The 277,066-nt window shown below is 39.1% G+C and overlaps 1 protein-coding gene across 1 annotated transcript; it reads right to left on the reverse strand.

Annotated features, from left to right (window-relative positions):
* Positions 1–8,305: 8,305 nt before the first annotated feature.
* Positions 8,306–237,127, reverse strand: LOC149138866 (L-Aspartase-like family protein). The gene is made up of 7 exons (XM_089447555.1): positions 236,559–237,127; positions 228,038–228,301; positions 127,684–127,800; positions 126,477–126,625; positions 10,151–10,442; positions 9,248–9,412; positions 8,306–8,989 (listed from the first exon to the last, which is right to left on the reverse strand). Exons 1-7 carry the CDS (start codon positions 236,895–236,897, stop codon positions 8,726–8,728), a joined length of 1,590 nt encoding a protein of 529 aa, XP_089303681.1. The 5' UTR covers positions 236,898–237,127; the 3' UTR covers positions 8,306–8,725.
* Positions 237,128–277,066: the final 39,939 nt, after the last annotated feature.

Below are 277,066 nucleotides of genomic sequence, written 5' to 3' on the forward strand. Positions count from 1 at the left end.
TGAACCAGTGAACTGTTTTGTCTCCATAAGTGAGTCGACCTGATATTTATATACATTTTGAGGCCAACATAACTGCTTTCTTCATCGGTTTTCTTGTTTCCTTCTTCAAGAGGATTGTGCTTGACTGGAGGGCTGATCTAGACACTAGGTTGACTCATATACATTACACATATGCTAAAGAAGAGCTCTTTAACATTTTCTTTGACTCTTTGACTTTCCTATAGCACTTCAACACGTGTTGGACCTATGTAATGAGAAAGAAACTCATTTTATAATTTACAAAAATAATATTTCTTTTCTTTTACAAGTACAAAGATCAAAATTACATTTATGAAGACCGAACCTAATTACATTTTCTTCAACACTCCCTCTTAACTAGGGAGGTATTCATAATGGTACTTGGTCATTCTCAATCTGAAGAATTTCTCATAAGAAGAATTGGATTTGTAACCCATCTCTATAGCATCATAGTAGCCAGCATTGTTTCCACAACAAGGCCTTGAATGACAGATCTATCTCTCATTAGATCAGAGCACAATGCTGGCGAGACCAATGACTATAGACACCTTCATAATTGTCTCTCGAGGTACATACCCACCTGGGTGTTCACTGAATATGACCTTCTAGTTCTATTCTTATCTTGGGTTCCCAGCCCTCAAAGAATGTCGGTCCTATTGCTTACTCTTGTCTTGGATGCCCTAAACATCCTCAAAGAGCATCGGATGCCGGATGATTACCCAATCCTCCATTCTCTCCCTCTCAACTGGGGAAGATATGCCCATTCCTTGAAGGAGTGTACCCAAGCTCCCTCTGATTAGGAAATTGCCCAAGCTCCCTCTGATCAGGAAATTTCCCAAGATCCCTCTTAGTTAGGGACTCTTCTACACATCAACAATTTCTTCTTCGTGGGTCTTTCAGCTGCTTGATCAACTTCTCTCCTTAATGTCATGAAATTCAGTTGAGCTTATTCCTTGTAGGGCAATAAATATCAGTCACTTTCCTCAGTTCGTCATGTCATTTCTTTCTTCATGGAAAGTGACCTTCTTCATTTCTGGAACCTTTGTCACATGACTACTTTCTCATCATGCTTCTTCCATCCACCACATGAATGCTAGTTGTACTTGTAAGTAGCACTGCATGAACTTATCCAAATATTATTCAAGAAATCAAAACATAATATTAAATCAAATCATACCTTCCGAGATGGCTCTTCATCATGACATCTTTCTGTAGGTATCAGCGTCCTGCATACATGTTGACATATCTCCCAAAGATATCCATTGTCAAGGGTCTTCATCTTTTCCATCAGTCTTCATATCTTTTCGAGAGATTTCCTAGTTAAGTCTTCTTGGTCTTTTGGATGTTGATTGCCTTTATCGGGGTTACAATCTCTTCCTTCCTCACACATTCCATTCTCAGGAGTTTTCAATCAGAGTTTCTTAATTGTAGTCAACCACCTCATACTTCATATGAGGACATATTATGTTGATTTCATCTAGTGTGACTTATGCCTTCCTGCATCCTTTCAGAGGAGGAGATCATGTTTCTCTTGATCATGCTTCTTAAGATAGAAGTAATGATCCTTGTTACCTGCAACCATACGACATGACATTATAATATTAAACACAAGCATACATACCTTATTTTACCTTTAGGTCATCTAGGCTTCTTTCAGGAGCTTCCTTGATTGAAGTGTCTTCAATCTCTTGATCTGCTTCTTTTCTTTTGTCGTCATCCATGAATTCCACAAGTTGGAGTTTCTGATAAAACACTTGCTTCCTTTCTAGATTAGTGAACCCTCCGATGAGGATTCCATCAGAGAATCTTGAGGATCTTGTATATCCCCATCTGATAGATGTTTCCTTTTTGACTTGATGTATGATGAGCCTTGTCTTGGATGACTCCTTCCTTTCCTTCAATGTCCACTAAGGTTCCCAAGAGCTATATTCTTCATGTTTGTTTGCCATGGATTTTGTCCTTCATGATTCCCATGGTGATGTCACAAGCTCTTGTTTCTAATGCTTCCATGATGCCATGATGTATCTTATTATCTTGGTCATATCTATAACACAAGATTTAGGAGCTTATGATAGGACCCTTTTGTGAGGGATACCATCTTACTCATAGTAGAGATTTGTTACTCCCTCTTTCCTTGGCCCCTTTTCTTCATCTTCCTCCATCTTTCCAATGATATGAGCTTCTTTCTATAATCTTTCCATAGCATTGAATCTTAGCCATACTTATTTTGTTTTGTTGGAGGCCCAAACTTGCCTTTCCTTTCTACACATGTTTGAGTTCTTTTGACCTTCAATACTTTTTCCATCAACTTGTCTTTCTCTATTTAGCATAGAGACCATAAGTTGTCGAATGAGGTAACTTTCTTATCCCATGGATATGTGTTACCTTGATTATCTATTAGTGCATTATGAATCAATGATGGTTATCTTCCTTCCTAGATCTTGTAGATGGGACCTTATGAAGATATACTACATCCTTTGATACCCTTTGCTTTCATGTAGATCTGATTTCATGTGACCTTCTTCGTTGCACCTTCAGAGAATGAGTTTATCATATACATCTCTTTGATGTCTCCAATATTGCTATATGAGGGGATCTTTCATAAGTATCCCTTTCCATGAATTCGGAGGATACCTTTTGATATGTCCAATGACTTCAGCTACTTAGAGGACTATGTCTATCCTCCTTCTTCATGCAAGGAATCTTTGATGACCCATCCAACCTATAGATCTCCTTGCAATTATGAAGTCATTTTACCAAATTGATTAATAAAAATACTTACTTGAGATGTGAAGATAAAATCTTCACCTTGATCTTGTTGGAAGTAGTTGAAGAAGATGCATTAGAGCTTCCTCTTGAATGATCGTTCAAATGGGAGAGCCTTTTCCTCAATATAAAAAGGTTGCTCCTTTTGATGAGGATGATTTGATGCTTCCTTGGATGATCTTCTTCTAGGGCAAGGAGGTGATCCTTGCTTGATTTATAACCTTGAAGATAATAACAATACCTTCTTGCCTTTCATATGTTTTGCCTTCTTTTGGTGGTGTCGATCAAGATTGTTGCTAGCGTTTCAACGTGTTCCAAGATTATGTGATATTTGATTTTGAGGTCCTTTTCTTTGTAGACATCTTGATGAGGGTCTTGGTGGCCTTTTGATGATGACTATGGAGATAAAAGCTTCTTGTTGTTGTAGATTGTCCCCTTGATTATATAGACAAAAACCCTTGTTGTTGTAGACTGCTTGTTGTAGACTAATCCTTCAATCTTCACAAAGCCCTTCAACTTGCTTTGATGCCCTTCTTGATGTTGATCCTTGAGTGTCTCTTTTTGTTGCCCTTCCTTTGACTTCAACATCTTAGCTATGATACCATGTTGAAGAATCTAGGGCAAGTGCAGTTAATGGGCTTATTCTTAGCATGATAAATATTTGTGAGGATTTTTCTTATTAGTACAATCTTTCATTATTATTAGAGTGTGTCTTTTTTAGTTCATCAAATAGTTATCCAAATACAAGAGACAAGAACACAAAGTGTTGGCTTTCTGTCAGGGCCAAAACCTCTCACTCTTGCGAGAAAAACTCGCACAAAATTCTTCTTATAGAGATTCTAATTGACGAATACCAAGACCATGACCCTTGACCTATTAGGCCACTCCAAGGCCAAGATACCAATCCTCTTCTTTGTCACTGCTGATTTCATCATTATCATTGTTGCTTCACGGAGGTTTTCACTACTACTCTACTATTAAGGTCATTACTGAGATCATTATTGTTGCAACACTGTTGCACTGAGACTTATGACATCATCTAGAAGTATGGCAAGAGAGTATCACTGAGATCCTCATCATAATAGTTATGCCAAGAATGTGACTGTGTCTTTCTCACTGATATCTTCACCGAGACTGTAATTATATTCTCCTCACACCGAGATCACATTTATGCCGAGAGTCTATCATTGTGGGATTACTGAGTTCCTTCTTATCATAGTGATGTTGAGATTGTGAGAGAGTGTATACCCCTATCATACCCATCCAAAAACCATAGAATCCTTCTCCAACTGAAACACTGTAATATTGTCTTCATCCGAGATTCCTGTACCATTTCACTTTTTCGAGATTTCGGAGAGGTGTCCAAAGATGTCACTGTAATTGTTATCGAGATTTCAGAGGTATGTCGAAGTTTTGTCCTCATCCGAAGTTGTAAAGGCTTGTCCAAAGTTTTGTCTCTCTGTGATGACTCTAGCCGCATATTTATAGTTGTTTGTCCATGTATTCAAGCCAACGTGAACCAGTGAACTGTTGTGTCTCCATATGTGAGCCGACTTGATATTTATATACATTTCGAGGCCGACATAACTGCTTTCTTCATCATTCTGCTTGCTGCCTTCTTCAAGAGGATTGTGCTTGACTTGGAGGGTTGATCTAGACACTAGGTTGACTCATATACATTAATATATGCTCAAGAAGATATCTTTAACATTTTCTTTGACTTTCCTATAGCACTTCAACATGTGTTGGACCTATGTAATGAGCAAGAAACTCATTTTATAATTTAAAAAAATAATATTTTTTTTTTTTTACAAGTACAAAGATCAAAACTACATTTATGAAGACCGGACCTAGTTACATTTTCTTCAACACTTTAGGATTATATGAAGATAACCAAACACAAATCTAAGACAGAGTTAGGCCCAATAACTAGGGCAAAACCCACAAGGGGAAAACCCAAATGATTCTTCTATTATATTTCTTCAATTGTTCAACGGAGTAGACAAAGAGAGAGAGAGAGAATAGAGTCACCAATGCTTAATCAACTTGCAACTGAAGTGCTCTTGCTCTTTGATTGAAGATTTCTTGCTCTTGATCAAATCTTGTCCTTCACACTTGCTCTAGCTCTTCCCTTGCTTTTACTCTTCACTTGCTTTCACACTTCTCTTGCACACACTCGACACTAGCTCTCCTTTACAATAAATATGCTACTCTCAACTCTCACTTGCTCTTGCTTAAATAGATGAGAAAAGAGAAGAGTTACAAAATGAATTCATGTCTTGAGCCAATATTTGGAGAATCAAATTCCATGAGAGAAGAGTTATGTAAGGAAAAGTGTAACTCATCCCAAGACTAGAGAGAGGTACATTTGTCTTGAGAAGTTACAATTCGAAATAGGTAGAGAGAGTTACACTTCAACATGAAAGAATATTTGATAAGAGTTACAAATCGAATTGAATGAATGAGCTACAAGTGCATTTAATGAGGAGTTACACTTTTGCCATACATTGAATTAGAGAAGGAGAGTTACATTCTCTTAAGTGTGGAGTTACTATTTTATTCCAAGAGATTCTCAATCTAATTTACTTATTGCATGAGAAAATTTGTTTTTATTAATCCATTAAAAGTGAATGACTTTAGACTACTTTATGAATAATACTATAATAATAATAATACTATTAGTAAGGATAAAAATATTAATCTTTGTCTTATATAATCATGATCGATTTGATTTTAAAGTGGATTCCACATGTCGAGATCATCCTTGATCATTTAGACATGACTTTCTATTTTTTGAAAGTCACTTCCAAATTGAGACGTGACTTACTATTTTTGGAAAGTCATATTAGAATTGTTGGAAATGGAATTTTATTATAGATGGTTCAAACAGAACTGAAAGGTATGATTTTTTCTGGGAGAAATTCATCCTTGAGCTGTCAAATTTTAACACAAGATCTCTGAATTTCTGTTTGTGCCATATTAAAAAGTGTAATATCTTTCTTGAAATCTTCACTGTTTATGGTATGTAAAATTTGTTTGGAAATAATCTATCAAAGGAACTTTGTTTATGCATCTTTTGACCTTAAAACTCCCATATAGTGAAGTCACTAGGGTTTCTAAGAGAATACTTCCACCCTCTTCATCCAAGGCCCTCTATCGTGGACATTGCCTTGATTGACTCCATTGCCTAAATGAGAGAAAGAACTAGTCTACTTGCGGTGACCATCCTTAAATTTCTCCTTCTTTCTAAATTCTTGATAGCTAGGGTTAGGGTTTGGTTTAACTTCACATGTTATGGTAAATTTGCATCTGTCATTATTATATTGATAAAAAAATGCATTGAATAAATTAAAAGGGAAAAATCTAGCATTTGTTGCATTTTTATTCCCAAATTAGGATTCACATTAGGTTTAGTTTGTTATTTTATGCATCTTAAACCATTAAAAACTCCAAAAATTTCCTTTTTCCTAGCTCACCCCTTCATAGCCTTTGATACTTTATTGAATCTAACTCTTAGAGTCTATTTCTTAGCTGATATATGCTTTTGCATATTGTAAACTTGCCTATAAACAAAACCCTAGTTTATAGCAGCCCTCTTCTTGTCTATTGGAATTGGTGGAAAGTATGCTTGATTGCTTTTATCTCTTATCACAGCCATCACGGCCTTGGCAACACCTTCCTCCCTATCTATTAGAATTTATGTCACCCTTGAGAGCTTGTTTGTTGAAAACCCTAGTTTATAGCATCCCTCTTCTTGTCTATTGGAATTGGTGGAGAGTGTGTTTGATTGCTTTTATCTCTTATCACAGCCATCAAGGCCTTGCCAACACCTTCCTCCCTATATATTAGACCTTATGTCGCTCTTGAGCCCTTGTTTGTTGAAGATCTTGTTTAGTGATTTCTTTAGGGAAGCCTCCCTTGTGGGGATAACATCCACCAATAAATAGGTGAAGAGATGTCATCAAAGTGAGAGTGATGGTTAATCTCTTGTTGCCATTAGACCTAGGTTTCGTAGTGTGGCTTTCCACTAGGCCTGCTAGATTTTATGGTAACAAGTATCACACAAGTTCGTTTCTCTTGTTGATGCATGAAAATGCCATGGTACCATCACTAGAAAACATGCTAATGAAAAAAGAAAAAAGAAGAAAAAATTATGCCTTGATATTGTCACTGTTACATGGGGGTGTGTTCCCATGCTTCCCACATTTCTGGGACAGGGAAACTCTTCAGGGATTGTCTTTTGTCTAGAGGCATCCATGGTGATCAAGTCCAATAAACTATATTTAAACTGCTCTAAAACAGTTCCAAGGCCACAGAAAATCTAGAACAGGGAGCCCAAATTCTCAACCACTTTTTTTGTGTTATAAACTTTTGCACTATGGTCCAATATGTATACCAATGACAGAATGGTGAGGCCAACATATAGTAAAAAACAGTGGACAAAACAAACATGATAAATAAGAAAAAGAAGATACTGCACCATAAAATACAAATATTTGGCATTCTCATAATCGAAATGTTAGCATTCAAATATCCACACATAGTAACTGGCCTCACACAATAAATTCTCTTGTTGGTGCATGAAAACACCGCAGTAACATCACTAAGAAACATGTTAATAGAAAAGAAGAAATTATGCCTTGATATTGACAATTGTTGCCTACGAAAAATAGCCAAAACCATGAAAATGTGAAATTTTCAACAAGAAAACATTCAATTTCTCCCCTTCTTGAAAATCATTGAAAATTCCACAGGTTTTGCAATTTGGTGAATGTTTATCAATTTATGGGAAAATAAAGGTATAATTATCAATTCTTTTCCCACAGTCTGCAACAATTTGAGTCTTTTTTGTCATCAAAGCACCATCTACACTCTCTTTACATCTATGTAAGTGAAGCATCTAACCATGGGCTTCTTTCTTTACAGGAAATATTTCCCAAAAGTTCCCAGTACAGAAACATCTGAAGAGAAGTTTCTTACACGTTTCCCAGCAGATTCCAATAAGTTTATGCCATTTACAACTGAAAAAACATTTTCTTTTTATGAGGCACGAGTAAGCACTACACTGTAAAATCTGAAAATACTTTAAAAGAAAACAGTAAAACAATAAAGAAGTAGCAGTTAAAGGAAAAAGCATACGAGGGTTCTTTCCCATGCCATGCACACTATGCATATAGAAATAATTCCTACTCATACATCTATACATCGATATACCAATTTCCCATAATAAAATTTTAAAAATGCTGTCTCTGAATTTCTTACCATTTGCATAGCTTATATCCATTTCCCATTCCAGGTATATTTAGCTTTACATGTTCAGCACACGTAATTGACACCAGCTGGACTCTCAAGTTTGTTATCTTCAAGCATAAAAGTACCCTTCAGTTGAGAGAATGTTAGCATTCCTGTTTTCCCCTCTTAACATTAATTTGGAAAGCAGACAACAAAAATTATTGCTGCAGTTTCTATATTGGAAGAGAAAAAAGTGTAAAACAAAACTAGCAGGACAATAATGCAACAGTGCAAGTGAAACAATGTAATAATAACAAAAAAATATGCTGAAGAACTTTAAGCAGACAATATCCGATTCCGGAAATAAATATTCCCATGCATTCTCTTCTCTCATCTTGTTCAAATCAATTTTATTACATCAGAAAATAATTTGCTTGGACATAGATCCAATGCCATTGGATTAGGTACTAAGAACAGAACTTCAGATTGATTTCCTATGCAAGATAATTGTAAATATCTTCCTTAAACACCAGGAAGATAGTTTTTGCAACAGGTCATCTAATAGCTCTGGACAAAACTTCTGATAAAAATCCCACACCATGATATTTGTCAACATCTCTTCAGACACTGGATGTATTTGTCCTAGTTCATTTAGAGGGATCACCGAGCATTGGCATTCCACTGATCAACAAAAGTTGAGAGAGATCCCTCAAGCATTCACTGATTTGTTTAAATTTAGCTTGTGAGACCAGAAATTAATTTGCTCAGACACACAGTCAGAGCCAGTGGATCCATAGGAGCAGAACTTTTTGATTGAATTCTCTACGCCAAGAAAATCATAAACGTCATCTTCAAATATTGGATCGATATGTTGTAGTTCATGTAGAGAGAGTTCTGAAAGTTGGCATTCTTTTGTGAGACTTAGAGCTACAGCTTTTCCCACAATATCATGAGATGTTCGGAAAGGTGTACCCTGTGAATATAAGAATGCACACAGGAAGCAATACATCAAAACACTAAAACAAAATTTAGAAACTCCTGAATGACATGTTGAATTCTATACTCCATATCCTACTTTATACATGTAATTTGTTATATTTCAACATATCTGATGGAAATGCTGCAAAGATTTCAGAAGCACAGTAAAATGGCTCCAAGAAACAGTGAAGTGCATGCCATTTGCTAAAGGACATAATGAAAATGTGAGCAGAAGGGAAGATTCTTCTATAACCTTGTGTACAAGGTAGTCAGCCATTGTTGTGGCATCCAGATGTCCAGCAGGTAGAGATCTAGAGATGCGCTTCTGATTGAAAGTAATATTTTGTGCAAATTCAGTTGTTACCTCGAGCATTGCTACAATTGTTTCCACGCTGTCAAATAAGGGTTCCTTGTCCTCCTGAGAGCATGAAAGTCCATTAATCTAGAGCCATGAGATGTTACCCTACAAAAGGCTATCCATTTCATTTAAAATTTTTGAAGTTAGGCACCTTCCCTTATCCTGTTTGTTGCTTATTCTTTTCACATTACTCTCCTTCCTAAAAGAAAAAAACTACAGAGGTTAAGACATGCCCCATTGAACATTAAATGACATGCACTACCAATTGTTTCCATCCAAGGATCCATCCCACTACTACATTTCATGTGACAGAATTTCTGATGAAGAGTCTCAAACAGACTACACATACTAAATGGAGAAACTAGAAAGATATCACAGCACTTCAGATACCTTAGTGATGATGCAACAACATAAACATACTAAATGTATCTTATGAGAAACTAATCATGAATGCAGAGAAAAGCATGATTATGACTGAACTACGACTAATGGGAAACATGTAAGTTTATAACTGTTAACATGAAAATATCTCATTCATTGAAATTGTTAAATATTAATAATTAAAAAATGACGACCATTGGGATGATATCTTGAGATATACAGTAATATATATAACAGAGGTGTATCATTTGCCAGACAAAATCTCATGTGATCAGAGTTCCCAGCAGTTACAGATACAAGGCTTTATTGTACTACCAAACTCGAACTTACACTAATATAATTTTCGTGCATCTGTGCAGCAGAGGGAGCACCATTCAAATTCATTAAAGCACAAAACACGAGAATAACAAAGCTTACCTGTAGGTCACGGTTGTAAGCCTGGGGCAGTCCTTTGCAAAGTACTAACAAAGTAGTCAAGTCTCCAATCACTCTGGCAGATTTTCCACGGACAAGTTCCATAGGATCTGGATTCTTTTTCTGAGGCATTATGCTGCTGCCTGTGGAGACTGCATCACTTGGTATGAGAAATCCAAATTCCTCAGTTGCCCATATGACCCACTCCTCAGCAAGCCGGGAAAGATGGATAGCAATAATGGAGTTAGCTGAAAGAAACTCCAGTAGAAAATCCCGATCAGACACCGCATCAACACTGCATTATTCCATAAAAAAACAATTACAAATTTAAAAGATTGGAAAAAACTAAAAAGGAAAAAAAATTAAAGCACAAACTTACAATGCCATAGTCAACAAGTTGTCAAGTTATAACAATACAACAATCCTAGATTGTATCGTATAGTCTATGCTGTATTACAACCAACACTGTAAGCGCAGAACTTATTTAGGAGTACTTCCAATAATGTGTTGAGGCTTGGAAATGCCTGATACAAGCTTACATTAGAAATTTATTTCCAAACCTCCTTAAATGTCATTGATTAGTGTAGAAAAAGCCTAATACAAGCTTACATTAGAAATTTATTTCCAAACCTCCTTAAATGTCATTGATTAGTGTAGAAAAATTGTGTCCTGTAGCCCACGCCAGTTTCAGTTTGTTTTGCTCATCATGTTTAATGCCCAAACCCCGTGTTCATTGCACATTTAAACATGAATATAAAATTCAAGAGAAACACTAAACGGGTACCACTACATTCACATTCACTTTCCACTGATAAGAAATTCACAAGCATGCACATAAAAATTTGGACATTTATTTTCAGTCAACACGACCCTGGAAAACCCCAGAGGGGAAAACCAGTTACAAGAGGGATTTTATTTTCCTTTAATCTCAGATAATTTTCACAGCATTAAATGCATAACATAGGGTACATATCTCTCCCTGCTGATGTCAAGGAAATCATGCCAGTCCTTGAAACCCATGTCAGTGTCCGCAATCGCTACTTGGAATTTGTGCTACTGTTAAGACTTCCCAGATTTGGAAATTCGTGCCACAGGTCAGACTTGACCCCCCCCCCCAAATTTCGTGCCACAGCTGACTGTTTCTGCCTCGAAATTTGCACCCTCTTCCCAGAATTTCCTCCTCAAAATTCATGCCACAGAACAGCACTGTCAAACAGATTTTCTGCCTTGAAAATCATGCCTTCTCGATAATCATGCCTTAGTGAAGGGAACTCGCATGTGCACGCAACTGTTCTTAAGGCAACCAGCGTATATCCAGTGAACTTATGATTCAGTTAATTCATCATATGTTGATATTTAATCAGTGCATCAGTGCTTTATTAAACATTAAACAGTAACCATGTGCAGTAATAATAGAATAAACCATCACACATAAGCAACACACATGAACACCAAGATTTAAGGTGGAAACCCAATGTGGGTGAAAACCACCTGCTGCTGTCGTCTCTGTCTTCTTTTAATAATAAGAAAATCTGTTTACAATCTTGTACTGGTGCAGACTCATACCAGTACACAGGCTTCTACCTGTAGAAGGTTACAACCTTCTCTCATTCTCCAGCTTCTACTGGAAGGGAGCTACAACCCCCTAGCTCTTGTACTAGCCAATATGTTTACTAGTACGTAGGTGCCAACCTACAGAAAACTCCACTCTTCCACCAGGGACCACGTTTCATGAATTTTCAGACTGGATGCTCTTGGCACATATCAAGACATATGAAGACCTTGACTCATCAATAACCCATCAAAAATTTAGAAACTCAAACTTCATGAACCAACATGTAGTTAATCTGAAACAATTAGATCATTGTCATCAAAACACTGTGCTGAAACCAGAAACCTGTATCAACATTCAGAACCAACTGAAACCTCAAAAATTCATGTGTTAGACTGTATACGCTACTTCAATGAAGAAAACCTGCATGTATACACTACTTCCTTCAGCCCAACCTATGTATACCTCTAAAGATTCTGAATCATAAAATCTCTGAATCACAAACTGTACCAACCAGCAGTGTACTGAACATCTACTGTCAACTTACAAAACTTTACAAAGGCAGGGAACAGAAAACACTTCTTCTCACTTATACAATCAATCAAATATCAATCTCCTTATGCATTCAAATTTACTTTCAAATCTAAGAAGACTTCATTGGCAGACAACAGTAAAATAGCAGCAACAACAAATCAGCAATACTGATCCGATAGATCAGTCATCTCTGAACCTCAAGCCTTTCTTTTGTATACACTACTTGAAAGAACAAAACCTGCGTGTATACGCTCTTTTTCCGAGACGAACCTGTGTACAAATTTGCAAATATTGACTCAGAACTTCGCTGCAATTCCAGACTTCAGACAAACTCAGATCATGATAGATAACAAATAAAACAGATGCAAAACATCAGATCTAGTCTCAACCAATATCAGATCATTCAAGAATAAGTCATTTCATGTCTCATGATCCTGATCCAATATTGAACTCAAGGTGCACATAAATATTTCAGATCTAGTCCCAAACATAACCCTGCAACATAAAATATACTTTAGATAGAAGTATTCTTTAGAATCTTATTCACTTGCACATTTGTTTTGATCCAACACTTCATAAGATATTCATTGCTTGTGCGCTTAGCCCTTTGATCTTCTCCTCCTTATATACTTAGATCTTTTGTCAATACCTCAGATCAAAACCACTTAGGACCAATAGCTTGGACCAAATACCTAGGGTCAAAAATACCTTGGACCAAATACCTCGGACCAAAAACTTTAGTTTTCCAACATGTACGTGCTTTTCCTCTTGTGGGAATGCGTGTATACATATATGCTCTTTTTGTTCTATGGACCAACATGTATACGCTATTTTGACTAAGTGGACCTGCTTGTACTTCTTAAACTGCTTTACATCAACCTTTTCCTTTACCTTCTTTATTCTGATCAGTAGACCTCAGTTCCATCTGCCTATTCTTTTGTACCAGTGCCCTGTTACCTCTGAATAGACCTGATACACTGTAATTTTCCATATTACTTATGAAATGATTCCTTTGAACTGCCCTGCATTTTGTCACATCTGTAAATACAACTGCCATGCATTCTGTCCCATCTGATATCTCTCCCGTAGATTATAGTTACGTATATTTATCTAGTTACCATATACAAGTGAGTTGTTCTGCTGAAAGTAGGTTGCCATCAAGTACAACACATGCATCATAATGCCAATAGCCTCAACCCTTGAAATTCAAGCTTGTACTTGCCTCGATTTATGTGCTGACGCTGCACTTCATCCCCTCGAAACTCATGGTGTCTGAAGGACTACTACACCTTGCTCTGCATGCCTCTCTTCCAACCTTGGGGTGTGGGCCCGCTGATGTCTCTCCTTGCTGCTGTTTGAATTCTCTGCTTGAATGAATGGCTATCTCAGCATCTTCTCCTTTTCTTTTTCTCCAACACTTGCACATGAAAAATGAATTGTCAATGTTTTTTTCCTCCTTTTCAAGTCTCATAATGAGGAGAAGCCCTATCACTAGCATCAAGTGCTGAGATTAAATCTCAGCTCTCCTTGATCAAGGGTGGAGATCTAATTGTTGAAAAGTGTAACTAGGTTCGGTCTTAAGAATGACGTGTAATTATGATTTCATGTAATTGATGTAAAGAAGAAAATAAAATTATTTTTGTAATGCTTGAATCATGGGTTTCATGATCAAGGAATTTTATTTTTAGTTAAAGCTCCCATTGTGAGCTATTAGGTTTGGTCATCTTGTCATAAAGTCTAGTGAAGTCAATGTCAAGGATTGAAGACCCATTTGGGCATGTAATTCATTGTAAAAGAAAATTTGTTAACCCTCCAAGACCATGTCACAAGCTCACCTTGAAGTCAGCCTAAATGATAATTCTAGAAAGGCATGTCGGCCTTGTCATAAGGAGAAGTCGACTTATTTTTTATGGACAGACCACTTTATATAGAGCAGCTCGCCCTCACTCAAGGACAGAATTCGGTCAAGCATCTAAGAGAAGAAGAAAAGTGCAATAAGCCTAGGAGAAAAAGTCTCCCATCAAGCAAACAAAAGGAGGAAAGGAAGCCAAGGTAATTCAGACCTGTTTTGGGCAAAAACTCTTCACACGTGCGAGGAAATCAAGGGTTATCTACTGAAGAAAAGGGACAAGGCTTATACAGTCCATCTAGAAGTTGAATCAAGGAAGAAAAGAAGATACTCATCAAGCCGAGTTACAGGAGGAAGTCCTTCTATCGAAGCGATGGAGATCAAGATATCAAACTAAGTCAAGTACTGCAACTAAGGTTTCTAAAGAAGCACTGAGAGTTGCAGATCTGAACCAAGGGACCGAAATCTAAAGGATAGCCGAGAAAGTGGGAGAAGGAGGAAGTTTGACCATTGTTGACTCAAGGAAGAAGGAGTCAAACTTAGAAAGCTTGTGACTTAGTCTTGGAAAGGTTGTGTCAAGGGTATTGGTATTGGCATTCGTCAATTGAAGTCTCTATAAGAAGAAGAATTCGTTCTGGGTTATCCTCTCAAGTTGGAGAGATTTTGGCCCTGGTTGATCGTCTACATCTTGTGTCTCTTGTCTCTTTATTATTCATGGTTTAGTAGTTGTTTGATGAAGAAGAACACTATAATAATATAAGTAAAAGAAGTACCTAATCCAAAGAAGTAAAAGATATTCACAAGCAGTTATTATCAAAGAGAAATCACCTAATCCTAATTCCCTTGATTTCTCAACATGTTATCAGAGCTAAGATGACAAAAACAAGGAAAGGGCATCTCATCAAGGGATGCTCAAGCATTCAAGGACTAAATCTCGAGGAGGGCATCAAAACAAATATAGAAGATCATCTTGAAGTCAACATCTACAAAAGGTGTCAAAACCTTAGATTAAAGAAGAAGTCTACACCAAAAGAAGTCTTGGGATCCTCAAGTCATCATCTAAAGACCACAAAAACCTGCTAAAGTTGAAGAAATCTACAAATCAAAGTAACTTGAAGACTACTCATCCAAGAGAAGCAAGATCAAGGACATTGTCATCATCATCAAAAGTTCTAAGGCAATCTCCCTCTCGTTGAAATAAGGATTTCATTTAAAAAAAATCCTTATCCTTGAAGAAGATTATCCAAGAAGCATCAAGTCATCATCAATAAAGATATCACCATCAAAGGATCTAAAGTGACCTCCCTCTCTGTGGAGTCAAGGATCACTCTTGAAGAGAACTATCTTCATCAAGGAGAAGTTTTCTATTATCTATATCATCATCAAATTCAAGGAAGCAGCAAGTGGAAGAAGCATCTTCACAAGTAAGTATATTTATGTCTACATATGAATCTGTCAAAATGCCTTTTTGCAAGGAAAGCAATAAATTGGTTGGGTTTTCGAACTTTCTTGCATGGAAGAAGAGGACATATCTAAATCTCATTGAAAATGAGGTCATGGAACATGTTAAAGGCTCAATCACCAAACCTCCAAAAGAAGATGCTCAAGCACTTGCAAGGTTTATGAAAGGGGAAGTAAGGGCTCAAAGGATTCTCATAGAATCCATCAAGGATCCCCTCATCCCATATGTATCTAAACTCGAAACTTCAAAAGAAATATATGACAAACTGGTAGAGTTGTTTTCCGTAAGCACTGTAGGAGAAGTTATCTCATTAAGGAAAGAACTCTACAAGCTAAGGATATCAAAAGAAGAAGGAATAGCCTCATACTTTATGAGGATATCTGAAATAAGGGATCAACTTCAAGATCTAGGAGAAATAATGTCTGACAAAGAGATGACCACCGTAGTACTAAATGCACTACCAAAGGAATGGGGTAACTTTACTTCAAGCATTTATGGAAAGAAAGAAGCTACTCCATTCAAGGATCTATGGTCACTATGCAAGATTGAATAAACAAGGCTGAAGGGAGAAAAATTGATGTAGGATCAAATGAGCAAACTCAAGCATATGCTGCTATGGGAAAGAGAAAAGGGAAGTTTGGGAAATTTGGTCCTCAAAAAAGAAAGAACATGGAAAAGGTTCAATGCTATGGATGTCAAGAATATGGGCATTACAAGAGAGATTGTCCTAAGTTCAAGAAGGACAATAATAAAAGAGGTAGAGAAGAAGCTCATATTGCCGAAGAAGTGGAGGAAGATGAAAAGAAGAAATTCAAGGAATAAGTAAAATATCTCTACTATGATTGAGATAGTCTTCCTTGCCTAGTTCTTTTCAAGTTTCTGTTTCAAGTTTTCTGTTGTAAGATATGACTATCATGAGTCATTAAGAAAGAATGATAGGATATATCATGGCATCATAGAAGCATTAAAAGCAAGAGCTTGTGACATCATCATAGAGAAGCATGAAAGATAGCTGAAATAGAAGTCTATGGCAATCACCTATGGAAGGATATAGCTCTTGGTAACCTCATTAGAAGCATAAGTGGTACTTATGGAAAAAGAAAAAGTCATCTAGTACAAAGCTCATCATACATTAGTTAAAAGGAAACATCTGCTAGATGAGGATACTCAAGATCCTCTGTTGGAATCTTCATCGGAAGGTTCACCAATCAAAAGGAAGCAAGTGTTTCATCAAGAATTCCAACTTGTAGGAATTCATGGAAGGATGGTATGAAGTCAAAAAAAAGTTAAACAGATCAGGGAATTGAAGATCTTTCAATCAAGGAAGTTACTGAAGGAAGTCTAGATGACCTAAAGTAAAATGAGGTATGTATGCTTGTATTTGATAATGTCGAGTCATGTCATATGGTTGCAGGTAACATAGGTAAATGCTTTACCTCGAGAGCATGATCAAAAGAAAGGATCTCTTCCTTTGAAAGGATGCTGGAAATCATGGGTCACACGTCAACTAGATGAAATCAACATAATATGTCCTCATATGAAATATGAGGTGGTTAACGAAAATTGGAGGAACTTTGATTGGAAGTTCCTGGAAAAGAAATGTGTGAAGAAAGAAAGGAAGAGATCATGAAATATGCAACTATGGAAGAGGCGATCAACATCTAAGTACTAAAAAAATTGACTATGATATCTCCATTAAAAGATATGAAGACCCTGATGAAGTCTGAAAAAGAAAGAGACCCTTGACAGTATATATCTTTTGGAGATGTGTCAATATGTATGTCGGATGCTTATGCAAACAAAAAGATGTCATGATGAAAGACCATAATAAAGGTAATTTTGATTTAATGTTCATTTCTTATTTTTGAATGATATTTGGATGGGCTTATGCAAGGTTGCTAAGGGAAGAACTATGGAAGTCTTCTGCAACTAACAATCATGTGGCAGGATGAAAGGTCCTTAAAGAAACATGATATGAAAAAGGCAACATGACATGAAGGAAGGCCAAATATGGACTAATGGATCACTTTCCAATGAAAGAAATGATGACATGACTCATGGATGAAAGTGATGGATGGTTTGTGCCCTACGAAGAAGTCCCAAAAGATGTAGACTCTATGACAAAGAAGAAATTCATGACATCAAAGGAAGGAGTTCTACAAGCAGCTGGTTGTCCCATGATCTCCACCTAAAGAGTTGCTGAAAGCAAGTCCCTGGTCAAGAGGGAGCTTGGTCAAGTCCCTAGTTAAGAGGGAGCTTGGGTACATTCCTTTAGTGGAATGGGTATGTCCTCCCTAAGTTGAGAGGGAGAGATAGACACATCATTCTTGGCTTCAGTTAGGAATATAGAATGGAGGATTGGGTAAACATCTGGCATCCGATACACTTTGAGGATAAGTTAGGGCATCCAAGATAAGAGTAGTCGTAGAGGACCGATATGCTTTGAGGACTGGGAATCCAAGTAAGATTAGTCCTGGTGGAACATACACTAGGAGAACCTGGGTGGGGTATGTTCTAAGAAAGACAATGATGAGGGTGTTTATACATCATTGGTCTTGCCAGCATTGAGCTCTAATCTTGTGGAGAGATAGAGTTGTTAGTCAAAGCCTTGCTATGTGACAATGTTGGATGATATGATGCTATACAGATGGGTTACCAAATTGACTCTTCTTATGAGAATTCTTCGGATTAAGAATGTCCAAGTACATTGTGTAAATTATGAATACCTCCCTAGTTAAGAGGGAGTGTTGAAAAGTGTAACTAGGTTCGATCTTCATAATGACGTGTAATTATGATTTTATGTAATTGATGTAAAGAAGAAAATAAAATTATTTTTGTAATGCTTGAATCATGGGTTTCATGATCAAGGAATTTCATTTTTAGTTAAAGCTCCCATTGTGAGCTATTAGGTTTGGTCATCAAGTCATAAAGTCTAGTGAAGTCAATGTCAAGGATTGAAGACCCATTTGGGCATGTAATTCATTGTAAAAGAAAATTCGTTAACCCTCCAAAACCATGTCACAAACTCACCTTGATGTCAACCAAAAAGATAATTATAGAAAGGCATGTCGGCCTTGTCATAAATCGGCTTATTTTTTATGGAAAGGCCACTATATATAGGGCAGCTCGGCCTCACTCAAGGACATAATTTGGATAAGCATCTAAGAGAAGAAGAAAAGTGCGAGAATCCTAGGAGAAAATGTCTCCCATCAAGCAAACAAAAGGAGGAAAGGAAGCCGAGATAATGCAGACCTGTTTTGGGCAAAAACTCTTCACATGTGCGGGGAAGTCAAGGGTTATCTACTAAGAAAAGGGCCGAGGCTTATACAGTCCATCTAGAAGTCGAATCAAGGGAAGAAAAGAAGATACTCGTCAAGTCAAGTTATCAAACTAAGTCAAGCACTGCAACTAAGGATTCAAAAGAAGGACGGAGAGTTGCAGATTTGAACCAAGGCGCTAAAATCTGAAGGATAGCCGAGATAGTGGGCGAAGGAGGAAGTTTGACCATTGTTGACTCGAGGAAGAAGGAGTCAAACTTAGAAAGCTTGTGACTTAGTCTTGGAGAGGTTATTGTGTCAAGGGTATTGGTCTTGGTATTTGTCAATTGAAGTCTCTATAAGAAGAAGAATTCGTTTTGGGTTTTCCTCTCAAGTTGGAGAGTTTTTGGCCTTAGCTGATCACCTACATCTTGTGTCTCTTGTCTCTTTATTGTTCATGGTTTGGTAGTTGTTTGATGAAGAAGAACACTATAATAATATAAGTAAAAGAAGAACCTAATCTAAAGAAGTAAAAAGTATTCACAAGCAGTTATCATCAAAGAGAAATCACCTAATCCTAATGCCCTAGATTTCTCAACATGGTATCAGAGCTAAGGTGACAAAAACAAGGAAAGGGCATCTCATCAAGGGACACTCAAGCATTCAAGGATCAAATCTCGAGGAGGGAATCAAAACAAATCTAGAAGATCATCTTGAAGTCAAGATCTACAAAAGGTTTCAAAACCCTAGATCAAAGAAGAAGTCTACACCAGAAGAAGTCTTGGGATCCTCAAGTCATCATCTAAAGACCACAAAGACCCTACTCAAGTTGAAGAAATCTACAAATCAAAGTAACTTGAAGACTACTCATCCAAGAGAAGCAAGATCAAGGACATTGTCATCATCATCAAAATTTCTAAGGCAATCTCCCTCTCGTTGAAATAAGGATTTCATCTCAAAAGAAAATCCTTATCCTTGAAGAAGATCATCCAAGAAGCATCAAGTCATCATCAACAGAGACATCACCATCAAAGGATCTAAAGTGATCTCCCTCTCTCTGGAGTCAAGGATCACTCTTGAAGAGAACTATCTTCATCAAGGACAAGTTCTCTATTATCTATATCATCATCAAATTCAAGGAAGCAGCAAGTGGAAGAAGCATCTTCACAAGTAAGTATATTTATGTCTACATCTAAATCTGTCAAAATGTCGTTTTGCAAGGAAAGCAACAAATTGGTTAGGGCTTCAAACTTTCTTGCATGGAAGAAGAGGATAGATCTGAATCTCATTGAAAATGAGGTCATGGAACATGTTAAAGGCTCAATAACCAAACCTCCAAAAGAAGATGCTCAAGCACTTGCAAGGTTTATGAAAGGGGAAGTAAGGGCTCAAACGATTCTAATAGAATCGATCAAGGATCCCCTCATCCCATATGTATCTAAACTCGAAATTGTTGGAAAATGTAACTAAGTTCGGTCTTCATTAATGTATTTGAGTTACATCCTAAAATGTACTCGTCAAAAGAATAAAGAAAATATTTTTTATTATTGTATCAATGACTTCTTAAAGCATGGGTTTCATGCTTGGGTCATCATTATATTAACCAAAGTCTTCATTGTGGACTCCTAGGATTAATATTGAGTCAATCATGCAAAAAGGTTTATTATTGAGTCAAATGTAATTTATGTAACCTCCATAGCAAGTCTGCCTAAAGGAGATCAAGCCGGCCTAAGGACACCAATTCGGCCTCACTTGAAGTTGAATTCATTTGGAGCATCTCATCTCAAGCAAGTTCGATATCTCTAAGGAAGTTGGAGAAGTGCGAAGTGGGTCAAAGAAGTCTAAAGGAAGTGTGAGTTGGGTCAAGTCTAAGGAGAAGAAAGAAATCGAAGTTTTGGAGCTACTCTCTCTCTGTTTCGTGACCTAGTTTGGGAGATCGAAGTCTTCCAAGTGTTGTTGCTACCAGTTGTTGCCTAATGCCGTAAGTTGTTGAGGTAGAAGTGTTGTTGCAAAGGGTTCAAAGGTCTAGGAAGGCTGACTTGGTGTGGAGGGAAGGTTTGGTCTTTGTCTAGGTTGAAGAGTCTTAAAGAATACTATTGAAGGAAGAGAATTTTTGATTGGGTTTTCCCCTCGAGAGGGGTTTTGCCCTGGCATAGTGCCTACATCTTGTGTCTTGTGTTTTTGTGATCTTCAAACACACATAATATGGTAATTGCTTGATGAAAGATAAGATAATAAACAAGTAATAGAAGTTGACATAACTCACAAGTAATTATCAAGAAAGAGGAATCAAACCCTAATCTACTTGTATTGATTTCTCAACATGGTATCAGAGCTAAGGTCAGGAAAAGTTGAAGATCACTTTGTTGGCATTGATTCTCCCTCTTTGATAAACTACATGAGAATGGGTATCAATATTGCTGGAAGCTGGATCAAGAAGGTCATCTACTAATTCAACAAGGTCAAAGGTCAACGGTTCTTGGTTGATCTTACAGGTTCTCTTAGTGATGACAATGCATGGATCATTGATAGTGGAGCATCAAGGCACATGACAAGAGAAAGTAAACAACTTCATACACTATTAAAGGAGCCATATTCTCATGCAGTGGAATTGGGTGACAACAAAAGCTATGTTATCAGAGGCGTGGGATCAACATCATGAAGCTAGAAAATGGATCGAAGTTGCACCTCAACAACATACTATATGTTCCAGGTTTGAAAAAGAATTTGCTTTCTATTTCTTGTTTAGAAGATAAAGGGGATAAAGCTACTTTTTTTTATGGAAAAGTATTGGTTTGGGCAAAAGACTCTAGCATTGATAAAGCTAGGGTTACTGGAGTTCGTGAAGGAAGCCTTTATAGAGTTATTACACCACCTCCTTGTTTAAGAAAAGTGTAACTAGGTTCGGTATTTGTACATGTAATTTTGATCTTTGTGCTTATCAAAGAAAAGAAATATTATTTTTTGTAAATTATTCGAATGAGTTTCTTGCTCATTTCATAGGTCTAGGAAAGTCAAAGAATCAAAGTCATGTTAAAGAGCTCTTCTTGAGCATGAATATGGGTCAACCTAGTGTCAAATAGTCCTCCAAGACAAGCACCATCCTCCAAAGAAGAAGATTGCCAGCAAACGATGAAGAAAAGTCATATAACTGTCAAGTCGGCTCATAAAAGATGACACACCAGTTCAGTGGTCATGTCAGCTTATTTATGGAGACTAACTACTATATATAGGCGTGGAAAGTATCCGCATTACAGGCAAAGAAAAATCGGATGTCTCTAAAGTTTCGGTGGTGATTATAGTGAGTAATCACAGTCTCAAAGATCTCGCATACCTCTCAGAAATCTCGGTCAAGTTCAGTATTACAGGAATCTCGAATGAAGGAGTATTATAGTGTCTCGGTTGGAGAAAGATACCATGGCTTTCGGATGGGTATGACAGGGGATACACTCTCTCACAGTCTCGACATAACTGTGATCTCGGTGCAAGAAGAATATAGTTACAATCTCGGTGAAGACATCAATAAGAGAGACACAGTCACGTTCTTGACATAACTATTATGATAAGAACTTTGGTGATCCTACAGTAATGTTCTCTGTCTCGGCATACATTCTAAGTAACAACTATACTCTCATAGAAGTAATCATGTAAACATTGTCATGATCTCGATGAAGACAAGGCCAGTATAAAGATCTAGTTGACATGGTGATGATCTCAGTAAAAGTGCAGCAATCATCTAGATGAAGGTGCAACAATGGTACTACTGTAATGATGACCTCAGTGAAGCAGCAGTGATGAAGATGATTTCAACAGTGACAAAGAAGAGGATTGGTGTCTTGGTCTTGGAGTGGCATAGTAAGTCAAGGGTCATGGTCTTGGTGTTCGTCAATTGGAATCTCTATAAGAAGAATTATGTGCGGGTTTTCCTCTCCAAGAGGGAGAGGTTTTGGCCCTGGCAGAATGCCAACATCTTGTGTTCTTGTCTCTTTCTTTTTTTGATAGCTATTTGATGAAATAAGAAACACACACTCCAATAGTGTCAAAGATAAGATTGTGCTAATAAGAAAATTAAAAAGCCTCACAAATAGTTATCAAGTCAAGAAGAATCTCATTAACTACATGTGCCCTAAATTCTTCAACATGGTATCATAGCTATGGTTGCAGTGTAAGAAAGGGAAGAAAAGAGACATAGAAGGATTTGTCTTCAAGGACATAAAAGCAAGTTGAAAGGTTTAAAGGAACATGTCTACAACAGTACATGGAGTATCAACTTCAGTGATTACAATCATGCACTCAACTCATGTTCAATTTGATGGAGTATATCAGTACCATTCCTGGGATCCTCACTTCTTGATCACTAAACCTTCTCTATGAAATAAAAGACAATCTTGGCATAAATTACAGACTCAGGTGTTTGTTGATGCACTCCGAGGAACATTGAGTGTGATAAAGTCCACCTGTGGGATAGCAGTATCACTAACATGTCAACAATGTGCTCAAATACCTTAAAAGATGAATTGGGAGTCAAGATGATCTCAAGGTCACAACGCAGTTTCGGTGATGTCAAAATCACAAATGTCATGGAGCTAGAAGGCCTCCAAGGAAGTCTTGACAAAAGGATACTAGTGATGGGCAGCTCAAGCAAAGGAAGTACCAAGGTGAAGATCTCCTCTTCACATGCCAAGTAAGTATCTTTCATGTTCAATCAATTTTTGGTTTAATAACTTTCTTTTGCAAGGAAATAGAAATACTGGAGGATAGTCATAGTCCTCATGAAAAAGGTCCTTGCATAGAATAAGGAGGATTGTCATAATCCTCATAGAAAAGAGAAGTCATTGATGTCTATGGAAAGGTCTCTAAAGGTCAAGCAGTGCTTGAATGCATCAAGAGACTCATAGGAATCGTATGAAATCACTCAAAGGTCCTCACATGCCAAAAGAGGAGACATAAAGAGAGATATATGAAATACTAGAAGATATATTCTCTGAAATTGTAGTAAAGAAGGTCACATCACTTAGACCTACACAAAAGTTTGGTCCTCAAGCAAAGCAAGACAGAATAAGTATAGCTAAGATTCAATGCTATAGAAAGATTTTGGAAGCTCATATCACTAAAAGATGGAGGAAGCTGAAGAAAAGGGCCAAGGAAAGAGGGAGTAACAAATCTCTCCTATGAGTAAGATAGTATCCCTCACAAAAAGGGTCCTATCATAAGCTCCTAAATCTTGTGCTATAAGATATGACAATGATAATAAGATGCATCATGGCATCATGGAAGCATTAGAAACAAGAGCTCGTGACAACACCATGGGAATCATGAAGGACAAAATCCATGGCAGACAAACATGTAGGATATAGCTCTTGGGAACCTCAGTGGACATTGAAGGAAAGGAAGAAGTCATCTAACATTGCCTCTTTGCCTACCAACATTTTGTTTCTTTGTTTTTTTCCATTTGCTATGATTTTCATGCCCATGAACCAATGCAAGGGTTTTCTCCATATTTGGACAACAAGCTTCATTTTTTTTTTCAACTTTTTTATGCACCCTCTTATTGCCATTTTTCATTCACATTGCAAAATGCAAATAATGTAGTAATTTTTTTTGAATGAGGTGGTTATTACTTATTATTTTTTCATTTTGTGTTGGGGGGTTTAATGCCAGTTTTTTGTTTTTTTTGTGCCCTAGGTTTGAATTAGTTCACTACAAATGTCAAATATGCCAAAAGCCTTGGACCCATTTTGGGAGTATGGGGAGGCTGTTGGTGGGGCAAATCAGGCATATATATCATGCAACTTGTGTGGGACCAAGATGTCAGGAGGGGTTACATGATTGAAATACCATCTGGCTAGACTCTCTGCATATGATGCAGATGCAATGCCTTGTATGGTTTCTAATGCAAAGGTTACACAAAAAGCTCGTGAAGCAATTGTTGAACAAGACAGAAAGAAAGCTGCTAGGGAGAGGCCAATGGTCTCAGATAGATAGCTGCTAGTTTTATTTGTTTTGCAACTTTTGCTACATATAAGTTTATAACTCATGATGATGAAATACTTTAAAGTTTTATATATGTGATGTTATTTTGTTTGAGTCCTTGATTGGACAATTATCACTATTAGGGATCAGCAGGATATGTGATGTTATTTTGTTTGAGTCCTTGATTGGACAATTATCAGGGATCAGCAGGATTTGGTATCGCCTTTGAAGTTTGATGTATCATTTCTATTTGACATCATATATATCAGTGCCTTCTTCATATTAATGTACCAAAGTGTTTAGTTCATGTTGTTATTGCTTTATATGTTTAGAAATCTGAAAAAAAATGAATATATTTGTTAGGATATTCCGACACATAGGATATAGTTAAGTTCAACTTGGTCTAGTGTAGAGTTAGGTATAGAGTTAGGTAAAGTGTGTTTCTTTACCGTTGTACATTTTGTAACTTACAATCCGACGGTCACGATATGTAGTGATCCGACGGTTCACTCTCTCCTCGGTATTACCGACACTTGATCCGTGGCTTGACACCCGATTGGTCCATGAGTTCTATTTAAAGCGCATGGAGGGTCATTGTTCGGGTAATCCGTGCATGAGAGAAGCTTATGTAAATTTTCATTCTTTGATTAATAAATTGCCTGTAGTAGCCACGTTGGCGCAGGCCGTGGACTGTTTCCCTCTTTGAGGGTTTTAACCACGTCAAAAATACTGGTGTATTGATCTGTGATCTGGTTGTGAGCGGTGTCCTTTTGGTGTTCTTTCTGAGGAACTTACCCTGTAAATTCCTACATGGTATCAGAGCTATTTGAGGGCCGCGTCCGTTGGTGATCCAAATCTGAAGCCGGTAGAACTGCATCCGACTGCTGTTTCCTAGATCTGCTGTTTCTGACTGCTTTCGGGCCGAGAGGACTGCTCTGTTGTGTTCGGAGCATCTGTTCCAGTGAGGAACCCCTTTCGTTTCACGCGAAAAGGTTTCCGGTAGCCCTAGCTGCGTCTTTTTTAAGATCTGGAGGTATACAGTGTTTATTTGCAGTTTACTGTTATTTTCTCTCTGCTTATTTCGGTTTCGGTTTATTTAGCTTTTTTTTAACCGGATCTATACCTTTCATTTCTGCGTATGCTCTTTGCCCTGCGACTCTGTGCGATCTGGGCAAATCAGAAACAGAAAGGAAGGATTTTTCTCATGCGTATGCTCTTTTCCCTGCACCTTAGTGTGATCTCGGAAAATCAGAAACATTGAGAAAAATATTTAGTTTTTCGGCTAAAGCTAACTTTGAGCCGCAAGGTTCTTTTTTTTTTAAATATCTAGTTTTTTGGCTAAAGCTAACTTCGAGCCATAAGGTTCGTTTTCTTTGCATGTCCTTTTGGTGTTCTTTCTGAGGAACTTACCCTGTAAATTCCTGTGTATGCTCTTTGCCCTGCAGCTATGAATGAAGAATATCATTCATTGTTGACAAATGATACATGGGATCTTGTTCCTCTACCAAAGGGACGCAAACTTGTTAGATGTAAATGGGTTTACAGAACCAAGTATGGACCAGATGGGAAAGTTGATAAACATAAAGCTCGTCTTGTTGCTAAGGGCTTTTCACAGGTTGAAGGCATTGACTACACTGAAACCTTCTCCCCTGTTGCCAAAATGAACTCTATCCGCCTTGTTCTTTCCCTTGCTGCCTTTTTAAAATGGGAAGTCCATCAGATGGATGTTAAATCTGCCTTCTTGCATGGGGACTTGCATGAAGAAATCTATATGGAACAACCCATTGGCTTCATCCAAACAGACTCCAGCCTTGTATGTCGACTTAAGAAATCCCTTTATGGTCTCAAGCAAGCTCCTCGGGCTTGGTATGCCAAAATGGATAGCTTTCTTTTAGAATCTGGCTTTTCTAGGTGTCATTCTGACAATACTGTCTACACCAAGAAAGTGGGCAACTCTCTTATCATCCTTGTTCTTTATGTTGATGATCTTATTCTTACTGGTAGTGATTCCAACCTTATAAACCATGTGAAGTCCAGCCTTAAAAAGAAATTTGAAATGACAGACTTAGGACACTTACACTATTTTCTCGATCTTCAAGTCTTGCAATCCAAGGAGGGTATTTCCCTTTCCCAGTCCAAGTATGCTTGTGATATTCTTCGTCATTTTCACATGGAAGACTGTAAGCCAGCCCCTTCTCCCTTTCAGTCTGGAGTCAAACTTTCAGTCTCTTGTACTTCTCCTGAAGTTGATGCTACCTTATACCGTCAACTTGTAGGAAAACTCTTGTATTTAACCCATACTCGTCCTGACCTTTCCTTTGTTGTTGGCCTTGTTGCTCGTTTTATGCAAAACCCCCGTGAAAGTCATTGGAAAGCAGCTAAAAGAATACTTCGTTATGTTCGAGGTACAGTACAGTTTGGGATTCATTACAGTGCCAAAGCAGCTCCTCTATTAGTTGGTTTCACTAATTCTGATTGGGCTGGTGACCCTGATGATCGAAAGTCTACTGCCGGTTATGTCTTCACTCTTGGTTCAGGACCTATTACATGGGCTTGTAAGAAACAGGCTGCCATTTCTCTTTCGTCAGCAGAAGCAGAGTATCGTGGTGTCGTGGAAGCTAGTAAGGAAGCCTTGTGGCTTCGTCAGATCCTATCAGAGTTTGGCTTTGAGCAGCAGCATCCAACCACACTTTGGTGTGATAATCAAAGTGCCATTCAGCTATGCAAAGATCCAGTCCAGCATCAGCGCAGCAAACACATTGAACTACACATGCACTTCATCAGAAAGCTCATTCATGACCATGTTCTTGAAGTGCAATATTGTTCAACAGATGATCAAGTTGCAGACATCTTCACAAAGGCTCTCACAGAGGCGAAGTTCACTAAACTTCGATACATGCTTGGAGTTCAGGAAGTTGTCACTAAGGGGGGATAGGCTCTAGTGCCTCCTTCCTTCTCCTATTGTGTCATATTTGTAAATCCTTCAATCCTATCCCAAGTTGTTCTTAAGGGGGGATGTTAGGATATTCCGACACATAGGATATAGTTAAGTTCAACTTGGTCTAGTGTAGAGTTAGGTATAGAGTTAGGTAAAGTGTGTTTCTTTACCGTTGTACATTTTGTAACTTACAATCCGACGGTCACGATATGTAGTGATCCGACGGTTCACTCTCTCCTCGGTATTACCGACACTTGATCCGTGGCTTGACACCCGATTGGTCCATGAGTTCTATTTAAAGCACATGGAGGGTCATTGTTCGGGTAATCCGTGCATGAGAGAAGCTTATGTAAATTTTCATTCTTTGATTAATAAATTGCCTGTAGTAGCCACGTTGGCGCAGGCCGTGGACTGTTTCCCTCTTTGAGGGTTTTAACCACGTCAAAAATACTGGTGTATTGATCTGTGATCTGGTTGTGAGCGGTGTCCTTTTGGTGTTCTTTCTGAGGAACTTACCCTGTAAATTCCTACAATATTAATGTATTATGCATTTTTTATGCTTGCCAATATTTGCCGATATTTTGCCGATATTTTCGCTGATATTGCCGATAAGATATTTTCTGGACCCTCACTGATATTTTGCCGATACCGATATTTTCAACACTGATCTCATTAACTACATGTGCCCTAAATTCTTCAACACTCCTCAAGCTTTGGTTCATATGGAAATCAATCCCATTGAGCTATGGCATAAGAGGTATGGTCATCTACATTATAAGATCATCCCTACTCTTAGTCAATTGGTTCATGGAATCCCGAATATCAAGTTAGATCATGAAGGTGTGTGCAAGGGATGCTCTTTGGGAAAACATACAAAAAATCCATTTCCGAATAGTGAAACTAGGTCTAAAGAATATTAGACCTCATCCATTCTGATGTGTGTGAGCACATGTCTGACAAATCACTTGGAGGTCATCTCTATTATGTAACATTCATTGATGGCCATTTTAGAAAGACATGGCTCTACCTTCTCAAAACAAAAGATGAAGTATTTGAAAAGTTCAAAGAGTTTAGGTTCGAAGTGGAAACCCTAACCGAAAGAAAGATAAAAACTCTAAGGTCTGACAATGGTGGGGAATACACTTCTAAAGAATTGATTGCATATTGTAAGGAAGCGAGAATTAAGAGGGAGCTCATTGTTCCCTATTATCCCAAACAAAATGGAGTGGCTGAAAGAAAGAATAGGTCAATTAAAGAAGGCATTCGAACAATGCTCCTTGATCAAGACCTACCAAAATTCTTATGGGGAGAAGTAGCAATGGCAGTCGTGTACATTCAAAATATAAGTCTGCATAGAAGTCTTAATAATATAACACCCGAAGAAGTATTCACAGGAAAGAAGCCAAGTACGGATCACCTATGAATCTTTGGAAGTCCAACATACATCCATCTTCCAAAGGACAAGCGGAAGAAGTTGGATTTTACGAGTATCAAGGGAATATCCGCTGGATATAGTCTCTCCTCAAAAGCATATAGAGTCTACATTAAGGAAGGAAGATATATTGAAGTTAGAAGGGATGTCATATTCGATGAAAATCAAGCCTACAAGAAATCAAAGGATATTCCTATTGACTCCGATGACAAAGAAGTTCCAATATTTGAAGAAGAAGATCATCATGAAAACCCTACTACAAATCAAGAAGAGGAAGAAGCACCAAGTGAGCCTATTAAATTTGTGGTCATCCCAACCTCAAGGAAAAGGCCAAATTGGTTAAAAGTTACATTAGAAGATGTTGAAGGACATGAAGTTGTGAAAGGAACCTTCAGGGAAAGTAAAAGACCGAAGAGATACTCTAGTTATGTTGCATATATGACAAAGTTAATTGAAGTTAAACCATCTACATTCAAGGAAGTTGCTCATCAAGAGGTTTGGAAGAAAGAAATGCAGGAAGAATATCAATCCATCATGAAGAATAGGGTTTGGGAAATCATTCCTAGACCTAGTGACAAATCAGTTGTCACCTCCAAATGGATCTATAAGATCAAACATGTTGTTGATGGAAGTATAGACAAGTACAAAGCTAGATTCGTTGCAAGGGGTTTCTCTCAAAAGGAAGGCATTGATTATGAGGAAACCTTTGCACCCTCGGCAAAGGTTTCATTGGCAGCTACAATGTGTTGGAATATCCATCAAATGGATATGAAGACGTATTTCTGAATGGGACCATTGATGAGGAAGTGTATATTGAACAACCTGAAGGCTTTGAAGTTAATAGTAGGGACTCATGTTTACAGACTCAAGAAGGCCCTATATGGTTTGAAGAAAGCACCTAGAGCATGGTATGCAATAATGGAGGCATCTCTACTTAGAATTGGGTTCGTAAAGAGTTTTAATGATCCAAATCTCTACATCAAGGTCGTGAATAATGAGCTCATCATTATTCTACTATATGTGGATGATCTATTGATCACCGGTGTAGAGCGAAGAATTCAAGAATGCAAGAAGATGTTGGCAGCTGAATTTGAAATGAAGGATCTAGGACTGATGCACTATTACCTGGGTCTAGAAAGTATGGCAAAGACCTGGGGAGATATATTTGGGGCAATGAAAGTACATCATCAAGTTGTTGTAGAAATTCAGGATGATGGATTCCAAGCTGCTGACTGTTGAAATTTCTAAGTCTAACCCGTTAGAAATTTTCCTATATTGTCTGGTTTATTTCACCTACTTGTTTAATTTCTGAACAAGTTATTTAACCATATAAATACTGAAAATAAACACACGTACAATCTCAACCATCTACAGATCAACAACAGAAAGAAGTAGACAAACACACAAGGGACACCGTTATTTTTGGACAATCATCCCTAGAAAAACCCAACTTGGGAAAACCGGTGCAGCAGTTTTGAGGGTTTTATCATGAAGCATCTTTTCTTGAGTACAACTGGGTGCCAAACTAGCTCACCCTACAGAGAAATCTATCTGGCAGTAATACCTCTCTTCAGAAGGAGATATTCTGAAAGTCTGCTCCATGAAACTCTCTCCAATGCCTCTTTGAGGCTTTGCGTCATCCTAGAACCCTCTGTGTCAGGCTACATCTATGCTTTATGTTGCCTCTCTGGCCCTCTGCGTCACCCACGCAAGCCCTTTGGCTCTGCGTAGCCTTCTCTGCCTCTGTGTTGGTCTTCCAGCACTACCTTTGCCTCTCCGTTATGCACACTCTGCCCCTTGCTGCAACTCTAATCACTAGTTCGATTTCTCTCAGCAAAACCCACTCCAGAAAATCGAACTAACTAATCAACTTGGTGTATCTCCAACTAACCCTCAAGCCTCCTCTTATACTTTTACTGTTGAGTCTTCAACGACCAAGATTAAGTCCATAATCAACAACTAAGATTAGATTTGGCTTGATCCACCTCATTTAGAACATTCTCACCCAGTTTTATATTAATACCCATTAATATTTTAATTTTCCTAAGTTTAGACTTAGGGACCTCATTAAAAATATTAATTATTTTAATATCTCTCTAACCGAGTGGAATTTCCCAAAACAATTTCTGGGTCTTGGAGATCTCATGTGCTTTAGCCTCTCCACCAATTTGCATGGCTACAACACATCCGATGCTACCACAAATCAACAATTACTACTCCTATGATCACCAACCTCAAGAAGATGAGGGGCTATGACTCTAGTCTCATGGATCCTACCTCTTGTTAGTGTGAGTCAGTTCTGCCTGTCACCAGTGATCAAATATGCTTTTACCAAGTTTTGTTAGGGGTCTCAAAGTCAAATTTTATCATGTCACTAGGTTTTCAGAATAAAATTTGGTCACTGGCTCGTGTGTCTAGGTCTACTGCTGCTCCTTCAAGATTTTCATGTTCCGGTCACTGCCATCACTCATTTGGATGTGCCATCTCTGAAAAGTGTCATGGTCATCTCAGTTTCAGTATCATGGTTGTCATTCAGTTCATTGTTCATCCATTAGGTCACTAGGGTTTCATTCATTCAATTCTTCATCCCATTCATAAATTGGCATGTGAAGTAGTGATTAAAAATTGTTTCAAAAAGCAATTCTATTTCAAAAATATGTTCCATTTATATTCAAATAATACCAAAGTTGCATTCAAAAGGTTCACAAGTACATGATTTTCAAATCAACAACAAGAAAAGTATATGGTGGGCCACCTCACTATAATCAAAGCAAGTCACTTCTCAAAGCTATAAAAGACCATTTTTCTCTCATTCCTCTCATCCATCATCCATCATTTCCTCACAAGTTTAGGGCCATACATTTTCAAAAAAAAAAAATCAGTTTTTTCCCCTAGTCGCTGCACTTTTCCTTCAGACGTTGCGCTTTTTGCAGTGGTGCTACGCTTTGTGGTAAAGAGTTTCTAAGTGGTTGCAAAAGGTCTCCAAGCTCAGCACAAGCTTTCACAAGGGTCAAACAAGTAAGTTTAAGCCTCTCACACTATCTTTCACTCAGTTTATCAAGTCTTATGGTGTGGAAACTTATCATTTGCTCCTACGCTACGCTTTTCTTGAAGATTGTCTTTTTCAATTTGTAAACCCTAAGAATCCCTCTCTTGCCATACCCTAACCTCCTACACACCTAAATACATCCCTAAAACCCTAAACCCTATCATTTTCATCCCCTAATTGTTAATTTTAGGTATGTCCTATGCTTAGAGCAATTATTTCATTTTTCACAGTTAGCTCAATATCTTTTCCAGATTAGAAATCACATTAGCATTAAAGAAAACTGTAGATAGAACATAAACATAAATCGTAGAAGACAAACCAAGACAAGAGGGCACAAGATGTGGCACTAGCCAGGGACAAACCCTAATGTGGGGAAACCCTTGATCAATTCTTCTTATATGTTCTTCAATAGTTCAGCAGAGAGAGAGAGATAGTACATTTACAACTGAAGTCAACACTTTGACTTAACTAGATAAGAGCATAGATCATCTCTAAGAAGATGATACATGAGAAGACATGTTGCTTCAACTGATTCTCCAAGGAGACTCCTTCACCTATCATTGTATTGCATCTCGTCATCATGTTGCACCTCACCGTGTTGCACCATGCTGCACCCATCATCATAATGTTGGACCTCATGATCATGTTGTACACATCATACTGTTGCACCTTGCCTACCATGCTGTCCATGCTTGTTGTTTTCCATTGTGCTTGCAGCACTATGCTTGTTGCACCTTGTTGTTGTTGTTGTCCCATGTACCATACTATTGCAGCACCATGAACTTGCTGCACTAAATAATAGTTGTCCCATGTACATTACTATTGCAGCACCATGAACTTGCTGCACTAAATACTAGTTGTCCCATGTACCATACCACTATGTACAGCCACCAATTTGGCTCCCACAGACTGCCCAACAATCTGGTCCAAACTGATCCTCAACACCTACAAGAAATGTCATAGACAACATACCTTAGCTCACTGTTTTGAGGTCTGATTTGTTTGTTGCAACTTAGGTCTGGTTAGGGCATATCACAGTCTCTTTGCCAGCCTTCTTTTCTGCCCAGATTTGCTCCAAGGTGATGCAGCTACCCTTCCTTGTGGGGATGAGACCCTTCACAATAATCCTGGGCGGTTCTAGCCTTTACAAGGTCCACGGCCTGCCCTCACAGCAAGCTTCCATAGATTTGCAGCAAACTGGTTAAGGGTTTTCCTGTCCTCTAAACAGTTAATGCGACTGCCCTTCCTTGCAATAATTTGGTCACCTGAGATGGCCTAAGATAACCCTTCAAACCTTCGCTAGAATGTTGCCTTAGTTGTGGCCTAGTCATCCCTTTACTCGGCCTGTTACAAAGAACAGTCCTCAAATACATCCATTGCTCGGCCTCCTTCATCTCCTCCTCATTACGTTGTCCAGAATCTCCTCGGCCTTCTTAACAGCCTCCAAAACCCACGTTGTTTTGTCCTCTTTTTGCTACGGCTAAAACAAAGAATGTTTAGGGTGGTTGAACAACGTTTAGGGCAGCTTCGATCTGGACAGCGTATAGCCTTGTGTCCACCATAAGAGTTGCCCTCCATGTAAGCTACCACATTAGGATGTAGAGCCTTCTCTTCATTGCTTGCATCTAGATCTAGGGCATGCCTTCTCTATGACAGCGTTGAGCTAGGGCATCCTCTCCTTAGGGCTGCGTAGTTTCTTAGGATCTCTTCCTCCCACCAAAAACCCAAAGACAAGTGGAGAGGAAGAGGACACAAGAAGTGTGTGTCAGAAATGACTCTCAAGTCATCTCCTTTTATACTAAAACGTTGAGCACATGTGGGCTTTATTTGGTTGTTGGCCGACCTTGATGAATTGTCTTATAACACAAATAAATTCATAACTCCATGAATACTTATCGGAATCGGATGATCTTTAGACCAATCCTACACCTCTCGATGAGAGGGATCCAAGAAAAATATCAACTGCCATAAATAAAATGACCCACATGGAGTTTGGCCCTAGTTGCCAATTTTAACACTAAGAGTTATTCCCAAAAGCTACCCCCACTCACTACGCTTTTAGTAGTTTTCTCAATTGGGGTTGTATTTAAATTCCCTAGCCCCATAAACCTTCATTTTTCCCTTCATTTCACTTCCCTAAGCTACCTTACATCCCTCCCTATCACATAAAATTTTATCACACCTATTCCTACTCCCTAAACCCATCATTCCATTCTTTTTTTTCCTTCCCTTGTTTTTCCCCCTAGGGTTTGCTATCACAGTCTACTATGGAGGAGAAGAAAACTTATAACAAGGGTGGGAAAGTGTCAAGATATGAACCATCAAATACTCAGGAGTTGATGTCATCACCACTTGCCATCAAGTGTTTTCAGCATGTTGGGTGTTTTGAATTTTGTGAGTTGGTCCAAAAAGTGCAATATCATCCTGAATTGACCAGATTGTTTGTCACCAACCTCAAGAAAGGTCAAGTCACTATTGCAGGGGTAACCTTTACCATCTCAATTGACATCATATCAGCAGCCACAGGGATACCTAACATGGGTGAAAAATGGTTTAAGACCCAAGAATTGGATGCTCAATTGTATCAACCCTACCTCAAGGCTCCATACAAAGATAACATTAAGAAAATCTTTCCTTTTGGCCAGCTCCTTGACAGGTTTGCACCTTTGGTGAAGATCAACAAGAAGTATTTCACTTGTGAGGGGGGATTCTCTAGGCTCTACAGCTATCACATCATACTGCTTATGCATTTTACTAGGGTGAAACAACGCAACATACCCTAGTACCTATATAGAAGCCTAGACAAGATGGCATACAAAATGCAGCATAGATACAATGAGCTACAGTGAAACAACCTCTTTCATCACTCTCTCATCAAGATTATTGTCCTTCATCATCTTAAGCAGCTAAACATTGCCTGGGAGACATTCATTGAAGAAGAGGTCTTTTTTCCTTCTTCCAACCAGACTACTAGACCTATTTCATCATTAGCACCCCCTACTCAAACAGAAATTGACTCATCTAGTAGGTCTACAGTGAAGAAGAAGAAAGGAGGGGATAAAGTGGTCAAAACTTATCAAAGAGGGAACAGGCTTGTGTTTGCTCCACAGATTGTGGAAGGGGCCAAGCCTTCTACATCAGCACAACAGGGATCACCTTTGCATCATGAGACACTTTTCCAAGATGATGACTCTTTTCATCTTGATGTTGATGAGACTACTTTGAAGGCTAATGAGGAGCCTATGATAATTGAGAAGCCTATGGTGGACAAGGAGAATGAACTCAAAAGGTTGCAGGACAAATTGACAAAGGAAAATGCTTTGATAGCATGCCTACAGCAGGAAAGCATGCAGTTGAAAGTTGATAACATGCTTCAAGAGAAGCACATTATGAAATTGCAAAAGGAGATTAAAGGTAAATCGGTGATAGAGGCAGAGGACCCAGTTGGACATCAGAGGAGAGAACTATTGTAGCTTGTACTTGGACATTTTCTGGAAATCAAAGGATACAGTTTGCAGCTATTATCTAGGAATTCATGTGCAATAAGTTTGTAATGTTGTTTTTTCTCTGTTATAGCTTTATATGAAAGATATTCATCTTCTCTTTCCATTCATCAGTTCTTCAATGGTTTTCCTTAAGGTTTATAAGCATAATTCTTTGCATAAAGCTCTGTTTTGATGAGAATATCATTGTGTGTTAATTTCCTTCTTGCTTAATGAATTCATGTGTTCATGCTCAATAAGACCCTTTTGCTTCTTCCAAACACTACACTACACCAACAAACCCTAAATCCATCACAGAATCATTGCTACCTTGCTCCTTCATATCTTTGTTGGTGTAACCCTTTGATCCTTTGACCTAACTACCTAGTTTTTCTCCCTTATCCAGCATCAAACCCTAAAAACTTTCAAACCCTATCTGAGCCTAGTATACCTAGCCTAAAATCCTTTTGCATTCCAGTCAATTCTTTGGCTGTGATTTCATAGAGAGAGCCCTCTTTGGTTTGGTAGGGTTAGATAGCAAACTGAAAGCTTGGTCTATGGTTACCTCCGTCGATCTCCTCATCAGCCTAGGACATTGTGGAGGACAACATTTTGGTGTCGTTGGTGGGGAAATGACTGTTATATTATTCCTGGGATTAGTTCTATAAGTGCTTTCAAGATTGGTTATGTGGGTGACAGATTCTAGTATCCAAAGAAGGCTGATTTAAAAAATCACATCAAGTTCAAGGTGTAAAAAACTCTGGCTCCTAAAAGACACACAAGGTCAAATCCTGACCCAAATCCACCTCCAGTTGTTGATGATCCAGAGAAACTGTTGAGAAAACTCAAAACCCCTCTTCCTGAAAGTGGAACTCGAAAATTGGTAAGAACTACCTCTCTACCTGATCAACTGTTTACTGTTGAAGATCTTTCTTTTGATATTCAATTCGAGCTATCCCTTTTTCGATCAAAGTCTGAGTCTTTTCTTACAGAAGTAGTTTTTGACCCTATAAAGTTTGATTCCTACTTGCCTACTTCTCAATCTTTGTTTTCTAGACCTTCTGCTAAATCTCTGTTTTCTAAACTTGATCACGAGGTTTGGTCCAACTTTGATAAGCTCCAAAGCCTTGCAGACCAACTTCAAATCACCACCGAAAAGGCCTATATCCAATATCAGCTTGAAATTTTGTCTGCTACTACATCCTCTACCGTATCTCCAAATACATCAGCCACCACATATGTGATTGTTAATCCACCACTACCTCCTTTGACATCATCATCTCAATCAACACAACCCATTGTAGTTCCCGTACAACTTCCTCCAGCAGTCATGGCAAGGTTTTCTCCTTTAATATTGTTTGGTCAACTTGCAGCTTTACCTCAAAACTATGGCCAAAGACTTCCTCTGTTTGATGGCAGTCCCGAAATCACAACGCAACAGCATGTTGACAAACTAGTGGATTTCATCGACCTAGAAGAGGTTGATGATGAAGATGCCAAAATGAGAATAATAGCACAAAGCTTTTCTGGGGACGTGAAAAAGTGGTTTCGCAGTTTCGCAAATAATTCCATCAATAGTTCTCAGCGGTTGATAGAGTTGTTCTTAGCCCGGTGGCAGGAGAAGAAAAATCCATTACAGATTTTGGCTGAGTATAATTCCATGAAAAGAAACCCGAATGAGACAGTGCAGGAGTTTACAACAAGGTTCAATCTGGTATACAATTCCATTCCTAATGATATGAAACCTCCCCCTGGTTTAGCCCTCCTCCACTATCCTGATGCCTTTGACCCAAACATGGCATACCAGCTTAGGGAGAGAGATCCTGCAACTTTAGAAGAAATGTAGGGCAATGTTGTAAGTGTAGAAGCTAATTTATTGATCAAGAAGTCTAAAATAAAACCAGAGAAACCGGAGAAGAAAGTCACCATTAAGGAGGAGTCTTCCTCTTCTATTGATGGTAAACTGGACACTCTCATAAAGACCATGGAAAGAATGATGAAAAGAATGACTGTGATTATTGTTTTGAGGCTTCTGCGATTTGTATTTTGTGTAGAGTTTTCTTCCGGGATTATCGCATCCATAATTCTTTGTATCAACGTTTCGAGCCATCCATTGTGGCTCATCATCAGGATAGATCAAAAAGTGTGTAAGCTAGATCTCAATAGAATGAATAAATAGAGGTGTAAGATGGTGATGGAGTGAGAAATATGGTAGCCAACTTGCCTTAGGTTAGGTTAATTGATAATTATAAAACTTTGTAATTCATAAAACTTGGTAATTATTACAGTTAGTATTTTTATAAAAATAATTGAATTTTAATTAATTATCACATTGTTCTTATTAATTTATTTATATTTTTAGTTTCTTAGAAATATATAGAATCCTAAGAAAAATTTTATTTAGTTTTTAGAATACAATTATGATAGAATAAATTGAATTAGAGAAATAATATTAATTAATCTTACTTTTACTTTGTTTTATCACGATTTTTATTAGGAATGATATTGTCATTAGTTAGTTAACAATTAATAATTTTGTTCTAATACTTAAGTTTTTTAATTTGATTTTATTTTAATTTTATTATTTTAGAATTTAATTAAGAATGTTTATTAGGATTCCTATAATTTTAATTAATTTTTATTTAAATATGTTTGTATTAAATTTAATTTAATTACGAATGTTATTTAGAATTTCTATAATATTAGTATTAAGAGGTATTGAGGTTTAGCGTTTAAGTAATGGGACTATAATTAATGATATTGTCATTAGTTAATTAATGATTAACAATTTTATTGTAATAATTGAGTGATATTTATTTTTATTTTATTATTTACTTTTAGAATTTAATTAAGAATGTTATTAAGATTTTTATAATATTAGTATTTAATCTAATTATGTGATATTAGTATTTAATCTTTTTTTTTTATTGAATTAATAGATTCTTAGATTTAGAAATATATAAAATTTTAAAATTTTTAATTTGGATTTTTAATCAATTTTAATTTACATATGATTGTATTGTAATAATAATTAATTAATAGAGTGAGGCTCTGCAAATTTCAATTTCAAGGGTTTTGCACAAAAGAGCGGAAGAATGGTTGGCACAGAGGTTGAGGCGGTCGATTTCGAGCCGGAAGAAGATGATCTGATGGACGATGATACGGCGATGGATGACGGCAATGCGGACGCCGTTCCTACTACTCCTGCGCCCAAATTGAAATCCACCATAACGGGAGGTACTTCCCAGCTCGGCGATGGTGGCCCTAAGAAGACCAAAGGAAGGGGTTTCAGAGAAGAAACCGACGCTGAATGCAATAGCCGCTTTGCGGCGCGAGAGTTTGAGTCTCTTGACTCGGATGGCGGCCCTGGCCCTCAGAGATATCTTAGGGTTCCAACTGGGAGTTGCGACAGGATGGATCCGAAGCCCACTGGTGAGAACATTCGTGCGGCTCTTCTCGCTATGATACGCCGTGCCAATGCCGGAGACTTGCTTTTCTTTCACTACAGCGGCCACGGCACACTCATTCCGAAGCATAACTCCCCTGGCAATGATGAATGCATAGTCCCATGCGATTTGAAGCTCATCACATGCACGACCCCGGACAAGTCGATCCTCCAGAGAGCCCCAGCAAAGGATCTTGGGACCCAGAAAAACCCTCGGCAGAGTCTGATTGACTGTACGCAACCTGTCCAGGGCAAGGTTCTGTCATCTGATGGCTACGATGCCCGATCTGGCCATGGGCAAGGCGAGTTCATTACTGTTGGGCTCATCCGGATCAGCCCCAAAGCAGCGCACCCCATCGACCTTGGAAAAACCGTCTTTGCCTCCTGCATGCACAGGACTACAGACGTTAAGGAGATCGGCCAGAAGCATAGCCCAGATCGGAGTTTCCAGACCCCTGGGGCAGATGTGAGGCGGGAGGAAACACTGATCAAGGACGAAGCCGAAGCAAGTAGACCTCAAGGTAACATATCTGCGGTAAGGGTAACTCCATTCTTTACTTATTCTCCCTTTATACCAGATCTAGTACAAGAGGCCTCTGCAGGGCTGATTTATAGAGCTGGAGCGGGTATCTGGACCATGGAAGGTGGTCAAACACTCAGATCCGCCATGATGCTCAATAAGCAGAACAGTCCGCACCAAACCCTACTCTGGATGACAGATAACAAAAAGTCTCCTTCAGATCGGGCTCACATTAGACAGATTGGCCAAGTTCCTGCAGATCGGACACCCCAGATGGAAAATCGCCATGGCAGATCTGCTCCCGGAAGCACAAGAAGCCCTGACACTGGGTCTAGGCTCTTCTTAGACTCCTTTCAGATCCAAATTTCTCAGCCTTCAGGCAGAACCATCCTGCATTGGGTTAGTTCTTCAGATCTGGTGCTGGATCTCAAGCTGGAGCTAGAACGGCGGATTGGGATCCCTTCAGGCCTTCAGAGACTCCTCTTTCAAGGCAAGCAACTTGAAGACCTTCTTCCCCTCTCTTCTTACAGCATTTCCAAGAACAGCTCTTTGGTGGTAACCCTTCGTCTGAGAGGAGGTGCAGCGGGACAGTCATCCTCTGCTCCTCCTTTCTCATACAAAGATGCAGTACACTCTGAGAACCCCAAACCCCCGGAGGTCCATAAATCTAAGCCCTTTTTGGTTGATAAGATAGACGAAGTCCCCTCTGTTGAAATCACCCATGATGATCTTGCAACCCAACTTCAAGAATTTGCAGAAAGAGCCATCATTTGCAGATTTAACGGACTGTGGCCACGATCTCAGGATCTCTATGCATGGATCCATGCAAACTGGACTCATCATTGTAAGATCAGTTTCTGTTCAAAAGGTTACTTCATTGTTCTATTTGATAACAGTAAGCATTATAAAAAGGCTTTAGAAGAAGGCCCTTGGTTCATGGGAAATGCAGGGCTCTTCTTGACCCCTTGGTTCCCAGATTTTGATCCAGCAACTGCCGTCATTACCAGGACACCTGTATGGATCAGGCTCCCAAATTTACCTGCCCACTTATGGCATACTATTGTATATAGAGCCATAGGCAACACCTTGGGCAGTTTCATCAGTGGAGATTTCTGGCGGGAAACCAAAGGTCTCCACACATATGCCAGAATATGTGTGGAGCTGGATTTAAGCAAAGGACTTCCAGACCAAATCATCCTCAAGATCAATGACTTTGTTTGGACCCAGAATCTGGATTACGAAAACACTGCCTTCCGCTGTCGCCACTGTCACCTAACAGGGCACCTGCAGAATTCTTGCCCACCACTGCCTGCAAAATCGAAAAAGGGCAACTTTGCAAAGACCAAACCCAAACGTTGGACCCCTTGTCCTCCGCCGCCAGCAGTGAGTTCTGATTCCTCAAGCTCGGAAGATGAGGAGAGCGATGCAGAACCAGACCAGGCGCCTCAGACGATGGATCCGTCCACTGATACTCCTGCGCACACCACTGTCACAGCAGTTGCCCAGAAACGCGTCCATGAGACCTCCTCTTCTGAATCAGATAAGGAGATCCCCCTGTTGGAGAACTCCAGTCTTCAAGTTGTTTTAGCTCATACTCCCCAAGATGGTTGGATAAAAGTCAATAAAAAGAAAGGGAAAAAACATCGTGTTGAGAATTCTGCCCCTGTGGGGTAATTGTCAGTTTCTGCTCTCAAGTTAATTGTTGTAGCTCCGTGAATGGTTCACCCCTTCTCCGGGACCGAGGTTGATAGTTTCATCATTTCCGGTCGCCCGGTTTCTTGTCACTCTGGATTGTACTATATTTTACTCAATAGAAATAGTTTAATTTTACTGAGAAAAAATAATAATTAATTAATAATTAACAATTTTATTGTAATAATTGAATGATTTTAATTTAATTTAATTATTTATTTTTGGGATTTAATTAAGAATGTTATTAAGATTCTTGTAATATTAGTGTTTAATCTAGTTTTGTGATATTCGTACTTAATCTATTTTTTTATGGAATTAATAGATTTTAAATTTTTAGATTTAGAAATTAAAAAAAAAAAAAAAAAATTGGATAATTTTAATCAATTTTAATTTTATATATGATTGTTTTAAATTATATGTTGTGATTAATAGAGACTGAGGTGGGGAGAGAGAGATAAGTAGGTTTATTGATAAGTGTGAAAGGTTCACTGGAGAGAGGATATGGTAGTGGAGGGAGGTTGGATCAGGAGGTTAAGGTAGGAATCCAATTGTCACTTATTTTCCATCCTTCATCACGGTTGAGGTTGTTCGGGTGTTTGCCTATTTCTATAGCTTCTCTAAATTTTCTATGGTGATAATGATCGATTTTGGCCACTACTCTGGAGTTTTCAATACAGAGATGATGATTGGTTTTACAGGAGTGTTCAGCTAGGGCTGAGGTTTTTGAGCAGTTATGTTTTATGTCAGCAGCATGCTCTTGAATCCTAGTTTGGATAGACCAACCAGTTTCCCCTATGTAGGTTTTTCCGCATGAACAAGGAACCATGTAAACTCCTTTGTGGCATTTGGGATCAACGAGATCTTTGACTGATTTAAGGCATTTGCTAATGGTATTCATGGGTTTAAAGGTGGTTTTAATGTTGTTTTTCTTTAGAATATAGGCAATTTTGTCTGTAGTGCCTAATATGTAGGGGAGGTGAACCTTACTCACTTGATCGTCTATAGGTTGTTTGTTTTTGGGATTCTCAGCATTCATAAAGGCTTTGATCACTTGGTGTTTATTATATCCATTCTTTTTTAATACATTCATAAGATGGGTTTTCTCTTTCTCAAAGTGATCATGATCCGAAATACGTACAGCTCTGGTTGCTAGAGTGTTGAGAACACCAATTTTCTGAGAAGGATGGTGGTGAGAGTTGGCATGTAGGTAATGTTCCGTGCGTGTTTTCTTATGATATACCTGGTGAGATATGGAACCATCCTGGTTTCTATTGATTAGGATGTCAAGAAAGGGAAGGCTTCCATTTTCTTCCAATTCCATGGTAAACTTGATGGAATTGGATTGATTGTTCAGTGGGGCCAGATAATGAAGGTGTCATCAACAAATCTTTTCCACAATTTGGGTTTTAATGGGGAAGATTCAATGGCCCTATTTTCAAAGTCCTCCATAAAGAGATTGGCAATGATGGGAGATAGAGGAGATCCCATGGCTACACCACAGCTTTGTTCATAAATTTCATCTTTAAAGGTGAAGAAGGTTGATTTGAGACAAACCTCTATTAATTGGGTCGTGTCAGAGGTTGTGATTTTACGGATTACTTCCATGGCTTCCTCTATGGGAATGTTGGTGTATAGAGCTTTAACATCAAAACTAATTAATAAGTCATTCGGTTCTAGGTTTAAGTGTTTGATCTCATTGATGAAGTGGGTGGAGTCTTTGACAAAGGAACTTGTGTTGCCTACCAAAGGTTTAAGTTTCTTCGCTAGGTATTTTCCAAATGGTATGTGGGCCCTCCTATGGTATTTACAATGGGTCTTATGGGGATGCCTTCCTTGTGTATCTTCGGGGCTTTGTAGATCCTGGGGGTGTAGGGGTTATTTTCTATTAGATTTTTAATGTTACATTCTCTACTTGTTTTTATCAAATTTTGTACATTTCTGGAGATCATTTTTATGGGATTTTCTTTAATTTAATGTAGCAACCAATATTTGTGAGGTGGCCTATCATTTTGTCATTGTAATCTTTTGTGTTCATAATGACTATTGCACCACCTTTATCAGCTTTTAGGACTACAACATTAGGGTTTTGGTTTAGGGTTTTGAGTGCTAGATATCCTTGTTTGGAGATATTACTTTTGGGAGGGTTGGATTTTCTAAGAATGATAGAACAATCAGGTCTAATAGTTTCTTTGACGTTGTCAGGTAGCTCCTTTATCCCATACTCAATGTTGCACAGAATGTCTTCTTTAGGGATGGTATGAGGTGAGATGGCAAACTTTAAACCTTTTTCAAGGAGATCCAGAATATTTTGGTCAATGTTGATGCTTGACAGATTCACCACATGTTTGCTTGTCGAGGTAGGTGGATGTGTCGCTGCGGTTGTCAATGTTGCTGTCCCACGGTTATCCATTTTGTTGTTGTGTATTGCGTTAAGGTCAGCTTCAACACTTTCAATTGTTTGGATTGTTGTCCCACGGTTATCCATTTTGTTGCTATGTATTGCCTTAAGGTCAGCTTCAACCATCTCTGTTGTAGTTAACCCTTGCGTATTTGTCAGCGCAATCTTATTCTGGATCTCAGAGAACGCTATAGAATCGATTGATGTCGCATTTTCATCTGTTTTGTTGTCATGTATTGCTCCTTCAACCATTGTTTCAGCGTCAGTTTCATTTGTTGCATTTGTCAACGCAATCCTATTACAGGTTCCAGAAATGTCTTTGGATTCAGAGCTTGGAGAGTTCGTATTGTTGGGTCTAACAACGCATAATGCTTTCCCTTCGACCTGTGGATTGATTACGGCTAGTGTTGGAGCATCAGTTCCGGTCCTAGGATTGTTTCGATGTCCACTAACTCGTATGATATCATCTAATGTCCCAGCGTTATAGTAGACTATAGAATTATCCATCCATGATTTGTTTTCCGTTTGTGACTGTTCACCGTGTGTTTGAATGACTGTGTTTGCGCTATCTGTTACATGTGTGGGTTCGCTGGAGGGTGAGGGTTGGCTAGAGGAGCTAACACGAGTGGGGCTTGAAACGAGAGATTTTAAGAAGGAGATCTGAGTTGAGTTTATCCTCGAGGACAAAGGACGGTTTTCAGAGGTTATTAGATGCTTGTGTGTAGGGTCGAAAAGCTTACTAAGATTCTCAAATTTCAATGTGTGCTTTAAACATTTACCTTCTTCAGTTTTAAGGGCTTTCAAAGCTGAGCATCCTTCGATTCTGGACCAGAGATCTGAATCGATATGGCTTGATAAGTTGAGGTGTAGGCCGAGAGCTTTTCTATTTAACTTGTCAAGCTGAGCACGAATTTTGTTAATTTCTGAGCGGATGAGGGATTGGCTAGCCCTGATAAAAATGTGATTGTTCCTGGAGGTTCTGAGGGTGTGTTTGATGTTGGCGAATGTAGGAATGACGGAGGAATCCCTACAACGTTTGAGAAAGGTGAGATCTGCTTTGTTCTTTGCAATTCGTGATCTTAGCTGTTCAAATATCTGAACTTCTTGTAATTTTTCCTTTCCGTACAGGGTTGAAATTATTGTTTTGAGGCTTCTGCGATTTGTATTTTGTGTAGAGTTTTCTTCCGGGATTATCGCATCCATAATTCTTTGTATCGACATTTCGAGCCATCCACTATGGCTCATCATCAGGATAGATCAAAAACTGTGTAAGCTAGATCTCAGTAGAATGAATAAATAGAGGTGTGAGATGGTGATGGAGTGAGAAAGATGGTAGCCGACTTGCCTTAGGTTAGGTTAATTGATAATTATAAAACTTTGTAATTCATAAAACTTGGTAATTATTACAGTTAGTATTTTTATAATAAAGAAGCCTTCAATAAGGAATCCAAATTACAGGGACAAATTCATAAATAAGCAGAAAGAACAGAAAACTCAAGATCCTCAGGGACAAATCAGAACACCATTTCAGCAAAACTACACTCAAGGTCCAGAAGAAGATGAAGAAGACATTGTTGAAGCTAATCATTTCTTTGAGGAAGATGAACTACCTACTTTTCTGACTGAGGAAGATCAGTTTTCTCAAGAATCTCTTGCACCAAGTGATCAGCAGCTTGTCCTTACAAATGATGATTCATGGGCAGTGCAGACTGAAGAGTACCAACGGGGATATCAGAATGCTCTCAGTCATTTGCATAAACAGTGCAATTTGAGGAGCAGGAATGGGACGATCACATTGCATCAGAAAAGGCAAAATGGTCAGAGGTATGCACAAGACAAAGAAGCAGCTCTTGCAGATCAAAACAGAGAAAAAGAGATTGTCATTCTAAGTTGGGACAAAAACAATGAAGCTTCCACCAGCAATGTAAGGAAGGACAGAGAGGCTCAAACTGAAGGTCAGAGGAAGGAGTCTCATCCCAAAGGACAGCCTGAAAAGAAGGACACCGCAGCAAAAGAGGTAGACAAGCAATCCAATCTGTTTAGTTTAGAGAATGAAATTTCCAAATTGAAGGTTTCAATTCCTCAAACTGAACTAGTCAAAAATGAAAAGTACAAATCTTAGATTGCTAAAATGTTGAAAGTAGATCAGATGTCTGACACGGTAAATGTTGTTGATGATGAGCCTGCAATTCTGTTTGGTCAAGCCATAGAGGGAAGTGTTGAAGATAATGAAGTCCCACCTTTCTATCTTAGTTTGAAACTCCATGAGTTTATTCTCCATAATGCCATGTTAGATTTCGGGGCCTCACATAACCTTATGCCAAAAGTTATTATGGATAAACTGGGATTAGATATCACCGGATCTTACCATGACCTCTATTCATTTGATTCAAGGAGAGTGAAATGCCTTGGTCTTATCAAAGACTTAGTAGTGTCCCTTAGCCAAATTCCAGCTAAAAATGTCTTGATGGATTTAGTGGTCGCTGATATACCTCCACGGTTTGACATGTTGCTTTCATGGTCTTAGGGAGCAAAGCTGAAAGGAACCTTGCAACTTGATTTCTCGTATGCTACTATACCTCTATTCGGGCAACTTAGGAAACTATATCGGGAGAAGAAAATGAAATTCATGATTAGTAGCAAAGAGAAACCCAATAATCACCCCATCCATGTTGTACATACTAACCTAGAGTCTTTCATTTTGTATAGTGATTTGAGTCCAGTTGATGATGATAGTCAAATTGTAGAGATTTCAGAAGTTTCAAATGTCATAAGTAGTGTACAGGAAGATTTAACTGCAGAAAAACAGAAAAATGATGAAAATTGTTTACAGTCGAAAAATTCACGCGAAGAGATTGTTGAATTAGTGCCTAAAACACAGATTGTTGAGCGAGTGAGTCATCCTCCAAAAAATCAAACAGTTCAGCCTTCCAAAGTTTTGTTTTTGGATGAAAAAGATGGTCTTTGGACCATGGAGTTTGATGGTGCATTGGGGAAAGAAGGAGCTGGGATTGGCATGTGGATTCATGGTCCCTTGCATCAGTCATGTAAAATTCCTCGCAATGTAAGATTGAGTTCTTATAAGTTGGCTTTTGATTGCTCAAATAATGAGGCGGAGTATGAAGCACTGATTGCTGGCCTTAAAATTCTAAAAAAACTGGGAGCAAAGAAAATTTCAGTTTATGGCGACTCCGAGTTGGTAATTAAACAGGTAAAAGGGGAGTACCAAGCCAAGCATCCAAGGATGTGAGCTTATCGAAATGTTATCCTTGACATTCTTAAGACTTTTTCAGAATATACTTTGTCTTTGATTCCTAGAACTCAGAATATTATGGTTGATTCCCTTGCTACTGCAGCAAGTATGGTTAAGATTCCTATCCACTCAAATAATAAGTATTCAATTCATGTTAAGCACCGCCCAGCTGTCCCTGACAATCTGAGATATTGGCAGGTGTTTTGGGATGACAAACAATTAACAATTTTCTACAGATGGAGGATGAATTCCTGAATTCCCATATTGATGATGCATCTGATGAGAATGATCCGGAAATTGAGGCTACTGAAGTTGAAATGTTGCGGCTGAAAGACAATAACATTCTTCAAGGTCTTATACCTCTAAAAGAGTTATTTGATCATGATGATGTTGCTAAAAAGCCCACCAAGGTCCCCACAGAGAAAGGTGTTGAAGATATAAACATTGGTACAGCAAACAAGTCCAAGATGGTCAAAGTGTCGAAAACTTTATCCCCTGAGGTTAAAAGTACATTGCATTGATGACATAATTTTCAGATGTATTTGCTTGGGATTATTCAGATCTTAAAGTGTATGACAAGAACATCATCCAGCATACTATACCAGTCAAGCCTGATCAGAAGCCATTCCACCAGAAGCTGAGGAGGATTAATCCTAAATTGCTGCCATCCATTGAGAAAGAGGTAAATAGACTCTACAAATCTGGTATTATAGTTCCTATTCATTTTTCTGAATGGATGTCAAATCTTGTGCCGGTGAGAAAGAAGACGGGGGAGATTCGTCTTTGTATTGATTTCAGAAATTTAAACAAAGTGTCCTTGAAGGACAATTATCCCCTGCCGAAGATGGACCATATTCTGCAGAGGGTAGTTGGGTCTTCCAGGATGTCATTGCTTGATGGATACTCGGGCTACAACCAAATTTTAGTGCACAAGGATGATCAGTTGAAAACAGCCTTCACAACACCATGGGGTACATTTATGTACACCAAAATGCCGTTTGGATTGAAGAATGCAGGGGCGACATTTCAGCAGGCTATGGACATCACTTTCACCAACGAAAAGGATGTTTTTTTGGTTATTTATTTAGATGATCTCACAGTTTTTTCTAAATCTGATGAAGAACACTTACATCATCTAAGAATTGTCTTTCAGAGATGTAGAAAATTCAGCATTTCGCTGAATCCTAAAAAGAACCTATTTGCCATGGAGGAAGGCAAGTTGTTGGGGCACATCATTTCCAAAGATGGCATCCGTATTGACCCTGCAAGAGTTGAAGCCATCCAGCAGTTATATTTCCCGAGGAACAAAAAAGAGATTCAATCATTTAATGGGAAAATTAACTTTTTGAGGAGATTCATCCCCGACCTCGTTGAACACTTGAGAGAGATGACTGACATGCTGAAAAAGGACAGCGAGGTAAGATGGTCTGAAGATGCCAAGAAGTCTTTCAATGCGGTCAAATTTTCATTATCTACTGCTCCTACTTTGATCAGTCTCGATTATACTTCAGACTTTATTATATTTTCATTCGCCTCCGAGCATACTTTAGCAATTGTCCTAATGCAAAAGAAGGATCAGAAAAATGAACAGCCCATAGCTTTTTTCAGTCGAACAATAAGGGATGCAGCACTAAAATACAACATTATTGAGAAGTAGGCTTTGGCTTTGGTGAAAGTGCTTAAAGACTTCCGGGTATACATTCTGCATTCCCACATTTAGCTTATGTTCCAACAGCAGCAATAAAAGAAGTTCTTATGCAGACAGATCCAAAGGGTAGGCGGGGAAAATGGATCGCAGCGATGTTAGAATACGATTTGGAGATAAAGCCAACAAAGCTCATCAAGGGACAAGGTTTGGCCAAGCTCATGGCCGAGTCTAATTTGCATGCATTAGATATCAATCTGATTGCTGCCCTCTCTGAAGAAGAAGCAGAAGATTCACAGGTACAGGTATCAGACATTTTCACTGCATCTCCGTGGTACTCTGACATAGTCTATATATTGCAGCATCTAAATCCTCCGTCGGAAGTGCCTAAAGGTAAAAGTAGATCATTAAAATTGAAAGCTTCAAAGTATTGTATTCTTGATGGTGTTTTGTTTTGGAAAGATCCGGGTGGTGTGTCGCTGAACTGTCTTGTTGAAAATGAAGCAGAGGATGTGATGATGGATTTCCACAAAGTAGATTGTGGTGCCCACCTCTTTTGGAAAATTACAGCCAACAAAATTTTGAGCGCTAAGTTTTATTGGCCTACTCTTTTTGCTGATGTGTATAAAATAGTGATGAGCTGCCATGAGTGTCAGATTTTTCAGGGGAAAAGAAAACTTTTGCCATTGCCATTGCAGCGAGTTTCAGTCTTAGCTCCATTCCAACAGTGGGGTTTTGATTTCATTGGAGAAATCCATCCTTCATCGTCTACACAGCACAAGTGGATCCTGACAGCCACGGATTACTTTACGAAATGGATTGAAGCATTCCAACCAAGCAAGCTACTGATTCTGTGGTCATTCAATTTATTGAAACTAATATCTTGTCTAGATATGGTTGTCCACAAAAAATAATCACCGACAATGTTGTTGCTTTTAAGTCCAAGAAGATGGTGGAGTTTTGTGAGAAGTACACATCAGGGCATTCTACCGCTTATTATCCACAAGAGAATGGGCTGGTTGAATCATCCAATAAATCTTTGATCAACATCATCAAGAAAGTTTTGGAGGTCAATAAGAAGCACTGGCACAAAAAGCTCATTAATGCTTTACAGGCGGACAGAGTCAGTAATAAGAAATCTATAAGCATGTCTCCTTTTCAATTGGTGTACGGGGTTGATACTGTCTTCCCTTCATCCCTTGTTGTCCCGGTCATGAAGATTCTGCAGGAAGTGGGCAACGAACCGAATGATGTGCAGCGGAGGATAAGTCAAATGATTCATTTATAGCAAACCAGGGAAGAAGTGTTTCAAAATACTTCTAAACTTCAGGAAAGGATCAAAACGATTTATGACCGCAAGACTAAAGAAGATAACTTCAACATGGGTGATGTGGTTCTTCGTTGGGATACACGGAATGAAGAAATGAGAAAGCACGGTAAGTTTGAAAATCTGTGGAAAGGACTGTACGGAATCTCAACCTTCAAAGGGAACAATGCTTATTTGTTGGAAGAAATGAATGGGCAAAATTATTCAGGAGGAGCGATCAATGGTAGGCTTCTCAAGCACTACCATACCTAAGAAATTTCTGGAAATTTTCATTATCATTGTATATACCAGTTTACTTTTCATGTCAGAGTGTAAAGTGGCTATCATAGGAGTTTGAAGCCCGAGGAGAAGGCCATAAGGCTTCTTTGATTAGTTGTTGGTTTGAATATTCAGTTTGTTTTCTTGTTTGTCAAAGTCAGTCAGTCAGTCAGTTCAGTTTGAGTTTAGTCTTTGCATTTTGACTCCATGCCCAATTAATAAGGCTACTTGGTCTACGGTGTTCTTGACACCTCCAAGGAGCTGCCATCCCCAAGTGGAGCCAATGTTAGTGTCAGTCAATTCTGCCTGTCACCAGTGATCAAATATGCTTTTACCAAGTTTTGTTAGGGTTCTCAAAGTCAAATTTTATCATGTCACTAGGTTTTCAAAATAAAATTTGGTCATTGGCTCGTGTGTCTAGGTCTACTGCTGCTCCTTCAAGATTTTCGTGTTCCGGTCACGGCCACCACTCATTTGGATATGCCATCTCTGAAAAGTGTCATGGTCATCTCAATTTCAGTATCATGGTTGTCATTCAGTTCATTGTTCATCCATGAGGTCACTTGGGTTTCATTCATTCAATTCTTTATCCCATTCATAAAATTTTTATTTTTATTTTTAACATAGTCGGTTTCTATTTATATTCCAAAAAAAGTTGGGAGACTGAGCTCCTGAGATACAAGATTTTAAGACCCGTAGGCAAAGCTAGGAGATGATTAGGAAGACATTTTTCTCCTATGCTTCTGTCATTTCTGACTTGTGGAAAACAAGAGCAAGTGAAAATTCTTACAAACTGAGACAATAGTAAGCAGAATCTGCAATACATCTTAATCTATGCTAATATGGCTGATTTGGCATGCTGTTGATTCTTCTGGCTTGCTATTGGCTTCAGCATTCTTGAAACTTGACGAACTGGTGCTAGGCGCATTTCGTTTCTCCATCATGTATTTAAGGATGTCAATTGATTCCTGAGCATGGTTGCATTTGTTGGACAGTTCATTAAACTATTCCTAGAACGAGGAGACTCTGTGAAGGAAGAGGTTGAGGTCTGCTTCGTACTTCTCACTGGTAATTCTGGCATGGGAATCAATTTTTGAGTCCAAGATTTTTTGATGCGCGCGTATTTGCTCCAGCTCCGCCTGAAGGTCTGCGCAGTGCAGGCAGTCTTCGTTCCTTGCCATTCCTTGGTTGCTGAGAGTTGTCTTGTTGTTCTGGATGAATTGAGAGGGGCCTAATGAAAGAAAGGTAACTTGTCTTGCCACTAGAAACAAAGAAGAGTTGGGACTGAAAATGCCCTGAAGATCAGAACAGGGGAGGGAGCAGCGTTTCGGGGTCAAGGAAAGGGAGCGGAGCAAGCTTGCGCCGCAGAGGAAAGGGGAGACAGGAACGTAGGACAGAGCATGAAAGAGAGTGAAAGCAAGGGTAGAACGGAAAGTTGTAAAGAGGTGGGGGGGAAGCGGGGAACCCTTCCAAACAGAGGATCGAAAAACAAATGCAGAGGGGCGTAGAGGGGACCAGAGCATCTGTGCGCTGGAGTGAGGGAGGGAAGTCGGATTTAAAGAGAGAGGACCACTGGAGAGGAGGGACGGAATCACGAGGGAGAGAAGGGAGGAGTCACGGGAGTCACAGGAGATTGATCGACCCAAGTGCGAGAGCGCGGGATGGGCGACAGGATAGTAGGGAGGAGAGAAGATCGCAGACAGAGATTTGGCAGAGATAGAATGATGCTGAATTTTGTCAGAGAATCCCTTGATAACGCTGCGAAGATCTAGATCAATTGTGTTGCCACAGATCATGAAGAGAAATTTGGTCAAGGGAGATGGTATTGGAACTCTAAATTGTTGCAGAGAAGATTGCCTTTGGGTCTGCTGCATGCTCTGCTGGCACAACTACCAGCTTCTTTGTTGAGAGAGCGGAGCACATGGTAAAATCGAAGATCTATATTTTGGTAGTTTATAGCTTGACACCTGTTTATTGTTTGTTGAATAAAGAGATTGGATGCCTTTCTATTACTAACCACGAGACTGATGATGGCGGCTAAATCTCCAAATATCATTGCTTTACTAATTCCAAATTCTTGAAGTTGTTTTAGTCCTTGGTAGAGGGCAAGAGCTTTTGCCCTGTTGTTGGATAATGATCCCAGTCCCCACTCAAAAGTAGCTATGATGCTACCACTGGGATTCTAAATGACTCTACCTGCGCCTGCTGTTCCAGGATTGGATTTAGAGGCTCGATCGAAGAAAAGGTAGTGGGAGTTGTTGTTTCGGAGCCATCCTAAGAATTCTTCTTCTTTGATTCTTATTTTCCAACTGTGTTTGGGGGTGCTGGATTGGATGTTGGGATTATTTTCTATCTGAATGCTCCTGCGTTTATCTATCAAACAGTCAATAAAATCTTTCTTCGACACAGAGGCCGGCAACATCAATTTTCTTCATGTTTTTAGCAGAGATGGTTTCTAGCGTTAAGCTTTTTGCCTTGCTGCAGAGTTGCCTTGTGATGGTTTCCTTGTCTTTGAAGATCTTGCGGTTCCTTGCAAGCCAAATTTTCCACAGAAGGGCATAGGGGAGAGCATCCCAAACCCTTTTAGCTATATTTTTCTTCTTATGCTGCCAAGGGTAACTCTTCTTCCAGAGACTCAGAACCTCGCCAATGGAATTCTGGGGGTTCCATGGGGGATGGCCATTAGGGGAAATTCCATTCCAGCAAGAAGTTGCAAAGGGACATGTGATGAAAAGATGTTGGATGGTTTCTTCTGCTTCTTGACAGTTTGGGCATCGAGAAGGCCCAACTATACCCCTCTTTTGCAAATTATCAGAGGTGAGGATTCTCCCTTTCAAGAGGGTCCAGATGAAGAATTTGATTTTGGGGATGGCCTCAGACTTCCAAACAATTTTCCAGTGCGTCCAAGTAGGAGCAGGATAGTCTCTATTGCACAAGTATTGGTGGCTAGCTTGAATTGTATAACTAGAACCAGTGGGATCCCATCGAAAACTGTCAATGCCATTTTTTATTATAAGGGCGATGCTGTGGAGATGAGTCTGAAGATTGTCAAAGCTCTTCTTGAGATCTTTGGGTATGGGAGGGAAATTCCATCCCCTCCAAATCTGCGAGTTAATGTCCCATTGCAAGATTTGGTCCAGAAAGTGTATTCCTTTGTTGTGTAGAAAGAGAAGGATTTGATCCGTACCTGGCTGACTTCTGATAGGCTGATTCCCCATAATCTTGTCTACTCCAATTTTAACACTGTTGCCACCCTTGGGAACTTTGGAGGTATTTTGTGCCATAAAGGGGATGAGTTGTTTGCATAGTTTCCAAACTTTTGAGCTATTTCTAGCGGATATTTCACAGTCCAAAAGCTACTATCTCGGTCTACTAAGGTATTTGGCTTCTAGCACTCTTTTCCACCATGCCTGATGTTCACCAATTAGTCTCCACACGATCTTACCTCCAAAAGCCAAGTTTGAGAGTTTAGGAGATCTAATTCCGAGTCCTCCACAGTCCTGACCTTGGATAACTTGCTTCTAGCTAACAAGATTGAACTTCTTTTTGTCATTTCCCCACCTTGCCAGAGGAAATGACGGAGGATGCTTTCCATTTTGTTATGGAAGGTGGCTGGAGCCTGCATTAGAGTAAATTGGTAAGGCGGAAGGGATGAGAGTCCTGATTTGAGAAGGACAAGGCGACCTGCCGGATTAAGCCATGTAGATCCCCACTGCTGCACTTTTCTCTTCATTTTATCAATGATTGTATCCCAGATTTCAGCTTTTAAAGGCCCAATGCTCACAGGCATTCCCAAGTAATTGAAGTGTTCCCAATTTAGCTTGCAAGGAACCCCGAAAATGTTAGCTATATTATGGAGAGTTTGGGTTGAAGCATGCCAACCATAGATGCAACTTTTTAGATGATTGATCATGCCTCCTGAATAGCTCATATATTTGTCCAGAAGAGCTTTGAAACGACGGGCTATTGTGATGGACGCCCCTCCTATTAGCAGGGTGTCATCAGCGAATTGGGAATGATTTATGTTTTTAACTCCATTTTCGAACTTTATGCCAATGATGAGGCCAGCTCGTCTCTTGTGATCTAGGGCACTGCTGAAAGATTCAGCCATCAAGATAAATAGGTAAGGGGAGAGAGGGTAGCCTTGCCTCAGCCCTCTCGAAGATTGAAAGGGAGGTCCAGGCCTACCATTGACAAGGGGGGAAATCCAGGGTCCCGAGATACAGGCTTTGATGAGGTCAAGAAAGGGCGCAGTAAAGCCCATTTTTTGGAGAACAGTAATAAGGAAGGAATCCTTTTTCTTTCCTGGAATGGATGGAATGAATTGCTTCTTGAACAAGGAGGATTGAATCAGAGATTTTCCTATTGGCCAGAAACCCACCTTGGTTTTCAGAGATGATCGAAGGAAGAAGAGGTTTGAGACGGGTAGCTAAAATCTTGGTGAAGATTTTGTAAGAGGAGTTGCAAAGAGAAATAGGCCGGAAACGAGAGAAGGTTGTGGGTCGATTCTCCTTGGTGATGAGGGCTAGGTGAGTGGAGTTGGTATAGCCTCCAGTTTTCCCTTTGCGCTGAATCCATTTCATCATTTTGATGAGGTATTTTTTAATAGTTCCCCAGTGAGCTCTATAGAAACAAATTGGAAAGCCATCCGGACCAAGAGCTTTGTCTAGCTGGAGAGCCCAGATGGCTCCTCTTACTTCTTCTTCTTCTATCTCCTTGCTCAAGTTGTCATTGATTTCAACACTGATCCTACTAGGCAGATATTGTAGTAGGTCTGCGTAATCTTCTTCTTCTCTATTTTCTGTTAAGAGTTCTTTGTAATGATCAGAAGCAGCTTGCTTAGTAGCACCTTGGCTGGTTTGTTGATTTTCTTCACTATCTATGATAGAGGTAATATTGTTCCTAATTTTCCGCACTGTAGCTTGCTTATGGAAAAAAGCTGATTTTTTGTCTCCACCTTTCAGCGATAGCTGCCTAGACTTGATTCTCCATTTCTGTTCCTCTTCTCTATTGATGCAATAAAGCTGGCCATAGAGTTTGTCTTCGTTATCTTTATCTTCCTGTTGAAATCCGCACTTCTCAATTGTGCTATGGAGGTTCTCTAACTTGGCTTTGGTCTCTCTTTTTTCTTTTTCCGGCTCCTTGTAGCAATTTTTTGCCCAACTCTTTAGTGCGTACCTAACACTTTTAATTTTGCTTTCCCAAATGTATCCTGGCGATCCTTCTATATGCTGATGCCAAGTGTGTTGGATAAGTTCTTTGGCTGCTGCATTTTCATTCCATAGCGGACTGTATTTGAAGGGGAGAGGCCCCAATGGGCAGTGAGTTTCAAGGATCAGAGAAGTGGGGTAGTGATCTGAAGCTGAGAAAGGGTGGATGAAGGCATAGGCAGCTGAGTAGGTGGAGAGGAGAGTTACATTCACCAGGATTCTATCCAGTCTTTCCATGATGTTGTTTTTCCCCCGCCTGCGATTGTTCCAGGTGAATTTGCGGTTTTTGGGGACTACATCAACAAAGTCTCCATTCTGCATGATATTTTCCAACTGGTTTCTGTAGGGATCTGGGGAGAAACAGCCTCCTCACTTCTCATTGGAGTGCAAAATAAGATTTAAGTCTCCCCCTAGAATAATGTTACTGTTTTCTTCTTCAGATATATTTTCGCTGAGGGAGTCCCAGCATTATTCTCATCTCTATAATGGTTTGGTGCATATACATTGTAACTAACCATCCTTTGGTTATTTGAAGTACTCTCCAAAGCAGTCTTTATCTAGCGCTGATTGATTGTTTCTGCTGTGATATTCCAAGTATTTTGGTTCCAAAGCGTTGCAATTCACCCAGAGGCTCCTCTCGATTCACAAACACATCCTTTGTAATGTCTATGATGTGCAATGATTTTGTTCATTTCTTGTTGTCCCTATTTTGTTTCTTGGACTAATACAACTTCTGGTTTCTCTTGGTTTATTAGATCTTTTAAGGCAGTTATTTTGGAGGGGTGCCCTAGTCCCCTACTATTCCAGGAGAGGACTTTCATCATTTCAAGTGGGGGTTACAAAGAGTTGCTCACCCTCCCTGCTCCTTATTTGTTGAATCTTTGTCGATTTGTCCCAAGATGTAGGACTCTATGGGGTTCTGGATGCCCATGGCTATATCCTTCTGGGCATTTTCATCTCTTTGTTGTTTAGCTGATTTCCTTCCTGGCCCGTTTTTCTTTTGATTGTCTGAAGTTTCGCCATGCTCCTTTGAGTTGCTTCTGGTGATTCTGGCTGAGGGTGGATTGGAAGGGAGGGTGAAGGAGATAATCAGAGGGAGAGGAGATTCGGAGGGATCGGTTTGGGCTATGGGGGTGGGAAGTGTGAGGATATGGAAAGGGTTGGAGGATGAAGGAGGTTGGGGATCGGGTTGGTCCTGCGGGGTTAGAGCAGAATTAGAGAGGGACGAGGTGGATGGGATGGGTGGAATACGAGTAGATGGTCCAGCATCTGAGCTTGGCTTGGGATTGCGAGCTGCTTTCTTCTTCTTAACTGTTTCTCATTGCTCTTCTTGCGAAGTATTTTCTACATCTACTAATTTAGTACAACGATTGGCAAAATGGCCATATTAATGACATACCTTGCACTTGAATGGGATCTGCTCGTAGTCTAATTGCTAAATATGGGTCCAATCGTCCACCTTGAGCTTAATGGCTTCTAGGAGTCCTTTGCCTAGATCTACTTCTACGCAAATGTGGGCACAAGCCTGCATGTTGTCTTTTGGTTCGCTGCGATCAATGTATCTTCCTACAGCGTTCCCAATAGCTTGAACTGATTCATCTCCCCAGTAGTGAAGAGGAAGATGAGGAAGCCGAACCCAAACAGGAACAGCACTCAGTATGTCCAACTCGGGATCGAAGTCCGGAGTCCATTTGTTGAGGTATAAACCTCTTGAATCCATGAAATAGGGCCCATTCCGGAATATCAAGTCTTTATCTTCTTTTGTTTCAAAATGAAAGGTAAAATACCCTTTTCCACAAAATCGTATGGAGATTTTGCCTTGTGTTTTATCAGACCAATTCCTTTCCACCCATCTTTGCACTGTTTTTGGTGATGGCCAGAGTCCAGTAAATTGCCCAATGAGACCTCGTTCTGCTAGAGCAAGGGCGGCCATGCGAGGCAGAGTTGGGGGCAAATTAACTTCCTGCAAAACATCGAGCTTTTTCACGAACTTGGAGATTGCTGGACGAGGCCTCTGAGGTGGTAAGGATCTGACCAGAGCTGAGAAGGCCTGTTGAAAGTCAGCCGCCTCCAGTGGAGCCTCCGGAGGGGCCATGATAGGGAGCCGAGGGCCAAGGCGGATGTGTGGTTTGACCTAGCAGCAGGGGCGCGCGCGCGATTAGGATTTGGCTTTCTTATTCTAATGTTGATGTTTACAATTTGTTATCCCATTCATAAATTGGCATGTGAAGGAGTAGTGATTAAAAAATGTTTCAAAAAGCAGTGCTATTTCAAAAATATGTTCTATTTAACTTCAAATAATACCAAAGTTGCATTCAAAAGGTTCACAAGTACATGATTTTCAAATCAACAACAAGAAAAGTATATGGTGGACCACTTCACTATAATCAAAGCAAGTCACTTCTCAAAGCCATAAAAGACCATTTTCTCACATTCCTCTCATCTATCATCCATCATTTCCTCACATTTAGGGCCATACATTTTAAAAAAAAAATCATCTTTTTGCCCCCAGTCGTTGTGCTTTTCCTTCTTTCGTCGCGCTTTTCCAAACTGCACGCTGCGCTTTTCCTTCAAACACTGCACTTTTTGCAATGTTGCTACGCTCTGCGGTAAAGAGTTTCTAAGTGGTTGCAGAAGGTCTCCAAGCTCAGTACAAGCTTTCACAAGGGTCAAACAAGTAAGTTTAAGCCTCTCACACTATCTTTCACTCAGTTTATCAAATCTTATGGTGTGGAAATTTATCATTTGCTCCTAAGCTACACTCTTCTTGAAGACTGTCTTTTTCAATTTGTAAACCCTAAGAATCTCGCTGCTGCCATACCCTAACCTCCCACACACCTAAATACATCCCTAAAACCCTAAACCCTATCATTTTCATTCTCTAAGACCTATTCCCAAAACCTACCCCTACTCGTGCTTTTAGCAGTTTTCTCAATTGGGGCTGTATTTAAATTCCCTAGCCCCATACACCTTCATTTCACTTCCCTAAACTACCTTACATCCCTCACTATCATGTAAAATTTTATCACACCTATTCCTATTCACTAAACCCATCATTCCATTCTTTTTTTCCTTCCCCAGTTTTGCCCCTAGGGTTTGCTATCACAATCTACTATGGAGGAGGAGACGAAAACTTATAACAAGGGTGGGAAAGTGTCAAGATATGAACCATCAAATACTCATGAGCGGATGTCATCACCACTTGCCATCAAGTGTTTTCAGCGTGTTGGGTGTTTTGAATGTTGTGAGTTGGTCCAAAAAGTGCAATATCATCTTGAATTGACCAAATTGTTTGTCACCAACCTCAAGAAAGGTCAAGTCACTATTGCAGGGGTAACCTTTACCATCTCAACTGACATCATATCAGCAGCCACAGGGATACCTAACATGGGTGAAAAATGGTTTAAGACCCAAGAATTGGATGCTCAATTGTATCAGCCCTACCTCAAGGCTCCATACAAAGATAGCATTAAGAAAATCTTTCCTTTTGGCCAACTCCTTGACAGGTTTGCACCTTTGATGAAGATCATCATGAAGTATTTCACTTGTGAGGGGAGATTATCTAGGCTCTACAGCTATCACATCAGACTGCTTATGCATTTTACTAGGGTGAAACTGCTCAACATACCCTACTACTTGTATAGAAGCCTAGACAAGATGGCATACAAAGTGCAGCATAGAAACAGTGAGCTACAGCGAAACAACCTCTTTCATCACTCTCTCATCAAGATTATTGTCCTTCATCATCTTAAGCAACTAAACATTGCCTGGGAGACATTCATTGAAGCAGAGGTCTTTTTGCCTTCTTCCAACCAGCCTACTAGACCTATTTCATCATCAGCACCCCCTACTCAAACAGAAATTGGCTCATCTAGTAGGTCTACAGTGAAGAAGAAGAAAGGTGGGGATAAAGTGGTCAAAACTTATCAAAGAGGGAACAGGGTTATGTTTGCTCCACAGATTGTGGAAGGGGCCAAGCCTTCTACATCAGCACAATAGGGATCACCTTTGCATCATGAGACACTTTTCCAAGATGATGACTCTTTTCATCTAGATGTTGATGAGACTACTTTAAAGGTTAATGAGGAGCCTAGGACAGTTTAGTAGCCTATGGTGGACAAGGAAAATGAACTCAAAAGATTGCAAGACAAATTGACAGAGGCAAATGCTTTGATAGCATGCCTACAGCAGGAAAACATGCAACTGAAAGTTGATAGAATGCTTCAAGAGAAGCACATTATGAAATTGCAAAAGGACACTAAAGGTAAACCAGTGATAGAAGCAGAGGACCCAGTTGGACATCAGAGGAGAGAATTATTGTAGCTTGTACTTGGACATTTTCTGGAAATCAAAGGAATTCATGGGCAGTAAGTTTGTAATGTTGTTTTTTCTTTGTTATAGCTTTATATGAAAGATATTCATCTTCTCTTTCCATTCATCAGTTCTTCAATGGTTTTCCTTAAGGTTTATAAGCAGAATTCTTTGCATAAAGCTTTGTTTTGATGGGAATATCATTGTGTGTTAATTTCCTTCTTGCTTAATGAGTTCATGTTTTCATGCTCATTAAGACCCTTTTGCTTCTTCCAAACACTACACTACACCAACAAACCCTAAATCCATCACAGAATTATTGCTACCTTGCTCCTCCATATCTTTGTTGTTGTAACCCTTTGATCCTTTGACCTAGCTACCTGGTTTTTCTCCCTTATCTAGCATCAAACCCTATCTGAGCCTAGTATCCCTAGCCTAAAATCAGTCAATTCTTTGGTTGTGATTTCATAGAGAGAGCCCTCTCTAGTTTGGTAGGACTAGCTACCAAATTGAAAGCTTGGTCTGTGGTTACCTCTATCGATCTCCTCATCAGCCTAGGACATTGTGGAGGATAACACCTCCTATTGTCAGTTGGTGGGTTCCCTAATGTATCTAGTAAATACTAGGCCAGCTATATGTTTTGCAATAAACATTCTTAGTCAGTTTCAGTTGGAGCCTCGTCATGATCACTGGATAGCTGCCAAACACATATTGAGGTATCTTTGTGGCACTATACATCACTACCTAAAGTATGATAGTAAGGAAGTCAAGCTAATTGGCTTCACAGATTCTGATTGGGGTGGTAGTGAGACCAATGGAAGGAGCACTACTGGAGGATGTTTTAGTCTGGGAACTGCTATGATCTCATGGATGAGTAGGAAGCAAGATCTTGTTGCTTTAAGTAGTGCTGAGGCAGAATATGTGGCTGCATGTGAAGTAGGAAAGGAGGTTGTTTGGTTAAGGAAGCTTCTGACAGATTTGTTCGAGAAGTCTCTAGGTCCTACTATGATTAATTGTGACAATCAAAGTTGTATCAAGATGTCTGGAGATCCCGTGTTTCATGCTAGAACGAAGCATATCAACAATAAGTTCCACTTTATTAGGAACCTGGTGCAGGATGGGATTGTGAAGTTGGAGTATGTTTCGACAAATGAACAACTAGCAAACATACTAACAAAGGCTCTTCCTAATAAGAAGTTTGAATATCTAAGGAACATGCTTGGTTTAGTAGATATTATTGATTGTATTGATGATAAGAGATTGGAAGAGATTTGTTGAGGCTTTGCGAGTGAAGCATTGCCTGGGAGGACATTTGGTCGACACTTTGTGTTGATGTTTAGGTCCCAAAGTAGGGAGGGTGACGTGGGTCATAGAGCTCTGACCGTGGATACACACCTAGGTCCCTGGGTTGGTGGTTAGCAAGTAAGCTTGATGGTACCTAGAGAGGCTGAAAGCTTGAGTCCACCTTATTCCCACTTGGATAGATTTCCCTGGTCAAGAATCTAGTCTGTGGCATTGCGGTGCCTAAACTGTTGAGAGACCAATGGATAGATTGCCCTAGTCAGGAATCTAATCCATGGCATTGCGGTGCCTAAACTCTTCATTGTTCATATAGTTTGAGATCTTCCATTATATTTGTATATTATGAATACCTCCCTAGTTAAAAGGGAGTGATTAAAAATATAACTAGGTTCGGTCTTCATTAATGTATTTGAGTCGTCATTAAATGTACTTGTCAAAAGAATAAAGAAACAATTTTTATTATTGTATCAATGACTTATTAAAGCATGGGTTTCATGCTTGGGTCATCATTATATTAGTCAAAGTCCCCATTGTGGACTCCTAGGATTAATATTGAGTCAATAGAGTCATTGTACATTTAAAGAGACCCTTCTTGGGCTTTTGAATCATGTAAAAAGGTTTATTATTGAGTCAAATGTAATTTATGTAACCTCCACACCAAGTCGGCCTAAAGGAGATCAAGTCAGCCTAAGGACACCAATTCGACCTCACTTGAAGCCTATAAATAGAAGGAAGTCGAATTCATTTGGAGCATCTCATCTCAAGCAAGTTCGATATCTCTAAGGAAGCTGGAGAAGTGTGAAGTGAGTCAAAGAAGTCTAAAGGAAGTGTGAGTTGGGTCAAGTCTAAGGAGAAGGAAGGAATCAGAGTTTTGGAGCTACTCTCTCTCTGTTTGTTAATTTTAGGTATGTTCTATGCTTAGAGCAATTTATTTCAATTTTCACAGTTAGCTCAATACCTTTTCCAGATTAGCAATCACATCAGCATTAAAGTAAATTGCAGATACAACATAAACATAGATCACGGAAGACAAGCCAAGACAAAAGGACACAAGATGTGGGGCTAGCCAGGGACAAAACCCAATGTGGGGAAACCCTTCATCAATTCTTCTTATATGTTCTTCAATAGTTCAGCAGAGAGAGAGAGTACATTTACAACAGAAGTCAACACTTTGACTTATCTAAATAAGAGCATAGATCATCTCTAAGGAGATGATACATGAGATAGTTGAACTCAGTTGAAGACATGCTGCTTCAATTGATTCTCCCAGGTAACTCCTTCACCTATCATTGTGTTGCTCCTCGTCATCATGTTGCACCTCACCGTGCTGCACCATGTTGCACCCATCATCACTATGTTGGACCTCATAACCATGTTGCACACATCATACTGTTGCACCTTATGCTGCCACTGTTGTCCCATGTGCCATTGTTGCACCATGCTACCACAGTTGTCCCATGTGCCATAGCAGCACCATGCTAGCCATCGTTGTCCCATGTGGCATATTGTTGTCCCACTGTTAGTGACATTGTTGTACCATGCCATCATTGCTATCATGTTGTCATTGTAACATTGTTGTACCATGCCATCATTGCTATCATGCTGCCCATGCATCTTGCTGCACTATCATGCATTCAAACTTCATGTGTCACCTTGTTGTCACATTCCTAGCACTATTGTCCCACTGTTAGTGATTGTTGCTCCTATGATTGCTTGTTGTCCCATTGTAGCCTTGTTGTACCTTGCTGCTGTCCCATTGTGCCTTTGCTGCCACATGTCATCGTTGTTGTCCCAATTGTGCCTTTGCTACCACATGTCATTGTTGATGTCCCAATTGTGCCTTTGTTGTTGTCCCAATTGTGCCTTTGTTGTTCCAATGTGTTTGCTGTCCCAATGTGTTTGTTGTCCCAATCTTATTGTCGTTGTTCAAATGTGTTAGCAGCACCATCCTATTGCTGCTATCCCAATGAATATCACAACTCCCTTCCAACACTTTCGGACCCCTGTTTGCCCTTAAGATAGTCCTGAAATCCACGCTGGAATTTCCTTTCTTTGTTGCGGCCTAACTCAAAAGTTATCCTCCTCAACGAGCTCCTTTCTGATGTATTGTGTGTTTCACAATGGACTGCGGCTAGGCCTTCCTTAGGACTGCATCTAAGGCTTCTTTAGGGCAGCGTCTAGGGCATCTTTCGGACTCGTCTAGGGCATCTTTAGGACAGCGTCTAGGTCATGCGTAGAAGCTAGGGCTAGGACTGCGGCTAGGGCAGATTGTTAAGCCTCCTTTCCTCCTACGTTTTAGGGCTACTTCCTCCTAGATTTCTCTCACACTAAAGCCCAAGACAAGTGGAGAGAAATCAAGAGAGAGGTGTGTGTGAAATGACTCTCAAGTCATCTCCTTTTATACTAAAACATTGAGCACATGTGGGTGTTATTTAGTTGTTGGCCAGCCTTGACAAATTGTCTTATAACACAAATAAAATCATAACTCCATGAATACTTATCGGAATCGGATGATCTTTAGATCAATCCTACACCTCTCAATGAGAGGGATCCAAGAAAAATAATGGCTACCCTAAATAAGATGACCCACATGGAGTTTGGCCCTAGTTGCCAATTTTAACACTCCCTCTCAACTAGGGAGAACTCCATCCGCTGATCCATTTGCCATACTGTACTATCTCTGCCATCAGTGCTCTACACTGCTCTACTGACCCGAAGTCGGTTCCATATGAAGAGAGTGTGTCATACCACTCTTACCGATCCTAGATCAGTTCCAAGAGAGTGATTCATGTCACTCTCACTGACCCAAAGGCAGTTTCATTGGTCCCAGATCAATACCACAAGAGAGTGTCTCAAACCACTCATACTGATCCCAGATCAATGGAGGTCATCCTAGCATAGGCAGTACGGTAGATACAACGATGCGTCCATCGATAGTACTACTATGGTCCCTAAACCCATTTCCCTGTTCATTGGCCAGATGAGAGGTACTTCCCATGAGTCCCAGACTGCATGGGTAGGATGCCTCCACAGGAGAACCACTCATCCTGTCCATAAGTCGCCACGGGGTATCACAGGGGAAGGCTAAACCATTCACCCTATACACAGTGCACCATTAGGGGAGGGTGAGTCGCCCTATGGTCGCTTGTTGCTCCAAGAAGTACCCCAAGCCCCCCGGAGCTCAATGCATGCATCATGCAGGACCCTCATAAGAGGGTCTCTCAACGACTCCAAGTCGTTCGGGAAAGTCACAAATTTGACCTTTCCCCTGGGCTTTGACAGAATGTCTGCAACCTGTACATCAGTCTCAATGCGATGGAGCCTCCTCGCTCATCAACGTACCATATCCCAAATAAGATAGTATCGGATGTCTATATGTTGGAGCAATCATAGAATACGAGATTCCTCAATAATTGAATCCCCCTCTAATTGACATAGAAGATCACAATGGTATCCATCATGTGTACGAACATCTCATTGAAGAGCTTCCGCAACCAGGCAGCTTCACACGAGGTCGTACTCATAGCTATGTATTCAATCTCAGCGGTGCTTATAGCAACCAAATTTTGCTTCCTGCTCATCCAGGATATCGAAGCAAAACCCAAAGAGAACCAACACTCAGAAGTGCTCTTGCGATCCTCCACACTGCTTGCCCAGTCAGCATTCGAATAATCATAGAACTTCATATTTCCGGCAGTGTATCTCAATCTATGAGAGATTGTGCCCCGAAGATATCTCAAAAGATCCTTGGCACCAATCTAGTGAGGCTCAACCATATATGAGCTCACCATGCTAACTGCAAAACATATATCCGGGCAGGAATTCACCAAGAACATCAATGCTAGTATGAGTTTGTGAAACTCAGAGGCATTTCCCAAATCAGGTCCGATATCCATACCACATAAATTCTGAAAATTAAGCTCCATCGAGGTAGTCGCGGGTTTGCAGTTCACCATTCCAAATCCGAAATCCAACTCCCTCTTACTTTTGCAAATGAGAGGGTCTGCACCTGTCAGAAAGAGGTCGTCCTCAGAAGGTGCCATTATGAGAGGTATATCATCCACAACCTTCAAGCAATGGTTTGGATCAGCTTCACTCCTAGTGAATCTCAGCTTCATCAGACAGTGACCAATCCTCTCATATTAAGCCCGAGGTGTTTGCTTCAAGCCATAAAGGGCTTTCTTCCACCTGCATACATGAGATTCCCAATCATGAATCTCAAACCCCTCAAGTTGTTCCAAACTTGTGGACCTGCTTCATGAGGGGAATGGTCCCCTTGTAAGATTTTCCTTCGGTACATCTCAGACATGTACCTTCATGCTCTTTTTGAATTCAGGCATCCCTGTCACCATCTGACTCACATCGGGTAGGGCCCCATAATAAGTAGACCTTCGGTGCTATAGATGAGATGTGACAACTAACATGGTCCCCAATGGACTTCCTGCAACTTGATACAACCCTGAACTCAAAAGCATCTTTGAAAATTTCATTTTCAAACACGTACCTTTCCATCGATGAACGTCGCCCTGAAACCTTTGACTTCCATTGCCGAAATAGACACCAAGTTCTTCTTGCGATCAGGTACATAAAAGAGATTCTTGTAAATGAATCGAGTTACCCTCATTCAATTGAGGGGTAAAATTCCCTACACCCTTTCCGGGATAGGTGGCATTGACTCCAAGTATAATCCCACGATTGTTTCCATCTCTCCCAAATTAGAGAGAGCACCCTTCTATCCAATGAAGTGCCTTGAAGCACTACAATCAATAAGCCAGATTCCCAAAGAGTCTGAAGGAGAGGGCCAATATAAGATGACGCTTCTTTATCTTATCAGAAACAACATTTGATTCTTCATACCTAGGGTTCCTTGCTTTCTTTGAAGAGTCGGATATTTCCTTGATGACCTGCATTACTTGTCATTCCTTCGATCATTGAAGATGTCCTTGGAATGATTGTTATCATCATCAAGTGATGTGTCCCTACCATTCGGACACTCCTTCGCATGATGTCCGAACTTATTACAAACAAGGCATATGCCTTTCCTTCCACCCTTAAATTCAGACTTCCCATTGAAGTGATCTTTATGTAGGCTATCAAAAGTTTCCACTGCGCCATATTGATAATATTCTCTACCTCTACTTCACCCTTGGTGAATTTGAAGAGGGATGAGGAATCCATTGAGCCTTTTGTCCTTTCCCAACTGTCTTTGATGATTGCTCTTTCACTCTTGCTTGGGCTTTGTCTTCACCTCAGCTCTGATACCATGTTAATTTTAGGTATGTTCTATGCTTAGAGCAATTTATTTCAATTTTCACAGTTAGCTCAATATATTTTCCAGATTAGTAATCACATCAGCATTAAAGTAAATTGCAGATACAACATAAACATAGATCACAGAAGACAAGCCAAGACAAGAGGACACAAGATGTGGCACTAGCCAGGGACAAACCCCAATGTGGGGAAACCCTTGATCAATTCTTCTTATATGTTCTTCAATAGTTCAGCAGAGAGAGAGAGAGTACATTTACAACAGAAGTCAACACTTTAACTTATCTAAATAAAAGCATAGATCATCTCTAAGAAGATGATACATGAGATAGTTGAACTCAGTTGAAGACATGTTGCTTCAACTGATTCTCCAAGGTGACTCCTTCACCTATCATTGTGTTGCACCTCATCATCATGTTGCACATCATCGTGTTGCACCATGCTACACCCATCATCACTATGTTGGACCTCATAACCATGTTGCACACATCATACTGTTGCACCTTATGCTGCCACTGTTGTCCCATGTGCCATTGTTGCGCCATGCTACCACAGTTGTCCCATGTGCCATAGCAGCACCATGCTAGCCATTGTTGTCCCATGTGGCATATTGTTGTCCCACTGTTAGTGACATTGTTGTACCATGCCATCATTGCTATCATGCTGCCCATGCATCTTGTTGCACTATCATGCATTCAAACTTCATGTGTCACCTTGTTGTCACATTCCTAGCACTGTTGTCCCACTATTAGTGACTGTTGCTCCTATGATTACTTGTTGTCCCATTGTAGCCTTGTTGTACCTTGTTGTTGTCCCATTGTGCCTATGTTGCCACATGTCATTGTTGTTGTCCCAATTGTGCCTTTACTATTCCAATGTGTTTGTTGTCCCAATGTGTTTGTTGTCCCAATCTTATTGTCGTTGTTCCAATGTGTTAGCAGCACCATCCTATTGCTGCTATCCCAATGAATATCACAGCTCCCTTCCAACACTTTCGGACCCCTGTTTTCCCTTAAGATAGTCCTGAAATCCACGCTGGAATTTCCTTTCTTTGCTGCGGCCTAACTCAGAAGTTATCCTCCTCAACGAGCTCCTTTCTGATGTATTGTGTGTTGCACAATGGACTGCGGCTAGGGCATCCTTAGGACTGCGTCTAGGGCTTCTTTAGGACAGCGTCTAGGGCATCTTTAGGACTGTGTCTAGGGCTTCTTTAGGACAGCGTCTAGGGCATATTTAGGACAGCGTCTAGGGCTTCTTTAGGACAGCGTCTAGGGCATGCGTAGAAGCTAGGGCTAGGACTGCGGCTAGGGCAGATTGTTAAGCCTCCTTTCCTCCTACGTTTTAGGGCTACTTCCTCCTAGATTTCTCTCACACTAAAACCCAAGACAAGTGGAGAGAAATCAAGAGACAAGTGTGTGTGAAATGACTCTCAAGTCATCTCCTTTTATACTAAAACGTTGAGCACATGTGCGTGTTATTTAGTTGCTGGCCAACCTTGATGAATTGTCTTATAACACAAATAAATTCATAACTCCATGAATACTTATCAAAATCAGATGATCTTTAGATCAATCCTACACCTCTTGATGAGAGGGATCCAAGAAAAATATCAGCTGCCCTAAATAAGATGACCCACATGGAGTTTGGCCCTAGTTGCCAATTTTAACATTGTTTCATGACCTAGTTTGGGAGATCGAAGTCTTCCAAGTGTTGTTGCTGCCAGTTGCTGCCTAATGGCGTAAGTTGTTGAGGTAGAAGCGCTGCTGCAAAGGGGTCGAAGATCTGGGAAGGCTAACTTGGTGTGGAGGGAAGGTTTGGTCTTTGTCTTGGTTGAAGAGTCTCAAAAAAATACTATTGAAGGAAGAGAATTTTTTACTGGGTTTTCCCCTCAAGAGGGGTTTTGCCCTGGCATAGTGCCTACATCTTGTGTCTTGTGTTTTTGTGATCTTCATACACACATAATATGGTAATTGCTTGATGAAAGATAAGATAATAAACAAGTAAAAGAAGTTGACATAACTCACAAGTAATTATCAAGAAAGAGGAATCAAACCCTAATCTACTTGTATTGATTTCTCAACATGGAATCAGAGCTAAGGTCAAGAAAATTTGAAGTTCACCTTGTTGGCATGGATTCTCCTTCTTTGATAAACTACATGATAATGGGTATCAACACTGCTGGAAGCTGGATCAAGAAGGTCATCTACTACTTATTCAACAAGGTCAAAAGTCAAGGGTTCTTGGCTGCTCTTACAGGTTCTCTTAGTGATGACAATGCATGGATCATTGATAGTGGAGCATCAAGGCACATGACAGGAGAAAGTAAACAACTTCATACACTATCAAATGAGCCATCTTCTCATTCAGTGGAATTGGGTGACAACAAAAGCTATGTTGTTAGAGGCATGGGATCAACATCGTTGAAGCTAGAAAATGGATTGAAGTTGCACCTCAACAACATACTATATGTTCCAGGTTTGAAAAAGAATTTGCTTTCTATTTCTTGTTTAGAAGATAAATGTTCCAGGTTTGAAAATGAATTTGCTTTCTATTTCTTGTTTATAAGATAAAAGGGATAGAGTTTCTTTTGTTGATGGAAAAGTATTGGTTGGTGGTGTTGACCACTACGTGTCAACGACCCATAGCAGTACACCCCCTTTTTTTCGCAAAAGGGATAGCGCCTGATCGACGTGTTCGTGCCATTCAACTATCATTATCAACCTGATCATCATGTTATATTGTAAACCCTTTCTGCATGTGTAAATTGTAAATAATCTCAGCAGATCCGTGTCATGTATGTAATTGCCTAGGTAAACCTATTTTTCTGGTGACGATCTACATTCCGGGAGGTTTTTTGTCTCACCAATCCATTCTCGAATGGTCAGCAGAGTTTTCCTTCAGCCTTACCCCAAAGCCAGAGTGGATTTTGTCACTGGGATCTTAGGGGAGTCCTAGTGTTCTAGATCGAGTCTATGTAAAAGTGATTTGGGAATAATCCTAACTATTTGGTTAGGTTATTTTATTACAAATTGCTTGGTCTGTTGAATTATATTTGTGTCGCAGAATAGGGTAGTCTGTAAGGGTCTTTTGCAAATGGGTTTTCCCCCTTGAGATGTAAAAAATGTAAAAATCATGATGTAAAGTGTTTTGAGGGTTAGAAAAATAATTTATCTCCTCATATGTTAATTAATTAAATTTTCTGGCCAAAATTAATTAAAATCCTAAGCTAGAAATTTAATTATAGGACCTAGGTAAATTTAAATTTTCCAAAGGCAAAATTTGTCGGTCCTTTAAAAATTAAATTTTAAGAGGTCCAAGGACTAAGGTAAATTGATTATTTTGCTAAATTTTAAGCCTTTGGTCCTTGGGGTTAAGTCAAAGTCAGAATTTTGAGGAAATTAATTCAAAATTTTAAATTTTGAATTAATTAAAATTCATTTAATTGAAAAATTCGAATTTCCTCAATAATTTAAAATTTCGACGAATGAGATTAAAAGAAATTTTAATCCTCGTCAACGGTCGAGATTGCTTCGACGAGGATCATTTGAACTAGCCGTTGGAGGATTTATCTTTAAATAGGAGGTCATTTGTCAGTTGAGATCATCCGATCTCTGGATCGTGTACTAAGCGAAAAGCTCTCTTGTAATCTTTTTATGAGCAATAAAGAAAGACTTTGGGGTTAATTTCTGCTGGTGTTACTCTTCATCTTCGTGGAAATACTGTAAGATGTGTCATTTTCATGCATAGATTTCCTTTTAGCCATTTATGATAGTTTTCTAAAGAGTGATTCGAGTACAGGTATCTTGCTCAGTCGCTAGGGTTTGAATGATAATTTAAGTTTTGAATATAATAGCAGGTATCTCTATTTATCTAAATTTTATTATCGTTTTCTCGCTCTATGTTGATGGTTAAATTGAGTTTTGCAGGAAATCCTTGATTATTAGATCATCGGGCGTTCGGGGAAGTTCTCGGCTGAACCAACCAACTCCTGATCCATGTTTTCTGAAGAGCCCAATTTGATTTGATCCCGGGCTTATCATAAGATCTTTTTTTTTATGGGTGATGCATGAAGGGTTTTGAGCTCAGTACCTCCTTTAAAATTTGAAAAATTTAATTTTCTATGTGCCAAATCGATAGATCTCGCTGTTGAGAGCCTCAGATTATCAGATCTGGGAGCGGAGTTGGACTCACACTCCCTAGATCTGATAGATCTGCCATTCATGTACATAGATCTGTGATTATTTTCAGTTTTCTGACTTGGGTTTTCTGGGTTTTTTGGGTCATTGTATATATCGTTTGAATGTTTTTTTTGTGTCTTGCAACTACAGATCTAAAGGAGAAAACTATGCAGAGTCTAGATCTAGGCCCTGGAGGGTAAGATCTAGATCTCTGGAGTTCATCAACATCATTTATGCAGGGATCATATCCAAATTTTGCAGGCCAGGGTTTCAAATTTTTATTTTTATTTTAAATCTGGAAATAATTTCACCAGGGTTTCACTGATAAATCTGAAGCATTAAAACATATTGGTGTGAAATTCGTCTTCCTGGATTTATCTTAAGTTTCTGGCTGCAGTTCCTTTGCTGCCTGGGGTTTCCTAAGTAGAGAATTTCGAATTTGTTTTCACTGTTGTTTTCTGGAAAATTTCGAAATTATTTTTATTTTCAGAGTTTTAAATCTGAAAAATTTTATGAGATCTGGAAAATCTTGGGTTTCTTCCTGCATTTTTCTTATGTCTATCCTCCCAATAGTGACCTTCAAAACCCTCTGCCACTGCCATAGCTTATCTGCCCCTTAGATCCATGATTTCTCCTCCCCCAGCAATTAAATCCATTCTCTTCTACACTGCCTCAACTCTTGTATGTTATCCTTAACCTGCAATAAACTCCAGCTGGCCCCTTGACCTACGAATCCTTCTCCCCTCCTCCATGAGTGCATCAAGCTTCGTCCAGCTTCATTTTGCCCACATCCAAGCTTCTACTCCGGCAAACCTACATACACAGCAAACAAGTATAAGCGTGACCCCTCATCTTGGTTTGCCTGTCATTCCTGTGGCGTTCAATTCCTCTGCAGCCGACATCCTCCTTTCAACGCGCAAAACCAAGCCATTCAGTCGTTAACTCATAGCTCCCTTCCACACATACCCAAACCCATTCCTCCATCCGCTGTTGTCATCGCTCAACCATTGCATTTCGTTTATCATCGCTACCGTAGTCCATCGCCATAGCTTCCCTGCACTTTCCCTCGGCCTCAGCTCCATCGAACGCTCGTCTCCCTTCGTCGTCACTTCTCCTCCCGTGAACCTGCAGCTGCAAAACCACAACAGCATACATTCGACTTTTATTAGCATTGTGATATATGCATTAGTTCTTTTCATTTTATTTCATTTGTATATCACGACTAGGGTTAGCTGTGTATGCTAGTTTTTGTTTTCATTTGAATTTAGATAGCTTATGATTTTTTTTCATTTCGATTTATTTTGATTTCATTTTTTTTAGTTTTAGTTTTTTTTTAGTTGGGGTTAACATATATATTATATTTTTAGGTCTCATTAAATTTTAGCTTAAGTTTGATTTTAATCCTTTTTTTGGGATTTCTTTTTATTATTTTTTATTTTTTATTTTTTTTGTAATTTGTGATTTTTATTTTTTGACTTAAAAAATCTAAAACATTAAAAATTCTAAAAAACCTTAAAAAATCCTAAATACTTAAAAAACATTGAAACATTAAAAAAAAAATTAAAATCTTAAATTTTTGGTGACTTGAGAATTAAAAATGAAATAAATTAAGGGGTTTTCGATTAAACATTAGAAATTTTAATGTGGCCTATGGCCCATTAAAAATTTCGATTTTTTAACTCGTTGATTTGTTTTACTTCATTAATGTTATTGCCTAAATTAAAGTCCTTTGGTGTTTCTGATGTTAAATGCTAAATCTTAAATTTTATGATTCTTCTATGGTCAAGGTGCGATAAATCATATTGACTGTTGGAAAAGGTTAATTAATCTTAGATCTGGGCAGTTAATGAAAATCATTTTAAATCTAGAATATCTTGCGTGTTACAGTTTTGGGTGTTTATATTGATCATTCAGGATTGTCATTATTCGTCACATATTGGAAAATTGTTCTGGATAACTTGTTTTATTTAATCTACGGTTAATTGAAAATAAAGGCACTAGTCTATAATTGTTTCTATCTCGTGATCGTGTCTTGGTTACATTAGCGTTTAATCTATTCATCTAAGTTAATCGAAATTTGTTTACTTTCATCAAAGTTGTCCATCATTAAAATCTCCTAGAGTCCGTTTTTTGCAGGTTATCCTCATCCATTTGCCTAGGGACTACCCCCCTTGACTTGCCTAAGAGAGAGTCTAAACGTAGTGAGTAAGGATCGAGTGACAGCCCTTACTCTGAGTGTTGTTGCGGTGCCTAGACACTTTGTGCGACAACATTTTTGGCGTCGCAGGGATAGAGTTTTTCTTTCCTTGGTTTCCTCAACATCGTTTTAATCATCTCATCTTTTCCACCATTCATTAGCCGGTCAAGTGGCACAACATTTCCTGGCTGTCATTTGATCTTTTCATCGCCTTATCTTTTGTCATCTCATTTATTGTTTCATCTGCACTTTTAGCACCGGGACATATCAGTTCGTTTCTTGTTTGGGTGGTGACTCCATCTCTCTCCTTTATTATTTCTCAGACAAGAAGCCCTCCCTTATATTTAGTTGTTTTTTCCTTTTGGATCCTAGAGTTAGATTCATGTTCAAGTGGCCACTCCAACTCTTTCATCTCTTACAAGAATTTCTACTAGAAACTCGCTTCTTGTGGATCTCTTGATTTTCTTGAGCAGGGGTCCCTCTCTAGCATCCATTTGGTGCCTTGTTATTCCTTCAGGCAAGTCATCATGGATGATTCGTTTACCCCATGTCATTTTACTGATCTTCTCCATGATATTCCGGAAGTGGCTATTCATAAATTACCTTTGTTCTCGGGTGGTGATTCAGTCGCTATTAGAAAGCATCTATGCAGGTTTACTCATACAATACTCAAATATTGTCGTTCTCCCCAATATGATCATGAAAATGTCAAAATGCGTCTATTTGACTTTTCTTTAGAGGGTGATGCTTTGAATTGGTTTAATAATTGTCCTGAAGATTCATTCGCTTCTTTACAAGACATTGTCAATGCTTTTACAGATAGATATGGTCATCAAGGTAGCCCGCCTTGTGCCCCTAAAATTATGCAGCAGAATGAAAGTGATATTTTAAAGGATTCAGCTGTCAATGAAAGATTTCAAGACAATTTTCCATATTAGAATGTGCCATCCACTTGTACTGTTGCAGATCAAATCCATGACAGTGGGAAAACAGGGACAAGTTGTCAAATCAGTGTCAACAATGAAAGGGAAAATGATAAGCAAATTATAGAAGAACTAATGTGGTTGGTAAAAAATATGGAGCTTAATCAAGAAAAATTTATAACTGATTACGTCAAGGATATGAGAACTTTATACACTCACCTAGAAAAACGTGATAAGAAGATGGAAATCATGAAAATTGAACACTCTGATCACGTAACCGACATGCAAAGTCAGCGTGCTAAGGAAATGGAGACCATGAAAGCTAATCATGACAAGGAAATCAATTCTATGCAAAACAAGTTATTAGCCCTAGAGGAAAATATGACGATCATGGAATTCAATCATTCAAATAAAGTGACTACCATGGAAGCAAGTTATCAGGAAGAAATAAGTTCGATTCAGAACAAATTGTCAATTATGGATGAAGAAACGACCATCATGAGATTTGATTATAATAATCAGTTAGCTACCATGCAACCAGATCATAAGAAAGAAATAAACTATATGCAAAACTGTTTCATGGGCATGAAAGCAAAGAATGATAAAATTATAAAGGGCATGGAAGTTGGTCAAATATCTCTTCAGAATAGATTATTGGCCATAGAAGAAAAGCAGGTACCATGTGTCATAAATAAATATCATCGAGAAAAGATTAAAAATAATGGAAGCTAATCATTCTAATCAGATGTCCATTATTCATAATCAAATAAAGGCTATGCAAGCTAATCATGTCACTCTGCAAGAAAGATTCGTGAAAACTGAACTCAATCAAGAGAAGTTGATAGTAAGACATCCAGAGAAATGGGTTCATTACATAAAAGGCTGGAAGAGAGGAAATCACAGGTCCTGTCTTGTTGTGAACATCCCGAGAAAAAGGCTAACTCCATTAACGAAGATTTAACTAAGAATGACATGATCGAAGAAGAAATAAAAAAGGGTCAAGTTATAACTCATGATACCTGTGCGACTAATCCATCATCCTTGACAGAGCAAATGCAGAATGAAGAAAGACATGTCATGCATATCTTACATACTTCATCTGAGCATTTTGAAGCAGAATGCTCCACGTCATTAGCTAAGTAACCAGATTCGTTAGAAACCCCCCACGAGTCTGAATCCTGCGAATCGGACACGATTTGCTAGGAATTCGAATCCCAGAACGGGACACAATGTGTTTGTACGGGATTCGTACGAATCCCGTAGGGGCACATTGTGTCCCGAATCTGGGATTCGAATCCCCTAAAATTAAACCCGCGCGCTTTAAAAAGGCGCTATTCCTTATGTTTTTCACCTTATTTCTCTTTAAATTTTGCATACTTTGAGTTGTGGGCAAGGAGCTAAGGGTTTGGAGCAAGGGGCTAAGGGTGTGGAGCGTTCCGCAAGGAGATTCAAGCACCAAGTAAGTGCATTTCAGCTCTATTTTTTTGCATTTCTATTACAGCAGTTTGTATATGATTTTTTTTTACAAATTTGTGCATATTTTGTTTATTTTTTTTTACAGTATTCATGGCTCAATCAAAGGCAGCAGTTAGAGGGCAAAAGGAAGGGGAAGAATGTCTCCATTGGAGATGCCCCTCCTCCCCCAATATCATCAAAGTCTCCTACAAGTAATGTTAAGGGAAGAGGAGGACCTAAAGACAACATTGAGAAATATCCCTTGTGGAAATATGTCACAAGAGAGGATGTGACAAGCACCAAAGAGAAGGGAGGAGGCAATCTGCAATCGAGATGCAACTTTTGTCACATTTCTTTCAAAAGCACATATTTCCGTGTGAAAAGCCATTTGTTGGCTTTACCAGGTTGTGGAATTGAAGCTTGTAAAGTTGTTCCTTTACAAAAGAGGAAAGAAATGGAAAATGAGTCCACTGTTGGTATGGAAAATGTGGCTGCAAAATCAAGAAAAACCAAGAATGAAAACCCCCTTCCATTTTTGAGGAAAGGCACCACCAAATTTCCATTTGAGAGTTCTATTGGGAGACAAGCAGCGACAAGATTTTTCAAAAAGAGAAACGGGAAGAGCTTGAGCTCACCATTGCCTTCTTTTTCTATCAAAACTTCATATCATTTAATGTTGCACGCTCACCTCTATTTATTGAGATGTGTCGAGCTCTAACTCACGGGTCTCCATCATGGTATGTGCCTACTAATTCAGAGAAGCTTAGAACCACATTGTTGATGAAGGCAAAAAAAGAGGTGCAAAAAATGCTTGAGCCTATTGTAGCATCATGGCCAACATCTGGGGTTAGCATTGTTTCTGATAGATGGACAGATCCAGCACGACACCCAATCATCAACTTCATGGTGTCTTCCTTGAATGGTCCAGTTTTCTTGAAAGCAGTGGATACACTTGGAGAATACAAAGATGCACAATTTATTGGTGAGTTATTTATTAAAGTTATTGAAGATGTAGGTGTTGATTCTTGTGTGCAAATCATTACAGATAATGCACTTGTTTGCAAGGCTGCTGGCATGATTGTGGAAGCTAAATATCCACAAGTGTTTTGGACACCTTGCATTGTCCATTCATTGAACTTAGCACCAAAATCCATTGCTTCTGATGTGCTTTGGATTGGTAACATTATTGAGGATGCACGACATATCCGTAACTTTGTGCAGAATCATACAAATGCCCTCACTATCTACAAGGAGTACAACAATCTACCATTGTTGAAGATTGCTGATACACGGTTTGCTTCTTCATTCATGACGTTGAAGAGATTGAGGGAGGTCAAGACCGCTCTTGGGTCTATGGTTATTTCTGAGTTTTGGTCTTTTTGGAGAAAGACAGATCAAGTAGCCTCTAAAAGAGTGAAGGACACAGTGTTAGATGATGTTTGGTGGGAGAGGGTAGATCTAATTATTCAGATCATGGAACCTATCATTTCTTTGCTTCGATTTGCAGATACAAACAAACCCATCCAAGGAGAGGTTTATGAGGGATGGGATTCCATGATTGAGTCTGTGAGGAGCATTATTCTACAAAGTGAGTGCCCCGAGTATGAGACATCACCAGAGGCCTTCTGTGATACTATATAGGATATTCTTGTCAGCAGATGGGACAAGAATTGTACACCTTTACATTGTTTGGCTCACTCATTGAACCCAAAATATTACAGCCATGAGTGGCTGAATGGTGGACCTTCCCGCAGATTCCCTCCTCACATGGATGGTGAAATCTCACAGGGGAGGAAAGAGGCATTCAGGCGGGTTTTTCAAGATAGAGCATTGCTTGATGAGGTGGAGGATGCCTTTGCAGAGTTTTCCACTGGCACTAGTCAATTTGCAGGATATGATGTGATTAGAGACAGGGGGGCTAAGAAGCCCTATTCTTGGTGGGCAAATCATGGGGCAACAAGCCCTCCTCTTCAGCAGTTAGCCATGAGGCTCCTCTCTCAGGTGACTTCATCCTCTTGTTGCGAGAGGAATTGGAGCACATATGGGAATTTGTATAGTGTGAAGAAGAGCAGGCTTGAACAGTCCAGGGCAGAGACAATGGTGTATGTGCACACCAACCTTCGTCTTATTTACAGGCAGAGGGAAGAGTGGTTGAGGGGTGTTGTCGCGCAGATTGACACGACAACGCTCAGACCGGGGGCTATCACTCTGATCCCCGATCCCTCCGTTTAAGCCTGTCTCCCGCGGCTAAGGGGGGTAGACCCTGAGAGATGATGAGACCAACTGTCGACCAGTTGGTTGGGAGACACGAGACACGATATGAAAAGCACTAGATGGATTTGATTAATTTAGCAGACCAGTGCCTTAAGAGATTGTCATTAAAACGATTACTTGTTAGATGATAAAGAATCATAAACCGTGAACAGCAATCATTTGTCATCAAAAGGCATCAGCTAAATCACAATGCTTTAAGAATGACCAAAACGATATCCAGCAACATGAAAATTTCGAAAAGATGAATGCTTTAAACCACCACGAGAGTCACAAATCATTAACCAGATATCATATTTCGTATCTCGATTTGAAAATTTAGATCTCAGCATGAAAGATATAACATGATGATTCCCGAAAAACAACTGGATCTAACAAAGAAAATTTCCACAAAATTTTTATGCTTTTCAAAAATTTAAATTTTTTTTTTTTTTTAAATGAAACTTAACCAAAGAAAAACATAAAAATAAATCTAAAATTTTAAAATCTAAAAACCTAACTATATACAAAAAAAAACTAAACCTAAAAAATTATAAATAAATCCTTTTTATTTTATTTTTTATTTTATTTTTTATTTATTTTTTTTTATATATATTTTTTAAAGTAAAAAATCTAAACAAACAAAAAAAAAACTATAAAAATCTAAACTAAAATCTAGACAATCTAGAAATAAAAAGGAAAATTAGAATCTAAAATCAAACTACGCTAACCCTTTTTTTTATTTTTTCCCTTTTTTATATATATTTTTTAAAGTAAAAAAAAAAAAAATCTAAACAAAAAAAACTATAAAAATCTAAACTAAAGCCTAAAGCCTAAATTTTTTTTTTTTATAAATGAATCCTTTTATATTTTTTTTTTTTTTATGCTATAAAAATTTAAAAGAGAAACGAATTAAAATGAAACGCTACCAAAATTTTAAACCTAACTTAAAAACTAAAATCGAAATTCTAAAATAATTAAAATCTAATTATATCATAACAAAAGAAACCTAAATCTAAAAATACGCATGCACTCTGAAACACAGAATTACGACTATTTGCAAGCGGAGCAGATTCTCAGGAGTGACGGCGGAGGTGAATTGCTGCAGCGGATTTGGACGGCGGTGAGAGCAGTGATAATACGCAGAAGAATACGCCCAAACTCACCGCATTCAACCCAGGCAAATACGCCCTAACTCACGTATATACCCGCAAGAGAAAAGAGCTCTTGCTACGATTTCCAGCGGCCGAATTTTTCCTCGACGTCGGACTCATGTGCAACAGAGGTTCAAAGTTAAAATCGTGAACCGGTTTCAAACATAAACGAAAAAAAATATTAACGCATGCAAGAAAACGACAACACAGTCGATGGCAAGGAATAATATACGGATCGGCTCAGATTTCAACTGGCGAGAAATGATGCGTCTTTTACCTGATATGCAGTGATACACAGTCGACGGCAAAAATACATAAATCGGTTTGACCTGGAGACGAAATCGTTTAATGAAAATACCTGGCCCGATGACGGATAACCAACCATGTGCAAGAGTGAACACGATTTTTCTTCTCAATGGCAGATGACTGTGGATTGAGAGCCGGCGGATCTCTGTATGTTTTTGGAGAGCGATAAGACTATTTGCCAATGCTGAATGCGTTCGAAACACAACCCTCAGATTCACTTTGCGTAAAAAAATATGGTCCCTTCCCCGATTCTGAGAGCTGCAACGATTTTGATTTGCAGACGCGATTTCTTTTTACTGCGTTGTGTACAGGTGACGTCCAGAAGGAAGGCACAGTTTGAAATCGACCGTTTGAATAAAGCCTCAACAGTTTCTGCGTTGAACAGGTGCAGGCCCACAGAGTTTGATGGCGACAACTGTAATTTTTTAAAATTTTTGAAAATACTGCTCCAAAAACCCTTAAAACGTTTCTCAAACAAAATGCACTTGTAACCTGCAAAGGAAGGACAAAACCCTAAAAATATGTGCATAAAACAAAAATTTGAAACCCTAAAACAGCTGATTAATGTACAAATTTTGCCCCTTAACAGCCAGATTCGGCAATAAGCACGGAAATATTTTAAAGAAACAGAAATTTTAGGTTTTCACTGTGAAGAACTTCAGAAAATCTCTCATGCAAATTAGAAAAATAAACCGAATGATAGACCCAGGATCAAATCCAACTGGGCTCAGCAAAAAATGCTTGCGGGAGTTGGCTGGTTCAGCCGAGAACTTCCCCTAACGCCCACCAAATCTTCTTCAATAAGGGTTTTTCTGCACAGCTCAGAAACAACCATCAGTAAAGAGGGCAAAAATGCTGCTAGATCTCAAAAAGTAATGGAGATACCTGCCATTACTTCAGAAACCCTAACAGCACCCAAACCCTAGCATGTGAACAAGATACCTGTGCCCACAATACTCTACAAAAAGCTATTATTAATGGCTGAAAATAAAATATGCAGAAACTAAAACAATCTCACGGCATTTCAAGAGAGTAACACCAGCAAGATATGGACCCCAAAGTCTTCTTTTATTAACCAGAAACAGATTTACAAGAGAGCTTCTTCAGTAACAGACTCACAGATCCGATGCTCTGAAAATGACCCCTAGCACCCTATTTAAAGGAAATGATCCCAACGGCTAGTTCGAGTGATCCATGTAGAAATGATCTCGACCGCTGATGAGGATCAAGACATCTCTTGATCTCATCCGTCGATTTATTCACTTAAAATATTATTATTTTATTAGTTAGGGTTTTTATTTTTTTTATTTTTTATTATTTTTTATTTAATTTTTAATTTTTTTAATTCATTTTAAAATGGATCATCGAACTAAGCCTTCGGAAACATCACCTAGGACCTAGGACTTAGGACTCACGAGGGGATTTAAAACATTTTTCAACCCTCAAGACACATTACATCATGACTTTTACAATTTACATCTCAAGGGGATAAACCCACTTAATACAGACCCTCACAAATCACCCAGTTCTGCGACACAACTATAATCTAGCAGATCAACACACTAGGATTCTCCTAAAATTCCAATGACAAAATCCATCCCGGCTTTGGGGTCAGGTTTGAAGGAAAACTCTGCCGATCCATGGATCGGTGAGACGAAAAACCTTCCGGGACGTAGATTACCACTAGAAAGTTAGGTCCACCTAGGCAATTTACATACATGACTCATGTCTGCTAAGATTATTTACAATTAATACATGCAGACTGGGTTTTCAATCAAAATGATTAAGCTGCTGATGACTGCAGGATGGCACGAACACGCTGATCAGGTGCTGCCCCTTTCTTACAAAGAAAAGGGGGATGTACTGCATGGGTAGTTGACCAATAGAGGTCAACAAGGGGAAAGACAAAGATGTGGGATGTCTTTCCTGATGATATTGGTCTGGACAGCAGTATTGAGTTGGCATTGGCCAACATGGATCTCAATGATCCAGTCTAGAGCTTGTTAGATTTGATGACGGTGATATTTTAGAGGGGTCAACCTCCACACCAGCAGATGCAAAGGCGACTATGGATACAGGGGAGGAGGAGGATGCAGAGAAGCGCAGTGGTGACCATGATGATGAGGACATTGATGCTGATTCTGATGATGACTCTGAGGATTGATGACTACCTATTGCCTTGAGGATTGTATAACTGTAGTTGTTTTATATTTTCTATTTCTATTTGCCATTGGCATTGCACCAGCACTACCTATGTAACACATCTTGATTTGATGACTTAATGAGAAAACTACTACTATCAGTGTCTTTATCTTACTATCTTGTAGTTGTAAGTTGCCTTTCATTTATGAATCATGATTTATGTGACCACTGACATGTATTTGAATTTTGTATGTACTATGCATGCTATAGATGAAGATCTATGTTTGAAATCAATGAATTTGTATCATTAATTAGAATTTGTGTAAGAAATATCTAATTTTTAATATATATATATTTTAATGAAATAATATATAACGAATCCTACGTGTCTTGTTCCAGGGGGTCAACGTGTCTGAATCTGACACTCGAATCCCCGTATCCTACGAATCCCGAATCCCCTTGTCAGGGGACTTAGGTCATCAGTAATAAAGCCTGCCACAAAGAAAAAGCGCAAGAGAAAGAGAATGAGAAAGCGATTTGATGCATCAGATGGTTGCGAACAGCTTGATTTTCGGATAGGAAAAAGTCCTACCATATGCAGAATTGGACATGGCACATCCGAGAAACAGCCGACAGATTTGCCTAAAAGCAGGCAAATGCTCAGTATGCACTATATTGAATGCATCTGATGCCATGGGGCATCTTTGTATTGTATTTCTAACCTTATGCCCTGTTATTTCAATATTTCATTTTGTAGTTAGATTTGTGTTTTTCATGTTATTAGACTAGTTAATAAATGAAGAGCTTATATATTTCCTGTGCTTAACGTTATATGATGATTTCTTGGATGGATGCTACTTATGTTATATTGTGTGTTGTGTGGGCGCAGATTCTGGATTCTCACATTCCTCCGTTGTAGCAACCTGTCCTCAAGTAGAGCCAGATGTTGATCACTACGTGTCAACGACCCATAGCAGTACACCCCCTTTTTCTCAAAAGGGATAGCGCCTGATTGACGTGTCCGTGTCGTTCAACTATCATCATCAACCTGATCATCATGTTATATTGTAAACCCTTTCTGCATGTGTAAATTGTAAATAATCTCAGCAGATCCGTGTCGTGTATGTAATTGCCTAGGTAAACCTATTTCTCTGGTGACGATCTGCATTCCAGGAGGTTTTTTGTCTCACCGATCCATTCTCGAATGCTCGGCAGAGTTTTCCTTCAGCCTTACCCCAAAGCCAGAGTGGATTTTGTCACTGGAATCTTAGGGGAGTCCTAGTGTTCTAGATCGAGTCTATGTAAAAGTGATTTGGAAATAATCCTAACTATTTGGTTAGTTTATTTTATTACAAATTGCTTGATCTGCTAGATTATATTTGTGTCGCAGAATTGGGTAGTCTCTGAGGGTCTTTTGCAAATAGGTTTTCCCCCTTAAGATGTAAAAAATGTAAAAATCATGATGTAAAGTGTCTTGAGGGCTAGAAAAATAATTTATCCCCTCATATGTTAATTAATTAAATTTTCTGACCAAAATTAATTAAAATCCTAAGCCAAAAATTTAATTAATTATAGGTCCTAGGTAAATTTAAATTTTCCAAAGGCAAAATTCATGGGTCCTTTAAAAATTAAATTTTAAGAGGTCCAAGGACTAAGGTAAATTGATTATTTTGCTAAATTTTAAGCCTTTGGTCCCTAGGGTTAAGTCAAAGTCAAAATTTTGAGGAAATTAATTCAAAATGTTAATTTTTGAATTAATTAAAATTCATTTAATTAAAAAACTCGAATTTCCTCAATAATTTAAAATTTCGACGGATGAGATTAAAAGAAATTTTAATCCTCATCAACAGTCGAGATTGCTTTGACGAGGATCACTTGAACTAGCCGTTGGAGGATTTACCTTTAAATAGGAGGTCATTTGTCAGTTGAGATCATCCGATCTCTGGATCGTGGACTAAGCGAAAAGCTCTCTTGTAATCATTTCATGAGCAATAAAGAAAGACTTTGGGGTTGATTTTTGCTGGTGTTACTCTTCGTCTTCGTGGAAATACTGTAAGATGTGTCATTTTGATCTAGGTGGCTCTAGAGAGACACACAGGACAAAGAGGGCTTATGAACGCTCAAAAATCAAAGTGCTCAGAATGACTTCGACCCAGGACCAGAGCGTAGATCTCGTCATTCTGATCGCGGAGGTGCGAATGGTTCGTCAATCCGAGCTCGTATGAGGGAGAACGGGCCAGTCAAAGTTGGGTTGTGGGCCAGATTTAAGTGTCCTACAATTTGACCGAACCCGAGGCATGAAACCTAACTCCCGCAATTAGTCAAAATTGCGGCCTCGTTAATTTGCCCAATGACCCTTATTTTCTAAAGATTTTGAAAACTCCCCTATACTTTATGAAAATCAAAATATATATATATATATATATATGTTGTGGTGGCGGGCCACCATCCCCGCTACCCCCAAACCCACATACATAAAAAATTAAAATTTTGTTTGGGCCGATGGGCCATCGCCCCTGTCGGCCCTCCCGCAACCTTACCAAAAAAATATATATTGGCTCGAGCCTACTCCAACCGTCATCGCCCAAACCTTAATCATATTAAACATATGTATTAATGGGGATGGGCACGGGCCACCTCCGTGGAGCCGGCCCACACCCCGATACCCCTTAACATATGCCATGACAGAATACGGGACCGACAGGGGTCGAACCCACCCAGCCCACATGGCAAGCCCCCAAGCTAGCGACCCCAAAAACATTAATACGTACCAATGACCCAACCAAACGGTGGTCCATCAAAACTTTAACACGCCACCCTCAATTGAAATATGGTTACGGGAGTTTTGGGGGCGGGCCGCCCAATGCGGACCCGACCACCCATTCAAACACATTTTTGGGTTTTACAAAAAAAAACAAACAACTATAATGAGAGGGGCGGGGTTTGACCACCCAACCCCTCCTCAACAATTTTTCTAAATTTACCATTATGCCATAACCAACTTACATTGGTATTTCCACCCACAAAAAATATTTAAACCTCGGTTGCACGGATTTCGAGGCAGATGGAGGAACCAGGAGCAGGCACGAATTTCGAGATAGGAGGACACTGTGCACGCAGTCGAGGCAGCGTTTTGCAGGAGGGGTGAAATTTCATGTTGTCAGATTTTGGAAAATTTTATATGAATTCAGCACTTCTCATCGCCACGAACGCAATGGCGTTTTCCGTGTCTCCGTCAAAGTTCCACATTTTTCGGCCATTTTCAATATGAGGATGGAACCATGATTGCTGCAAAAACAAGGAGTGGAACCATGAGCCTTGAAATTTTCCCGAGGGGGTAAATTTTCTCCATGTCGGAATATAGTCAAGTTTATACTTGTTTTTCACGGTTTTCCGCAGGGGGAATCTAAAAGATTCCTTGAGCCCCAGATTCTCAACTTCCCAGAATTCAAATTTTGGACAGTCGATTTTACACTATTCGACGCCACAAATCTGATGGTGCGTTCAGATTTTTCAATTTCTCATTCTATTCTTCATCCACTTTTCTAAGTGGAATGCAGGTGTCAAAATCCATGTGCGAGCAGTCATGCGATTAATGTCGTGAGATCGATGGTCCGAACAACTTCAGCAGATTGACATCCGCTTCTTCAGATGGCCCTTGGTTGTGAGGTATATGCAGTGTTCATGTACTTCTTTTGCTATGCATTGTGTTGCACAGGGCCTTGATTGATGTTTCATGTGGGATCCTATTTCTTACTCATTTTTATGATTCCTGCTTGATGTGATGCGGAATCGCCTATGTGATGTACTTGTTGTCATGATTCATCATGTTGTGTTTTGAGATCCCTTTTATGCCATGTTGGCGAATGCTCATCGTGCATGAGTTTTGTGTCATACTGATAGGAGTCTTTTGACTGAGAATTCCTGTAGTGGAAAATCTCTTGGAGCCACTCCTGCGTGAGGGCATCTTCCTTGTATGATAACGAAATCACCACTATGTACATCATCACTATTGGCAGCACTTAATGCAGCGGCCTACACCATCTTGACACCGGGGTCCGAAGACGCAGTCCCTCCTGGACGAACTCCGTTATCAACGGCTTATGTTTTCATGGTTGATGATTGTCTTGTTCCTCTTCTTTATAGCAGGCAGATGTATTCATTAATGTTCTTTTAAAAATGCAATTTAACACATCACGAAAGTAAAAGGTCTTGGAAGGGTCCTTCGTCACACACGGACCTGGATCAAGTGGTATCAGAGCGGTCTTTGCGTTGATGTGAACTGTAGCATGAACAATGGAACGTGCAGCGACAGAGGATGAAAGAGCGATGTACGAGACCATGCTCAACATTTCCAAAAGAGTGGAAATCATGTATGAAACTCTACAGAGAGAGACAGAGGAAAAGGAGCGATTGCAGCTTCAGTGGCAAGCCACGGAAGAGACCCCAGAAGAACTGAAGCATAACAACCAGAATCTTCAAACAGAGAATGTTGAATTGAAGATGCGGCTACATGAAGAGAAAGAGGAGAAACAAAGTTTGCTACGACAGCTGCAAGCAAAGGACGAGGCCTTGGAAAAGTTGCAGCGTGACCCATGTGAGGTAAAAAGTAGTTCTTCATCTTCATGTATGTTTCCTGATGATGATTTCGCTATTTTTGAAAATCATACCACAGGAATTGGCTCCAAACTGTTGAAGAAAATGGGGTATGAAGGAAAAGGCTTGGGCGTTAATGGCCAAGGCATTGTCAACCCCATCAAAGTAGAGGAATTACCATGTCGAACAAGACTTGGGTATGTCAGAAAGGAAGTTGGGGAATGCGCCACGACAGTTAGCGAACCACCAACAACGGATGATGAGAAGCCCTCATCAGTTCTTTCTAAATCAACAGAGGAGGTAAAAGATGTTGATTTCCTTTCAGTTTCATCTTCACATAGTATGATTTCTGTTGGAGATTTGGAGATCCCAATTACAGGGACAAACATGAGGCTCCTTACAAGGACAAGGCATGAGGAGGAAGAAGAACTTGGTGTTAATAACCAAGGCAAAACTCAACCATTGGAGGTTGTGTACGAACATCAATTTGCAGGCTCAAGATACACTAAAGGAGAGTGCTCGAAGGTGTCAGAGTCGTCCGAGACATCGATGAAATCGTTGAGGAAAGAGAATGATGGGAACACATCCCCATCATCCCACGGCAGTGCCCATTGCAAGGAGAGAGCTGAGGCAAGCTCTCATCGCCATACTAACATCAGAGACAACAAGGGAAGGTATAACCACTTTCGATCTTCGAATGTTCATTTCGATTATGATCATGTTGATAATAATGAACGTAAAACATGGCATCGAAAAACATGTACCTTTTGTGGATTACATAACCATACATTTTCTAAGTGTTTGAAAAGAATGGGAGCACACAAAAGGATGAGGCGTGAAAGACCCTCTCAACAACATGAAAAGAAACATGTTAAGCAGATCTGGGGGAAGAAAACCTATTGCAGTCATTGTGATAGAAGTGGCCATCAAAGAGCCACTTATTGGAGGCTCCATCTAGAGCAGCGCCTTAAAGACAAAGCGTTGGTGCGTGAACCAGGTGAAGCAGTCGTTCGACAATCGAATGCGCCACAAAGAGGCGACCCATTCACATTGATAAGTGAAAAATGGTTTCTAGATATGTTAGTGTTTCATGGTCGTTCTTTTGTAAATCATTTGTTGCATTTTAAAATGTAAAAGTGATGATGTGTTTTCCATCACTTGTTCAGCAACAATGATGTCTGGTCTTATTTTGTGTTGCATGATAAAATGTGACAATGATGTTGTGTTTCCATCATGTGTCAAATAAAAACAATAATGTTTGGCCTTATGATTGTAAATCCTGTGTTGCAGTGATGATGTGTTTTCCATCACTTATTGAAGCAACAATGATATGTTGGCCTTGTTGTCATAGCTGGGGTATTACGTCCATCTTGTTGTAAACTTGACCACCGAGTATGTGTTATAAACTCATGGCAAGTGTGGGACATTTGGGTCATTAGTTGGTCATGTCAATCAAGCATGTAATATGCAAAACAATGTACTACAGGTTGCAAAGGTAGCAAGTGCTGGCTCGTTGCTTAAGGCTCCGAAGAACAAAGATGAAGGAGATGGAAGCGAGACATTTTCAGAACGCTTGTGATGCAGACAGGGTATAAAGAAGTTGCAGATTATTGTTCATGCTTTTGGAGGACCAAAAGCTCCTCAATGGGGAAGATTGATCCAGGTGGCTCCAGAGAGACACACAGGACAAAGAGGGTTATGAACGCTCGAAAATCAAAGTGCTCAGAATGACTTCGACCCAAGACCAGAGTGTAGATCTCGTCGTCCTAATTGCAGAGGTGCGAACGGTTCGTCAATCCAAGCTCGTATGAGGGAGAATGGGCCAGTCAAAGTTGGGTTGTGGGCAAAGTTTAAGTGTCCTACAATTTGACTGACCCCGAGGCATGAAACCTAGCTCCCGCAATCGGTCGAAATTGCGGCCTCGTTAATTTGCCCAATGACCCTTATTTTCTAAAGATTTTGAAAACTCCCCTATACTTTATGAAAATCAAAATATATATATATATATATATATATATGTTGTGGTGGCGGGCCACCACCACCGCCATCCCCAAACCCACATACATAAAAAATTAAAATTTTGTTTCGGCCGATGGGCCATCACCCCCGTCGGCCCTCCCACAACCTTACCAAAAAAATATGTATTGGCTCGGGCCTATTCCAACTGTCAACGCCCAAACCTTAATCATATTAAACATATGTATTAATTGGGGTGGGCATAGGCCACCTCCGGTGGAACCGGCCCACACCCCGATACCCCTTAACATACGCCATGACAGAATATGGGACCGGCGGCAGTCGAACCCGCCCGACCCACGTGGTCAGCGCCCAAGTGGGTAGCCCCAAAAACATTAATATGTACCAACGACCCAACCAAACGGTGGTCCATCAAAACTTTAACATGCCACCCTCAATTGAAATATGGTTACGGGAGTTTTGGGGGCGGGCCACCCAATGCGGACCCGACCCCCCCTTCAAACACATTTTTAGGTTTTACAAAAAAAACAAACAGCTATAATTAGAGGGGCGGGGTTTGACAACCCAACCCCTCCTCAATAATTTTTCTAAATATACCATTATGCCATAACCAACTTACATTGGTATTTCCACCCACACAAAATATTTAAACCTCAATTGCACGGATTTAGAGGCAGATGGAGGAACCAGGAGCAGGCATGAATTTCGAGACAGGACACTGTGCACGCAGTCGAGGCAGCGTTTTGTAGGAGTGAAATTTCATGTTGTCAGATTTTGACAAATTTTATATGAATTCAGCACTTCTCGTTGCCACGAACGCAATGCTGCTGCCCGTGTCTCCATCAGAGTTCTGCATTTTTCGACCATTTTTAGTATGAGGATGGAACCATGAGCCTTGAAATTTTCCCGAGGTAAATTTTCTCCATGTCGGAATATAGTCAAGTTTATATTTGTTTTTCACGGTTTTCCATAGGGATCGCAATGGCAAGGTCAGATTTGCCATTTGAGTTGCAGATTTCCAGTCCACCCATGGAGCAGAATCTTTGAGGAATCTAGGGGGAATCTAAAAGATTCCTTGAGCCACAGATTCTCAACTGCCCAGAATTCAGATTTTAGACAGCCGACTTTGCACTATTCGACGCCACAAATCTGATGGTGCGTTCAGATTTTTCATTCTCTCATTCTATTCTTCAGCCACTTTTCTAAGTGGAATGTAGGTGTCAACATCCATGTGCGAGCAGTCATGCGATTGATGCTGTGAGATCGATGGTCCGAATAGCTTTAGTAGTTTGACATCCACTTCTTCAGATGGCCCTTGGTTGTGAGGTATATGCAGTGTTCATGTACTTCTTTTGCTATGCATTGTGCTGCACAGGTCCTTGATTGATGTTTGATGTGGGATCCTGTTTCTTACTCATTTTTATGATTCCTACTTGATGTGACGCGGAATCGCCTATGTGATGTACTTGTTGTCATGATTCATCATGTTGTGTTTTGAGATCCCTTTTATGCCATGTTGGCGGGATGCTCATCGTGCATGAGTTTTGTGTCATACTGATAGGAGTCTTTTGACTGAGAGTTCCTGTAGTGGAACATCTCTTGGAGCCACTCCTACGTGAGGGCATTTTCCTTGTATGATAATGACATCACCACTATGTACATCATCACTATTAACAGCACTTAATGCGACGGCCTACACCATCTTGACACCAGGTCCCGGAGACGTAGTCCCTCCTGGACGAACTCCGTTATCGACGACTTATGTTTTCATGTGTTGATGATTGTCTTGTTTGTTAAGTTATGGTATGTTCTATGCTTATAACAGTTTACTTCTTTTTCTTATTATATTCCACAGATTAGCAATCACATGTACATAAAGTAAAGTGCAAATAGAACATTAAACGATCGACAGAAAACAAGCCAAGACAAGAGACACAAGATGTGGCGGCTAGCCAGGGACAAACCCCACAATGTGTGGGGAAACCCTTTGATCAAATCTTCTTTTATCTTCAATAATTCAACAAAGAGAAATAGTACAATAAATCTGATTTATATCAGCAGTAGCAAACCCTAGATCAGCAGCATCAACATTAGCGGCTTCATCATCAAACTAGGGCAGACGATATCTCACAAACCAACCGTTGGATCGGCTTGATTCCACCACCAAAAGTTGCGGCTTCCAGAGGAGGTTCAAATGAACCTACAACGCAGTTCAGATGAGGAGATCTTCTAGTCCACGCAGGTCAAACTTCACTTCTGCAGTTGCAGCTTCAGTTTCAGCAGCTTCCTTCAAACTAGGGCAGTCGATATCTTGCAAACCGTCCGTCGGATTGACTTGATTCCACCACCAAAAGTTGCAGCTTTCAGAGGAGGTTCAGATGAACCTACAGCACAGTTCAGATGAGGAGATCTTCTAGTCCACGCAGGTCAAACTTTACTTCTACAGTTGCAGCTTCAGTTTCAGCAGCTTCCGGCTTCACATGTGTGAGGGAGAGACCCTTTTCTGCGCAGTAGAGAAGAGACTCTTTTCTGCGCAGTAAAGAGAGAGAGATGTGATGAGATGAGTGAGTCCAAATGAGGAAAAGTCCTCCTATATTTATACACAACGTTGGTGTTTAAATAGATGCGACTGTTGGGCTTTTGAGCCTACATGAGTTGTAGGTCGGCTTGATAATAATTCCATAATCAAAATAAATTCATATCTCCATGAATACTTATCGGAATCGGATGATCTTTATATCAATCCTACACCTCTTGATGAGAGGAATCTAATAAAAATATTATCAGCCATGAATAAGATGACCCACATGAAGTTTGGCCCTAGTTGCCAATTTTAACACTCCCTCTCAACTAGGGAGAACTTCATCTGCAATTTGTCTATCGATCGTTACTATTCATCCATCAAATGCACTGCCTTGTACAACCTGACCCTTGCCCTGCTCTGCTCTATTCTGCCTGTTTTGCTTTGTCTTGTTCTGCCCTGTACTGATCTGTATTGTTCTGCTCTGTTCTGCTCTACTCTTGCATTGTTCTATTCTGCTCTGCTTTTCTCTGAATTATGAAGAAGAAGAAATGATCGAGGATGTATCATACTGACTCAAAATCAGTCTCTGAGTATGTACCACTGGTCCTAGACCAGTCTCAACCAACCTGAAGTCAGCGTCATAGTGAGTACAACTCCATTGGTCCCAAACTAGTATCATCCTCCACTGACTCAAAGTCAGTCTCAGAGTGTGTACCATTGGTCCCAGACCAGTCTCAACCGACCCGAAGTCAACGTCATAGTATGGTACAACTCTTACCACTGGTCCCAAACCAGTATCATTGATCCCAGATCAATGGAGGTCATCCTAATGTAGGGAGTATGGTAGATACAACGATGCGTCCATCGGTACTACTATGGTCCCTAACTTCATTTCCCTGCTCATTGATCAGATGAGAGGTACTTCCCATGAGTCCTAGACTGCATGGGTAGGATGCCTCGACAGGAGAACTAATCAATCCTGTCCTCACAGGAGAACACATTGATCCTGCTACAATCGCCATGGAGAACACATCAATCCAGGCCTCACAAGAGAACACATCAATCCTGCTACAATCGCCATGGAGAACACATCAATCCAGGCCTCACAGGGGAACACATCAATCCTACTACAATCGCCATGGAGAACACATCAATCCAGGCCTCACAGGAGAACTAATCATCCTGCTACACAGGAGAGCAAATCATCCTGTTCCACAAGAGAGCGAATCATCTTGTCCCACAAGAGAGCGAATCATCTTGTTCCAGTGCGCACCACCAAGGGAGGGTGAGTCACCTTGTGGTCGTATGTTGCTCCAGTAAGAACCACAAGCCCTCAGAGCTCCCAGAGCTCAATATATGCAACATGCAGGACCCTTGTACAAGGGCTTCTTGACAACTCCAAGTCGTTTTGGAAAATCATAGATTAGATCTTTCCTCGGGGCTTTGACAAGGTGTATCAACCTGTACATCATCTTAATGCGAAGGAGCTTCCTTGCTCATCGACTTACCATATCCCAGATGATGTCTATCTGCTGGAGCAATTGACGAATACAGGATTCCTCAATAATCGAATCCCACCTCTGGTTGTTACAGAAAATCACAGTGGTATCCAATGTAAATCCAAACAACTCACTGAAGAGCTTTCGCAACCAGACTGCCTCCCAAGAGGCCATACTAGCAGCAATATATTTTGCTTCGGCGGTGCTTAAAGCCACCGACTTCTGCTTCCTGCTCATCCGGAATATCGAAGCAAATCCCAAGGTGAAACAGCACCCGGAAGTGCTCTTACGGTCCACCACACTGCCTGCCCAATCAGCATCAGTATATCCAAGTAGTCTCACATCTCCGGCAGTGTATCTTAACTCATTTGTAATTGTGCCACAAAGATATCTTAGAAGATTCTTGACATCAATCCAGTGAGGCTCAACCAAATATGAGCTCACAATGCTAACTGCAAAACATATGTTCGGACGGAGTTTCACCAAGAACATCAATGCTCCAACGAGTTGCCGATACTCGGTAGCATTTCGTAAAACAGGTCCAGCAGCACTACCGCTTAACTTCTTGAAGTCAAGCTTCACCGGGGTAGTTACAGGCTTGCAGTCCACCATACCGAATCTTTCCAATATCTTCACCACATATTTTCCTTGAGATAGGAAAGTTTCCCCTGACTTCTGCCACACTTCAAGTCCTAGGAAATAGTGCATCAGTCTCAGGACCTTCATTTCAAATTCAAAAGCCAACTCCCTCTTACATTTGAGAATGAGAGGGTTTGCACCTGTTAGAAAGAGGTCATCCACATACAACACCAGTATGAGAGGTTTATCATCTTCAACCTTAAATTAAAGGTTAGGATCGGCTTCACTCCTAGTGAATCCCAGCTTCATCAAGTAGCTGTCCATCCTCTCATACCATGCTCGGGGTGCTTGCTTCAGCCCATAGAGAGCCTTCTTCAACCTGCATACATGATATTTTCAATCATAAATCTCAAATCCTTCGGGTTGCTCCACATAGACCTCTTCTTTGATCGAACCGTGCAAGAACGCGGTCTTGACATCCACCTGATGTAGGTTCCATCCTTGTGAAGCCGCAAGGGCTATGATCGAGCAGATGGTCGTATATCTGGCAACAGGGGCAAATATCTCATCATAGTTTATACCTTCCTTCTGGGAGAAGCCACGAGTAACAAAACGAGCCTTATACTTTTCCATACTTCCATCTGTTGCATGCTTTATCTTGTAAAGCCATTTGGAAGTAACAACTGTCTTGTCCTGGGGTCTGGGAACTACTTCCCAGACATCATTCTTCATAATAGACTCATATTCTTCGGTCATAGCATCCTTCCATACTTGATGCTTGACGACATCTGAGAATGATGAAGGCTCATTTTGTATGATCATGCTCATGATGGTCAGGTTTCCCTGATACCTGTTAGGTTTCTTACTTTCACGGAAGATTTCTCGGGGTGCAGCATGTCCTTCAGCATCATCAAGTATCCCCCTATGCCATGAAGGCCTCTTCCTAGAAGAGGAAGGCTCATGTGGAGAAGGATCAATTGGATCTATGGGTTCTTCTACATCAGGCATTGATTCATCATCCTTTTCTTTCGGTTCCCTGGTGTCGGCTTCTTGAGAGCTCCTCAAAGTCGGAAGATTGTCCACCTTGCTGAGAGCCATATCTTCGTCAAAGGTGACATCATGACTAATCACGACTTCCCTTTGACCGGCTACATAGATTCTATAGCCTTTAGTATTTTCACCATAGCCCACGAAAATTCCCTTCTTTCCAGATGCACCCAATTTATTTCTTTTCTCTTTCGGCACATGAAAATATATAGGGCTTCCAAAAATTCTAAAATGAGAAACATCAGGTTTCTTACCAGTGAACTTTTCTTCAGGAGTCTTGGAACCCAATGCTTGATGAGGGCATCGATTTTGTACATATACGGCGGTGTTTGCAGCTTCAGCCCATAGAAACTTCGGAAGTCTTTGATCATGTAGCATGGCCCAAACAGCTTCCATAATCGTGCGGTTCTTCCTTTCCGCCACACCATTCTGTTCAGGAGTATATGGTGTAGTAGTCTCCCTCTTGATGCCAGCCTCTTTACAAAAATCATGGAACTCATTATATTCATATTCAGTCCCATTACCAGTTCTTAAGATCTTGATCTTCTTTTCGATTTGATTCTCGATCAGGGCTTTGAAGTGTCGAAACCAAGAGAACACTTCATCCTTCCTTTTCAAGAAGTATATCCAGGTCTTTCGAGAATAGTCATCTGTAAAAGTAAGATAATATGAATATCCTCCCAAGGAGTTCACAGGCATCATACCAGATATGTCTGAGTGAACTAGTTGTAATATATCAGAGGTCTTGCTTTGACTTGAGGGGAATGGTCCCCTTTTGAGCTTTCCTTCGGCACATCCCGGACATACACCTTCTTTTTCTACTCGAAATTCGGGCATCCCTGTTACCATACGTCTTACACCGGGTAGATCTTTGTAATGAAGGTGGGTAAACCTCCGATGCCAAAGTTCGGACTGAAGAGATGTGTCATAAGACATGACACCTAGCGAACTTCCACCGACCTGATATAAAGAATCAACTCGAAACCCAAGAGAAAAGGCATCTTTAACATTATTTTTCCATATACGTACCTTGCATTGCTAAAGGTTACCTTATAGCCTTTGTCTTTCATTCCCGAGATGGACACCAGGTTCTTTTCGGAGGTCAAGTGCATTTAATACATCCTGGAATTTCTAGCCTTCTTGAATGGTTGTCCTCTTCCTTGATTCCCAGCTCTCTTCTTACCTTTGCTATTGAATTTGTCATTCCTTTGATTGCCATTAGAGGAATTTTGATCATCGTCCCAGTGTGAGTCCTTTCTATCAGGGCACTCCCTTGGCATAGTGACCAGCTTTATCGTAGATGTAACATCATCCTTTTCTTCCACCCTTAGGTCCAGCCTTTCCTTTTGATTTGGTCCCGGAATTATTTCTTTTCTTAGCATGAGAAGAAAAGGCAGCAGGAGGACCTTTAGGCATGGGCATTTCTTGCTCTTCTACCCTCGTTTCTTCTTGAATGCATCTAGCCATTAATTCCTTGAGACCACGAATTACATGATTGTTCAGAAGAGTAGTCCTGAACACGTACCATTCGAATGGTAATCCTCCAAGAATCGTGAGTGCCATTTCCCTATCAGTAATAGTCTCCCCAATAGATAGGAGATCGTTCTTGATCTCGGTGATTCTTAAGAAGTATGCTTGCATACTTTCATCTTTACCCTTCTTAATTTCCTTCAGCATATTTCTAAGAAACAAAACTTGATTTGCATCATTAACTTTAAATAAACTCACCAGTGTATCGTAGATTTCCTTGGAGGTGTCCAGTTCAGAGATGTAGACCACCAAGTGCTTGTCGATAGAGTCCCGGATGATCTTCTGTTTTGACTTCTCCGGTTTTCCATTTTTTCCAGGCAGCAGCAGATGCATTTGATGGAGGCTCAACAATATTGCCTCTTACATGGTCCAGCACTCCTTGATCTTCTAGAGTTAGATCGATAGACATCTTCCATCAATGATAGTCAGCTTTCTCACGAAGCTTGTCTTCGGCAGGAAAGGGTGTTGAGGACCCCATAGTTCTTTTAGGATAGCCTTTCCAATCTTCTCTTCGGTGATTGCTCTTACTTTTGCTCGGGCTTTGTCTTCACCTTAGCTCTGATACCATATTAAGTTATGGTATGTTCTATGCTTATAACAGTTTACTTCTTTTTCTTATTATATTCCACAGATTAGCAATCACATGTACATAAAGTAAAGTGCAGATAGAACATTAAACGATCGACAGAAAACAAGCCAATACAAGAGACACAAGATGTGGCAGCTAGCCAGGGACAAACCCCACAATGTGTGGGGAAACCCTTTGATCAAATCTTCTTTTATCTTCAATAATTCAGCAGAGAGAAATAGTACAATAAATCTGATATATATCAGCAGTAGCAAACCCTAGATCAGCAGCTTCAACATTAGCGGCTTCATCATCAAACTAGGGCAGACGATATCTCACAAACCAACTGTCGGATCGGCTTGATTCCACCACCAAAAGTTGCGGCTTCCAGAGGAGGTTCGGATGAACCTACAGCGCAATTCAGATGAGGAGATTTCCTAGTCCACGCAGGTCAAACTTCACTTCTGCAGTTGCAGCTTCAGTTTCAGCGACTTCCTTCAAACTAGGGCAGTCGATATCTTGCAAACCGTCTGTCGGATTGACTTGATTCCACCACCAAAAGTTGCGGCTTTCAGAGGAGGTTCAAATGAACCTACAGCGTAGTTCAGATGAGGAGATCTTCTAGTCCACGCAGGTCAAACTTTACTTCTGCAGTTGTAGCTTCAGTTTCAACAGCGTCCGGCTTCACATGTGTGAGGGAGAGACCCTTTTCTGCGCAGTAGAGAAGAGACTCTTTTTTGCGATATAGAGAGAGAGATGTGATGAGATGAGTGAGTCCAAATGAGGAAAAGTCCTCCTGTATTTATACACAACGTTGGTGTTTGAATAGATGCGACTGTTGGGCTTTTGAGCCTACATGAGTTGTAGGTCGGCTTGATAATAATTCCATAATCAAAATAAATTCATATCTCCATGAATACTTATCGGAATCGGATGATCTTTATATCAATCCTACACCTCTCGACGAGAGGAATCTAATAAAAATATTATCAGCCATGAATAAGATGACCCACATGAAGTTTGGCCCTACTTGCCAATTTTAACATCGTTCCTCTTCTTTACAACAGGCAGATGTATTCATTAATGTTCTTTTAAAAATGCAATTTAACACATCACGAAAGTAAAAGGTCCTGGGAGGGTCCTTCGTCACACCCGGACCTGGATCACATTTTTCCTTTTAACCATTGATGATAGTTTTCTAAAGAGTGATTCGAGTACAGGTATCTTGCTCAGTCGCTAGGGTTTGAATGATAATTTAAGTTTTGAATATAATAGCAGGTATCTCCATTTATCTGAATTGTATTATCGTTTTCTCGCTCTATGTTGATGGTTAAATTGAGTTTTGCAGGAAATCCATGATTATTAGACCATCGGGCGTTCGGGGAAGTTTTCGGCTGAACCAGCCAACTCCTGATCCATGTTTTCTGAAGAGCCCAGTTTGATTTGATCCCGGGCTTATCATAAGATCTTTCTTTTGTGGGTGATGCATGAAGGGTTTTGAGCTCAGTACCTCCTATAAAATTTGAAAAATTTAATTTTCTATGTGCCAAATTGATAGATCTGGCTTTTGAGAGCCTCAGTTTATCAGATATGGTAGCGGAGTTGGATTCACACTCCCTAGATCTGATAGATTTGCCATTCATGTACATAGATCTGTCATTATTTTCAGTTTTCTGACTTGGGTTTTCTGGGTTTTTTGGGTCATTGTATATATCGTTTGGGTGGTTTTTTTGTGTCTTGCAACTACAGATCTAAAGGAAAAAACTATGCAGAGTCCAGATCTAGGCCCTGGAGGGTAAGATCTAGATCTCTGGAGTTCATCAACATCATTTATGCAGGGATCATATCCAGATTTTGCAGACCAGGGTTCCAAATTTTTATTTTTTTTAAATCTGGAAATAATTTCACCGGGGTTTCGCTGATAAATCTGAAGCATTAAAACATTGGTGTGAAATTCGTCTTCCTAGATTTATCTTAAGTTTCTGGCTGCAATTCCTTTGCTGCCTGGGGTTTCCTAAGCAGAAAATTTCGAATTTGTTTTCACTGTTGTTTTCTGGAAAATTTCGAAATTATTTTTATTTTAAGAGTTTTAAATCTGAAAAATTTTATGAGATCTGGAAAATCTTGGGTTTCTTCCTGTGTTTTTCTTCTGTCTATCCTCCCAGCAGTGACCTTCAAAACCCTCTATCACTGCCATAGCTTATCTACCCCTTAGATCCGTGATTTCTCCTCCTCCTGCAATTAAATACATTCTCTTCTACGCTGCTTCAGCTCCTGTATGCTATTCTCAACCTGCAATAAACTTCAGCTGGCCCCTTGACCTACGGATCCTTCTCCCCTCCTCCGTGAGTGCATCAAGCTCCGTCCAGCTTCATTTTGCCCACGTCCAAGCTTCTGCTCCAGCAAACCTACATACACAGCAAACACGCATAAGCATGACCCCTCATCCCGGTGTGCATGTCATTCCTGTGGCCTTCAATTCCTCTGCAGCCTGCATCCTCCTTTCAACCTGCAAAACCAAGCCACTCAGTTGTTAACTCATAGCTCCCTTCCACGCATACCTAAACCCATTACTCCATCGACTGTTGTCATCGCTCAACCGTTGCATTTCGTTTATCATCGTTGCAGCAGTCCATCGCCATAGCTTCCCTACACTTTCCCTCGGCCTCAGCTCCATCGAACCCTCGTCTCCCTTCGCCGTCACTTCTCCTCCTATGAACCTGCAGCTGCAAAACCACAACAGCATACATTCGACTTTTATTAGCATTGTGATATATGTGTTAGTTCTTTTCATTTTATTTCATTTGTATATCACGACTAGGGTTAGCTGTATATGCTAGTTTTTGTTTTCATTTGAATTTCGATAGGTTATGATTTTTTTTCATTTCAATTTATTTTGATTTCATTTTGTTTAGTTTTAGGTTTGTTTTTAGTTGGGGTTAACATATATATTATATTTTTAGGTCTCATTAAATTTTAGCTTAAGTTTGATTTTATTTATTTTGGGGGGGATTTCTTTTTATTATTTTTTTTTTTGTAATTTGTGATTTTTATTTTTTGAATTAAAAAATCTAAAACATTAAAAAACCTAAAAAACCTAAAAAAATCCTAAATACTTAAAAAATCTGAAATATTTAAAAATATAAAAATCTTTAAAAACATTAAAACATCAAAAAAAAAAATTAAAAATCTTAAATTTTTGGTGACTTGAGAATTAAAAATGAAATAAATTAAGGGGTTTTCGCTTAAACATTAAAAATTTTAATGTGGCCTATGGCCCATTAAAAATTTCGAATTTTTAACCCGTTGATTTGTTTTACTTCATTAATGTTATTGCCTAAATTAAAGTCCTTTGGTGTTTTTGATGTTAAATGCTAAATCTTAAATTTTACGATTCTTCGATGGTCAAGGTGTGATAAATCATATTGACTGTTGGAAAAGGTTAATTAATCCTAGATCTGGGCAGTTAATGAAAATCATTTTAAATCAAGAATATCTTGCGTGTTACAGTTTTGGGCGTTTATATTAATCATTCAGGATTGTCATTATTCGTCACATATTGGAAAATTGTTCTGGATAACTTGTTTTACTTAATCTACGGTTAATTGAAAATAAAGGCATCGGTCTGTAATTGTTTCTATCTCGTGATCGTGTCTTGGTTACATTAGCGTTTAATCTATTCATCTAAGTTAATAGAAATTTGTTTACTTTCTTCAAAGTTGTCCATCATTAAAATCTCTTAAAGTCTGTTTTTCGCAGGCTATCCTCATCCATTTGCCTAGGGACTACCCCCCTTGACTTGTCTAGGAGAGAGTCTAAACGGAGTGAGTAAGGATCGAGAGTGATAGCCCTTACTCTGAGCGTTGTCGCGATGCCTAGACACTTTGTGCGACAACAGGTAGAAAAGACTCTAGCATTGATAAAGCTAGGGTTATTGGAGTTCGTGAAGGAGGCCTTTATAGAGTTATTACACCACCTCCTCAAGCTTTGGTCCATATGGAAATCAATCCCATTGAGCAATGGCATAAGAGGTATGGTCATCTACATTATAAGGTCATCCCTGCTCTTAGTCAATTGGTTCACGGCATCCCCAATATGAAGCTAGATCATGAAGGTGTGTATAAGGGATGCTCTTTGGGAAAACATACAAGAAAGCCATTTCCGAATAGTGAAACTAGGTCTAAAGAGATATTAGACCTCATCCATTCTGATGTGTGTGGGCCCATGTCTGACAAATCACTTGGAGGTCATATCTACTAGGTAACATTCATTGATGGCCATTTTAGAAAGACATGGCTCTACCTTCCCAAAACAAAAGATGAAGTATTTGAAAAGTTCAAAGAGTTTAGGTCCGAAGTGGAAACCCTAACCGAAAGAAAGATAAAAACTCTAAGGTCCAACAATGGTGGGGAATACACTTCTAAGGAATTGATTGCATATTGTAAGGAAGCAGGAATTAAGAGGGAGCTCATTGTTCCCTATTATCTCAAACAAAATGGAGTGGCTGAAAGAAAGAATAGGTCAATTGAAGAAGGCATTCGAACAATGCTCCTTGATCAAGACCTACCAAAATTCTTATGGGGAGAAGTAGCAATGACAGTCGTGTACATTCAAAATAGAAGTCCTCATAGAAGTCTTAATAATATAACACCCGAAGAAGTATTCACAAGAAAGAAGCCAAGTGTGGATCACCTCTGAATCTTTGGAAGTCCAGCATACATCCATGTTCCAAAGGACAAGTGAAAGAAGTTGGATTCTACAAGTATCAAGGGAATATTTGTTGGATATAGTCTCTCTTCAAAAGCATATAGAATCTACATTAAGGAAGGAAGACATATTGAAGTAAGCAGGGATGTTATATTCGATGAAAATCAAGCCTACAAGAAATCAAAGGATATTCCTATTGATTTTGATGACAAAGAAGTTCCAATATTTGAAGAAGAAGAAGATCATCATGAAAACCCTACTACAAATCAAGAAGAAGAAGAAGGACCAAGTGAGCCTATTCAATCTGTGGTCATCCCAACCACAAGGAAAAGGCCAAATTGGTTAAAAGCTACATTAGAAGATGTTGAAGGACATGAAGCTGCAAAAGGAACCTTCAGGGAAAGTAAAAGACTAAAGAGATATTCTGGTTATGTTGCATATATGACGAAGTTAATTGAAGCCGAACCATCTACATTCAAGGAAGTTGCTCATCAAGAGGTTTGGAAGAAAGCGATGCAGGAAGAATATCAATCCATCATGAAGAATGGGGTTTGGGAAATCGTTCCTAGACCTAGTGACAAATCGATTGTCACCTCCAAATGGATCTATAAGATCAAACATGTTGTTGATGGAAGTATAGACAAGTACAAAGCTAGATTCGTTGCAAGGGGTTTCTCTCAAAAGGAAGGCATTGATTATGAAGAAACCTTTGCACCCATAGCAAGGTACACTACCATTAGATCTTTGGTTTCATTGGCTGCTACAATGGGTTGGAATATCCATCAAATGGATGTGAAGACCGCATTTATGAATGGGACCATTGATGAGGAAGTGTATATTGAACAACCTGAAGGCTTTGAAGTTAATAGCAGGGACTCTCATGTTTGCAGACTCAAGAAGGCCCTATATGGTTTGAAGCAAGCAACTAGGTCATGGTATGCAAGAATGGATCAATATCTACTTAGAATTGGGTTCGTAAAGACTTTCGCTGATCAAAATCTCTACATCAAGGTCGTGAATATTGAGCCCGTCATTATTCTACTATATGTGGATGATCTATTCATCAACGGTGTGGAGCAAAGAATTCAAGAATGCAAGAAAATGTTGGCAGTTGAATTTGAAATGAAGGATCTAGGATTGATGCACTATTACCTGGGTCTAGAAGTGTTGAGAAATCTAGGGCAGTAGCATTAGGTGATTTCTCTTCGATCGGTAACTTCTTGTTAATGCTTTTTACTTATTTAGATTAGAATCTTCTTCTTCTTAGATTATTAGTGTTCTTCTTCATCAAACAGTAACCAATGCATCAACATAAATAGACAAGAGACACAGAATGTAGGCTATCATCCAGGGCCAAAACCTCTCACTCTTTGAGAGAAAAACCTATACAAATTCTTCTTATAGCGATTCCAATTGACGAATGCCAAGGCCAAGACCCTTGACCTATTAGCCACTCCAAGACCAAGACACAAGTTCTCTTGACAGTCAATCCTCTTATTAACTCCTCTTCCACTTCAACCTTCTTAGCAACGAGACCTTCATCACTGCCTTGACAACGCTATTTCCTTCACCGAGCCCTTATCACTGAGATGGTACCTCAACACAATAGTATCATCAACAAACTGTGGTTGCAATGAGTTGTTATGTCACCAATATTGTGTTTCTACACTTGATGTGACACCGAGACAGATTGACTCTTCACTGTAGGGTATCACCGAGCTTATCTCTATCAAATTGTACCCTTGACCGAACCCTTTTACTGAGATAGTCTTTTGCATTCCATCTCAACTGTTGACTTGTAATAGTCCATCCGAATCAGAATGATCTGAATTTCTCTTCACTGTAATCTCACTCGTCCTTCAAAGAGATCTGAACTGTACCCTCTGTACTAGGGATCTAAACTTATCTTTGTTTTGTCCACTTGAAAATCTCAAAGAGATGCTCAAAATTCTCAGACTGTGGAATAGGCCAAGATCCCTATATATAGTGGTATGTCTGTCATATTAAGCCGACATGAATATATGAATAGATGTGTCTCCAAAACGGTGAGTCAACGTGAGTTTGATACTCCATCTTGAAGCCAAGATGAAGAGGAGGACTTGTGCTTGTCATTGGAGGGCTTCTAGACAAATTAATAAACTCATACATTTTTCATATCCCCAAGAAGGGTTCTTCATACATGACATTGACTCTTTGACTTTAATGACAAATCCTAAGGCTCTCAATGGGAGCCATCTAAATAAAATCTCTTTCTCATGAAACCCATGAAGCAAGCATTACAAAATAATTTTATTTTCTTCTTTACATCATTTTACAAAAGTCACAATTACATGTCATTATGAAGACCAAACCTAGTTACACTTTTCAACACTCCCTCTTAACTAGGGAGGTATTCATAATGGTACTTGGTCATTCTCAATTTGAAGAATTTCTCATAAGAAGAATCGGATTGGTAACCCATCTGTATAGCATCATATCAACCAGCATTGTTACATAGCAAGGCCTTGACTAACAGCTCTATCCACATGATTAGAGCACAATGTTGGCGAGACCAATGATTCATAGACACCATAATCATTGTCTCTCAAGGCACATACTCCAAACCTGTGTTCACAAAGTATGACCTTCTTTGGACTATTCTTATGTTGGATAGCCAATCCTCAAATAATATCGGTCCACTACGACTACTCTTATCTTGGATGCCCTATCTCATGCTCAAAGAGCATCGGATACCAGATGTTTACCCAATCCTCCATTATGTCTTCCCAGGTGAAGACCAAAATGATGTGTCTGTCTCTCCCTCTCAATTAGGGAGGACATATCAATTTTCAGGCTCCCTCTTAATTAGGGACCTACAGCAACTCCTCAACCAGCTGCTTGAAGAGCTCCTTCCTTCGATGTCATGAATTTCTTTGTCAAGGAGTCTTCATCTTTGGGGGCTTCTTCATAGGGCACATACCATCCATCACTTTCATCCATGAGTAGGTCATGTCATTATTCCTTTCATCATAAAGTGATCCATTAGTCTTCATCTGGCCTTGCTTCATGTCATGCTGCCTTCTTTATGCCATATTTTCCGGAAGAATCTTACATCCTTCTATATGGTCCTCTTAGAAGACATCCATAGTTCTTCCCTTAGCAGAATTGCATATACCCATCCAGATATTTGTTCAAAAATAAGAAATGAACACTTAAATCAAAATTACCTTTGTGATGGTCTTTCATCATGACATCTTCCAGTGTGCATCAGCATCTTGCATACATGTTGACATATCTCCCAATGATATTCATTGTCAAGGGTCTCCATCTTATCCAAACTTCTCTTAGAGTCTTCATATCTTTCCGAGAGATTTCCTAGTCAAATCTTTTTGGTCTTCTAGATGTTGATTGCCTTTACGATGGTTGCATATCTCACGATCTCTTCCTTCCTTTGACACATTTCATTTCATTCCCAAGAGCTTCCAATCAGAGTTCCTCAATTGTAGTCAACCATCTCATACTTCATATGAGGACATATTATATTAATTTCATCTAGTGTGACTCATGCCTTCCGGAATCCTTTCATAGGAGGAGATTCCTTTCCTTTGATCAAGCTTCTCAAGATAGAGTTGTGATCCATGTTACCTGCAACCAAAACAACATGACTTTATGATATTGAATACAAGTATACATACCTCATTTACCTTTAGGTCATCGAGGCTTCTTTTAGCAACTTCCTTGATTGAAAAGAGCTTCAACCCCTTGATCTGCTTTATCTCTTATGTCATCATAACATCATCCCATGAATTCCACAAGTTGGAGTTCCTGATGAAACATTTGCTTCCTCTCTAGATTGGTGAACCTTCCGATGAAGATTCCATCAAACAATCTTGAGGATCTTGCATATCCCTATCCAACAAATGTTACCTTTTGACTGATGAATGATGAGCCTTGTCCTAGATGACTTCTTCCTTTTTCCCATAAGTGTTTACTTGAGATTTCAATGAGGTTCCCAAGAGTTATATTCTTCATAGTTGACTGCCATAAGTTTTGTTCCAGTTGTCCTTCATGTTTCCCTATGGCGATGTCACGATCTCTTGCTTCTAATGTTTTTCCTCTTTCATCTTCCTCCACTTCTTCGATGAAATGGACTTCTTCTCTTCTTCCTTGTTATTGCCCTTGTTAAGCTTAGGACAATCTTTCCTGTAACGCTCATAGTATTGAATCTTAGCTATGTTCTTTCCTTTGAACCAATGTCTAAATACTTTTTGTCCTCAACCTGTCTTCTTCTATCTTGCACAAAGTTGTTGAACGGGACAACCTTCTTATCCTCATAGACATTTGTTACCTTGTTCATCAGTTAGTGCATTTAGAACAACGAAGATTATCTCTCCTGGATCTTACAATTGAGATCTTATGAAGATAACCTTTTATCCTTTGATACCTTCAATTTGTGTAGATCAAATTCAAGTGATATGACCTTCTTTATCGCATCTTCAGAGAATAGTTCTACCAATTTATCATATAACATTTTGATGTCTCTAATCTTGCTACATAAGGATGAGGGGACCTTTGACTGGTTTCATAAGAATCCCTTAAGCCCTTTAATCCATTTCCATGTATTTAGATAATGCTTGACCTTCGGATGGTTTGGAGACCTTTCTATTGAAATGACTTCACTTTCATCGAGGACTATGTCTATCCTCCTTTTCCATGCAAGGATGTTCGATGACCCAACCAGCTTATAGATCTCCTTTAAAAACGAAGTCATTTTACTATGTTAGATTATAGAATGAAAGATACTTACTTGACAAGTGAAGATGAAATCTTCAACTTGATCCCTTTGATGGTGGTTGATGAAGATGTATTAGTGCCCTTTTGGATGATCTTCTTCCAAATGAAATCCTTTCTTCAATAAAAGAAGATTGCCCCTTTTATGATGACAATAAATTTGATCTAGCTTTCCTTTGATGATGCTGATTTGATGACGATCTCTTGATGCTTCCTCGAATCATCTTCTTTAAGGATAAGGGAGGGATCCTTGCTTCAATGAGAGGGAACTTACCTTATAGCCTTTTGAAGATGATGACAATGCTTTTAGCCTTCTAGCCTTCAAGATACTTCAACTTCTCGGTGGTGAATGAGTGCAGATCAGAAATGCTTCTAGGGTTTCGACTTTCTCCAAGATGATGTAATCTTAGTCCTAGAAATGCTTCTATACTTTGGGCTACCTTGCATTGTAGATCTCTTCAACTTGATGAGGGTCTTTGTGGTCTTTTAATTATGACTTAGAGGAACCGAAACTTTTGTTGATGTAGACTTCTAGTTGCCTTGATTTGATTGATGATCCCAAGACTTCTTTTGAAGTAAACTTTCTTCTTTGATCTATAGATTGATTCTTCAATGTAGATCTTTGAGCTTTCACTTTGATATCCTTCGACATGCTTTGATGCCATTCTTGAAACTCGATCATTGAGTGTCTCTTTGATTAGATGCCCTTCCTTAACTGTCACCTTAGCTTCGATACCATGTTGAGAAATCTAGGGCATTAGCATTAGGTGATTTCTCTTCAACTAGTAACTGCTTGTGAATGCTTTTTACTTCTTTAGATTAGAAACTTCTTCTTCTTAGATTATTAGTGTTCTTCTTCATCAAATAGTAACCAATGCATGAACATAAATAGACAAGAGACACAGAATGTAGGCTATCATCCAAGGCCAAAACCTCTCACTCTTTGAGAGGAAACCCCGCACAAATTCTTCTTATAGAGATTCCAATTGACGAATGCCAAGACCAAGACCCTTGACCTATTAGCCACTCCAAGACCAAGACACAAGTTCTCTTACTAGTCAATCCTCTTCTTGACTCCTCTTCCACTTCGACCTTCTTAGCAACGAGACCTTGTTGTCACCGAGATCTTCATCACTGCCTTGACAACACTATTTCCTTCATCGAGCCCTTATCACTGAGATCGTACCTCAAAACAATAGTATCATCAACAAAATGTGGCTGCAACAAACTTTTATGTCACCAATACTATCTTTTTGCACTATATGTGACATCGAGACAGAGAGACTCTTCATTGTAAAGTAGCACCAAGCTTATCTCTGTTAGCTTGTACGCTTGACCGAACCCTTTTACTGAGATAGTCTTCTGCATTCCATCCGAATTGTTGACTTGCAATAGTCCATCCGAATTTCAGAATGATCTGAATTTCTTTTCACTATAATCTCACTCATCCTTCAAAGAGATCCGAACTGTAGCCTCTGTACTAGGGATCCAAACTTATCTTTGTTCTGTCCACCCAAAAATCTCAGAGAGATGCCCAAAATTCTTTGACTGTGGAATAGGCCGAGGTACCTATATATAGTGTTTTGTTCGTCATATTAAGCCAACATAAATATATGAATAGGTGTGTCTCCAAAATGGTGAGCCGACATGAGTTTGTTACTCCATCTTGAAGCCAACATGAAGAGGAGGACTTGTGCTTGTTGTTGGAGGGCTTCTAGACAAACTTATAGACTCATATACATTTTTCATATCCCCAAGAAGGATTCATCATACATGACATTGACTCTTTGACTGTAATGACAAATCCTAAGGCTCTCAATGGGAGCCATCTAAATAAAATCTCTTGCTCATGAAACCCATGAATCAAGCATTACAAAATAATTTTATTTTCTTCTTTACATCATTTTACAGAAGTCAAAATTACATGTCATTATGAAGACCGAACCTAGTTACACTTTTCAACAAGAAGTATGGCAGAAACCTGGGGAGATATATTTGGGGCAAGGAAAGTACATCATCATGTTGTTGCAGAAATTCAAGATTATGGATTCCAAGTCGATGACTACTCCTATTATCACTCTGTAATTTTCCTAGGCTGAGGAAGAAAACTACAAAGGTAACCACAAAACCACTTTTAAAGTTGGGATCTAGCCCTTCCAACTTCATAGAGGGATCTCTCTATATGATTTAGATTTCTGTTTTTAAGATCTTAGGCTAGTTATTTAAGTTCAAGTAGGGTTTTTCAAAAGTTTGGTTGAAAGATGCTAGAAAAGTCCATTGGGCATGGAGTCATAAAGTTTTGGGTAATCAATCACAAAATGACAGAGTAGTTGTAACAGGGCAGGATAGGCAAACTTTGGATCTTATAAAGTGTCAGTGGGGTGAATAAGATGAATATGATTTAAGTTAAATTAAATATAGAGCATACTGAGATGAATTCTATATTTAAAATCAGAAAGAAAACATGGACCGAGAGCATAGTACACTTAAGCAAATTTGGCCCTTAATCTTCTTGCAACAATAAAGAGGGAGAAAACATATGGAAACTGAGAAAAGAAACAATTTTACATAAGAAAACACATCACCAATTGTTTGACACAGGAATCCTGGAACAAAACTCTCTGTATTTCTGTAAATTGATCACTTTGAGTACAATCCACGACTTACATCAATGTATAGTCCTTTTCTTCATACAAGTTCCAACCTTTTCTAAGTCTTATTACAAAATATTTATAGACTTGCTATTGAACTAACTTCGAATTCCAAAAAGGAATTGATTACAAAATAATATTTAACAAAATTACATATATTTCTGAAACAAAACTAGAAAATAGAAGTTCTGGACAAATTCGGTTGTTTGTTGAAAATTTGAAGGAAATTTGTTGCTGATTGTGGCTATTTTCCAGCTCCTTCTTTCTGTTTTGTGCCAAAATTGTAGGTCTTCTGTTTATCCTTATTCGACCAACTCTAGTAATTGGTCCCAATGTTCTTCACCTGGGATAGAAAAATTCACCATGTTTCTAAACCTTTCATCTACCTCAGTGTAAGTTTGAAAAGTTGGTTTATTCAAAAACAAATGATGAATCTCATGTTGTATGTTTAAATCAAACTGCAGGCCCTCCAAAAAGGCTTCTCCACTAATAGCTCCCTTTGCCTTTGCAAACTTAGATGCATTTGCAACTACGTTGCATAAATGTCCCTGGTAATTTTCTAATGGAACCAATTTGCCATTAGAATTTCTGAGAGTTGGAAGTTCGTTCTCTTGCAACACAGCAAACTTCTTGTTAAATCTTCTAACCTGTAGCTCCAGTTCTTTACACTTATTCTCCAACTGCACCATCAGATTTTTCTTAGTCAAAACTCTTTTGACTTCCATCACTGTCTTTGTCTTGTCCTGAATGTTCAGCTCCTCAAGCTCATCTCTGTTTTTGGAATTTAGCACTCTTATGATTTTCTGTGCTTCTTCTGGCCTATGCTCAATATCAGCTTTAGTTTGCTCCACTGCTGCTTTAACTCTCTAGACCAATTCTTCCTATTCAAAAATAATTTGGATGGAAGGCCACAACTCTGTAACATTTGCATTAATATTGTGCCAAATGCTACGTTTGGCCTCTGCCAACATTTGAATAATGATGGACTGGTCTTCATACTTTTGAATCTGTTGAATTAACTTGAAGTTCTTTTGTACTTCTGCCAAGTATGCATTGTCTTCCTTTATCTTGTTTTCTTCCATCTTGGTGAGCGTTGCTGACAATTTCTCCACCTCTTTATTTGTCAATGATAATTCCCCCAAAGCTTGAGTTAGCTTTTCTGAGGAATCTGAAACTAATACTTGTGTTGTTAGCTGGGTTACAATTCCTGTTGTTGATGTTCCTGCTGCCTCCCATTGCTCTTTTTCTTTTAGTAGTGCTTCCATGTCTTGTTCCATTTTCTGGATTTGAGCATTCTGTTCCACTACTATTGTAAACAACTTCTCTTTCTCCATCTCCAAACTAGTGACTTCCTTAGTTTGAGGGTGTTCTGTAGTTGGAAGTTTGAGTTGTTTCCTGAGAGCTTGAATGTCTGCATTCTTGCTTTATTATCTCCTCTGCTGCCTTGACATCACTAGGACCATATCCTAGTTTAATAACTAAATCTTCTAATATCTTGATTCTGGTGTCTTTGGCCATAGAGGACATCCTCTCAATCTTCAGCTGTGAGTGCATATTGTTCAGTGAAACCTGCAATTTAGAAGCAGCCATGGCTGAGCTGGTTAGAGTTGAGTAGATCATCTCACCTGCTTGCTTATGCAAATCGATCTGATCAATTGCATGAACTTGTTTAGTATCAACTGAAAATATGGAGGCCTTATAATCTTCAGCACCTTTGGGGGTTGACACTTTGGGTTCCAAAAAGGCCATTTGAAACTGCTCCTTCTCTGAGTCAAAAGCAGACAACCACCTGTGTTGAGTAGTGGCAGTTTGTTTCCAGAATTTTGAGTATGTTGAAGCTTTGAGAGCTTCATTCTTCAATTTGATCTCCCTGTACCTTGTAAAAATTCTTGGCTTTGGTGGAACCTAAGAGGTAGAAAAGATAGGAGACTCAGATGTCTCTTCTACATATGGGAAAGAGGTGGTCGGAGTGCCTGTGAAAACCAAAGTAGTCTGCTCCTGTGCATCCCTGTCAAAACCAAAGTAGACTGCTCCTGTGCAACAATTATATAAAATAACAATAAATGTAAATATAAATAACTAAGTAATGATTATGTTAAATAGTCATTAGTTAAGTGAAAAGGCATGTTTAAAAAGACATGCCCAATCATGAAAGGACACCTACCTAGTATATAAGAGGGTCATCATTGTAACATTCAATATCCTTGTTTGTGACATTCAATATCCTTGCATTGTACAAGCAAGGATATTGAATGTTACAATGAGGACCCTCTTATATACTAGGCAGGTGTCCTTTCATGATTGGGCATGTCTTTTTAGACATGCTTTTTCATTTAACTAATGACTATTTAACATAATCATTACTTGGTTATTTAGTTTTACATTTAGTTATATTTATTGTTATTTTATATAATTTATATTCTTAACATTGCACCTTCCTTCAAAATCTTTGTCTTCAAAGCTTAACATTGGCAGTTTTCTTCACCTTAATCTCGAACAATTGTCTTCACTTTGCTCACACCATTTTTGATCAATGTGACTGATCACTGGTACCTCAACATGCATAATTCATTGATGATAATATTTTGGAATTAAGGTTTTTTTTAATATATATATATATATATAAATGTAAATAGAAATAACTGAGTAATGATTATGTTAAATAGTCATTAGTTAAGTGAAAAGGCATGTCTAAAAAGACAATCCCAATCATGAAAGGACCCCTGCCTAGTATATAAGAGGGTCCTCATTGTAACATTCAATATCCTTGTACAATGCAAGGATATTGAATGTTACAAGCAAGGATATTGAATGTTAGAATGAGGACCCTCTTATATACTAGGCAGGTGTCCTTTCATGATTGGGCATGTCTTTTTAGACATGCTTTTTCACTTAACTAATGACTATTTAACATAATCATTACTTGGTTATTTATTTTTACATTTAGTTATATTTATTGTTATTTTATATAATTTCTATTCTTAACATTGCACCTTCCTTCAAAAGCTTTGTCCTCAAAGCTTAACATTGGCAGTTTTCTTCACCTTAATCTCGAACAATTGCCTTCACTTTGCTCACACCATTTTTGATCAATGTGACTGATCACTGGTACCTCAACATGTATAATTCATTGGTGATAATATTTTGGAATTAAGGTTTTTTTTAATATATATATATATATATATATTAGTTGAATTATATAATTGATTATATAGTAACTATATGTAATATCTAGTTAATATATAAAATTAAAATTGGTTGGAAATGTAGGTCGATAGGTTACGTCGTTTGACCCGCAGACAAAACGATGGTTGGGATTACCTAACAGGCTTGTCAGACGGTGTCGTGGTGAACGCAGCTATGGCGGGAGCATGCGACAGCAGGAATGACAGGAGCACGAGGGAGCCTACTGTGTGTGTTCCAAGTGGGTTGTTGCTAGGAGCAGCAGGACAATCTTTTTTAATAGTTGTTTTAGGCAGTGGAATTTCATACATTACATGATCAATGTTGCGAACGATCTTAATTTTTGCCAAGATCCCATAAAAAGTATCATTGCCCTTGAAACTATTGCCGAATATGATAATCTTATTCAAATTTTCAGGCGTCTAGTTCGCCTCCAATATAGATTCAAGGAGATATACTGGGCAGTGACGCATGAAAAATAGCGTGGGTTTGTCCACAGTTCATCTACATCCTTCACTCACATGAAGACTTGTGCAGTGTAATTCATTTATGGCTCTTCGCTCCACTGGCGACAGAATTGGATCGTACACCTCTATATCATTAACCCATGGAAATTTCTCTCTCAATAAAATCGCGAAAGTAAATTGCATCTAAGTATGCTCTGCATCCAGGGTTCTTAACCCATGATTGAACTTTCCAACCCCATAGATAACCAGTTGTAATTGTGAATGAAGGGGATTTGTGCCTATCGCCCTTTCTATTCGTGACATCGTCTCTGGGTTCTACATTTGTCTCATAAATTCCTCAAGAAATGAAGATTTCTATAACTTTTCCCGAGCGAGGTATATATCTTTGGTTATTTTCTGAACTTTCAGATCGAATTCTGTTTGACCTCATGCAGCTATTCCTAGGTTTTGCATGTGTTCATTAAACACTATAATGTTCAAAACATTGATCGTAAGGGAGCTGTAATATTTTCATCATTTTCCGAACTTTTAATATATCGATAATCTCCTAAATTTTTGCTTGGATTTCAGCATCAAAAGAACTCTCTGTGATAACTTTTATTGGGTCGAGGATGGAGTAGCCAGGGTGTATGCCTATGCCTATCCCTTCGAACACTAATAATTTTTCATCGTTATCAACATCGGCAATGATAGAGAGTGCAATTGTCACCAAACTGACAAAGGGTTTGTGGCACTTTAAGAGCATGGCCATGCACCACATGCCACTGTCGTTCTTCAGAAGCCATCGGTTTCTCTCAATTTCCCTCGCACAAATTTGCATAAGAATAGGTTGTGTTGAGTCATTATACAAATCGCAAATCCGACGAGGAAGCCTCGGGTGGAGATTGAGTCGAAGGGAGGGTCGTTGGTGTATTGAGAAAACCACGTGTTCATTCTCTTCCTCATTCTCAGGTCGGGCAACACATCTTCTGGCTTGTGCAACTGTTCCACAGATTTTCGATCGTAGGTGAGGTGAGAATTAGGGATTGTAATTGGATCGGCCATGAATTTCCTTGAAATCGGACAGAAAAATTCTTTGGGTGTGGTTTCATTATAGTGCAGATTATACATATATCGGGCTCGCCTTCTATTTTGGCAGCCGCCATTTCTTTTGGCTCCGCTTTGTTCGGAATTTCCAGAACCATGAGACATTTTTGAAGATTTTGAATCTCTCTTTGTGTAACAACCCAGCTAAATTAATCCATTTTATAAAGTTTTAAACTTTATAATAAAACCAATTATGAGGAAATTTAAACTATAAGTATGTTAAGTTTATATATACAATTTAAATTTAAGACATATATAAGTTTAAATTTTATAAAATATATAATTTAACCTTATAATATATATATATATTAAAATTACAAAATATGTATTTGAATTTTATAAAGTATATAAATATATATAACTTTGTATAAAGTAAAATGTTATAAAGTATGTATATATATATATCTTGTATAAAGTAAAATGTTATAAGTAGAAATGAAACTTTATATATAATGTTATAAAGTATAAATAAAACTTTATATATAAGAATGTATAAAGTATATAAATTAAAACTTTACAGATTATATGAAAAGTTTATATGCTATAAGGTCAATAAATAGATTCATGAAATTGCTATGCGATAACCTACCTATGAACCATCACAGTCCATTAATAAAGACGCTCCCGAACCAGCTGAATACTTATTGCAGAGCGCAGAGGACAGTGAGAAATATCTGAGAGCCTTCAATGCGTGGAAGGCGGTGGCTGCAAGTGGGAGGGCGGCCACCGCCAAGCCGGTAAATAAATAGCAGAGGCCTGAACCGAGAGAAGGGGGGAAAAACCAGAGAAGCATAGATTCATCAGCAGGAAACCCGAGAAGGGACTTATCAAAGGAAGAGCTTTAAGTGATCTGAGTTCTGGGCACGGAGAGACAGAGAGCCTCTGTGGAGAGCTTTCTGGATTGAGCAACCAGGTTGCTCTGTCTGGTTGGGTGGTATTGGCCATCTCGAAATTGGGTCAAAACAGCCACGGCATCACCAGCGGCGGGATCGCCAGTTCAGTGGCAGAATCGGAAATCAGCCAGCAGTTCAGGTATGTGCAGATTACAGTTTTATGCATTATTGTTTTCCAATTTTATGAGTAATTTATATGTTTGCTGTAATTCGAAACATGGGTACTACAGATGGTATCAGAGCCAGTTTTTAACTCTGCGGTACCTTATTGGCCCTACACCTGTAACCACACTATAATTATGTTCTGTTTTAGGAAGAAAACATTTCCGTTGAAACAAATTTCAGGCCAGGTGCTCCAGTTACAGGGCATATGTCGGTTTCTTCATAAAAATCTATAGCGAAAACCGTTCCCATGAACGGAATAAAATCGTCCGTGATAAACTTCGATCCCCATCTCTGCAAAGAGATCCACGGCAGCCGGTTCCTTCCATTTCTCCGCAGTAAAAACCTAGCCCACCCTTGTCCATTCCATCCCGCTAAAGGCTTAAGCATTCTTTCATTTTTATCACCGCTGAACCCTCTAGTAGAACTCGGGAAGCCATGGTCTCGCACTTGGACGTGAAATAAACCGGGCATTATAAAAGTTTAACGGCGGGCGAGCGATAAATAAAATAAAACCTAGATCGACCTCTCGACTATTAAGATAACGCTCAGAGGATTTTCGTATCTCTTTGCTCCGTATATCGTATAAGGATAGAATGACGATTTGCGTATCTCTTTGCGCTGTATATCATATATGTAAGCATGAAATGACGCTGACGGCACAAGAAGGCTGCTATTAGCGCTCTTGTTGCAAACCTTGCCTCACTTATCGCGTGGCTTTATGGCGTTATGTCTCATTTCTGCCGAGATTGACCATAATGAGCATCCCGTCAACCGTCGCTGTGAAATTCTCTTTCTTGTCGTGCTGCGTGGGTATTGGCATCGTCCCTCGAGAACTTACCTGGAAACTCTCTTCCCTTTTTTCTTACCTTCCTTAGGGGTCCACGGTACCATAAACGCCATTCGACCAAAGAATTGAATTGCGCATATATATTTATTTAATTATTTCGAAGACCTCCTGTCGAATTCCGTTCAACCGAAAGTTACAAGAGCGGGACTGATATTTGATAAAATTAAATTCAGTTTCTTCAAGTTTCCATACAGTTTGATTTTATATAATACTGTTGAAACAAATTCGATAGTTAACGGATATTCCTTGTTTACTGCAAGTCACATGTTTCTTCAGCATCACAAGATGAATGTTTTCTTAAATCGTATAATTTTTCCAGGTTATTTTGAATTATATAACATAACCATATCATAATAAAAATATTGCAACAGATCATAAAAGTTTCTTCTTGCAACAATTCCAAATATTGGTATAGGACCTAAAAGAATGAAATCACCACTCATGTGCATAACACTTTTAATAATTTTGGTTTAAAGGAATTACAGACCTGCTTGTACTCACTATTAATCAGGAAATATACATGTGTGAAATAATTTTGGGTCAAAAGCCAACATAAACTGTGTAATAAATTACTGCCTTTCACTTGTTTCAAAGTTTCAGCAAGTACCTTATCGTATATCATGAGCTTAAACCTTCCTTTTATTGATGCTGGTTTTGTATACCTTGCATTAAACCATAAATTAAACTCATTTTCGTTGAGTTTCTATACAACTTGATTTTATATAATACAGTTGTAAATTTCCATAGTATTAATATGTTCTTTGTGTACTGTCCTTAACTTGTTTCAAAATTTCAGAAAGTACTTTGTACTCCTTAAATTGCAGCACACTAAATTCTTCAATACTGTTTTGTCAATTACCATTCCTCTAACCATTGTATTGTGTATTGAGTGCTTGAGTGATTATTCTGTTGCTCCTTTGTTGTAAGAGCAAGATTTCAGTTTTTTTTCTGGTTAGTGATTTGTTGGGACTTTCCTTATCTCCATAGTCTAGAAACTCGTTGCCATTAATTAGAAGAACATTACTGGGCTGGTACAGGTTCACAGTACGAATCCGGAATCCCTATCTGACTTCTGTCCATCTAAATGTTTAAACAGCTGGGTCAGGACCTCGCCCCAATCGATAGTGTTTATCGATTCCTGGCATTTCCTTGCCTAGAAAGGTAAAAAGGAGTCACATTCTTGGGAGTTGACCAGTCAAGTAAGGAGTAAAATTCAGGAAATAAAGAGTGAAAACAAAGACCGATGACAGAAAATTATCAGGCTTCAGGTTCCTTGTGCCCTTGCCAGAGTAATGTTGGGATGAATGGGAAGTCAGGGAGAGGATCACTTGTTGACAAACTTAAGCTACTAAATGAATTCAATTAGTTTCACCTTCTGTTAAAAGTATTTGACAGGTCATGAGTGTTACGGTTCGCCAGGTGGAGTGAGCTTAATTAGAACAAAATTATATTCAGGATTTTTATCAGGACATGTCCATGGTAAATTTTGAGGCATCTAAAAGTTTATTTACCTAATAACATTCATAAGATGGAAATGTTAGATGCCTTACCTTGGGAGCTAATACCCATACACTTCTGCATTATTCATACTAGGATAGAATACCCTGCATTAGGACAAGGAGGTCGCGAGACCACCCTCCTTGACCTCGGTACCAGTAAGATCCGCCTAGCGGGTAAAAATAGCAAAACTATACCCGTTTTTAAATGTGAAATTGCAAAGAAAATCGTGTGTTAAAATTCGGTTATCCGCCTCAAAATTTTATTTTTATAAATTTTATGTTTGTGTTCAGGGACCATTACTATGGTAAGGACGTATGAGCGACGACGACGTGACCAGGCAACATCATCACCATTAATGCCGCCACCGTCGCCATCGCCATCCCCATCACCCTCGTCACCACCAAGGCAACCGTCAACATCAAACGCTCCAACGCCAGAGTTGACTGTGATAATGAACTCTTTGGAAGCCTTATTGGAGACACTAAAGGAATCAGCTAAGGCTAAAAACAAAGAGGAATTTCAGCATGTAGCCACCAGTTCAGCGGAACCAGATAATTTGGAGCCCAGAAGATCGAGAGAAGACATCTCTAGAGAGCTTCAGAAAATTAGACTCCCAGAATTTTCGGGAGGTCGAGCTGGTGAACGCGCTGAGGCATGGTTGGAAGGAATGAACCGGTGCTTCAGGTTAAGAGAATATTCACCTTCAGCAAAAACAAAAATTGTCGTGTTTCAACTAAAGGAAAGTGCCTTGATTTGGTGGGGAAACCTGGAAAAGCAGCTACACCTTACATCAGATAACGTTCCTTGGGATCTGTTTGAGGAAAGGTTCCGCGCGAAGTATTTACCTCCATACTTTCAACAACAGCAAGCCAGAGCCTTTCATACACTAATCCAGGGAAGTAAAACGGTGGAAGAGTACGAAATAAGGTTTATGGAGCTGGTAAAATACATTCCCTACTTAGACTCTGATGAACGTCAAGTTGAACGCTTCATATTTGGGTTAAACCCTCGCATCAGAGCCTTGGTAAGTATGTGGAAACCATCATGCGTAGCCGAGGCAGTCGAATGTAGCCGTTATGCAGAAGAGCACCTTGGAATCAAAAAGGATATGGGGCCAGCAGGGCCTTTTCAATCAGGGTTCCCAGGGAAGGCTCCCCGGAACGTTTTCAGAGGAGGTAGCTCGAGGCCACCTTACGGTAGCAGGTTTACCCCAAGTGTGGGGACAAGAGTTCCCATGGCAGTAAACACCATAGCCGCGGAATCGTCCAACACTAGACCTTGGGCATCGCGAGGGGCTACCGGTAGAGGAAGGGGTGCGAGAGGAATCAACATGGGAGGACGCGGCTCGTTCTCTAGAAATTCACACCTTGACTCAAGAGAATCAGCGCAGCTCAATTGTTGGGGATGCGGGGGGCCGCATTTCCAGCGTAACTGCCCAGAAGCGTCATCAAATATATTGCAAAGGACTGGGAAGGAGCCGATATCAGCCAACCGAAGTAATCATAGAATTCATGCAGTAGTCAACCACGACCAAGCAGCCCATCAATCCACTATAGTGGAATCTTCAGGTATTATCAATGGTGTAAAACTCAAAATCTTATTTGATACTGGTGCCACAGATAGTTTCATTTCGTCATATGCATTAAACAAATGTGGGTTGGCAGCTCGTAGACAAAATGATTTCCACCAAGTGGAAATGGCCTCAGGAGAACTCCAAACCGTGGGCTTGAGTGTGGATCAATGCAAAATTGACCTAGGGGTCTGTTCGACTAAACTAAGAGTCTATGTCACAGCCTTAGGGACGTATGACCTTATCATCGGTATGGATTGGCTGGAAGCTCACCAAGCTTGGGTGGACTGTTATGGAAAAAGGATTTTAGGTGTAAATGATGAAGGAGAAGTAATCCAAATTCAAGGAATCAAGAGGGAAGTTTCCTTACGCTACATTTCGGCAATGCAAGTGAAGCGTTGTTTAAGAAAGGGTTGTCAGGCTTATGCAATTCACGAAGTAAGCCAGGAAAAGGGGCCATCCTTAGAACAATATCCGGTGTTAGCCGAGTTCCCGGATGTATTCCCAAAGGAACTACCTGGATTACCCCCGGTAAGAGAATTGGATCTCACTATTGAATTAAAGCCAGGTACCCAACCGATCTCAAAAACACCATATAGAATGACAGCTCCAGAGCTTCAGGAATTGCAAATCCAGTTGAAGGAACTACTCGATATAGGGCTTATCCGGCCCAGTACCTCACCTTGGGGCGCTCCTGTAATTTTTGTGAAGAAGAAGGATGGGTCCTTAAGATTATGCATAGACTATCGAGACTTGAATCGAGCTACAGTAAAGAATCAATACCCTATGCCGCGGATTGATGATCTTTTCGATCAAATGAAAGGGGCTTCTGTCTTTTCAAAAATTGATCTTCGATCAGGGTATCATCAGCTAAGGATTTCTGAAAACGATATCTCTAAAACAGCATTCCGGACACGTTTTGGGCACTATGAATTTACTGTGGTGCCATTTGGATTAACAAATGCGCCAGCCGTATTCATGAATCTTATGAACAGTGTTTTCCGTCAGTATCTTGATAAATTTGTGCAAGTCTTTTTAGATGATATTCTCATCTATTCCAAGAATGAAGAAGAACATGAAGAACATTTGCGGCTAGTATTATCCTGCCTTAGAGAACGTCAGTTATATGGAAAACTATCCAAGTGTTTTTTTTTCAGGAAAAGATTCATTATTTGGGTCACATCATATCAGGTGAAGGGATTTCAGTAGATCCTGAGAAGGTAAAAGCGATCATGGATTGGCCAATACCGAAAAATGCACATGAGATACGAAGCTTTATGGGCTTAGCAGGTTATTACCGGAGATTTGTGGAGGGATTCTCCAAAATCGCAAAGCCAATCACAACCCTCCAGCGTAAAGGTGTTAAGTATGAGTGGACCGAGGAATGTAATAATGCATTCTCTGAACTCAAAAGACGACTCACCAGTGCACCAATCCTAAGAGTCCCTGATATGGGCAAAGACTTTACGGTATGTACTGATGCATCCAAGCATGGACTGGGTGCAGTGTTGATGCAGGATAAGGGAGTGATAGCTTATGCTTCCAGAAAACTAAAACCCCATGAAGAACTCTATGCTACTCACGATTTAGAATTGGCCGCTGTAATGCTAGCTTTAAAGATCTGGAGACACTATCTGGTGGGACGAAATTTTACACTTAAAAGCGACCATCAAAGTCTACAATATTTGTTCACCCAAAGAGATTTAAATGCCAGGCAAAGACGATGGAGTGAATTCCTAAGTGAATATGACTTCGGAATATCATATATCAAGGGAAAAGAAAATGTAGTAGCCGATGCTTTAAGCAGAAGACCCCGGATATTTTCTCTCATACCCATTAAAGTGGACTTAAGACAACGAGTACTGGATCGCCTTATAAAAGACAGCTGGTATTTAAAGGTGAGGGCAAGTCTTGAGGGAATTAAGGCAAAAGAATCTAAGTTTGAGGGTTATGAATTAGAAAGCGATGGGATCTTACGATTCCATGGAAGGATGTACATTCCTGATGATAAAGATCTTCGAGATACCATCCTTAGGGAAGCTCACAAAGCAGTATATTGTGCTCATCCTGGAGTAGGGAAAATGTATGCGGATACCAAGAAACTCTTCTTTTGGGCAGGCATGAAGCGTGATATCACTCAATTTGTTGCAAAATGTATGGAATGTCAGCAAGTAAAGGCAGATCATTGTCACCCAGCGGGCCTCTTACAACCCCACGACATTCCTATGTCTAAATGGGAGACCATTTCTATGGATTTCATCACTGGACTACCTCTTACTTCTCAAAGACACAATGCCATTCTGGTAGTGGTGGATAAATTAACAAAAAGCACCCATTTTATTCCGGTAAGAGATACTTATGATGTTGCTGACGTGGCTCGAGTATTCATAAATGAAATTATCAGATTTCATGGAGTACCTAAGAAGATTATATCCGATAGAGATTCGCGATTCACTTCCAGATTCTGGACTTGCATGCAGACAGCCTTAGGTACTCAGCTAAATTTAAGCACTGCTTACCATCCTGAGACTGATGGGCAAACTGAAAGAGTAAATCAAGTACTTGAAGACATGTTGCGAATGTATGTAATGGATCAGCAATCACACTGGGAAAAGTATTTACCCTTGGTTGAATTCGCATACAACAACAGTTACCACAGTTCGATTGGGATGCCTCCATTTGAAGCTTTATATGGCAGACCGTGCAGAACACCGTTAAGTTGGGACAGGTTAGAAGATCGAGTGATAATAGGACCAGAATTAATCCATGAAATGGAAGCGCAGGTCAGCTAGATTAGACAGCGATTAAAGGAAGCACAGGATAGACAAAAGAGTTATGCTGATGCTCACCGAACTGATAGGAGGTATGAAGTAGGGGACCAGGTCTTCGTCCGCATCAAACCAAATAAAAGTACTATTCGATTCGGAAAAGGGACAAAGCTGTCACCCCAATTTATAGGACCGTTTAAAGTCATGGAAAGAGTTGGACCTGTTGCCTATCGTCTTGCCCTGCCACCTCACCTGCATAGAATTCATAATGTATTTCATGTTTCTGTGTTAATACATTATGTAGCTGATCTATCTCATACCATCCAGTGGAAAGAATTGCAGGTATCGGACGAGGGAGTCATCACGGTCGAACCGTTACGTATACTGGAACGTAGAGTTCGACAGCTGAGGAACCGCCTGGTGGACCAAGTTAAGGTCCAATGGGACAAGTATAGTCCTGGATCAGCCACTTGGGAGAATACAGAGGACATATGTCAGAGATACCCTAGTTTATGTCCATTTTGAAGAACTTTACACTATGTTTAGTATATATCTACTTCACTACTGTCAGAGACCCAAAAACATTTGAATGATTAGTGATAAACATGAAACTTTGTGGCATAATATATGTTTAAATTTCGCTGGTACATGGATACCAAAATAATATGTGTTTAATTCCTGCTAGTACATGGATACCAAAACAATATATGTGATTATTTTACTAAATTATAAATGTTGAAGTAAAGTTAAGGCCGTTAAATGACTTTACTTCTGGTAGAAATTGAAACAATATAAATCTGTTTTATTTTTATGCATGTCAAAGATGAGCAACTGAAATAGAAGACAGGAAGTGAATACATCCTAAAGAAAAGTCAGAATACATGCATAGAAAATGACAAAATTCTGTTATGCTGTAGTATCATATGTAGATAATACATAAGTTATTTCGAATATGCTGATGCACATTTTACAAATGCTGGGTAAGTGTAAGATTGCAGATAAATTTGCAGATAAACTATGAATGCAGATATTTGATTCAATTTTCGAGATGACCACGTGATGACAGAACCTCAGATCAGTTAAAGCTCAAAGTGATTCTATGATAGGGTAGTAGCCCTAATTTTACTGGAGGGGTGGAGGTGTTACCCACCATTTATCCTCCGAACCCTGGAGTCATGGGAAGACTGTGCGAGTCACGCTCCCCTAGACGTGTGATGATGACTGCCGGATGCCTACTGGGAATCAGGTCGGTATAGCCGACGCTGTTACCTTCGTGTTATGAATGGTTAGGTCAGTAAAATTGACGCCATGGCATACTCTAGTAGAGGACGGATAGGATGGGAGTGGAAGAGATTAGGAAGGATAGGATGATTTTGAATAGCTTGGGGACCTGGATAGAAAAGGTCATGTCCATTAAGACCTTGACCCTAAAACTCTAAACTTCGGGACGAAGTTCTCAGAAGGGGGGAAATATGTAACAACCCAGCTAAATTAATCCATTTTATAAAGTTTTAAACTTTATAATAAAACCAATTATGAGGAAATTTAAACTATAAGTATGTTAAGTTTATATATACAATTTAAATTTAAAACATATATAAGTTTAAATTTTATAAAATATGTAACAACCCAGCTAAATTAATCCATTTTATAAAGTTTTAAACTTTATAATAAAACCAATTATGAGGAAATTTAAACTATAAGTATGTTAAGTTTATATATACAAATTAAATTTAAAACATATATAAGTTTAAATTTTATAAAATATATAATTTAACCTTATAATATATATATATATTAAAATTACAAAATATGTATTTGAATTTTATAAAGTATATAAATATATATAACTTTGTATAAAGTAAAATGTTATAAAGTATGTATATATATATATTGTATAAAGTAAAATGTTATAAGTAGAAATGAAACTTTATATATAATGTTATAAAGTATAAATAAAACTTTATATATAAGAATGTATAAAGTATATAAATTAAAACTTTGCAGATATATAAAAAGTTTATATGCTATAAGGTTAATAAATAGATCCATGAAATTGCTATGCGATAACCTACCTATGAACCATCACAGTCCATTAATAAAGACGCTCCCGAAGCAGCTGAATACTTATTGCAGAGCGCAGAGGACAGTGAGAAATATCTGGGAGCCTTCAATGCGTGGAAGGCGGTGGCTGCAAGTGGGAGGGCGGCCACCGCCAGGCCAGTGAATAAATAGCAGAGGCCTGAACCGGGAGAAGGGGGGGAAAAACCAGAGAAGCATAGATTCATCAGCAGGAAACCCGAGAAGGGACTTATCAGAGGAAGAGCTTTAAGTGATCTGAGTTCTGGGCACGGAGGGACAGAGAGCCTCTGTGGAGAGCTTTCTGGATTGAGCAACCAGGTTGCTCTGTCTGGTTGGGTGGTATTGGCCATCTCGAAATTGAGTCAAAACAGCCACGGCATCACCAGCAGCGGGATCGCCAGTTCAGTAGCAGAATCGGAAATCAGCCAGCAGTTCAGGTATGTGCAGATTACAGTTTTATGCATTATTGTTTCCCAATTTTATGAGTAATTTATATGTTTGTTGTAATTCGAAACATGGGTACTACACTTTGCTATTGCGACTTTTGTATGAGAAAGCACCTCTAATGAAGCACTAGATCCAGCATACAAACTACTCTCATCACTGACTAATTTGGCCACTGATTTTTTGGTAACAAATATTGTTGTTGAGGTATAGTCATCCAAACCTTCATGTTTAGACATGATATCTTTAAGAGATGCAATGCTTGCGTGAGGTGATCCCTGAACACTTGATGGTTGCCTCAAAGTGTCGCTTGCAGAAGGGAAAAAGTCTCCAGGAACACTTATGAAGTCCTCATCCGAGTCAAACCCTAAGGAAGCTACAATATCAAACCACGTCTCCTCCTTGCTGACTTTGGAATCTGTTCGGGTATGACACCATTGAAGTTGTCTTACATGGATGTTTAAATTTGCAGCTTCATATCTGTGTGCAATTCTGGCCTCTACCTTCTTCTTGTGTTCTTCATCTTCAACCTTATATGTCTCAGAATCACAAACCATCTTCTCAATTTCTTCTTTACTCAATCTTCCCTTGTCATTTGTAATGGTGATTTTGTTTTTCTCACCAATGGTTTTGTCCTCAACAGGGACATTTAGAATACCGTTGGCATCAATATCAAAGCACACAGTGATCTGGAGAACTCTTCTACGCGCAGGGTTATACCAGAAAGCTCAAATTTACCCAACAAGTTATTCTCCCTAGTTCGAGTTCACTCACCCTCATAAACTTGAATCAACACACCAGGTTGGTTGTCTGAGTAAGTTGAAAAGACTTGCTCCTTCTTGGTGGGGATGGTAGTGTTCCTCAAGATGAGAACAGTCATAATCCCACCTGCAGTTTCAAGCCCTAATGAAAGGGGAGTAACATCTAGAAGCAACAGGTCCTGCACTTCCTCATTGCCCTTGCCACTCAAAATAGCAACTTGCACTGCAGCTCCATTTCTTGCTTGCTTATCATCACAGGTTTGTGAAAGACTCTCAGGTGATGCCTCAATGAAATGTTTCCCTCCACCATGTTCATTACCTTCCTCCAATGAGGAATCTGGAATTCCTTGCTTTTCTTCTAACACAATGTTCTTGCAAGAAACATTTTCAGCATGCTTCTCTGCATTACACTAACCAATTTCAACCTTCATCAAATCCGATATTTGTTCTAGTTGCCCAATATTCTTTTGGTTAATTGTTTTAATATCAGCATGATCCCCAATCTTACTGTTTTTTGTACTCTGCAATGGATCTGGCATGTCTTGGATTTTATCTGGCATATCAACCTCCATCGAAGTGTCTGCAACATGTTCTTTAACAGTTTCTCCTAAGCTTGGAATGTCATCTTTATCATTTCCATTTGGATCATCATCTTGATCTATATAATTTTCATCCACATCAAGACCAACTTCATCTGGATCCTCATCTTGATCTATATCAACTTCATCGGAATCATCATCTTGATCTCGATCATCCTCATCCACATCAAGATCAACTTCATCTTGATTATTTTCTGCAACATCTTCATCTTCAACATTATCATCATTCTCATCAAAATCATCTTCTCCTGCTTCACCTTGTTTCGTTTCTTCACTGTCGCTATCATCTTCCTTATTATCGATTTCCTTTAGACGTGATGTAACTTCTGCACATGATTTTTCTAATTGCTGAAGCTTTTCTTGAATTTTACTAAATTGCTCAATGAATTCAAGACGTAAACGTAATGGCATATTGTGCAGCGGATAACGTTCAAGGACTCGCATGGTTATATTAGGCAGCGAATAACGTTCAAAGACCATGGCTCTAATACCGCTAGAGCAAAAATACACAAAAAGTATTTTGTAATAATAATTTATTAATATATATAAAATGTACAAGGATATTGAATGTTACAATGAAGACCCTCTTATATACTACGTAGGTGTCTTGTCATGATTGGGCATGTCTTTTTAGACATGCCTTTTCACTTAACTAATGACTATTTAACATAATCACTACTTGGTTATTTATTTTTACATTTATTTATATTTATTGTTATTTTTTATATTTTATATTCGTAACAGTAATCATCGGAGTAGCCATAGGCATGCAATCCTCCATATGAAATCTCCTCAGCGAAATTTTTGGGCAGGCTGAAACTCGAATTTGGGCAGATCAAAGTCAAGCTTGTGGACTAGATTTTTGACTTGACTAGAGTGAAGTATGACCAGGTTTGACCTGCCTATATTGTTGATCTGTTTGACCTTGTATATGACTGATGTATCTTTTTTGAACTTGATGATTTCTCTAAGGAAAAGGTTGATGGGTTTTCCCCATGTGGGTTTTCCCAGAGTAAACTCTTGTGTTTTTTTTGTGGTTGTCTCTTCATGATCCTACTATCATAAATATTATATTGTTGATGTCTTTTGTGTAATTGCTTAATGATGAAATAATGGATAAGAATGTGAAAAAGATCTAAATCACTAGAAGTAATTATCAGTATAGAAGAACCTATAAAAAAATCAACATGGAGATCTATATTAACCAAGCAGATTGAGGACAGATCTAGGACTTGATCAACTGGATCAGATCCAAGGTATGTTGTAAATATATTTCTTTAGTTGGGACATTATCCCAGGGTGGGAGCCCAAGTAGGTTCAAATTATTAAGTTAATTAAAAAATGTTATTTGGGAAGAATTTGTATGTGTCACATATGATTGAGATTGGTTAATATTCTTTTGTTTCCATTGATTGTGTTAAGAACCTAGTTGTGCTTTTATTTAGTGGACCAATAATAATATGGTAAGAACTAATTGTCGAGTGCTAGCTCTAGGATTTAAAATCATGGTCTCATGGGTAATTGAATAGTTACATTATGCTGCATAAATCTGTAATGTTGTGCCTACATATGGTAAATAGTTAATAATAGAAGAACAATGAAATACGGTAAAAAAGGAAAATTTAGTGTGAATTTGATAGTTAAAGAGTATCCCATATCCTCAAAGTGCATAGAGGGTATATGAGTTCACACCACTTTGGATAACACATCAATGAAACTTCAGGTTTGTTCTTGACGAGCCCTACCACCCACCCCATGCCCCCCAACAGGTCAATCCACCTCAAGACATTTGAGGAGTTCCCACTCCAAACCCCTAGAGAAACAACACGAAACCAATAGATAGCCTCAACTCTTGGAGATCCCAAAGTCAAATTCTCTTCACACAGTACGACTCTATAAATTCCCACATAGTACTACTCTACAAGTTCAATGGAACAACTAGTCTACCATTCAAATATTCTTCCCCTCAATGTTGGTTAGGGGTGATGGACCTCCTCGTTCTAGGCTCCACCCAAGATTATGTAGCCAAGCCCCGTTGGCCCCAAGTACTTTCCAAATGCCATTATCAACGGAGCCTTCTTCTCTCTTCTCTCTCTCTCTTAGTCTTGGCCTCTAATTCCAAGATCTTGCATGCTTTAGAATCCTCTTTTTGTACTTGTCATAGCTTTGTTTTGGCATCTATTATCTATTTTTGTAGTCCTTTTAGCTAAATAGTTACCTCTTTCTTTGCTCTTGTTTGAGCTTCAATTGGACCTCCTTTTGCAATCCCACCATGTATTTACATTGAATGTACTTTAGAGCCCCACTGACCTACCATTGTGGCCATCAATGGGCATCAATATAATTCTCTCTCTTATCTTTACTAACATACTCATCATCTCATGATAGGTTTAGCAGCATTGTAGCACTGATTTCCTTTAAAGTTTATGGATAATTATGAGGAAGGATTCAATGTTGTGTTTTGGCATTTGTTTAGTTTGAAATTTAAATTACAAAAACTTGCATGTTTGTCTGTCAAGATTCTCTTACGTATATGAGGTTTCTGACATGAGTAAATGTTTAAATTCTTTAACAATTCTCCCTTGTCTAAAGGACACATTGCTTATCACAGAAGAGTTGTACATCAAGAACTGAATGAGTATGACTATTTCTGCATGCATATTTTTTTTTAATCAACATTGCATTTCTTTTCAAATCAAATAATTGCAGACAAAAATCCCATTGGCATCTGAATTAGTACTTCTACAAACATACCTGTTTCTTAGGGGTGCAGTAAATCCCAGTGCCACAGAAGTTGCAAACCTATCAATTGGAAGTCCAGTACCAGCAAGGGCACAAGCCCCCAAGGGAGAAAAGTTCATGCGAGCTTTGCAATCCACTAACCGACCACTATCCCGTTCAAGCTAAGAGCAACAATTTCCAAAAGAATCGTCCATCAGAACTAAGTGTACTGGTAAATACAGAAATTTGCTCCAGTGCTCCTAAATTACTCCACAATACATGAGACTGGGAAACATTAGATGATAATTAAGAATATGATTCAAAAAGCTCCGGTGATAACATGATCAGAGGATAAATTTGTGTTTGTAAAGGTGCTTAAACATGTCCCTGCATGGTCAGAGGATGAATTGGTGATTGTGAAGGAATTTACACGTGAATCTGCTTGGGATCCATAAAAGTGTGGTTTCAGGTTCTTGTACACCTGGTCTTTGTTATTAGCCTGCTTAATCTATCAGTACCGCTCATTGCTAATAACTGTTGCAGGGAGATGTTGAAGGCTGTCTGAAATTTGAAGCTCATGCTATTGTATGAAGTACAAGCTCAAAATTATACATTGTTCACCCCCAGCTCAACCAAGTTGCATAACTAGCATTTTAAACTTTTCCCAAGGCATTAGGGTAGTCATTCTTCAACTCTTGGAGTGTAGATTGGGTGAACAGGTTCTGGTTCTGATAATGTCATTTTTTCTTTTCTTTTATATTTTGGAGTAGTTAGGATAAGTTTGGGATGGATATGTTCTTTATAGCCATTTGTTTTCCATTTTATAATGAGGACATCAAAGTACCATAAAGCCTCCAGGACTTTGTCGCATGGGTTAGTGCTACTCTATTTTGGAAATTCATAATTTCTGTGAGTCGATAGACAAGGCTTTTTTAGCAGCTGCAATTGACTCATTCTAATATTTCTTTTCATCTGACTAGTTGGTTTGTATGACAAAAAAACTCTAAATTGACATCATCATTTGCTGTATAAGATAGCATATATAGTTGTGTCCTTTGAAATTTCCAATGCATTGCACAAGTGCTTCTACGATCACCAATGGTAATTAAATAGCATGCATACTGAATAAAGTGAGACATCTCCTCTTCTCCATAATGTAAAGTGGTAACAGAACAAATGAATGTAAGTGAGCTTTTATCTTACTCTTTCACAAAGCATCGTTGCGTCAACCAAATTGTACCTGTTCAACATATGAAAGTAGGAGGTGTTGCAATAGTAGTGGTTGTGCTCTTTGCATATGAGTGTAGCCAGGAATTATCAGGCCTTCATTCTGAATTGCCAAATTCACCAGAGCAACCTGCAAGATATATTCTCAAGTCAAACCCAGAAGAAGTAAGTGAAACAAAAGCAAAACATACTAAGATAGAGCAAAAATGAGTTAAAAAATTTACAGTGGAACAGTGTTTTTTCTATAATTCCTAAAATAATACTGATAGAGAATAAAATACAATAACTTGTCACTGAAGTCTTATGCTCTGCTCCTATGAAAACAGCATTAACCCCTGATAATTAATGAAGATGTTGGATTTAAATGGTTATATTGTCTAGGGAAAAGCATACAGTGGTCAGAAACAAGATGTTAAAATTTCAGGATAAAAAATGTATTCTTTGGAAAGAAGGATGGCAAGGAAAGGGAAAAATCCCTTATTATCTTGGACAGGGGGATGGTCACTACTTCTTAAGTAAACAACTTGAATTACTTTATTTATTTCTATCTCATTTCGCTTGGAGCACTGTCACAACCTATTATGGTACTACCACCCAAACTAACAGGGTTGCCAAGGTCCCTGCAACCTGCTAAAATAGCGCACACAGGATAATTGCCCACTATCACCTCAGCACGAGTCCCCACTCTTTAAGCCCAACTCCTACTAGAATGCCTATGGGCGGATTCCCCAATACAAGTGCTTCAACCCAAAATTAGTAGACTAGTACCTTGAATGGATTCCTGGGTGAAGAGAGAGATTAGTTATGATTGATAAAACTGATATGGAAATGTAATTTGTGCAAGAAATTAATGTAAACTAGCAAGATGATTAACTCAAAACAAAAAATAAACAACATGCAAACAGCTCAAATGAGTAAAAATTTAATATGTTTACCAAGTCTATAAGGTATTCTTGATATGTAATTTTGGTAAAATAGTATTCTGTGTATTTTTGTTCGATGTCCTATGTTAGTATACAAATCTGAAATATGCATAGAAACATAGAAAACAGTAGCAAATTCCCCTTTAAAGGGCCACCCACTAGTCCCTAGACACTCTAGATTGATAATTGAGGGGTAGTGAAGTTAGGACAGCAAATATAAATCACTTTAGAGTTTCGACCCTTCCTAAGCTTCCAACCTGCATCAAAAATGAATTCCTAGCAAGCTGGAAACTCTGTTGCAAAAGTTTTGGAATCAAATCCCATTGGGCAAGAACCCCAAAATTACTCCAGCCTATAAATAAGACATCAAATTGCTGGAATAAATTAAATATAGTACCAAATTGAAAATATAACAATAAGAAAAAGACTGGTAACTATTACAAGGGCTTATGAGATAAAAATTGTATAGTGCCCTAGTATCTTTATTTCTGCAAAATCTGAAATGTATGTCACTATAATAAAACGCAAATCTGCAAAAACAACTCAATATACCCGTGAAGAAATGTGTGTTTGAAACTCAAAACCTAGGTATATTAATCCCTTCAATATTAATTCTATGCTCAAAAGCCCCAAGGGTTACTAGCTAACCTTTAGATAAAACTTGAAAAATGCAAGCTAGTAAATGTTTAATTAAAATAGAAAATAAAAATAATTTTGGATTTTAAATATAGAGTGGTTGATGAGAATGGCTTACTTTGACCACAATTTTACCTCTCAAATGCCAAATTGTGAATCACATTCACCCTTAAGTCAGTCATACAATTTCAACAGTGACGTGAGTTTGAAGTTAAGAAGACTATGTCGCTCCCACCTGTCTAAGCTCTTCCACAAATTTCCGAATCCAACTAGGAACAGCCTCTAGCAAAGCACCTCCAATCTTTGAGTCGACTATGCTGCAATAGAAACTTTCCCTTAGTTGAAGCGATGATCACCAACAACAGTTGGTCCAACCCCCTGTTCCAATCACTCCAACCTACAACAAAGGAGATAGAGAAGACTAGTGCCTTGTCTACTCCCTCCAAGTGGCTATTTGGAGGTCTGATCAACATTGACTAACCCGGTATTTGACAGGTTTGACTGGTATCTTGGGCTTGAATTTGTGGCACAAATTTCTAGAATTCTTGGATTTGTAAATATTGTTGAAGAACAATTTCTCCTAAGAAGAAGAGTTGTTGGGTTTTTCCCAAAATTGGGTTTTCGTAGGATTATTTTGGTGTCTCTATTGTGCTTGCCTGTCTCTTTATGATCCCACTATTTTCATTGCAAACTATTGATATTTTTTGTGTGTAATTGCTTAATGATACATGTGATATAAGATAATTAAATTGGACATCATTGGAAAGTAACTATCAAGACCAGAAAATCAGTTTCTACTTTGCATTATTGTAGAAAAGTCAACATGGTATCAGAGCTTTGTTGAAAGAGCAGCCAACTAAAGAGACAAGTATTCAAGCAACTTAATTGGGAAGTTAGTTTTAGAGACAAGATCAGCAACCTAATAGGCTTTTTGGGTCTCTTGTCTAAAATGGCACTAAATCTTAGAGTCGAGGACAGGTTGGTGTTAATTTGGCAGCTCAGGGATAAATTCCCTCCTTTGGACAGCCTTCCTCGTCTAGAGAAGACCCACTTTGCCCTTGGAAGAATTTAATATGGTCAAGGAAAAAATATAATTTTTAATGGAAAACCTACAAGTACACAAAAGCACAATTCGGCCCAAAGTCAAAAATTAGGTCTCCAAAGTCATACAAATTCACTTCAAGGGCACCTCATTTGGACATTACATCAACTTATCTCATATTCTCTCTCCTCTCTTGATTGGTTCGTAAAGGTCTGAAGCAAGGAGTCTGAGTTCACACATGCGAAGGGAAAGAGGCTAAATCTGATTTTTGGCATTGACTTTTGTTTAGCAATCATTGACCAGTTTTGACTTGCTTTGACTTCAAAAAAATCGATTTTTTGAGGCCGAATTCTCTGGTGAAGGAACCAAATTTTTCTGGGCACTTTGACTTGGGTTGATCGCAGGTCTGTTGACTAAAGTTTGACCACAGTTTTCTCTCTCCTTCGACCAAGTCTTTTTGGGACTGTTTTGACTGAGGTTTCACCAGCAAAGGAGACCGAGTTGTTTGACTGTTGACCAAACTCTTTTGGAGACAATTTGACCATTGACTTGTGGACTGGTTAGGGCATCATTTGCTGCTGTTGGCTGTTGTTGACTTTGACAGAAATTGTAGATTTGACTTTGAAGCTCATCTTTTGTATATTGGTTGGTTGGTCTCTTGGATATGTTGAGAAATCTAGGGCATAAGGAGTTAAGAGAATTCTCTGCTTGATAATTGCTTGTGATATACTTTTACTTCTTTAGTTTACAGTCTTTTCTTCGTTATGTTATTATCGTGTTCTCTTCATCAAGACAATTACCAATATGCACAATAAAAGACAAGTGACACAGTGTGTAAGCTTGTCAGCCAGGGCCAAAACCTCTCACCTCTTGAGAGGAAAATCTGATCAAAATTCTTCTTCTAGATCTTCAATTGATGAGTACCAAGACCATGACAAAGGCCCTTGACTCCAGTATCCTCCCAAGAACCTTGTAACTAACCTTGATGCTCTGCCTCTTCCCTTCCTCCACTTTCTTCTTGATCTCGAACTGCTCTCCTTGGTTTGCTCTAGAGAAACTCGGTCTCTATCCTTCACACTGCTTCTTCTCGGCTTCCCTAGAGAATTTCAGTCTCTAGTCTCCACACTGCTCTTCTCGGCTATCTCTAGAGAATCTTAGTCTCTAGATCAAAAACCCTAGTCTCTATACTGCTTCTCTTCGATCTTCACTTGATGCCTTCGGTCCTTCTTCTTTTGTACCCAAAACAAATACCCTAGAAGAATCCTTCCTTTGCTGAGCCTAGAAGAATCTTCCTTCGCTGACCCCAAAAGAATCTCTCTTTTGCAATACCCAGAAGAATCTCTCCTTCGCAATACCCAGAAGAATCCTTTTTCGCTATACCTTCTTCGCACTTCTATTGTTGGACTCTACTTCGCACTTCTCCTTGATCGAATGCTTGTCGAGTTTCTTACCTCTAAGTGAGGCTGAGTGTGGCTATATATACACTTCATCTCATGTCCTTTAGGCCGACATGATCACAAGAGTTAGGCCGACTTCTTCTAGCATGTTCTTCCATGGTTGTAGGCCGACTTGAAGAGGATAAGTGACAAGGTCTTGGAGGATACTTTACATAGACAAGATTGACCTTTTACAAAGTGTAACATGACTTCATTACATGACAATGACTCTATTATTTTATGACTAGATGACAAATAATTCCTAAAGACTCTCAATGGGAGTCTTGACTTAAAAATAAAATCTCTTGCTCATGAAACCCATGAAGCAAGCAATACAATAAATTTATTTTCTTCTTTACATCACATTACATCAAATCATAATTACATGTCATTATGAAGACCGAACCTAGTTACACTTTTCAACACTCCCTCTTAACTAGGGAGGTATTCATAATGGTACTTGGACATTTTCAATTTGAAGAATTTCTTATAAGAAGAATTTTGGATTGGTAACTCATTTGTATAGCATCATATCAACCAGCATTGTTACATAGCAAGGCCTTGACTAATAGCTCCATCTCTCCATAATATCTGAGCTCAATGCTAGCGAGACCAATGATTCATAAACACTCTCATCATTGTCTCTCTCGGAACATCCCCTACCCGGGTACTCAGAGTGTGTTTCATGAGGACTATTCTTATCTTGGACTCCCCAACCTTCAAAGAATATCGGTCCTCCACGACTACTCTTCTATTGGATGTCCTATCTCATCCTCAAAGGGTATCGGATGCCAAATGATTACCCAATCCTCCATTTTGTCTTCCCAAGTGAAGACCAGAATGACATGTCTATCTCTCCCTCTCAAATAGGGAGGACATATTCCAATAAAGGAATGTACCTAAGCTCCCTCTTGGCTTAGGAATTTCAAGTTTCTTCCAAGTAAGAAACTTCTTTTCAGGCTCCCTCTTAACTAAGGACCTGCAGCAACTTCTCAGGTGGAGATGTTGGGTCTACCAGCTGCTTGAAGAACTCCTTTCTTCCTTGATGTCATAAATTTCTTTTGTCATGGAGTCTTCATCTTTTGGGTCTTCTTCATAGGGCACAGACCATCCATCACTTTCATCCATGAGTTTAGTCATGTCCTTATTTCGTCAGAAAGTGATCCACCAATTTCCCATCTAGTTTTGCTTCATGTCATGTTGCTTTCTTCATGCCATATTTTCCAGAAGGATCTTACATCCTTCTATATGGTCCTCTTGGAAGTCGTCCACAGATCTTCCCTTTGGCAGTCCTACATATGCCCATCCAAATATTAGTTCAAAAATAAGAAATGATCACTTAAATCAAAATTACGTTTGTGATGGTCTTTCTTCATGACATCCTCCTGTAGGTATCAGCATCATGCATACATGTTGACACATCTCCTAAAGATATTCATTGTCAAGGGTCTCCATCTTTTTCTGACTCCTATCAGAGTCTTCATATCTTTCTGGGAGATATTCTAGTCAACTCTTCTTGGTCTCGAATGTTGAATGCCTTCTACCTTTGTTGCATATATTCACTATCTCTTCCTTTCTTTTCACACACTTCATTCTCGAGAGCTTTCAATCAAAGCTCCTTAATTGTAGTCAACTCCCTCATGATTCATATGAGAACATGTTATGTTGATTTCATCTAGTGTGATTTATGTTTTTTTGCAATCTTTCAGAGGAGGAGATCCTTTCTTCTTTTGATCATGTTTCCCAAGATGGAAATAGTGATCCATATTACCTGCAACCATATGACATGACCTTCATAATATCCTATGTAAGCATACACCCCTCATCTTTCCTTTCGGTCATCCAAACTTCCTGTAGCAGCTTCATTTGAACGAAAGAACTTTATCTTTTAGACTTGCTTCATTGCTATGTCATCATACCATCATTCCTTGAATCCCATGAGTTGGAATATCTGATGAAACACTTGCTTTCCTTTTAGATCGGTGAATCCTTTGATGAGGATTCCATTAGAAAAACTTGATGATCTTTCATATCCTCACCCAGCATATGTTTCCTTATTGACTATTGTATGATGATCCCAGTCGATGATGACCTCTACATCTTTATATAAGTATCATTTGAGATTTCAATGAGGTTTCCAAGAGCTTCTTATTCTTTGTAAACAATAGAATTTATTCCAAACATTCTTTCTGCTTCCCATGTCACGAGCTCTTACTTCTAATGCTTTTGTCAGAATGTTATTTTCTAATCTGATGCATCCTATCTTATTTACACTTCCTCCCATCTATAAATTACAAGTGGAAAGTACTTTCTAGTGAAGAAGATCATCTCAGCCATAGTAGACATCTTTTGCTTCTTCCTTCTTAAGCTTCTTTGTCTCAAGTTCTTTCACTTCCTCAGTAGTATGGGCTTCTTCCCTATCCCTCTTGTCCTTATTACGTTTAGGACAATCTCTTCTATAGTGCCCAAGTTCCTGACAACCATAGCATATCTCCTTAGCCATGTTCTTCTTTTTCTTTGGAGGGCCAAACTTTCCAAATTTCCCTTTTCGTTTTGTCACTAATTCATTCGTTCTATCTAATCTTTTGTTACTTTCTTTCTTCAATCTGTCTTCTTCTTCTTTGCAGAGAGACCATAATTTGATGAATCAGATAACTTCCTCTTCCTTAGTAGTTATGAGGTTACCTCGTTCATCAGTCAATGCATTTAGAATAACAAAGATCATTTCGTTATCAGATAACATTTCTCCTAGATCCTACAATTAACCTTTTATTTGAGATGCTTTTGAAAAGCATGACGATATCCCTTCATCCTTTGACACCTTCAATTTATATAAATCAAATCTAAGTGATATGGTCTTTTTTATTGTAATTTCAGAGAAAAATTCTACTAGCTTATCATATATTTCTTTAGATGTCTCCAGCTCAGCTACAAAGGGAATGAGCAGATCTTTGATAGATTCCGTAAGAACCTTTTGAGCCTTTAGATCCCTTTCCATGTATTCAGATAATGCTTGTTCTTCGGATGGCTTGGAGACCTTCCCATGGACATGATCAATGACTTCATTTACTTCGAGGACTATGTCTATCCTTGTTTTCCATACAAGGAAGTTTGATATGCCAACCAGCGTATGGTTCTCCTTGAAACATGAAGTCAATTTTACTAGTTTATATTATAAGAAAAAGGTACTTACTTGTGAAAATAGAATCTTCAACTTGATAATGACAAACTTGTTGCTTCAAATGATCCTTTTAAGAAGGTTCTTTCTTTGACGAGGGAAGACTGCCTTCTTTAGGATGATTTTCTTCCAAATGAGATCCTTGCTTCAATAACGAGAAGGTTGCTTCACTAATGAAATCCTTGCTCCAATAAAGTGCTTCTAGGGTTTCGGTCTTTCTTCCTGCTTCCTTCTTGAAGATAATTTCAAGATTCTTGCTAGACTTCAATCTAGGATTTTGGTATGATGAAGATCTTGATTTCTAGCTTGGTGTTCTTTGACTTGCTTTGATCTTTCTTTGAAGCTTGATTCTTGTGTGTCAACTGGCTTGAGTACCCCTTCTTGACTTTAGCACCTTAGCTCTGATACCATATTGAGAAATCTAGGGCATAAGGAGTTAAGAGATTTCTCTGCTTGATAATTGCTTGTGATATACTTTTACTTCTTTAGCTTACAATCTTTTCTTCGTTATGTTATTATTGTGTTCTTTTCATCAAGACAATTACCAATATGCACAATAAAAGACAAGTGACACAGTGTGTAGGCTTGTCAGCCAAGGCCACAACCTCTCACCTCTTGAGAGGAAAACCCGATCAAAATTCTTCTTCTAGATCTTCAATTGATGAGTACCAAGACCATGACAAAGGCCCTTGACTCTAGTATCCTCCCAAGAACCTTGTCACTAACCTTGATGCTCTGCCTCTTCCCTTCCTCCACTTTCTTCTTAATCTCGAACTACTCTCCTTGGTTTGCTCTAGAGAAACTCGGTCTCTATCCTTCACACTGTGTCTTCTCACCTTCCCTAGATAATTTCGGTCTCTAGTCTCCACACTGCTCTTCTTGGCTATCTCTAGAGAATCTTAGTCTCTAGATCAAAAACCCTAGTCTCTATATTGTTTCTCTTCGATCTTCACTTGATGCCTTTGGTCCTTCTTCTTTTGTACCCAAAACAAATACCCCAGAAGAATCCTTCCTTTGCTGACCTTAGAAGAAACTTCCTCCGCTGACCCCGGAAGAATCTCTCCTTTGCAATACCCAGAAGAATCTCTCCTTCGCAATACCCAGAAGAATCCTTTTTCGCTATACCTTCTTCGCACTTCTATTGTTGGACTCTACTTCGCACTTCTCCTTGATCGAATGCTTGTTGAGTTGCTTACCTCTAAGTGAGGTCGAGTGTGGCTATATATACACTTCATCTCATGTCGTTTAGGCCAACATGATCACAAGAGTTAGGCCGACTTCTAGCATGTTCTTCCATCGTTGTAGGCCGACTTGAAGAGAATAAGTGACAAGGTCTTGGAGGATACTTTACATAGACAAGAATGATCTTTTACAAAGTGTAACGTGACTTCATTACATGACAATGACTCTATCATTTTATGACTAGATGACAAATAATTCCTAAAAGACTCTCAATGGGAGTCTTGACTTAAAAATAAAATATCTTGCTCATGAAACCCATGAAGCAAGCAATACGATAAATTTATTTTTGTTCTCTACATCACATTACATAAAATCATAATTACATGTCATTATGAAGACCAAACCTAGTTACACTCTTCAATAGGATAGTCAAAGGATTGACATTGACTCTTTTGTTGATGATTTGGAATATTGTATATCTCTGCTAAACATTTGATGGCAATCTAATAGAAGAATTTGAAAGGGTTTTCCCCCTTGTGGGGTTTTTCCTTGGTCTTTGACCAAATCTTGTGTCTCTTGTTATTGCTCTTGGTTGTCTTCTATTTTATATTGGATTTATTGTTCTATCTACAATTGCTCATTGTTATTGGAAGATTAAATTTATTTAAAAGTGATTGCTAATTGAAGAAAGAATTGGGCTAAGTGATTATGCTAGCATAGAATAGTGGAAAATTAATAGTTGGATGGTGCTCTGAATTTCAGATCTTAGAATACCATAATACTACTCATTATGGAAGAGAATGAACTTCAGGAACATGTGGAAAAAGTCATTCCAAAACTAGATGGAGCTGAAGAGAAAGCTAAATATAAGAAGAATGAAGCTAAGACCAAAAGAATCTTGGTAGATTCTATAAAGGACCACTTGACTCCTCTTGTAGATTTAAGACTGCTAAAGCAATATATGATGCTCTGGTGAAATTATATGCAAACAACAATACTAGCAAAATATTAGTCTTGAAGAATTGTCTTCGTAATATCACAATGACTAAATCAGACTTTGTTGTCTCATATCTTATGAATATCTCACAATTCAGAGACGAGCTTGTAGCCATTGGAGACAATATTGAAGATCCAGAACTTGTTTCAATTACTCTCAATGGATTTCCATCCTCATGGGAACCATTTATTCAAGGAATCTGTGCACGATCAAAACTACCCACATTTGATGAGCTATAGACTGATTGTGTTCAAGAAGAGTCAAGATTATCATCCAGAAATAACTCACAAACTCCTCAAAATGAAGAAACACAAGCCCTTGCAGCTCATACTAGAAAAGGAAGGGGAAGAAAGAACTTTGAAAATTTTGACAAAAAGGACTTTGGAAAATTCAGTAAGAAGAATTCAGGTAGAAGACCTGCTCACACTCAAGATAAGAAAAAGGACGTGTCAAAAGTGAAGTGTTTCACTTGTCAAAATTTTGGACATTATGCAACTAATTGCTCTGAAAGGAAAAGGAAGGAAAGGGAACATGCATCAACAGCCAACATTGAAAATGATGATGAGCAGCCACCTCAGAAAAAGAAGCATATTTCCTTTAGATCTGTCAAAAAATTGACAAATACCCTTTATTTTCAACTTGTTTTCTTTTAAGAATTAGAGATGAGTATTTTTCTTTTCACCTCTTATCTTCATTTTTGTATGGCCTTATTATGAACCTTTCTCCCCTAAGTGAGGTTCATGAATATTCAAGTTAATTACATAGATAGCAACATAAGAAAGTAGAAGGCAAGGTTGTAATAAGAGGAATTGGATATTGTTGTGAAGATGCAATGGTTGAGTATTAATAAAATTGAACAAGGGGCAGCTCATTGTTAAGGCACTCAACCTTGAATAAACAAGTTACAATATTATATCACGGCAAAATTTTGTCCATAAATTCACTAAGTTCAGTGACTAAAAAAATATAGGAGACTTTGAGGCATTACTGTAATCCCAAAATCTGAAGATTGAGTACGAGGATGAGCATCCATCTCAGAATGCAGCAAGGAATCTAAGCTTGATAAGGTTGCAAGATGAACTTCATTGATTTCTGCAAGGAAGCAAGGAACAAGGAGTTGTCAATTCCACACAATCCTCAAGCAGTTTCCTTCTTAATCAAAAGATAAGTACTTCATATATTTTCTCCCTTAATTATTGCTATTTTTTTGGTTAGTCTGTTGTCTTTATATTTTTTACTTGGTTACAATTGCTTCTTCCATGGCCTCTTGAATGAGGTTTGCAGGTACACCGTGAAGGTTACCAACGCAATAATTCTAGTAGCATCGGAAAAAGTGAAGCAAAGTTTGTGACAAGAGGGTTCTCCCAGTAAGAGGGAGCAGCTACAGCAAGAAGAATTCGCTTCCGTGATAGAGGGAGCAAGGCTACTTGGGAACGGGGGCAGGGAGCGACATCTTCAAAAGCTTCCGAGTCAGGAGCGATTTTGCGAGCAATTTTTATATAATATATATTCTGATGCATATATGTCAACAAAAGCATGTAGAACAATGAATTAGTGATAAAAAACATAAAAACATGGATTAAACCATATAACATCATTCATCTAGTAGTTATAATCTTCATCAACCACAAGTCCACAAATTACAAGTTCTCATTTATATAGCATGTAAGGGTGCACATAACCAAAATAGCATCGAGTGCAATTCATCTTTGAACCAAAAATACATCAACAAATAGGCTCTAAATGGACTCTAGCATCCAAAGAAATCATGCTACAACAAATATCTACATATCATCAAAATCATTGTCTATTTTGGGATCTTGGTCATTAATATCACCCTCTAAGCATTAACATAAGATAGAAAAAACATAACATGTCAAGTCAATATTTTGTTCGAGTGATGGGTACGTTTTTAGTAGGGTCATAATAGAGGAGTTCGACGACCAATGTCACTAACATCAAGGTACATACATGGTTTGGTGCTCTTGATTAAATATGAGTTCCATACCCTAGTACATGACAAAATTCAATGGAAACATTGCAATCCCCCCAATCCTAAAATCCTGGAAAACTGATAAGTCTACTGGATTTTGAGTGAGATCTAAAATTCTACTTTCTCCATATGAAATCCAATGAGGTTAGAACCACTCTCAAACATCCCGAGTCATTTCATGGTAATGTTAAAAATTTAAGTAAAAGTGGCATTCTCCTTTATCTTTCATTTTCATTACCATGAATTCCATCTCAATATATTTCATTTAACATTACCATGAATTCCATATCAATACTAGGGCCATAGGCTTGAATATTAGGCTACCCCACTCAAAAAAATTGTTTTCAATCTTTAATAGCTCCCTCTATCGCTCTCAAATTGGCAAGGACCGCAATTTTTTTATGGAGCGCGGGAGGGAGTTTTAGAAGCGCACTCTCGGGGTCGCTCCTGCTCAGAGTGCACTTCGGGAGCGAATTTGAGGGGGGGCGCTCCCCCACAACCTTGAGAGGGAGTTTAGCCTTGGAGATTGAAATAAAGGATTATGGTAGATACATTATTTCTTGGGATTGAAGATTCAAATTTGGTGAAACATGATGTATAGGCATATGATTGGATTCATGATGAACATGATTAACACTAGGCCAAAAATTCGTCTTGTAGTAAACACGTCGAACCAGTTTATGGTTGAAGTTGAGGAATATACAGTGTAAAGCGGCAAAGCATGTGGTACCTATGATATGGTCTAAGTCAGTGTTCCACAGGGACGCGCTTCCTCGCTTCCCCCATGATCCTGGGACGGGGAAACTCCTGGGGAAGCGTTTCCCCACATCCCCTTTTTTGGGGAAACTCCGCGGGGGGGGGAGACTTTTTTCCAGTGATGAAAAGCGTCCCCCCAAATTTTTTTGCTAATAACAATTAAAAACATTAAAATACAAAAATTACAAATTTTAAAATAATTAAAAATAAACGAAAATAGAAATTGAAGGATAAATTAAAACTTTAAAGCATAATCATTCACATTTCTCATTAACCCTAATATTTTACCTTGTGGCCCGACATTTTCCTTCTACTTCTACTCGACATTTTACCTTGTCGTCCACAATTTTCCTGTTTTTGTTGCTCAACATTTTCCATTTGCAATTTTTTATGATTCGGATTTACCATTGACCAAGAGCCTGAGACACTTGGAGCTACCGTGTTGGAAATGCAATTTTTATTTTGTGACTTGGAGCCACCAGATTGGAGTTGTGATTTATTATTTAGTACTTTTCGAGAAATTTACTAGTATTTCTCTGCTTTCTTTGTTTACTTTTAATTTAGTATTCTATGGCTATTTTAGGCTTCAGCATAATGTCATTTTCATGTGATGAATTTACTTTCGATGTGCATTGTGTAATTTCAATTATCAAATGATTAATTTAATTTAGATGTACCTTGCATAATATTAATGTCCATTGCTAAATGATGAATTTAGATGGAACATTGCATAATGTTAAATGATGGATTCAATTTAGGAATTTACTTTTAGATTTATAATTTTACATTGATGATTGCAGAAATGTCAAATGATAATTTTGATTCATAATAGTCTAATATGAAATGATGATTATATTTAGGTGTACATTTCATAATTATTAAGATTTACTATTTACTAATTTAGTTATTGACATATTGTTGGGATTTTATTTTTTATTTTTATATATTAAATTTTTAATAATTTATCATTTTTATGACTCTAACATCCCCCCGTTTCCCTGAAATTTCCCTAAATTTGGGGTTGATTATATATGTCCCCCTTGTACGTATCCTCGCTCCTATGTTTCCCTGTCCCGGAAACTCAGTGGAACATTGGTCTAAGTTAAGTCATATAGCAATGAGACTTCAAGGACACTTAGTCTGAGAATATGATGTAAAGGAGGAGCAATAGAGCTCCAAGACATATCCACAAATGAGTAGATTGTGGACAAAGACAAGCTTAGTTTCATGCTAATTGTATCCCTCTTTAAAAGGAAATAATAAGGGCTAATACATTCACCTTTGAATCCCGAAGGATTTGGCTAAGCCGACCAAAGGTGAATGTCCCAAGGAAATTATAGATTGGACAGATCTTCTCCTTAGAAGCCAAAAGGACTTGGCTATGTCAATCTAAGTGTTGATTTTCTTAGTCTTCTTTACTGATAATTATCTTTGGTGATTATGATCACATTCTTATTCATTAATTCCATCATTCAATAATTACACATAAGACATCAACCATATAGAAAATAAGACAATAGGATCATAAAGAGATAGCCCCACAAAGAACACAATGTTTTACCCTGGGAAAACCCACAATGGGTAAAACCCAACCAATCTTTTCCTTAGAGAATCAATGCAACAAGAGATACATCAAAGTCAACTAACCAGTACGATGACCAACAACCAAGGACAAAGTCAACCCTCCAAAATTCCGTCCACAAGGATCTCAACAAAATCTCCAAGCGTCCAACAACTTTCCCTTAGAATTCGCACTATGCCACAAAGATATACCACAAAAAGTAAATCTACAAGACGATCGAAATTCGTCCTCTTTCTCAACCTCAAATTATGCCACGGAGCTTCACATCATACCTCAGAATATGAGCCTCATACTTCGCATGGTTCCACAAAGATATATTTGCCTCAGACCCGCATTGTTCCACAGAGATATATGTCACAACTCAACCTCCTTTGATTGCTAGAACGAGGGCTATAAGATGATATTTCTTCTTCTAATTTTCGATCTTCAAATTCTCCTTCTTTGCTTGAACAGAGATAGATCGGTGATCCGAAGTGTGTCTTGGAGGAGAGCGAATAGGCTCTCATCCATGCAAAAGGGTGTCTCATGGGCTAGTCGACTTAACTCTTGGAGGGTCATCTTGGTCACTTATGGTGTCAAATACAAATTCAAATTTTTTTCCTGCTCTTGATGAGCCTTATAATATTTTTCTTTTTGAATACAAAATAAATATTTTTCTTTTTCTTGCAAGCATGAAGAACATGCCTCAAATAAATTTTATTTTACAAATATAATTCATATACATATTAATTATTATGAAGACCGACCATAGCTACAAAAATTTAACACTCCTTCTTAGCTAAGGAGGTATTCATAATGACTATCTAGATGTTCTTTGTATACATGATCTCTTCTAAGGAAAGGTTCAATTTATTGATAGCATCATCATCTAGGTCAACACACTTGACCTACATCAGCATCATCAATAGGTACCACAACCCAGGTTAGCACTCCTAACCAATGGTACTCATTCAACTAGTCACCATGATCCAGTGGGCGCCTCACCTCATGGTATTCCGACTAGTTCAAGGTTGCCATAACTCATGGTCAAACCCTAGGGAAACCGATGTCCCAAATCCAAAGCCTCATCCTAGGCCATGATGCTGAAGAGGCACCCACTTTATTGAGCATTTGAGCCTCAGGGACCATTCTCTCTAGAATGTTTGTCCCTCACACTATCTCACCAACAATCCTAGCCATGCTCCTGTTGTTACCAACAATCTGAGCCATGCCCATATTGTCGTCACATCAATGCTCCCTCTTACTCATAGAGGGGTTCTCCACATCACCATCATCAACATCATCATCACTAACATCATTATCTACCATTGTCATCTGCTAGTAGCCATATATGGGGTGGTACCTAACCCATGGCTTATCATCAACATATCAAGACTCACTCTTCTAGAGTGATCGGTCCTCAAATCCAAGACTCACACTTCCAGAGTGATAGGTCCTCAAATCCCAAGGCCTCTCTCTTGGTCAAAATGCTGAAATACACAACTAGCAAGCACTCACTCACCCTTCTTGGTGAGCACTCTGGGCCAAGACCTCATTCAACCCTTCTTGGTTGGTGATCGGGTCTAGATGTTGAAGGACCTCACTACACCTTTCCTTGGTTTGTGATTTGGTCCAAATGCTGAAGGACCTCACTACACCCTTCCCTAGTGTGTGATCGGGTCCAGGACCTCACTGCACCCTTCTTTGGTGTGTGATCGGGTCCAAATGTTGACAGACCTCACTACACCCTTCTTGGTGTGTAGGTCTAGACCTTACTTAACCCTTCATCATGAATATTCGGGTCTTCTCACCGAGAGACACTCACTCAACCCTATCTGGTGAGCACTTTGGGCCTCTCGGACCTGTTGTCACTCAGATTGTACAGGCACGGTGCGACAACAACTCAGGTCAAGGGTTGTCACTCTGATCCCCGACCTCTACATCCTAGTTGTCCCCAACGGTAGGCTATGGGGGATAGTCCCTATGGGATGTGAAGATAAAGGACAAGTTGGCAACCAACAAGTCTGGGAGACACGATTGAATGGCCTAGCCACTTGGTTAATTTTAGCAAGTTATGAGATTAGATTGAATTATTAATGAGACCAATGCCTTATGGAGTCAACCACTTGCTTTATATCAATTAAGGACCAAATGACTCGATGAACAACCACTGCTTAAATGCTTAACTATTCTATATGCTATGCAAATTAAATGCTAACTAAGTTTTTCCCTTGATCTTTACTATATTGAGCCTAGTTTCTAAAGTAAGTGGCAGAGAGAAGTCAAGGTGAAGCACGCAAGGGCTTGGTTAACGATCCTCTCCTTGAAATCTAACATACCTAGTGCCTCCGCTGCTGCAAATATTGTGGCTCTAACGACTCCAAACTCATAGTCTTAAATACTAGAGAGCCTAGACTTCTCAAGCAAAGATGAAAGGGTGTTCCTATCTTTCTATTAACCAAGCTTATGGTTGGAGGTAAATTATTAATGCAAGACTAGTTCTAGGATGCAAATGCAAGATTATTGAGTGCCTTCTTAAGGTGAGATTGTTTAATGTTCCTTTAAGTACTTAATTATGATTGATCTTAAGCTACGACAATAAGTATTTAACAATGGTAAATAAGAGACAATCTCAACCACAAGGAAGTGTGCCAATTATTACAAGTGCCAACGAGATACAAGAGATATTCAAGATACGATTGCCCAAAATTTTTAATAATTACAACATATATGGTCTTGACAATATGAACCATAAATCTAATGACAATTAGATAATTACTCAAAGAGACAATAAGATTACCAATGCTCTTAAGAAGCCTTCCAATTTAGAAGCCTTTCAATATATGTCAACAAGATAATGCCAATGTTGTAATTCTCAATACCAATTATTCAAGAGATATTCAATTAAATTAGGAAGTCCTTAAATTAAGAACACTTAGATCTTTAATGTCAATGCGTAAGCAAGGGACAATAAATAGATTCTTAGATTTATTGAATTAAGCAACATTTACACAAGATTATTGGATTATATTAAGTGCTTTAGAGAGTGAGCTTATTAGTGCAAGTTTGGAATCATGAAACCTTAACAACTCACAAGAGACAACAATGTGTTAGTGCCTAACAATAAAATTACTCTAGCAACATAATGTAAACAATGATTCCCAGAATGAGCAATTCTTATTATTAGAGCATGAAACCATCAAATTACTTATATCAATTATGTTCAATGAGCAATAATCCAATTATTAGGACAGCAATGAGCAATAATCCAATTATTAGGACAGCAATGAGCAAGTTATAGCAGTGGTAAGCTAATCAGTGATAAATGTGCCAAAATAATGCTAAGATTACCACTTCTTCTTGAGCTAGATTAGGGCAGTTGTGATAAAGTGCAAACAGTAAAAAGATGCCTATGCCACTGCTATAATTTCAGACCTTAGTATGCAGTCCAAACTAAGTTGCACGAAACGGGGAAACGGGTACGAGTTTCCGAAACGGGAAGCGATACGAAACGCGACCTCCCCAAATTTTGGAAACGGGGAAACGCGAATATATATATATATAGAAAATATTTAAATATATATATATATGTGTGTGTGTGTGTGTGCAATCATAAAGCATAAATGATACATTATAATTTATTACACTTAAACATTAAGATTTAATTTACATCACATTTACTCATGAATGATCACATAATGAAAATAAAAATATCGGAATATCCAAAAGCAACCTTTATTAGATATCCAAATCTCAAAATCAGCCTTTATTTATATTAATATATGAGGCTGCAAGTACAATAAAGACTATAAGGCTGCAAGAGAGAGATCCAAATCAGGATTTTCTGCATCCACATCCCATTCTTTAGAAGGACCATTGTTGTATTGGGAGTCTCCTCCTACATAGTCGAACGACCTTAGTGCTCTTGATTAAATACACGTTTCATACCCTAGTACCCTACATGATCTTGATTATTGGGAGTTTCTCCTGCATAGAGGGCTTGGCTATCTTGATTAAATACAAGTTCCATACCCTAGTACATGATAAAATCCAATGGAAACATTGCAATCCCCCCAATCCTGAAATCCTGAAAAACAAATAAGTCTGTTGGATTTTGAGTGAGATCTAAAATTCTACTTTCTCCATATGAAATCCAATGAGGGTGAAACCACTCTCAAACATCCTGAGTCATTTCATGGTAATGTTAAAAATTTAAGTAAAAGGATGAAAATGAAGAATAAAGGAGAATATCACTTTTACTTTAAGAATTTAACATTACCATGAACTGCATATCAACACTAGGGCAAAAATTCACTTTTATAACTTTAGACACATCTAGAAAATTAAAAAACAAATTTGAAAAAATTAAAAAAAACACAATTCAATTGGGAAACGCGGGCTGTATGGCCGGGAAACGCGTTTCCGGCCGTACTGCCACGTTTCCATTTCGGGAAACGTGGCAGTACGGCCGGAAACGCGTTTCCTGGCCGTACCAAACGCGTTTCCGCGTTTCGTCCCAGTTTCCAGCCGGAAACGGGCCCCCCCCCCCACGTTTCCTGCAACATAGAGTCCAAACATAAATGACAGTGATGAAAACATATGAAATCTTGCAAAACAATGAATGCCCAATTTGTCCAATTAATTCCTTAATATGTCAAGCAACTCATAAGTGATTTTTTAGGACACTAAGTTAGATTTATACCACTGTTAAGAAAAGATTAGATTGTTGTAGCAAAACAATGAAGAGATCAAGGGTTTAGAGGGAAAACCACTTAGGATCTAGGCCTAGAGTAAGATTAGTCCACTTGCCCAAATTTCTTCAGTAGTTCGGCCCCCTGCAAACACAAGATTTTGACCAAATTCTCTGCAAAACACACCAAGTATCAGCTCAGAAATCAAATGATTACCCACAGAGAGTGAGATGAGGCAAAAGAGGGAAGGAAAGGGCTAGAAGAGATGGGCAGCAAGTCCTATTAGGCCTGCGGCTTAGGCGAAAAGGCCAATGAGGCCCATGGCCAAGGGTAGTGAGGCACTATAGGCCTGCCCAAGCCCAAAGAGGATAGCAGCCTAAGGGATAAGCCCACAAAGGGCTACGACAGAGGAGGAGAGGCCACGATAGGGGGTTACAGGGCTAGCCAAGGCAAGGAAAGAGGCTTTACAACCTACGGCAAGGAGGAATAAAGGTGCCAAGGGGGAAAGTAAAGGGAGACAACTAAGGAGGAAGGTCTGCAGCCAAGCCTAAGAGGCCTGGAAAAGCCTATGACAAGAGCTAAAGGGACCCATGGCAAGGATTACAAGGCAAAAAATGGCCAGCCCCTAGGGTTAGAGGGCAAACCAGGGTTGCGGCGAGGCTAGAGAGGAAAAAGTTGGGCCTAGAGGCCTTAAAAAATTTGCAAACCCTCACAAAAATTGAGCTTACACTTCAGATATTCAATGTTGTCCAATTTCACTACAAGATGTTTGATGTTGGCCCTGAAAACAAGATAGAGACTAGATCTTACCTTCAAGGGCCTAGATCTAACTCAAAACCCCAACAAATCTTCTTGAAATAGCTTGATCTCACCTACACAAATGAAAACAAAAATACCCAAAACCCCACTATATACAAAATTCAAAAAAAAAAAAATCTAAACCCCAATAGCTACAAAACAAGGGTTAGAAAATTATTTTACAAAAATATATTTACAAGATATATACAAATATACAATGCTTGTAGAAATACAATATTTTTGAGAAATAATTATTGACCATAGATCAAATGTGTTTCGAAAGTTATGGTATTGCCCACAACGTTAGCGAAGTAAGAAAAAACATACAAAATACCCAGAGCCTAAACAAGGTTAGCTCTTCTCCAAAGTCTGTGAACTTGGAACCCAACGGTCGGTGTATCTGCAAACTCTATATAATTTTTCAAGCAAACTTGTTAGACATATAGCAATCAAATCACCTAAGATAGACCCAAAATCTATCAATAGAATGTACTTATCACCATCTAATGAATAAACAAGTTCATAAAAATTTTAAGCACAATATAGGAAAGCACATAACCAACACATACCACAGATCCTCGGACAAAGAACACCATGAACTGAATCCCAAAGTCTTTTATTATGATATTTTAAACGTTCCATGAAGATCAGTGCAACAACACCTACGTTACAAAATTAGATAGACCAGAGTCAGAAATTTCATCATGACTTGAGAAGCAAATGGCTTCTAATTTATAGATAAATCCTCCAAGTGGAAAATAATGGCTAGTTGACTTGATCCCTGTCAAAATAATCTCGATCGTCGATAAATATTTGATCATCTTTAAATCTCTAACGTCGAAAATATTTATTTTTAAGGAATTTTCGAATTTCTCAAAAAAACCATTTTTTATGAATCCAAAAATTGATTTTTTGAATTAATTTCATTAAAAATGTAACTTTGACTTAACCACCAAAGTCCAAGGGCCTAATTTTTCTTAAAAAATCCATTTTTGCCTTGGTGGAGGGCCTCCAAAAATTGACTTTTTTGGGCCCACGAATTTTTTGGTCATTTTCCACTTAGAGAAATTAATTTCTCTAGAATTAATTTTTTGACTCCAAATTAATTAATTTTCTAGCTTAGGATATACTTTTTATTTTTGCCAGAAAAATTAAATAATTGACACTTGAAGGGATTAATTATTTTTCCACCCTCAAATATTTTAGCCATGGTGTCTGATTGTGAGGGACCATGCACTAAAATATTTTTTACATCAGATAATTACAAATTCAACCCTCAAAGGGGGAATACCCATTCATTATAGACCCTCAAAATAATTACCTAATTCTGAGACAAAATATGATCTAGTAGACCATGTCATTTGTAATAAAATAATTTAGCCAAATAGTTTAAATTATTCCCAAACCATTTTTACAAAGATTCGATATAACACTAAGACTCACCTAAGGCCTTGTCAATGAATTCCACCCTAGCTTTGGGGTTTAAGCTGGAGGGAAAAACTTTGCTGATTATCCGTGTTTAGAAACACACAATGCGATGAGACGAAAAACATGCTAGGATGAAATTCGTCGCCAATACCAGAGGCTTACCTAGGTTGTTACATAATTAAACAGTCGTACTAGCATCATTTACGTTACAACTTGTAGAAATTGGGTTTACAATGAAATGACAGGTAGTTGGTTGATGATTCTGAACTTTGAAAAATTTTGTACAACTGCTTCCTTGGACTTGTGACAAAATAGGTGCAACAAGACCATTCTCCCCATCAGGAGAATGTCCATCCATGTTGTTGTCATATCAGCACTCCCTCTCAACGAGAGGGTAATCTCCACAAGCCCCAATTATCTCTAAAGTATACGAATTTCTCTTTTGACAACAGCGTCATCAAAATATTAGTTGTCTAATCATTATTGGAGATATACTAGAGCCTCACTGCTCTCTTCACGCATTGGTACTAGATCTCAAGGTGCCTTGACCTGTCATCATGTTATTACCTGCACCTTGATCAACCAAACACTACAACATACTCGGCCTTTGAGTGCAACATATGGTTGCTTCTTGCCCATTCATGAGATTCGAAGCCCAATCAAAAGCGATGTACAAACTCTCTGTCTTCAGCTCCCCTTGCCTTGCAGCCCGACTTCTTTGTTTGATACATCTTTCAAACCATATTTGACTATGCCATGACCAATTGTACCGTGTTGGTATTTCAATATATGTTGAGCTACATGCCTAGGCTCAACCATAAACTGATTTGCTTCCTTCACTTGATCCATCATCTTGATTACATCAATATTCTTTCAGAAACAGATCCTACCATGGCAAACTTGGTTGCCCCCTCGACACTAATGTTATCAATTATCAAGTCAAGACCCATCATCTTGAATTTTGAGGTCAACTCCCTCTGCAGCAAAAAACAAGGGTTTTTGGAGAACCCTTGACTTCTCCCTCTAGGGAAAATCTTTCAGTGAATGCAACTTTTGCTTTCGTCAGAGAACAAATAATATAGGATCAACCTTGATTCATTCATCCAAGAGGAGTTTGTACAAAGCCTTCCTTCTGCTTACAGGTATAGGACTTCTTCATCTACCTCACAACTAGAGGTAGCTCTTATGCACAATTCTTTTGAGGAAGATGATCTCTACATCGATTCTAAATCAATTTCAACACAAGTGTACGTGACAAGATGTCCCTTCATAATCTTCTTCCTTTGCTTTGTACTTCTTTCCATCCAGTCATACTTTGTCTTGGCATAGATCAAGGCATTTTGTTCCCTCTAAAGTCCAAATTTCATCTAGTACAATATCTCCCATTATAGAGAGCCCATTTGTCATAACTTTACTCTATTCTTCTATCTGTTGTCAAAGCCTTGGTAGCCTTTATTATGTACCTGCAACGCTTACAGGGAGACCATGGAAGAACAATTACAATCAATCAAATAATTATAAAAAAAGAGACTAACTACTAGTAGACAGTGGTAAAAATCAAATAAAAGAGATACAAAAATACTTATCTTTGAGAAGAATGTCAACCCCCTTGTGATATATGGAATTCTTTCAACTTTAACAACTTCATCCACATCATCATCATGATGTCAATCCTTTCTTGCAAGAGCTAGGAGTTTTTAATTTCAGTAGAAACATTACTCTAAAACTAAATCAAGGGTTTTGACCATAAACCCTTAGGGTTTCCGAAACCTTTTTGCTTGCTAGAGTTTCCTATCTTTAGAATATTAAGATTTTCAATCTTTCAAACCCTAGATTCTTCTTACAAGACAACATTCTTCCATATCCATAGAATCTCAATCCCCAAGTAGACTTGTACTTCATCAAGTTCTGCGCTTCAGTGTCATATCCAATTTACTGTGTTCATTAAGGTGTGCTTTCTCTAGGGTTGAGCATCCATATTTATAAAGTATGTCTTCTCCTTATTGTGACTCGTAGTGCTTTTATTTGCAAGTTGTCAAAGACAATGTCCTAATTCAGAAATAAAATGGTGACATCCTATAGTCTCGATATGCCATACTTCAAAAACCTTTGGGGTCACATATCACTACTATCATGAAAATCTGAAACTAATTTCTTTTCACCAAGACAGAGAATTTATCCACAATAAATAAGTAGTGGAATAAAACACAGAGATAAAGAACATAGTCACACAATTAACACAGTTATTTTTCTTGGGAAACCTAATAGGAAAAACCCTCTCCTTTCTGTAGAACTTTATTGATAGAATAAATAGATCAAATACAAAGCAATTTGTCTATTGAGAACAGTGATGTTCCCCTGTTTATCTAGCCTAGAACTTCCTGCAAAAACTTTGATCTTTGCTCCTACTTCCTTACGCGACTGCCCCTATTTCCTAGCACAATAGTGGCTCTTATTGTTTAGGAAAAACCACCTAAATCCTAGCACAAATCTGGCAAGAAAGTCTCTTTCAATTCTGTGTATTGGCTCCTTCTTGATACGAACTCTCAACAAGAAGCTCTCCTCACACAAACTCGTGCAAACATAATAATTACAAACTTGTGCCTTCGTCCTCCTTTTAAACAATTCAATCCATGCTATATCTGGCAAGTATGAATTTAGAACAAGAGTTGAGTTTGACTTGTTAACTGAGTCAAACTACTAGTTAAACTTGTCCTTGATTTAATCAAGACTGAAGCTCCCAAACTTGTTATCTTTCTAAATTCGAACTGGCACTTGGAGCTCTACTTAACCGACCCTCCAATCTTTGTGCATGAATTTCCTATCTCCAAGAACTTGTCCATCTACATGAACTCGTCCATGCTAAAAGAAAGATTGATCGTGGTCTTTCGTTAGCTACGGCACAAGCCAGGGAAGACCTTCTCTTGCTGCTTTTTTCAACACTCCCTCTTAGAGAGGAAGGGATTCTATACAACCCAGAACTTGTCTCTAGAATAGACAAAATTGCTTCTTGCCAATGCCTTGGTCAAGATATCTGTTGTTTGCTCCTTTGTTGGAATGTGTGGTAGCTTCATCATCCCTTTCTGCACACAATCTCTGAGATGATGATACTTGATCTCGATATGCTTGGAGTGATCATGAAACACTAGGTTCTTAGAGACCTTAATGCAACTCTGATTATCACAGAGTATCACTATAGGCTCCATCCCCTGTTTGAAAAGTCCCACAAGCAACTTCCTCATCCAAATAGCCTCACATGTTTCCATATTGGCAGCCATGTACTCGACCTCTACTGATCTGAGTGCAACTGATCTCTGCTTCCTATTGTACCAGGAAGCAGCAACTGACCCAATGCTCGAGACGCCAACTGAAGTACTCTTCCGATTTGTGGAGCTCCCTGCCCAATCTACATTTGTGAAGCCCTCAAGCTTCACATCATCAACTTGTCTGTAACATAATCCATAATATATTGTGGCTCTGAGAAACCTCAAAACATGCTTTACAGAAATCCAGTGAGATTTGGCAGGTTCCACCATGAACTGACTCAATTGGCTCACTGCAAAACAAATATCAGGTCGTGTGTTGACTAAATATATCAACAACGTGATTAGTTGCTTATATACTATAGCATCTACTCGCTTTGCTCTGCTAGCATCCACCTTCCTCCATTTTGTGACTAGAAGCGCGGCCATGGGCCTGCAATCCTGCATATGAAATCTCTGTAGAATCTTTGTAGTGTACTTCCCATGTCCCACGAAGATCTCACCATCACCCTGCCAAACCTCCAATCCAAGGATATAGAGCATAAGCCCTATATCCTTCATCTCAAACTCTCTCGCAAGGTCCTCCTTGAAATCCTAGATCAAGTTGTCTGCTCCAATCAATATAAGGTCATCAATATAGAGTACTAGAATGATCGGAAGGCATCCAACCTTGATGTAGTACAAGTTGGCATTTACCTCACTCTTGGTGAAGCCCAATCCTTAAAGGTAGTTGTCAATACGAGCGTACCATGCTCTCGGAGCCTACTTGAGCCCATAAAGAGCTCTCTTTCGTTAATTTTCCACTGTTCTATGTTGCTACAATTACTTTAGCCCAATTCTTAACTTCAATTAGCAATTAATGCAATCTTCCAGTAATAAATAGCAATTGTAGATAGAACAGAAAATGCAATGTACAACAAGAGACAATCAAAAGAAATGACAAGAGACACAAGAAATGGTCAAAGACCAGGGAAAAACACCACAAGGGGGAAAACCCTTTCAAATTCTTCTTATTAAATTGCCATAAAATGTTCAACAAAGAGAGTACAATGATCCAATGAGCCAATGTGTCAAAGTAAATCATTTGACTATCCAACAAATTCAACCAACCAATATCAAATGATGAGCCAATATTCAAATTTGTCCCAAGTCAAATTTGGTCAAAGTCAAACTCTACAAATATGTGAAAGTCAACAGCAGCCAAATGTGCCCTAACCAATCCAACAATCAATGGTCAAACTATCCTCCAAGAGCTCGGTTAACAGTCAATAATCTCGGCCTCCAATGTTGGTCAAAGCTCAATCAAAACAACTCCAAAAATCACGTTCAAACTTGGTCAACAAAGAGAGAAGGTTTGGAGTCAAAGCCTGCAGTCAACATGCCCAGAAAACCTCAGACTTTGTGCCAATATATCGACCTCCAAACTAGTCCCAAAAAGTCAAGTCAAACAAGACTCAAACACCAATAGTCAACGCTAGTCAAAGTGTTGGTAAAAGACAGATTTTGGCCTCCTCCAATTTACTCTCTCTCCTCTTCACACGTGTGGATGAAGACCTGCAATTTTCAGATGTATCGAACCTCCAAGAAGAAGAAGAATGTGTGATGAGATGATGTCCAAATGAGAGCAACTTGACTTGTATTTATAGGCATTGGAGGAGGGCTAATTAGCCTTTTAGGTCGACCTTGACTTTTGTGCCATTGTGGGTTTTCACTTCAAAAATTAATTTTTCCTTAACCAAATTAAATTCTTCCAAGGGCAATTGAAGCTACTCTAGATGAGGAAGATTGTCCAATGGAGAGAATTCGGCGCTGAGCTGCCAAATTAACACTCCCTCTCAACTAGAGAGAAATTTCTGACTGCAATATATGTCTCATCTCAAATATCTCGTCATCGTCAAGTCAACTATCGTCTCTGTTCATCTTTGGTCATCTCTTCTAAACACTCTCGAATCTAAAAGAAGAAGAATTTGACATCATAAGGGAGCTCAAGCTACTACCCTCTATCCAATGACAATAGACGAGATCCATATACCAGGCAAGGATCACATCCATCCTATTGTTTAATCAACAAGTGAGATACAACTTGCCATAGAATATAATGATCATATCCATCCTATAGTCCAATGACAATGGGCGAGATCTATCTACCAGCAAGGATAACATCCATGTTGTTGTCTAGTCCACAAGCGAGATCAACTTGTCGTATAAGGTAGTGATCACATCCATCCCAATGTCTGTTGATCTTCCCACATTGACCGTCAAGAGTCAAGTGGTAGAACACCTGCATCTTCGATACTTGAGAAAGATACCACTTGCCATGCAAGGATCACACCACCTCAAGTCATCTCAACCCATTGGCCAGATGGGGAAGCAATCCCAACAAGCCCTACTTGTAGGTAGGATGCATACTGGGGTATACTTTGTCTAATCATGATAGAGGGAGATATCGACTTGTCATAAATGACAAAGATCACGCACACCCTATGGTGGCAATAGGCAAGACACTACTTACCACAAAGGGTAAGGATCACAACCATCATGTTGTCTAGAGATCCCTCAACCCAGGAGCTCAAAGCCTCAATTCCTCTCCTTGTGAGCTCAAATAGGGAGAAGAGCATAGCTCAGTGTCCACGATTAGCTGGGACCCTTACCCGGGAGGGTCACATCCATCCGTCCACGCTGCTCTGTGAAGACCAAGAAATTCCCTTTCAACAAAGCCTTCGTGAGTATCTTTGCTATCTACTCGTCAATCGAAATGTGATGGAGTCTTATGGCTCCTCTCTGTACCATGTCTTGAATGTAATGTGCTTGGACTTGTCATGAAATACAGGATTCTCTGCCAATTGGATCCCACTCTTGTTGTCGCAATATATCACTGTAGTATCCAGGACCTACTCAAACAGCTCTCCAAAGAGCTTTCTCAACCAAATTGTCTCACATCTAGCCATGCTAGCAGCAATGTACTCTGCCTCGGTCATGCTTAAAGCCACGGACTTTTGTTCCCTACTCATCAAATATATCACCGTGAACCCCAGACTAAAACAACACCCTGATGTGCTCTTCATGTCAATAATGTTTCTAGCCCATTCAGCATCAGTGTATCCATGCAGTCGTACATCTCCGGTAGCATATCTCAGACCAAGGTTAATCGCCCCATGCAAATATCTCAAAAAGTGTTTGGAAACAACCCAATGTGCATGAAGGGGCTCAATGATGAATTGACTCTGTTGAGCCTACCGCCTACACCTACCTACAAGTCAGTGAGAAAAGCCTCAACCCCACAAGGTGTAGTTGGTGGCAGGGAACTAAGAGAAGGGGTTGTCACACTAAATCCCCTCTCTCTCTGTTTAAGCTACCTCCTAGGTTAGCTAAGGGGGTTGGTCCCTAATAAAAAGTTAAGTTAAAAAAGATGTGAGTTTCTAGGAGAATTGTTAGAGTTAAATAGATTATCTCTTTAAGATTTATAAGCAAAAAACTGATATGAGCAATAATCATCATAAGATAAGCATGAAATACATAAACAAGCAGTGCCTTCCAAGTATTTGAACTTTAAGAAATGAATTGTATTTTGCTTAAAATGAAATGAAATGCCTTCAAATGAAAAGCCAAAATAACCCTGAAAAGTGAAACAATAAATTGTTAGCACAAGATATTATAAATGCTTTCAAGATGAATAAGTCTACAAATCAAAGCATGGAAACTATCTTGCTCAAAAGGATACAAAAATAACTCAAATGTTAGACCAAGATGACAACATGCAATTAAGTTTGCAAGCCAAAATAATAGTAATTGAAAGTGAAATCAACCATTCATGATAATAAACAATTAAACCAAAAGATGAGTCAATTTCCAAGTACAATAAAATTAAACTTGTTGCAAAATTAAAGAGATTACAATGCTTGCATCCAAAGTGCCTCTTGAAATAAGATTTAAATGTGAGACTTTAAATCAAAGCAAATGTGACAGAATGTTGTTCTTAGTTCATTTTATTTGATTAGTGCTAAGGCAAAGTTACAATTGAACTCTAGTCCTCAGACCTCATCCTCGCCCAAATATTTGGATCTCACAATGAGAAGTCAATAGAGGTAGAGGGTCCCTCAAAATCTATTCAATCAACTTAAGTTGGAGGTAAGTTTTAGTGAGGCCTGGGGCCTTCCTATACTAAAATGCCTAGATGAAGTGCAAATTGTGTTAATTCCCCAAATCAAACTAATGCAAATGCAAATGCTTCAAAAATATATAGTTTGCAAAACTTGAGAGCGTATGCATGTGGGAAATTAAATACAAGATTAGTGAAAATTTGTATGTGGAGTGAAATGTATTGATTTTAAGAATGCACAATATGAAATTAAATGTTAGAAAGCTAAGAAAAACTAGAAACAAGATTAGGCTACCCACAAGAATCCCTCCTCTAAATAAGGAAAGGGGATGCCATGGGAAAAATCTCAAGCTCCCTCCAACATTTTTTTTATCTTTTATTAGCGCTTAAAGCGGGTAAAAATGTTTCTAAGAGGGCAGCCCACAATACGAGAGAGATCTTTACAAAGATAAGACTCTAACAAAGCTAGACTCTCTTCCAAAAAAAATAACAACAAACTTGAAGATAGAAAAAACTCTCCAAAAAAGATTCACAAGGCTCAAAAGGCCCACGACTTAGATGAGTTTGCAAGTCTCTCCCAAGTGCTTATGCCCTCCCTAAAAATTAGTCTTTGGATAGCCTGAGGGGGTCCTGCATAGACACAAGTGAATAGTTTTCCAAAGATTCTCCTCAAGCTCCTTGATGCCCAATGCTCAAACCTATGGGTTGCAAAACACAAAAAAATACCAATTGTCAGTGTAAGATTAAGGAAAAGAAGCCAAACTAAACTTAGAATTTAATTTACAAAGTACTAGCTCAAGTAATGGAAGTGAACCCCATACTTGCCTAGCTTTGGAAATAACTCTTGAATATGAGATATAACTTTAAAAGAACTAAAATCAAAGAAGTATTTTTGAATTTAAATGGATGATCAAGTAGTCATAGACTAAGAAAACTCTCTTTTTCTCTTTGTTGTATGGAAAACTTGGAGCGAAAAAATGGTTGAGTCTTGGATCGTTGTGACTCTAGGAGTGAGTTGATCTAATTGAGATTTCTCCCACTTCCAGATGGATTCCTGCACACAATACAAAAGATCTTTCCTACACACTTGAACACGTATTAGTTTGCACAAGATTAGAGCAATATAATGAATAAGATAAACCAAGCATTCCTCCTAAAATGAATTGGCAAGCTTATCCCTAGAATACTACTCTAAATCAATGATATGTGCAAGATAGCTTGCACACATCAATCCAAGCAAGATGGCAAGCATAAACTAATATTAATTCAACATGCGAAAGAAATTAAACACAATAGCAGTAGTATGAAAGGACATCACCTCATAACGCCAAGAGAACACTAGCCAGATAGCCCCAAAGTCTTGATTGTATTAAGAAAGTATGCAAGTACAAAATGGCAAAGTTTCCTCAAGCCCAATAGCTTATTACATGATACAATATGAGAGCCCATGGCTCTATTATATAGAGAGTTGGGAGCAAATCCCAATGAAGAATGACAATGACAAATGGCATTGGAGCCAATCCCAATGTAGAAGTGATTAAACAAGTGACATGAGGTGACAATCCCAAAGAGAAATTCGAATTTGTTGAATGGTGCTCCAATGCCAAGTGTAAAAATCGAATTCTGGCAAGTGGACATCATTTTCTTCTTCTCTTATGTGCCAAATTCGAATTTTATGATAGAATAACAAGTGTATATGGTTGGTAACCCATCTAAGGGCAATTCCCCACAAAAATCTCCACCAAATATTCTCTCAAATCCTCCCAAATATGCATTAACTTCACAAATTCGAATTTTCAAGTAAGCAGCTTTCTCCTTTAAGCCAGAAATTCGATTTTATTTGAGCACATGTCCTTTCCTTGATTTTAGGAGTCCACATCACCTTGGGACTTCACTTTAACTCCCCCATAATTTTCCACCTCATTTCCGCAACATTTAGCATGGGTGGATATTTATTTTTCTCCTTTTATTTACTTTATGGCTTAATTAATTGCCAAATTTCCCACTAAACCTAGTAAAAGTGGGTTTTGAATGTTCAAAACACATTTTTAACCCATCAAAGAGTGCCATAGTAGAAAGTTGAGGGTGAGAGGTGCAAATTCCATTATTCATAACCCCATACAACTTCTCTAGACATCACTTATTACATTACAAATACAATTGTATTAGCAATTTCCGTAATGCAGAGAATCTAAAAAATTAAAAAATGACTACCGAGACCTAACCAAATTCCACGAAATTTTTTATGTGATCTAATATGGTACTATACATCGACTCTAGACACTAAGATGTGTTAGGGGCTCAACCTTCAAACCATCACCCCGGCTTTGTGGTAAAACGTGAGTGAAAAAATCCAGAAAATTATCCGCCTCTGAAAAAATGATAATTAACCAGATAAAAAAACACTCCAAGGTGTACTCGTTTGTTGATCGAGTCCCAACATCCTAGGCCTGTTACAGACTCAAAAACTCATCATTACTAGTATCACTTATTACAATTCCCAGCAGGGTGTGGAATCTGGGTTAAAAAAGATGATAAGAAGATAGAAGTAGAGTTAAAAAAACTTTGTTGACTGATGATATCTGATGGTACAAGTGTCCTCTGGATCATCCTTGGGCATGGAGTCTTCATATAATCATCAGGAGCCACTTTAGTGGTCAACAGACTCATGGTGTTTACTGCAAAACATATGGCCGGACAAGTGTTCACAAGGAACATCAATGCCCCTTGATCATGTTGCCATGGAATGATGTCTATTTGCTTTTACGAGTTTGACCTTATTTGTGCCTCGTGTGTTGGTGAAGTTCTCGTATGTATTTGCATCTTCCTTGAGGCTAGGAGTGTTGATACCATATAATTTATAGTGTTGACCTTTGTGAAAATTCCTAAATCTAACAACTACTGCAACCAATTGAATCTACTTCAACTAGATTGTAAATTACATTATAAGCTTATTTCAGATTTCTTCTTGAAACATTGAAGTAAATTACTGAAGCAGCCTACACCGAATTAAATATGATTCTGAAACATAGAAACTAACCAAGGAAAATAGAAACACATAGGACACTGCTATTTTTTGACAATAGTCCCCGGAAAAACCCAATGGCGGAAAACCGGTGCAGGAGCTCTGAGGGTTTTATTATTATGCAGGAGAAATTCTGAGTACAATTCTAGGATTCTCAACTAGCAATCCGATAGAGAGAGAATACTGAACAAAACCGGTGAAATGATCTCACCCCATCACTGGAGAATCAGTGACTGATCCTGCTGCTCTTGAGGCTTTGCGTCACCCTCTGCGTAGCGTCTACGCAGAACTGCATCACTCTGGGCAGTTTCTGTGTCACCCCTCTTGGGTATTATGCTGCCTCTCCTTTCGATCCTTTGTTGGCTGAGAAATCGACCTTCTGCATCCCGGACTCACACCCCGGCTTTCAGCAACTAAATTTCGACTTCCCCTCAAGGACTCCGCAGCCTCTACGTCAGTCTTCCTCTGGACGTCTTTTTGTTCTCTCTTTGCCTCGTACTCTCCAGAAATTCCTTCTTCCAGATTCTCACTACCCCTCTACTGCAAGAAATCTCCTCAATCGATTTTCTTCCTGAGAACTTCTCACTTCAGAAAAAATCAATTGCCTTGATCTCTCGGTGTATTTTCCAAATGACCCTCAAGCCCCTTCTTATATATTTTCCTGTTGGACAACCAACAGCCTAGATTAAACCATAATCAAAGGCTCAGATCATTTTGGCTTGATCAGTCTCTTTTTCTAGAAGTTTCACCCCTGATTAGATTAATACCCATTAATATTTTAATTTTCCTAAGTTTAGACTTAGGAACCCCATTAAAAATATTAATTATTTTAATAAAATCGCTTCTTGGTGGAATTTCCCAAAACGTTTTCTGGGTTCTTTGGAATACATGTTCCCAAGCCTCCCTGCAAAATTTGAGGCTTAGAGCATGATGCAGGAGCATCCGGCACTCTTAATTAAACGAGGAATCTAAAGCGGAGCAAGGAGGACATGGACCATCGGAGCAAAACAAGGGATAAATTTCTATTAAAATAGAGCTAGTTTGATGGACTTAATTAAATGTAATATGCCATATGTATGCATATAGAGAGATTAGTTGAGAGATTTGAGGAAAGGATGTGATCGGATCCTTCACAGTGATCCGATCCAATGTTCCCTTACACATATATATATATATATATGATGAACCGGCGTGTTCAATAGGGGGGCGAAAGACAATAATAGATAGAGATTTGTAAACCAAAGTGTTCAAAATGTAGTCGAGAGGAGAACTGTGACTAAGGCTGAAATGCCTTAGGATGTAATCGTACTGTGTATAATGAATAGATGCGTGTTGTGTGGATTTCCGTGTGTGTTTATGTAATAAGGCCTTTTTGAGTTATCTGTGTATATATGCGATGATGGCTTAAATCCCGTTTGTAAGTGTGTTGATCGACCATCGATCACTGTAGGATCGATGGCGATCCAACAATATCGAATTAACTGTTGTGTCGTGTGTTAAACGTAGTGTGGCAGAGGAAAACCTGAGAAAGGCATAAATCCATCAAAAGCAAGCGAAATCAAGTCAAGGAGGAAACAGACGGAGAGTGCATGAGATCCGTTGGATCTCATAGATCGATGGTCATCGTATGGTGAAAGAGCGCAGAAGATAACTAGTGAATAGGTGGTTTCTCGAGACAAAGTGGTATTTCGGGCGGACAAAAATCTATAAGCTGTATTGAAGGGTAGTACCCGATTCCACTAACCGTTCGACACGTAGCAGCCAAGGAGAGAGGAAAATCGCTTTTCAGGCGGGTACTCTCCGTGCAAGTTGTGCACCTGAAATCTCTGAAAGCCATTGGATCTAGCGCGAGTTGATCGACAATGGAGGATCAACAGACGGTTTGAAACTTCGGAGTGGATATTGACCATTGGATCGGAGGATGTAATGGACGGCGGAGATCGGAGAATGGAAAGCGCAGTGGAAAGGAGATGGATCGAGAGCAGACCCAACGACTTATAGATGCGGGTGTAATGTATTTGAAGTCCAACCTTATGTGTTCGAGCACGTTGTTCCTGTGTTTCCCGTGTTATCCCGATAGTTGAATGGTCCCAGGTTTAAAGGCTTAAGCCCTCAATAACGCTTCTGATAGGTCTGTGGCCCATAACCCATAGGCCTAAGGATAGAAATTTGTAAATGAAAGGGATTGTGTCTTACCCCCAAAGTCGCCTTTCATCATTTGGTATCAGAGCAGGGAAAGGTTAAGGGAAAGTTTTCTTGCGAGAAGGAAGAAGGAGTGCAAGCAGAAGGAGAAGAAGGTACAGTTGTTGAAGTATGGTGAGTTTATGGTCTTTACTGTCGTGCAGATAGCGACAGCAGAAGGTGAGAAGACTTGCAGCAACCTAGAGCAAGGAGTGCTCAATTGGTTCCAGAGGAGAGAACCAGAAGGATGCCAAAAGACTAAAGCTCAGAGGAGAAGCTTGGTGAGGTATCGTGTAGCAGAGAAGACTGTTACTACAGAGGTTGGTTGCAGCTCACAGAAGATCATGAAGGCAGTTCCACTAAGAAGTGGGTAGAATTGCTAAGGATAAGGAGAAGCATATGACCAGGAGGTCATAAATTTTTGTGCCTCGGGAGTTTGATGCAGGAGCATCCGGCACTCTTAATTAAACGAGGAATCCAAAGCGGAGCAAGGAGGACGTGGACCATCGGAGCAAAACAAGGGACAAATTTCTGTTAAAATAGAGCTAGTTTGATGGACTTAATTAAATGTAATCTGCCATATGTATGCATATAGAGAGATTAGTTGAGAGATTTGAGGAAAGGATGTGATCAGATCCTTCACAGTGATCTGATCCAATGTTCCCTTATATATATATATGATGAACTTGTGTGTTCAATAGGGGGAGAGACAAACAGTGATAGATAGAGATTTGTAAACCAGAGTGTTCAAAATATAGTCGAGAGGAGAACTGTGACTAAGGCTGAAATGCCTTAGAATGTAATCGTACTGTGTATAATGAATAGATGCGTGTTGTGTGGATTTTCGTGTGTGTTTATGTAATATGGCTTTTTGAGTTATCTTTGTATATATGTGATGATGGCTTAAATCCCGTTTGTAAGTGTGTTGATCGACCATCGATCATTGTAGGATCGATGGCGATCCAATGATATCGAATTAACTGTTGTGTCGTGTGTTAAACGGAGTATGGCAGAGGAAAACCTGAGAAAGGCGTAAATCCATCAAAAGCAAGCGAAATCAAGTCAAGGAGGAAACAGACGGAGAGTGCATGAGATCCGTTGGATCTCATAGATCGACGGTCATCGCATGGTGAAAGAGTGTGGAAGATAACCACCGAATAGGTGGTTTCTTGAGACAAAGTGGTATTTCGGGCGGACAAAAAGTTGTAAGCTGTATTGAAGGGTGGTCACCCGATTCCACTAACCATTCGACACGTAGCAGCCGAGGAGAGAGGAAAACTGCTTTTCAGGTGGGTACTCTCCGTGCAAGTTGTGCACCCGAAATCTCTGAAAGCCATTGGATCTAGCGCGAGTTGATCGACGGCGGAGGATCAACGAACTGTTTGAAACTTCGGAGTGAATATTGATCGTTGGATCGAAGGATGTAATGGATGGTGGAGATCGGAGAATGGAAAGTGCAGTGGAAGGGAGATGGACTGAGAGCAGACCCAACGATTTATAGATGCGGGTGTAATGTATTTGAAGTCCGGCCTTATGTGTTCGAGCGCGTTGTTCCTGTGTTTCCCGTGTTATCCCGATAGTTGAATGGTCCCGGGTTTAAAGGCTTAAGGCCTCAATAATGCTTCCGATAGGTTTGTGGCCCATAACCCACAGGCCTCAGGATCGAAATTTGTAAATGAAAGGGATTTTGCCTTACCCCCAAAGTCGCCTTTCATCAGAGCACATCCAATGCTACCCCAAATCAACACTCCCTCCTAGCGAGGAATGTGCTCTAGCAATACACTGCTACTGCATACTTCTCTAACTCTGAAGCATCGTCCTCTGCGTTACTGATGTCTGACATGCTATCCACCAACTACTGTGTTGTTGTTGCTATTGTATTGTTGCCTTTGACATTGCCACTTCCAATGCTATACATGTACTGCAGCTCCCTCTCAAACGCTGCAGCTGCTATGCTGCTAGCACTGCCACTGCTAACACTGCATCCATACTACAACTCAATTGCTGAAAGAAGCAATTGAAAACACCCAAAACTGGACAAGTATCCAGTGGATACACCTCAGTGTTGAAATCCTGACTGCTACTAGTCCCACGCTGCCTTTGGAAGCCACTGCGCTGTTGAAGCTCTGCATTGTGCCTCATTGCACTACTACCTCTCTACTTTGCACTGCTCACATTCTAGCGCTACTAACTATTGCATCTGTGGAGTCAACACTCCATGGCACCAGCTGAAAACTCCTCCATCTCGCCACTACCGATCATGGGCTCCCATAACAAGGTGATGATCCAAGAGGTGGGCTCCTCAAGGATCCTGCCCATCTGTAGCTCCATCAAACTAAAGTTCTATATCAGCCCACCTCCCTCCTGGAGGTATCTTGGTTGTCATGGCAAACTCGTCCTCCTGTTCGATTTTTGCGACTATAGCCTTAGGATCATGCTTCTCATCCTTGTCATTTTTCTTCAAAGGACACTGGGATGCATAGTGGCCCATCTCGCCACATCTGAAGCACTTCACCTTGGAGACATCCTTCTTTCATCTATGTTGCCCCTGTTGTCCCTTCAATGCAAGGGCTGTGTTATCCTCCTCCTCTACTTTGGGCTTCGACCCACTGCTGCTGTTGCTCCCATCAAGTTTGACCTTGAGCAGGTCTCTCCTCAACTCTTCTTGTTTCAGAGCTGCCCACATCTCGTCCCAATTTGGCAATGTTGCTCTGCCTAGGATACTCTGGACAAAGACTTGCCATTTATCCGAAACAGAATTTAGAGCCAGTTTTAGTAACTCTGAATCGCGAGGTGTGTGTCTCACAACCGACAACTCATCATGGGTCTCCTTCAGTTTCATGAGGAATGGATCCACATGTTCTCCCTTCTGCATCTACACAGACCTCAACTTTTGTTCCAAGTACATCTTTTGTTGCTTGGAAGATCCCTGATACAATGTGGCCAAGGCATCCCACATCTCCTTAGCAGTTCCTTTGCTAGCAGCGTAGCACACCACGTGACCCTTGACTCTATCCAGGATCATCCTTTGCCTTTTGACATCTTAGCCTTGTACTTCTTTAGCGGATCTGCATCTGCGGGTTCAGCTACCACATTATCAACATACATCTTGAGGGCATGCTCATCTAGAAGGAAAGACATTCTAGCCTTCTAGATGGCATAGTTGGAAGCCCCGTCCAACCTGTCCTGATCCCTCAAGCCACTGGTTGCCATATCTTCCGAAAAAATGCCGAACATCTCCCTCTTTCTCCCTACTGCATAGCTACTAGGCTGCGTTACACACTCCTTGATGGAGCTAGTAAGCTATTGCTCCTATGCTGCTCAGCAATGAGAAATACTGATTTCCTCGGCAAGAAATCACTGAGGAAGTATTCCCTCACTATGTGATCTGCTTCTTCCTTCTGACGGCTTTTCTGCCCAACACTCAACTTGCAGAAAATTGCATCCCTCTAGCTCTGCGTGGCTCTGCGTAGCTCCTTTTGCCTTGGCAAGTTTTCGATCTGGCAGTCTTACCTCTCTGTTGGCTCACTCAAAGAGAGACACCCATGAAAATATAGCCCTCCTGGCTAGAACTGCGCAATCCCTCAGGGGATCCGAACTGTTGCTTGTTGCAATAAGTTGGCCTTTGCTTCAGTGTTAGAGTTGTTCTTCCTTGTTTCACATCAACAGCTCTAATACCATGTGAAAAATCCTAGATCTAACAATCTCAGGAATCCTACTGCAACCAACTGAATCTACTTCACCTAAATTGTAAATTACATTACAAGCCTATTTTAGATTTTTTCTTGAAACATTGAAGTAAATTATTGAAGTAGCCTACACCAAATTAAATATGATTCTGAAGCATAGAAACTGAGCAAGGAAAATAGAAACACATAGGACACCGTTATTTTTGGACAATAGTCCCCGGAAAAACCCAATGCAAGAAAACCGGTACAAGAGCTCTGACGGTTTTATTGTTATGCAGGAGAAATTCTTAGTACAATTCTAGGATGCTCAACTAGCAATCTGATACAGAGAGAAAAATGAACAAAAGACTGGTGCAATGATCTCACCCCGTCACTGGAGAATCAGTGATTGATCCTGCTGCTATGGAGGCTCTGCGTCACCCTCTGTGTGGACTCTGCGTAAAACTGCATCACTCTGGGCAGTTTCTGTGTCACCCCTCTTGAGTATTAGGCTGCCTCTCCTTTCAATCCTCTGTTGGCTGAGAAATCGACCTTCTGCCTCCTAGACTCACACCTCGGCTTCCCTCAGCAAGAAACTCAACTGCCCCTCAAGGACTGCGCAGCCTCTGCATTAGCCTTCCTTTGGACGTCTTTTTGTTCTCTCTCTACCTCGCACTCTCCGGATATTCCTTCTTCCAGATTCTCACTGCCCTCTGTTGCAAGAAATCTCCTCAATTGATTTCCTTCCTCAAAACTTCTCACTTTAGAAAAATCGATTTCCTTGATCTCTCAGTGTATTTTCCAAATGACCCTCAAGCCCCTTCTTATATCTTCCTGTTGGACAACCAACGACCAAGATTAAATCATAATAAAAGGCTCAGATCGTTTTGGCTTGATCTGTGTCTTTTTCTAGAAGTTTCACCCCTGATTAGATTAATACCCATTAATATTTTAATTTTTTTAAGTTTAGACTTAGGAACCCCATTAAAAATATTAATTATTTAAATAAAATCACTTCTGGGTGGAATTTCCCAAAACGCTTTTTGGGTTCTTTGGAGTACATGTGTCCAAGCTTCTCTACAAAATTTGAGCTTAGAGCACATCCGATGCTACCCTAAATCAACAACCTTGCCAATTAAACTCCATGAACTCTTCTTCAAGGTTTGTAGTATAGCTTCCTAACTTCGTTAACCATTCTACACCTAACACTATATCGATTTCTTTGAGCAGTAGGGCATAGAGTTCTGTCTATAGTTCTAGTTCTTGTATCTGGATAGAAGCCTTATGACATTCTCATATTTCCACGAACTTTTACCCAGTAGCGACAGTCATGGTCAAGGCCTTGATTGGACGCACACAAAGATTAAGTTGTTTAGCAAGATCAATGTTTATACAATTATGAGTACTACGAGAATCTATAAGTATATAAATTGACATTTATGTATCTTATGATCCCTTTAAGCTTCAGGGTTTTAGGTCGTAATATTCTTGTCATGTTTGTTGGTGGTGTTGTAAGTCTAGTGTTCTTCCTTTTTGGAGACCGGGTTCTCTGCTTTCAAAGGTGCGTGGAATGTACTTTGTAGTCGTTTGTTGTTCATGGCCTTTTGAAAAATTGCTTCATCCTGATTTCACTGGACACGTGAGATTGCAGCTAATGATGCTTTGTGTGATGTTTCCTCAGGGTCTGAATCTGCACTGTATGCTATAGTGATGTCTTCATGAGGGTTTTGTACTTCTACTTCCCTTCCATCTGATATTTTATAGTAGCGTAATGACATGTCCTGATGTCCAGTCTTGCCCACACTTGTGACAATTGTTTTTCTTCTTCATCCTTTTCTCTAACTCGTGACTTGAAGTGTCTAACTCCTCAACTTCGTAAGTATATAATGTCTTATTTAGGCATATGTGTCCTGACAACCTGTTAACTTATGGTATGTTCTATGCTTATAACAGTTTACTTATATTTCTTATTATTATCCACATATTAGCAATCACATGTACATAAAGTAAAGTGCAGATAGAACATTAAACGATCGACAGAAAACAAGCCAAGACAAGAGACACAAGATGTGGCGGCTAGCCAGGGAGAAACCCCAATGTGGGGAAACCCTTTGATCAAGTCTTCCTTTATCTTCAATAATCCAGCAAAGCGAAATAGTACATAAATCTGATTTACATCAGCAGTAGCAAAACCCTAGATCAGTCCCAAACTAGGGCAGACAATATCTTGCAAACCGACCGTCGAATCGACTTGATTCCACCACCAAAAAATGCGACCTTCAGAGGTGATCCAGATGGACCTACAGCACAGTTCTGAGGAGGGAGTCTTCTGGTCAATGCTGGTCAAACTTTGGTTCTGTAGTTGCAGCCCTAAATTCTGCACCTTCCTTCTACATGTGTGAGAGAGAGCCTTTTATATGCAAGAGAGAGAAGAGACTCTTTTTTGCGAAGTTGAGAGAGATGTGATGAGATGAGTGAGTCCAAATGAGGAAAAGACCTCCTGTATTTATACACAACTGTTGATGTTTGAATAGATGCGACTGTTGGGCTTCTGAGCCTACATGAGTTGTAGGTCAGCTTGATAATTATTCCATAATCAAAATAAATTCATATCTCCATAAATACTTATCGGAATCGGATGATCTTTAGATCAATCTTACACCTCTCGACAAGAGGAATCTAATAAAAATATTATCAGCCATGAATAAGATGACCCACATGGAGTTTGGCCCTAGTTGCCAATTTTAACACTCCCTCTCAACTAGGGAGAACTCCATCTGCAATCTGTCTATCGGTCGCTACTATTCATCCATCAAATGCACTGCCCTGTACAGCTTGACCCCTGCTCTGCTCTACTCTATCCTGCCTGCACTGCTCTGTTCTGTTCTGCCCTGTTCTGATCTGCTCTACTCTGCTCTGTTCTATTTTGCTCTGCTATGCTTTATCTGAATTATGAAGAGGAAGAAATGATCAAGGATGTATCATACTAACTCAAAGTCAGTCTCAGATTATGTACCACTCGTCCCAGACCAGTCTCAACCGACCCGAAGTTAGCGTCATAGTGGGTACAACTCCTACCACTGGTCCCAGACCAGTATCATCCTCCACTAACTCAAAGTCAGTCTCAAAGTGCGTACCACTGGTCCCAGACCAGTCTCAACCGACCCGAAGTCAACGTCATAGTATGTACCACTCCTACCACTGGTCCCAAACTAGTCCTTCACGGACCTGAAGTTAGTCTCAGAGTATGTACCACTGGTCCCAGACCAGTCTCAACCGATCCGAAGTCAGCGTCATAGTGGGTACAACTCCTACCACTGGTCCCAGACCAGTCCTTCATTGACCTGAAGTTAGTCTCAGAGTATGTACCACTGGTCCTAGACCAGTCTCAACCGACCTGAAGTCAGCGTCATAGTTGGTACAACTCCTACCACTGGTCCCAGACTAGTCTCATTGATCCCAGATCAATGAAGGTCATCCTAGCATAGGGAGTACGGTAGATATAGCGATGCGTCCATCGGTACTACTATGGTCCCTATCCTCATTTCCCTTCTCATTGATCAGATGAGAGGTACTTCCCATGAGTCCCAGACTGCATGGGTAGGATGCCTTGATAGAAGAACTTAATCAATCCTATCCTCACAGTAGAACTAATCATCCTACTACATAAACGCCATGGAGAACACATCATCCAGGCCTCATGGGAGAACTAATCAACCTGCTACATAGTCGTCATGGAGAACACATCATCCAGACCTCACAAGAGAACCAATCATCTTGCTACATAGTCGTCATGGAGAACACATCATCCACACCTCACAGGAGAACCAATCATCCTGCTACATAGTCGTCATGGAGAACACATCATCCAGGCCTCACAGGAGAACCAATCATCATGCTACATAGTTGCCACGGGGTGTACATGTATACCACCAGGGGATGGTGAATCACCCTGTGGTCATATGTCGCTCCAAGAAGTACCCCGCACACCCCCGAAGCTCCCAGAGCTTAATGCATCATACAGGACCCTCATCAGAGGGTCTTTGAACAACACCAAGTTATTCTTGGAAGGTCAGGAATTTGACCTTTCCTAGGGGCTTTGTCAGAGTGCGGAAACCTGGTTCTAGCACCCTCCCATACTACTTTGGGTGAGACCTCATTCCGCATTCCGCGGACTATTGCCGAAAGGGCTAGTGGTACCGAGATTTGTTTGGCTAATTAACTCCGAACCTGGGTGAGGCCCCAACAAGCCAACAAATGGTTCCGTTGTCGGGACCGGGATCTACATAGAGATGTCTGATGTCATATCACTGGAATCCGACCAAGAAAGGAATTGAAGAGTGGTTGGACATTAAGATTCACGAGTTTGCGGCGCAGGAAAACAGGAATCTGTGACTATCAAAAGAAGAGTGGTTAGATTGCTACTTGTATACGGAGATCCACGAAATTTTCTTTGCATCCTTCCCTACTAAGTTGTACGAGTGGATTGCGTTAACTTCTTAAAGTCAAGCTCCATCAGGGTAGTTACAGGCTTGCAGTCCACCATACCGAATCTTTCCAATATTTTCACCACATATTGTCCTTGGGATAAGAAAATTTCCCTTCGCTTCTGCCAAACTTCAAGTCCTAGAAAATAGTGCATCAGTCCTCGGTCCTTCATTTCAAATTCAGAAGCCAACTCCCTCTTACATTTGTGAATGAGAGGGTCTGCACCTGTTAGGAAGAGGTCGTCAACATACAGCACCAGTATGAGAGGTTTGTCATCTTCAACCTTAAAATAAAGGTTAGGATCAACTTCACTTCTAGTGAATCCCAGCTTCATCAAGTAGTTATCGATCCTCTCATACCATGCTCAGGGTGCTTGCTTCAGCCCATAGAGGGCCTTCTTCAACCTGCATACATAAGTTTTTCGATCATAAATCTCAAATCCTTCGGGTTTCTCCACGTAGACCTCTTCTTTGATCGAACCATGCAAGAACACGGTCTTGACATCCATCTGATGTAGGTTCCATCCTTGTGAAGCCGCAAGGGCTATGATCGAGTGGATGGTGGTATATCTGGCAACAGGTGCAAATATCTCGTCATAGTCTATACCTTCCTTCTGGGAGAAGCCACGAGCGACAAAACGAGCCTTATATTTTTCCGTACTTCCATCTGCTGCATGCTTTATCTTGTAAAGCCATTTAGAAGTGACAATTGTCTTGTCCTGGGGTGTGGGAACTACTTCCCAGACATCATTCTTCATAATAGACTCATATTCTTCGGTCATAGCATCATTCCATACTTGATGCTTGACGGCAATGATCTGAGAACGATGAAGGCTCATTTTGTATGATCGTGCTCATGATGGTCAGGTATCCCTGATACCTGTTAGGTTTCTTACTTTCACAGAAGGTTCCTCGGGGTGCAGCATGTCCTTCAGCATCATCGAGTAGCCCCCTAAGCCAAGAGGGCCTCTTCCTAAATGAGGAAGGCTCAAGTGGATCAATAGGATCCATGGGTTCCTCCACATCGAGCATTGTTACATCATCTGCCCATAGAATCTTCGGAAATCTTTGATCATGGAGCATGGCACAGACAGCTTCCACAATCGTACGATTCTTCCTTTCCACCACACCATTCTGCTCAGGAGTATATGGTGTAGTAGTCTTCCTCTTAATGCCAGCCTCAAATATGTCTGAGTGAACCAACTGTAATATATCGGAGGTCTTCCTTGGGCTGGAGGGAAATGGTCCTCTTTTGAGCTTTCCTTCAGCACATCCTGGACATACACCTTCTTTCTCTACTTGGAATTCGGGCATCCCTGTCACCATTTGTCTTACATCAGATAGAGCTTTATAATGAAGGTGGGCAAACCTCCGATGCCAAAGTTCGGACTGAAGAGATGTGTCACAAGACATGACACCTAGCGGACTTCCACCGACCTGATATAATGAATCAACTTGAAACCCAAGAGTGAAGGCATCTTTAACATTATTTTTCCATATACGTACCTTGCCATCACTAAAGGTTACCTTGTAGCCTTTGTCTTCCATTGTCGAGATGGACACCAGGTTCTTTTTTAGGTCAGGTACATATAATACATCCTGTAAATGGATTGTATTACCTTGATTCAATTTGAGAGAGACATTGCCTACACCTTTCACGAGATATTTCATATTATCTCCAAGAACAATTTCCAGGTTAGTTTCTTTCTCTAACAGATTATGGAGCACTTCTTTGTAACCAGTGAAGTGCCTTGAGGCACCATTATCAATGAGCCAAATTCCCATTGAGTCTAAAGGAGCAGAGGTAGATAGAGCAGCTGGTAGATAATATTCATTCTGCTTATTTTCAACAATGTTGGATTCAAACCTGGAATTTCTAGCCTTCTTGAATGGTTGTCCTCTTCCTTGATTTCCAACACTCCTTTTACCTTTGCTATTAAATTTGCCATTCCTTAGATTACCATGAGAGGGATTTTGATCATCGTCCCGGTGTGAGTCCTTTCTATCAGGGCACTCCCTTGAATAGTGACCTACTTTATCGCAAATGTAACATCGTTCTTTTCTTCCACCCTTAGGTCCAGCCTTTCTTTTTGATTTAGTCCCGAAATTATTTCTTTTCTTAGCATGAGAAGAAAAGGCAGCAGGAGGACCTTTAGGGATAGGCATTTCTTGCTCTTCTACCCTTGTTTCTTATTGAATGCATCTAGCCATTAATTCCTCGAAACCAGGAATTATATTATTGTTCAAAAAAGTAGTCCTGAACACGTACCATTCGGATGGTAATCCTCCAAGAGTCGTGAGTGCCATTTCCCTATCAGTAATAGTCTCCCCAATAGATAGGAGATCATTCCTGATCTCGATGATTCTTAAGAAATATGCTTGCATGCTCTCATCTTTACCCTTCTTGATTTCCTTCAGCTTATTTCTAAGAAATAAAACTTGATTTGCATCATTAACTTTAAATAAACTCACCAGTCTATCGTAGATTTCCTTGGAGGTGTTCAGGTCGGAGATGTAAGCCACCAAGTGTTTGTCAATAGAGTCCCGAATGATCTTTTTTGCTTTGACTTCTCCAGTTTTCCATTTGTTCCTAGCAGCAGCGGATGCATTTGATGGAGGCTCAACAATATTGCCTCTCACATGGTCCAATACTCCTTGATCTTCTAGGGTTAGATCGATAGACATCTTCCATCTGTGATAGTCAGCTTTCTCACGGAGCTTGTCCTCGGCAGGAAAGAGTGATGAGGACCCCATAGTTCTTTTAGGATAGCCTTTCCAATCTTCTCTTCGGTGATTGCTCTTGCTCTTGTTCGGGCTTTGTCTTCACCTCAGCTCCGATACCATGTTAAGTTATGGTATGTTCTATGCTTATAACAGTTTACTTATCTTTCTTATTATTATCCACATATTAGCAATCACATGTACATAAAGTAAAGTGCAGATACAACATTAAAAGATCGATAGAAAACAAGCCAAGACAAGAGACACAAGATGTGGCGGCTAGGCAGGAACAAACCCCAATGTGGCGAAACCCTTTGATAAAATCTTCCTTTATCTTCAATAATCCAGCGGAGAGAAATAGTACATAAATCTGATTTACATCAGCAGCAGCAAAACCCTAAATCAGTTCCAAACTAGAGCAGACAATATCTTGTAAACAAGCCGTCGGATCGGCTTGATTCCACCACCAAAAATGCGGCCTTCAGAGGAGATCCAGATGGACCTACAGCGCAGTTCTGAGGAGGGAGTCTTCTGGTCAACGCTGGTCAAACTTTGGTTCTGCAGTTGCAGCCCTAAATTCTGCACCTTCCTTCCACATGTGTGAGAGAGAGCCTTTTCTGCGCAAGAGAGAGAAGAGACTCTTTTCTGCGCAGTTGAGAGAGAGATGTGATGAGATGAGTGAGTCCAAATGAGGAAAAGACCTCCTGTATTTATAAACAATTGTTGATGTTTGAATAGATGCGACTGTTGGGCTTCTGAGCCTACATGAGTTGTAGGTCGGCTTGATAATTATTCCATAATCAAAATAAATTCATATCTCCATAAATACTTATTGGAATCAGATTATCTTTAGATCAATCCTACATCTCTCGACAAGAGGAATCTAATAAAAATATTATTAGCCATGAATAAGAAGACCCACATGGATTTTGGCCCTAGTTGCCAATTTTAACACAACCATTTGTCTCCCCAATATCTACATTTGTTAGTCTCTTTCTTACCTGAGTATTGTTGTTGGTTTTCATCTTCCTTGATGAAAAATGGCCTGTTGAACTTGTTTTTTTGTTCAATATGCCTCGTCGCATGTCTAGCCTCTTTAATAGTGTTGGGCTTGCAAATTTCAAGTCAGCACGAATATAGTCCTTTAGTCCACAAATATACATCTTCAATAGCTCTTCCTCAGTGAATCTGTTGTGTCGTATCGCTAATACTTCCCATTCTTGGGTATAATCACTTATAGAGCCCTTTTATTTGAGATGTATAAATTTGTTGTATAGCTCGTTGTCATCCTCAACATGAAATCATTTTAGTAATGTTGTAGTGAACCCTTGCTAATGAAAAGAACGAACGTCACACTTCTCTGTCCACCAAAGAAACCAGTCATAAGCTTCACCTTCTAAGGTGTTGGAGGCAGTCATAATCTTTTCTTTTTCACCTAATGCTGGGTTTGCTCCAAAAATTCCTTCCATCTTGTTGATCCAAACCACTGCTCCTCTATGATCCTTACTGTCATATTTCAGTAGTTCATTCTTAATTCATTGATGGTTTTCTCTAGAACTCTAGTGTAATATTGGCTACCTAAAAAGCATATCTCAAGCGGATTTGCAAGTTCATGCTCGTTTCCATTTTGTGGGTTAGACTTTGGTCATTGAAAAGTTTGAATCGTTAACATGTCCACCTTATCCATTAATTGATTAAGTTGTTAACTATGATTGTTGAGTCTTTTGGTGGTTTTGTCAATTTTGTCGTCTCTTTGTAGTATTTTCTCCATCATCAACATCAACTTCTTTTGTTCTTCCTTAAAAAAAAATTGTGATTTTTCGAAGTTACCAAGACGATATCGCATGTTATTGACACTGTCTCTATAGCAGTTAATATCGGCTTGTAACTCCACGTTCCTCACCATCTTGTCCTTGTTTTTCTTGGGCGAAACCCACTTCTTCTTTTTTTAATTTTATATATATATATATATATATATATATATATTAACTTGTATAACTATATATAATTTATTAACGAGTTATAAAGGTATATAACTTGACCACCACGAAGACCATGAACAAACCACGAATAGCGGTGACCGCACAGAAAGAAGTGACGACCTTTTCGATGAAATAATGGCGAAGCCGCTGGATGTCAAGGTTGTCAGTGACACAAAGGCGGAATACAAGACTATGACATTGCGTCAGATAGGAGACAACGCAGGCGGCCGACAAGATTACGGAAGAAGCAACAAACTTACAACGACAAGTGGCACAAGAGATGGCTCGGTCGAGACATAAAGGAATGACGGCGATGAACACTGGAACTAGATGCGGTCGGGAGCAGGACGTGGCGGAAACATGCTACGATCTGCAATAGGGGGACGGGGAAAAACGGCGGGTGCGGAAGCAAGCAGAACAGGTGTGAGAAGACAGTGACTAGAGCTGACAATGGTATTTGCACATCAAGTAGACCAAGCATTCCTGGATCGAATCAGAATGAATGGTGTTCAGACTGGAATTGGAATGGGCAATTTGTGTTGCAGTGGTTTGACCAAAAAAATAGGGTTTTATACTAAAATGAGAGTCGCATGGATAGGAGAAAGAATGGCGGCGTCGGGGAAGAAGCGGGATAGCAAAGTAGTATTAACATCACAGTAGAATGAGAAATATGTGAAGCCAGGCGAGAGGATCGAGTGCTTTGATACCACTATTAGAACAAAAATTGATGCTCTATTGTATTTGCAATGTATATATATATATATATATATATATATATAGATAGAGAGAGAGAGAGAGAGAGAGAATGAATAATGGTGATTACATGTCTTCATGGTGGTTGCCTATATAGGCATTGACTGGCCATGAAGGTGAATGGTCATGTTATTTGACTTTGATCCTTCATAAATAATAATTGTTATTAGTTAATTATTTTATTTTTAGTAATATTTTATTATTTATTTTATTCATAACATTTGGGATCTTCAGGTGGATTTACCGCATTCTTGATAAACTCTCCCCCCCCCTCCTTCCTATTGAGAAATCTATAAGGCAATGATAAGAGTGATTTCTCTTTTCTTGATAATTGCTTGTAATCTCTTTTTACTTCTTCTTACTTATTATTATGTTTGTATATCATCAAACAGCCACCAAAACAAGAAGAACAAGAACACAGAATGTAGGTTACAAGTCGGGGCCAAAACCTCTCAACTTGAGAGAAAAACCCGCAAATCTCTTCTCTTCTTATAGATTATTCAATTGACGAATTCCAAGACCTCTAGACCAAGACCAATACCCTCCAAGACCAAGACCAAGTCCAAACCTTCCAGATGATATGATTCCTTTGTCCAAGTCAAACCCAATCAAATCGCTTCTAGCAGCACAACTTGCACCCCCAGCTTCAGAATTTCAGCCTCTACTGCAGGTCTGAAATTTTCGGCACTTTAGCAGTCATTGCAACACGTGTGAGCTTATTATGGCCTCCCAAGACTTCTTCAGACCTTCGCTTGGCTTTCCCCTTCTTCTAGTGCTTGAGGATGGCCTAATGTGACCTTCACTGACCTTCTTTCTCGTCCTTGTTCAAGTTCGAACCTGCAGAAGAAAAACCCTAGAACAGCAACAGAAACCCTAGCCTTCCTTCGCACGTGTGAGAGAGAAATAGGCCATAAACAAGCCTTCTTCATCCTCTTCCTTCTTCGTTGTCTTCTTCCTCTTCCTCCTTCGCTTGAATGAGTGAGTGATGTATTCCAACGAGGTCGAGTTCTCTCCTTCATATAGGATTCATAAGGTGGGCATGGCTCCTCAAATTAGGCCGACTTCCTAGCTGCCAGACCAACTTGATCTTGAAGGGTATTTTGACACTTTTAATGACAAAAATCATTTTCTTTACAAGTTACGATGTGCCCGATGAAGTCTTCAATTAATGACAATGACTCTTTTGACTTCTTGACCTAGGACAAATCCTAGAAGCACTCAATGGGTGCTTGACCTCTAAAATAAAATACCTTGAGCATGAAACCCATGCTCCAAAAATAATAATATTATTTTTTCTTTCATTTTACAATATACAAGAATCAAAAGTACATTTCATATTTATGAAGACTGAACCTAGTTACACATTTTTCAACACTCCCTCTTAACTAGAGAGGTATTCATAAAGGGTACATGGACATTCTCAATCTGAAGAGATCTCATAAGAAAAGTTGGATTGGTAACCCATATGCTTAGCATCATATCAACCAAAATTGTCATGTAGCAAGGCCTTGACTAACAGCGCTATCTTTCCACAAGATCAAAGCACAATGTCGGCAAGACCAATGATTTATAGACACCATCATCATTGTCTCCCTCGGAACATACCCCACTCGAGTTCTCTCAGAGTATGTTCCACCAGGACTATTCTTATCTTGGATAGTCAGTCCTCAAATAATATTGGTCCTCTACAACTACTCTTATCTTGGATGCCCTACCACATCCTCAAAGACTAACAGATGTCATATGCTTACCCAATCCTCCATCCTTTCTTCCTAAGTGAAGACAAGAATGATGCGCCTATCTCTCCCTCTCAACCAGGGAGGATATATTAACCAAAACAAGCTTGTCTCTCAAATACACAAGCTTCTTGTTAGGAAGAGTTTTTGTCAAAATATCAGCGAACCGTTCATCAATGGAGATATACTGTAGTTGCAATACACCATCTTGTACTAGATTATGAATGTAGTGATACTTGTTGTTTATATGCTTTGTCTTTCCATGAAACACTGGGTCTTCAGATAATCTTATACAACTGGTGTTATCACAATGTATCACTGTAGGGTCCATTGGTCCTTCAAACAAGTCGAATAATAGCTTCCTTAACCAGACAACTTCTTTGCTTACTTCACAGGCTGCAATATACTCAGCCTCAACACTACTCAAAGCAACCGTATCTTGCTTTCTGCTCATCCATGAGACCATGGAGGATCCCAAACTAAAACATCCTCATGTAGTGCTTCTTCCATCCTGCTCACTGCCTCCCCAGTCGGAATCTGTATATCCAATCAAATGGACATCATTCCTCCTATCATATTTCAGGCATTAGTGGATTGTTCCTTGCAGATATCTCAGTATATGTTTTGTTGCTATGTAATGATCGTGCTTCGACTCCACTTGGAATTGATTGAAAACATTTACTGCAAAACATATGTCTGGTCGTGTATTCACAAAGTACATCAGTGAGCCAATCAATTGTCTATACCTGGAAGGATCCACAACGCTCGATTCGGAACTCCTTACTCTTTTCAAGTTTGTGATCATTGGTGTTGTCATTGGTTTGTAATCCATCATGCCAAACCTCTTCAACATCTCGATCACATACTTCCCTTGACCTAGATAGATCTCATCAGGTCCTTGCCATACTTCCAGCCCCAAATAGTAGTGCATCAACCCTAGATCCTTCATGTCAAATTATGTTGCTAGTTGCTTCTTACATTCTTCATTTCGACCTTCCACACCTATCAAGAGAAGATCATCCACATACAGAAGAACGATTACCGACTCTCACTTCACAACCTTAATATAAAGGTTCGAATCAGCAGAACTCTCTGTGAAGCCTAATCTTTGTAGGCATGCATAAGGTCATGTGAAGCCTAATTCTGTACTTCTACTTCCCTTCCATCTACTATTTTATAGTAGCGTAAGGTCATGTCTTCACATTTATGTCCTGATGTCCAGTCTTGCCCACACTTGCGACAATTGTTTTTCCTCTTCATCCTTTTCTCTGACTCGTGACTTGAAGTGTCTAACTCCTCAACTTCGTAAGTATATAATGTCTTATTTAGGCATATGTGTCCTGACAAATATTTGTCTCCACAATATCTACATTTGTTAGTCTCTTTCTTACCTGAGTATTGTTGTTGGTTTTCATTTTCCTTGATGAACAATGGCCTGTTGAACTTGTTTTTTTGTTCAATAAGCCTTGCCGCATGTCTAGCCTCTTTAATAATGTTGGGCTTGCATAATTTCAAGTCAGCACGAATATAGTCCTTTAGTCCACAAATATACATCTTCAATAGCTCTTCCTCAGTGAATATGTTGTGTCATATTGTTAATACTTCCCATCTGTGGGTATAATCACTTACAGAGCCCTTCTGTTTGAGATGTATAAATTTGTTGTATAGCTCATTGTCATCAACATGAAATCATTTTAGTAATGTTGTAGTGAACCCTTGCCAGTGAAAAGAACGGATGTCACACTTCTCCGTCCACTAGAGGAACCAGTCATAAGCTTCACCTCCTAAGGTGTTGGAGGCGGTCATAATCTTTTCTTTTTCACCTAATGGTGGGTTTGCTCCAAAAATTCCTTCCATCTTGTTGACCCAAACAACTGCTCCTCTGTGATCCTTACCGTCATATTTTGGTAGTTCATTCTTAATTCATTGATGGTTTCTTTCTAGAACTCTAGTGTAATATTGGCTACCTAAAAAGCATATCTCAAGCGGATCTGCAGGTTCATGCTCGTTTCCATTTTGCGAGCTAGACTTTGGTCTTTGAAAAGTTTGAATTGTTAGCATGTCCACCTTCTCCATTAATTGATTAAGTGTTAACTATGATTGTTGAGTCTTTTGGTGGTTTCGTCAATTTTGTCGTCTCTTTGTAGTATTTTCTCCATCATCAACATCAACTTCTTTTGTTCTTCCTTAAATTTTGTTTGTGATTTTTCTAAGTTACCGAGACGATATCACATGTTATGACATGTTATATATCAAATTGAAAATATAAGTAGTGGGTTCCACTCAAGAAAAACAAGGACAAGATGGTGAGCAACGAGGAATTACAATCCGATATTAACTGCTATAGAGACCAATATCAATATATATATATATATATATATATATATTAATTTGTATAACTATATATAGATTATTAACAAGTTATAAAGGTATATAACTTGACCACCACGAAGACCATGAACAAACCACGAATAGCGGTGATCGCACAGAAAGACGTCACGACCTTTTCAATGAAATAATGGTGGAGCAGCTAGATATCAGGGTTGTCGGAGACACAAAGGTGGGTACAAGAATATGACGTTGCATCAAATAGGAGACAAAGCAAGCGGCTGACAAGATTACGGAAGCAACAACGAAGTTACAGCGACAAGTGGCGGAAACAAGCTACGATTTGCAATAAGGGGGACGGGCAAAATGGCAGGCGCAGAAGCAAGCAGAACAGGTGCAAGAAGAGAGTGACTAGAGTTGACAATGGGTATTTTCACATCAAGCAAACCAAGCATCTGCGGATCGAATCAGAATGAATGGTGTTCAGACTAGAATTGGCATGGGCAATTTGTGTTGCAATGGTTTCACTAGCAAAATAGGGCTTTACGCCAAAACGACAGCTGCGTGGATAGGAGAAAGAATGGCGGCGTCGAGGAAGAAGTGGGATAGCAGAGAAGTAGTATGAACATCATCGTAGAATGAGCAATATGTGCAGCGAGGCGAGAGGATCAAGTGCTCTGATACCACTGTTAGAACAAAAATTGATGCTCTATTGTATTTAATTCTGTGTGTGTGTATATATATATATATATAGAGAGAGAGAGAGAATCGAATGAATAATGGTGATTACATGCCTTCATGGAGGTTGCCTATATAGGCATTGATTGGCCATGAAGGTGAATGGTCATGTTATTTGACTTTGACCCTTCATAAATAATAATTGTTATTAATTAATTATTTTATTAATATTTTATTCATAACATTGGGGATCTTCAAGTGGATTTACCTCATTCTTGATAAACTCTCCCTCCCCCTCTCCATCCTGTTGAGAAATCTATAGGGCAATGATAAGAGTGATTTCTCTTTTCTTGATAATTGCTTGTGATCTCTTTTTACTTCTTCCTACTTATTATCTTCTTTACTTATTATTATGTTTGTATATCATCAAACAGCTACCAAAACAAGAAGAACAAGAACACAGAATGTAGGTTGCAAGCCAGGGCCAAAACCTCTCAACTTGAGAGGAAAACCCGCAAATCTCTTCTCTTCTTATAGATTCTTCAATTGACGAATTCTGGATGATGTGCTTCCTTGGTCCAAGTCAAACCTAATCAAATCGCTGCCAGCAGCATAACTTTGACACCTTGCTTCAAAATTTCAGCCTCTACTGCAGGTCTAAATTTTTCGGCACTCCCAGTAGAAGTTATTGCCACACATGTGAGCTTATTCTGGCCTCCCAAGACTTCTTCAGACCTTTGCTTGGATTTCTCCTTCTTCTAGTGCTTGAGGATGGCCTAATGTGACCTTTGTTGACCTTCTTTCTCTTCCTTCTTCAAGATCGAACCTGCAGAAGAAAAACCCTAGACCAACAGCAGAAACCCTAGCCTTCCTTCGCACGTGTGAGAGAGAAATAGCCCAGAAACAAGTCTTCTTCATCCTCTTCCTTCTTCGTTGCCTTCTTCCTCTTCCTCCTTTGCTTGAATGAGTGAGTGATGTATTCCAACGAGGTCGAGTTCTCTCCTTTATATAGGCTTCATAAGGTGGACGTGGCTCCTCAAATTAGGCCGACTTCCTAGCTGCCAGGCCAACTTGGCCTTGAAGGGTATTTTGACACTTTTAATGACAAAAATCATTTTCTTTAATAGTTACAATGTGCCCGATGGGGTCTTCAATTAATGACAATGACTCTTTTGACTTCTTGACCTAGGACAAATCCTAGAAGCACTCAATGGGTGCTTGACCTCTAAAATAAAATACCTTGAGCATGAAACCCATGCTCCAAAAATAATAATATTATTTTTTCTTTCATTTTACAATATACAAGAATCAAAAGTACATTTCATATTTATGAAGACCGAACCTAGTTACACATTTTTCAACACTCCCTCTTAACTAGGGAGGTATTCATAAATGGTACATGGACATTCTCAATCTGAAGAGATCTCATAAGAAAAGTCAGATTGGTAACCCATATGTTTAGCATCATATCAACCAACATTGTCATGTAGCAAGGCCTTGACTAACAGCTCTATCTCTCCACAAGATCAGAGCACAATGCCGCCAAGACCAATGATTTATAGACACCATCATCATTGTCCCTCTCAGAACACACCCCACCCGAGTTCTCTCAGAGTATGTTCCACTAGGACTATTCTTATCTTGGATAGTCAGTCCTCAAAGAATATTGGTCTTCTATGACTACTCTTATCTTGGATGCCCTACCACATCCTCGAAGACTAACGGATGTCATATGCTTACCCAATCCTCCATCCTTTCTTCCCAAGTGAAGACAAGAATGATGTGCCTATCTCTCCCTCTCAACTAGGGATGATATATTAACCAAACCAAGCTTGTCTCTCAAATACACAAGCTTCTTGTTAGGAAGAGATTTTGTCAAAATATCAGCGAATTGTTCATCAATGGAGATATACCGTAGTTGCAATACACCATCTTGTACTGGATTCTGAATGTAGTGATACTTGTTGTTTATATGCTTTGTCTTTCCACGAAACATTGGGTCTTCAGATAATCTTATACAATTGGTGTTATCACAATATATCCTATAGGGTCCATTGGTCCTTCAAACAAGTCAAATAATAGCTTCCTTAACCAAACAGCTTCTTTTCTTACTTCACAGGCTGCAATATACTTAGCCTCACCACTACTCAAAGAAATTGTATCTTGCTTTCTGCTCATCCATGAGACCATGGAAGATCCCAAACTAAAACATACTCATGTAGTGCTCCTTCCATCCTGCTCACTGCCTCCCCAGTCGGAATCTGTATATCCAATCAAATGGACATCATTCCTCCTATCATATTTCAGGCATTAGTGGATTGTTCCTTGCAGATATCTCAGTTTATGTTTTGTTGTGTAATGATCGTGCTTCGGCTCCACTTGGAATTGACTGAGAACTTTACTGCAAAACATATGTCTAGTCGTGTATTCACAAAGTACATCAATGAGCCAATCAATTGTCTATACCTGGAAGTATCCACAACATTCGATTCAGAACTCCTTAGTCTTTTCAAGTTTGTGATCATCGGGTTGTCATTGGTTTGCAATCCATCATGCCAAACCTCTTCAACATCTGATCACATATTCCCTTGACCTAGATAGATCTCATCAGGTCCTTGCCATACTTCCAGTCCCAAATAGTAGTGCATCAACCCTAGATCCTTCATGTCAAATTTTGCTGCTAGTTGCTTCTTACATTCTTCAATTCAACCTTCCACACATGTCAAGAGAAGATCATCCACATACAGAAGAATGATTACCAACTCTCCCTTCACAACCTTAATATAAAGGTTTGGATCAACAGAACTCTTTGTGAAGCCTAATCTTTGTAGGCATGTATCCATCCTAGCATAACATGCCCTTGGTGCTTGCTTGAGGCCATATAATGCCTTCTTCCATATGCAAACATATGCCTCTCTATCTTTCACTTCAAATCCCAAGGGTTTCTCTATATAGACTTCCTCATTAATTGTGCCATTCTGGAATGCAATCTTGACATCCATTTGGTGAATGTTCCATCCCATCGATATTGCCAAAGAGACCAACGAACGTATAGTTGTATACCTTGTTGCTAGAGCAAATGTCTCTTCATAATCAATGCCTTCCTATTGAGAGAAGCCCCTAGCCACAAATCTTGCCTTATATTTATCAATACTTCAGTTTGTTGCATGTTTGATCTTGTAGAGCCACTTGGAAGTTACCACAAATTTTTCTTCGGGCCTAAGTACAATCTCCCAAACTCCATTTTTCATTATCGATTGATACTCTTCATTCATGGCATCCTTCCATTCTTGGTGTGTGACAACTTCTTCAAAGGTGGATGGCTCTGCTTCTATCAATTTCGTCATATAGGCTGCATACCCAGAATATCATTTGGGCTTCTTGCTTTCCTTGAATGTGCCTTGAACTGCTCCATGACCTTCTGCATCAAGTAGTGTAGACTTCAACTAGTTAGGTCTCTTTCTAGTTTCAGGGATTACCACAGGTTGTATAGGTTCACTGGGACCTTCATCTTCATGATTTGATTCTTCTTCCTCTCTAGTAACTTCCTCTTCAAATACCGTAAGTTCTTCATCATCAGAATCCATAGGGAGATCCTTTGATTTCATGAATGCAATACTTTCATCAAATATCACATCGTGACTTACTTCTATCCGGTGGCCTTCCTTTATGTAGATCCTATAGGCCTTAGATGAGTTATTGTAGCCAACAGATGTTCCCTTCATGCCTGATGGATCCAACATCTTTTTTGTCCTTAGGTATATGAATATAGATAGGACAACCAAAAATTTGAAGCTGATCCACACTTGGTTTCTTCCCAGTGAATACTTCTTCAGGAGTCATGTTATCTAGTGACATGTGGGGACTTCGATTTTGTATGTATACAGTTGTCTTTGTAGCTTCACCCCACAGAAATTTCGGTAAATCTTGATCATGTAGCATAGCTTTTGCACTTTCTTTGATGCACAAATTTTTTCGTGTTCTGCAACTCCTTTTTGTTTGGGATTATATGGGACTGTCAGCTCTCTCTTAATCCCAAACTCCTTACAAAAGGCTATAATTTCCTTGCCTCCATTATCAGACCTTAATGTCTTGATTCCTCTTTTTGTAAGGTTCTCTACTTCAGCTTTGAATTCTTGAAATTTGGTAAATACTTCATCTTTGGATTTCATTAAGTAAACCCAAGTTTTCCTTGAATGGTCATCTATAAATGTGACATAATATAGATGACCTCCAAGTGATTTACAAGTCATAGGACCACAGACATGGGAATGAATAAGATCCAATATTTCTTTTGACCTTAAAGCACTACTTCCAAACGGTCTTTTTGTGTTCTTACCCAATGCACATCCCTTGCATACTCCTTCGTGATCTTCTTTCAGTTCAGGGATTCCATCTACTATTGAATTTAGGGTTGGAAGGATTTTGAAATGGAGATGACTAAATCTTCTATGCTAAAGTTCACGTGGGCTGATTTCAATGTGAACTAAAGCTTGAGCAAGGGGAGTTAGTAGCCTATAAAGTCTTCCTTCACGAATTTCATTTATTCTTGCATTTTCTATGCTTGAATTTTTACCCCATACTACAACTCTTCCATCAATGAAAGCCACTCTATCACCTTTATCTTCTAGACTTGAAATGGAAAGTAAATTCTTATGCAAACCTGGAACAAATAAGATGTTGAGATGAATGTTTCCTCCATTCCCTAGCTCTAGTGAGGTTAATGCAATTTCTTTCACAGGATAGCTCTTATTATCACCAAGCTCTACAGACTAAGAGGACTTTCCTTTTGATAGTATTTTTAGTTACTTGTGATGGTCGGTCATATGTCTTGATGCTCCACTATCGATCACCCAAATGCTCTCATCTTGAAATGTGTCAGTGAGTGTTGAGCAGTGTGGAAAAAGTCTACAAAAAATCCCGATTTAATCCTAAAAATGCGATTTTTTAAACTAAACGATTTAATCCCCCGACTTTTTGGCGACTTTTTCAGAAAGGAAAAAATCGCGATTTAATCATTATACTCCCCATTTAATCAGGAGTCGACCCAAAAAGTTTGCCTCCCTCCCATTCTGCGGATAAAGAGGCCGCAAAGGCGAAAATGATATAATTTTCTCGTGTTTAATCTTAAGGCAGAGAGTGGAATCTTTCAAACATAGCCCTAGAAATTTGGTGATAACGTTGTGCTGTGCAATTTGTTTTGTTGTTGAATCTTAATTTCGAGCATTATAGTTGGTTGGTGTTACTGAGAAAATTAATTGCTTGGTTGCTATATTCTGTTGAATGTTGAAACATATACGGCTATTATTGGTTTGCTCTTGCTAGATGTTATGTCTGCAAAACAATAGGGATCTATATGAGATGTGCAAAAAAATACAGAGAAGAGACATTAGCCAAAGGCTAAGCTGTCAGAAGGCTGCTATAAGAAACTGAGAAGACTATGAAAAAGAAGTGCATACCTACCTCAACGAGCATGATTGTGAGACATAAGAGAAAGAGGACAAGGAGTATCCAGACTAGCAAGCAAGGAAGTGTAAATAGCTGATGAACATTCCCAAGAATCAACACTGTTATGATCATATTTTTTGTGGATAATGTTGAAAAACATTGGTGATAAAATGCACTTAGAATGCAGACTGCAAGAGTGTAACATCCTTTTAGTGATCGAATTCACATGTAAAGAATGACGTTGTACTAAAACACTAAAAACACCTCTAAACTATGACTTCGACTCTAGATGTTAAAAAAAATAAAAAGTAAAAATGAATAATTTTGTGTTTTTTTAATTTTGCCGACTTTTTGCTGACTTTTTCAAAAAACTCCCGACTTTAACGCGTTTTTCAACTTTTGGACCCTTGCTGAATTAATCCCAACTTCGACTTTTTCCACATTGGTGTTGAGAAGAGTCCTTCGTCCTTTGTCTTGATCACTTCCTTCTTTGGAGTAAATAGAAGATTCCATACTTCTTTGAAGCCCTTCTTGAGATGACTTGCTACCTTTGAACACTTCTTTAGAAACTTCTTCAGTGTAGTAGAGATCTTCATAATGCCCTTAGCCAACCTTAGCTCTGATACCATGTTGAGAAATCTATAGGGCAATGATTAGAGTGATTTCTCTTTTCTTGATAACTGCTTGTGATCTCTTTTTACTTTTTCTTACTTATTAGTTTCTTTACTTATTATTATGTTTGTATATCATCAAACAACTACCAAAACAAGAAGAAAAAGAACACAAAATGTAGGTTGTAAGCCAGGGCCAAAACCTCTCCACTTGAGAGGAAAACCCGCAAATCTCCTCTTCTTATAGATTCTTCAATTGACGAATTCCAAGACCTCTAGACCAAGACCAATACCCTCCAAGACCAAGTCCAACCCTTCCAGATGATGTGCTTCCTTTGTCCAAGTCAAACCCAGTCAAATCTCTTCCAGCAACACAATTCGACTCCCAACTTCAGAATTTCAGCCTTTACTGCAGGTCTGAAAATTTTCGTCCCTCCCAACAGCAGTTGTTGCCGCATGTGTGAGCTTATTTTAGCTTCCCAAGACTTCTTCAGACCTTCGCTTAGCTTTCTCCTTCTTCTGGTGCTTGAGGATGGCCTAATGTGACCTTCGTTGACCTTCTTTCTCTTCCTTCTTCAAGATCGAACCTGCAGAAGAAAAACCCTAGACCAGCAACAAAAACCCTAGCCTTCCTTCGCACATGTGAGAGAGAAATCGACCAGAAACAAGTCTTCTTCATCCTCTTCCTTCTTCATTGCCTTCTTCCTCTTCCTCCTTTGCTTGAATGAGTGAGTGATGTCCTCCAAGGAGGTCGAACTCCCTCCTTTAAATAGGCTTCTTAAGGTGGATGTGGCTCCTCAGATTAGGTCGACTTCCCAACTACCAGGCCGACATAGCCTTGAAGGGTATTTTAACACTTTTAATGACAAAAATAATTTTCTTTAAAAGTTACAATGTGTCCGATAGGGTCTTCAACTTATGACAATAACTCTTTTGACTTCTTGACCTAGGATAAATCCTAGAAGCACTCAATGGGTGCTTGACCTCTAAAACAAAAGACCCTAAGCATGAAACCCATGTTCCAAAAATAATAATAATAAATTTTCTTTCATTTTACAATATACAAGAATCAAAAGTACATTTCATATTTATGAAGACCAAGCCTAGTTACACATTTTTCAACAGTTCCATGAGCAAAAGTTAGAGGCTCCCTCTAAACAGTGATATGCTCTCAATCCTTGGAACGTCATCCTCCTTGTCCAAAGAACTGATCTCACAAACTGATCTTTATTCTTCACAAACCGATCTTTGTGTGTGTTGGTCTTTATGTTGATATCTGCTATGATACCATGTAGATTTTCCACAAAATCCTGCAACTAATATGATGAATAATCTGAAACTAATTTATTTTCACCAAGACACAAAATTTCTCCACAATAGATAAGCGACAGAATAAAATGCAGAGATAAAGAACACAAACACACAATTAACACTAATTTTTCTTGGGAAAACCCTCTCCTTGTTGTAGAAATAGATCAAATACAAAGCACTTGTCTATTGAGAACAGAGATGTTCTCTTGTTGATCTAGCCTAGACTTGCCTACAAAAACTTTGATCACAACTCCTACTTCCTTGTGCAGTCTCTACCTCTATTTCTTAGTGCAAAAAATCTCCTATTTCCTAGTGCAATAGTGGCTCCTATTATTTTGGAAAAACCTCCTAAATCCTAGTGCAAATCTGGCAAGAATGTCTCTTTCAATTCTACGTATTGGGTCCTCCTTGATACACACTCTCAACAAGAAGCTCTCCTCACACAAACTCGTGCAAACAATAAGAATTACAAACTTGTGTCTTCGTCCGCCTTTTAAACTATTTGATCCATGTTATATTTGGAAAGTATGAATTTAGAACGAGTTGAGTTTGACTTGTTAACTAAGTTGAACTGCCAGTTAAACTTGTCCTTGCTTCAATCAACACTGAAGCTCCCAAACTCGTTATCTTTCTAAATTCAAACTGGCACTTGGAGCTCGACTTAACTACCCTCCAATCTTTGCGCATGAATTTCCTGTCTCCACGAACTCGTCCATGCTAAAGAAAAATAGATTGTGGTCTTTCTTTGGCTAAGGCACAATCCAGAGAAGACCTTCTCTCGCTACTATTTTCAACATTGTACTCACACAGGTTCCTTATATATTTCATATCAAGAAGATTATTCTTAAGGATCTCTTTGCCACATCTTCAAACTTAAGCTGACATGGATGAGATAAATGAATACTTCAGATCACTATGGGTGATTTCACATACCATACTTGAGCGTCAAGCTTCAAATTTATAGTTGATTTCTTTACAGAGAGTGTTTTCGATCCTTATGTTTATCATTGCAGTGATTACTGATTATACTTCAACTATGTGACTCATTTGCTTGTTAACGAGACCTTCAGATATTCGACCCTGAGACCCTATGTCTTCGACCTTGAGGATATTGATCCATTGATTTTCCTTAGTTGTAGCTTGTCAAATTGTGAAATCGTGACTTGTTACATCATAAATAAGGCAATTTGCAAGCTGGCCCTTTTTCAATAGACACAACAACTATACTTAGATTAAACTAGATCTGCAACCTAGTCAAAAGACTTCTCCTTGATGATAATGCATCATATAAAAAAAATGAATTGTCTGAGAGATCACTGCCTCAAATAAATTTTCTTTTACAAATATAATTCATATACATATTAATTATTATAAAAACCAACTAGAGCTACAAAAATTCAAGACGAAGGAGATAGATGTAGTTCACCTTTTAAGCTAGAAGGACTTGGCTTGGTCATAAAGGACTTTGACCCAAAAGGTGAATGGTCCAAAGGCAAATTCTCTCCATATAAAAATTTAGATGCCTAGGCTACGTCATGACCAAAGGAGATTGATACAATTTGCCTAGAGAACCATAAAGGACTTTGGCCATTCATGGATATATGAGGAGTTACATTCCCCACTCCAGGATGGAGGGATCTATAGACTGTGAAAATTCCTTAAACTCGGGAATTCCTACTGCAGCACTGATGATATTTCTCCTACTTGTTAGATTTACATAAACAAGTTATTTGCAGTTTCCTACGGCAAACATCGAAATACATACACTGCAGCTTACACTAATTAAATTATATGCTGAAACAAGAGACTGAACAATAGAGAAAGATACACATAAATGACATAGTGGTTTTTGGACAAATGTCCTTGGAAAAACCCAATGAGGGAAAACTGGTGCAGCAGATATGAGAGTTTTTATTATTATGCAGTAGTTTTCTGAATACAACTCCAGATGCCCTCCTGGCAATCCAGTTATAGAGAAATACAACTGGCAGAAGAAATTTGTGAGATAACCTCACTCTACCTGGAAAGTCCCGAATGATCTGGTAGTTGAACCAACGTGTCCCCGGCTATTTCTACGTTGCCCCTACATGGGCCCTACATCAGTCTCTAAGGCTCTATGTCAGTTCTGGGCTGGGTCGATTTGCTCTCTCGGAGCTCTGACGTCAACCCTCCCGGCTCAGACATCAAACCCCAACAAATTTTCGGACTTCTGCACGAAGGACTGCGCTTCCTCTGCGTGGGCCCTTATGGCTCAGCGTCAACCCCTCCTAGGTACTGCATTGCCTCTTTTTGGTGTCTCTCTGCCTCTCTGCTGCATATCCTGGCTCAGGAGAAGACTCTCCAACCAAACTAGCCCTACCCCTCACTACAAAATCTCACTATCGAAATTCTCTCGTCAGCTGCTCTGCTTTAGAAAATCGAACTTCTGAACTCTCTTTGTGTGTCTTTCCAAATGACCCTCAAGCCTCCTTAAATAATCTCCTCGTTGACATTCAACGGCCCAAATTAGAAGCTAATCAATGGCTAAGATCATTTATGCTTGATCCTTGTCTTCTAGAAGTTACACCCATAGTTAGATTAATACCCATTAATTATTTTAATTTCCTAAGTTTAGACTTAGGGACCCATTAAAAATAATTAATTATTTTAAAAACTTAGGGACCCATTAAAAATAATTAATTATTTTAAAAAACCTGTTTCTGGATGGAATTTCCCAAAACGCTTTATGGGTTCTTTGGAATACATGTGCCCAAGCCTCCCTGCAAAATTTGAGACTTAGAGCACATCTGATGCTACCAGAAATCAACACTCCCTCTTAGCGAGGAATGTGCTCTAGCAATGCCTCTCACTGAAGCATCACCCTAACTTCATATCATCGTCCTCTGCGCTGCTGATGTCTGACATGTTGTCCACCAACTACTGCGCTTCTGCTGCAACTGTACTGTTGTTGACCCTGCCACTGTCAACACTGCATCCATACTGCAACTCCCTCTGAATTTTTGCATCCGTGCTGCTGCTGGCACTGCCACTGCCAACTGCCCCTGCACTACAAACTGCTACTGCTACTACATTAGGAATGGAAAAACATCCCAAATTACTGAACTAATTGTGTTCAGTATGATACCATGTGAATGTTGGAGCCTGACTGCTGCTAGTCTCTGCGCTGACCCTCTGAATCTTCTGCGTTGTTGCTGACCTCTGCTCTGTGCCATCTGCACTGCTACCAACTTTGCTCTGCGTTGTTCAGTCTCTAGCGCTCCTAGCCACTGCAATTGTCTCTCTGACACTCCTCGACACCATTCGACACTAGTCCATCCTGTTACCACAAAACTAGGCTCCCGTAGCAAGGTATGTTGGAAATAATACTGAGAGGGGGGGTGAATCAGTGTTATCAGATCAAGAATTTTTCTTTTTCATAATCAGATTTATATACGCTACTTCAGAGAGGGGAACTAGCGTGTACACGCAACTGTCTTTAAGGCAACCCATGTTTATGCAGTAAACTTATGATTCAGTTAATTCATCATATGTTGATCTTTAATCAGTGTATCAGTACTTCATCAATCATTAAATAGTAACCATGTGCAATATAAACATAATAAACCAATACACATAAGTAACACACATGAACATCAAGATTTAAGGTGGAAACCCAATGTGGGTGAAAACCACCTGTTGTTGTCGTCTCTGTCTTCTTTTAATAATAAGAAAATTTGTTTACAATCTTGTACTGGTGCAGACTCATACCAGTACGCAGGCTTCTACCTGCAGAAGGTTACAACCTTCTCTCATTCTCCAGCTTCCACTGGAAGGGAGCTACAACCCCCTAGCTCTTATACTAGCCAATATGTTTACTAGTACATAGGTGCCAGCCTACAAAAAACTACACTCTTCCACCAGGGACCACGTTTCATGAATTTTCAGGCTGGATGCTCCTGGCACATATCAAGACATATGAAGACCTTGACTCATCAATAACCCATCAAAAATTTCGACACTCAAACTTCATCAACCAACATGCAGTTAATTTAAAACAATCAGATCAGAACACTGCGTTGAACCCAGAAAACTGTATCAACATTCAGAACCAACTGAAACCTCAAAAATTCATGTGTCAAACTATATACGCTACTTCAATGAAGAAAACCTGCGTGTATACGCCACTTCCTTCAGCCCAACTTGCGTATACCTCTAAAGATTCTGAATCATAAAATCTCTTAATCACAACCAACAGTGTACTGAACATCTACTGTCAACTTACAGAACTTTACACAGGCAGGCAACAGAAAACACTTCTTCTCACTTATACAATCAATCAAATATCAACCTCCTTATGCATTCAGATCTAAGAAGACTTCATTGACAGACAACAGTAAAATAGCAACAGCAATAAATCAGCAATATTGATCTGATAGATCAGTCATCTCTAAACATCAAGCCTTTCTTTTGTATATGCTACTTGAAAGAACAGAACCTGCGTGTATACGCTCTTTTGCCGAGACGAACCTGCGTACAGATCTGCAAATATTGACTCAGAACTTTGCTGCAATTCCAGACTTCAGACAAACCCAGATCATGATAGATAACGAATAAAACAGACACAAAACATCAGATCTAGCCTCAACCAATATCAAATCATTCAAGAATAAGTCATTTCAGGTCTCATGATCCTAATCCAATATTGAACTCAAAGTGCACATAAATTTTTTTGATCTAGTCCCAAACATAACCCTGCAACATAAAATATACTTCAGATAGAAGTATTCCTTAGAATCTTATTCACCTTCTCATCTAGCCTTATGATCCTCTCTTCTTTATATAGTTTTTGGCCTTTCTCAATCCCATGGGCCGAATCCACTTAGGACCAATACCTTGGATCAAATACCTCGGACTAAATACCTAGGGTCAATATCATGGTCCAAATATACCTTGGACCAAATACCTCGGACCAAAACCATGGTTTTCAACATGTACGTGCTTTTCCTTCTATGGGAGTGCGTGTGTACGTTATACGCTATTTCTGTTCTGAGTACCTGCGTGTATACGCTGCTTGGACTAAGTGAACCTACGTGTATCTCTTAAACTGCTCTTACATCATCTTCTTCCTTCAACTTCTTTATTTTGATCAATAGACCTTAGTTCCATCTTCCTGATCCTCTGTACCACTGCCCTATTGCCTCTGAATATTCCTGTTAGCCTCTTATCAAAACTGAGTTGACCTGTAGAGTTGCCATCAAGGACAATACTTGTATCATAATGCCAACAATCTCCCCCTTTGGACTTGATGGCAACCATGATGGTGTTGACTACTACAAGCTGTAAAGACTGTTAGAGATACCATACAACACCAAAATACCAAAATACCAAAATACTCTCCCCCTTTGACATCAAGGGCAAAGGGCAGACCACTCTACTCTCCTCCTTTGCATGATGCTATCCATACTCCCCCTAAGTACATGCCGCGTCTGCAGAGAGATGATTCAATATAATAACATGACACTATAACTCAACAAAGTGAGTATGACCTCCCTATGACCACGAACTCATACATACATCAATCACCCAACCAAGTGGGGTTACACCATATTTGACTCATCTGCCCAACCAAGTGGATATACCAAAGTTTATACATGACAGAAATACAACAATTATTACATCATCCATCCCAAGGATATTGGGGAAATAAATTACATGATATGACCAATAGAACTCATTGAAATATGGCCCATGAAAGAATAAGTTATATCACACTAATGACTGATGCAACTAATAAATAGCTGAGTTCAGCAACTATAATGCCAACAATGTGGAATGTGAACGCTCCTCTTGAACCTGTGTTATCACTGATTTTTTTTTGTTAGAAAAACATATACGCGCTTTCAGCCAAGGCAACCCACGTGTACCCGCGCATATACTTCATGAAACCAGCGTGTAGTAAACTTCCTCTGAAAAACTGGATTTAACAGCAGGATGATGCAGCAACAACTCCCAGCTTTTGTCTGAGATATTCAAATGTTTCTCTAAGCAGTGGTTTAGTGAATATATCAGCAACCTGTTCTTTGGAGGGGACATACTCCAATTTGACTTTTTGTTCAAGCACTTGTTCTCGTAGAAAATGGTACTTGATGGGTATGTGCTTGGTCTTGGAGTGCATGACTGGATTCTTTGAAATACTGATGGCACTTGTATTATCACATAGAATGGAGATGGGTGGAGTACATGTGATCTGAATGTCTTGCAAAGTTTGCATCATCCAAAGTAGTTGTGTGCAGCAAGATGCAGCAGCCACATATTCTGCTTCAACTGTAGATAAAGCAATTGAACTTTGTTTCTTGTTGAACCAAGACACTAACCTGGAACCCATATAGAATGCACCACCACTAGTGCTTTTTCTATCATCAACACTTCCTGCCCAATCTACATCTGTATATGCATGAAGAGTAAGATTTGCATCTCTAGGATACCATAGTCCAAAGTCCTGAGTTCCTTGAAGATATTTGAAAATTCTTTTGACTGCCTGAAGGTGTGATTCCTTTGGATTTGCTTGGAATCTTCCAACTATTCCTACTGCATGCATGATGTCAGGTCGGGTACCTGTTAGATAAAGCAGACTGCCAATCATGGATCTGTAAGTTGGTTGATGTACTATTGTTGATTCATCATTTGAGCTGAGACTGCATCTTGTTACCCTTGAAGTACATACAAGTTTAGAATCTTCCATTCCGTACATTCCGTACTTTTTCAAGATCTGCTTGAGATATTTGGTTTGTGAAAGAAAAATAGCATCTTTAGTTTGCTAAACTTGTAGGCCAAGAAAATAGGTAAGTTCACCAAGCAAGGATATTTCAAATTCTTGATGCATTATTGAAGCAAAATTTTGACCCATGGATTCTCCATTGCTACCAAAAATGATAGCGTCAACATAAACAATAATAATTAGCAATTTATCATTTTCAATCTTTGTATATAAATTGCTATCTGCAGAACCTTTTGTAAAACCTTGTTGGTGTAGATATTTGTCAAGGCGATAATAGCAAGCCCTTGGAGCCTATTTCAAACCATAGAGAGTCTTTTTGAGTCTGCATACAAGTTTTGCATCATTTCCAAGAATGAATCCTTCTGGTTGTTCAATATAAACTTCTTCTTCTAAATCTCCATTAAGGAAGGCTGATTTTACATCCATTTGGTATACTTTGAATTTCCGAAAACTGGAAAAAACAAGAAACAAGAAACATTCTTATGGCTTCAAGTCTGGCAACAGGTGCAAAAGTTTCTTCAAAATCTATACCTTCTTGTTGAGCATACCCTTTACAAACAAGTCTGCCCTTGTTTCTAATGACTTTTCCATTTTCATTCAGCTTGTTCTTGAATATCCATTTAGTTCCTAAAATATTTTTATCATGAGGTCTAGGAACTAATTCCCAAGTGTCATTCCTTTCAATTTGCTCAAGTTCTTCATCCATGGCCTTGACCCAACATTCATCTTTGCATGCTTCATTTACATTTTGAGATTCGATGGAGGATAGTAATGCTAGATAGCTTGAGGTCCCTGTAATAGTTCTTCTTATCTATACACCACCCTCCCTTTCTCCTAAAATTTGAATTTCTGAATGATTTTTCTGAACATACTTGAACGAAGTCTTTTCTTCTACCATTATATCTTCTTCTGGTGCTTCATTGGTTTCTTCTTCAATATAATTTTGATTTGATGTGGGAAAGTAATCCCCATCTTCCTCATTGTCATAATCTTCTATTGATTTTATCTGTTTTGGATTTCTGCATGCTTCATCAACTACAACATCAATGCTTTCAACAATTTTCCCAAGTCTTTTATTATAACATTTATATCCTTTACTTCTGGAAGAATAACCAAGAAGAATCCCTTCATCTGCTCTGGGTTCAAACTTACCAAGTTTTTCATCAGTCCTTTTGATAAAACATTTGCTTCCAAAAACTTTAAAGTATTTTACAGTAGGAGTCTTACCATACCAAAGTTCATGTGGAGTTTGAGTGCTATTTACCCGAACATTTGCTTTGTTGAGAATAGTCACGGCAATGAATGCAGCTTCACCCCAGAAGGTTGTAGGAGTTCCAGATTCATCTAGCATGGCTCGAGCCATTTGTTGAACTGTTATGTTCATCCTTTCTACTACACCATTTTGCTGAGGTGTTCTTGCAGTGGAGAATTCCCTTTTTATTCCATGTTGTTCACAAAAGTCAAAGAATTCATCCGATATAAATTCCCCTCCTCGATCAAATCTGAGGCATTTGATTTTTCAATTTGATTCATTTTCAACCAAAGCTTTGAAGGCTTGGAACTTTTCAAATGCTTCATCTTTATGCTTTAGAAGACCTATCCAACACATTCTGGAAAAATCATCAATGAACAAAATAAAGTATTCTTCTCCACAAGGTGACTTTTTCTTTGTTGGTCCACATAAATCAGTATGGATAAGTTCAAGAGGCTTACTAGCTGACCCTTTTTTTTCCATGAAGTGAACTCTAGTTTGCTTACCGATTTGACATGGTTTGCATATTGTATTTTCTGGGATGCTGATATCTGGAAGATCACGAACAGCCTTGAGTCTGCATGCTTTTCTTATTTGAGAAAATCTTAGATGTCCCAATCTTCTATGCCACAGCCAGTTTTCATCATTTTTGCTTAGATAGCATTGTTGTTGTCCTCCTTTGAGTATGTATAAGTTGTTTGGAGTTCTTGTACCTTTGATCACGATCTCTCCTGTATCAAGCTCATGAACAACACATTCGTTTGATCAAAACACCACTTCATTTCCTTGATCACACATTTGACTAACACTCAACAGGTTATGCTTTAAACCATCTACATACATAACATTTCCAACTTTAACCTTTTCTTTAAAGAAAACAGAACCTTTACCTTTTATGACCGCTGGAGTGTCATTTTCAAATGAGACATTCTTTTCCTTTTCTAAGGCATTATATGAGTGAAGTTTCTCTTTGTCACCTGTCATATGTTTGGAGCATCCATTGTCGATGTACCACTGATTTTCTTGTCCTTCTGCATACAAAGCTATACCACATCTTTCTGTTTGAAATTCTTTCCTTCTCCATATCTTGGGATTCAATGGCGTTTGCTCCTTTTGAGGTGTTTGCCGAAATTTGCTCCTGCATTCAGATTCTTCATGACCAAAGTTGTTACAAATTGAGCATTCTAATTCATTTTCGAGAGGAGAAAGTTATTATAGGAACTTCTCTTGATCCCTGTTACATTCCTTTGATTTCGTGCTTCTCTAGTCATGATGGTTTTGTAAGCAACGCATTGAGCAGCTTTGTGCCCAAAATTATGACATGAAAAACATTGCCCATTAAAGAAGTTTCTGCGACTATCGAATCTATTTACCTGTTGATTGTAGTTTCTATTGATATTCATCTTTGGAGCAAATTGAGTATGATTTGCCTGAGGTTGGTTGTGGCTTCTATTGATATTCATCCTTGGAGCAAATTGAGTATGATTTACCTGGTGATCAGCTTTATGCCTTTGCTGACGATTGTCATACTGTTCACTGGTCTTTGCTGCATCAAGATAGCTTTTGGTGGAAGTTGATGGCTTCTGTGATTAAGATCCTTCTTCAGTATATCCAAGACCTATCTTTATCGGAGGAGAACGTTGAACTTTGATAATTTCATTTAAAGTTTCTGATCCTTTAGCAAATCTAAGATTGAGAGATTTTGTTTTCTCAAGATCTTTTCTTAGACCCACAATTTCACATTCTAGTTTTTCATTGTGTTTTTCTTTTTCAACAAGTTGGTATGTCAAAGTATCTATGATCATATTCTTTTATTCTAAACAGATTTTGAGTTTAGAGATTTCTTCATGAAAGTTTTCCTCTCCTAAAGCATCCCAAAAAATCATCATTGTCAGAAGCCATGAGAAGTTTATAATCATCACTATTAGATAAACCATCACTATCCTCTTCTAAACTATCCCAAAAATCATCGCTATCATAAGCCATGAGAAGTCTGTAATCTTGACCAGTTTCATCTTCATCACTATTAGATAAACCATCGCTATCTTCATGAATATAGTAACTCTTTCTATTCACAACTTGTTTCCTATTCCCTTTTGCATATTCCTTTCATTTTTCATATTTATCTTTATGAGGACATCTGGCAGCATAATGACCGACTCTACCACAAGCAAAGCATTTGAAAGGTAGCTTACCTCTGAACCTTCCAAAACCCCATTGAAGCTTCTTGACAAAATTTACCTCGTCTTCTTCTTCTTAAATGTGTCCTGATTCATTGTGTTCTTCCTTTTCTTTTCCTTTTGCTAAAGCTTTAAATGCGGCTTCTCTCATATCTTATGGACCCCATTTTCTCATCTCAAAAGCAGTTAAGATTCCGTGAAGCTGTGTCATAGTGATATTCTGCAAATCTTGTTTTTCTTCTATGGTAGACACTTTTTATTCAAATTTAGCAAACAAGGATCTCAAAATTTTCTCAACTAAGGTAATTTCCTTTATTTCTTCACCTAGATTCTTCATACAATTAACAATCTCATCTATACGTAAGAAGTAACTAGCTATATTCCCATCACTATGCATCTTAAGAGTTTCATACTGAATTCTGAGAGTTTGAAGCTTAGCACGTTTTACCTGAGAGTCTCCTTCCTCTAAACGATTTTGTCCCATATCTCTTTGGCTGATTTGAGCTGCATGACTTTGACAAACTCTGATTGTGACAAACTTCCCAATAAAGTATTGATAGCTTTGGCATTGGTTTCATATTGCTTTTTACCTGTCGTGTTTGTAGGAATTGTTGTTGGAAATTTATATCCTCTTTCCACAATTTCCCAGACGTCTGTTCCAAAAGATTGTAGATAGGTTGTGGTTCTTATTTTCCAATAAACAATGTTGCTCCCATCGAAGATTGGCGGTCTGATGGATCCCATGCTTTCGTGATTATTCATCTTGATGGATCTTCCTTCAAGCGATCAAGCTTCTTCTGAAGAACTTGGCTCCAATATCAATTGTTGGAAATAATACTGAGAGGGGGGATGAATCAATATTATCAGATCAATAATTTTTCTTTTTCATAATCAAATTTATATACGCTACTTCAGAGAGGGGAACTAGCGTGTATACGAAACTGTCTTTAAGGCAACCAGCGTTGATGCTAAAAACTTATGATTTAATTAATTCATCATATGTTGATCTTCAATTACTGCATCAGTACTTCATCAATCATTAAACAGTAACTATGTGCAGTATAAACATAATAAACCATTACACATAAGCAACACACATGAACACCAAGATTTAAGGTGGAAACCCAATGTGGGTGAAAACCACTTGTTGCTGTCGTCTCTGTCTTCTTTTAATAATAAGAAAATCTGTTTACAATCTTGTACTAGTGCAGACTCATACCAGTACGCAGGCTTCTACCTGCAGAAGGTTACAACCTTCTCTCGTTCTCCAGCTTCTACTAGAAGGGAGCTACAACCCCCTAGCTCTTGTACTAGCCAATATGTTTACTAGTACGTAGGTGCCAGCCTACAGAAAACTCCACTCTTCCACCAAGGACCACGTTTCATGAATTTTCAGACTGGATGCTCCTGGCACATATCAAGACATATGAAGACCTTGACTCATCAATAACCCATCAGAAATTTAGAAACTCAAACTTCATCAACCAACATGCAGTTAATCTGAAACAATCGGATCAGAACACTGTGTTGAACCCAGAAACCTGTGTTGCACGGGTACCCGCACCCGGGGGTGGGGTTCTCGAACCCGTCCCGAGTTCCCGCACCCAAGTACCGGATTCGGGTACGGGTTCTTCCCAGAAGAACCGGGTTCTTCCATGAAGAACCGGTTCTTCAAAAAAAAAAATTGGGTTCTTTTCCTTTAACGGGTTCTTGGGTTCTTGGGTTCTTCGGGTGCTTGGGTTCTTGGGTTCTTCGGGTTCTTCGGGTTGGGTTCTTTGGGTTCTTCGGGTTCTTTGAGTTCTTCATAAAAAAACTATATTAAAAATATAATTAATAATATATAGTTGGATTGAGGTTAAGAACAAAGTGCATACATTTGTTGTAGGAGATAGATCACACCCACAGACAGAGGAGATCTATGCAGAATTGCAGTGACTGACAGGGTTGATGAAGGAAGCACGGGATGTACCTGATGTGCACTTTATGCTGCATGATAAGAAACAGGAGTAGGTGGTAGTGATCATCACATGATGTGCAATAGGAGTGGTGGGAATCTGCATTGTTTTACAAGAGGAAGAAGCTTATATTTTGTTCGTGCTTTTCAGCAAATTGTAAAGACCACAGAAGTCTCATCAAAAGCGCAAGAAGTGCATATGTCGTAATTGCCACTATTCTGCCAAGTTCATAAATGAGGTCAGTATGCAGAAAACCATCCTGAGTGATTTAATCCACTTCATTATTTCCTCAACTCTGTTTTTTTGGGATTTATATTGAGGCTTAAGTAAAATAAGTTAGTTGGAAGTGCTATATTATTCTGTTGGTGTCTCTACAAAGGGAGTGGAGGTTTGAGGACTGTTTACTGTTTTCATGTATCATGCCAAAGGCTACATATCCCTAGGGCATTTCTCAAGGACAAGAGCCCATACAACAAGTTTGAAGTAGCATGGGTATTTTCAAACTTTTAGGTTGAAGTTACATCAAGAAATTCAAGTGAACAAAAGATGTGAGTGGACTGTCGACCTCCTTGGATATATGATTGCAGAGAGCTTGTTTGGGCAGAATAGGGATTGGGCTTCAGTTAGAGACCTTTTTGTTTCCTTGGAGCTTCAGGTAATGACTTATAAATAGCAGTAAAGGCATTTTCAAAGACACTCTTGTTCTATTTTTGCTCATGATGAGAAGTGTTGAAATTCAAATCTCACATAAATACATATAAGATGTAGATGTATGCACACAAATCGATGCATACACATAGACATTAATGGACATAGAGAGAACACACATTAATGGACATAGACAGATGCACACAAGAATTATAGTTTATAGCTGTAATGTATTATTCCATATGTTGGCTTGACAAAAGACGCTTGCCAGCTAGCTGTATAATTGACTTTGTACTGATTTCATGTGTTTCATTTTTGGATGAAAATATGGTGCAGCTCTAAATTGAATAAGTTAATTGCATCAAGCAACAGATGTTATGCTTGTCTGTATAAAACAATAGTTAATATCTTCACTCTTTTTTATGGTAGCTAATATTGGGGACTTGTGTTTGAGGGTCAAACAGGTAACATAACAATTGAGAAAGGTCTGAAATTCTGTTGGATTTGGAAAATAAAATGAAAGATAAGCATAGGAAGAGAAATTGGAAGCATGGAAAAGGATGAAGATCTTATTAAAATTTAATATTATTATATTACCCGACGAACCCACGCACCCTATTTCCAAAAATGCCGTCCCCGTCCCCGCACCCACGTTTCCTGGCAACATAGCCAGAAACCTGTATCAACATTCAAAACCAACTAAAACCTCAAAAATTCATGTGTCAAACTGTATACGCTACTTCAATGAAGAAAACATGCGTGTATATGCCACTTCCTTCAGCCCAACCTACATATACCTCTAAAGATTCTGAATCATAAAATCTCTGAATCACAAACTGTACCAACCAGCAGTGTACTGAACATCTACTGTCAACTTACAGAACTTTACACAGGCAGGCAACAGAAAACACTTCTTCTCACTTATACAATCAATCAAATATCAACCTCCTTATGCATTCAGATTTACATTCAAATCTAAGAAGACTTCATTGACAGACAACAATAAAATAGCAGCAGCAATAAATCAGCAATACTGATCTGATAGATCAGTCATCTCTGAACATCAAGCCTTTCTTTTGTATACGCTACTTGAAAGAATAGAACCTGCGTGTATATGCTCTTTTGCGAGATGAACCTGCGTACAGATCTGCAAATATTGACTCAGAACTTTGCTGCAATTCCAGACTTCAGACAAACCCAGATCATGATAGATAACGAATAAAACAGACGCAAAACATCAGATCTAGCCTCAACCAATATCAAATCATTCAAGAATAAGTCATTTCAGGTCTCATGATCCTGATCCAATATTGAACTCAAGGTGCACATAAATATTTCAGATCTAGTCCCAAACATAACCTTGCAACATAAAATATACTTCAAATAGAAGTATTCCTTAGAATCTTATTCACTTTCTCATTTGGCCTTATGATCCTCTCTTCTTTATATAGTTTTTGGCCTTTCTCAATACCATGGACCGAATCCACTTAGGACCAATACCTTGGATCAAATACCACGGACCGAATACCTCGAACTAAATACCTAGGGTCAATATCATGGTCCAAAGATACCTTGGACCAAATACCTCGGACCAAAACCATGGTTTTCAACATGTATGCGCTTTGCCTTCTGTGGGAGTGCGTGTGTATGTTATACGCTATTTCTGTTCTGAGTACTTGCATGTGTACGTTGCTTGGACTAAGTGAACCTGTGTGTATCTCTTAAACTACTCTTAGATCATCTTCTTCCTTCAACTTCATTATTCTGATCAATAGACCTTAGTTCCATCTTCCTGATCCTCTGTACCACTGCCCTATTGCCTCTAAATATTCTTGTTAGCCTCTTATCAACATTGAGTTGACCTGTAGAGTTGCCATCAAGGACAATACTTGTATCATAATGCCAACAAGGTATTGATCCAAGAGGTCGGCTCCTCAAGGATCCTGCCCCTCTGTAGCTCCTTTGAACTACAACTCCAAATCAGCCCACCTCCCTCCTGGAGGTATCTCAGTTGTCATAGCGAACTCCTCCTCCTCGATCTTCATGGGTGCAGCCTTCGGATCGTGCTTCTCATCTTTGTCCTTCTTCCTAAGAGGACATTGTGTAGCATAGTGACCCAATTCACCACACCTGAAGCACTTTATCTTCGAGACGTCCTTACATTTTTGTTGCTCCTGCTGCCCCTTCGATGCAAGGGTTGCATTCTCCTCCTCCTCCTTGAGCTTCGACCCACTGTCGTTGCTTCCGTCAAGCTTACACTTGACTAGATCTCTCCTCATCTCCTCTTGCTTAAGAGTTGCCCTCATCTCATCCCAATTCGGCAAAGTCACCCTGCCTAAGATACCTTGGACAAAGACTTGCCACTCATCTGAGAGAGAATTGAGGCCCAGTCTAACCAACTTGGAATCTTGAAGTGTAGACCCCACAATTGATAACTCATCTCAGGTCTCCTGAAGCTTCGTGAGAAACGGATCCACACACTCCCCCTTTTGCATCTAAGCAGATCTCGGCTTTTGCTCTAAGCACATCTTCCGCTGCTCAGAAGATCCCTGGTACAACGTAGACAATGCATCCCACATCTCCTTAGCAGTCCCTCTGCTAGCGATGTGACAGACTACATGATCCTCGTTTGCCTTCGCCATTTCTGCCTTGTACTTCTTCAGTGAATCTGCATCTGCAAGCACAACCACCACGTTGTCGACATATGTCTTGAGAGCATGCTCATCTAGAAGGAATGACATCCTCGCCTTCCAGATGACGTAGTTGGATGCCCCATCCAACCTGTCCTGATCTCTCAAGCCACTGGTTGCCATTTCAGCCACGAAAACTATCGAACTGCTTCTCTATGCTTCTTACTGCTGCTGCTTAGCCAAAAAGAAAACGGACTTCTTAGCGAGAAGTAATCTGAGGAAAAATTCCCTCACAGTGCTTCTCTTCTCTCCTGACGTCTTTCTGCCCAGCAAAACAGCCTGCAGAAAAACCACGTCCCACCAGCTCTTCCTCACGCTGAGGCTTCAGCGTTGCTCCCTATGCCACGACAAGATTTCGATCTAGAAGCCCTTCCTCTCTATCGACTCACTCAAAGAGAGACTGCCTCGAAATTCAGACCTCTAGCTAGGCCTACGCAAACCCCTTTGGGGATTCAAACCACTGCCTCCTGCAGCTTTTTCAACTTCCTATTCTGCTCAGCGCTGGGTTCTTTGGTACTGCTCTTCTTGCTTCACCTGCACTCGCTCTGATACCATGTGAAAATTCCTTAAACCCAGGAATTCCTACTGCAACACTGATGATATTTTTCCTACTTGTTAGATTTACATAAACAAGTTTCCTACGGCAAACATCAAAATACATACATTGCAGTTTGCACCAATTAAATTATATGCCGAAACAAGATACTAAACAACAGAGAAATATACACATAAATGACACAGTTGTTTTTGGACAAATGTCCTCGAAAAAACCCAATGCAGGAAAACCGGTGCAACAGATATGAGGGTTTTTATTATTATGCAGTAGTTTTCGGAATACAACTCTAGATGCCCTCCCGGCAATCCAGTTACCGAGAAATACAACTGGCGAAAGAAATTTGTGATATAACCTCACTCTACCCGACAAGTCTCAGTTGATCCGGCAGCTAAACCAACGTGTCCCCGACTATTTCTGCACTACCGCTGCGTGGGCCTCTAAGGCTCTGTGTCAGCTCTGCGTTGGGTCGATTTTCTCTCTCGGAGCTTTGACGTCAACCCTCCCGGCTCATACGTCAAACCCCAGCAAATTTTCGGACTTCTACTAGGAGGACTGCGTTGCCTTTGCGTGAGCCCTTCTGGCTCAGCGTCAACCCCTCCTAGGTATTGCACTGCCTCCTTTTGGTGTCTCTTTGCCTCTCTGTTGTGTATCCTGGCTCAGGAGAACACTCTCCAACCAAACTATCCCTGCCCCTCACTACAAAATCTCACTATCGAAATAAACCCAGCCGCTGCTCTGCTTCAGAAAATCGAACTTCTGAACTCTCTCTGTGTGTCTTTCCAAATGACCCTCAACCCTCCTTAAATAATCTCCTCATTGACATTCAACAGCCCAGATTAGAAGCTAATCAATGGCTAAGATCATTTCTGCTTGATCCTCGTCTTCTTCTAGAAGTTACACCCACAGTTAGATTAATACCCATCAATTATTTTAGTTTCCTAAGTTTAGACTTAGGGACCCATTAAAAATAATTAATTATTTTCCCAAAACGCTTTCTAGGTGGAATTTCCCAAAACGCTTTCCGAGTTCTTTGGAATACATGTGCCCAAGCCTCCCTGCAAAATTTGAGACTTAGAGCACATTCAATGCTACCAGAAATCAACATAGACATGCATCAATATGGCAAGCTCATAAACTCTTCCTAAGAAAGAGAAATTTAAGCTAAAAGAGAATTTGTTGCAGTCTGCAGACAAGGAGAATACCTCCCTCGCTAAGAGGGAGTGTTTTTTTTGTAGCATTAGGAGGTATTCTAGCATGCCAAATAGGTCTACTAAATTGGCCAAAGAAAATTGTGAAAAAAAATATTAGTAAAATTATAATTTTTGGGATCATGTAGGCTCCAAATGATCAAGTCAACCCCACCATGAAGGGGTGTGACTTTTGGTCAAAAAGTCACCCATTTGACTAATATAAAAACAACAAGATGACCTCCACATTTGGACCAATTCAACAAACACACATTTCCCGTTCTCTGATTCACACGTGCAAAGTCAGAGGAAGAAATTTGAAGGTTGATCGAAGTGAAGAGGTTGCTAATTGACCGAGTTTTAATTGCTCTGTTTGATCGAGATTCTGCTGAGTTTGACCGAAAGTTTGACCAAGTTTGACCACTGAAAAAGGGAAGAGTTTGACTACGAAAGGAAGGAAACTTTGACCATAGATTCAGGTCGCAATCAACCACAGTTAACCACAGACCATTGACCATAGGACTGAGCTAACATTAGGGCAAATTTTAGGTCGTTTACCAATGTTGACCAGCATTAAATTCTCTAATATTTGGAGGTTTGACTAGCATTGACTAAGCTGGTATTTGACCAGGTTTGACTGGTATCATGGGCTTGAATTTGTGGCACATATTTCTAGAATTCTTGGATTTGTGAATATTTCTAAACAACAATTTCTCCAAAGAAGAGTTGCTAGGTTTTACCCAAGGTTGGGTTTTCCCAAAGTAATTTTGGTGACTCTTTTGTGCTTGCCTGTCTCTTTCTGATCCTACTGTTTTCATTGCATTACTGTTGAGATTTTTTGTTTGTAATTGCTTAATAATATATGTGATATAAGATAACTAAATTGGAAATCATTGGAAAGTAATTATCAAGATCAAAACATCAGTTTTTACTTTACATTATTATAGAAAATTCAACATTCACTGTGACAGACCTACACTTCTACTACTGCAGGGTAAAGATTGAGATAACCACATCTTACACCTACTTGGGGGTACAGTTCACAAGGCCAAGGTTTGGTATGCAGCAAGCACTCAAACACGGCTCAGTAGATGCTACGACTCTCTAGCCCTCATCCAGTGACAATGCTTCCAGGCACAGTTCCAGGGCATCTCGTACAAGCTCCACCTCATGGAGGCCATTATCAAACCCACGATCCTCTATAGTTCCAAGATTTGGGGACTTAGTTTACTACAGTTAGATTGGACCACAATGGAGAGAGTACAGACCCTGCTTCTCCAACATATCATCTGCTACAAATGCATGGTTTTGCAACAAATTATTCAGGCAAAGTTCGGGATCCACCCATTTTGCCTCGAGGTCCTTTTCCACTTGGTCTCTTTCATCCATAGAGCTAGGGTTTACAAAGACTTTGCTATCAAGAGAGAGATACCCCTATCACAGAGACATCCTAACTCCTTTGGTCGATCAACATCACTCCTTAGAGCGCCTTCCTCCATTATTAGAACAAAGGACAATATTATTTCCTATATAGAGAGTCTGGAGGATCCCTCTTTACCTTTTTTCCAGTATGCTGACTAGAGATGCCTAGCCCTCTTCATCAAGGAGATATTTAGACACAGATGTCAGATCTTACATATTCTACCTCACTCGAGGATGATCCAAATGATCACATCATACTTTCAAGTCAACCAAGTTGATTGAAGCAACAAACAACAAGTTGAGTTCTAGGGTATTTTAGATAATATAGTAGTGGGACCTTAGGTATCCCCTCAGCACCCCCCCCCCTTGGGTAGCGAATCGATACCCTCGAGACAGCTGCAAAGGTGTCGAGCAGCACATCATTTCCCTCACACTTAAAGCAATAGTACCAATAAACCAATTTTATCAGCTCTATAAAAGTTGTTATAAACCCACTAGAAGCCAATTAACTATTCTATACGCATTGAACTATCTACAGCCAACTCAGTAACCATGCCAAGATGTTGTTGAATGGAAGGAAATAAACTTCCAGAGTTTCTGACTAGGATGCACTTTACATCAACTCAGTAGATGATTTGTTGGCACATGAATTAGTAAGATAGAAGGCATTAAGGCTTATGAGAATATCTGTAAAGAATGTCAAGACAACACTGTTGAACAAAGTGTAACTAGGATCGGTCTTCATAAATGTAATTTTGACCTTTGTACTTGTAAAAGAAAAGAATTGTTATTTTTGTCATTATCAAGAATGGGTTTCTTGCCCATTTGATAGGTCAAGCACATGTTTAAGTGCTTCTAGGAAAGTCAAAGAGTCAATGTAATTGTTGAAGACCCATGTGGGCATGTTACACTATGTAAATCCATGTATTAGAGTCAAAGAAATATGTCAAAAGAGATCCTCTAAAGCAAAGACAAGTCTCCTCTTCAAGTCGGCTGAAAGAAATGAATTTTTTGGTTAACTTAAGGACATGTCGGCCTCACTAGCTCAAGTTGACCGAAATAGGTGAGACAGACTCCTATATATAGGGCAGTTCAACCTCACCAATACACGATCAAGCTATCTCTGAAGTCAGCGAAGAAGAGGGTCAAGAAGGAGGTGCGAAGAAGAGCAAAAGGTTGCTTCTAGGCCAGCGAAGAAGAGAAGAAAGAAATCCGAATTTTTTGGTCTATTTTAGGGCTCTTTTATGTCACGTGTGTGAAGGAGAAAGGGCTCATTCTGTTGCCATATCAGACCTGCAATTGCAGTCATACGAAGTAGCTCGGTTGGGCTAGAAGAGATCAGCAATCCAAGTCTCCTTATCGAGCGAAGAAGGGGACACCTAAAGCGAAGTAAAGAGGCAAGTAAAAAGGTCTATTTCAAGCCCTGGATCAGCCACACGTGCAAAGAAATAAAATCTGCAGTAGGGTTAAGAGGATCAGCCTCTAACTCAAAGATACACCAGAAGAAGAAGCTCATTATCTAGTCCAAGTGTCAAGGAAAAAGAAGATTTCCAAGCGAAGGAAAGGAAGGCACCAAAGAAGAGGTCTCTAAGGAGACCTAGGGTTTTCGCAGTTGCCGAAAAAAGGAGCGAAGGAAAATGCCATCAATTGCCGAAAGAAGTGCGAAGAAAGAGATCAAGGTGCAGTATAGAAGGAGGCATTGATTGAAGGACAAAAAGGAAGTTGAAAAAGAGAGACTGTGCCTTGTGCTTGAAGGATCTACTGGTCAAGGGTCTAGGGTTTGGCATTTGTCAATTGAAGCTTCAATAAGAGAAATTTGCTGAAGGGTTTTCCTCTCTAAGACAAAGAGGTTTTTCCCTGGCTGAGAGCCAACATCTTGTGTTCATGTCTCCTTTTGTTTTGGTAATTGTTTGATGAAGAAAGAAAACACACACTAATAATAACAAGAGAAGATTGTGCTAATAAGAAAAGTAAAAAGTATGTCACAAATAGTTATCATCGTCAAAAGAATCTCTCCATAACCTACATTCCCTAGATTCTTCAACATGGTATCGGAGCTAAGGTGACACATCAAGGAAGGGCATCTCAAGAACACATAGAAGATTGAAGCATTAAGATCAAGAAGCAAGGGCACACAAAGATTGAAGCATCAAATCTACAAGCAAGGGTTCCAGATCCATTAAAGACAAGGAGGATTACCATCTCCTATCCTAGATCCATCAAGAAGGTATATCCAAGAAGGGTTTACATCAAAGACTCATCATTTTCAAAGGAAGGTACTCAGATCCAAGCCAATCATTGAAGATCTCCAAATCTACACATTGAGAAGTTTCATCAACAAGCAAATCTCTCTCAAGGCACCTTGAAGGAAGCATCTTGAAGAACTCCAAGATCCAAGAAGCCGAAACTTCATTCATCAAGGAAGCAGCAAGATCTCCTCATCACTAACACTCTCAAGTAAGTATTTTTATGTCCTCTCTTGAAAATATCAAAATGTCTTTTTGAAAGGAAAGCAACAAACTGGTTGGGACTGCTAATTTCCTTGCATGGAAAAAGAGGATTGATCTACTTCTTAAAGAAAATGAACTTCTAGACTACATCAAAGGAAGTGTCATTGTTCCTACTAAGGAACAAACTCAAGCCCTAGCAAAGTATAATAAGGATGAAACAAGGGCTCAAAGGATTCTGATAGAATCCATCAAGGACCCTCTCATTCCTTATGTTTCCAAACTTGAAACATCTAAAGAAATCTATGATAAGTTGGTGGAGCTATTCTCAGTTAGTACAGTTGGAGAAGTGATATCGTTGTGTAATGAATTATATAAAATGAAGATATCCAAGGAAGAAGGAATAGCTTCATACTTCATGAAGGTCTCTGAGATGAGAGACCGGATGCAGGAACTAGGAGAAGTTATGTCAGACAGAGAGATGACAATTGTGGTGCTCAATGCATTACCTGAGGAATGGGGCAACTTCACATCAAGTATATATGCCAAGAAATAAAGCTACCCCGTTGAATGAACTTTGGTCTCTATGCAAAATTGAGGGAACTAGACTCAAAGCCAAGGTTGATGTGGGATCAAAGGAGCAAGCATTTGCTGCTATCGCCAAGAGGAAACGGAAATTTGGCAAGTTTGGTCCACAAAGAAAGGGTAAAAGAGATATGTCCAAAGTCCAATGTTTTCGCTGCCAAGAATATGGACACTATAAAAGGGATTGTCCTAAGTTCAAGAAGGACAACAATAAGAGGAAACTAGAAGAAGCCCACATTACCCAAGAAGTGAAAGAAGAAGAGAAAGCAGAAGAAGGAGGACCCTCTGGATCTCTACTATGACTGAGATCAAATTCTTCACATAACTCTTCTTTAAAGTTTTGGGTATCATAGGAACATGTGGCAGTAGGATAGAATGCATGATTTATGAAAATGGCATCTTCAAGAATATAGGAGCATTATGCAGAGATAGCTCAGATAAAGATATTCATGTAGGAAGGATGTAGCCATTGAATGAGCTCGTCAATGCATAAAGGAATGATCACGATCAAGAAGAATCATCTTAGAAGGCCACTATCATCAACAGGAAGGAACATTTGCAAGATGAGGACTACAAGGATCCTCCGATGAAATCTTCAATAGAAGGTTCATGATCTTCAAAAAAGGCAGATGTATTGATGGGAATTCCACTTATGGGGATTCAAGAAAGAATGATATATAGGCAAGGAAGATACAACAAAGAGAAGGAGATTGAGGTAATCTCAATCTAGGAAGTTGTCAAAGGAAGTTGAGATGATCAAGGAAAGAACTAAGATGAGGTATGTATGCATCTATGTTTTCAATTAGAGTCATGTCATTGTTTGTAAGCATGGGGAATTGCTCTGGAAGCATGGTCAAGAATAAGATGAGATCTCTTTCATTAAGATATGCATGAAAGCATGGTTCACACACTAAAAAAGGTCAACATGAGAAATATCCTCATATGAAGTATGAGGTGATTCACAAGAAACTATAAAGAAGCATGTGGGAAAAGAGATCAGGAATAAAAGGACACCATGGACACTAGGAATAAACATTCGACATATTTGTTAAAGAAATCTCTTGGAAGAAGGCACAAGAATTCTGACAAAGAAAGAAAAAGATCAAAGGACCCTTGACACCTGGAAAAGGCCTTGGAGATGTGAAACATGCAGGATGTTGATGATTCAAGCCAACAAAATGTCATGGTAAGAATCCATCTCGTAAGGTATTATTTGATTTAATGTTATTTTTTATTTCTTGAATAACATATGGATGAGGTCATGCAGGGCCACTAGAACAAGAGTTGCAAGTATAGGTACAACTAGCATTCATGTGGAGGATGGAAATTCCGGAAAGAAGCATGATGAGAAAGAAGAAGCTATTTGACAAAGGTTCCAAATATGTATAAAGAAGGCCACTTTCCATGAAGAAAGGAATGACATGACGAACTAAGAAGGAAAGTGATCGATGGTTGATGCCCTACAAGGAAGAAGCTCAATTGAATTTCATGACATCAAGGAAAGAAATTGATCAAGCAGCTGAAGGACCCACAAGAAGAAGTTGTTGATGAAGAAGGAGAGTCCCTAGTTGAGAGGGAGCTCTGACAAGTCCCTAACTAAAAGGGAGCTTGGGTACATTCCTTTACAGGAATGGGAATATCTTCCCTAGTTGAGAGGGAGAGATAGACACAACATTCTTGTCTTCACTTGGGAAGAAAGAATGGAGGATTGGGTAATCATCTGGCATCCGATGCTCTTTGAGGATGTGTAGGGCATCCAAGATAAGAGTAGGCAAGAGGACCGATATTCTTTGAGGGTTGGGAACCCAAGATAAGAATAGTCCTAGAAGGTCATACTCAGTGAACACCCGGGTGGGTATGTACCTTGAGAGACAATGATGAAGGTGTCTATAGTCATTGGTCTTGCCAACATTGTGCTCTGATCTAATGAGAGATAGAGTTGTCAGTCAAGGCCTTACTGTGGAAACAATGTTGGTTACTATGATGCTAGAACAGATGGATTGTCAATCTGATTTCTCTTATGTGAATTCTTCAAATTGAAAATGTCCAAACACCTTGTAAAGTGATTTATGAATACCTCCCTAATTAAGAGGGAGTGTTGAAGAAAATGTAACTAGGTTCGGTCTTTGTAAATGTAATTTGATCTTTGTACTTGTAAAAGAAAAGAATTATTATTTTTGTCATTATCAAGAATGGGTTTCTTACCCATTTGATAGGTCAAGCACATGTTTAAGTGCTTCTAGGAAAGTCAAAGAGTCAATGTAATTGTTGAAGACCCATGTGGGCATGTTACACTATGTAAATCTATGTATTAGAGTCAAAGAAATATGTCAAAAGAGATCCTCCAAAGCAAAGACAAGTCTCCTCTTCAAGTCGGCTCAAAGAAATGAATTTTTTGGTGCACTTAAGGACATGTCAGCCTCACTAGCTCAAGTTGGCCCAAATAGGAGGGACAGACTCCTATATATAGGGCAGTTCGACCTCACCAATAGACCATCAAGCTATCTCTGAAGTCAGCGAAGAAGAGGGTCAAGAAGGAGGTGCGAAGAAGAGCAAAAGGTTGCTTCTAGGCCAGCGAAGAAGAGAAGAAAGAAATCCAAATTTTTGGGACTATTTTAGGGCTCTTTTCTGTCACACGTGCGAAGGAGAAAGGGCTCATTCTGCTGCCATATCAGATCTGCAATTGCAGTCATAAGAAGTAGCTCGGTTGGGCTAGAAGAGATCAGCAATCCAAGTCTCCTCATCAAGCGAAGAAGGGGACACCTAAAGCGAAGTAAAGAGGCAAGTAAAAAGGTCTATTTCAAGCCCTAGATCAGCCACACGTGCAAATAAATCAGATCTGCAGTAGGGTTAAGAGGATCAACCTCTAACTCAAAGATACACCAGAAGAAGAGGCTCATTATCTAGTCCAAGTGTCAAGGAGAAGGAATATTGCCAAGCAAAGGAAAGGAAGGCACCAAAGAAGAGGTCTCCTAGGAGACCTAGGGTTTTCGCAGTTGCCGGAAAAAGGAGCGAAGGAAAGTGCCATCAGTTGTCGGAAGAAGTGCGAAGAAAGAGATCAAGGTGCAGTATAGAAGGAGGCATTGATTGAAGGACAAAAAGGAAGTTGCAAAAGAGAGACTGTGTCTTGTGCTTGGAGGATCTACCGGTCAAGGGTCTAGGGTTTGGCATTTGTCAATTGAAGCTTCAATAAGAGAAATTTGCAGAAGGGTTTTCCTCTCTAAGACAATGTTGCACGAAGCGGAAGCGTTTTTTGGAAGCGGGGACGCCGAAGCGTCATTTTCCAAAAATCTAGGAAGCGAAGCGTCCGCGGAAGCGTCTGCTATATATATATATATTTTTATATTTTTTTGCATTTATACTCAAAACAAACATCCCAAATACCAAATTAATTGTAGAAGACATGAAAACATGCATATTTTTGCATAAATCAAGATAGATATAACATCCATTGTACATTAATGATCTAGAATCTAGATTCTTCTCCTCTTGTCTAGCCTTTGCCTCTACCTCGATTGTCTAGGGATATTAGTCAACATTGCCCAATCTTGATCAAACTACCTAATTCAAGACTTAAAATATGGTAGAAAAAGCTTAACATGTTTGATCGATGATTTTGACTTGATTGAAAGGTAATTTTTTGCTAAGGGCGTGCCACGTGACAAAGGAGTTCAACAATTAACACCACCAACACTAGGGTACATATAGGGCTTGGTGATCTTGATTAGATGCTAATCGCATACCTTCATACTTGATAATAGATATAATCTAATGAAATGCCACAATCCCATTGATCCTGAATTCCTGAAAACTGTTAAGTCTGCTGAATTTTGAATAGGATATGAAATTCTATTTTCTCCATATGAAGTCCAATGAGGCTGGAACCACTCTCAAACATCATGAGTCATTTCATGGTAATGTTAAAAATTTAAGTAAAAGGATGAAAATGAAAAATAAAGGAGAATGTCACTTTTACTTTAAGAATTTAACATTACCATGAGGGAGCATCTGCTATATTTATTTTTTTTGCCTTCATTCGTCACCCTAACCCAAGGTGGACCTACCCCCAACAAGCAAACTCACCTAAAATTAAAAAAAAAAATTAAAAAAAAAACCGATTTTCTAAACGCGAAGCTTCTCTGGAAGCGTACGGAAGCTTCTTTGGAAGCGTATGGAAGTGTACGGGAAGCGTACGCTTCCTCGTACGAAGCGCGCTTCGGCGCTTCCGTACAACGCTTCCAAATTTCCAGGAAGCGCCGCTTCCGGCCAAGCTTCCTAGGCGCTTCTGTACGGGACGCGCTTCGGGGCTCGGAACCGGGGGGGGGGGCGCTTTGTGCAACACTGCTCTAAGACAAAGAGGTTTTGCCCTGGCTGAGAGCCAACATCTTGTGTTCTTGTCTCCTTTTGTTTTGGTAACTGTTTGATGAAGAAAGAAAACACACAATAATAATAATAAGAGAAGATTGTCCTAATAAGAAAAGTAAAAAGTACTTCACAAATAGTTATCATCATCAAAAGAATCTCTCCATAACCTACATGCCCTAGATTCTTCAACAAATTCATTGCATCTGTCAATCTTCAAAAAGGTGCATCCAACGCATTCAATTTAGATTCAGACTCCCATAGCAATAGGACCAATGTAAAAGTTGTTGGGTATCCAGTAAGCAAATCCTTACCTTCTTAGTGATTAACGCTGGTTGATGTAGCTAGGACAGGTGTTCTAGCCTCATGTGGTGTCAGTGAGGCTAGGAACACAAGAGCAGAAAATATCTCCAAGCCCAGGTTTTTCTTTTGAATGTAAATGTTCTAATTAAATTAATTAATCAGTTTTAATTATTTTCCTAAGTTTTAACTTAGGGAAATAGATTAATTAATTAGTAATAAATGAGACATGGTCGATTTTCCTCTAGAGATTTCTAGTAAAGTTTCTAAGTGATCTTAGTCATCGATTAGATCACTTTAGATCTAGATCTTAGCCGTTGATTTCTCAACAAGAGATTATAAAGGAAATCAATGGGCAGTCTTGGAGATCATTCATTACAATGATAGTGTGCAGTTTGACACCAGTGAGGGTTTTAGCAGCAGTTGAAGCAATGAATATTTCTGAAGTTTTTTTCCATCAGTATTCTTCTAGTTTCCGAGAACCAGAGGAGGAAGTCTCCCAACATTTTTCTACAAGACTAGAACGCCGAGTTATTGAGGCTATGAGAGTTCCAGAAGAGGTCAAGTTTCCTTGTGGAGGCCAAGATTACCTGGAGAGGTTGTACAAGTTGCCAGTTCAGCATATCGAGTTTTCCAGTTGCAAAGCGAATTGTAGGAAATTAGTGCAATTGTAGGAAAGGCAAATTGCAAGAATTCACAGTATGAATTGCAGGTAAGGCCGTGTCAGTTGCAAAGGGAGTTCATGAGCCTTCTAGAGGTCAAATCGACTTGTGGAGGTGAAGAAATATTTTGCTAGAGCTTTGTTGGGGTTTGACAAGCAGTATTGTAATATTCTTCAATTGCGGAATTTGTTGAAGATTAATAAAACTCATATCTGAAGAACCAGTTTTCCTTCAGAGTTTATCCAGGGACGTTTTTATCCAAAATAATTACGTCCATTTTGTGATTGGTTTTCTATCAAAGCTTCCGCAGTTTATTTTTGTGAATATTGCAATCTTGTTTTTATTCAATATTTGCAATTTAATAATTTTGCTCAAAATTAAATACATTGGATAATTACCGATTGATTGCAATAAGCGATATATTTAACAGATTTTCACAATTAACTTCTAGACCTTTACTCTTCAAGAATTGATATATCAGCCATTAAGTTAAGACCTTGGCAAGGGGCATGATCCCTATCTTTTGATAACTATAGCAATGTTATCAGAACCGGACCAGTCATCAAATCGGTCAAACCCCAAAACCAGGAACTAGATGGTGTTGAAGAATCTAGGGCAAAGTAGTGTAGTGTGATTCTTCATTACTTCATAACCATTTGTGGAGTCTTTTTACTTTTCTTGTTAGCTTATTCTTCTTCTTCTTATTATTAGAGCATATGTGTGCACTTCATCAAACTGCTACCAAAACAAAAATAACAAGAACAAAAAGTTTGGCTCTCTGCTGGGGACAAAACCTCTCCACTCTTGAGAGGAAAACCCTTGGTAAGTTTTCTCTTATTGAAGCTTCTTATTTGAACAACTGCAAACCCTAGACCCTTGACTAGGATATCCTCCAAGCATAAGTCAAATCCTTCCTCTTTCTGCACTATAGCTTCCGGTGTTGATTTGGGGTAGCATCGAATGTGCTCTAGCCATGAAAATTTGTGGAGAGGCTAAAGCACATGAGATATCCAAGACCCAGAAATGGTTTGGAGAGATTCCACCCAGTTAGAGAGATATTAAAATAATTAATATTTTTAATGGGTTCCTAAGTATAAACTTAGGAAAATAAAAATATTAATGGGTATTAATATAAAACTGGGTGAGAAGGTTCTAAATAACATGGATCAAGCCAAATCTAATCTTAGCCGTTGATTAGAGATGTAAGCTCGGTCGTTGAAGACTCAACAGAAAAAAAGTATAAGAGGAGGTTTGAAGGCCAGTTGGAGATACACCAAATTGATCAGTCAGTTCAATTTTCTAGAGCGGGGTTTGCTAAGAGAAATCGAACCAGTGATCAGAGTTGCAACGAGGGGCAGTGAGTGCATAAAAGAGAGGCAGATATAGTACCGGAAGACCAACGTAGAGGCAGAGAGGCAGACGCAGAGCCAACAGGAGCCACGCAAAGGGCCAGAGTGACTGCGCAGAGGGCTAGAGGGTCTGCGTGGGTGACACAAAGGCTACAGAAGTGACGCAGAGGGCCAGAGAGCCTGCGCAGAGCATCAGAGGGCTAAGGCAGAGGGTTTTAGGTTGACGTAGAGGCCAGGTGGGCTGACACAGTGCCTCAGAGAGGCGTTGGAGAGAGTTTCATGGAGCAGACTTTTAGAATATCTGCTTCCAAGGAGAGGTATTACTGCCAAATAGATTTCTCTGTAGGGTAAGCCAGTTTGGCACCCAATTGTACTCAAGAAAAGTTACTTAATAATAAAACCCTCACAACTGTTGCACCGGTTTTCCCAAGTTGGGTTTTTCCGAGGACGATTGTCCAAAAATAACGATGTCCCTTGTGTGTTTGTCTATTTCTTTCAGTTGATGATCTGTAGATGGTTGAAACTGCATTGTGTTTATTTCAGTATTTATATGGTTAAATAACTTGTTCAGTAATTAAACAAGTAGGTGAAATAAACTAGATAGTGCAGGAAAATTTCTAATGGGATAGACTTAGAAATTTCAACATTCGGCACATGGACCTCTGTCTTCCGGCACTTAGCTCCTTAGCACTTCGTCCTTCTTCTGTTGCTTGTCTAAGTTAGGAAACCCTAGAACATTAGCGCTTCTTTACTTCGTTATAGAGAGAACCTTCTTTGATTTTCTTTGGATACTTTGAAGACCTAAATGCTCATCTGAATGAGGCTTATCATGTTGTTGCCTTCAACTGTTGTCAAATCCGTAAAGGTTTACTCGCTGAAGTCTTCACATGTGTGGACAGAAACCCTAAAACAGTTCTCTTCATCCTCGCTATCTTTTCCTTCCTTCCTCGCTGGATGGGGAGGCTTTTTAGGCCTTGTTTATTATCCCAAAACATAAATACTTGTTATTGTCATTTCCTGTTGTACCTGACCGCAAGCAGATCCTTTCTTCCTCGCACGTGTGGCTGTTGATGCCCTAGAAACTGTCTTTTTACCTTCGTTGTTCTACCTCCTTATCTCGTTGCTCTTGTAGACCTGTTTCCTTGGCTTTTCATCCTTCTAGTCTTCTTTCCTTGCTTGCAGATTTCAGAGTGAATTCGTTATGCTTTTGAGGGGTGGACAGCCTCTATAAATACAGGTTTGTCCCACCTCTTCAAGCCGACTTGACAGTTTCGTTGTAATTCATCTTTTATTCATTATTTTGCTGCTTGGGGGCTTCGTTGACGCTAGGATAGGAGAGGATTTGACTATGCTTGGAGGTGTTCCCATGACCTTGTATGTTGACATATAGGATATAACATGCCCTCAAAGTGTCTCATCATAATTATATTTTGACTTTGACTTTCTAGAAGCACTTTAAAATGTGCTTGACCTATTTTCAATGAGTAAGTAACTCATTGATAGATCACATAAAATAATTTCTCTTTTCTTGAATAAATACAAATATCAAAATTACATTTATGAAGACCTAGCCTAGTTACATTTCCTTCAACGCTCCCTCTTAACTAGGGAGGTATTCATACAACATTACAAGGTGCTTAGCAATTTTCAATCTTGAAGAATTAACATATGAGAAACTGGATTTGCAATCCATCTGTTATAGCATCATATCCATCAGCATTGTCATAGTGCAAGGCCTTGACTAGCAGCTCCATCTCTTTACAAGACCATGAGCTACAATGCTAGTGAGATCAATGATTTATAAACACCTTCATCATTGTCTCTCAAGGTACATACCCACCCAGGTGTTCTCCAAGTATGACCTTCTAGGACTATTCTTATCTTCGGTTCCTAGCCCTCAAAGAATATTTGTCCTCTTGCCTACTCTTGTCTTGGATGCCCTACACATCTTCAAAGAGTATTGGATGCCAGATGATTACCTAATCCTCCCATTCTTTCTTCCAAGGTAAAGGCAAGAATGTTGTGTCTATCTTGTGTCTACATTTCCATTCATGGCCTTCATCTAGACTTACGGTTGTTAGTCCTGGTCTAGTGCATGACCCATGAAATAGAAAACACAATTATCACTCATTTGTAATCAGGGGTGATCCAAAACTCCCTCTTGATCAGGGACCTGTCAAAGCTCCCTCTTGACTCGGGACTCTTTCCTTCATCAGTAGCTTCTTCTTCGTGGGTTCTTCAGTTGCTTGATCTCCTTCCTTTCTTGATGTCATGAAGTCTTTGTTCGAACTTCTTCTAGGTAGGGCACCATCCATCGATCACTTTCCTTCTTGGTTTGTCATGTCATTGCTTCGTGGAAAGTGACTATCAGGTTTTTCTTGTCATCTTGGCTACTCCTTTGTCATCTTGTCCATGCTTCAGAATACTCTTCTCATGGATGCTTCATTGTACTTGCTTGATTACATGTTTTGACCTAGTAGCTCATCATGACTTCATCCTGATATTGCTTCAACATTGCTTTTTCTTTTGTTGGATGGATTCTTCATCATGACATCTCTGTAGAGTAGAATCAGTTATCTACACCTTTTGTATCTCCAAGGCCTTCATAGGTGTCAAGGGTCCTTTCTTCCTTTATCAGAGTTGTCCTACCTTCTTTCGGGAGATATCTTCAAGGCATTTTGTCAGATAGCGATTCTTGGTGATCATGGTGTTCTTCACATGCTTGATCTCTTTCTTCATTTGCTTCTTCTCAGATAGATAGGTCAACCATCTAATGCTTCTTGTGAGAGCATTCCTTCATTGTTCGCTTTTTGGACTTGTCAGCGATCTTATGTTCCTTATGTGAGCATATTCTTTTGTTGACCTTCATTGCATCGTGGTACATGCCTTTGAGCATGTTCTTGGTGAAAGAGATTCTTTCATGCTTGATCATGTTATAGAACTATACCCATGACTCAATAATATAGAAATGATAACATGATTAAACTTTAATGCATACATACCTATTAATTTTAGGTATGTTCTATGCTTAGAGCATTTTATTTCAATTTTCACAGTTAGCTCCATACCTTTTCTAGATTAGCAATCACATCAGCATTAAAGTAAATTGCAGATAGAACATAAACATAAATCGCAGAAGACAAGCCAAGACAAGAGGACACAAGATGTGGCGCTAGCTAGGGACAAAACCCAATGTGGGAAACCCTTGATCAATTCTTCTTATATGTTCTACAATAGTTCAGCAGAGAGAGAGAGAGAGATAGTACGTTTACAACAGAAATCAACACTTTGACTTATCTAGATAAGAGCATAGATCATCTCTAAGAAGATGATACAAGAGATCAGTTGAAGACATGCTGCTTCAACTAATTCTCCAAGGTGACTCCTTCACCTATCGTTGTGCTACATTTCGTCATCATGCGGCACCTCACCACGCTGCACCATGCTGCACCCATCATCACTATGCTGCATCTCATCACGCTTCATTAATCATGACTATACCCATCACTGTACTGCATTATGTACCATTGCTGCACCATGTTGCCATCCTGACCTATATGTTGGTTGCACCATGTTGTCATCCTGACCTATTGTTGTCCCTTGCTTGCTTGTTGTCCCTAACATGCTTGTTGTCCTTAGCATGCTTGTTGCATGCTAGTTGTCCCTTGCATGCTAGCCATAACATTGCATGCTTGGTGTATTCATTGCTAAGTACCATACAATTGTCCCAATGTTAGTTAGTTGTCCCTTGCATGTTGCTCTCCTTCGGAGACAGATGCTCCGGCTGTTTTGGCAATTCCGGCTGTTCCCGACAGTTCCGGTTGTTCCCCGCTGTTCCGACAGTCCTGGCAGTTCCAGCAGTCCCGACAGTTTCGACAGTTCCTGTAGTTCCGACATTTCCGGCTTCTCCGGCTTTTCCGGCTTTTCCAGCTTTTCCGGCAGTTCCGTCTTTTCCGGCAGTTCTGGGTTTTCCGGCAATTCCGACTTTTCCAGCTTTTCCTGCAGTTTCGGCTTTCTACCCTCTGGATCAGTGCAACGTTATTCCTTAGGATCTCTCCTCCTACTAAAACCCAAAGACAAGTAGAGAGAGGAAGAGATCCCAAGTGTGTTGAAATGACTTGAAGGCCACCTCTATTTATACTAAAACGTTGAGCACATGTGGGGTTTATTTGGTTGTTGGCCAACCTTGACGAATTGTCTTATAACACAAATAAATTCATAACTCCATGAATACTTATCAAAATCGGATGATCTTTAGACGACTCCTACACCTCTCAATGAGAGGGATCCAAGAAAAATATCAGCTACCATAAATAAGATGACCCACATGGAGTTTGGCCCTAGTTGCCAATTTTAACACTCCCTCTCAACTAGGGAGAACTCCATCCGTTGATCCATATGTCTGACTGTACTATCTCTGCCATCAGTGCCCTGCACTACTCTGCTCTGCTCTGATCTGCTTTGCTGAGCTCTGATCTGCTTTGCTGAGCTCTACTCTTCTCTGCTCTGCTTTGATCTACTGAGGTCTGCTCGGCTTTGATCTGCTGAGCTCTGCTATGCTCTGCTCTACTTTGATCTGCTGAGCTCTACTCTGCTCTGCTTTGCTCTACTCTGCTGAACCATGAAGAAGAAGAATTGATCGAGAATGTCTCATACCATTCTCTACTGACCCGAAGTCAGTTTCATCTTAAGAGAGTGTGTCACATCAGTCTTACTGACCCGAAGTCAATTTTATTGATCCCAGATCAATATCACAAGAGATTGTCTCAAACCACTCATATTGATCCCAGATCAATATCATAAGAGAGTGTCTCAAACCACTCATACTGATCCCAGATCAGTTTCATTGATCCTAGATCAATGTCACAAGAGAGTGTCTCAAACCACTCATACTGATCCCAGATCAATGGAGGTCATCCTAGCATAGGGAGTATGGTAGATACAGTGATGCGTCCATCGATAGTACTACTATGGTCCCTATCCTCATTTCCCTGCTCATTGATCAGATGAGAGGTACTTCCCATGAGTCCCAGACTGCATGGGTAGGATGCCTCGACAGGAGAACTAATCATCCTGTCCACAGGAGAACGAATCATCCTGTTAGTGGATGCCACGGAGAACTAATCATCCTGGCCCACAGGAGAACTAATCATCTTGTTCCACAGTCGCCACAGAGAACAAATCATCCGGGCCCGAGCCCACAGGAGAACTAATCATCTTGTTCCATAGTCGCCATGGAGAACAAATCATCCTGGCCCACAGGAGAACTAATCATCTTGTTCCACAGTTGCCACGAGAGAACTAATCATCCCAACCCACAATAGAACTAATCATCATGTTCCATAGTGCACCACCAGGGGAGAGTGAGTCGCCCTGTGATCGTATGTTGCTCCAGTAAGTACCCCAAGCCCCCCAGAGCTCCCAGAGCTCAATGCATGCAACATGCAAGACCCTTATAAGAAGGTCTCTCAACGACTCCAAGTCGTTCAGGAAAGTCACAGATTTGACCTTTCCCTGGGGCTTTGACAAAATGTTTGCAACATGTACATCAGTCTCAATGCGATGGAGCCTCCTTGCTCATCGACTTACCATATCGCATATAAGGCAGTATCTGATGTCTATCTGCTAGAGCAATCATCAAATACGGGATTCCTCAATAATCGAATCCCCCCTCTGGTTGTCACAGAGAATCATAGTGGTATTCATCATGTGTACAAACAACTCACTTAAGAGCTTCTGCAACCATGCAGCTTCACACGAGATCATACTCATAGCTATGTATTCGGTCTCGGCGATGCTTATAGCAACCGACTTCTGCTTCCTACTCATACATGATATCGAAACAGAATCCAAAGAAAACCAACACTGAGAAGTGCTCTAGTGATCCTGCCCAGTCAGCATTCGAATAATCATGCAGTTTCATTTTTCCGGCAGTGTATCTCAATCCATGAGAGATTGTGCCCCGAAGATATCTCAGAAGATTCTTGGCACCAATCCAGTGAGACTCAACCAAATATGAGCTCACCATGCTAACTGCAAAACATATGTCCGGACGGAAGTTCACCAAGAACATCAACGTGAATGAGTTTATGAAACTCAAAGGCATTTCCCAAATCTAGTCTGACATCACTACCATATAACTTCTGAAAGTTAAGATCCTCGAGGTAGTCACAGGCTTGCAGTTTATCATTCCACATCCGAAATCCAACTCCCTCTTACTTCTGCAAATGAGAGGGTCTGCACTTGTCAGAAATAGGTCGTCCTCATAAGGTGCCGGTATGAGAGGTCTATCATCCACAACCTTCGGGTAATGGTTTGGATCGGTTTCACTCCTAGTGAATCTCAGCTTCATCAAACAGCTATCAATCCTCTCATACTACGCCCGGGGTGTTTTGCTTCAAGCCATAGAGGGCTTTCTTCCACCTGTATACATGAGATTCCCGATCATGAATCTCAAACTCCTCAGGTTGTTCCAAACCTGTGGACCTACTGCATGAGGGGAATGGTCCCCTTATAAGATTTTCCTTCGGTACATCTCAGACATGTACCTTCATGCTCTACTTGAATTCAGACATCCCTATCACCATTTGACTCACATCAGGTAGGGCCCCATAGGTAGACCTCCGGTGTTATAGATGCGATATGTCAATTGACATGATCCCCAATGGACCATCCTGCAACTTGATACAAATTGCCAACCCCGAAACCATGAGAAAAAGCATCTTTGAAAATTATACTTTTTAACACGTACCTTTCCATTGATAAATGCCACCCTGAAACCTTTGACTTCCATTTCCGAGATGGACACCAGGTTCTTCTTGCGATCAGGTACATAAAAGAGATTCTGTAAATGAATCGAGTTACCCTTATTCAATTGAGAGTTAACATTCCCTACACCCTTTCCGGGATAGGTGGCATCGGCTCCAAGTATAATCCCACGATTGTTTCCATCTCTACCAAATTAGAGAGTGCACCCATCTATCCAATGAAGTGCCTTGAAGCACTACAATCTATAAGCCAGATTCCCAAAGAATCTGAAGGAGAGGGCCAATACAAGATAACGCTTCTTTATCTTATCAAAAACAACATTTGATTCTTCATACCTGGGATTCCTCGCTTTCTATGAAGAGTCAGCGATTTCCTTGATGACCTGCATTACCTGTCATTCCTTTGTTCATTGAAGATGTCCCTGGAATGATTGTTATCATCATCAAGTGATGTGTCCCTTCCATTCGGACACTCCTTCGCATAATGGCTGAACTAGTTATCTACCTTTCCTTCCACCCTTAGATCTGGTCTTCCAATGAAGTGATCTTTAGGTAGGCCATAATTCGTTGCGCCATTCTGATAATATTCTCTGCTTCGACTTCACCCTTGCTGAATTTAAAGAGGGATGAGGAATCCACTGATCCTTTTTTCCTTTCCCAACTATCTTCAGTGATTGCTCTTTCACTCTTGCTTGGGCATTGTCTTCACCTCAGCTCTGATACCATGTTAATTTTAGGTATGTTCTATGCTTAGAGCAATTTATTTCAATTTTCACAGTTAGCTCCATATCTTTTCCAGATTAGCAATCACATCAGCATTAAAGTAAACTGCAGATAGAACATAAACATAAATCGCAGAAGACAAGCCAAGACAAGAGGACACAAGATGTGGCGCTAGCCAGGGACAAACCCCAATGTGGGGAAACCCTTGATCAATTCTTCTTATATGTTCTTCAATAGTTCAGCAGAGAGAGAGAGAGATAGTACGTTTACAACAAAAGTCAACACTTTGACTTATCTAGATAAGAGCATAGATCATCTCTAAGAAGATGATACATGAGATCAGTTGAATACATGTTGCTTCAACTAATTCTCCAAGGTGACTCCTTCACCTATCGTTGTGCTGCATTTCGTCATCATGCTGCACCTCACCGCACTGCACCATGCTACACCCATCATCACTATGCTGCATCTCATCATGCTTCATTAATCATGACTGTACCCATCACTGTACTGCATTATGTGCCATTGCTGCACCATGTTGCCATCCTGACCTATGTGTTGGTTGCACCTTGTTTGCTTGTTGTCCCTTGCTTGCATGTTGTCCCTAGCATGCTTGTTGTTGCATGCTAGTTGTCCCTTGCATGCTCGTTGTAACATTGCACGCTTGGTGTATTTGCTGCCAAGTACCATACAACTATCCCAATGTTAGTTAGTTGTCCCTAACAGATGCTCCAGCTAATTCGACAGTTCCCGGCAATTCCGGTTGTTCCCGGCAGTGCCGGTTGTTCCCAGCAGTTCCGGCAGTCCCAGTAGTTCCGGCTTTTCAAGCAATTCTAACATTTCCGGTTTTTCTGCTTTTTCCGGCTTTTCCGGCAGTTCCGACTTTTCCGACTTCTCCGGCTTTTCCAACAGTTCCGTCTTTTCCAACAGTTTTGGCTTTTCCAACAGTTCCGGCTTTTCTAGCAGTTACGGCTTTTCCGGCATTTCCGGCTTTTCCGGCAGTTCCGGCTTTTCCGGCAGTTCCGGCTTTTCTGGCAGTTCCAGCTTTCTACCCTCTGGATCAGGGCAACGTTATTCCTTAGGATCTCTCCTCCTACTAAAACCCAAAGACAAGTAGAGAGAGGAAGAGATCCCAAGTGTGTTGAAATGACTTGAAGGCCACCTCTATTTATACTAAAACGTTGAGCACATGTGGGGTTTATTTGGTTGCTGGCCGACCTTGACGAATTGTCTTATAACGCAAATAAATTCATAACTCCATGAATACTTATCGAAATCGGATGATCTTTAGATCAATCCTACACCTCTCGATGAGAGGGATCCAAGAAAAATATCAGCTGCCATAAATAAGATGACCCACATGGAGTTTGGCCCTAGTTTCCAATTTTAACTCATCTTGATTCTCCTTTGATCATCCTTTGGTGTGGCCCTTCTTGCTTCATCTTAGCTTTCCTGCATATCATTCTTTTCTTGAAACCCATGAATGGGATTCCCAATGAGACATTTGCTTTGGTCCATGAACCTTCTTTTGAAGATTCCAACATAGGATCTTAAAGATCTTTGCCTTGCAAACGTTTCCTTTCTTTTGATGATGTAGGTCTTCTAAGAATATTATCATGATCAATTTTCTTTCATCATGTATGAGGTATGCTTCTTCTACATGAATATCTTGAGCTATATCTGCCATGCTCCTATATTCTAGAAGATATTTCTACTTATGCATTTTTGTTCTTATCATAAATGCTACATCTACATGAGTATCTAGAACTCTATGTATATCATGTTGCTAGATTCTAGAGGATGCTTCTAGCCATGCAATTTTAATTTATTCCTACATGCTCCTATCCTACTCAAAACTTTGAAAGAAGTCTAGAAGTAAAGAGTTTGACCTAGTCATAGTAGAGATCCAGAGGATCTTCCTTCTTTTGCTTCTTTCCTTCTTCTTTCATCTCTTGAGTTATGTGAGCTTCTTCCCTCTTCCTTTTGTTGTTGTTGTCCTTCTTAAGCTTAGGACAATTCCTTTTGTAGTGTCCATATTCTTGGCATCCAAAACATTGGATTTTGGACATGTCTTTGTTGTTTGTTCTTCGTGGACCAAACTTGCCAAATTTACCCTTTCTTTTGGCCATGGTAGCAAATGCTTTCTCCTTTGATCCCACATCTTCTTTTGCCCTAAGTCTGGTTTCCTTTGTTCTGCATAGGGACCACATTTCACTGAGAGTGGTTACTTCCTTCTTGTCATATATGCTAGATGTCAAGTTTCCCCACTCCTCAGGTAGAGCATTGAGTACTACAATCGTCATCTCTCTGTCAGACATGACTTCCCCAAGCCCTTGAAGTTGATCTCTCATTTCAAAGATTTTCATGAAGTAGGGAGCTATTCCTTCATTTGTTATCTTCATCTTGTACAATTCATTCCTCAGAGATATTACTTCTCCGGTGCTGGATACCGAGAATAGCTCTACTAGCTTATCATAAATTTCTTTTGATGTCTCAAACTTGGAGACATAGGGAATGGGAGTAAGGCTTGAGTCTGTTCCTTAGCAGGGATAGTGGTATTCCTTTTGACATGCTCTAGGAGTTCATTCTCCTGGAGTAGTAGATCAGTCCTCTTCTTCCATGCAAGAAAGTTATTGGTACCTATCAATTTATTATTTTCCTTGCAAAAAGACATTGATGTATATTCAGAAGGGAGCATGTACTTACTTGATATATTTTGAGATGTAATGGATTTGCTTCCTCCTTGAAGATTTGATGGCTTGTCTTCCCTGGATCTTGATGTTCTTCAAGTTGCCTTCTCCAAGTGGACTTGGTTGATGATGAGATTTTCTTGAAGACTTGTAGCTTGATGCAGGTCCTGCTTCAATCTGCTCTTCTTTGTATGTGCCTTTATGTAAGGCTCTTTTTCTAGCTTTGTAGACCTCCTTGATGGATGATGGATTGTAGACCCTTCTTGTCCTTGGAGTGATTGAGACTTGTAGGCTTGATGCTTCAACTTTGTAGATGCTTCTCCTTGATGAGTGTTCTTGAGTTGCCCTTTCCTTGATGTGTCACCTTAGCCCTGATACCATGTTGAAGAATCTAGGGCAAAGTAGTGTAGCGTGATTCTCAATTATTTGATAACAATTTGTGGAGTCTTTTTACTTTTCTTGTTAGCTTATTCTTTTTCTCCTTATTATTAGAGCATATGTGTGTACTTCATCAAACTGCTACCAAAAAAAAAATAACAAGAACACAAAGTTTGGCTCTCTGCCAGGGACAAAACCTCTCCACTCTTGAGAGGAAAACCCTTGGTAAGTTTTCTCTTATTGAAGCTTCTTATTTGAACAACTGCCAAACCCTAGACCCTTGACTAGGATATCCTCCAAGCATAAGTCAAATCCTTCCTCTTTCTGCACTATAGCTTCCGGCACATGGACCTCTGTCTTCTGGCACTTTGCTCCTTAGCACTTCATCCTTCTTCTGCTGCTTGTCTAAGTTAGGAAACCCTAGAACATTAGGGCTTCTTTACTTCGTTATAGAGAGAACCTTCTTCGCTTTTCTTTGGATACTTTGTAGACCTAAATGCTCATCTGAATGAGGCTTATCATGTTGCTGCCTTCAACTGTTGTCAAATCCGTAAAGGTTTACTTGCTGAAGTCTTCACACGTGTGGACAGAAACCCTAAAACAATCCTCTTTATCCTCGCTATCTTTTCCTTCCTTCCTCGCTGGATGGGGAGGCCTTATAGGCCTTGTTTATTAGCCCAAAACAGAGATACTTGTTATTGTGATTTCCTGTTGTACTTGACCGCAGGCAGATCCTTTCTTCCTCGCACGTGTGGCTGTTGATGCCCTAGAAACTGTCTTTTCACCTTCGTTGTTCTGCCTCCTTATCTCGCTGCTCTTGTAGACCTGTTTCCTTGGCTTTTCATCCTTCTAGTCTTCTTTCCTTGCTTGCAGATTTCAAAGTGAATTCGTTATGCTTTTGAGGAGTGGACAGCCTCTATAAATAGAGGTTTGTCCCTCCTCTTCAAGCCAACTTGACAGTTTCGCTGTAATTCATCTTTTATTCATTATTTTGCTGCTTGGAGGCTTCGTTGATGCTAGGAGAGGATTTGACTATGCTTGGAGGTGTTCCCATGACCTTGTATGTTGACATATATGATGTAACATGCCCTCAAAGGGTCTCATCATAATTACATTTTGACTTTGACTTTTTAGAAGCACTTTAAAATGTGCTTGACCTATTTTCAATGAGCAAGAAACTCATTGACAAATCATATAAAATAATTTCTCTTTTCTTGAATAAATACAAATATCAAAATTACATTTATGAAGACCTGGCCTAGTTACATTTCCTTCAACGGATGGGAACCGGAAAAAACAAAAGCAAAAAAGAAAAAAAAAAGCAGTCAACCAAAAATACATAAATTTACAAATTTTGAAAAAAAAAATCGTATATATTCATGTGCATCCATTTAAATCCAAACCATTATACACAAATATGTAAAGCTTTTCATATATATAGCAAGGATGCATATAACCAAAATAACACAATGTCCACAGGGTCTTGGATAGACAGTGATTGGGTGCACTGTTAAGGCACTCCTAGATGTTAAAGTCGTTGGTTCAATTCCCCACCCTATTAGGGTGTTATTCTTGGACATGACCATGATGTAAACTCACCAATGTCGAACTTACAAAAAAACAAAGAGTGCAATCCATCTTTGAACAAAAAATACATCAAGGAGGCTCTAGATGGCCTCTGGAGACCCAAAAATATCACGCTAAAACAAATGCCTACATTATACATATCATCAAAATCATCTATACTGGGATTCTCATAATCAATATCACCCTCTAAGCGTTAAAATAAGATAGAAAAAGCTTAACATGTCAAATCAAAATTTTGTTTGAGTGATGGATACATTTTTAATAGGGTCGTGACAAAGGAATTCAACAATCAATGCTACCAACATTGAAGTACATAGAGGGTTTGGTGGTCTTGATTAAATTCTAATTCCAAACCCTCATACATGACAGAATCCAATGGAAATGTTGCAATTCCCCAATCCGATATCCTGAAAATTATTAAGTCTGCTGAATTTTGAGTGGGATCTACAATTCTACTATCTCCATATAAAATCCAATGAGGTTTGGAACCACTCTCAAACATCCTGAAACAATTAATGGTAATGTTAGAAATTTAAGTAAAAGGACGAAAAGGAAAGATAAGGGAGAATGTCTGTACCACTCATAATTTTTTTCCTTAAATTTGAATTTCGAGTGTCCTTAGTTCGGTTGTATGGAACCGGCCAGTTCTGTATCAAACTGACCTTTTCCAGTTCTGTGCCACGAGTGCGGTTAGGGCCTCAAAACAGTTGGACTTGCCAGTTCAACCAGTTCTGGTCCAGTTTTGATAACGCTAAACTATAGCATGTGAATCTTTAGCTGTCATAATGATACAGTTCAGGTTGTAGTGTTTTCTCTCACTGTGAGAATTTTCCAGCACCCAAATCTACAGGGTTGCCATCAAAGCAGCCAAACTTTGCTATGATATGATTTTCCCAATTAAATGAAAGCATATTTTACAATTTGAAAGGGGGAAAGAGAGAGCATTCATATAGCTAACCTGAAGGCGTCTTATGCATCTCAGAATTTGACCAATGGCATCTCGACACCATAAACGCACATCAGTGCAAACTTGATCATTTCGACTTCTTGCAGTATGAAGCTTTTTCGCTGGCTCTCCAATCGAATCTGTAAGAGCTGCTTCTATATTCATGTGAACATCTTCTCTGTCAGCTCTCCAGATAAACTCCCCACTTTCAATACTTCTCTCAATATCAGCTAGACCTTTCAGTATAATATCTCTATCTTCTGCAGTTATAAGACCCTGAGACAAAAAGGCATATCACAAGTCTGAACAAAAAAATGCATCCCTCAAATATTCATTTAAAAACGAATATAACTACAAACGATGGGGGTTACATCAAGGCATTATTGTAGAGTATACTACCAAAAACAAGACTCACAAAGGTTTACAAGAAGAACAAACTACATCTCTCTCATAACAAAAATCCACACAAAAGAAACAAAAGACATAAAATGATAACAATTGCACCAACATTTATGCTAAAGGAGGAGAGTAAGCATTCCCATTGTATGTCTGCTACACTGTCAACCAACTGGCATTAACAACAAACTATCATTAACAGTTCCATCTATATAGTTGTCTCTACTCATAAATCAGTGATTGATTTTGTGGCAGCTGCAAGCTATGGTGTCTGAAAGCAGTGTCTATATTAAGAAAAGATAATTTATTAATGCCCACAAACATAGGTCAATGGGATTAAAAGAGTACATCCAAAGAAAATACAAAGTGGGAATGTTAAAGCAACTCCTAAATCAATGCTAAAAGAAGAAAAAAGACAAGTGTAGAAAATAATTATCATCACAGTATAGATGCATGATCCAGCATCCTGGAATCTCTTGAAGGAGGTGGGGTCCATCCTGCCTGATAGTTCTTTCAAGATCACAGAGGGATGTTCCTGCTCTTTCTCAGAAAGATGTGTATTCCCCTTGCCAGGGACCAGAACTGCACTGCCCTTGATGGCCTCAGGGTCCCCTCCTTCCTTCAGAGATATTGCTCTCAGCATCTGCAGTCCCTCCCAGTGTGCAGTGATCTCTTGGTGGAAAAGTGTCAGAAGGTTCTCTTTGTCAAGTTCAACCCCCTGATGGTTAACACCAATGAAAGTTATTACAGCTCCTGAGGGCTGATTTGTAGACCAGACAGTTTTTGACCAAAACTAGTTGATCCCCATTCTTAGATTTCCAACTCAAGGAAGCTCTTTCCATAGAGGGTAAGCTCTTTCCATAGAGGGTGATATAATTTATCCTTGTGCAAAGGGTTTTTAACTTTTTTCATTGTGAATTTTTTATAGCCAATGGTAGAGAAGAGGGTCCTTGGTTTTGGAGTAGTGCTGGTTTATTCATGCAATCTTGCAACCAATCCCATTAGAGTATGGCTTCCAAACTTCCCTATGCGTTTTCGGAATAAGGATTCCATTTAGGCAACTGATGTGTCCCTCAAAAGTTTATTTCAATCTCCCAAGAATGTATTTCCAGACAGTTATTCACCTTGACAAGGATCTGTGTGGAGGTGAATTTGGGCCCTAGTCTTCCAGAGGAAATCCTTCTAGATCTTGATAGGGTAGTCTGGAATCTGATGTTGGACTACAAACACTTTGATTTCTGGTGAATATCCTGTTTCGAGACTGATCACCTGACCACTTCTTGTCCTAAACAGGTTTTTGAGGCTGCTCCTACAAAGGCACCAATCAAGAATAGGAAGAAACGAAAGTCCACTTGGTGGAATGGTGAAGAATTGCATCATCATATAATTGGCTCGAATCCCTCAGATAAAGAGAATGGGAAATTGCAGTTAGCTCCAACATCCAACAATAATTCTGGAATAGACCAAGGAGGTTCAGCCTCTGCCTGGCAAAGATCCTTCAGCTTACTAGGAGGATAATAAAAATCTCCTTGATGAGTCCCTGCTGCAGGAGAAATAGATTGAAGTGAAGAAAAGAAAGGAAAAGAAGGGTAGCACTGCCAAAGAAAGAGGCTCTTCAGTTTTACGAGATGTTACCATGTGGAGTTCATCATCTTCTTTTGATATGATGGTCCAGACGTCTTTGTTTAAGGGAAATTCATTGAGCAGAAACAAAGGATATTTTCTCAGCAGTCAGATGACTATAGAGATTCAAAGTGTTGAGATCAGGCAAGTCATATTAACTCTGTCAGAAACACTTGGTATTGTCTTGCTGTAAGTTTTATTCACGCATCAAGTGTAGCCAGGGTGGTGTTCTTGTACATGTTTTGGTTTGTGAATGCCAGTGGCTGCTATCCAAGTTCTGTACATTATAGCCAGGATGCCTTTAGCACCATAAGGAAATTCGGGCTTCCTACTTCCAGAATTGTATGTAACTTTTTTTAAAAGTTAATATAATTTTGTTTCTATTAAAAAAATAATAATGCACGATCCAGCATATCAATATATGTTCCAAAAGTATCAGAAAGAATATAAAATATGTCCCATTTGTGTCCCTTATGACAACCACAGTATTATACAATGATTCCTATTTGAGGAATAATTGTCAGCTAGAATAGATATCCCACATACACTTTAGTATGGTAAAGTTAGAAGAAATTTTTTTGTATATAAAAGTATAATGAAGATGGCTCGGTATATGAAAAGCCATCGTAGCATCAGTTCTGAATCAGAAGTAATGTCCCTTGCAATACACAGAAACAGTTCCAAATCATGTACTGGGTTCACAACCATGCTGAAATAAATGTAGTCTCAGAGTTAGTACAAATAACCAAAAGACAGGCTTTTAATAACAAAAGCAATGTCCAAGCCTCCAGTCGGCAGTTTTATATTTCCAAATCTGACTCCTAGGAAGTTCTCCACTGTCAGTAAAATGGCGTTGAACGCACTAAATTTCAACATGTAATTCCCAAAATGCTCTAAATGTTCTAGTGGCCTTGTATAAGTATAATTTATTTCCCATTTCCTTATGTATCCATACCAAGTTTGACCATTTTAGGCCTTTGACAGAGTAGAAAGATATTTGCCTATATTAAGGACTATTTTTCCCAAGTCTGAGTTATACTCTTACTCTTTGGCTTTCTTGAGTCTTTCCTAAGTCTGAGCCATGTCACTATGATCATATGCAATTTTAGCTTTTCATAGATGCCTGTCTACTTTGATGAAATAAGCATATATATCTCAAGCCCTGACAGCTAAAATGATTAACAAGAATCTTAAGCCACTTCAATGCAATTCAACTCATATCAAACAATCCTCAGGTATATAAGGTGCTGGTATAATAGCCTTTGATTTTTTGTTGATAATGAATAAGAATGTAATGGATTTTCCCAATCTAAAACTAAAAACTGAAATAATGAAAGTTCTTCGAAAACGTTTTGCAATTGATACACCCAAGAAATAATTTCAGGTTCATTAAATGGCTCCATTTCATCTCTTCATTCATTTCCTTTCCCCGAGTTCTTCTGGAGAGTCATGAGAATAATTTCACTTTGCAAATTCCTTAGCTAATTGAGAACCACACTTCTTTGCATCGACCAATTACTCCAGCAAGAAAATGTAGTTAACCCATGGCCTTTAGGCCTCTATGATGGGTCCATAATGTGAAAGTTCCTAGACTCGAAGGAACCCCTACTGCAGCAAATCTGAATCTACTTCACCTACTTGATTTTTAAATTACATTCATCAAGTTATTCTTTTGAACATTGAAGCAAATTACTTCTGCAACCTACACTAATTAAATATTTGATGTCATGAAACAGAAAACAGAGCAAAGAACAAGATACATAGGACACACTTATTTTTTAACACAATACTCCCCGGAAAAACCCAATGTGGGAAAATCAGTGCAGCAATTCTGAAGGTTTATTATTATGCAGGAGAAATATTTGAATACAAATCTAGGATGCTCATTTAACAATCCTTTACAGAGAAAATATTGGCGGAAAATCTGAGTGAGTTTTACCTCACTTCACCGGGCAGAATTTCGGTTGATCCTGCACAAGACTAGCTAACCCCGGCTATTTTTGCATTGGCCCTCCGTCAGCCCTGCGTCACCTCTTCTGCCCTCTGCGTCAGCTATCCCAGTTGTTCTGGTAGTTGCGATTGTTCCCCGGCAGTTCTGGATTCTGCGTGACAGACAGTTTTTCTGCTCTACGTCTGGGCTACGTGGGCCCAAACTGGCCCAGCGTCAACTCTCCCGGCTTCTACGCAGCCTCTCTGCAAGCACTCTCTGTCAGTATTCTCCGGAAAATCCTTCTCTCGGATTCTCACTACCCCTCTGCTGCAGAATGAACACTTAGTTCGAATTTCTTAGCTTACTAGCCCCAGAAATCAAACTCTAGATCAACTCTCTCTTTCTGTGTGTATTTCCAAATGAACCTCAAGCCTCCATTTTATACTTTTCTTCTTGAGTCTTCAATGACCGAGATTAAGTCTCTAATCAACGGCTAAGATTAAAACATGACTTGATCTGCCTTCTAGATCATTCTCACCCATATTTTGATTAATACCCATTAATATTTTTATTTCCCTAAGTTTAGACTTAGGAACCCCATTAAAAATATTAATTATTTTAATAAAATACAATCCGGGTGGAATTTCACCAAATGGTTTTTGGGTTCTTAAGAACTCATGTGTCTTAGCCTCTCCACCAACTTTCAAGGCTACAACACTTCCGATGCTACGAAAAACTAACACTCCCTCTTAGCGAGGAAAGTGCTCTAGCAACAATGTCCACCTACATGCTGCTATGTTTCTGAAGCACCTCCTTTTTGCATTGTTGTTGCTATTGTACTGCTACCCATGACACTGCCACTGCCACTGCTGCATTTGCACTACATCTACCTCTCAAACACTGCGTCTACTATGTTGTTAGCACTACCACTGCTAACACTGCATCCGTACTGCAACTCTGGTGCTGAGAGAAGCAACTGAAAAACATCCATAATTAGTTGAACTTAACTGTGTTCAACATAATACAATTAATGTTGGAAACTAATTGTTGCTGACCCTCTGAATCTTTTGTGTTGTTGCTGACTTCTGCACTATGCCATCTACACTGCTGCCAACCATGCTCTGCGCTGATCAGTCTCTGGTTCCAAGCCACTGCATTTGTCCTCCAATACTCCACTGCATCATCTGACACTAATTCTATCTTGCTACTACTGAATCTTGGGCTCCCGTAGCAAGGAATTGATCCAGGTGGTGGACTCCTCAAAGATCCTGCCCACATGTAGTCCTCTTGACTATAGCTCAATATCGCCCGATCTGCCTCCTGGAGATGCGTCGGCACTCATGGCAAACTCATCATCGTCAATCTTTGTTGAAGCAGCCTTAGGATCATGTTTCTCATCTTTGCCATTTTTCTTCAAAGGACACTGGGATGCATGGTGGCCCAACTAGCCACAACTGAAACATTTCACCTTCGAAATGTCCTCCTTTCGCTTCGACTTCTGCTATCCCTTCGATGCTAGAGTTGCATTTTCCTCCTCCTCCTTTGTCTTTGTGCCACTCCCACTGCTACCACTGAGGTTAGACCTTCACTAGGTCCCTCCTCAACTCCTGTTGAAGAGTCGTCTACATCTCCTCCCATGAAGGTAGTTTTTCTCTACCCAATATGCTTTGTACGAAAACTTGCCATTCATCCGAGACTCCATTCAGGGCTATCCTCACCATCGCGGTTGGTTGAGGAGTGGACCCCACTGCAGCAAGTTGGTCTCTAGTGTCCTGAAGTCGTTGAAGATAGAGATTCACCCCCCTCCTTTCTGCATCAAAGTCCGCTGCAACTTTTGCTCTAAATACATCTTTCATTGTTCGGAAGAGCCTTCATACAGAGAAGACAAGGCTTCCCATATCTCTCGAGTTATATCCTTGCCCTGCAAGTGTGAGACCACGTGATCTTGAACTCCATCGAGAATGAACCTCTTTGCATTCCGCTGCTCGGCCTTGTACTTCTTCCTTTGATCATTGTCAGCAGGAACAGCTACAACACTTTTGACGTAGACTTCAAGATGGTACTCCTCCAGAACAGCGAAGATTTTCGTCTTCCATATGACATAGTTGGAAGCTCCTTCCAACCTGCCCTGATCTCTGAGCCCATGTGATGCCATTTCACCCAACTGTCGAACTAACTCCTCTAGTCACTGCTTAGCACTGCTCAACTGCTTAGCAATTAAGAAATTTGAACTTTCTGGCGAAAAGTTCTCCTCCGATGAGAAAATTCCCCTTCTACGTGTCTTCGTTCTTTTCCAACGGATTTCTGCCCCGGCACAAACTACGCCCTTCAAGCACTGTGTTGAAGCTCTGCGTCACTCCCTCTTCTCCGCAAACTCACGAACTAGAAATCGTACCTCTTTGTTGTCTCACTCAAAGAGAGATTTCCTCGAATCTGCTTCTCGGCAAGGACTGCGCAATCCCTTTAAGGGGATTCAAATTGTTGCCAACTGTAGCTTTCGGCCTCACTGCTCAGCACTGGATTTGCTCTTCCTGTTTCAAAATCAATGCTCTGATACCATGTGAAAATTCCTAGACTCGAAGGAACCCCTACTGCAGCAAATCTGAATCTACTTCACCTACTTGATTTTTAAATTACATTCATCAAGTTATTCTTCTGAATACTGAAGCAAATTACTTCTGCAACCTACACTAATTAAATATTTGATCTCATGAAATAGAAAACAGAGCAAAGAACAAGATACATAGGACACACTTATTTTTGGACACAATAGTCCCCAGAAAAACCTAATGCGGGAAAACCGGTGCAGTAGTTCTGAGGGTTTATTATTATGCAGGAGAAATATTTGAATACAAATCTAAGATGCTCGTCTAGCAATCCTTTACAGAAAAAATATTGGATGTTCTCTGTCAGTATTCCCTGGAAAGTCCTCCCAAATTCTCAGTGCCCCCCTCCATTGCAGAATAATTACTGAGTTCAAATTTCTCAACTTCCTAGCCCCAGAAATCGAACTCTAGATCAATTCTCTCTTTCTGTGTATATTTCCAAATGAACCCCAAGCCTCCATTTTATATTTTTCTTGTTGAGTCTTCAACGGTCAAGATTAAGCCTCTAATCAACGACTAAGATTAAAACATGACTTGATCCACTTTCTAGATCATTCTCACCCATATTTTGATTAATACTCATTAATATTTTAATTTCCCTAAGTTTAGACTTAGGAACCCAATTAAAAATATTAATTATTTTAATTAAATAAAATCCGAGTGGAATTTCACCAAACAGTTTCTGGGTTCTTTAGAACTCATGTGCCTTAGCATCTCCACCAATTTGCAAGGCTAGAGCATTTCCAATGCTACCAAAACTAACACATAAACGGGTTAATGGCAAACTAATGGGGTTTCATCATTCACCCCCACTCTTTCAAATGACCATTTCAATCCTTTTGGACAAGGTGATTTCAAGAGTGCCCCCAATCCGTAAGACCACTACGAGCAAAATTGTAAGCAGAAAGACCATTATCATCTTTGGCAGCCAGTATGGACCTCCCAAGCCACAGTGAGAATGTGGATGGCCTAATAAACACAGGGTCACCAGAACCACTATGACTGAAACATAAGCAAATAGACCATGATGATCAAAAAATTCGTTACCACCAAGTGTCGACCTCCTCAATCACAGTAAGAAAGTGAATACCTGATAAACATCCAGTCATTGAGATCCCTATGATTAAAATTACAATCAAATATACATAATGATCATAAATTCATTAGCTGCCAATGCAGACCTCCCAATCCAGTGGAGAATATGGTTCCCTGATAAGCACTACGGCAATGGAAATACTATGAGCATAATTGCAAGCGGATAGACTGTAATAATCAAATTTCACTAGTAGAAAGCTCAAACCTCCAGAAGCCATGGTAAAAATCTGGATGCCTGATAAGCACCAGCTCACCAAGACCTCTATGAGAAAAAGCGTAATCGAGTAGACTGTTACGATCAAAGAAAACAGCAGCCTCTGGTGCAAAGCTCCCAAGCCACGGTGAGAATGTCAGGTGCTTAATAAACCCCAAGTCAAAAGAATTGCTATGAGTGAAATTGCAAGTGAATGAACCACGATGATCAATTCATTCACTGCTGGAGCAGATCTCCCATGCTGGGAATGCATTATGTGGATGCCTAAAAAGGTCACCGGAACTCCTATGAGGCATGAGGATCAAAAATTAGTTGACAGCTTGTGCAGACCTCCCAAACCACCATGAGAATGTAGATGATCTTTACCCTAAGCTTTGCCAGTTGTTGAAACTAAAAAAAACAATTACTGGAACTAGCCCCACTGGACTCACTGGCGAACCACCCCCACTAGCCATTAGAACACATCAACTTCCCTGAGAAGAAAATGCAATGTAGCAACCATGAACGAGTGCATTTTGCAAATCCCCAATGGGTTTTAGAACAAATGAATAGTAATAACCGCGATTTTCATGCAGCACATTCTCTGACAATGCAATATATCCAGGGTCATTGCAATATGAGAACGAACAAGGAATTTATCGAACCACTGAAGGCAAAACTGCAAGTTACCTGTTGGGCAAGCATAGAAGCATGAGCTCTGCTACCATTAATGTCCTGCTTGTAGAGTCGCTTGTCGTACGAGACTGATTCGCTGAACTTCTCAACAGCATCTGTAACGCTATCTTGAAAACGCCCTCCCCACAGCTTCACTTCCTTTTTCTGCTTCTCCGCCTCCTTTGCCATCGCATCGACAGAACACGTTATCCTGGAACTGTAACTTGGGCTGTTTCCTTTTAGAGGCTCCTTAACCTTAAGGCCAACAATGCCCTTGGGAATGGCTCTTAAACACGGAGCAGGGGAGGGAAGAGGCGCTGTCATGAATTTACTGTGCCTGACTATTGTTTCCATTTTGTGCGCTCTCTCAACACAGAGGAGACAGAGTCATGCACACACTAATAGCAGTACTTTGCGAATACATGAAACAGAAAATTATTATCCAAGTGGATTTAAGACAAGTTTACAAACACTCTAGCAATTAAAATTAAATTACAGATCTTTCAACTGGTTATGGAGTTTCAGCGTCTTAGAGGCGAGTTACTGTGATGAAAGTTTATCATTGCTACTTTCTTCAAATTGAATTCGAACCTTCAAAATGACATGTTTGTGATTGATTAGTGAAAGTTATTAGTTTATAAAGGTACCCATGATTGAGACATAGTAAATGCTTAATATTTGTTTAAAGTGTATTTGAGTTTCAAGTGTAATATTTGAGAAAGACTATATATAAGTTATAGGTGGTAGACTATTGCCAACGCTCTCATAACTTTCATTTTAAGAGTTCGTTGATTATGAATGTATCTTTTTGTAATCATTTTAAGTGTACGTTGTTGAGGGTAAGTGTAACTAGTTGATGATGAGTTGTTTCGGTTAACTACTTTTTAATTAGCAGTTTTTTTTACAAGAATTTTCTCTCTGGTAAAGTTATTGATAATCGATTTACTATCAAGTTATTTTTTCCATTATCATCTCAATTCATTATCATTTTCATAATATCATTTATCAAGCCCCCTCCCTCCCTTGTTATAAGTTACTCATGCAAACCAATTCATTGTACATTTTGGCAAGTAGCAAGGACTCCCCTTCAACCTAGTGGGCAACTCCATCACAACCTCTCTAGTCCATGATGAGTAAGGTGGATTGTCTAGCACATGCTAATGCTACAAATTTGTTTAGTCATTGCACCTCATTAACTTATGTATGCAAAGCAACCTAGTAAAGTATCTTTCAATGCTCATTTTGGTATAAGGAATGTGGACTTTGGCACATTTTATTATGTAGTTCTCCTTTGAACACAACAAACTAGGAATTCTAGACTAGCAAGGAGGATTTTGATACATCCCTTTTTGTAATTCTCTTAACATGGTAAACCAAGGTTCATGGACTAGTAAGGTGGATTTTACACATTGCTTTTTGATGTTCTCATTTCAACATAGTAAACCAAGTTTCTTATATTGGTAAAGGAAAAATTCAATGCGTCCCTTTCTCTAGGGTTCTTCTCAACGTAGTAAATCAAGGCTTTTGAGTGTCATTTATGATATGGTTCAATGATAAATTGATGGGAGTTTACTTCCAATAGTTCAGGTCAATTCTCAAAATATCTCCTTGGGAATCACCATAGCAACTCAACCTGAGAGATTATCCCACTTTAGCTTAAAAAAAACTAGTCTTTAGAACACATAAAACCAAAGGATGTGAATGAGTGCATGTGAAGATATCAACTAAAACATTCAATCACCAAGGTTCTTATTTGAGTTTCTCTATGTGTTCAAAATCTTCATTGTAAAATGTATTGTGTTAGTTTGTTTTTTAAACAACAAGGAGGGGCAATGGACCCTGATCCCGATGTCCTCTTGTGATTTCCTGCTCTTCCTTTGCCTTCTTGCTCTAAGACTCCAAGTATACCGCACTCCTCCAAGAGTGCTCCAAGAAAACGCTAAGTGTCCAAGAGTATGAGAGAGAGAGGGAATAGAAGAGAGCTCCACCAAAACCTATCAAAAGCTTACCAACTGATCCTCAGAAACCTTTTTATCAATGAGGCCTATATTTTCTTCATTTTCCATTATTTTCCTTCAATTTCCTCCTCACATGCAACTCGTGACCTTTCACCTTCCTTTTCTCATAATTTCCTTTATTTTCATAAATAAATGCATCATGCCTTTCCAAAACCTTTGCCATTGCCTTCGCCAATTTCCTTTAGCCATAATAAACTGAATGAACACCCACTAGGATGTTTTTCCCACCATTAAGCTTGGAATACGTGTCTCATGACCGTGGTCTTATATTTTTTACATGGATTTTTAACCAGGGCTGTTACAAAATTTCAAGTAGGAGGGGGGATGGTCCATTTAATCTTTCTTGCATAGAGGGTATTGTAGTCCATTCACTTGCATAGGGTTAATGTAGTTAATGTTTTCATTTTTCTTTCATATGTCTAGGTTGCCAGCTGCGACTCCTTTGACAAGCAAGAGGGTAGAGTTGCGCCACTCTTGGCATGGATTCAACCGCTGATCGTGCAGTTATAAACCCTGGGATAACGTTCCTATTACTTCTCTTTAGTCCCCTAGAAGTTCAAGATGTTGATGTAGTGCCAAAGTGACACTTAGTTCAAAACCATCAACAGTTGGGTGGAGAGTGGCTCATGTTACTTCAATTCCATATTGCAAAAGATTTGGCTCAAGATAAGTACCTCTTATGCATGATTATTTAATTTCTCTTTCAACACTTTTATATGTACATGAATTTACCCTTCAACAAAATTTTCATGGTTGTAATTGTTATACTATTTGTATGTAGATTTTTATATGTATTAAATTTTGTATCAACACTAGTTGAGGAAATAAGCTTCCTAAATTATTCTTTAAATAGGTCATGCTAGAATTTCTGTTATAAATTTTCTTCTAGGAGGTTCCAGAAGCTAAAAATTGGACCATAGTGACGGGAAATCCCATTGCTATTCTTATCCAATTTTGAAATCTTGGGCCATGAAATTTTAGGAAATATCATTAGAGGATGTTTGGATTCCTAAATGCATCTTTAAATAGGTCATATTGGCATTCTGCTATAGATTTTCTATTGGGAGGTTCCATAAGCAAAATCTCAAACCTTAATGAGGGTAAATATCTTTAATTCTTTGGTCCAACTTTGAGATCTTAGGTCATGATATTTTAAGAGATATGATTAAAGGAATCCAACCTCATTGGATTCTCCTAAAATCATGAATCAACTAGGTCATGTTGATATTTCTACTATAACTTTTCTTCTAGGAGGTTCCAAAAGTTGCATCTTGGATCATAGTGTGGGGAAATCCCACTAATCATTTGGTCCAAATTTCAGATATTGGGTTTTGATGTATTACAAGATATGAGCAGAGAAAAACAAGCTTCATGGAATCTCCTAAATCATGCATCAAACAGGTCATGTTGATATTTCTGCTATAAATTTTCATCTGGGAGGTTCTAGAGGTTGAAATGTGGACCATAGTGAGGGGATCTCTCACTGATTATCCAGTTCATTTTTCAAAACTTGGACTACTATAATTTAGGTGGTATGCCCTGATGAAGTATCTATATTAGTGTGCATGCAAAGCGTTTGAAGAAATGCCTAAATGGTTTAATGGTACATTGCATACAAACTATTTGATGAAATGCCCCAATGAAAATGTTGTTTTGTAGATGGGGATACTATTGTTGTATGATAGTACTGCTATAGCTTATCTAGCCTATTTGTATGCAAAGCATTTGAATAAATTTGTTAAAAGCGTTTTATTACAATTTGCATACAAATTATTTGATAAAATACCTCAACGACAAAAATCAAAGGTTGCATGTCCGAGTGGTATATTTAAGTTAGTATGTTACAAGTGGAATTATAGCAATTCTACCTATTCGATTTCATACAAAGTGTTTGCAAGAAAAATACTACTTAATAGGTTGTATACAAAGTATTTGAAGAAAGATTTACATGTAAAGTGTTTGACAAAATGTATGAGAGATGAAAATCAAGTTTTTGCAAGTGTGCTAGGATAAATTTAGTATGGGTATGTTACAAAGTGGTATCCAAACTTACCATTGAGTTAGTAAAAAGAAAAAGGAAATTTTGGGTACTCTGTAACCTCTATAGTGTTGAAAAATGTAACTAGTGTCGATCTTCATAATTTTATTTGAGTCATGATGTAATGTATTTATCAAAAGAAAGAAAAATAAATTTTATTGTAAAATAAATTGACTTAATAAAGCACAGGTTTCATGCTTGGGTCAATTATTTTTAGGTCAAAACCTCCATTGTAGGCTTCTAGGGTTTATGTCAAAGTCCTTGCCCTTGTCATCATGTAAAAGACACTTCTTGGGCTTTATCTATCAAGAAAGAAATTTATTTGATGTAAATTAGGTCTTTTAGGTCCCCTCCACCAACTTAGCCTCAACTTGGATAAGTCGACCTAATTAGGAGGCAAATTTCACTATATAAAGGTAGCAACTCAACCTCATTTGGAGCACATTCACAACAAGTTCGATCTTGAATTGCTGGAGAACAAAAGAGGGTGCGCAATTCAAGGAAGAAGGAGAAAAACCCTAGCGAAGAAGAGGAAATGGTAGCGATGAAGTCTAGAAACCAATTTATCTCTCTTGTGATCCACATGTGCAAAATTAAGGAGCTGCAGGAGGGCCAAAGTTGAAAGGCTGCAGTAGGGTTGAAATTCTGGAGTAGCTGGGCCAAAATTCTGCCTTTGATGCAGTATTGATTTATTATTGTTGCAATTGATCTTTAGAGTCTGGAAGGACAGTTTGAGGGATGACTTGGTGGAGTGAGGAAGGTATTTTGGTTTATCTCAATTTTTTTTACTAGTGGAAGAGTTGGGTTTTCCTCTATAGAGGGGTTTTAGCCTTGGCTGAGTGCATACATCTAGTGTCGTTGATCTTCATGTTTTAATTTTATGATTGCTTGATGAAAAGAAGATAAAAAAAAAAAAAAAGAATTTAAATAAAGTTAATAAGACTACAAGAATATCACAAGTAGTTATCAACATAAGAGAATCTTTTCACCTTTCTGATTTTCTAACATATAGGTGAATAAGGGGATCATGTATGTGACAAATGATTCCTAGACTGGACCTTTCAAAAGATAGGAATATGTGATGGTTATGGATTGAGTTGTACTTCATGAATGGAATCATAACCTTATGCTAGGTTATGCCAAAACATTGTCCATGAGCGCCTTTGTAAAGGGACTGCTTAACATTGCTTGAGTTACCTTTATTGCCTTTTCTTTTCTAAGCCTCCATACTTTCATTTTCTTTTCTTTTAGATAAATTGTTTAAAAATCTTCATTGACTATCATGTAACAATGATATAACCCCTTTTATGATGAATGATTTATCACTTCATAGGGGCTCAAATGTTCACAAAGAGTTCCTTTAACTTTGATAGAAATGATATGCATGGACACTCTTAGGGACTAGTGGCTATATAAGAGGGGGTAGAGCTTAGGCTCTAATTTGGATTTACTTGCTTTACATCCCTTTCCATTCCTTTACACTTTAACCTTATCTCATGCTCTTTATTTTTTATAGTTTCATCAACATTAGGTATATACAAACCCTTTTTCTCATAGGACAAACCAACAATGAACCAACGCAAGCCACTAACAACAACCAATACAAAGGTAGGAGAAAAAAAAGCAGGAGAATGATGTTAAATTTTAAGTATGGATAACATGGACTACTACCATCATCATAACCTCCTATTTGTGCCCCTCCTAGATCGTGGAGGAAATTCCCTAAATAAGGCCACACTATACTAGGAGCAATTGATAACCACTAAGATGAAGAAAGGGACCACATGTGCAACCAATAACAATATATCATCCACTTTAACCTATGGTCCATTTTAGAATTATATTAATCATTAAACAAAGGCACTTGGATACAAAACTGGTTAATGTACCATACAATAGATCACCCACCCTCATCAGATGAGAAAGCTAGATGAAAGAAAATACTAACCAAAGAGTGGATGAGTGTTATTTGAGGTTGATTATTTGTGGATCACCATAGGGTTTATAGCTAGCAAACTACATTATAGAAGAAAATTTTTCTCCTAGGGATACCCATACAGGTGGATGGGTAACATCTAACTCCAACTTGGGGACTAGTGCTCATAGTAGAGCACATGATCTATGTGTTTTCTGATGGTGAAGTTTTCATTATTCATACAAAAACACGTAAAATATCATTAAGCTAGGGATTTAACATTGCAATATATTAAACCCTGGCTTTATAGCCTTTAAATTTGCCCCTAAATTTCAAGATGCCAAATTCTCGAAACCTTATATTTATTTTTAAATGCTTTTATCTATAATATCCTTAAGAACAAAACATAAAATAATAGTACACAAAACTCATGAAAAAAAAATCCAAATAAATTTTAGAAGTGTTTGAAGGAAATTATGAAAATGGAACATCAATAATAAATTCATAATAAGCTTTCTAGTAAGCCAATTAGAGAAAGAAAACAATGATGATTTTATTATGGGATCATTCTATATACAAGATAAACTATCTATTCAAATTCCTACAAGGATTATGACCAAAGTCGTCATTAGAAGACATTACAATGATTTAAACAAAGGTGACTAAGTGCCACGAGAAAAGAGAAAGAAGAATCACAAATATGACCTGAACAACTTCAAGACATGTGAAAAATATCACCAAATCTCAAAAAAAGTACACTAATTAGCAATGAATATAATCAAAACTTAAAATAGTGCAAAAAAAAATCAAGAAATGAACAACCTTGAAGAACACCACAAACTAGTGGCACTTTATCTTTCCTTGCACTCTTCAAGTTATCCTCACTATTAGCAAGACAGTTCAACCCACTAAAAAATTCAGAATGAAAAATGAATATCAATTATATAATTGTTCTCAAATCTTGGGCATGCCTTCACTAAAGTTTTCTCTCTCTTCATGGCTTCTCCATTATTTAATACTTGCATAAAATAAATATTTTGTTCAACTATCCCTTTAACAACTTGTTTAAACTTTGGTTTTAGAAATACCACAAGAGAGTAAAGTTCATTGTAAAAAAGAGTCATGAAAATTAAAACATTATTAACCAATAGTAACTAGGACCCCACTAGACCCAATTCATAACACTTATCACAAATAAAAATACTTGTGGCTCCAACATTTAAAAGATATTTTAGTAAGTATATCATTATCATCTTAATAACACTTGTATCCCATTTATTGAAAATGTGATATTTCAAGTTTTCTTGAAATTTAATATCATATTATCAATATTAGCCCAAAAAACTTAATGCCTCAAAATGCTTAAACTGCAAATACTATTGTGGAAATAAAATAAAATGTCATATTAGAAAAAATCTAGATGCATGTGATTTGCAATAAACTGATGTTAACTAATAAGATTTAGTGTTTGGAAGTTCTTCCAATAACTTCTTTTCTTTATCTCCTTTTGGCAGGGGGTCTTAAGGAGGTTTTTTTTCAAGTTTATATCGAAAGTGTGACGCAATAACAGGTCCAGTTGCAAATGCTAGGGGTGGATCTCTTGGAATTGCTAGCCAATTGACAACACCGAAGGGTAGTTTGACACGATTATTTTCCTAGCCATATTGAATGGGTTGAGGTTAATGCTCAGAAATGTCCATGGTACTTAGGTGTGGTTATAAATGAGTATTTTTAGGGGCAAATGGTTGAGGCAAAGCTTGTATTCGACCAAGGCTTAAATGGTATGTCTAAATCAACTGACCAAATTCATCAGAGTTTGCATACAAATGGATAGAAAAATGAATTTCTTTTGTTTTAGCTTTCCTGCCAAACAAAGTTTGGCCTTCATCCTTTCCCCTTCTATTTACCCTAGAGCCTATACTAAAGAAACTCATATAAACAAGTGCCATGAAATTAATTAATGTTTCTCAATTATGAAATATAATATGTAGAAGAAAAAAAAAAATTAAACTTACACATAATTTCATTTAATATGTTTTAACAAAGTTCAAATTAAAACTTAAAACAATTGAGAATGTATAAGGAAAAAAGAAAATGATTTAATTCGCGACTCCAAGAAAGACTCATTACAATTTTGTTTCATGCTCATAAAATGTATGCTCCATATAATTAACTAATCTTTTAATAAATATTAATCTTTTATTCTTTTATTTATTTAATAACTTTCTTTTAAAACAATATGCCAATTATATTCTAATATCCAAAACCTAGTATCTTTAACAACTCTAAGAGGTATATTCTACACAATAAGACACAAATTCATAGGGAATGAATGAAAAAAAAGTACAAGTGAAAGTAAAAAACCAGAAGATCCATCTTTAACCTTTTTTATAATTATTTCCATAACTAATAATGTTTTTTAATAATATAAAAAATTATCAATTTTTAAAACAAGGTTTTCACACTATGAACATATTTTACATAACCCAATTTCATTAGCTTCATAAGCAACACATGTGATATATGGAAGTGGAAAAAAATGAATGGAGTGACGAAACCACTCTCGATTTCAATATTTTTCGAGAATGAAATAATTTCTACATAACCCAAGCCACAACCTTCATATCCTTCAACACAAAATTATCTCTATGTTGGTTATCTTTGTAAAGAAACTCCTTTTGAATAAAAAAGCCCAACACAACTACTTCAACGCAAAGCATTTCTTAAATTCCAATGGGTTGTCATGAACATGGCATATAGTATATAAAGAATTTTCCTTTTGAATGGTAAACGAATCCAACATATAAAATCGCTAATATTTTCTCCGTTAAATTCTCTTTAAACTTTATCTATTCATTGTATGAGATAATAAAAAAAAAAAAATTATTTTAATGTCCATAAACTAAAGATAGTCTATGTGACAGATTATTTCTTCATCTGCTTGATGCATTCGACTTTTTTTCTCCGAATCTTCACAATAAATGTTCCCAGCTTCTCGACAAACCCCTCGCTAAATAGATTATTCTAAGATCTAGCTACCATCATATCTACATAACTTTCATTGTTGTCTTTGAAGGTCTCACATTCTAAAATGAAATGTTTTTCAGTTTCCACTTTTCCGGAAGAACAAAAAATGCATACTCTTTCCTCCCACATTTCTTTTGGCCTTTTCCAGCGCCCTGTTTCACAACAGAGTTGATGAGAATTAGTCCTTAATTGAGCAATAAGAATTTTGGCTCTCCAAGAGATATTGGCCTCTATGTATGCTTTTGGTTGATGACTATGAGTGGGATTAAACACTTCAATATAGTACTTTTTCTTTCTTCCTAGCTCCTTATCCCAAGTACACTTGTGGAACTTATCCATAACAAAAGCTTTTATCTCTTTGTTGTTTATGGGACACACGTTCAAGCAAATACCCCATTTACTAAACCATTTTTTATTTTGTTGCATACAAGTGTTTTGTTTTGTTTTGTTTGTTTTGTTTTGTTTTTTTCTTTTCTTTGTCCTTTTTTTCGCACAATCTATCATTAAAGACAACCTTAGGCCATCTACCCTCTTCCATTTGCTCAATTTTTTTTAAATACCTTATGACTTGCACCATAGCAATTGATTCAATAGGAGTAGCCCCTGTTCCACTTAATAAGATAGCATAAGGAACTGCACTTTTAATCTTGAATTTGTTTGTAATCAAACGCTTCTGAATTCTCTCAATTTGTCTCCACTACATGTTAGATGTACTGCTGGCCCACAGTTCACAACCATAGAGAATCACTGGAATCACTAGAAGCCCAAAAAGAGTTTGAGTGGAAAGAAGAGGTTTTCCTTTAACAATAAAACCCAACATATAAGACCCTTCTAACTTTTTCAGATTCCATTCAAAACCTTAATAAAATTCCAATAGAATAGAGTGTATGCAATTATTTTTTTAAAGAGTGAAGTGAACAAAGTGAAAGATGAACATATGAGTGAATGAAAACCACTAATTGTGCTAATCCAAAACGAGCAAATGAGTTTCAACAACCCAAACATTGTTTACCATAAAAGATAAGATATTTAAATATAATTAATTCTTTGAAGGGGAGAAAAAATGCATGGCAAGGAACAAACTAAGGCCAATTCATTTTATTTCAAATAAAAACATGAAGATAAAGCAACATATACAAAAACAATGATTTTGATTGAATAAGTAGGGGATTTCTTTTACAATTCATGAAATAGGAGAACAAATTCAAAATATCATTAGTAAACTAGGCCAAGTTAAAACATTTGATAATGAAATCAAGTTATAGAAATACTTAATTTAACCATATAGAAAACTCATCATTAGTCCAAGATTTCCTTACGTTGTATAACACTTCTTGAGCTTAAACACCTTCCAATAGTTTGTTGTGCAATGACTTAGGTCTCTGTTCAACATACAAACTTCACAAGCAAAACTAAAATTAGAGCTACAATATCCAAATAATCAAATGAACCATCTTTGTGAATCCTAATGAATTTTTAGAGTGGAAGGTGAGCTAGAGATTGACACTATTAATGCATCACCAACTCCTATTCACTACATGCCTTGACATAGCCACATACAATAATATACAACCATGCCTTGTGTTATAACTTTCAAATATTTCAATGTAGTTCTTTGAGAACATTCCACATTATACCATATAACTTGCCTCCACTTTCCAAATGATAAACACATCATTGTATTCATTATGTCATGCAACTTAACCTTTATACCATATATGGTAACCCACATATCTTTGCCATATAACTATTTGAAAACATATCACCTTGCCCCACAAATCCCCATAAACTATATAATATACCATTTTTCCATGTCATCAAACATACTTTATGCATGTTATCAATATATATATATCAATTATATTATGAACATTTCATTATACTAGCTATGTACCATAGGTCATATGTTTAGGACCAAATTCATATTTGGAACTTGCAATAGTGGAACAATATGCCCAAATAGTATTCATATAATGATAATAAACTCTCAATCGTGTATACTTGAAACATAAATGTTCATGTTATATAGTCATGTAAGCCATAAAAGTCATGTCAATCATTAATAATACTTTGACTAATAGGACTAAATCTACTTTAGCTCAAGAAAACACAGGCATATCAAGCTTTACAATAATTTGCAAGTTTTAATATAGGTGATTCATGCATATATGGCTCAACAATTCTAAGACAAAGAGTGAATGAGAATCCCAACAATCCCTGGTGCTCATAAACTTGTTACTTTTATGACTCTAAAGAGACTATCAATAATAAAAGGGGCAAGGTGCCTATTGTCACCCTAAGATTAGAAAAATCAAAATTTAAAACTAATGTATAATGAAATGAAATAGGATAAATTACACAATAAGATTAGCATGATATACAACAAACAAGGATTCAAAATCAAGATGCATGACACACATTGATCCTACCTACAATAAACAATCTATGATGAATAAATCAAGTACCAATATAAGGTGTGGGAAATTTCCATCTATTGGTAATGGAATATTCACTCCATCAAGATTGGATAAGTTAAAGGAATTAATTATAACCTTTCCATGCATCTTATATGGGCAAGGGTCATCTCTTATAAGCACAAGAACTCATGTCTCAAAATCCTTGATTTTGGGACTAGACTTCTTCTTGCCCCTATACCTCCTTTTCCTTTTCATCTTTTGGTGATAGGAATTAATCTTTAAATAAGGCATGAGATCTACATTGCATATATTATTTTTATTTTCCTTTGGATTTGGATTTCAAGATTCCAGAGTGTTTGAGGTTCAAAGTGTTTCCAAGCTATTTCAAGGCTCAAAGGATTAACATGATCATCCTCACTTCATGTGGAATCATCAATGTTTTCCTTAGAAGAGAAAGGAAGAAAAGATAAGTCCCCAAACTATTCTTCTATTGATTTCCTTGCATTTGCGGATTTATCATAATCCCACATTCCTCTATCAATATTAGACACTTGGTTGTTAGTTTCCTTGATGTCTTCTACATGGTATCTCATAATGGTTTCTCTGTAAATAATGCTTATTCTTCCATCGAGAGTAGGTATGGTAGCATGAGATAGATCCGTTTGCAAATTTCCTCCTTAAGTGGCAGGCCATTTTCTAAATAAGAGCATAGTAAATGTCAAAATTGGTAGCCAAAACAACATTTAAGTCCTTGATAAGAACATGGCCTTGCATAAGTTTGAGTCAAAGCGACATAAATTTCTATAAGGTCTCATAATTTATAACTATAGTTGATTCATGACCTTTAAAGAAATCACATTTGCAAAAGCACAAGAATCAAGCATACAAGTATGTAACAACAAATCATTTACAACCAATGTGAGAAAGATAGGTGCATGTCCTCCATTCTTTTATTCATAATGCATAATTTGTAATATCATAGGGGGATTCTTGGGTTTGTTATCAAAGTTAAGTAATTTCCCTGCTTGACTTCTTTGAGGCTCTAATTGGCTAATTCAAGGATAGGTACTAAAATATTCACCTTGGCAAGTGCATTCCCCAAGTCAACATTTAAAGTAACATCATTGTCTTTCTAGGTGGGAGTGGGATCAGAATTAACATTTAAAGGTAAGGATGTCCTAGTGCATCATTTACTTAGGGCATCGTTATTACTTTATGTAGGGTTCTCATGTTGTTTATTTCTTCTAGTATAATGCAACCATTTATCAAACTTATTCTTTAATTTTACAACATAACATCATCCCACGACCATTTCCTTATGGTATTGTTTATCAATAGGGGTAATTTTACTAGGAAAAATGGAAATAGAACAAGGATCATTGATCAAATTCAAATTTTCTTAAATTTATTCTTCACATTGTAGGTTTTAACCTCGTACAGAAATTACCTGCATACGAATTCTAAAAACATAAAATAAACAATGGCAAGAGCATAAAACATAAAACATATACACACAAAGATTTTCCCCTGGATCCCAAAACCGGGACTGCCATATTGATTTTTCATTATGTTCCTTTCAATATTACAATATATATATATACGTCGAAGCATCTATAAACCCCAATCCATTAACCCTTGATTAGAACATAATAGTGGTTCCCTTGACCGGATCTACAAAATACCATGGACAGAAAACCATCATGCCCAAAACCATGTGCGAAATCCATGCACAAAACCATAGGTAGGTCTGCCCACCTAATATAGGGTCCAATTTTTTTTCCTAGGGCATTGCCTCGGACTCCATGCAATAACACAACCCAACATTCTCCCATTTGTTGTATTCTTTCCATAGGGGGGCACTTGAGAGCTTAGTCATTGATCCAACCCTCCAACGCCCATTGTTTCTCTACACCAAGAGAAAATCTCAGTGCTTACAAACTTTGTCGATGCATTTGCAATATTCTTCAAAGTGTCCACCTCTACTAGCAACACCTTTTTTCCTCAACCATATCCCTCACAAAGTGATACTGAACATCAATGTGCTTTGTCTTTGAATGATAAGCAGGGTTCTTTGCCAAGAAAATTCCACTATGGATGTCACAGTCTATCCTTATCACTCGTTGTACTAACCCCATACTTGAACACAATCTCTGCAACCAAATTTCTTCCTTGATTGCATGAGTGGCTACCATGTATTCTGCCTCTGTAGTTGAAAGTGCCATTATAGACTGTCTCTTACTCATCCAACTAACTACACCTCCAAATAGGTTAAACACATACCCACTTGTAGATCTTCTCTGATCTAGATCTCCGGCCCAATCTGCATCAACAAAGCCAAGGATGTCCAAACTCTGTCCAATCCTGGTATTCCTTGGTAGCACAAACCATAACCACGAGTGCCATGCAAATACTTGAAAACATGCTTCACTGTTGTCTAATGTTGTTTCCCTGGTTTTGACATAAACTTGCTCAATAATCCCACTGCATGTGCAATGTCTGGTCTAGTACAAACCATTGCATACATCAGGCTACCGACTGTACTTGCATATGGAACACGGGACATGTCCTCTTCCTCTTCTTGTGTCGTGGGACACTGTTCAACATATAACTTTACACCTATAGGAATAGGAACCTTCACCGGTTTACTATCCTACATATTAAACCTCTGTAGTATTGTCTTGACATACTTCCTATGGTTTAACCAAAGATTCCACTTTTCCCATCTCATTTAATTTCCATGTCCAAAATATAGTTTGCAGAACCAATATCTTTCATGTCGAATTTGGAGGACAATTGGGTCTTCAAATCCTGGATAATTTCTTTGTCATTTCCAACCAACAACATATCATCCACATATAAGACCAGATAAATAACACGGTCACCAATTAATTTAAAATACACACAATGACGTGCTTTTCTTCTGATGAAACCAAGTCCATGTATAAATGTATCAAATTTTGATACCACATCCTTGGCGATTGTTTTAACCCATACAGAGACTTTTTTTTTTTTAATTTGCATACCACTTCTTTCTTACCCTTCACTGCAAAGCCTTCAGGTTTCTTCATGTAGATCTCTTCTTCCAGATTCGTGCGAAGAAATGTTGTCTTCACATCTATCTGTTCTACTTTAAAATCAAAAGCAGTAGCAACAAATAAAAATAATATAATAGAAGCTACCTTGGCAATAGGAGAAAAAATATCACCAAAATCAATTCCCAGCACCTAGGAATAACCTTTTGTTACCAACTAAGCTTTGTATTTCTCCACATTTCCTTTTGCATTCATCTTCTTCTTAAACGCCCATTTGTTGCTAATGGGTTGCCTTCCAACCGACATCTCCACCAGATCCCAAGCCTCATTTTTGTGCAAAGATGCCATTTCATCAACCATGGCCTCTTTCTAGAGTTTTCCATCCTCTGAATCTACTGCTTCCCTCATAGTTTTGGGATCATCATCAGTAATAGATAAAGCAAAATTTGAACAAAAATCAGATGGACTATACCTTTCTAGCTTCCTTCTTTCTCAAACTGATCTTCTCATAGCCAGAGTTCGTGGCTCTTCATCTTCTGATTCCCCTTTTACTGTAGAGTCTGATTCTTTTTCCTTTAGCTCAAACTCTATCTTCTTAGGTTCCTTGTTTCTAGATTTCAAAACACCACATCTTGGTTGTACGCAACCTTCCTTATCTTTGGGTTCCAAATCTTATAACCTTTTAAACCATCCTTATACCCAATAAAGATGCACATTTCAAATTTACTATCCAACTTTGTTATTTTCTCCTCTGGAACATGTGCATATGCATCACATCCAAATACCCTCAGATGTGAAAGAGAAGGTTTCTTACCATTCCATACCTCTCATGGAGTCTTATACTCCAACGCTGATGAAGGTGATCTATTGATTAGGTAACATGCATTCTCCACCGCCTCTGTCCAGAATTCCTGTCCTAACCCATCACCACTGAGCATGCTTCTTGCCATTTTAATCAATGTCTTGTTCATTCTTTCTACAACTCCATTTTGCTCAGATGTGTGTGGAGTAGTATTTTGTCGTGCTATACCACACTTCTTACAGAACTCTTCAAATTCCTTCTTGCAAAACTCTCCACCATTATATGTCCTCAACACCTTTATCTTCTTCTCTGTTTGGTTTTCCACCAGAGCCTTAAATTCTTTAAACCTATGAAAGACTTTAGATTTTTTCCTGAGGAAATATATCCATGTATTCCTTGAGAATTCATTTATAAATGATACATAGTACACAGAATTTTCAAGTGATGGAACCGACACAGGTCCAAACACATTACTGTGCACAAGCTCTAATTTTTGTTTCGCCCTCTTACCACTAGAGGGGAAACTCACCCGATTCTACTTCCCATATACACAATTTTCATAGAAATCAAAATCCAGAGAGAAACTAGACATACCTTCTACCGTACCATTGCCATGAAGTATTCGGAGGCCCTTCTCTCCAATATGTCCAAGCCTTTGATGCCATAGCATGGCCTTTTCTCTAGAGACCACTAGATTTTCTACTCCACTTCAGTAACCACATAACTGTTGCACCCATCAATAACAGTGATATCCTGAATCTTGTACAAAGTTCCAATTCGAACTCCCCGCATCAAGACCAGTGTTCCCCGAACCATCTTGCAGGTATCTTTCTCGAACACCGTTTTTACACCTGCATCATCCAACTTGTTTACAGAAATCAGTTTTTTGGCCAATGCAGGAATAACTAAAACACCTGAAAGTGTTATAATCCTTCCACCTTGCAACTTCAACTTGACTTTTCCGTGGCTGATGATTTTAGTCTTCACGTCATCCCCTAAGAAGACATACCACCATCATATTTCTCATACTCGCAGAACCACTCCCTATGGGGAGTGAAGTGAAAGGATGCACCTGAGTCATTCAACCATGCCTCATGATCTACATGTGTTCTTGAAGAAGAAGCCAAGTACACATCCCCACCTTCATCTGAGGTGCTTTCCACCTCTGCAGAAGGAGCATCATCAGATCCCTTTCCTTTCTTAAGAGCTTTAGATTTACATTCCTTTTTGAAATTCCCTTTATTTCCACATTTCTAGCACACCTTTACATGTTTTCCAAGAGATTTAGATCTCCCACTGGAGCACTTATTTTTGTTCCTGTTCTGGGACCATCCTCGTATAGACAAGGCATCACCATTCTGGCCCTCCATATTTTTCCGTCTCATCTCCTCCGACAGCAAGGATGAGACTATTTCATCAAACTGCAAGGTAGTTGCATTGCTACCTATTGGAACAACCAGACTATCCCAGGAATTTGGTAGAGAACACAACAAACTGATGTACTTATCTTCATCAGAAATTTTAATATCAACATATAATAACTGGCTTACCATAATATTAAATGTGTTCAGATGCTCTGTCACCGAGTCTCCATCTTTCATCCTCGGGTTATACAATTTTTTCTGTAGGAACAATTTATTCACAAGAGACTTAGATTGGTACAAAGTCCCTAACTTGTCCCTCAAAGCCTTCATCGAAGCTTCCCCTGATACATTCAACAATACTGAATCTGAGACACACAATCATATTGTGCTCTTTACCTTCCGATCTAACTTTGCCCAGTCTTCAGCTAACATGGTTATTGGTTTAGTACCCAGATCTACCGTGATCCACTGATCTTTATCCACCAGTAGGTCCTCCATCTTGAGTTTCCACAACTCAAAACTCTGACCATTAAATTTCTCGATCTCTATATTTCCACTGCTCAACATCTTCTTTCACCACAAGAATCGATCCCGCAGATCCCCCACTGAACAGGGTCTACCACAGGCCCGAGCAAAACCCCTTAGCAGCAAAGGCATCCCCTTGAAGCCGAAACAATTTTGATACCAAATGTAGGTTTTAACCCCGTACAGAAATTACCTGCATACGAATTCTAAAAACAGAAAATAAACAATGGAGAGAACATAAAACATATATACAGAGAGATTTTCCCTGGATCCCAAAACGGGGACTACCAGATTGATTTTTCATTATGTTCCTTTTAATGTTATAATACATATATATACATGTTGAAGCATCCATTAACCTTGGATTAGAACATAATTGTAGTTCCCTTGACAGGATATACAAAATACAATGGACAAAAAACCAGCATGCCCAAAACCATGTGCGAAATCCATGCACAAAACCATAGGTAGGTCCACCCACCTAATATAGGGTAAAAAAAAAATTTCCCGGGGCGCTGCCCGGGATCCCGTGCAAGGGGGCTACCGCTGCTTGGCAGTGCCCGACGCAATGTTAATACAACCCAACGGACTAATCATAAAGACATTGATCCTCACTATGGAGCTTGCTACAATATTAACATTATGGAATGCCTTCCTAATTGATCATGTTTGAAGGGGAAAGAGTATTAGGAACATTTTTTCAAGGATAAGGCTTAATATTGTTTGGGCATGGGTTCCTTCTAGGTGGTTTGTCATTATTATGAGGCTTAGGAGGAAAATTTTGGCATGATCCTCTATCTTTTTCCATAAGATTTAGCTTATTCATAAGGGTGATTTGACCCTACATAAGATCATTAAACCTTTATGTCCTCCATTCTTTTAGTCATAATGCATATCTTGTAATATCACAAGAGGATTCTCGGGTTCATTATCAAAATTAATTTCCCTACTTGACTTCTTTGAGGCTCTAATTGGCGAATTCAAGGATATGTACTAAAAAATTCACCTTGCCAAGTGCATTCCCCAAGTCAATATTTAAAGTAACATCATTGTCTTTCTAGGTGGGATTGGGATCAGAATTAGCATTTAAAGGGAAGAATGTCCTAGTGTATCTTTTAGCCGAGGCATCATTATTACTTTTTGTAGGGTTCTCATGTTATTTATTTCTTCTAGTATAATGTGAGCCTTTATCAAACTTATTCTTTACTTCTACAACATTAGCACCTAAATTAAGGTTCTTAACACATCCTTTGACCATTTCCTCATGGTGTTGTTTATAAATAAGGAAAATTTTACTTGGAAAAATGGAAATAAAACAAGGATCATTGATCAAATTCAAACATTCTCAACTTTCTTCTTCACATGCCCAATTATAAAAGACATTTGTCCTCACTATGGAGCTCATTAAAATAGCGACAATATGGAATGCCTTCCTAATTGATCATGTTTGAAGGGGAAATAATATTAGGAACATTTTGTTAAGTATCAGGCTTAATATTGTTTGGGCATGGGTTCCTTCTAGGTGGTTTTTCATTATTATGAGGCTTAGGAGGAAACTTTGGGTATGATCTTCTATATTCCATAAGAGTTAGATTATTCATAATGGTGATTTGACCCTACATAATCTCGTTAAACACTTTATCAATTTTTTGTGCAAAGGAATGCAACTTAGGGCACACATTATTCATGATCTCAAGTTTGGTTTCAACTTTGACTCTAGGGTGTGAGAAAAGATCAACTTTAGAAGCCAAGAGGTTTTCTTCAACACAAACAACATACTCTTTTGCTTGAACCAAAGTGGTAGGAACTTTATCTCTAAGCACAAAGCCAAATTTCCCATCAAAGGAAAAGGTGTATTTCAAAAGGATATCATTTGCAGTGGGCTTAATGCTAGTTGGTATTTGCTTATCTAGACCATAAAATATTTGATTAAATTCCCAAACATTTTCATTTTTTGTTTGTTTTTGTTTATTCCAAGACATTGTACAATCAATAATCTCCAATCATTCTTATATGCCCATCATTTGATGAAAGCATCATGGAGTTGATCCTAACTTTTTTCTCCTATCAAGCAAATCTTGGTAGCATGATATAACACTTTCTTAAAAGGATAGAGCAAAGAGTTTCATGAAAACATCCCCTTCTTCAATATATCGACCATCAACATTCCAATCAAAAGGTCTATATGTTCTTCGACATAACAACATTATTTCCAATGAATTTGGGAAACCAAACTTCAAATTTATCAAGCATTTTGTTGGGGTATCTTGGAATAAGACATGTCCAAAGGATTGAAAGAATTTGTGAGCCAGGTCTTAGTCATTGTAGTTGATATGGAAATATTATTGAAGATATCTTTAATTATAGAAGATTTACAAATGTTTTTTTGTTTTGGAATGAATAGTAACATTCCTATCAAAATTTAGACTAGAAGTTCCTAATTTCAAATGAGATTATGGAGTTTCTAGATGAGCAAGCTAATATAGACTTCGAGATATACTCCTCAAGATAAATTGAAGCATAGACTTTGGATTTCAAAAAGAATGATTAAACTCCTCCCTAGAAATGACATAAAAAATGTTACTACAAAACCTAGCACCTTAGTGCAAAGCCTCGCTAAGAAATTTATATTGAGTGCAACAAAGGGAGAGTTATGGCTGTCACCTCAACAATTACTCCTTTTTTTTTGGGGGTTGGATACAATCCCTACAAAGGAGGCTCCCTAGTAGGCCTTAGGGATCAAGTAGCCAAATTCAACTTAGGCTAAATTCCCACTAAGGTTCTACAATAAGACTCAACCAAAAACATGTTGTAAAATTAGCAGAAATATTTTCTTTACGTTGATAATTATTTGTTATATTCTTGTGTTATTATTAACTTTCTTATGTTCTTATTTTAACTTAGTTCATCAAGCAATTACCAATAACCATAACACGATGATCAAAGACATCAGATGTAGGCAGATAGTCAGGGAAAATCCCCTATCTAGGGGAAAACCTAGTCAATAACTCTTCCTTTAATAGTTTCATGAGATGATCCAAGACTCCTTGACCTAGACACAAACTTCCTCCAACCACCAAGTCATCCCTTCCCTTCTTCTGCAGACAATAACCTTCCAGTAACAACTTCGACCTGGAATTTTGACCTTGCAGTGAAAATTGGCAACAACAACTGAACTTCAACCTAGATGCAACACTTCGGTCTTCAAGAAACACTTTGAACTAGAAGCAACAACAAAATTTCAACCTCCCCAACAACAAAACTTCAACTTTCCCAGCAATAGAACTTCGACCTAGAAAATCTAGAACTTCGACTTTCCCAGTAGCAGAACTTCGACCTAGTTTAGCCCAGTAAATCCACATGTGTGACAAAGAGACAACCCAAAAACTTTGATTTTTCCATCTCCAGTAAATTTCCTCCTTCCTCTGCAACTTCTCACTTTTTCTGCTACCCCTTCTTAGATATCGAACTTGTGTGAGTGTGTCTACCAAATGAATCAAATTGCACTATATATATATCCACTTTTGGAGTTCGAATTACCCTCATGTAGGTCGACTTGGTGTGGTGGTGACAAATTACGTATTTTACTCAATAATAATTTTTTTACATGATTCAAAAGCCCAAGAAGGGTCTCATTAAAAGGACAATGACTCTAATGATTCAATATAAAAACTAAAAGTCCTCAATGGGTACTTTGACCTAAGACATGATGACCCAAGCATGAAACCCATGCTATAATAAGTCATAATAATAATACTAATAATAATAATTCCTTTTTCGTTTTTTTGATAAATACATTTCATTATGACTCAAATATAATTATGAAGACCAAACCTAGTTACATTCTTCAACACTCCCTCTTAACTAGGGAGGTATTCATATATATACAAGTACATGGAAGATCTCAAAACACATGAACCATGAAGAGTTTGGGACTTACGGTGCCATAGACTAAATTCCTGACCAAGGCAATCTATCTGAGTGGGACTAAGATGGACTAAAGCTTTCAGCCTCTCTAGGTACCATTAGGCTTACTTGTTAACCATCAACCCAAGGAACTAGGTGCATAATGCAAGGCTAGAGCTCTATGACCAACACCACCCTCCCTACTCCGAGAACTAGAAATCAACACATAGGCCATCCAGATGTCCTCCCATACATACACAATGCCTCAACACATCAAACCTCTCCTTATCAAACATATCGGTAACATCGAGCATGCTTCCAAAACTTCGAGAGATTTTCCTGAACAATCACAACCCCAATCAGTAACAAAATTTCAAATATACATAATTAAACACAAAACTTTGGGATTTTTCAATCATCTTGATGTTGATTCACAAGTTACACAGTAGGACTTAGAGGCTTCCAAACAAATCTTGACAGAAGTTTCCTCAATCATATAGTTTCCTTTCCTACCTCTCATGCAACAACATATTCTACAACTGGATACATTCTCCAATTTCTTCTTTAAGATATCCAACATGACTATAATATGCACTCCCTCTCAACTTGGGAGATACGCCCTTTATTTTATCCAGGCTCCCTCTTAACCTAGGGAGATCAACTTCTTTCTATGACATCAGAGATTTTTTCATGGCTTCCATCCTTCTTTGATCATCATCGTTCATATAACTTCCTTCATCATGCTTATTAATCAAATCAACTTTACTTACAAATATCTTCAGTATCTTGAAGATTATGTACCTACACAACCTAGACAACAAGTACACATATATAGAAGCATGAAGTTAACTATATCAGAATCATTGAATTATTAGACTTTAGACATCAAAAACCTAAAGTTAGTTAGGTTCATAGCTAGCAAGAGACACATACTTTTAAAATTCAACTTTTTTGCTTGGGTTAGGTTATAACCCCTAGATCACATGAGTAAATTAATAAAGATATCAGTCTCATTATATCTAGGGCTTCAATACTTCTTCCATAGATATGACATACTTTATTATAATATATTGCAAACCCTAGAAGCAATTCAAACAAGTATAGTTCTATAATGTATCCAACAACTTAGAATTCACATGTTATACTTCTACTAGGATTTAATGTAAACCCTAGATTCTATCTTTGAGACACTAAGACTTAGATGTCAACAATCAAAACCAATCACAACATAATCTAAGGTTTCAACTAAATGACCAACTTCTACTAGGGTTTGTTGTAAACCCTAGATTTTATCATAATGGAAACAATATCACCATATCCTAGAATATCAAACTTCGACTAGGGATTAGTTATAAACCCTAGAACTTATGAACATCAACAATTATGTTAGCACATATACACACATAGGATAATCATGCACAAGCATATCATAACATATATATTAGATAAACCCAAGACACAAATTTAAAGTCAGACATATAATGATCTTTATTAGGCTAGGGTTTTGATTAGATAGACAAACATACACCTAGGGTTTCATACCTATGAGCTTACTCTCGATAAGGGTTTTGCTTATAAAGCATAATTTACCAAAACCTCAAGGTATAGGAATACATGACCCTAAAGGACTAGGGTTTCTATAACATTACTAAGACTCCGAACATGACATTATCATCAAAACCCGAAATATCAAAAGAATAGTAATTTCTAGATTTCATCATTAACCCTAAGTAGACTAGGGTTTTTCACATTAGCATACCCTTAGGTTAAGGTTTTACAAAGAAACTTTTAGGGTTCCACAAACATGATGTTTTAATGAGGGTAAATAAAATCTAATGATTAAGCACCCAAACAAGGATCTCTATGATTCAAAGGTCCTAGACATAACACTTGTTAGTAATGTCAAGTAGATTTAAATGAATATACCTGTATCATGAAGAGAACAAAACTTATGATCTAAAACATAACTTTGATTTGTTTTCTAGACAAACCTTATAGGACATCAATTCCAATGCTTTGTCTTGTGATATCTTCTCCATAACCCTCGAGCATATCAACAAACTTTTCCTAAACAAGGACAATATGAAAATAAATGTTATTAACATATAGTACAACCTAATTTTGATAAGAGAAGGAAACCAAATATAAAAATGATAATACAAGGAGTAATATACTTAGCTTTGGAAAAATGGTGAGGGCCCCCTCTTAATCCAATTTCAAGGGATACCTATAACTTTAACAAAACAATTCAAAAATGTTTTTCCAAATCATGTTAAACCTACAAGTTCTCGAAATCAAAGCAAAAAAAACAAATTCAAAAACTTAGAGTAGAGGGACTTATTAGTATAAGTCCTTTATTTTCGATTCTTTAGTCTTGTTCTAAGTTTGGAGATCCTTCTTTGACAACATTTTCTTAATCCCTATTTCTCTTTCTATTTCTCAGATCCTCAGGACAATTGCTTCTATAGTGACCCATCTTGTGACAATTGTAGCATTTAATATTGGATAGGTCTACCTTATTTCTAGTCCCTTTAGAATTCTTGAAGGTTCCTTTGTTCTTGTGATGAGCGGAATAGGTATTAGAAACTTTCTGCTCTTCATTCTCTTTGTTGCTTACTAATGAAATTCTGAGTTCTTCTTGACTACATACATTCCATAATCGTTTGAATGTAGGAGTTTCCTTCCAACTGTTGAGACATAATGAAAAGGCACTCCAATATGTTGGTAATCCTAGAAGTGCAGTGATTACAAGTTCCTTGTCAGGTACTATCTCATATATTTCTTGGATTTCATCTCTGATTCTAGCTATTCTTACAAAGAAGGAAGCCATAGTGTCTTCCTTTGTCATCTTTATAGTTCTCATTTCATTCTTAATACTTTCTATTTGACCATGATTCTTGATTATGAACAATTTGGATAAGGCCTCACACAACTCTTGAGCAGAATCAATGTTGGATATATATGGGATGAGGTTGTCCTCTATTCCATCCACCATTACGGTTATGGTCAATATCTATGTTTATATGAACTTTGCCTTTTCTGCATCACTTGATTCATTTGTAGGATTTTTTACTTTTCCTTTGACTAGATCCAAGACATTATTATTCTCGAGGATGGGATCTATCCTCTTTTTCCATGCCCTGTAATTGGATGCTCCTTCTAATTTGTTTTCTCCCTTCATTGAGTTAGACATTGTTCTTGAAGATAGTATGCTTGAATCCTTATATGATCCTTTTCCTTGATGACCTTTATTCAAACATCTTAAAAATTCTTATTATCCTTTCAATAGATCTTCAGGTTGCCTTTTTCCTTCTTCTTCACCTTAGTTCTGATTCCATCTTGGAAAATCAGAAAGGCAGAAATATTTTCTTTATGTTGATAATTACTTATGATATTCTTATTTTCATATTAGCTTTCTTGTGTTCTTCTTTTAACTTAGTTCATCAAGCAATTACCAATAACCATAACATGAAGATCAAAGACACCAGATGTAGGCGGACAACCAAGGAAAAAACCCTATCTAGGAGAAAACCCAATCAAAAACTCTTCCTTTAATAGTTTCACGAGATGATCCAAGACTCCTTGACCTAGACACAAACTTCCTCCAACCACCCTTCCCTTCTTCTGTAGATGATAGCCTTCCAGTAACAACTTCGACCTAGAATTTCGACCTTGCAACAACAACTATAAGCAACAACTGAAATTTGACCTAGATGCTGTAGAGCATTGGAAAGGTATGTTTTAACGAGTAACTTAGTGGTGTTTCAAGCAATAGTTGTAACCTTTTCTTTGTTATAGAATAAGGAGAATGTAATGAAAATGAGCACGAATGACCCAATTACTAATAGTTATCTTCTCTATGTAGGAAAAGACAAAAGGAGGAAGGCGCGGTGCAAAACGAGAGTTCCATGAGAAGATAACGGCTGTCCCTCCAAAACCAAATAAAATCCAGACCAGGGCGAGTAAATCACGGCAGATCAACCCGGGATGAGATGAAGGACTGTCAGTTCGGAAGACTAGGCAAAGAAAAGAGAGGAGTTAACAGTTTAACAGATCCCTCAGGATCTTTGATCCTGAGGGATCGTTACTTTCAATTATTTTGTTGTCTAGTTAACTCCGCCATTACTTGTATAAAAAGGGGCAGCATCGAAGACTTCAGGGACTTTTTGATTATCTTGTATCTTTACTTTCTGTTTACAGACTTCACAGTTGGTTAAACTCAGACTATCGAGTCTCTTTGAGACTTAGTTTTGTTGTATTATCATTGATGCGTTAATATAATATATTTGGTGTTACCTTCTCTCTGCATCTGAAGTAAGCTACGGCGGTGTGCCATTGGAAGCTAAGGGCCCGGCTCCAACGGACACTGGCTGATTGTATCATTACAGTTTGGCTTTGTGTGGTTTGTTTATTGTTCTTAATAATCTGATATACTTACATGCTGTTCCATACTCGTTCATCAGTAGTTTTTCCTTTTGTAAACCTTTGTAACAAGTTCACATCATATTTCCAGAATTAATCACATAACATTGTTCTGAGTTGTTCACTTCTGTTACAAAATTTATAAGTGGAATGTTCTGGCTACATATGGTTGGAGTGACGATCATAAGAAGATGGAATTAACGTTGTGTGTGGACTACTGGTGATCATTTCAGATTATGTGTACATATGATTGACGTTTCCTGTTTATTTGATTCAGCTGTCTACTTTTATATATGATTGACGTTTCCTGTTTATGGTGGTTTGCTGTTCCATTTGATTAAGTTGTTTACTTGTACAAAAGATTGCTCTTTCTTTGTATGTAAGTTGATGCCAGGAATTGAGAGTGTTGAACTCGCGAGATTTAGTTTCTTTATTGCCGTTCCTTTTACTGCTGTTCCATTTCTGAATTGCCGTTCCATTCTGCTTTCTTGCTGTTCCTTTTTACTTGCATTTATTGGTTTGGTGTGGGAGGAGGATCAAGGCTGTCGTGAGACACAGCAGACGCTATTATGCTCCCAGATCCATGATCCATACTCTAATTCCTTTTCCTTCATCAGTTTCTAGAGGGATGGGTTATTATTTCCGTACCCTTGACTGGTAAAGTTGCTGTGTGTGATTTCTTTATGCAAAAGTAATTTAGCCATAGCTTAGCATCCGTTTACTCTTGTATTTCTTAGACCTATACTACTAAGCATTACTCTGACAAATAGCCTCAAATTGAGATACCCTTTACAATAACAAAACGCTCCCGGATTGACTTGTAATGTGAGATAACTAGAGGTGAAAAAGGCCCTTGTTACAGCTCTACATTTTGGCGCCGTTGCCGGGGAAAGGGTATAGCCATTTGTCTTTTAAACAGGGTAGTGTACGAATCTGCTAGGGGAGAGTTGGATTTTAAAAACGGAAGGTAAGAACCTGCGTACGGAGCATGTAAAAGCCCTGCTCCACCGTCCGCTTTCCTAGCAGAATTGATTGGTTAAATAGGATTTAGCAGTTTAATTGGAGTGCATGACTAAGAAGAAAAAGCCAGAGAAAGATCAAAAGCCTCCATCCAAAGCTAAGGGGCCGGTGACCCTTGGACGAACGACCTTCATAGACGAAATCTATAAGAAAGCCGACTCTCAGCCATCAGTAGGTTATAGGAAAATCACTTCTAAACAACCTACTAGTTCCCTTCAGGCCTCGGGATCACCATCTGAAGCCTTTGCTGAAGTGCACAGTCAAACAGAGGAGCAGGACTTTCAAGAAATTGAAAATTTGACTCCTGGACTATTGCACGAAGGGAATCTTAGTAACCTTTGCGAAGGAGGAGGAGAAACAGGGGAAATCGGGGAACCTAGATCTCCTATTGAACCAAACCAGCCTTTAAATAGCCTGGATAAAGGAAGCGCTGTAAAAATCCTCGTTGAAGGAATTCATTCACCTCAGACAGTTGGGACCATCATCATCCCTGATAAAGGAAGTGTTGTCAAAACAATTCCTGTTAAGACTATCCCTTCTCAACCAAGGAACACTCTCTTGGAAATTCCTGAAGATTACTGGCATATATTCGATCCCATGGCGCAGAATCAGCCAAACGCCCAGACCTCCACATTGCAATATCCTATAGTAGATTCTGCGGCAAATGCGCCCATGAAAGCTATCCCTCTCCAGCATATCCCCACATTTCATGGCCTTACATCAGAAGATCCGGATGCATTCTTGTTCGAATTTGATGTATTATGTAGAGGATACGATTACACCACCGATCCCCAGAAATTAAAATTGTTCCCCTCCACATTAAAAGGGGCCGCTTTAAGATGGTTTATGGGCTTAGGTGGTGGGGTTATTAACAATTGGGATCAAATGAAAGAAGCCTTTTTAAAGAAATATCAGGATTACTGTAGGTCAAGAGAACTAAAAGATGAAATCTTTCAAATGTCAGCCAGACCAAACGAAACTCTAGAAGAATATGTGGAACGTTTCCAATATAACTTGCAGAGATCTCCCTATGCATCGTTACCTCTGCCTGATAACGTGTTGAAAACCGCATTAATTAGAGGTATGAAAGAACAATGGATTGAAACGTTGAATATTATGGGGAAAGGAGACATTTATCAGGAAAATTTTGCTGATATCATTGATCTGTGTATCAGGAGCTCAAGAGGCAGCACGAGGATAAAACCAGCAGAATATGATCGCTTTACCAGAGATAACAGAACATCAACAGAGGGAGTAACGCGTGTGGAACTTGGAAATTTGCTAGAAAATTTTAAAACTGATATCCTGGGGACATTAACTACACAGCTTGATATTGTGCAGGCTAAACAGAAGCAAGCAGAGGCGGAACAGAATCTAGCGGTTTTCTGCCCTCGATGCAGGAAGAAACATAGCCACAAGGAATGCCCGCTGGATACAGTCCAAATATGTGCAATCTGTACCAAGGACCACCTGACTGAAAGCTGCCCCTCACTTCCTGGTTTGAAGGCAGTATACAAAGAAGCAGAAGAGGAGCCAGAATCGGCATATTTTATTAATCAGCGTCGTCAATGGCAGCCTAGGCAATCTGGTATGTTTTCAGATCCCTCCTCTTCTTTTCAACCCCCACAGTTCAATGCTTAGCAACAGAATATGTGGCAAAACCAGTCTCAGCCCCCGTTTTCGAATTGGTCACCTCAAATGTTTCCTACTCCGAATCCTTGGATGACCCAATTTGGTTGGCCAAACTTCCCTTATCCCCTGCCATATTGGCAAAATAATTCATATCCTCCGCAGTGGACCCCTTCTACTTCGCAAGGTTCACCCTGGCAGACAAGCTGGCCAAGATCGACATATTAGCCAGCAGGATCAATTCCACTCCCTCAACCAACTCTGTCAGCCTTACAACAAAATCCCCAGCCTAATCTGAGACCGCAGCTCCCAGCCCAACCCAACCCTAATCCAAATAATAGACCAGTTCAAACTCTTCAAATTATAGAATCCTCAGAGATTGAATCTGATCTGCGGGAGTGCAACGATCTTCAGTTAAGATCTGGGCGAATAATAGAAACTGAGGGACATAGAACAACTCACATCGAAGATCAGTTACCTATAGAACAACCATCACAACAGGAAGATGTAAATAAAGACCAAGCTCGTCAGCAAGTAATTACATCTCCTCCACCTTTCCCAGAACGATTGGCCATTCCACGACCAACACAATATCCAGACTTTGATATTCTGGGAGAACTACAAAACTTGTATATAAGAATTCCATTCCTTCAAGCTATACAGGATATCCCCATATATGCAAAAACCATAAAAGACCTGTGTAGCAGAAAATCAAAAAGAAATGTAACCTCTAACCCAAGAGTCCAGGTAGTCGGCACCTTATCCGACCTCCTATCAGGAAAAGAAGCACCAGTTAAATACGAGGACCCTGGAAACCCAATTGTCACTGTTCAAATTTATGGGCAGACCTTGACCAACGTCTTAGTTGATCTAGGGGCTACAATTAACATCCTGACAACATCGACTTGCCAGAAGCTCGGAATTACATCGGTAGAGCCTACTTCCACGTTGTTAGAACTAGCTGACCGATCAGTAATTAGACTAGAAGGCACCTTGTATGATGTCATGGTTTCAGTGGATTCCTGGGAATACCCGACCGATTTCCTGATAATTAATCCGAGAACCCGACTAGATGGACATCCGCTAATTTTAGGTAGACCGTGGCTCGCTACTGCTGACGCCTACATTGGTTGCCGCCAGGGAAACATGACCATAACCAGAGGGCCGGATATCAAAAATTTAATCTTGTACCCTCCAGCGCAGCCAAGCATCACGATGATGAGAACCAACCTGCGCCCTGCCTCATATATCACTGACAATATTAGACCCCCATTAACAGTCCAGGAAGCGCTAGATTTCAAAGATCAAACGGAAGATGATGCTATCAATAAATTCATTAATCAAACAGATTCCACATCGTATACACAATGTTTTATGATAAAAGTGGCATTTGATAACGAATTAGAGGAGGATCCTCTAAAAGACGAACATGACCAAATTATACCTGTGACTTCTGTCGCTAATAGCAAAGTAGTGCAAATTGAGCCGGGGAAAACTTTAAGCATTAACGCCAATCTGACACCAGATCAAGAGACGAAACTCATCCAGCTGTTACGAAAGTATCAGGAGGCATTTGCATGGGACTATCCCGATATGAAAGGGATTGATCCCCAGCTATGCACACATCATATTTATATCGAAAAAGATGCAAGACCTGTTCGCCAACCGCAAAGAAGACTCAACCCCCATTTAAAAGATGTTGTAAAAGCTGAGCTTCAGAAACTTTTAGACATTGATTTTATTTATCCTATTTCTGACAGCAAATGGGTCTCTCCACTTGTGGTAGTACCTAAAAAGAACGGGAAATGGAGGATCTGTGTGGATTATAGAGAATTAAACAAAGCCACACAAAAAGATCACTTCCCTCTTCCATTCATAGATCAGGTACTGGACACCTTAGCAGGCAAGAAATTATTTTCTTTCTTGGATGGCTTCAGCGGATACAATCAGATTCAGATTGCCCCTGAAGACCAGGATAAGACTACCTTTACTTGTCCCTGGGGAACGTTCGCTTATCGAGTCTTACCTTTTGGTTTATGTAATGCTCCAGCCACATTCCAAAGGGTTGTTCTTAGCATCTTTGCAGATTTAATTAATGATGGAGTGGAAGTCTACATGGATGACTTCACGCCATATGGAGATGACTTTGATCCAGCTCTAGATACTCTCGAAAAAGTCCTACAGCGCTGCATCGCTACCAGACTTTGCTTGAGTCACGAAAAGTGTTACATGATGATGACCAAAGGACTCATTATGGGACACTATATTTCAGCAGCTGGTATTCAGGTAGACCCGGCTAAAATTCAAGTACTTTTGCTTATTCCAACCCCCACTAATCAAACAGAGGTACGCAGTTTTCTTGGTTTTTCTGGGTATTATAGACGATTCATACAACATTATTCACATATTGCCGCATCTTTACATGCATTAACTGGAAATGTCGACTTCTTATGGACAGAGAAATGTGATCGAGCCTTCAAAGAATTAAAGAAGCTGGTATCTACAGCTCCAGTTCTCCGAGGACCTAATTGGAATTTACCATTCCAAATTTCAACTGACGCCTCATACACAGCAATCGGTGCAGTTCTGGGCCAAGAAGAGGATAAAAGACCATACGCCATCTATTACATCAGCAAAAATTTGGCTCCGGCTGAATTAAATTACACTGTCACCGAAAAAGAATTTTTAGTTGTGATACACGCTGTTAATAAATTTAGACACTATATTACAGGCTATCCCGTTATTTTGTATACAGACCATTCTACTATTAAGTATTTAGCAAATAAGCCTGTTACAAATGGAAGAATAACCAGGTGGTTGATCCTGTTGCAGGAGTTTGATATTACAATCAGAGATCGACCGGGGAAGGAGAACCCTGTAGCAGATTTCCTCTCACGAATACCAAAATCAGTTGAAGCGGTAGCAGTTGAGGACCAATTTCCAGACGAACACTTATTTGCTGTCGCTGTTCAGACTCCATGGTACGCTGATGTTGCTAACTATCTTGCAGTAGGTAAGCTTCCAAAACATTTAACCCCCAATGAACGAAAGCAGATTGTTCAGAGAAGCAATCGATTTTCGTGGGTTGGGGGCTATTTGTTTCACACAGGAGCAGATATGGAAATCAGAAGATGTATTCGAGAGGACGAAATATTTGATATCTTGAAAGCCTGCCATGACGGGCCATGTGGAGGACATTTTGCTGATCGAAGAACAACACATAAAGTGTTACGAACGGGATATTACTGGCCTACAATTTTCAAAGATGCGAAAAAATTTGTCCAGGCCTGTGACAACTGTCAGCGTGCAGGACGACCTGGTCCAGCCGATGAAATGCCTTTGCGGCCTCAATTAGTGATCGAACCTTTCGAACGCTGGGCTCTGGACTTCGTCGGACCCATCAGCCCGCCATCAAACCAAAGAACCTACATTTTGGTGGCAACTGAATATGTTACCAAATGGGTTGAAGCGGAGGCATTGCCTAGAGCCACAGAAGATTCAGTAATACAGTTCTTGTTCCATTTGTTTGTACGTTATGGTCTTCCGAGGGAAGTAATTACAGATGGAGGACCACAATTTGTGGGGCATCAATTAGCTGCAACACTCAATAACTATCATGTCCAGCACAAAATTACTACCCCATATCATCCTCAGGCAAATGGGCAAGTGGAGAGCAGCAATAAGGTAATAGAGTCTATTTTGACAAAAACTGTTGCCTCACATCGGCATGATTGGTCCGCCCGACTACCCGAGGCACTGTGGGCTTATCGAACCACATGGAGAAGCACCACCGGCTATTCACCATATCACTTAGTGTTTGGAAAGAAGCCCATTTTTCCTATAGAATTCGAGATCCAAACGCTACGAACGGCCCAAGAAGTCGGATTGGATTTAAGTGAAGCGCAGAAAAATCGATTACAGCAAATTAATGAATTAGATGAAATAAGGCTCTCTGCATTACAGAATACAGCACTCATTCAACAGCAGCGAGCCAAATGGCATGATGCGCTTATCAAAAACAAGATATTTCATGAAGGAGACTGGGCTCTGTTATATGATTCTAGATTTCAGGATTTCCCGAGCAAGCTTCAGACTCGTTGGTTGGGACCATACGAGATTCAAAAAGTCCATGACAATGGGACCCTTACTCTGATCACAATAGATGGGTCTGGCTATACATTTAAGGTAAACGGCCACCGAGTTCGTCTGTATCGCAAACCGCTCACTCGGGAATCTTTTTGTCAGCAGTTACGCCAAGACACTAACATTGAGATTATGGGCGAGGAAGCAAAAACTTCCTCACCTATAGATCAGTGAGAAATTCATCTTTTACTACCACATCTTGTATATAAGATTGTAAATTTTGTATATATGTTTTTAGTATTTGTGCGTGCTGTTCCTTTTCAAAAGGAACAACACTTGTGTGTTTTGCTGTTCCTTTTCAAAAGGAACAGCACTTTTGGGTTTTTGCTGTTCCTTTTCAAAAGGAACAACACTTGTGTGTTTTTGCTGTTCCTTTTCAAAAGGAACAGCACTTGTGTGTTTTTGTTGTTCCTTTTCAAAAGGAACAACACTTGAGTGTTTTTGCTGTTCCTTTTCAAAAGGAACAACATTTGAGTGTTTTTGCTGTTCCTTTTCAAAAGGAACAGCACTTGTGTGTTTTTGCTGTTCCTTTTCAAAAGGAACAACACTTGAGTGTTTTTGCTGTTCCTTTTCAAAAGGAACAACATTTGAGTGTTTTTGCTGTTCCTTTTCAAAAGGAACAACACTTGTGTGTTTTTGTTGTTCCTTTTCAAAAGGAACAACACTTGTGTGTTTTGCTGTTCCTTTTCAAAAGGAACAGCACTTGTGTGTTCTTGCTGTTCCTTTTCAAAAGGAACAACACTTGTGTGTTCTTGCTGTTCCTTTTCAAAAGGAACAGCACTTGAGTATCTTTGGCTGTTCCTTTTTCAAAAGGAAACAACATTTGTGTGCTTTTGCTGCCTTTTTTTAAAGACAATACATCAAATGAACTCCTCCTCACCCTCCCTTTCAAAAAAGGAGTAGTATGCTCTTGTCCCTTTCATATAAAGGATGTGTTGTCCATCCTCTTTGTGTTGTCCATCCTCTTTCAAAAGGAACAGCATTTGAGTGTTTTTTGCTGTTCCTTTTCAAAAGGAACAGCACTTGTGTGTTTTTGTTGTTCCTTTTCAAAAGGAACAGCACCTGTGTGTTTTTGCTGTTCCTTTTCAAAAGGAACAACACTTGTGTGTTTTGCTGTTCCTTTTCAAAAGGAAAGCACTTGTGTGTTCTTGCTGTTCCTTTTCAAAAGGAACAATACTTGTGTGTTCTTGCTGTTCCTTTTCAAAAGGAACAGCACTTGTGTGTTTTTGCTGTTCCTTTTCAAAAGGAACAGCACTTGTGTGTTCTTGCTGTTCCTTTTCAAAAGGAACAGCACTTGAGTATCTTTGGCTGTTCCTTTTTCAAAAGGAAACAACATTTGTGTGCTTTTGCTGCCTTTTTTTAAAGACAATACATCAAATGAACTCCTCCTCACCCTCCCTTTCAAAAAAGGAGTAGTATGCTCTTGTCCCTTTCATATAAAGGATGTGTTGTCCATCCTCTTTCCAAGGCCATAAGTAGTAGCTATATATTTATGCAATCAATATAAAAGTCAGGATATATCGAGATCAGCATATCATAAATCGCTATCTTTAACAGCCCTAGTATTGATGCAACAACAAAGGAAGGATCCACACACTCATCATCTTTGCTGTCATGGTCTCACCTCCTCTGCCTTGTTGGAAAATTTCATCATGTTGAGTTCCTACAACTTTCTCTATTATTACTTGGAAATAAGAACAGAAGATTTATATCTTCCTATTGGGATGACAAGACTTCTTCCGCCATTCCCACTCTTAAGGAGGGCTGAACCACCCTTATGTGTAATTATACAAGAGCAAATTCTGTTTAAAAAAAAAAAAAAAAAAAAAAAAAAAAAGGGAAAAAAAGGCAAAAGCAAAATAAAAACAAATTACTTGTCAAATGCAGGATAAGGGGTTTCATAAAAGAACCAGCCTACTATGATCATAGGATTGGAAGCGAAGTGGCATTCCCATCATGGCCACCACACCAGGGATATGGTCCAACGGGTTCACTACAAACCTTGGAACAGGGGGTCTCATTACGAGCCGGCCTGCCCACGTTTCGCGCCTCTCTGGTGAATGACATCATAGTTATCTGGTTACCAAGCCAGCATGATGGCCTGCATTTTGACAAAGAATTGCTCTTCAAAAATACACAAAGGACCATGGTTCCGGGGTGAAATAAACAACTCTGCCAAGGTTATGAACACCTGTCGGCAGCAGAGCTCTGTTAATGGTATCGGAGTCGTAATATATACACCAATTTGGATCATATCAAATACTTCTTTCTATCCTTGTAATAATTATATCTTACACTTTGATGGATACGTCGCATGAATATCTATCACCACCAATCATGGCAAAGGTATTGACTATGACTACCTCAGACCTTATATGAGTGTCAGATGTCCTATCCTCCTGTGTTGCATCACATCACGCAGGCTTATGCAAAACGCGATCTACCTTTCGCCTCGATCTTGGTATTTCTTTGTCTAATCTGAATCATGGCAAAATTCTATATGTTGTTCCTTTATGACTTGGTGACGGGACGACGGCTCCTCCTCCATTTGACGGCTGGGACAACCTATCATATTGCGAGGGGGGAGGTGACCTCATTACTCCGCCGGCCACGTGTTAGCACATCATTTGGAGATGATATGGTACGAAGGTACGATATGGGTTAATGGCATGACAATGCTATTTTTGCAATAAGTTGTTATTTACAATCAATTTTCATGCATGCTCTGTGTTTTTTTTTTCCTGCTGCGATTACGTTCTTTGCGACAGGTAATTGTTGTTCCATCTAGGATCTCGAAACAGAACCATGGGAGGCAAGGCTATCAGAAGCGAGCCTAGTGAGCTAGTAGTCTCCGAAGCTGCTCGGGAAATCCTAGAAAGGGCGGGGTGGCTAACTTATTTTAGCCGCCTGCGTGAATCAAATGAAACTGTGGCCATGGAATTCCTGCAGAATTTGCAGGAAGAACACTCCGTAGTGGGTGGGAAGCAGATAATGGTCACGGAGGAAATAATCGCGGAAGTAACAAGATTACCAGCCTCAGGACCAATATGGACGATAAAGAAGGAGAGGTTGCAAAAGATCATAGAAATTTTCCAAGACGAAGGACAGAACCTAACAGTGAAGGGAAAAGGAGTGCTGCCGGCAACGCTAGGAGAACCCTGGAGCGAATTGGCAAAGGTGGTGCAGAGCTACATCACCTGCGAAGGGCGAAAAGATGTGGTAAGACCACGTCACCTTAAGCTCCTGGCTGTGTTAAAAGGAAAATGTTCTGTGAACCTCCCTGCATTGTTAAATTCATTACTGCATGATGCCTCTCGGAGCCTGAAAAAGGCACACCATGAAGACGCAGTGGTTAGCCACCATGGGTTGATTCACCTGATAGTGAGCTACAGTCTCACTCAGCAGCAGAGTAGCTGGGGGGAGCTTATTACAGCAATTGGAGGGGGAGTGGCATCACCATCCCCAAAGGCTAAGCATCCCGCTAGTACCTCTGAAGCACCCAAGGAGCCCAGAGAATCACCAAAACCCAAGCATCCCTCGGATACACCCGAGCAACCCAAGAAACGCACGGAGTCAGTAAAACGAAAACGTTCCTCTAGAGCATCTGGACATGCAGAAAAACATAAGGAACGGGCCACAGAAGAGCGTGCTGCCTCGAAACGTAGGCATTCCTCTGGCACACCAGAAAAATCTGAGAAACGCAGAAAGGTGGTGGTGGAAGAACAGGTGGCCAGCACACCTGAACAGCCCGAGAGGCCTAGGAAGTCAGCTCGGTTGGCAAGAATAAGAGGCAGGCTGGAGAAAATCCAGCTAACCATTGACCAGCCGATCGAAATAACAGATGAGCCACCAGTGCCAGAACAGGAACCCTTGAGGGAAAAAGTGGAACGAATTGAGAGCGAAGCAGAAGCCGAGGAAGGAAATGAACATTCTGACTCTGAGGCCGAAGCCGGCTATACGAAGGCAGCCACTAAGCAGCCAATTCAGGAGGAGGAGATGGAACAATTGGGGGACAGCCCTCCACAGGTCGCCGTGGAGGAAGAAGAGCTGGCCACTATTTTGGCCAGCCTGGGAGATTATGCTTCACCTTCCAGTCCAGCAAACCCTCCTGAAGGACCCTCTGGGGAAGAGACGCATGAAGAATTGCATGAAGAAATGGCAGGAGGAGAAAACCTCCCTGTTATTGACAAAGAAAATGTAAATACCAACCGGGAACAATCCGTTCCCAAGACACCAGAAGAAAACCCACCTGCTGATGACGTGGGGAATGAAAACGCTTATCGGGAACAGTCCGTTCCCAGAATGCCAGAAGAAACCCTCGATGAAAGAGGAGCAGAACTGAGGGCCACTCATGCGCCCACTGCCGAGGCAAGAGAAATTAAGAAATTGAGAAAGAAACAACAGAAACTGCTGAATATTATAGCCTAGCTTCGGCAGAAAATTCGAAGTTTGAAAGCCAGTCTGAAAATAAGAAGGACCATAAGGAGAAAAAGAAGGACAAATGTAGCAGGGTCCTGTCAGAAGAGAAGGCAAGGGGCTTATAGGCGTCTCGTAGGTCAATACTCCGCTGATAGACCTACGACTGTTCCAACCAGCACTAAGGAACAAAATGCCGTTCCATCTGATATGGAACATCAGAATGCCGTTCCTATTGACGCTGAGGAACAAACTGCTGTTCCAAATAGCCCATTGGGACCAACTGTTGTTCCAATCAAAACCGAGCCGCACGACGACATTCCATTTACAGAGGGGCCATCATACCCCTTTATTTATGTTAAGAAAGAAAGGGAAAACAAAGCAGTCCAAACTGAGGCACCACCTTTAGGGATAATTCGGGATACGAATTCCAGGCAACGAAACGTGAAGGTCCAGGTAAAACTCCCTGCCTCTGAGAAATCATGGAAAAGGGATCCAAAAACCAAGGCCTTGCACCACAAGATGAAGCAAGCCCGACAGGAGGCTGACCAGCTAAGGGAACAAATGATCCCTCGGGAAAAATACGAGGAGTTGCAGCAGGAAGCTGAGCAGTTAAAGGAACAAATGATCCCTCGGGAAAAATATGAAGAACTGCAGCAGCAACTGCGGAACATGAGTCAATCAGAGAGTCAGGCCTTTGAAGGATCGCAGAAGGAACAGGAAAAGGTTGCCAAGGTAACATGTCGACTAGATGCTGTTATTAAACAATTGGACACTGTATGTTCGCTGTATAATGATGTTTTGACTTGCAGGGCCCCTGCAAAGAATTATGCTTTATTTCTCCTTGAAAGATACTTAAGATTGAAAATAAAAGCTGTCAGGGCAGGTGCCCCTATTCAGATTAATATTGTTAATGATTTTATTGATTGTTGCAAACATTATGGGGTTAAGGTCCAACGGTTATTATGTGAATTCTATTTGCACAACATGGTGCTTGAGCAGGAAACTGATTTAAACCCTGGCCCTTTCGTGGGAGATATACAGCTACAAGCCTTTGTTTCATTTGGGGTTAATCAGTTAAAGTGGCTCAGGGCTTACAATGCCTTTCAGAGGCAGGAGAACGGCCTAGATCTATGGGTCAGGGCCGAGCCTAGAGACCCAGTCCACCTATGGCAATCACACAAAAGCCTTATGAGAACCTCGGGTGTCATAGAACTGCTAGGACCCATGCATGAGGATTTGATCCGAAATAGCTTGGAATATTTTCTGGCTATTAAGGATGCTGCCCTGGATGCTGCCAAATTCCGTTATCGGATTTCTACCCCAAGCATCCAGCTCAGGGAGCCATTCAAATACGAGAATTTTGAGCTGGCTGCTGAACGGTTGAGCCTTTATGGCCAGCGCATTCTGCAAGCTGGGCCGTCTTGGTTAGGATACCGGTTCCGTAGCCCAATTATTTGGCACCCTGCACCTGGGTACCAGGCCTTGTATGATATGCCTGCAGATCAATTGAATCAATTCTTTGATAATCTGGTTGCTCACCATGGTTGCAGACCTCCTCACGAGGTGCCCTCTCCCGCCTATTCTCTTACCGCTCTCCATGTTAATTATAACGTTTTCATGAGGCCATGAAACAGAGTAAGTTGGGGGGTGTGTAGAGCATTGGAAAGGTATGTTTTAAGGAGTAACTTAGTGGTGTTTCAAGCAATAGTTGTAACCTTTTCTTTGTTATAAAATAAGGAGAATGTAATGAAAATGAGCACGAATGACCCAATTACTAATAGTTATCTTCTCTATGCAGGAAAAGACAAAAGGAGGAAGGCGCGGTGCAAAACGAGAGTTCCATGAGAAGATAACGGCTGTCCCTCCAAAACCAAATAAAATCCAGACCAGGGCGAGTAAATCACGGCAGATCAACCCGGGACGAGATGAAGGACTGTCAGTTCGGAAGACTAGGCAAAGAAAAGAGAGGAGTTAACAGTTTAACAGATCCCTCAGGATCTTTGATCCTGAGGGATCGTTACTTTCAATTATTTTGTTGTCTAGTTAACTCCGCCATTACTTGTATAAAAAGGGGCAGCATCAAAGACTTCAGGGGCTTTTTTGATTATCTTGTATCTTTACTTTCTGTTTACAGACTTCACAGTTGGTTAAACTCAGACTATCGAGTCTCTTTGAGACTTAGTTTTGTTGTATTATCATTGATGCGTTAATATAATATATTTGGTGTTACCTTCTCTCTGCATCTGAAGTAAGCTACGGCGGTGTGCCATTGGAAGCTAAGGGCCCGGCTCCAACGGACACTGGCTGATTGTATCATTACAGTTTGGCTTTGTGTGGTTTGTTTATTGTTCTTAATAATCTGATATACTTACATGCTGTTCCATACTCGTTCATCAGTAGTTTTTCCTTTTGTAAACCTTTGTAACAAGTTCACATCATATTTCCAGAATTAATCACATAACATTGTTCTGAGTTGTTCACTTCTGTTACAGAATTTATAAGTGGAATGTTCTGGCTACATATGGTTGGAGTGACGATCATAAGAAGATGGAATTAACGTTGTGTGTGGACTACTGGTGATCATTTCAGATTATGTGTACATATGATTGACGTTTCCTGTTTATTTGATTCAGCTGTCTACTTTTATATATGATTGACGTTTCCTGTTTATGGTGGTTTGCTGTTCCATTTGATTAAGCTGTTTACTTGTACAAAAGATTGCTCTTTCTTTGTATGTAAGTTGATGCCAGGAATTGAGAGTGTTGAACTCGCGAGATTTAGTTTCTTTATTGCCGTTCCTTTTACTGCTGTTCCATTTCTGAATTGCCGTTCCATTCTGCTTTCTTGCTGTTCCTTTTTACTTGCATTTATTGGTTTGGTGTGGGAGGAGGATCAAGGTTGTCGTGAGACACAACAGACGCTATTATGCTCCCAGATCCATGATCCATACTCTAATTCTTTTTCCTTCATCAGTTTCTAGAGGGATGGGTTATTATTTCCGTACCCTTGACTGGTAAAGTTGTTGTGTGATTTCTTTATGCAAAAGTAATTTAGCCATAGCTTAGCATCCGTTTACTCTTGTATTTCTTAGACCTATACTACTAAGCATTACTCTGACAAATAGCCTCAAATTGAGATACCCTTTACAATAACAAAACGCTCCCGGATTGACTTGTAATGTGAGATAACTAGAGGTGAAAAAGGCCCTTGTTACAGCTCTACAGATGCAACATTTCAAACTTGAAGCAACACTTTGACCTAGAAGCAACAATATAATTTCGACCTCCCTAGCAACATAATTTCGACCCAACAGAACTTCAGCTTTCCCAACAACAGAAATTCGACCTAGAAAATCTAGAACTTCGACTTTCCCAACAGCATAAATTCAACCTAGTAAATAGCCCAGTAAATCCACACGTGTGAGAGAGAGACAAGCCAAAAGCTTCGATTTTTCCTTCTCCAACGAATTTACTCCTCCTGCAATTTCACACTTTTTCTGCTACCTCTTCTTAGATATCGAACTTGTGTGAGTGTGCCTATCAAATTAATCGAATTGCACTGTATATATAGTCACTTATGGATTTTGAATTACCCTCATGTAGGCCGACTTGATTAGGTAAGGGTCGAATTGGTTTGGAGGTGAAAAATTACATATTTTACTTAATAATAATTATATTTACATGATTCAAAAGCCCAAGAAGGGTCTCATTAAATGGACAATGACTCAACATAAAACCTAGAATTCCTCAATGGGGACTTTGACCTAAGATATGATGACCCACGCATGAAACCCATGCTTTAATAAGTCATAATAATAATAATAATTCCTTTTTCTTTCTTTTGATA

Source organism: Pinus tabuliformis, chromosome X, assembly GCF_031772625.1.
Source record: "Pinus tabuliformis cultivar Carrire ecotype Pingquan chromosome X, CPIR1, whole genome shotgun sequence".
In the NCBI taxonomy this organism is placed as follows: Eukaryota; Viridiplantae; Streptophyta; class Pinopsida; order Pinales; family Pinaceae; genus Pinus; species Pinus tabuliformis.

Coding starts and splice junctions, on each gene's coding strand:
- LOC149138866 (XM_089447555.1), bottom strand. CDS start 236,897: ATGGAAACAATAGTCAGGCACAGTAAATTCATGACAGCGCCTCTTCCC. Junction 127,801..228,037: donor GATGCATAAGACGCCTTCAG/GTTAGCTATATG, acceptor TATATCTTGCAG/GTTGCTCTGGTGAATTTGGC. Junction 9,413..10,150: donor CTTACAACCGTGACCTACAG/GTAAGCTTTGTT, acceptor TCATGCTCTCAG/GAGGACAAGGAACCCTTATT.